The 288358-nt window shown below is 41.4% G+C and overlaps 3 protein-coding genes across 8 annotated transcripts; 1 reads left to right on the top strand and 2 right to left on the bottom strand.

Annotated features, from left to right (window-relative positions):
* The first annotated feature begins 69268 nt into the window (after positions 1 to 69268).
* On the top strand, positions 69269 to 71095 carry ID2 (inhibitor of DNA binding 2). Its single transcript, XM_065730739.1, has 3 exons — positions 69269 to 69672; positions 69763 to 69827; positions 70450 to 71095. The coding sequence occupies exons 1-2, from the start codon at positions 69325 to 69327 to the stop codon at positions 69817 to 69819; spliced, it is 405 nt and encodes a 134-aa protein (XP_065586811.1). The 5' UTR covers positions 69269 to 69324; the 3' UTR covers positions 69820 to 69827; positions 70450 to 71095.
* A 19096-nt stretch (positions 71096 to 90191) lies between these two features.
* Positions 90192 to 286119, bottom strand: KIDINS220 (kinase D interacting substrate 220). Of its 6 annotated transcripts, XM_065730710.1 has the most exons (30): positions 158889 to 158999; positions 154949 to 155096; positions 153949 to 154047; positions 152872 to 152970; positions 151458 to 151556; positions 150447 to 150548; positions 149874 to 149972; positions 148896 to 149093; positions 146670 to 146768; positions 145283 to 145381; positions 144466 to 144564; positions 142381 to 142558; positions 141814 to 141978; positions 140571 to 140750; positions 140074 to 140239; positions 139435 to 139586; positions 131221 to 131510; positions 130989 to 131129; positions 130124 to 130367; positions 129853 to 129941; positions 128780 to 128924; positions 126468 to 126630; positions 113073 to 113251; positions 111818 to 112044; positions 107407 to 107514; positions 106523 to 106579; positions 99454 to 99600; positions 98705 to 98803; positions 92910 to 93158; positions 90192 to 92573 (listed from the first exon to the last, which is right to left on the bottom strand). In XM_065730710.1, exons 2-30 carry the CDS (start codon positions 155054 to 155056, stop codon positions 91302 to 91304), a joined length of 5352 nt encoding a protein of 1783 aa, XP_065586782.1. In that variant the 5' UTR covers positions 155057 to 155096; positions 158889 to 158999; the 3' UTR covers positions 90192 to 91301. The 6 variants fall into 6 exon arrangements, with proteins under 6 accessions (XP_065586782.1, XP_065586785.1, XP_065586783.1 ...); XM_065730713.1 differs by lacking the exons at positions 154949 to 155096; positions 158889 to 158999 and adding an exon at positions 286115 to 286119; XM_065730711.1 differs by lacking the exon at positions 106523 to 106579.
* Positions 166651 to 251341, bottom strand: MBOAT2 (membrane bound O-acyltransferase domain containing 2). Its single transcript, XM_065730728.1, has 13 exons — positions 251193 to 251341; positions 236839 to 236984; positions 234135 to 234212; positions 195340 to 195435; positions 192156 to 192211; positions 184251 to 184305; positions 183249 to 183432; positions 177696 to 177888; positions 174681 to 174784; positions 174299 to 174363; positions 169732 to 169864; positions 168893 to 169044; positions 166651 to 168381 (listed from the first exon to the last, which is right to left on the bottom strand). Exons 1-13 carry the CDS (start codon positions 251262 to 251264, stop codon positions 168159 to 168161), a joined length of 1557 nt encoding a protein of 518 aa, XP_065586800.1. The 5' UTR covers positions 251265 to 251341; the 3' UTR covers positions 166651 to 168158.
* Positions 286120 to 288358: the final 2239 nt, after the last annotated feature.

The following is a 288358-nucleotide window of genomic DNA, read 5'->3' as shown; positions in this document are numbered from 1 at the left end:
AAAACTAGCAAAGAGAAAATTAAATTCCCAAAATGTCCTTTCTCCATTGCCACCTTGAAGCACCTCACCCGCTACCAGCTGCTTAACAGGAATCCTTTGCCCTTGGCCTTGTCTTGCCACGTGTCCACCTTGCACAGTTGCACCCACATCCCCCTGCCCTCTGTGCCAGCTCTCCTCCCTGCCTCTCCCAAGGGCCCGAGCAAGCTATTTGCCCTCAGTCAACTCTTGTTTATAGGTTTTGATACAAAAGACAAGTGTTCATATGGCATACCAGATCTAGGAAAATGTCATGCTTCATACATTCAGTTATCAACCACTATGCCAAGTGCTTTATGTTATCTACAAAAAGCAGACTTCAGAGGGAAATGAACTACGGCAAATCAAAGTCTATTACTGGGAAAGAGAGGAGAGTTGTAAGCCAGGCTTGCAGTGCTCTTCCAGCTGCATAACTTTCTAAATAACTTTACCCACTGCTAGAGTCAATAAATGGCTGCCCAGCTGCAATCACAAATAACAACTCACCTGGAAGGGCTTTTCTCAGCAACTGAGGCACTACATCCCAGCACAGCTACAGTAGGTAGCAGCGCGCTGGAAGAGAGTGGAGCAAAAAGGTCAGAACTCACCCTTCACAGCAGCTGCAAGGGAAGCAAGGAGAAAATCACCCTCATCCCACCCAAATGCCCCCAGCTGCTGCTTCCACCCACCTCCAAAGTTAAAAGCAAGGCAGAACTCAGGTTTGATCTATTCACGTGCACAGGGCTGAGCACTGATGCAAGTGACTACACAGGAGGACAGTGAGGCAATGTGCGTGGCCTCAGCCCAGATGCATTATTCCTTGCTGACCTACTGTTCCCTGTCTTCCCTTATCTACGCACACCCCAGCAGCACCTGGAGCGAAGCACATGGACTCAGCCTCCATATTCAATACTTGCTCCCTGCCTGCAGAAATCCTCCAGCCTCTCCTGCAATGGGCCTGAGCTCACCCTGGGAGCAGAGGACAGGCAGCCCTATCCACCTCTGCACCAAGGGCTGTACCTGCACTCAAAAACCAATCCAGATATTTTTGTCATGGCACAAAGAGCCGTGGGATGGCTCGTTCACAGAAATGAAAAGAAAAAATAAGGGCATTTTTCTTTCCTACTCTTGATGTTGAAAGATTGAGAGCTACTGAATAAGGGATAACTCCGTAATAGCTCTTCTGGACTGAGGGGAAAGGGTTGTGAAATTCAGAAATTAAACCTTAATCCAAGCTTTATAGCTGCTGACTTATATTGAACTGAGACAAAAACGGCCTGGAATCACTAAAAGTTGGGAGGGTTGGACTTTGGACTCAAAACTGGATTTGACAGTGTGGATGCATATATATCAGCAGTGAAGGAAATTACCATAGGAAATTAAAGGTACCAACACACAAATCTGCAGCCAGTAAGAACAATAAGGAGGAACTGTTTAAATATATCAGGAACAAATAAAATCTCAACAATGGATAGTTCCAGTGCTAGATAGGAATCTCCAAATTGTCAGTCACAATTCATAAAAGCAGAAGCATTCAATAAATATTTCTGGTTTGTATTTGGAAAGTAGCAGGATGCTGTATTCTTATCTCACAGCGATAAGGAAACACTTTCTATTCCATCAGTTACTTAGGAGAAAGTTAAATAGCAGCTATCAAAACTCAACATTTTTCAATCTGCAGCGCTTGGTAAGTTGCACCCTAGCATATTAAAGAAATGTGCCAGAGAGTTCTGCAAAAAAAAGTCCATGTTGACTTTTAACACGTCCTGGACTGCTGGAGAACTTCCAGAACACTAGCAAAAAAACTCATGAGGCATCACTGTTTACCAAGGGCAAAACAGTCAAGCCTAAGCAATCACAGGTTAGCCTGTCACTGACCAAGGAATAAGTGGATTGATGGGTTAACAAGGTGGCAGTCCCTGTTTCCCTGCCCTTTCAAGACTACTACTTCTCTGAGCAGTTCCTTGCCTGCAGATCACACAGCTCAGTAAGTTCCCTCTGCCCCATGGCTCATCTGCATTGCAGCTTCATCCCACACTGACAGGCTCACGTGAGTCAGAGTTGAAAGAGGCTCAAAAGATGGCAGCGTAATTAATAGTCATCAGCGTGGCTTTGTGGGAAAGTCTTGTCAAATGAGTTCAGTATTGCTTTTTAGTGAAATTACAAGTTGAGCTGATAAAGGTAGCTGTGTCTATGTTGTGTGTTTCAACATCTGTGAGGCATTTAACTCAGTCCCACGTGGCACTGATTAAAATAATTAGCACTATCCAGAATGAATGTACCTCATAATAAATCGATTAAAAGGTGATGAGCCAACTGAGCTCAAAAAGGCAATCCTAGCTGAATCATCCTCATCTTCAGAAGATGTCTAATGGGACCCCACAGTCTTAGCCCAGTGCTGCTCACTACCCTTAGCAATTATCTGGAGAAATAAAAAGATTTGCTACTAAATGCTACAACTGATTGAAAAGAATGGTAGAGTGGTAAGGAACTGAGGGACAAACAGTTACATTGGTAGATCTGTATCTCTGGGTCAAGTGAATTAATTGAAATATGACTTTTAATAAGCCCAATGCAGCAGGTGCAAAAGAGTTATAGTGCGTTTGGGGTTATTTTTTTATGGGTTATGTTATGCAGGAGATCTGAATAGAGGATTGCGACAGTGTTTTCCATCCTTTAAAATTAAAATTCCCTCAATACATTTCAGGAGCCCCACAGCAGATACAGAAAAATCTAATAGGCATTTTCCATGTTAACATTCAAGTGGCAGTCCAATGGACAGATAAAGCTTTTTTTCCCTAGCTATGCCTACTGAAGCGACCAGAAGAAAGCAGGCAACAATGACGAATGCTAAAAACAGAATATTCATACATGCTGGCCCTAGGATAGTGAGAGAAACCTCTCCAGGTGTTCTCAACAGACCACAGAGATTGACTCCAAAGACAGCTTCAGAATCAGAACAAAACCCTCATCCCCAGTTGCCATCATTAGGTTTCAGAATGAATGCTGAATAGGAAAGGATGGATGCAATCCCACCCACTGTTTCAAAGGCAGGAAAACATTTCTTCTCTGTGTCTCACGTAAGAGACCATGCCATGAAGGTTCAGCCCCCCAGGTTGGCGCTGAAGTCTGGCACTCAAGCACAACTTCTTCCTTTGATTTTTCACATGGTCTGCCTCAGCTTTTGGCCTAAGCACTCTTGCTCTCAGGCAGGTCCTGGACTTATCCATGCCTTTCCTGCGCTGACTCATGGAGAAAGTAGCTACTGATGGCACGCATCAGATCTTTACAAAGAGCATGCAAGAAGTCACAGGAACTTCCATTCTGCCCTATACCCCAGCATAAGGATCTATTACCTGCTGAGCAACAGGAGCAAGGCACACATCCACCAGCACCCATCCTCTGTGGAAGCTGACAAGTGGTTTCTGCACCCTGCTGCAGCAATAGGGATACTTCCAAATTGCACTTCAGTGCTGTCACCTCCATCACAGCACGGAGACATAGCAATGTGCAAAGCTTAGGAATTACTGTCCTGTGAAATACCATACAGCTGCTTTAACATATCTGTGGGACAATACAGTGAGGGAGGGGAGAAGGATAGCAAATGCTGGGGTCCTTGTGCTGAGGAAATGAGTTATAATTGTGAGAAGCTACTGTGTGCTTGTCAAGCCCCAGTTGTAACACTGCAACAATGCAAGAACTGAAATAAAATGTATATCGTGTTACAAATGGGAGGTATTTCTAAGCGTGACATTTTTAAATTGCCATCACACAGCATACGAAGAAATTCTGTGCTTAAATCTTGCATTTGAAGTCTTGTACTGCAAAGCCTGTATCCAAGAAATAACACAGTTTCAGGCTCAGAGAGCTCCCCAGTGTCTGCATGCCTGGCAGGGCTGACTAAAAGACCAGTAGCAGCTGGCAGGAAATGGGTAAGAAAGCTGACCACAGATAAACTGTAGGATGCTAAAGAGTAGCAGAAGATATACTCTGGGAGAGGAAGCCGAGCTGTCAGGTCACACTGCAGTCTAGTGCATACAGTACATACAGTCTGCTATTGAAGTATGTGGCCACCAGATAATGGTCAGGGGACACAGCTGTCGGTCGGCGATGAAGTAACTCCAAGGAGCCTGCAGCAGCGCCGTACAGCTGGGGGTGTTTCTGTTTGGCAGGATAAAGCCTGCCTGTCTCAAGGGTACTGTAGCAAATTCAGTGTCATACGAGCAGCACTAAATAATGAGGTTCACAACGCTTGATTTAAATCCGTATGCATCAAAACAGGATACTTACTGCGTAGCCTAAATAAAAGTGGATCTGTACACGTTCATTTTGCAGGTAATGCTGACAACAGCTTCAGTGAGTGTTTTTCTCTCTGTCGCAGAATTTGGAAAATTCACAGCTCGGTGAAGTCAATGAATTCACCGTCAACTTCAGTGGGAGAAGGGCAGGGCCTCAGGTATCATTTAACATTGAAACACTTTGCTGGATGCTAGCGTATCCGCTGTGGAGATATTCAGCTTTCCTCATTATACAGAGGAGATAATTACGGGTCATTAACCTGCTGGGTGGCAAGCAGTACAGCATGCTAAGTGCATCCAGGAGAAACGTGATGGCAGCAGCAGTCCAAAGGAGAGGGCACGTTCTGCCAGTTTTGCCAAACCGTGGATGGTCAGAAAGCTGCTGCTAGATTACATGGGGATCAAAGAGCACAAGATCCAAATATATGAAGTAATAGCTTATAAACACAGGTCCTTAGTCGCACAGTGCTGTGGGAGACTATTTTAGACAATTGACTGGCTGAAACCTTACTTCAGGCTTGGAAGCTCTTCATGTGGAGGAAGAGCCTAATCCAGACTCACAGACACACATTCAACAGCAGTCACCCGATGACAGGAGGCCAGGTCCCACTGGGAGGCCCCGGCCCTCAGACCGCTCTGGGACAGACCCACAGCCTTCCACAGCCTCTGAGGGATATAATAGCCCCGCTCAGGCTGTGCAAAGGTTATTTCAGAACAAAGGAGATCCACTGGTGCACTAACATGACATCGCTTTGGTTTAGGTTTGTTTTTTTTTTCATGTTGTTGTTTTAATTCCAAGCGGGGTCCTCTCGTTCATGGAAATAACAAGGCTTTGCACCTGGGAAGGCCGTTGTGCCTTTCCCTCCAACACTCAGGATATCAGGGTTAGCTAAATATGAGTTCAGCTGCAGGACTGACTCACCGCTTGTTCCTGGAACCGCCTGAAGGAGGGGAGGATGCTGTGGGCAGGCTCTAACTGTATCATCTGGGTTAGGGCCGGTAGCAGATGGTCCTAAAAACATACTTCCATGTGGGTTTAAAATAGCACAGCACCCACCATCAGCTGAATGGGGAAATGTGAAAAAGCCTGTCACACAAGGAATGCTGCTGTGAAGATCTGCAGGCAGGAGCAGGTCCGAGGCTCTGCCAGCTCTTGCAGTGTGGCAATGCCCACAGCCCAGTGCTCCCCATCCACAGCGGTCCCAACCGACAGGTAATGCCGCCAGCTCTGCCAGAAGGATTCTGGCCTTTGGATCACATTTCGTGCAAGAGAACAACCTTTTATTTCCCAGTGTAGAGTGAAATGAGGAAACTTTTCTTAAAGTGGCTTTTCTAGTTCAACAGCACTCCCTGCTCCTCACTGCCCCCAACAGCCCTTCCCCACACGTATCACTGGCCCTGCCGGGTGTCCTCTCCTTGCTTCTCAAGCCTTAGGTTGAGCTCCAAAGCTTCAAGCTCTGGAAGGAATGTGCCAGAGTGAAAAGCACAGGGCTACACCACTGTTTGTGTGCTAGACTTCCCTGGGAGTAGGGATAGGGGGAAGAAAAGAGCACCTTGCTAATCCTCCTATGGTCCCTGATGCAAGGGAAGGTACTGGAAAAAAACCTCCTTCAGTAGATGCGCAAGTACAATAGCAAAGGTTTCTTGCTCCTTCCCTTGCCTCCTGCCTTTCTGCCATGCCAGCAGCAAGCTCAGTCTAGGCAGTAACCTTTAGAGGAAGAGAAATATTACAGGCACATCTGTTCTTACAGCTAACTGGTCACAGTTTTTGAAACAGGCAGAAGTGGCTCAGATGAACAAAAGCAATCCTTGAGAAGGCCTGGCCCTGGGAGGCCTGGATCTAGCTCCTGGTGTAGCATGAAGCAGATGTCTCGCTGGTGCTGGGTGGACATGTCAGGATTAGCTGGAGACCACCCTGACTGCTGGTGCCAATGGGCCCTGCCCCATGTGCTCTGCTGGAATTTCACATGCCTGCACAGCAATGAATTTGGGACTCTGCCTAAGGTTCACTTAGAAAACACAGACTTTTCTAGGTGATTCCCCGGTCTTCAAAAGCAAATATAGGATACCTATATCTTACACTTTGTTTTCAACATCTCCTGTAAGGTGCTGTAATGCTGCAAGGAAGCATTTCAGAACACATCTTAAAAAACAATTTTCTGTGTTTGTCTTGACTGTGGTTTTTTTTCAACACAAAACTATCAGTGTAGCACTGGCTTGTTGCGCACTTAACTGCCAATATAATAGTGGCTATTACAAGAGATGCTTTAGATGAAGATTGTTTATTACTGCCTCGTTTCCTCAGAGCGGAAAGGCTGTCACCATGTACTTGCGACCCCTCAGCCATTACCTTTCCAGAAAGTTTGATGCTTCCAACCTGCATCTGTAGTACGTATCCCACATGTTCCACATGCTGCAATATGAGACAGTCTCCAAAATCGAGACTCAGAGGCTTTTTGAGGTGGGAAAGCTACTTGAGATCACACAGGGCTGCCCTTTCCAAACGTTTGGTCACATTTTTTTTCCACTCAGTTGCAGGAAGAGAGCTTTCCTCCACTGCCACCACTTACTGATCCTCAGAGCAGACAGACTCGTGCAGGTCACTGTTCTTGGGGGCAAACTGCAGTTGCCTAAATTGGGCAAGGCACTTACTAGATGCACAGGAAGACACAAAGATCTGAATAGCACTTCTGTTTCTGCCTTCAAGTATGCAGAGAGTAAATTCTCCAAAATCTCTAAGATAATCTCTTTCTCTGTTGCTTATGCAAACTGTATTCTCTTGTAACTGGAAATGAGCACTTCTCCAGGACCCTACTTGCTTTTACTGTCTCTCTCTCCCCTCCCTCCAGTAATTCAAAACACAACAGTGAAATACCAAGCCTAACATACGCCACAATCTGAGTACACAATATTTTGCAATAAATGTAAATTTGATCCATATATATAAGCAGAAAGCGCCTGACTGTGAGAACAAACCAACCTACCTACTTCCCATTTGTGTTATGCAAACACTTTTTACATGTCTTTGCTCACTGAATGCAAACAGTAGGTATGTGCACAGCCATGCCCGCAAAGCACACATTCCTCATTAAAATCCATGCAACCCATTTGTATCTGACTTTTAAACACTTCACCTTCCCACAGCTCCATCTTCCCCAGATCTAGCAATCCAAATCCTGTTCTTCTCCAGGCATCCTGTTGCAGCCAGGGCCATTAGTAAAGAGCTTCCTCCCACCCCTAAGGGTGTTACTGGCCTGAACCCCAGAATTAGTTACACCCAGTCTTGCACAGCTGGCAACATGGAGCTTGGTATCTTGAAAAGGAATATACAGCACTTTCCAACAAGGCACTCTTTTTGTTGTTTTTTTTTTCTTCTGGAAAATCAAGGCACATGAGGACATTAACATGCTTCATTTTCACACAGAAGAAAGTTTTTCTCAGGTTATTTTTAGAAAGATTTATTGGTTTTAATTTTGGTAGTTGGATCCTAAAAAAGGAAGCATGGCACATGGCCTCTTAAAGAGTTGCAAAACCCACTCTCAATAAAATTTAATATGCCCCACATTAGCTTTTCTTTAATGCACAGTGTGGAGTGCAGCGGTATAATGTTTTTAGCATCAATCATTTCGGCACACTCCTGAGCAAAGTGAGCAAAGAGAGTTACACCTCTGCAGATAGGACATGAAGTCCACAGTACAACTTATTTTCTTTGTGCTGTGTCCACATGTGCAGACCCACGTACACATGCATACCCGCCAGCTTTTTTTGCTCTTAGAGGTTGCTTCCCAGTGCAGGAGTCACTCACTGCACTGACATCAAGGGAGTTGTGCTGACACAGACTTGCTCTTAACAGACTAGATTGCCAACCCAGCAAGATGGGAGCTCTGGGTAAGTGTTGGTATCGACTCTGGGTGCACGTTTCTGCCTGTGTGCATATACCAGTAAATCTCCCATCCGCTAATTCCTGATGGAGCAAGGGTGGCCAAATCTGCTGCTGCAGTAAATTGATGGAGTCCTGTGTAATTTGACAGAGCTGTAACAGGTTACTCCAGCTGAATGGTTGGCTCAGATGCTCTGGAAAGCTGCTCCAGGAAATAATTTTGCTGCCATTTCTATTATGTGAAAGCACAGCTGCTATAGATTCTATTATTTATTGCATATTTCATGTCACTGGTGCAATCAGGAGTAGTGCAGTACACAATGAGGAGGAGAGGGATAACCTGGGTCACCAAGTCCAGTCCCCCCAAGATCACATTAACAGATGTTTTGCCAAGAACAGCCTCTGAACACTTCTCCATAATGCACATACCACAGTGCAGATCACAAAGCACTCCTATCAACCTGAGAACAAACTAAAACTGATAGGATGCAATAGCAAGCTAAATAAAAACCGAAGTGTACTCCAGGAAGCGAGAGAGATCAAAGCATTGCCAGTATCCTAGGTCTCAGAAGTAACAGGGAATTCAATCCGGCCCCTGAAAGAGAATTCTTTCAGATACCACCATATATCTTGGGTGCTAGAGGAGCCATCTGGAGGTTTGGCTTCCTGAAGTTAAAATGTGTGGAGCAGATGATTTACCCAAGTAGATACTGACCGCTGACATTTTGGCTATCAATGTAGACCTCCACAAACTGCAAGTCCAGCTTTCTACCACGTGGGTTAAATACCAAGACTGTAATGCAAAGGTCCTCAAGAAGTCCTTGTTAGTCAGTTCATAGCTGCAAAACTATATAAATAGACTCATATTGCCCCACAGATAAGATTACAAAACCAGCAATGTGAAAAGTAGTACTGATTCAGAGCAACTATCCCCACTTTCCTAAAGGTAGTTTTCCTTTAGGGAAAGTTTCCTGTATCACACAGAGATCCATAACATTTGGGTTTTCAGTAGAAATGGTCATACTGGTGCAGACTTCCTTCTGCATGGAACATTTACTACGCTTTTCAAAGGAACAGGAGGATTTGAAAGCAGAATTAGCTTCATATTTAATCATAAGGTTATCACCTAAGACTGATTTTCAAACAATTGGATGTGAATTGGCCACAGGACATGGTTAAAAGGAAGTTCATAGAAAATAGAGCAAGGGAAAGCTGGAGCCAAAATACATATGGCCTAATTTAAAAACAGGATTAAAGGAAATTCACTAAGTCATTTTGCTGCTAGATTTAATTAGTGTGTTTAATATGTGAGATCACCTGAATCTACTTTTACTTGTTTTGTGTCCCATTAAGAGTTTCACGGGAGCAGTAATATGATTGAGTGGCCCTTGTGAGGGATGCAGCTTAGGCTGCTTTGAAACAAATTGAATTAATTTGAAATGATTCTTTCCAGGTATGACATTCTTGGAAACAGATGTGGGGATAAGGAGGGAGGGCATCAGAAGTGTAGATACACAGACATATAACAATACACATTTTTTGTATATACATAGGCACATTTCTACAGAAACGTATCTACAGAAATATTTTAGCACTAGAAAGTCTATTCTGGAAAGATTACAACTGATGTTACCCTTAGAACTATGTTTGCATTTCAGTTGCAAGGCTCCTCACACAAATACTGCATCTCCATTCATACCCTAAGATGTGAAAGTTGTGGGTACTAGCCCTGGGGTTTCTTCTGGAAAATGTTAGAGGGGAAATCTGCACCCAACGGCTTTGTATGGGTGGCACAGCATAAGACTTCTACATTCTAGCTGAGTTAGCTCGATGGTGCAGAAAAAGGGGCTTTATTTTGACATTCATAGCCTTTCCGCTTGATTGGACTATCATGGATTGATTTTACATGGCAGTCACTCTGATTCTGCCCTGCTGAGTAGCAGCATAAACCCCTGCACTGGATAGATGAAACAGATTTTATTACTGTTTCCCAAACAAATGATATCATAAATGGTTTAAATAGTAGGGTTTCATACCTAAAATACAGTACAGCAGAACAGGAGATGGAGACAAGGGCAATAAGGATGCTGTCCAGGGAAAGAAAGTTCTAAGACCAATTGCTGAAGACTCAGAACACCTGAAACCTGCACTAACTCCGTGAGCTACAAGTGCTCAGCTGTCCTCAAAGCAAACCCATGCATGCATGTTCTGGTTTTAACCTGCAGAACTATTTTAAAATCCAGGTCCTGATCTGACGAGATACTGAATTTTTTCTCTTTTCAACAGAACAAGCCTACAAAGAGATACTGAAGTGTGTGTATTACCAAAGCCAGAGTGCAGCCTCAAAGGCTAATTTACTGAGCCAAAAAGCAGCCACTGCTGCAACTGCCTTGCAGACGTACCCACTGCCTTCAGCAGAACTTAGGCAAAGACTGAGGGCACTTGCCACTTCACAGGGGGCACTCAGTGTCTCGCAGGCTCACACTGGGTCTACATATGGATGAACTGAATGTTTTTTTGCTACAAGCACTTTTCCCCTTCCAGGCCTCCTTTGCTTTCAGTTCTGAAGGGTGAATTCATTGAAAACATCTGCACTACTAGAAACGTTCTGTGCTTTTTCCAAACCTCATCCCCATGGTGGCTATGTAGTAACAGAGAATAGACAGTGCTGCATAATGCAAGCCTGCGAGCAAGAAAGGGTGGCAAAGAGGGGGCTGCTGAACACTGGGGCCTCACGTATGGAACTATATGCTACCTGGGCTTTGCTTACCCTCTGCACTGTGTTCTGCTCTTCTCTACACAGCCAAAAGGTTTCCACAGCAACTGCCACATCACATCATACTGCTCATACCTCGGAGGTTCAGAGCACCTCTGAAGTGAATTTTACTCAGCAGTCTGTCATGTTAACTTCTGTACATCTATGAGTTGTTACATGCTCCCTTTGGTATCGAGGCCAATTCTGGACTTGTTTTCAGGGATCTTACATAATATGCATTTCTCCTCCTTTTGTCCTTTCCCCACCTTCTCATACTGCAGCCTTGCAACGGTGAAGGAAGGGCTTCATAACTGTGTCACAAGACCATCGTGCCGGTCGTGAGCAGCACAGATATACCTGGACAAAGACTGAAAGACTGTATTCAAGATGGTGAACTTCAGTGAGCTACGAGAAATCTTCACACACAGGAAGGGGAAGATTTATTTTTGTTTGGGGAATAAGGATGTGTACCAGCCTCCAGCAGGCCCACCGGGAAGGCCCATGTAAGGGCCTGCACGGCCATCTGTTTCTCCTCTGTGCCGGCACTCTGGTGCCAGCTGCCTCTGTGGCTCAGCCGTTCCACGTGCGGGCTCTCCTGCCCAGTCCCGCACTGCCATCCGTCTGCTCCTCACTAATCCCACGTCACCGTATGTCCCCACTGCTCACCAACCCGATCTGGCCACATCCTGCTCTAAATCCTACATAAATCAAGGGAGGAGATAATGGACACCTCCTCAACGGCACCGGAGCTGCTCCTGGAGCCCCTGAAGCACACAAGCAGATCTTGTGCTCATTTTGCCCTCATACCAATCTCTGCTATCCTACAATACCATACGTACTTGTCCCCAGCAAGTTATTTGCCGATGCAACACCTGCGTCCCAAAGGTGACAGGCGCAAGTCGCAATTAAAGCTGCCAAAGCAGCCCAGAGTTCAACAGCCCAGATAGACAGGAGAGATCCAAACCTAATACCAGACAGGCAGGCAGATAGGAGAGCTCAAAAGCCGCAGCCACCTGGGGGACGTGCGGGGTGACGCAATCCAGCAGGGGCAGTTGCCAAAGTCGTTCTGACAGGAGAGGCCCAGAGAGGGCAGGGTGCCTGGGAGGGGAGCGAGCCCACGGCCTCCATCTGTGGGGAGGTGTGAAAACAGGCAGAGCCACGGCCAAGCTCCCTTAGGGGTGTCTCACAGCGCTGGCAGCCGTAGCTCGCTGCTTAAGCCTTGTGCTCAGAGACCATGAACAACTGGGATTGAAAAAATATGTATAACCTGGCTAGAGGACAGCGAGCTGCTGGGGGAAGGGAAGGGGGATGCAATTGTAGGCTGAGTATCTGAAGGATGATGACCCAACAGCAGGGTAAGAAATCATCCAGGATGTTAAGTTTCACATTAGTGTTCCCTGAATGTTCTTCTGGATGAAACTGAGACAAGAACGATGAAAAGCAGCCAGACAGGAGGACAGGCTGGCAGAACAGTTCTTCTCATTCTCACTCCAGTACCACCATAAGGAGGGTAGCAGGGCTGCTCCCAGAGGTCACTCAAAAAGCAGCAGCCAGCTTTGGCCTCCTCAGGTCGACCACAGAGGGGAGAGGATCCATCTGTACCATCTTGACTATATCTTTGAGCCCCAGATCCCTTGGATCAAGCATGGATACAACTCAGAACAAAACGATGGTGCCTCTCCATGAAGAATTTACAGTCGATCTAAGTATGAGAGAAGTAATAAGAATTGGATGTAGTCTCTCCACCAGGGATTTAGGAGTTTACAGTTAGTTGCCACAGCACTTTCACTAGCTTTTCTGTCTACTCTTCAGCTTCGCTGCATTCCAGCCAACAAATTAGTCTGTACAAAAACCAATATTGAAAAAGCAATTTTCACTTTAACCTACATATTGAACTTCAGTGTCTTCAAATGAACCCAGGGTTAGAGATGAACTGATGCACTTTTCAGTATGGGCTGACAAACTTAAATGTAGCCTAGATTATTATGGACTAAAATCCATAAAAATAACTTCACAGCGTAACTGTTTGACTGGCACATGCACTACATAGACAGTTTCTATTTGTTGCCTAGTATTTCTACGGGGAGGGGAGGGGAGAGGGAGAGGGAGAGGGAGAGGGAGAGGGAGAGGGAGGAGAGACTTCTGTCCCTGTATCAAATATAAATTCCCACTGAGAACACATTCTCACCTGAATTAGAGCTTACAAAGGCTACAAGAGTTCCTGAAGATTTCACTGAGACTAAGTACTACAAATACAAATATTTGAAATGTACTGACTAAAACTTCCTGACCAAACATCCTGAACAATGTACATGTGTGGATCTGAGTACGATATGAATTCAATCTGGATCCAGTCCCACAAGGATCAATCCCGTGTCATACAGTACAAAGCATAACTTTGAGATTGAAGAGAACTGAAAATAAATCCTTGGTTCTGCTTTGGTAATTTTCCTTTACAGAAATACAAAGCACAAACATTTATAAACAATATTCTTACAGTAGGTATTCTTCTCTTTCAAATAATTACTATTTAAAGAAATTCTGACCTCACTTAAAATGGGATGGATCATGTGAGCATGCAGAGCTTTGTTGTAGAAAATAAATACTATTAAAAGTAAAATTAGCTTTGGAAAACCTCAGGCAATAACCACAATCAATCAGCCCAGCAGGCTTAAATGCAGACATGCAAGAAAAGCTCATATAATTCGGTGATGCAAGTTGTGAAATAATCTGCTTGCTTGGTAAGATAGTAGATCACTGTTTAACACCACCAAGACAAGCACTTCCAGCCTCTTTTATTTAAGTACTGAACTGCCCTGGCTCTGTTGCTAAAAGTCTGTTGCTACCAGATGATGATGAAGTCAGAGGCAAGATAACTGGAGATAAACCTTTACAGATATTTCTGTTCCTGAAATTACTTCCTTTTCTCTGCTCTGCAACTGGCTCTGGGTCACAAGTTTCTTATTCCTTCTTAATGTTAATAAAGGTGAGACAATTCAACTCACTGAAGATCAGGTCCTCGATTTTTTGCTGTCCTTGATATCCATCTGTTCCTGTCACCAAGGTAGTGGAACACAAGGAATGTCTAGCATCTCATGTGAGCAATCTGTGTCTGAAACACTAGAGAAACACTTTAAGACCTGTTTATACTGTTACTAGTCCCATGACACTGCCTGGATCACAAAAAGTCAGTTTTTGTCTACATGCTTTCTCATATGTACCTTTACTTTTTTCCCCTTCATATTTCTCTGTTTGTGTTTGCAATTGAACAATAATATAATTATTTTTGAAACAGGGAAAAAAGGAGAGATTAACGTGTCTTTTAAATACTTCCTTAAATCCCTTCCTAAGTCACACATTATTCTATCACTGAAAATCCCCAAGGATTTTTTTCACAAAATGACAGCCTCGGTCCACTATGTATATTTACATGGAAACTCTCACTCATAATGCCAAAACAAAGATAAAACCCCAAAGACTGGCACTTTGCTGTTACAATGTTTTGGAATAATGTAGAGTTTTCTGACCCAAAACTCTTCTTCCCTTTGGAGGCAAATAAGTTGTACCGTGCTCCTCAAGAAGATCAGTGAGAAGTGCACAGAGCATCCTGCCACTTGGGACCGGAACTTCTGCCTCTTATCTTCAGTTTCTTAGCCAACCTACCTTAACTTCAGAGACACAGGAGGAATGGGGTATATGGGAAATGTAAACGGGCAAGGGGATGTATATGATGGACTGTAGGGGGCAGGTAGTTGCTCAACAATACCAACAAAATAGCAGGAAGAAAAGTGTATAGCAGTGAAAGACAGAGCAAGTACAGATACAAAACCAATGGAATATCAGTGCTGTTTGTACAGTACTATTGCGAGTGTTATTCTGAGGAGGTCAGGAATGCTAGGCAGGGGGTCTGTGGTCTATGGTTTGTTTTTCCATCAATACATATGTCTGACTTTGAGTAAAAGATTAACGAGACAGCCAGCAAATGTCCTAGGAGACAAATGGATAAAATGCTGTTTGTACATGTCAGATCAGGGAGGGCTCATTCTCATCTCTCATTCTCTGAATGAATCTGTAAGGATGCACACCTGCACCAGGAAGATTTCCTTGACGAGGTAACCCTTTCCACTGCAGAACACATGTGCACGTCAGCATTCAGCTTACCTGACACATACATTCTTTCGGTCAACGTGGTTTGGAAAGAACCTTCCACCTACTTTTTTCTGCATGTGACGTACTCTGTTGCATGTTACAGAAAAGCCCCAGGTAAAGTAAATGGAAACTCTAACCAGCAGCTATGCACCTGGTGTTTTTGCATTTCCCAACAGATATTACAGTTGCTGGAATGATATGTGAAACTTCTACAACACCTCCTATTGACAATTTAGTTAAGGCGTGGCATGAGAGAGATCTGTGTTACAGATACTAATGACCGACAGTCTGTTGCTAAACAGAAGGAATAGAGGAACCAAGGAAATGTATAGTTCTGGAAAAGAAAAAGAAACACTAAAACTCTACAAATGTTTACATTCTCTTGCATATGACAACAACTGGTCTGTTACAGGCTGGGAAGATTACAAACAGGTTTTCCAACAGTTTCATTTTCCAAGGATGGTCACGGTGGTGGACAGAACAGCAAGGCTGTAAATAAAGTTTGTCCTTCCTTAGGTATCGAGAACTCGGCTTCATTTTCCTCTTCTGTTGGCAATTTGTGCTATTTGTGATCCTTCAAACTTGATGGTGTAATGCAGTTGGCCCAAGTCCCACTGCAAGGAATGCAGCGCTGCCAAGTCAACCACCCGTACTAACCACAATCTCCCTGCAGATCTCACTAACCTGGCAGCTCAGCTTTGTTTAGTAACATAAATAAAAATGAGAGGACCTTTTTCTTTCTTCACTGCCCTCCTCCATTTCTGGGGGTCTTTTCAGGGAAAATGCAAGGGAGTTCAGCAGATTCCCCAGGCTGAAAGTGACCCACCACTTATAACACGTAACACTGTCATAACCTTCAACACCTCTCACGCTCTGATTTCTGCTTTACCTGAAAGCTGAGAAGTGTGAGTCACGACCATTTCCTTTATACCACGATGAGGAGGAATGCTGATATGTGGGAACTGATGAAGAAGCACAAGGGAACCAACGTTCACCTCTTCATCCCAACGAAATCTGCTGGTGAATCACAGGGTAAGAACTTGACCTCACCCAAAAAGCGGCAAGAAGATTGAAAGAACTTCCTTGAGTCTCTTTGCTGTGTCTCTGACTACCAGATTTATTTGCAAGAGTTGAGCAGTTAAACAACTCGAGTAAGCTCAGGGAGAACAAGTTCAAGTCTTGCCGAGGGCCACCCTTGACAACTCAGGCATAAAAAACAGAGGCTATTCCATTTGATGAGTCAAAAGCAACTGGACCTTCTACTGAATGCATCAGATAGACTCACTTGGCTGAGGAAAGGGGCATGTTCAATCACACTGGGCCCTTTTCCAATGGCAACATCAAATATATTTTTGTCAGAAATGTTTAGAGACTTGAATGAGAAGGTGATGTTGCAGGAAGTCAGCCCTCAACTGATGTTTCACTTCATTCTTACAGCACGTAAGGAACTGTGGAATAAGGTCATGCAAAAACTGGAAAGCAATTTCAGAATCCTACACCCGCCTCTTTAGTGCAGGAAAAAGGGATACTAGTAAATGAGTGTGATTTGTTACAAACTGAACAGTCTTCTTTATTCAAGGCTCTCTGTCATGTAAGAATAAAAATAAAAATCTTTTGTTCGCTTTCCACTGCTGAGTTTAGCTCTTGAATTCTTGAGGACCTGGCCCATAGTCATTGCCATGGTACTGTGTCCCCTCACCCCAAGCATGCTGCCAAAATGCAGGAAATAAGACACATGCTGGTCCATTCTGTACTGTCTTCTTCTATTTTTTTCCTCCTTTGCAGCTGCAAAATACAACTGAGCAAGTTAAATTCCACTTCCCTTGAACACGGAAGCAAGTTGTACATTTTGTCACATGGTCACATCAGCATATCGCAACAACAAGCAGAGTCACCTGGTGAAACGACCCAGTCAGAGATTCAGAAGGAAAATTTCCTTAGGGCAGGTGGCACTGGGCATCTGGCAGCCCTCAAACTTTTGTTCTCAGAGTAATACCTACATTGGAGGGCATCCTGCCAGAGGCTGCACCCACCTGAGACATGGCCGGCTCAAGATGAAAGGGAACACAAAATTCAACAGGATGCTTATCTGTTACTGATGCTGTTCAAGACCAAGGTACCTGGGAACACATTAGCTCCCCTTAGATTTTGGTACTGTTTGGTAATGCCAGGCAGCTAAGAAAGTTAATCAGGTCAGAGACAGTATATGCTTTCTCCACAGGGATTAAGAACTACTTGCCAAATATTCAGATTGGGTAATTGCTACCCGTATTAGCCAGGGTATGCAGCCCCAAAATAAAATAATTGCTTAGAGTTTCTGATAGATTGCATCACTCCGTGCCAAAGTATATGGCAGAATGAGAATCATCAACATATGATGTAAGGATACAGGACTGCTCATAGTACAGACGCTACAGCTGAACCCACTGTGGCTGGCTGAAGAAGAAACATTAACACATTCTGCCTATCAGAAAACAATAATCTGATTCTGAACTCCAGAAGCATTTGTGGAATCCATAGGTTCCCCAAAATAACATTTCATTTCTTAGAACACGGGGGACAAACGTTCATCGCTGCTCAAAAATGTAAATTTGACCAAAGCTAATTTTACCCCAGTGTCTAACTATGAGATCATTGTTCTATCAGTATACAAGTTTAGCATCACATATTTTGTGACCAAATGCAACCTGGCGCAGAGCCTATACTGTCCATCAGGAGTGCTGCTTAAAGGATAAAAACGTACATCATCCGTGGTATTTGACTACACAGTCCTAGTGAAATTCAAGTTTCTTTTAACGAAAATGATTAGGTGTTACAAAGACATATGGAAACATTAGGTATTCAGCATATTACAACATGATTGTATGCAAGAGTATAAGATTCCTGAACTATTTTAGAGGTACTTTTCTTCTGTACCCACACAGCAATACAGACAGGGGAAGAGAACAGAAATTATTCAAATTTTCACTTTTTTTCAGTCAGCCATGCATATAGTGCTGACTCAGGAGCAAACACTAAAAAGCAAGAGCCATGAGGGAACTTCCAAATTCAATTGTACATCTCCCAAGGGAAGTCATTACAACAGTGTCAAACAGGACTCAAGTAGGAGGAATGAATGAATAGGTGGGGAGATATTTGGCAGGATGGAAAAAGCGGCACTGGTAGAGAAGGTCCTGATAACAGCAAACCACATCAGTGTGCTCAGCACCCAAACTGAACTGCAATCCTAAGGTTTTTGAGGAGTAAAGTGATAGCACATATCAAGCGCTGATGAGGAAGACATGATACAGAGATAAAGGAGAGGAACAGCATTAAAATATCCAGCGCATGGCCCAGTTATGTGTGCCATCAGAAGAGTACCTTCCTCCTGGTTTTGTTAGGTTAATAGCTAAAATCACTAATTTTTGACATAACTGCAAACAGACTAAAAACTAAATCTCTAAAAATGCAGGAAGACAGCATTATTATTAGGGCTTATTCAAACTACCAAACCTGGCCACGGATGAAATATTAATTAAAGGTTACATTCGGAACCTTCAGAAAAAAAATGATTGTTCAACACAGCAATGATGTTTTGCCCAATGGTTTAATAAAATTTTATCTTACTACGCAGCAAAGCTTAGACCAAACATGTTAGTGTAAAAAGATCACAGAGCTCTAATGGAAGGCTAAAACTGGGGAAAGATATGTGTGTATTAATATTTAGCTTCAGAAAATATGCAAATTGCTTAAACATCACTGCTTTTGTCTTCTCTAAGAGATAATGGATAAATAGTCAACCTTATTTCAATGACGGGTGGATCATCAAATTAGCACCTAAAGTAAGGATCCAATTAGTCTCTAATAAATAATTTGTCAGTACAAACAAAACCAATGCAATTTAACCACGTAGGGTTTGTTTGTTTGTTTGTTTGTTTGTTTTTTGTGGCTTTTATTTCTCTCTTATTTCTACTAAGAATAGGGGGTTTTGATCAATGCTCAGACTGCTCCCTTAAACTGGGAGTTATTAAAAAATCAGATCATGAAGCATGCCTCCTTTTTCTACAGATGCATAAAATGCTTCTTTATCTTTTGAAAAAATATCTCTTTTCTTGAGGCAGGAACTACAAATTCCACTCCTCCTATTCACACAGAGGAGAACGTTACTCCCTAAACAGACTCATTTAGTCCAAAACAAACATAAAGATATCTAAAATATCCCTTCGTTTACTAAGGGAGGGAGAAAGAGAGCGCCTCCTCCTTGGGATGAAGGAGGGAGAGAGAACGGAAACAACAGGGCTGTATTCTAACAGGTCTATCTCATCTCCAGGTACCTACCATGACCAAATTTATGAGCATTTCCATAGGGAAATATATATATATGTATATATATATATATACACACATACAGTCAGAAGGCTGGAATGCAGCAGGACTAATTCCCACAAGTTTGAAAACACTGATATTTTTCATGGAAGAGTTGTTAATCTTATAATAAAAAGTAGCTATTTTAATGTATTTGGTACTGAGAGACAGCACTGACCTCTGCATGAACAGCCCTCCCTAGTAATAGGGCTGTGGAAATATTGCTGGAGGCAGGTCTTGCACTGCTATCTTTTGTCTCTGCACTCAGTCCTTGCAGAGGGATACTACCAGAAGCAGTGAAAGGCCATAAAACTGAATGCACCATTTTAAATCAAAAGGCTTTCAGTGGCTGTATTAAAGGGGCTATCTGTGTTCCCAGCAGTGACTATAGCAAGTACTTGGTGCAAACATCTATGCAGGTGCACGGTTTAAAAGATAAAAGGACATCCTCCTCCCCTTTAAGGGATTATATTCTTGACTTTATATTCATTAGGTCTGTTTGACTAAAGGAGAAAAAAAGAGGGCAGAAGGAAAGGAGGAGGAGTGGGGTAAGACTAAGAAAGAAGAATTGATAGGAGAAAAGAATGGGCAAATAAAAAGCAGAGAAGGACAATGAGAGGCGAAATCTGACTTGGACAAGGGGTAAACCACAAACCTAGTCATTGCCAGTGTCCTGGAACAAAAATAACCAGTGGCAGGGCAGCTGCTGGTGCCGCGGGACCGTGCCTCCTCCACCAGCTCGGCACGGGTCAGGGCCCCAGTCCACTTTCAGATCTGCCCCTTTCACTGTGCTGTGCGACAAAACTCCGTGTTCTCTCAGTCCTTGTGGTTGTGGTTAGGAAACTGCTGCATGTTGGGTCTCAATAGAAAAAGTATTTTAATACAAGAAAAACAGGAAACTCAAGCACGTTTTGGGTCTAATTCAATTTCAGTTCCCCGATTCCTTTATTTTCTATGGACAAAAGGCATGTAACAAAATTATGAACTGGGACGTGAAGAAAGCAGAACTGTGCACATGACAGATAAAGCTGGCTCATTATGTGAAAACTGAAGCCGTGCAAAATATAAATTCAGAGCAGATTAAAACACCTCTCATCCAAAAACCAGTTAGGACCACTCAAGCAAATCCAGGCACCTGGACAGAGATTGAGCAGAATGCATAGGAACTGGCACAGGTCATGGTTTCATAAGAGGGGAGCAGATTACTTTAAAAAATGTAAATATTATTTCTTCATTTTAAGCTGAAATCCACCTCTGGCTTTGGATTCTCCAGACTGAAGATACAGCGTACCAGTTCAATGTCAGCCTCCCCTCACTCTCCTTGCAAGAGCATCAGCGTGTTTTAGTGCTAATGTACTAAAGCATGACACTAGCTCAAGATAACCACATTCTATTGAGAAACATAACAATAGAAATAATGGAATAAGCACTTCATGCAATTTGCTAGGAATGTAGTTTGGACACCAACAGCCAAAACAAACTAAAATGGCAAATGCGAGGACTCTATTTTGAAATGATCTGCAAACAGACTCAGCAGCTTTACAGGGGGTCATATTTTCCACAAGGATAAACTGTCCTTGAACAATATTTTCAATGTTCTGGGTACTAATGTGGTTCTTTTCATATGGATTGTTCTCACCTCTTCTCCTTTTCCTCGAACAAATATTTACTGCGGCCAATAAAATTTTGCCCTCCATTTATGAGTTAAACAGCATCACATTCCCACACGCTGTTTTATATAACCATACGTAGAATGTATGTGCCCACAGAAAATGTCATCTCTAAACTATTGCCAATATAATTATTTTTAAGCATTTCATTGTGGACCTCAGTCCTGATTTGTCGATACATTTAATTCACTCCTGTATTAGACCTGTGACTGAGCAGAAATATTCCACTCGAGAAAGGAGGTGACATATTTCACTGGAGACAAAATATTTCTGTGAGCACGTGAAAAAGTGATGCCCGATGCGATGTCTGTAGTGTGAGTGTAAACACATCGCCTTCACAGGAACTGACATAATAAGAAAGTAAATGAAAATATATGTCGTGAAATTATTCTTGCACAGGCTCAAGGGTTTTACCAGGTCTGAGTTTAAGTGGACAACTTACAGCCTGTGAGATGCCAGCACACCATTAGTGATAAATGTGCCTCAGACTACTCTGCGTTATTCATTCGTTATTCACATACTGATACTTGCCACTCATCACCTTGGAAGTTTCTGTGAATGAGTCCTCATACGTGAACTAGGAACATCCAGCACAAGCTACATTTTGAAAAAAGAGTAAAACTTTCACATAAAGGGGATCAAATGATTTCATGTGATCATTCCTCAGTGCCGTTAAGGCACTTCTCAGTTCATGGTTCTGAGATGGAAAGCATCATCTCATGTTCTTTTCTATTTCACAAATTGCTCATCAACCTGAGCAGTCCTGCTTCAGCACTATGTATGGTGCCAGCCTGAGCCCTTGGATATCATATCGAAACCCCAGCTGATAAAACATCATCTATCAACACCGTCTTCACCTTTCACACTGTTTCAGTTGCCTAAACATACTGAAAGGAAGGCAGAAATGAATCGAGAAATAACACAGAAGGCATCCTCATGTGAAGGAGGGCAGTGTAGCCACCCTTGGCCCAGGGACGGCCCAGGGCCAACAGCCATGTCTGGCCATGCCAGCAGGCCCAGAGGTGGCCCAGCAGTCTGCTAGTACAGCTGTGCTGCCTGCAGCTGCAGTGCAGGCCCCACGGTTGCCAGTTTTGGCACCTCTGCCTCATGCACCAGGCACACCCTCAGGGCACCGGGGCCCATTGGCATTTCTGCTGTGTTTATATCGCTTTGGGGAAGTCAAGGACTGGGCTCCACACGTGGGTCCTTTTTGCTGAATTCCCCTCCAGGAGTGCAGGGGCAAAGAGGAACACATCTTTGGTGAACACCTGCAGCCGGCAGTTCCTTCCTCAGGCCCTGAAATAGATTTTCCTCAGACTAAAGTAAAACAAGATACCGACTGTTCCCCTTCATACACCCCAAAATATAAATAGTGGTACTAACAAGAAAGAAGGTGAGAGTGAGACCAGGTTCCTCTGGGAAGCAAAAGCACTAACGTCTACTCTGGGGTTAGGTTTAGCTTGCAAGTCACAACCGCTCTCTGGTACCCCCAGAAGTGGCTAGGGCTCAGGCTACATAGCGTGTCAGGAGTCTCACACACAGTAAGCTCAGATACACTCATCTCTAAATTGTTTTTGTTGTTATTCCTAGTCCTGTGGATCTCTTTCAAGTCTTCTTATCCTCACAGCAGAGGCTCCACGGCCACAGACACCTGAGATGCTGGAGCATGGTGGATGGTGCCTTGGTTAGAGGAAGATGGGTACACGTACATGGATTGTGTTACTGCGTATGGTCTCCCAATAAATTAGTACTAGACCTAACTTGATTTAGGGCATTGCTAAGCCTGCAGGTTGAAGCGATGAGCGAAGTCGTGCTTTATTTTCTAATCTACATTTATGCTGGCTGTGGACAAGCTTTGCTTTTAGTCAAGACAAGGTGAGAGCAGTGACACAGGCCTCAGGCTGAGTCCAGCACTGAGGGAAGCGCTGACTTCCCCGTGGGTGGAAGGAGGAATGATGCAACAGCACGGGCACCTGGTCAGGGCACGAAGGGTTGGGAATTCCCTTTTTTTCAGAGACATCTGTCCAGCATGAGCAAAGACTTGTTCAAAAGCCTGCAGTACCTGTTCTGCACTAGGAAACCAACAAAATACTGCATATCACACTGCTGAGCCCTATGCGTCAAATGCCAGGTGAAGTGTTAAGCAACAAGAAAATATTCTCAGCCACCAGCATGCTGGAAACAGCAAAAACTATTGGCTTTGGCAATTTTACAAAACACATGCCTGGGTTGTCTGGAATAGAAAGAGCTTCAAAATGCATGTCTACCAGAGGTGTTGGTGAGAAGGGCTGCAGAGATGATGATGCTGGTCAGAAAAAAATTGATAAAATCCCATGTGCTGAGCTTAAAGGAAATCCAGATGGTTTCCTGATAATCTTGAGAGCGCAAATTTCAGATCCATCAGGCCAAAAAAGGGGAACTACATGAGGTAGTCTTATCACAACTTTAGATCACTGGGTTTCTAGGTTGTAAGGTATTTTTTACTTAGCAGCAAGTATTTAAAATACTAACACCTGTACAACAAACAATTTGATATTTAAAACTGTATCCCATGAAAGACTATTTGTCTCATTTCAGCAAATACCATTTGTCAAACACCAAAGATCTTCACTTTTACTTTAGAATCATAGAATCGTTTGAGTTGGAAGGGACCTTTAAAGGCCATCAAGACCAGCTCCCCTGCAATGAACAGGGACACCTACAGCTAGATCAGGTTGCCCAGAGCTCCATCCAGCCTGACCTTGAGTGTCTCCAGGGATGAGGCACCCCCCACATCACTGGGCAGCCTGTGCCAGTGCCTCTCCACTCTCACTGTAAAAGACTTTTTCCTTATACCAGCCTACACCTATTCTCTTTTAGTTCAAAACCATTTCCCTTTCTCCTATTACCACTGACCCTGCTAAAGAATACGTTCCCTTCTTTCTTGTAGGTTCCCTTTAGATACTGAAAGGCCACTATCAGGTCTCCCCAGAGCCTCCTCTTCTCCAGGCTGAACAGCCCCAGCTCCCTCAGCCTGTCTTCATAAGTGAGGTGTTTCATCCCTTGGATTATTTTTGTGGTCCTCCTCTGGATGTGCTCCAACAGGTCTGCATCTCTCCTGTACTGAGGACTTCACATCTGGACGAAGGACTCCAGGTGAAGTCTCAGCAGCTCAGAGCAGAGGGGCAGGATCACCTCCCTCGACCTGTTGCCCACACTTCTTTTGAATGGATGCAGTTGTCTTTCAGGGCTGCAAGGGCACATCTTTACTGAAACATTAGAAATTTATACGGAGTCTTCCAGAGTTGTGCACTCCTTCTTCCCTGAGCAGGGAGGTACAATCCACAGCCAACACACTCTTACCCAGTGATTTCTAGCAGTGGTTCTGAGCTGCAGACACCCAGGCATCCATTTCATTCCCTTGGCAGGGACACAGTGCTGTGCTCCCAGTCACGTCCCCTTCATACCCTACCTATGGGCAGCAATGCCTGGGATCAATCCTGGCTCTTTACGATGACTTTATTTCCAAACTTGTAAACCTAGATTTACAGACAAAGCATCCTTTCATCTATTATTTGACCACTAACAAGCATGTATCAACAATACTGCTGTATGGGTCACACTAATCTGCGCACCATGCATTACATACAAAGAACATCTCTCTTTAGTCCCTAATCAAGATCTAGTGCTGGCTTTATAGGCTCTTTGGAGAAGAGACGGCAGGCTGAGCTAGACAGCACTGGCAAGCAGCTAGCGTACAGGTGAGAGAAGAAAGGGACCCTTACCTTAGTCTCTGCCCAGCATCCCCATACGCCTGACCCCTTTCTGACTGTATGAATAAGATGTCATTGATTTTCATAAAAGAGATGCTATTGAGCAACTACTACTAGGAAGTCATTAAGCATTGTAAATAACTAAAATAGAGATACTGTTGTCAAAATACACTGAATAATTACAATTTGTGATGCATGAGCTTTGCTGTGCCATGTATGTTAACTTAATAAATTGTAAAACTAATTCAACCACAAAGGGTCTCCCAGTCAACCATGCAAATTAGTACAGTTCTCTTGTAAGGCTTTATATTTCGATGCTGCCTTTAATCAGAGGATCTTAAAATACATTTGTGGTTAGTACATATTATATTTCCATGAAATATGTAAGTAGGATTTTAGCACACATTGCACTACACTCATTGCACTGTTCCACGTCAGTAACACTGTTGAGTGACTGCATGCAGTAGCAATAAGCTCTGACTCTCATCTTGTTTCTAGTTTACAAAAGCGCCGGTCGTGTGAACACATACATCACATGTCTTCACTTTCCCTCCTGGTGCAGGTACAAAAGACACAAGTCGGTAGAAAGACATAAAGCTCCCAACAATCTTTTCAGAGATGCCTAATTCTTGCAATTTACCAGAGGGATCCTCAGAAGGAGGAGCAGTAAGGGAACTGGCATATAAGCATGTTTGTGAACACACACGGATGTATGAACTGCAAATCAGTACACGTCACATGCTGAAATCATAGAGTATCTGAGAAGCAAACAGGTAAGACTGAAATTTACCATTTAAAAGCAACTGCATAACTAACTTGCCTTGCTAATCACACAAAAGATTAATCACAGCAGAAGAGATTTAAAAATCCAATTTAGTTTTAACCAGGTATTCTTACTTAAAGGCTGGAAGGAAAGTATTATTTTACAGATAGTGATCAGAGACACCAAGAGACTCATTTTCCCACAGTTACATTGTAAGTCTGTGGCCACACTGGCAATTGCATCCAGTCAAATTACTATTAATTCTGCTTACAGCATCAGTGCCTAAGGACTACTGAGAACGGAGCGCCTTCGGTCTCGGTAGGCTCTGCACACACCAAGCTGCAGCCAGCCCCTGCCTGGAGCTCCCACAGGCAAAACAAAGAGAGATGGAGGCTGCAGGAAATGCAGTAACCCAACATGCAAGCTGTTCAACAGAAATAACGTGGAAAAGAGAATGTGGAAAGGGTTCCACTCTTGTTTACTTCTTGACAGGGTTTAGACAAAGAGAAAAGGAAAGAGAGAAGGGATCAATATGGAAAGATGTAAGGAGACACAGGCTAGGAGAACTAAAGATAAAACAGAGTAGACTTGGAGCAAATAGGAAGTGAAAGGACTGTGGGGAGTGGGAAGATGGAGCTGGAGCTCCAGTGAAAGAGGATGGGGCACAGAAAATCCTCCAGAACTGCAGCAGGCTGACACAGTATCTAGCAGTCCCCATTTCAGCAACTCTGGTAGCTGTTCCTCTCTGTGGTTCAGAGGAGGCACCATTTGTGTCCTAACATCCTCTGAACATAAGGGCTCCCTGCACAACTCTGTGTGGAGGGATGGGGGAGGGATGGGCACTGGCCAGAGCCCATCTACTTCCCCATCTCCTGACAGCCAGCTAGGCCCGGCTGCCTCTGCAGCTGCTCCACCAGCTACAGCTCAGCCACAATGCCGACCACAAGCCCACACTTCTTCTCTTGCTAGTTGGTTCAGGGCTTGCACATCTCACACAACTGGCCTGTTGTGAGCACACCACCAGTGTGCTGAACACTCCTGCTTTTATTCTTCCATATCCACACTGTTTCTCTTTCTGGCTCAGACGGGCAGAAATTTATGCCACAGAGAAGTGAGGAAGAGAGGAAAGAGATGTTTATTTTTCTGGCTTATCATCTACGTGAGTTTTTAGGCTGGTACGTGACAAAATGAAAGCTGCTCCTAGTAAATCCAACTGAATTTGAAGGACATACTCCTGTCCTCCTGTGAAAGCTCTCAGAAAAGTCTAGAATACCTATATCTGTCCAACTGAGGGTTGGTTACATCACGCACCCCTCTCCTGCAGGCAAAAGGACACGTATGTACAGCACATCATGGTTTACGATAGCTGGAATAGAAGACAAAGCCAGTGACACCCACCCTCATATCTCTGTCCCCCACCAGAGGTCACAGAGTTCAAGGAGATGGATGTACAACCATTTCTTGTGGTATCTTGCCAATCCTCTGCCCATGGGTCTGTTATGATTAATGCTGATCCACCACCTGGAGTCTTTGTTGGCTGTTCATATTGTTTTTCATGGCGAGTAACCATAGAAAGCATGTGTAATGGATCTCCACCCATATTTCTGAAGAGTTCTGGGACTGCTGGAAAGACAAGGTGAAATTAAACTGGGCCCCAGATGGCACCATGTAGCCGAGTCCCCTATGGATCCACTCTCTGCTGCAGGGCTTGCAGCAAATGTTTCCTCTCCCTTGTGAGTATATTAGGAGCAGCAGCAAGGAGGGAGTCACAGCTGGATCACTCAACAGCCAGCAGGTAAGAGAAGACATTTTCTACTCCTAAGCCACTCTGAATCCTGTCCAGCAGCAGGTTTTCAGGATCCTTCAGACAGTACGACACAGCTCACTGCCTCTTAAAAGGTGACCTTCAAACACAAATATCAAAGTTAGGGCAGCAGGTTTCTAAAACATTTCAAACAGTTCCTTACAAGTCATCATTAAAATGGCCACTCATGAGTAAGAACAAAATCCCGAGCAAAGGTTAGTCCTCAAATGCTTTTGAAAAGCCATGTGCTTTGTTAAACAAAACCATTACAACACAAGCTGCAACAATTTCCAACGTCCAGAGCCAGAGATCATATAAAACTATCAAATTAGATTTGTACTGTAAAGTTTCTACTAAAATAAAGTCATGCCTGATAACACCGATATACTATATACTGTATGCAGGTAAATTGACAATATCATTACCCTCCTGAGTGCAGCACTAAAGCAAGGTTTGGTAATCAAAGCAGACTGCATTTAACAGAATATCAGAAATATTTATGACCTCTTTAAACAACTGCAAGCCGAAAAGCATGAGCGCTGATGATTCAAAGTACAAAAGCAGAATTTTGACAGCGCTGTGTGGAAAGAGAATTATCCCTCCTTTTCCTTTTGGCACACCACCACCATATCTCCTGTATGAAATCCAGCCCTGCAATAAATATGCAGGTCACATTCATCACACGTATGTACCCCCAGGCACCCAAAGCTTCAGCTGTTGCAAACTATCATAGCCTTCTTTACTTTAGCACTTTAACTGTGCGCAGTATCTGAGGATGTGGCCCAAAGAACGTCCTCCATCAGAAGAATGTACCAGCTTTTAAGATAGCTTCTGACTGATGAGCAAGGTTGGGGTTGTTTCTGAAATAAACATCCTTTCGTTCATGAGCTGTCTTCAGCAGTTCTTATACAACAACAACCATCCACAAGGTGTTCAGGCCAGTGGCTACACGCAGTATTGCCAGGCCACTGGTGCTCAGGGCTTACCAATAGCGACACTTCATTCACTAAACTAAAGGCCTCAAACCTCAGCTGAGATTCGGAACTTCACTCCATGAAGATACAGGTAATGAGCTGTGGCAATGACTAACAGAGGGCCTGGCTCCACAACAAATGCCATTGATTCTTACGCCTTCCTCCTGACCAATCTTTCTCAGACAGATGCTTTACCTTCATGCAGATGTCTTTGCAAATGTGATGAACAAGCTCTAGATTTTGTTTGTTTTTGTTTTTTCTTTTTAATGAAACTGGTTCATAAGAAGACACATCTATTCATGTGCTCATTCTCAAGAAGTGTAAACTCCTTAATTCACTGCATATTTAACTGGAAATTCCACGGACCTGTGACGTAGTCCCAAGGCTAACAGGTTAATTCAACCCAAAGAAGGCTTTTTACATTAAGCTGCCTAACACTGCCCTGGAGCAAACTCTGTCTCTATCCAAATGACTGCCTGGGCAACTGCGCAGATATATACATAGAAAAAAAAGAAAGAACATCTGAAAACTGCATGCTGTTTCTACATCATGTTTCTTTTATCTTCCACATCCTAAAACATGAAACATCATTCAAAGATGATTTGGGCAAAACCAATGTTTGCTTGCCAATGCTTTTCCTTTCAAAGACATTAAAAAATAATAATAGCTACGAAAAACTACAACTTTCTTAACAAAACAAAATCCAGAGGAAATCTAGGAATGTGTACCTTGGAGTAAATCGATGCTTTCTGGAAATAAGGTTCTGGAAATTATTAACAACTAGTCGAGCTCTCTTCTAGTAATGTTAGGAACTGAAGTTAAGGAAAAAGACAGTAAATTTCTGCAGTTAGATCTGAATTACACTTCTCTAACATTCAGTCCTGAATAGTAATTTTACAGCATGGTTTGGCCAGAGCAATTTTTCCGCTTTGATTTCTGGTTCTTTCCTGTGAAACTCAAAGAGTTTGTTAAAATTTCAGGCAGTTGTATGTTATTCAAATTTTATTTTTCTGTAAAACTGCCCAAAATGCTGAGTGCTCTGTTCATAAGCACAAACTGAAAATTCAGTTTCCAAGGCTTTCTTCTGGAAAACACCGATTTCCTCTAAAACGCTCCTTTCCAATGGAAGAGAAAAAAAATAATTTTTGATCTTCTTAGCTTTCCTCGGTGTGGACTTCATTTCAAAGCTGGGGTAATTTGTCACCTTTTATCCCAAATCTTGGAACAGTTAGTGAAGAGGATTTTCCAAATAGTCAGAGCTTGAAATGAAGAGGCATTTTAGTGGAGGTTGCATTAGTTACAGGTTCCCACTATAACTGCTGACCAAAGTCATCTAGTTATGACTGCAGCATTGGACTCTGCAGTAAGGAAGGTTTGAAAAACCAGCAGGGGATAAAAGTCTTTTCAAAAATTTAAAGACTTCTATTAAGCACCTCCAGGTCCTTACTGATAAATTAAAAAAAAAGGGGGGGGGGGGAGATAGAAAAAAAGAAGGAAAAAAAGACATATCTACTGAAAGCAAACATAAATTGTGCCATTCAGTACCGGTCTATTGACTGCTTCACATTCCCCTCATCCCTCTTTATTTTAGCATTAGTCCTACAGAAAATGAAACCAGGTTAACCTGTGACCAGCCTAGGCAAAGGAACCAGCGATGCATGACATGGGGAAGCAAAGATCTGCCCCGCTTCCAAATGGGAGCCTGCACAACCGAGCAAGGCCAGCCCCATAGGCTCAGTCCCTGGGGGTGGCTGCCTGTCTGCTGTGCAGGCATCCCTCAGCTGTGACCTGCCTCTTCCTTGCTGCTGCACGCGGGCTCTTTTCACACCAGAAAACGGCACTTATGCCAAATTGTGAAGTGGTTTTACGAGGTGGAAAGGCACCAGCTAGGGGCTGAAGAAAGGCCAATAAACGTCTTCTAACTGGTAACAAAATAACAGATTAAAACCCGGGTCAACTGAGGTGAAGGGCAAGTGCATTAATCGCCTGTATTAACAGGGCTCTCCGTGCCTGCGGCAGTGCTCGACTGGAAAAGACAGTACGTCTTACTGTAAATAAGACAAATAAACAGCAGCTACAACAACAAATCTTCCCACCTCCCCTCCCCCCCCTTTTTTTTTCTTTACTTTTCACTAAATAAGTAATCTGACTTTTATTAAGTCTGAATGGGGGCTGCCGGCAGAGCTGCGCCTGTTTACACGGCATGTGTGCCCTCACACATATATTACAGCCTGACCAGTGCTCAAAAAGGAACTTCAGCCAGTTTTGTTCTTAAGTGATAATGAAAGAAATCCTCCCGCACGTGTTGCAGCAGTGTGAGTTGGCCATACCAGGACAAAGAGTCATGCAGATGTTACCCAAATGCTTCCATTAACTTAATCTTCCTCAGAAGAGCCCTTCTGCCGCCAAGTACTTAAGAGTGTCACTTGGGATTTAGATGCCATTTTTGTTCACTACTGAAGACTGGTCATGTGTAGGCATCTGCAGCCCTGGTAATAGGGTTTACAGAACACCATGAAAACAGATCACAGGCTGATAGAAACATTAAAAGATGCATTACCTTTTACTAGTCTGCAACTGCTTTCTGGCATCAAAGTCTTCACGGCTGCTTGTTCTTGTACCTCTTCCAGAAGATAAGCTTAGAACAAAATAAGGATCATCATAATTACCCGAGATGGTGATACAGAAATACTCCATGTTTTTCTTCACATTATTTTAAAATAAAGTATACAGTTATGTATACCGTGATCAGAAATACATCAGGCTTTTTCAATTGTCCTGGCACACGCTGCTATCTCAGCACCGTATCCAGTTTTGCTTTTTTCCTTTTTTTAACTCAGTTGTTATGTGGGAAGATGTAGTAGTATGAAATAGCAAGAAATAGTATGCGTAAATTTGACTTTTAAAGTTTAGGATGTGTTTTTGGAGAAAAGATTAACAAGTCCTATTTTTTCAACTTGTCTTTCTATCTCCGTTTTTTCATCTTGCATTTGCTTCAGCCAAGCAGCTCCAACAGTTCAGAAGGACAGATGTTCCAGCTCATTCTACTCCCAGACAAGTCAGTCTGTAAAACTGCATTTCTTTCGAAACATTAGTATAGCAGTTGAAAGCCTATCAGAGATTTTAAAGGGGAATTGACGAGGAAAAAAGGAGCAAAATGTTTGGATCTATTTTCTATACTGGATTTCTTTATGTTGCAAGACCACTCCTCAGCAAACTGCTGTTTTAAACTTGTTTTCCCCACTGTAGTTCTTCCTGGTTTGCAATGATGCAAACACTGCAGCCCATGCATGGTAGGTGCTTTTCTGATATTCAGGGGTGATGTGTTCTGGGATATGTTCAGTGAACCAAGGCATACCAATGCCTCTCACAAGGACGTTAAAAAAAGCTTTAAAATATACCCCTATGCAAACCAGCTAATCAAGGCCTACTCAATAAGGACGTTCAGATCTTACAGCTACATTTCCTATCATCTCTGCTAATCTCCTCATGTTGATACAATCCTAGAAGGCTAAAGAAGCAGAAACTTTTGGTCAATGCTCTCAGCAACCACACATCTGCATTGGCTCCTTCTGAACTGCTTAGTGAAGGCAGAAAAATCAAAGAGACTCAAGAAAAATAAAGTAAGATCTTAAAAGTGGTCACTTTACTAAAGTGAGTGATTCCCATTGACAAGTCACTCCATGTGGGTGCAACTCCATTAGTGCTGTAGCTGGGGTCATACCGGCCCTTCTGAGTCAAACTTCCCAACCATCCCTGTTCACTGCTCTTTATCTCAACAGAAGTTGTCTCAGGAGTAAGCCAGAAGTATGCGTACCGGAGTGCCCTAGGTTACTCACTTAGATGACTGACATTCAGGACACAGGACTGGACTAGTATTAGTCTGAAGGATCCTGCTGAAACGTGCACAGTGTGGGCACCAGGTCCAGAGCACCAACAGCTCCTTACAACATTTCTGTTGCTACAGGTCTGCACTGCTTGCTGGTGCGGATGCAATAAGTACTACGTTGGATGCGAGGCACATTAATATTAGGGCCTTAATTTCCAAATTCTTCACAATGTACAAACATTGATGTTTGTGTAAAATGGAAATAAAACATTCACCTTTTGTGGTTCGTTCATCTTACAAGGTTTAAGTCAGAACACACAAGTTTAGGCAAGTACAGAATTATGCCAGTATCTCTAATCTTAATAATAACTGACCAGATCAATTGACTGTAGCTCTTTTATCTGCTAAATGCACAGCTGCTTCTGGCATAAATTTAGGTTCTTAGAATCCTATACGATATAATTTCTTCCTAAGCCTTTTTTTTTTTTTCAAAAAAACCCATGAATTTTTGCTAATGCTGTCAGTGTGAACCTTTTTCCTTAAAGTCCCAAATCTACAACGCTTATATACATACTAGTAATACTTTTCTCTTTCATGTTACCCACTGTTCCCTACACATCCCAAACTGTTAGTCATATATCACCATTTTGAGATCAAGACGCACAATGGAGATCAAGAGCTTCACAGAGAAAGCTCTTGCTTTTTCTTGCTTTTCTACCAAGATTTACCACAGGAAGAAGTAAAAGATGAGCTCAGGGCAAAAAATTCAGCTGAAGCCAATTCACGTGGCCTCAGACAGATGCCCAGCTTTATCTACCTGCCCATATCGGACAGTTTGTTCAGGGCACACTGGAGTATGTGACTTTGAGCTTTAGAACTTCAAAGGTATCACTAGAGATAGCGACAAGGTGCTTTAACATTTAACTTCAGCTTTTTCCCCTCTAACTTCCAGCTATTTGGGAGTGAATCATTGAAGATTCCTCTACTGTCAGAGACAGGACCCTTCAGGGTATCACCTTTAGCTAAGCTCAATCCCAGTCTTCAAGAAGGACAATTGACTGTGAAAATGGCCAGGTGCAGCAATGGGAAAATTCCTGCCATCCTAATGTCATGAGGAGTTTTACTGCTGATTTCAACATGAACTAATGAAGTTAGGCTTCAAGGCAGCTGCAGATACCCTTTAGTTATTTAGCTCAATTTACTGCAGCATATTATATTCTCTCCTTTCTCTAGCAGGAATTAAAAGAAAAAAGAAAAGATGATCGCGTTTGAGTTCAGCAATAGAAAATGGTTATTGTGTTAACCTCTCTGAAAAGCAAGACAGCACTCAGTGAAAAGTGTATTAGGTCAAATCCAATTATTTAGTAACTCCAAAGAGGTCAGCAGAATTGCAGCACAGATGAATTTGGTCCAATGTTGCAAATTAAGAAGAGTGAGCTAAATTCTGCCCCAAGGCACATCCACTGCAGTAAGATCCTTTCTACACGTTAAGCAGAGAGGAAAAAAACTAAGCTTACACCACAGAGGATCAAGTCATGCTTGCTCTGGCAGAGTAAATCTCTTACCAAACGCAGTGGACCTACTCCTTAATTTGGAGAAGCACGATTTGGATGTTTCTTTTTGCAGTTACATATAAGAATGTGATCACATTAGGAAGATTTTCTGTCATCACTTTTCCTTCAATTTCAAAACAGAATACACAGGGTAGGGGATATTATGAAATCACAGCATTGGACTGTATCCCAAAACAAGGATTACATTAAATAAAGAGGGAAATACAAGCTTGTCTCTCAACTGCAGTGCTCCAGTTTTACTTGGACAACTGTAACAAAAGTAATCAATCATGGCCGAGTTACAAATGCACACACATCTAACATGGGATGGAAGATCTTCTGGGAAAAATGTGGAAAATGTATGCCCTTCTAATAAAAGCAAAGTCTGTTTTTTGTTATTGGATGACTCCTCTATGCATCTAATACCTGCACGATAATGGACTAAGATAACCTCCAGCTCCAAAATACAGAAATAGTTCCTTTCTTCACAGCCCTCAGTCAGTTGGACTTTCCTGTTCACAAAGCCTATCACTCAGCTAGAAAGCAAATTCTCATCTAATATTATCCTGTGCGAGTTGCAGATATTTAAAGCACACTTACAAACTGCAAAACTACTTCCTTTATCACTGAATGTACCTGAGTTTATGAGCTATCAAAATCCTGCCAGAGGACTTTGCATAATTGGAAATGGAAACTGGGATCCTCATGGTGACCTAGTGCCCAGCCCTTCTTGAAATCCATCGAACACACTACTCACCCACTTTTGACGATGTCTCCACCACGCTCAAAGAAAGAGGACACCGATATTCAGTTTCAAGCTGAGCCCTGAATGAAAAATGTGGGAAAACCTTAAGGAAAAACTTGCTGCCTGGTGATAGTAGTTTATCTTCAAATATCATCTGCTCTTTAAATTTTCAGACACTAGAAGGACTAAAATATCACATACGTTTTACATTTTAATAAGGAAAGTCCTGGAAGTACCAGAAATAAATGGTATTCTCAGGGCCAAATTCTGTACCCCTTCAGTAGGAGTCAGGCGGAAGGAGTGGGAGTGCAGTCACTCTAATTGGCAACAAAGTCACTCCGTTCACTTCTAGTCTGGTTACTAATTTCCTTACTATGCTACGTGGAAAAGTTAACTGATCTTACAAGTAAATATACAAATACTTTTTACAAATAAATTGCCTGAATTTCCACACAAAAATTCAGCCCAAAGCTAAAATTTGCCCTGGAAAACGCTTTTTTCAGCAGCTTATAAAGGCCAGCACTTTAAAAAGAGGGGTTGATGCAAACAGTGCCTCTGCATATTCTCTGTTGATCTTACGTGAGGATTGGTTTAACATTAGCAGTATAGGCAGCACAAAAACTCATATGGGCTAAACATTGCAGGGCTGCCAATTTAATTTGAAATGACTTGACAGAAAATCTCTAGGCCACCAAATGCTATTATAAAGCACTGTATTCTCATTAAAGGTCTGAGCCCTTTTTTTTCTCCCTGAGGGCAGACTCCTCGTGAGGCTGTCCCTCTGGCATAACATGTGATAGAGCTAATCTGTCTTCACTTGGACAGCACTGCGGATATGCAAACCCAGGTGGCACTAATAGGTTTACAGTAATAACTGTGGAATTGGATACAGTATGTTACACTGTGAGAAATTCCCACAGATCAATTTTTGTGGTGAAGGTTAACCAACAGGCACAGAGCCCCAGTATGCTTTTTTTTTTCATGGGTCTGTTAACAATTTTATGGATTTAAAAAGAAAAGAAAAGAGAATGTCCCATATTTGAACAGAGCGTAAATATTTAACTTTTCAAGCACATCTACAATATACGTACATAAAAATGCTCTCTCGTAAAGACAACTTCTGTTGTCAGTTATTTCAGTGCAAATCTGGAGGAATTCCATTGGCTTCAAAGAAACATACCAACGCAAACGAGAGCAGAATATTCCCCCCAAAATGTATTTAACATACATAGTGTCATGCCATTTTCTTCATACATTTCAGTGGCACTTTTGTAACTTTATTGTTGGAAATTACAATGAGAATAAAATTAGCTGTATAATTAGAATGAGCGCACCATACCATTGAAAATACCCTTGTTGTAGTAAAGCATTATAGGCAGAGACATAAAATTGTGATCTGACCATTTGTGGTCATTAGAGATCCCATGGTACTCTTTGTGAGATTAGGGGCTTTAATCTCAGTGTGCTGGCCAAATTCCAGCATGGGTAATTACATTCTCTCTACCTAAATTCTCTGCATTTTACCCAAGGTGGCTGCATTTCCATGGTACATGAAGTGCTCTTTGCACGTGGATTTTAGAATTCTGTAATACTAGTTAGCATGAAAGGTGTTATACAAGACGTGATATCCCCGTTACAATTAAGTTAGAGTACATTCATTCCAGAAAATAGAAAAAGCCATCTGTCAATCAAACACAACATTTAATGTACTGATTAAAAACATCATTTCAGCTCAAGAGGCATTCCTGTATTGTGGTATGTTATAGTCTTTGCAGTCATAAATTCCATACCCACGTTAGCTACCACAGATGGAATATGTTGTGAAGTTAACACAGCACTGGTGACTGAAGAGGATGTATACAAGCACGCTGCAAATTCACCCAGCTTGTCGGCCCCCTAACAGCACTATTACCAGCTCAAGCCAAAGCATCTGTCTTGCTCGAGTCTAACAAAGAGATCTCCTGTAAGGAGTGTAATAATCCAAGAGATGCAGATCTAAAACAGAAAACAAAGTCCAGTACAATAAGCACCTTTCTCAATGAGCAGCCACCTGAGCAGGCAGAAGCAGGGTACCTGTCTACCTGCAAATAAGACAACAGGAGATTGCCTGCCCAAGCAATTTCTTTCTTCCTCAGATGATTCAGGTAGTGCCTCCTACTTCAACACCTACACATCTTCACCAGTAAGCAAAGACATATGGAAAGAGGGATGATGTACTGTGTGTAGCTGGAAGATGGCTTTCCAGCTCATAATAATGCTTTCTGCCTATGATTTTGTCAGACATTTTGGTTCAGCTTTCTCAAGAAATGGACAGGCAGCAAAATAACATAGCATCAGAAGAAAAGGCAGCCATGAAAAGTACTCCCAAGCCCTCCTTCTACCAGCATCTATTTGTCATATTTTAAATGCAGCCAGTGTTTCCATACCCAAGCATGGAATTACATCATTCAAGTAGATTTGAGTTTTATTCATTTTATTCATCTTCATGAAGTTAAAGGAGTTAAAACAAAAACTGTTCTAATTGCTGATCCTGTCATTCATGGGCCAGGTTAGGAGGTGCCCACTGTAGTAAAATGGCATCTTTATTATGTGACTGATGGCACTGAGACTAGCCATGTAAAATGCAACATAAATGCCACCTCAGAGCCTGGCCTGGTGAAACCAGGCATAAGTATATAGAGACATATAGATATATAGGTACAGATATAGATTAAAAAAAAGTGGTTAACAGACAAGTCATTTGTGTCAAACAGCGTCGTAAGCAATGACTGACACTAAGTGCAGCTGGAAGCAGGACATCACTCATTTTCAATTGATATTTAAGCAGGAAATCATTTACTATTGATTGTTATTAAGCAGAAACAGTTGTACTAAATTAGTGCAAAATGATGTGATGCATGAAAAAAAACTACCATTAATCAAAGTAATATGAAGTGAATTTAACTGTATTCTTTAAACAGTTCTCATTTGCTCAAGCCTTCCACACTGACCTACACAGTCTACCTATACAAGATACAGGGAACAAACATCTAATATTAATGCTGTTTTCTACATTCACAAGGACTATCATTTCTCATATCAGAAAGACTTTATGCAGTGCTTTCTGCTAAAGGATTGTTTGGCAGCTGATATTATGCAACTGCTACAGCAAGCTCTTCTCTCTAGAGAAAAGCTGAAGTATTTCAGACACAACATCTGATATAGATTTTAATAGTCTGTCTTTTTAATTTTGATTCTTTGGACCACTACACTACATGTTTTGTTGTGGGATAATATTCGAACTGTACATGGCTAACTTGGATGTCACAACTAGCATAGCATCTTAGTTCAAGAGAACAGCATTATCTTCAGATCACTCATAATCCAGAGCTTTTGAAGCTGACTCCATATGTAGGTAATGAATCATGACCTTTAAATTAGGGTCACAAAGCTTAAACACCCCACAGGTGTTTTCCCACTTATGCTTTGCATTGCACAGACAGTTCAGATCTGAAGAGATGTGATATAACATAGGCATCTCCATGAGGTGCCCATTTGGAATACTGGCTCCCTTTGGTCCATGTCTTGCCAATAATAATGGAAAGATACCTCAAGAGCATCACTCTAATCACCTCAGATCTAAATCAAGTCTGCAGCCGCCAAACCCTTGATGAGGTAAGCTCAACCCGAGACAAAAAAAATTTCACAGGGCTCAAACCCTAAATACATTAAACAGATAAATTAAGTCAGAAATAAAATGCTACGTTGAAAGCGTATGAAAAACAAACAAAAACAACAACAAAAATGAGATGCAGAAGTAGTGACTTGTCCAGATCCCAACAGAGACCTCAGAAAAACCATGAATGGTTCTCAGAGAGCTGGCCTGGTACATTTGAAGATGCCTTTTTAATACATGCTTGCAAAGATCCTCAGCACCTTATTGCTCAGTTTTAGCAATGTATTTGAGCAACACAGGAAAAAATATACTATTTTTTTTCCCACAAAGAATTTTAAACACAAAGGAAAAAAAATGTAGTAGGATTTTTTTCTAATTTACTTCTAAAGAAACGCCTTGTCTGAATCTTTCAGCTTTAGAGAAAGGTCTAACTGAGTTTAAAGCCAACTAATAAATTAGTTAATTAATGAACTGGCAGCTCCTGAAATGGTTGCCACATTTTCAGTTACCCACATTCAAGCCCAGCCTTTTATCTCAGTTCTTCTTCCTCTTTCAGTGAAATTTCACATCACCTGTTCCTACAAAATCACATCAGCATTTGAATTTCAAACAGCTCTCCCTCCTCAAAAAAGATATCACAATATTCTGCATTACATGGGCTCATGAAACTATACTTTGTGTAGTTCTATTCTTTACCACTCCTCTTCTCCAGTGCTTCTCCATCCCCAGACATCAGTCAGCAGTCATCATTTTCCCCCGTTATGCAATCCACTAATCTCCAGACTGCCGCTATCTTCATTGCCCAATGCAAATCACAGTCCTAAAATCACTGCTCTGTTTTGTTCTGTACTCATTTATCTTCCTTTACAACCCCTTCCTTCCCTCTATCATAACTGTCAAACTGCACAAGTTTCCCAACATGTCCTCCCTCTCCCAAGCTGTCTCTAAAATGCCCCGTGTGAATCCTCCCCGCATTCTCACTTTCTGCCCTCCTTTAGGTTTTGCTCTGTTGATATTCACTTGTCTTTCACCTTTCTCACACAAAACACCTTCACCATAATGCTGTAGAGACAGTTTTAAATTTCCATTAACAAGAAATATGAGTATTCAACCTATGGTTTTTACAGAGCTCAATACCTGCTGTCCCACTCAGCCAAGATCACTGTGAGCTCGGTGGGGCAGCAGTATTTTCTCCCTGTACTTCTGTATAGCACTAAGTACTCTCCTGAAGCTCAGTAAATAATAAAGCTGTCATATATGTTAATGTAAAGAGATAACACAGTAATAATGACCATACACATATGCAACAACTTTTCTCCAGATGGATCCCAAAGCACTCTATACCATTTGCCAATTAACCGTACAAAACGAAGTATTTACATAGGAATCATTTCACCCACTAACAATGGCATGCTGCCAGCCAAGCTTTAATTGCATGGAGTTACACAACACAAATTTAAGACAGGAAGTGAAAATTCACGTCATATCTCCAGGGAGAATTAAGACTGGCATATCACAATTACCGTAACTGGTTGCAAAATGCAAATAAATCTTCAACGAAAACTGAGACTTTTTGCCAGAATTTTTGAACCATTCAAAACATTTTTATCCGATCAAAGAACAGAACCATTAAAGACGCCTCAAAATCCAAACACTCGGAAAGATTGCTGTAATTGAAAAAAAAAATCTGGTATAGTCTTGAATAGCTTTAATAACACTGAGAACTGGAGACCAGTCAGAACCTGAGCCTACTCTTCAACAACTGCCATAGGATTTTGCTCATTGCAAACCGGGACTTCAGATGACAGAAAATATTCTGTTGTGGAAATTTTAAACAAAACGATTTAACTATGCACTCACGTATCTATATTTAAATGACAACTTGAATGCATTAGCTTAATAAAAGCTGAAGTAATTCCTGCTCGTGACTTTTTCTACACATTGACAAATTCACAGGAAGGCATTTTCTGTTAATATTTGAACGGAAGTTCCACAAAAAAAAGCAACACTTAGCTCTCAAAAAGACTTTTAATTGGGCGAAGTCCTGGCAGTGTTCAAGCCGCTCCGAATTTTTTCACTTATTTTAACAGAGTCAGAGTTTCCCCACAGTTCATGGAATTGAAGATTGAATAATGAAAAAAAATATTTTGAATAAATTATTCACTGATTGCTCAAAATTTATGAATAATGTATTTGGAGGAGAGTATTCAACCATACATAAAGCTGGTCAAAGAGGGGCAAATGTGTTTCTGAGTAAGTTATTCAACAATTAATGGGAAAAAAGAAACCCAAAAAAACTATTCACAAATGTCATTCAAATAGCCCTGAACTATAGTAATTTGGTTTCCAGTTTAAAATGTTCTTTAGAAAAGTGCCAGGTTTTCATGCACACTAAGCTTTCCTTCATTATTTCAGACCCTCTTGTTTCTATTTTTCCCTTTACTCTAGCAAAATAACTTCTTTTTCCAGTACCACCAACACTGTTGTAGGCCTGACTGACATCCCAGTATGCAACTGTGGTACCAGGCTTTAAATGACTTCTCCCTTTGCCAAGAAGCATGAAATAGAGAAAAATGAGCATGCATAGGTCTGAACTTGGAATACGTACCAAGAGAGGAGCAGAGAGGAAACTCCCCTCACGACAGCAACGTGAGTCAGAGGAAACGTAGATGAGGGCAGAAAGAGGAGGCAGCCATGTTCTTCCACAGCCCCTCTTCTACCCACATCCACCTGGACCTGCACGCTTGGAAGGACCTGGGATGATTCTCATGAGAATTTCCAGGCCATTTCAAGCCATGACTTGATCCATCTGCCAACTAAGTTGCCATTGAAAAGATATCCTGGCACTTGTTGCAATTATGCTTTAATAACTACAGTAATGTTAAATGTGGGAAATTCATTTTGTTTTTCATTTTCCAACATGTATTTAAAATGCACTGTAGCACTCTAAGCTTGGCTGGTGTTACTGACTCAATGGGATTTTCTCAGAGCCTTGAGCACAGCATAATGGAGTGCACTCATCTTTCAACAACTTGACACTTTTTTTCTTTTCCCAAATGCAACTTAAAAAAAATAAAGGTCAAATTTAAATAAACAGAAAGACACACAACCCTGCTTTACTCTTCGTTTATTTTTAGGCCATTTGCTAGCATTTAAGGAGGATCTCCGGGTTATTGTAAACCACCAAGGTTTCACAGAAATGACCTGCTAAGTAGAATTAACCTGAAAAAGTGGCAGAGGTAGAAAAAAGCCTATATGGTGCTCTGACGAATGCTGTATTTGTCTTCTTCGTACATAAGGTATACAGAAATTGGTGACATTTATTGTGTTCTAAGAGCAAAAGCAATGTGAAGGGAAAGAAGCAGAAAAGATCAGAGCACAAGGCTGCATAATAGCTATTCTCAAGACAAAAAGAAGTGAAAAAGAAGTGGATGTTTCTCATGCAAACCCACTTTAGAAGAATGGAAAATAAAATTACATATGATATTTTCTCCATTTAGAATTTTACAATACAATCTGGTTCAGCATCTAGAGCATATAAGCACCAGCAGAACGTAAATACTATAATCCTTGCAGCAGTGTCTATTCTACCTATTCTTTCTGCTGCACACCCTCAAGTACTATTTTTATTAATAAAAGTTAAGCATAGTTTAACTATGCTTAGCTCTTGAGTGAAATCTGATTTCACTGAATAAATAACTGCCAGAAATGACAAATACACAAAGTAGTGTGCATTGTTTCATTTCCACTTCATATACATCCATCAAGGCATTCACCATGCAGTAAAAGTTCACAGAATCACAGAATTGTAGGGGTTGGAAGAGACCTCTAGAGAACATCAAGTCCAACCCCCCTGCCAAAGCAGCTCCCTAGCCCAGGTTGCACAGGTAGGCATCATCAGAGGTATGTATCAATTGACAGATTTATTTATTAGAGCGTGGTTGTAAAAGTATTTTTTGGATCCCACAACTGTTTGTTGGCCTGTAAGAGAGATGTGAAGTCTGGAGCTGGAAAGAGCCCAAGATCAAAAGTAGATAGTGTGGTTTACAGTGCAAGTCACTCCTCCAAAGGTATTTATCCATCTGAGTCAGACCTGAAGCTGCACAGTGCCAAAGACACAGTATTGCTGGAGGTGTTGTCTTTCAGCTGAGATATACAGCCCTGTGCTAACCTATGTGAAAAGCAGCAGAAGGATGAGGTCACAGCTGGGAAGGAAAGGCAGCACTGCAGGGAACCCATGGATCGCCAGACAGCCCCAAGGCTTAGCACAGGCATTGCAGATCTCCAGTTGTCTGACCTCGCTGATTAGAGAGATGGGAAACTAGAGGAGATGGATGGGGCTTGTAAGGAAGATGAAAGAGCAACTGAATCCTGACAAAACAACCTTTCTAGGACCCGTTACTAATGTCAGCAGTTAGTTGGTATTTTCACATTTAATTTGAACACTGCCAGACCAAAGTCTCCCAGGCACGACCTGTCACCACACTAATTTCAACAGCGTTAGAGTGGGATACATTTGTTCTGTTTATTGCATTTTAAATTGCCATCATCTCCTCTTTATACTTGGAGCTTTAGGCTGAGATTACTTCAGTACTCATTTCAAACAGTAGCCCTGCCACCCATTAGAGCATTCAAGCCACTATACATGCAACCACCCAGCCCCTGGCAGAAAAGAAGCCTTTTTCTTTCTTCCTTCTCTCCTGAGCAGAGCAATGCTCAGGTCCCATCCATTCCCTGTTGAAATGACCCCTCTGACCCCCATTACCTAATATTTACCACAGTGGTGCAGAGTCCAAAAGGTAAACTTGAGAAGAGGCAATTTTAGCCCTCATAAATAGCCAAGAAATGCTTCAGGACCAGCACGCACCTAGGATTCCCTGGCTATATATAGCATGACTACAAAAGCCATTCACAACATCCTTGATTCTACTTTACTTCTCGCACAATTAATCTTGGTTAATCCACAAAAGGATTAACAAAGAAGTTTCACAGAAACAGACAATATTCTTTATAACCCTGCTCTTGCTGCAATCAAACTCCCATTGAAATCACTGGATATTTGGAGCACACAACGCTTCTTCCTAAAGCAGACAAAAGGGGCAGAAAGCAGAAGAAAATCACATCAACAGACAAACTGATGACAAGGAACTGAATCCAAACCCCAGAAGTCCCATATCAAAATTGAAAAGGAATCATGGAAATTAATACCCTCATAAGCAACTTGCATCACCCCTGCCAGCTCTTGGAATCTTGATGCTACCTTGCCTTGCTAAGCAGGCTGGCATAGCTACCTACTGCTAGGTACAGTACTGACACATTTCTGGAATAACAGTTTGGGAATTGTGACAGCTGCTACAGCCTTCTACATTCAGGAAGCAGAGTAAAAACAGCTCTACTGAAGTATAGTTTGTATTTGCCTTCTGTAGTAATGTTTTTTAAACTGTATCTCTTCCAAAAGGCGGCAGATGTGGGCATATTCAGTCTACCCAGGATACTTCTCTATGAACCAAACCAAGGAGCATCTTCACAATTGCCAAGAACGATTGGCATCAGGAATGAGGCTCAGTACCCACGTTTGCAGGAGTTTCCCCTTTCTGAGGCCAGGGGTCAGTCAGCACATGGCTGCATTGATGCTAAGGCATCTTGTAAAATCTGCCTAGGGCAAAGAGATGGCCAGAGTGAGGAGGCCGGGACTGAGCTCCGGTTTGTAGCCTCTGGTCCTGCTTCAAGAAAGCATTTTTGTGCATGATGCTACACACCTCATTTAATAATAGTAATAATAATAATCTTAAATTTAAAAAGCATCTGTTTCATTTTGCTTTCATGAGTAATTTACATTGCATTTGTGATATTTAAGCAGAAAGCCCTTGGCACCAGTTTTACAATCAGTGTTCTGAGAGGGTTGGTCTTTCCGTTTTTTATTTTTGTTGTTGTTATTTTTGCTGTTGTTGTGGTGTTTTTTTTTTTCTCTCAAAGAAAATCAGGTTTGAGGTAGAAGCTTTTATATTCTACAACTTCTGAGACATATGTTCTGCTCTCCCACCAGTTATGAAGTGATTACTGGAGTGGCACAAACAGATTTTTTTTTTTTAACAAAGCGAAGGTGTGATTTTCTCAGGTTCTGTGAGAACATGCACACTTATTTTTACCAACCCAATCTGTTTTCCAGTAGTTTAATGTCCGCAGGGTTTATAAGGCTATCTTAGGTGTTGGATTCAACGCAGTTTGCAGGGTGCTACCTGACTATGGAAAAAAAAAAAAAAACAACCACAAAACCACACAGAAAAAGCAGAAATAATGCATGACTCAAAGTAATTTGGAGACTGATTTAAATACACAGAAAGACTGACCTTTCTTCGCTGCTTGCCCATATACGGTTTTCTAAAGCTAAAAGGCCCTCATATCATAAATACTCTCTTCATTTTAGAAACATTATGGAAAATCTATCCCTAAATAAATTACATATATGGCCTGACTTGTAAAATTATTATTTTAACTACACAAAAATGAACTTGATTTTACTTAAACACTTACTGCTTGGAGCCATGCTTCTCATATTTCTTTCTTGCACCCTGCCTATTTAAGCCTAGCTGTAAAACGTTATCAAAGGAACAGGAGAAAAGTTTTGATTGTATATCAGTTCACACCCATTTTTCAAGTACATAAATCCCTTGACAAGATTTCCCTACAACACGGTGTACAGAAAGGACCCACACCTGAACCAGACTCACCTCTTCTCAGCCCCAACCCAAACTTCATAAGCACACTCATAAGAAGACCACACTCCTCAAAGTGAAGTTTTGGTCTGTTAAACTGGTACAATTTAGAATAATCATTTCAAATGCAGAGAAGTTCCTTAGAACCCGAGGAAATGAGAACAAAATTTGGCAAGGATTATACAGGGAAGTAGTCAGTTAACATTTAATCCATGATAAAAATCCTCTACCTAAAAATCCTACCATCCACGCAGATAATTTACATTGGTTTAGAAGACAGTTTATCCAAAAAATGCTTCACAGATGCATTTCAAGCTACCATTTAAAGCTATCATTTTAGCTCACAATATAGCAAGATAAGCTGAGCTATAGATTTCAGTCAGGTTGAACTGTATACGTTTTTGCTTCTTCAAAATGTTGGTGCATTTTTATGTATATGACATCTTTGAGCAAAATGCCTTTTGTTAAAGCACAGAAACTTTACAAGTAGATAGACAGAAGCTCTCAGACAGACAACACACCTTAAATACTTCTGTGCTCCACGGCTTTGCTTTGTCAGTGCTTTTAAGACAAGCAGTTTGTAGGATATCTTGATGAGAGAAGGGTTCAGCCCTCCTAATCAAGATTTTTCCCTAGAATAGTCTTCATCCTTACCTCTGTGCTGAGGGATCAGAGAGAGAGGTCAAAGTCATTAGTTCCTGACAAAAGCCCTAGCAGGTCCTACTAAGCATGCCCTGTAGGATTTTTTGTTGTTGTTCCATGTTATTTTGGATGAGCAGTACCCCCTCCGTGCCAGCTGGGATTTCCAGCACAGCCTCACACAAATTAATCTGGCCACACCTCGCAGGGGAAGCGAGGTGCTCTGATTAGCAGCAGAGGTGGTAGAGACCCCATGGCAGCCAGGGATGGGCACACTGCACCCCTGTGAGGGGCATCTCCCATGAAGTCAAAAGCATAGCTGTGAAGTGGAAAGGAAAAAGGGGAGTGGGAAAAACCCTGCACATGGAAGCTCAAAAGAATGAATAATCCTTCTGCAGGAAGTATCTGGAGATAGGCTTGGTCGCTTCACCTATCACCTCTTACAATGCCAAAGGCACTTCCGACTTCAAAGTTTTCTTACAGCTTTGTTTTTCCCCGCTTGCCTGTTACAGTATTTCTTACTCATGAAACAGCTCCTCTGTGACGGAATCACTGATCACTGAACAGTTTTTCCTCACATGAACTCCCCAACCCATCTTATCCCACTCTTCTTTCCTGTTGCCTCTACCAAATACATATCAGGCAGATCCATGAACAAATAAACACTTGCTCTTAATTTATGACATACGCTGAATTATCCCATAACAATTCAATAGCCATCTCAAACATCTTGCATGAATCATAACAAGTTATCTTTGTTTATTTTTACTACCTGTTTAATACCACCATTAAAAACACAATGGAAATTAAACCACCTTAATCTAAGCCAGTGCAAAATTTTAAGAGTCTGCTCTAGATCCACAGAGGCCAGGAAATTAAAAGAGCCTTAAACCTTGAGCTAATGCCTCATGCCCAGTTCGTTTTCCTGTGCCTATATATTGAAGTCTCAGCACAATGAATCGGTGAAAGGACACATTAGGGTGTTGTGGAACTGGTGCACAATTAATCAATAGGGAATCTAATGTAGCTCTGATCAGAAACTGGGCCAGAGATTCCAGTGATGAGTAATGCTGGGCAAACAATTTACATTTTAATTCAGGCTTTCCCTGAATTTTTGGCTTGAATTCACACTTTAAGTACTTTCGGGAAAGAAGGCTTCTGCTGAGGCATCCTAAACAAGGCAATGAATGCTGACAGCAGATTTAATTGCGTAGGTATTACTTAAAAATAGGAGGTCATATGCCACTATGCAATGCCAAGGTCTGAACCGCTTCTTGTAAAGATCACTAAAAATTACTAAGTCCCATTTAAAAAAGCTGGAGCATACCAGACCAAATACTGCAGAGGATGTTTGTACTGATAAAGGGCTCACAAGATCTCGTAATCCTATATTCTAATGAAGTAAAAATACCTTACATGGTATTACCATCAAATCAAACAGAAACTCATGCTTTTTTTTTTTTTACAAGAAGAAAAAGCTTGTTTTTCCAAAGTTTCTTTTGAGGCAAGCTTGCTTTTTAGATTTACTATGAAATGAAACATTCTAAAGAGTGAAGATTCAAAAGAAATAGAGAAACGGTATATTCTTTCAACTGTAAATATCCGTACTGAAATGACAAAGGAAAGTAGAAAGTATGTATGCCAAATCACTGAAAATAAATTGCTACATGTGCCGTATCTCGTACAACAGTTTTTATTACATTTTTGTTCATTGGAGATTGCTATAGAGATCTCTGCATTGCAAGTAGCCACACCATTTCAGTGCTTTGCTGTTTCAGAAGAGCAGATTTTCTTGATTAATAACAAAAGGTTTTGTTGGGATCAGAGCTGTTTCCCACCATCTCTATGCAAACCCGGCAACACAAACTGTGTACATTAGCATTTCAAGGAGCCTCCTATTAATGATGGCAAGAAAAGCTCCTCTCGGTGGGTAAAATCCATTTTGTCCTCTCTTGTGACATCTGTTCTAACTTTTAAAGCCAGAAAGGAAACTAGATAATGCCAGAGAGTCTTTTGATTTACTGTATTGGCACTTGTGAGGATGCTTCAGACTATAAAAGCATGTAACCCTAGTGGACATACATGACTGTGTAAATGTGAACATCTGCATATTCCCACAACATAGGGTGAATTGAAGAAGTAATTCCAAAGTTCTTTGTTAAATTTTAACTAGCCTTTTTCACTATTTTGTAATTATGCTTCCAATTACTTCTATACCATAGAAAATTCAATGTTTTAGATTGTATTTTTATGTAAATGTTCGGCGCTACATATGCTTTTAGATTTCACTTCCCAAAAGCTGTTTTGTTTTGTTGTTGTTTTTTAGGTTTTTTTTACAATGTTTGTAAGTAAAGACATTTAAGCAAATAGAGCTGGAGAAACTGAAAAATAGCTAGCAAACAAAATAAAACCCCAAATAACGTAGAGTAAGAAAAAGTAAACTAAACCCTGCAGATTTCTTACCTCTTTACACCATCTGTGCAGTATTGCTCTTAGGCCTTTTACATTGGTCATCCTGGGAACAAAGCTGAAGGCAGATTCCAGCAGTTTTTCCATTCACTATTCATTCAGAGGTTCATCAGCTCCATATGGATCCAGCCAACTGCTGTGTTAAATCAGAGCCTTTTCCCAGAATTGACATGGTAATGAAGTCATGGTATTGCTCACAGAAAAGGCCTCCATAGGTATTTTCCTCTCTAACAAATCCAGCCTTTTCACCCCATTCACTCCCTAAAATTATCTCATAACGTTACAACATCTGTGAACTGGGTTTTTGCCTTTTAATGTCTAGCATGTTTTATTACATGACTATGCATTACATACTGTTTAACAAGACTCCTACACAACCAAAGAAATAAAATAAACTTGCACTCTTCTAGTTCCAGCTCAGATCATTTTGTCCCCTTGCCTTTTAATTCACATCTGCTATATTTATTTTTCTCCAGATAGAGCTGTCCAGAGTAGTATATACAAGATGAACTTCATTTTTGTGTGTTTTTTTTAAATCAGAATATGTTTTTAGAAATATTCCAGGATGACAAAACGCTTAACAACAAAATGGTAGGACCATCAACACAAGTAGTGGCTAAAAGGAGATTGTTACAGCTTACAACTGCGTTGTAATGGTTTCCTTCCATTCATAGAGGTATGGATCTCAGCTTTAATGGCAATGGTTCAATACTGGTGAAGTTAAAGAATGAATATAAGTAGATTTTTAATATGCTATCTGCAATGAATACATAGGTACTGTCATGATAAGACAACATGATGTGTCCTTATTGGAAAAAAAAGCTCTCATAGTAATACTATATTTTAATAAATAACAGGTTAAGTATGAAAGCAGGTATCATTACAGATGTGTGTATCTAAGGTTAGCCACATAGCAGCTAAGGAGATTGGCCAGTTACTTACAGTTGTAGATTTTTTTAAAATGGTTTGTCAGCACATATTCAACTTCTGATCAACATGTATTGCCCTTCTGGCCTACATGCATCATTTTACACTAGCCAACTCTGCCCTGGTAGACTTTGCCATCTTGGATTGGAAAGCAGGAAGATACTGCACACAGTTCCCCTCCAGCACCCTAAAATAACAGGGATTCAACATGTTAACTTAGAGGGAAGCAGCATGGCTAACAGACAACACATTGTGATCAGCGCAATGGGCGTCCATCAGGCAAGTGAATTAAGACTCTTCTTAGAGAAAACATGTCAAATTTTGACTACTGTTCTTAGTTCTGATCCCTGCATCCCAGGACAGATGTAACAGAGATACAGCATGTATTGAGAAAGGCTAACGAAAAACAAACTGATTGTGTAGTTGCTCTAGGAAGGGTTGGTAGACTAAAAAAAGATTATGGCTCCAGTTTGGAGGGGAGTGGTGAGAAAAGGCATACGAGCAAGGTTCATCGAATCACAAAGGTGGTATAAAAGCTGAAAGCAGATCTCTTCAATAAATTTCACAACAGAGTAACATGATAAAAGTAGTACGAGCAAGACTGATTTAAAAGAGGTAAAAGTACATAAACTATCAACATTCTAGAACTTGGTGCCACAGACAGACACGGAGCAAATCTGCATCAGCAATATCATTAAAAGAAAGGAGATCATCTGATGGACAGAGTCCATAAGCAGGCCACCAGGAAGAGCTTTGGAGCAGAAATTGTGACATTTCTTACCCTCGCCCAACACAAATATTTAATAATGTCTCCAGTAATAGAAGACATGCTTTACTAAAGAGCATCAATTTACAGATGCTTTATGGGGATGGCCCAAACATGAGACAATGCCTTGTGCAATGCAGGACCACATACCATCCACATATGCTCATATCTCAAGTAAATGCTGCAGTGTAAGCAGGTGACCATATCTGTGCTGGATTAGTTACTGGGGAAAAAGTATTATTGTCTGTGCTTGGTGTGGAAAGGTGCACTATTATGATTCTCCAGATGCATTTGTAAAAGGAGCAACAAAAAACAGTATCCATTATTAGTGGGAATAGCCAAAAAGGCATAGTTTTAATCCTGACATCTTTAACCCTTGCATAATTAAGGATACAGAGATCCTAGTCTGAGGATATTCCTTTTATACTATATAGACAGGCACAGTCACATCACCACCACCAGTTACTCAGAAACATGACTCTGGATGGATCCAAACGTGTTCAGGAAGGCATGACACCAGTCCCATTCCTTTTTTCTTTTTATCATATTTGCTGAATATGTACAACAGCCTTAAAATGCACAGAGTAATTTGGGAAAAAATCTTTCTTTGTATAGCAATAGGAAGAAATGCAAGAAAAATGACATCTGCAAAGAACAAACATCTGGAACTTCTATAGCAGATTATGCAAAAGAATACCCTGCCCACAAAGACTTTGTTTTACCTATCCATGAAAAACAGCTGCTGAGTCAGTTAGAATCAGCCCACTCCATTTGTCTATGCTTTAGCATTCAAGCTAACTAAAGTTTCTACCGCTTAACACAATGCTAACTGTTCGAGCAAGACATATTGAGCAAAGACAAATACCATGCTACCTAGGGGCCTCTCTGGTCCCTCTGAATTCAGACAAAACACTGCAAGAGACCTCATCCTGTGCAGTGATTCTGGGCCTCGACACAACTGTTGCAGCAAAAATGTGGAACTGAGAGTAAAGCAGAGGCAAGTTTCAAGTCCCTGTCAGTAAGCCCTGCTTTGGCAGCCACACACACCAAAGGGATGGTTTCTACCAAGGTTTTCCTTCAGCACCACTGAGTTATGAAGAGGAAATGCAACTACTGCTCTCAAGAAATGACACATGCCACCTCTGCAGGACATTATGGCTGCTCTTCTGCAGGCAGAAGGCCTTCCAAGCAGTTCAAACATCCAGCACAGAGCTGGGCTGCTGACTGGGAGCGCAGCACAGGGGTGGGAGGGCAGAGCAGTGCTAGTGGAAAAGATATTCTTGCTTGGAGAAGACAGAAACAGATGCAAAAGAAACTGGGTATTCTCTGTGTTTGGAACACCTACTGACAGCTGATTGCATCCTTTCTTGGAAAGAGCTTTTTAACTATTCAAGGCACTTTAGACCTCTTTATTCTCAGCTCGGGCTGTTTAAATACAGCCTGGGGGCATAGATATATGGCATTGTGTTTCAATTGCTTCTCCAATATTTGCAAAGAGATTGTTTATCTATTATCTAGGTGCTATGCATCTCCCCCTTGCTTGTTCCTAGAGGCTATTATTAGGAACAATGCAATCATGCTAGAAAGTCTTTTAACTCAGTATACAAACATTGTCCTCTGCATACAGCTCAAACAAACTATTTACAAAGTTACTACACCTATTATCCTGATTGCAGTGGAGCATCCCCTGTCTGCCACAAAGCTACAAACCCTCAAAGTTGATGCTTGCACACTGCAGCGCTGATGAAGGGAAAAGACAGCCGTTTTGGATAGGGATGCTGGCACTGCATCAGCGTGTTCACCCCTGGGTCAGAGCAGCTCAGCCGTTTTCACACACAGCACCGCTGTAATCCGGAGTTTGAGGAAGAACTAGAGGTGACGTTGGCTCTTCAGGGCGTACTCCAGCTCCCCTGGCTTTCCCGTACCTAATACAGCTTTCACTGCAATTACTTAGAGTATGGGCTGTTTGATTCAGTGACACTACATGACACAGGAAAACATTCCCCTTCTCCTTTCCCCAACAAGTTAGAGACACCTTGCCCTTCAGTCAACCACAGCTACCAGATTTGTACCGAATGAAAGCTAATGGGAAGATAATTCTGGTTGGAATCAGACCACAGAAGTTTATAAAGGAATTGGACTCCTTGCTCGGGAAATCAGATGTTGACTGAAATAGAGTCTACTGTCAGCCTGCCTCCCACATCTACTCAGCTATTTGGTGGAACAAGTTACTCAGTTAATTCCCATTTTACTAATGAGCTGGGAGAAAAATCTCCAACATGAATGACAGCTCTATTAGCCTCTCAGAAGAGGAAACAAGCTACCAGACACAGAGGCTGCAACATTTTCCCAGCTTCAAGTGTCTGGAGGTTTGAGGCACAGAAGCATACAGTACTGAGGAGCTGACATTCCCCACTACCAGTGAAAAAACAAGGAAAGATGCTGCAGGCTTCTCAGTCCTGAAAATGTTTGTAAGTATAAACACTCCATTTACAGAAAGTAAAGCAAAATATGAACTGTGTATAAATGTAGGACCACAAGATAAAAGCATTTTTTTTTATCAGCTTAGCTTGTAGAGTGCCCAATTCTGTACTGATAAAACCAGTAGAAATCTTTCCCTTGACTTTCAAGGTGTGGGCACATCGTTTCTCTCTCCTTTCAGAGGCTCTGACTTTTCACCTCCCTTGCTTTTGGTCCAGCATTCAACAACAGTAACTTAAATCAGCAGTAAGGATAATGCATTTCTGTGTTTCTGGGCTTTCTCTCGCTTTATTCCTTCTCACCTACTGCTGGTTGAGAGTTAGGTTTTGTTTTTTTCCATTTCTATGTAAGTGTTCCCAGCTTCTCTTCTTTTGCTCCATTCCTCAGTCACTGCCCTTGCCTTGTCCTTCTTCACATTCTTACACTTTAAGTTCCTGTTAGGTATGCTTCAGCTAAATCATTGCTTCCATTCCAACTACTACCTGCAGCTTTTGTTTGCATCAACCAACAGCTACCTAATATTTGCTACCTACATTTAATCCATCACAAGCTAAAAAAACCACACACTTTGTTCTCTCAATTGACTAATCCTTGAAATGATGATTTCACGTATTTTGTGAACTTAATATCAACCAATACGTAAATCAATAAAATCAATAAAGAAATTCAACCCAATTAACGACCAGCCATACTTCCTAAACTTAATAAATAAATAAAATAAGCACTTTGAGTCGTTACTTCAGTGTTTATCTTCAAGGTATCTTTTTTGGCCCTCAATAAGAGAACAAGCAGTTCAGATAAGCATTACTGCACAGAACAAGAACACAACCGTAAAACAAGGTCCTCATTAAGAGTAAATTTCAGTGTCCAGGCTCCCTACCAATATGCCAAGAAAACCAAGATGAAGGACTGGCAGGAACTTCAGGCCTGCTGTATACATTCTTTTGTAATTTCTTTAAAGATGAGGTACGAGAAAATATGCTCAGCTGTTCCATAAAACTCTTTAAAAAGAAGGAAAGTTTGCTTTGAAGTTCACAAACTCGCTGATATTTTAGCTTGTGGCTGTTACATTGAACTGCTTCTTAAGTGCAGCAGGAACAATCTGTTGCACTTTTAAATTAAGAGATCTATATATCTGCACTGCTAATGACACTGTCATTAAGAGAAGAGGGAGTGATTCCTTCCTACGACCTGATCCTGCAGCGCTCAGGAGAGCTCATGGCTGGATAGGGTACCTAGCTTCTACTTTCTCTTCTTTACAGTTTGTTTACATATGCCACTAACAACTTGCTTAATTTTACATCAGCACAGAAATGTCACTTGCCTTACAACTGACCAGCTAAGAGTCAGAGGCACATCAACAAAAAGATACTTGTGTTCATTCCCATTTTGTTATTCAGCCACCTTAGCTGCAATGACTGCAGAGACCTGTGCTTGGGCTCCTCAGGAGCAATGGCAAGCTCTGAAGAAGAAAAACAAAGAAAATGTTCCACATCAGCAGCAGAACATCTGAAAATCACTAGGACATCACAGCGCAGGGGCAAATGTGCACTTGGGTGAGCATTCTTCTATCCGCAGAAGAATGTAACAACCCTCCAGTTCAATTCAGCACTTTCTTCCTGAACTGGCATCACAGGCCATTCCACAAATAACAAACACATGACACTTAGACAGAAATTTATCTCCGTGAGTATGCGAAACAATGTTAGTGCGTATCTGTAGGTGTCAGTTTGTGAGTTAGTGGTGAAAGTCCACAAAGTCATTCAAATAACACCAAGGCAGTCGTGTACTGCACTGGCTGGACACCCCCTGAAACTCCTCTGAGAGGATTGATTAGACTGATGACTACAGTCTCTGTGATTCGAGGGGTAATTAGGTATCCAAAACACCTATTGGAGGGCTGGTGGGGATGGCACACCACCCATGGACTTCCTGACCAATACCATATACCATAGAGGCCAGATGCAAGACTAGAGGACATCAGATAGTGCTGGACTCCTACATGTTGGCAACTAAATCTAATAAGCCTCTATACACTGGTGTCTTAAATCTGTAAGGTAAATCCTACCTTTACTTACAGTAAAGCTGTGAATGAACATAAGATTTTAGGGGGCACCTTTTAAAATTTTATGGGAGACAGCAGAAGAGCTACCACAGTTTTTGTGAGTTCCAGTGTACAATTAACCTTTACAGTTGCTATATGTTTTCAAGGGCTGCCTTAGAAGGAAATGGCCTAGAAAAACTTTCTTAAGAGAAATCTGGAAAGCTTAAATACTTTGAGAAGCAGAAAAACACATAGGGTCATCACATCTGGATAAAGTGTCACAAGAGCTTCAAAAGCATTACATCTGAACTAATAATTCTGGAAAAATCCACTGGAGTCATCTGAACTTAGAGAGACAGCTCAATATAAAACCAAATGGCAGAGACATGGTGTGTGATCACACCACAGGGGACAACCCTGCAGAAGATCTTATGGATGCTTAATGGGAATAAAAAGGTGTATTCTGGAAAACAAGACAAAAGCTGCCAACAAAATACACCGGGCTGTAAAGACTACAACTCCACCAGAAATATTCTGAGGCAAAGGCAGATTTGGAACTGCATTTTCAGGCAGCAAAATACTGCTGAAAAGCCTCAAACAGTACAGCAGAGACAAACCAGGCAGCTTCCCATCTACAAAGGTACCTCAACTGGGTTGGGGTAAAAGAGACTTCCAGTTCTGTTTCTCATTGGAATTGTTAATGCTCCATTTGATGTTTACTTAGTTTATTCTCATTCTGCACTGTCCACATCTGGCACTGCACTTTGTATTTATTCTAGCCAATATATATTTACTCATCAGCTGTGGGGTTTTTTTTAAGCTATGGTTGAGATGGCAATTTCATTTTAAGCCTGTACATGCACTGATGGATACACTACCTGTTAGCTGAGCTTTCACGTGCTTGTTCTCAGGCCAGCATTTTTTTTTTCATCTCAAAGTTGAAGAAAATGTGTAGTCCTTTTAAGACCTCTCAAACTTAGATGTGAAAATGTGACATTACTGTAAAAATGCCTTCTGATATATTTTTTTGCCCTACCATTTTAAAACAGCTCTGAAATTACACACCAAAGTATTTTTTCAAATATTATCATAAACGTGAAAAAAAAGGCACAAGACTTTAGGAAAGGTAAAGGAGCAGCACCATTCCAACTGTGTACACACTTGTAGGATGAATACTCTGAATAAATAATACCCAAACAATATAATTAGGATGTACAGTATATTTTTGGACAGATTAACCAGATGGCATAAAGGCACTCAAAAAAGTAGAAAGGGCTCACCTGTCACCAAAGGTCAAGGCTCCCCTAGAACTCCACACAGAAGGGATCTCCAACAAGAGAACCTTCCCCAGTGCTGGTCAGCCCGTAAATGGGGTCTGGGAGAGGTGGAGCCAGACTCCACCCTTTCCAGCCACACAGGTGCATTGCCTTCACCTGTGCTCCTGTGGCTGACTCAGTGCTCACCTCAGGTGATCCATCAGAGGTTCAGGTCATGATTCAACAGTTCCCATACAGCACTCCAATGGGAGGGTAAAGTGTGTGACTACGAGAATGCTTAATACGTCATGTTTGCATAGAAATAGTTAGAGAGCACTCAAATGAGTCATGAAAATACACATCATTTCTAAAAATGGGTGCATATGTTAATGCAGTGGTAAGATTGAGATTGTAATTTAAGATAACCAAAAAATACTTACTGTTCTGGACCTCAGCTTCTCCACATTCTTCCAAAATAGTAAAATAACCTCTGAGCTATGTAATATTTGTTCAATTCAGATCTTGCCAGTATTTATCTATATAAAGCTTTGATATTTTTTTTTTCTTGTAAGGATATTCATGGTGCAATTCAACATCATTTTTCTTGCATTAATAACAAAGTACGTTATATCTATATCGCTTTCTATTTTGCAGCCACCATGTCTGCTGACTTTCTTATCCTCCCTTCTAGAGACAACATTTGAAAACAGCACTATGCAGCGTGTCAGTGTTTTCTCAGAAGCAGGGCACAGTGCAGTGCTAACCCACCAGTTACACAAAGCACTGCAGAGCCAAGGCCCTTCTCTTGAAGATTCATCTCCTTCCTACCCGCTGGAACCACTAAGGCAGTATGCTGCTCCTTTACAAGCGAGCAGTCAGCCCCAAACCAGCATTTACAGCAGGTAGTGGGGTGAGCTGAAGAATGTGGACAGCTGTAACTGGACAGCATTTCTGGAAGTAAAACAAATCAGACAAACAAAGAGAAAGTTTAGGGTTGCCTTGGGCCTGGAATAGGCAAGATCTGTATTTATGAAAAACATCCAGCAAAGGAGTGATAATGATATCTATGTGTCATAAATAAATTTTGTATCTGGGCAAGAACAGAGACTTGGGCTCGGATGGTCTGGTGTGCTGCTCAGGAAAGTAGGGCAAGTGCCAGAGAGCTGGGTTTTATGTAGAGAGGATAGAAAAGAACCACCATTTGTTTTGGAAGAAAGCTCGAGTGCATGCTTGCAAACGTGAGTTATGCAGTATGAGAAGACGATTTAAAATAATTTAGGATGGGTACAGCCTTCTGCTGCTATAATGACAGGAAAAAAAAGTAAGAATAAAAATTGAGTGTCATTCTTTTCCAGGACCCAGCTTGGAGGGTTCAGCCTCCATTATAACAGTTTATAAAGGCTAAGGTAATGTAACAAAGAGCAGAAAGAACACAGAGGATTTTTCTCTCTAACTGGAATAGTGAAACTACTGAGAGATTACACTGACAGCCATGCTCCCCTTCCAGTGATCACACACACCTACCTCTGCTGCAGGTAACACTTTACAATCTATGAGAAGACATCACGTGAGGACTACAGGAACTAAGTACTGCCTGACTTTTGCATCTGTCATCCCTGCAAGCTGCTTGATTTTAAAACAACAACAACAACGACAACAAGCAAACAAAAAAGCAAAAATGGCAAGGTAACAGCTTGTGTTTGTTCTGTCATACCCCACTTCAAGACCCCTGACGCACGGAGAGACAGACTGCGGGTCAGGTTCTGCTCTGCCCTGTTCTTTCTGTAGTCATTTACACCTGTACAAACTGAGTGGAAAACATGCAAAGTGGTACCATTTTGTTTTGATAGTGTTTTACCCTCACTTCACAGGGGTGAGAATGAATAGACAGGGTGCAAGGCAGTGGAGAACCGGGGATTCTGTATATTAAAAAACAGCGCAGACAGCCACAGAAAGTGTCAAACACCGTACAAAAGGACCGCTCATGCATTCATGCTCAGCATCTGTGATCTGGACAGTATAAACAGAAGTCAGTATCTTTGTGCTGTGTGGAGATTATCGGGTTTTGTTTATATAATGTAAAAATCGGCAGACCTGCAAGGCCAAATGTTGCAGGGTGCTTTGCAAACACCAGTCTCAGCCGTTCGCAGCATTTCAGAAGCCTCCCGAGCGTACACTTAGGAATTCCCTTATTGTCGGTAGATGGAGAAGGCTATTGTCAGATGACTGCTTCTGGATCTCTGCCACATGATGCTGAAGCCTACGGTTTTAATTAAAAACCCTAAAACAATTTGAGGAATTGCCCGTCTGAAGCTCTGATTAGCTGGGATGCCTGCCCCTTCCAAACACAGTTAGGTGAGTAACAGCAAATGGGAAGGAAGTCTTTTTGACACTCTGTACAGGGTTAAGATCAGTGGCTGCATATGCAAGAAAGCCACCCCCTCCCCGGAACCACCTTTGCTGCTTGGAGCCAAGACCTGTTAACGTCTTCTGAAAGGGTGGATGCTGACACAGTCCCTTGGTGAGGCCAGAGAGCTACTTTCACAGATGTGCAAAAGTCCAGGAGAACAAAATGAATAGGGTGGCTCCAAGCAAACTGGTGGAGCTGTGACTCAAGGAGAAGGAAGGTAACAACTGGGGGGCTGAGAGCTGCTCTTATCTGTGTCACCTTCCAAAGACAGCTTGCAATTACTAAAAAGGCATTAAGGCTTTGTCCTTCCTGGCAGGAAAGGAGTTGATATGAAAACCACAGTAGAAATAACACGAAAATGTTTTCACATAGGCTGGCTAGAAAACAATTTAACTTGCACTCTGGTCGTTATCAGCAGTGTCCCACAGGCATGAGGGTCAAAGTGCATCTCAGAGTGATTTGAAGGAGAGCAGATGGAGAGAATTTTCCAGACTTTGTTCCACACGTGGAGATTAGGATGGAGGAAAGCATGAAGATTTCTAGGTGGGAAAAAGACGGTAAAGGCCGGTGTTGCAAGCAAAGCAAAGCTCATGTTCAGCAGTGTGCTAAGTCAACAGAGCTGGAAAGAGCGAATGAAGAGACTGAAATAAGAGCAAGGTTCTTTTTCATCCCAAGCATGAGAGCAGAGAAAGTAAGGGATACAATGTGATGCCAGTGGATGTAGATGTGGGTTTTCTTCTTGTTCGATTTGTGAACTGATTGCATTTGCTGCTGTTTGGATGAAAACCCTATACACCTTGGACTTCGTATTGGTCTACCTCACACTACAAACATGCCTGAGAACTATTAAGTAGAACAGCCACCAGTTAAGCGTTTAAAGCTGAGCTCTGACAGAGTTTCCCAAGATGCTTCTGAACGTCTTTGGCCAATAAATTCATCTTTGCCTGCTAAACTAAGACTTTTAAAATAATTTAGCTCCCAAGTACATAAAGTAAAGTGATTATCTTGTTCTTTACAGTCTGAGGGAAGAATTAGTATAGAACATTCTATGATTCTATGAACGTGAGCAGGCTGGTTACATGCAAGTGGAAGGTTTTAGATAAAATTCACTCACCACCCCTCAGCAGTGAAAAAGAATTCCCTCTCCACTCTCACAGGCAACTGTTCTCCCAGCCAAAACCCACCTGTATACTTCATATACATCCACAATTGCACCCAAAGCTGAATTCAAAGCTGTGAAGCTGATGGGGAAAGTCTTCCTTGGTTTTACTGTCTCTGCATCAGGCCCCACGTGAGTAAAACATCAAGATTATTGTGTCTCCACAAAACTAGTATCTACAGCCTGTTTCATGTCATTCCCACAGCCACCCCTGTGCAACCACAAGGGCAGCCTGCTTATCCTATAGAGGAATGTACATTTGCAGCTCATACACATGCTTGGCTCTCCACAACAGTGGAAAAGAGCAATTGGTATACTGCACATTGCTCCCTGAGCCAATTTGAAAGGTGTATTTTTGTTTTCTTTGTTCTGTGTATGAAGCAGAGTATCATTGCCTCAAATGGAAATGCCTTTACCAGGTTTAAAATAGGAACATCTGTATTACAGCAAAAAACAAAAACAAACAAACAAAAAAAAAACCACACAGACAGAAAAAAAATTACCTTAAACTTTCCCATGACATTTGTTTTCCTTGATAGAATCTATACAAATGCTATCAGAAACAGAGCAGAAGCTCACATAAAAACAGACAAAAAAAACACTGAAGCAGAACATAGCCACTTATTATGTACTAAACAATTTCTGCAAACACAGAAATCAGCAACTATTCTGAAGTTTTATATCACATGTAACTTCAAAGCGATGCTAGTTATAATGGAAAGATCCTGTACCCCAAATTGCACTGAACGGATCCAGCTCAGGAAGAATGATTTTCCCTTCTTGTGGCATTTTTTAGTATTTCAGATGTCTTACTGATTTTGTTCAGATGAAAACCAAGAATATTCTGAGCATTTTCTGAGGAAATTCTCAGAGGTGACCTGATGTTTAAAAGATCTGACAATGGCCAACAATTCACATCCTGTTTTCCCCTCGTTCACACCACAACTGGTAATTTCCAGTGTTTCAGATGAATGTCCCAAACCAACAGTTCTGGAGTCTCTTCCATGGTAACTTCACGTGATGGTTTATGTGGACCTCATGGTATCAGTCTTAAGCTCATGTCCCAGAAGTCAGGAGATATATCTAGCATGGGTGAAAAGCACCATATGTTGTCCTACCTATAAAAGGGCACAGACATGCAAGAAACGTCTTCAGAAGCATTCACTTTCTGAATATTGTTCCTTATTTTAGTTCTTAATTTCAAATGAAATTTGAAAGAAGAAGAAAGAAATGGTTAGGGATATGAATCTTGAATTCTCCTTCTCTTCTGTTCCCATTTAATCTTTACACATCCTTGTTCAGGCTTCAAGTCCTCGCTCAGCTGTGACTGGTACCTTCCCAGCTCCTCCAGCCCCATCATGCTCAGCCCACCTGAGCTGGTGTTATCTTTCTTCTCTCACTCTCTGCTGGCTTCACTTGGCTCCTGGCAGTCACCTCACCAGCTCTGCACCACCTGCGAGCTCCTAGCTGGAGACCAGGAGCTAAAATCAGTTTGCAGCCTCTGAAAAGCTTACTGGAAATTGGGATGTCACTTATTGCAATAAGCATCTGTCAACCCATGAATCATTTACTAGAATATACTCTGTCCTACCCTCAAAAGGGGCATTCACTTTTCAAGGAAAAAATGATAATCTGTTAACTTTAAGACAATGGTTATTTGTGAAGCAGTTGACCAGAAAACATACTGGTTAATAACTCCAGTTCTGGCTGCCAAGCTTGTGATAGATTGGACCTGTTACTTCACAGTGCTTGGCATTTTCATTACACTTAAGATATTTAAGAACAACTCCCACTGGCTTCCCATGTGGTAAACAGTCCCCTGACCAAATTCTGCTTGAAGTGACTTGTCCATCACAGTCATCTCACAAAAAAACCTTTGTGGCAGACGCATGGATCGAATTAATTCCTCCACAGCAGAATTCAGCAGTTTTATGGGTGTATCTTGCCTCTTTACAATTCTTTGCCTATGCTCCCTACAATAACTGAGGCAAGGCTTCCACTGAAGACAATCTCTCTCAACTACACAAGTCACATCTGTTCAGCAAATGACTAAGCAGTCCTATAATAAAAGACTACCACATCCAACAACAGGCTGAACTATGGATCAGAAACACAAGAAGCTTACGACTATGAGCATCTAGCCTAGAGGTTACACATTGTGCTCAGTAAATCTTCAGTACTCCACAAGACCATTATAAGAACGTGTTCTTGGTGAAAGTACATTAATCAACTCATTTTCCCTCTGTTTCAAGTGTTTTAACTAAAATGTGTCAATTCCCACAGAAAAACATAAAACAAAGAAAAACAGAGTTTTCAGTTGTCTAGAAAGTCTGAGAACCAACCCTGGCATAGCTCATCTGCATGAGGACCACAGTACGGTTTAGTGGGGCAATATTGGTGGTAGATGGATGGTCGGAATAGATGATCTTGGAGGTCTTTTCCAACCTTGGTGATTCTATGATTAGCTGCGTTAGGTTGACACAGTCTACCTAGACTCCAGCAAAGCTTTTGATGCTGTCTCCCAAAGTATTCTCCTGGAGTTTGCTAAGAACTGGCTGGAGGGCCGGGCCCAGAGAGTGGTGGTGAATGGAGTTAAATCCAGATGGAGACCGGACACCAGTGGTGCTCCCAAGGGGTCGATACTGGGGCCTGTCCTGTTTAATATCTTCATTGATGACCTGGATGAGGGCATTGAGTGCACCCTCAGTAAGTCTGCAGATAACACCAAGCTGGGAGAAGAGTCGATCTGCGTGCGGGTAAGAATGTCCTACAGAGGGATCTGGACAGGTTGGATCACTGGGCTGAGGCCAGCAGGATGAAGTTCAACAAGACCAAGTGCCAGGTCCTGCAGTTTGGCCTCAACAACCCCAGACAATGCTGCAGGCTTGGAACAAAAATACTGAGGAGAAGAAACAGACTTGGAGGTGTTGTTGACACTCAGCTAAATATGAGGCAGCAGTGTACCCAGGTAGCCAATGGTATCCTAACTTTTATATCAGAAATAACACTGCCACCAGGAGCAGGAAAGTGATCACCTTCCCATACTCAGCACTGGTGAGGCCACAGCTCAAGGACTGCATTCCGTTTTGGGCCCTTCCCTACAAGAAACACATTGAGGCCCAGAAGCATGTCCAGAGGGGGCAACGAAGTTGTGAGGGGTCTGGAGAGACTTGAGGAGTGGGTAAGGGCACTGAGATAGTTTACTCTGGAGAAGAGGAAGCTCGGGGGAGACCTTAGAGTTCTCTACAATTAACAAAAAGGAGGTTGTGACAAAGCAAGGGTCTGCCTCTTCTCCCACATAATTAGCAACAGGACAAGAGAGAATGGCCTCAAATTGTGCCAGGGGAGATCCAGGTTGGACATTAGGAAAAATTTCTTCACCAAAAGAGCTGTCAGGCGCTGGAAGGAGCCAGGGAGGTGGTTGAGTCACCATCCCTAGAGGTGTTAGATATTGTACTGGGGGACACAGTTTAGTGGGAAATATTGGTGGTAAGAGGATGTTAGGACTGGATAGTCTTGGAGGTCTTTTCCAACCTTGGTGACTCTGCAATTCTATGCTTAGGGTAAAATGTCATGCAAAAGCAATGATTTTATCAACATTCAGCAAACAGTCATGATAGAAAGGATTAGTTGTAGGCATCCAGTGGATGTATGCTTTACATCAAGTGAGATCTATCTCACCTCCAGAATCAAGAGACCTGTAGGGCTGTGAAAGAACAAGGAGCACAAAAGCACAGAACTTAGGATACTGGAGTGAAAAGAAAGCACAGTGATATGGCAGGAAATTAAGAAATTAAAAAAGTCCAAATTCTGACCCAGATCCAAACAAGAATAACTGAGATCCTCAGCTAGGCATAAATCAACTGCTCTGTTCTGGCCCAGAATACTCTCAAAAGTTTGCATATCCTTTTAATGTTGTCAGACCTCTCGTCTCTGCTAGAAACAATAGCTTGAGGCCTTAAGTAATTTAATTTTGAGCCAATTCCCAATTACTTTTCTGTTGCCAAATTTAAACATCTTGCATACACACATAATTTTAGTATTCTGATAAAAGAAGAAAAAAGTTCCTCAAGCTTGTATCTTGTACTACTAAAAGGCACTCAAGACTACACAGTGATTGACAGGAACAATGTGGTGGAATGGTCGCCAGCTATGTTTGTAGCTAAACACCCATCAGAACATATGACTTTCATTTTGCCAAACTGGACACCGTCACCTCTGCAATCTAAATTTTGCAAGTGGCTGGACATAACCTTTAGGTGGCCTCTGACAAATATTAAATCATAAAAACATACAGCTTGCCTTTTTCTGTACTCATCCATTGGCAAATGCTGTCTGTGCACCAAACTTAAGAGTAGCACAAAAAAACACGCAACTGAAATCTGATCAGAAAGTTGGGTGACCTTTAGCTGATCTCTGATGAAACAATGAGGTACATATTGGGGGGTTGTCCTGTTATACATCTCAGCATCACTCCACGTTATCAAAAATGAAAAAACATAGCTTTTTGAAACTGAAAATTACATAATTTCCTCTTCAAGGGTAGGATTAAAGGTAGCATTTTTAAGGGCACCCAACCTTCAGTTTTAGAAGCCAGAGACGGGTTTTTTTTTTCTGGGTGAAAGTGTCCAAAAGGCAACATAAACTTAGTGATATTTTCTGCAGTACCTGATTTCCATTGATTTAAATAAGTAGGCTTTCATTTTTTCTGAAAGTCCTAGTTGAAGGCTCTTTCTATCTTCCTATATTTTAATGCATATTTTTATGAATCTGGCAGCTCTCAAATTAAAATTGTATAGCCCCTCCAGTCACTTAGACCATCCACAAAAGTTTGCACAATGTCATTTAATAGCTCCACATTTAGTTTTCAGACAGCCAGCAAGTGCTAAGGAGGGGCACACGTGCTCATGAGGGGGTTCACAAGGCTCAGGCATCATCCAAGGACAATTCACCTCAGCTATCAATCTCCAGACTCCCAAGGAAGGGAATTATTATTGTACAGAGACAGAACTAAAATGACTGATTTTGTTACATACCCAACTTTTATAGGACAAATTCAAGTATGATGAATGAGAAAAATTAGTCATCTATGGTAGAATTCACCTCACGTGGCACCCGTAAGTCAGGCCTCTGGTCAGAACTGGTTGTCTAGCTTCTGCTGAGAATTGATGGGGAGAGACAACACCCAGCAAGGAGACTTGTTTCATCCAGAGTGGTGTCGAACAGGCACAGAATGAATCATTCTCCACAGGTGTCTCTTGTTCTCTCTTCTCGCTGACTGTGGAGAGACAAGACACCAAACTTCTAAATAAATAAGATAAGGTGAGATGAACCTCACCCTGAAGAATGGGTGAGTGTGCCAGGCCAGGCCTGGCATTCAAACTTCTTGCCATCCAGGAGATGCCTTTGCCCCAGAGCCACAGTGACAGGCTCCCTCTTGTTTATAATCCCTCTGGCCCTTTGAAATTTGCATCCTTTTCTTTTCAGTGGCAAGCTTCAACAGGATGGGTGGGTATCCTCCACCTCAGCCTTATCTTTGGTTGTTGGGGGTGCTTTGCAACCGGGAAGGAGTTCATAACACCTCTCTAATGAGGAGAGTATTGAATCTCTCACTTCCAGGGCAAGTGCTCTCACGAGAAAAACAATTTATAAAAGCGAAGCAGTTCTTTTCCCTCTCTCCCCCTAAACTTTCCAGCAGCTACAGCTGCTGTGCTTTGTGCTAAGCTCCATGCTGTCAGTGTGCATTTAAGCATGATCTGAGCACACCTCCTGGACCAGGACTCTCAAGAGACTTAGACGCGTACCTATTTTGTGATTCCCACTTGGGTTAATGCAGCAGACAGTGGCTAAGAAAGTCAGCTTAACCTAGATAACACCGAGTCTGGGTCCGTAGAGAAGCAAAGTTTTTACAGCCCAAGAAACTTCAGAACTCATGTGGTTCCACAGGACTTCAGAGGGTGCACTTGGGACTCACCACACACATTTTGTTACGTGGCATTTCAAGTATCCAAACCTGAGTGCAACGAGCTGTCCCAGGCTGTAAAATATTTTGCTCTATGCACTAGCTAAAAAGCACTGAGAACGCTGTGGGTCCTGCCCTAACAGAACCGACAACAGCTTCAGTAAAACACTGACTCAGTAGTGCTCCCTTAATATTACAAGGCTTTTCATCCCGTAGGTGAAGTGCTGTAAATGAAGGCAGGATTCACCAACAGTTGCAGTGCAGACTTCATTCCTCCTCTATGTTCGTGAAACATTTTTGCTATTGAGTAACAACAAACGCACAGAGTATACTATACAAAAGTATCTATCCTTACAATTATCATAAGATTTAAGTTGTGAGACGGTTGAGGGTGGGGACCTGACCTGGAGCAGGTATTAAAATCTTCTCCCACCAATGCAGTTTCCAATCCTCTGTTTATCCAGTGAAACGAAGCCAAGCATTTCATGACCTTATTCACAGAGATCTTGTACCTAAAAACCAAAGTCAGGCCAGGCAGAGAGGCTGAGGGAGCTGGTGCAGCTAGGCAGGTATCCAACACAAGCCCATTTCTAACCCTCGGCTTGTTCCTCAGTGCAGGTGAGGTGCTGCCAGCAACCTCAGGACCAGCTTCCCCCTCCTTTCCATCCTAAGGGGACCTTGCAGAAAACTGTCGAGGGGAGCAATATTTGCAACACTTACTGATTTAGATCCTGATCTGAAAGTGTCACATGGGCAAGCCAGGGGAGATGAAGACCATCTCCTAGGTAAGGAAGAGAACCATCTGATCCCCAGTTTTAGCACCATCACAGAACTTACAGAGCCACCCAACTGGTTCCCTACAAGCATTTCTAGAGACACTTCACTAAAGCACAGACATTAAGTTAGTGGGAATTATCACATCGTTAGAGATTAAAAAAAAAAAAAAAAGCGCTTTGGGGTAAACAGGCAAGAGTTAATAGTCAGACTTAACACACCTCCCACCAGTAACACTGTGCCAGAGAGCTGCTGCTTTCAGATGGACTTCATGGAAACGTCCTTCCAGTAGCATCAGCTCAGCAACCCTTTGCAGGTGGCAGTTTACACCAAAATGCTCTCGGGGCACTGGTCTACTACAGAGATGAGAAACCCTAAATGACAGAAGAAACATCAGAACTAAAGCATCTGAACTTGGACTTCATGACTGCAAAACAACACCGTTCCTCTTCACAGGGTGGTGCTAGAAAATACAGCTAGAGTAAGAAGGCATTCCTGCAGAGCTGGGAGTGTGACCATAAAGCAATGAGCACATCAGAGCTCGGTCAGAACAGAGGCCTGTCCATCCTATAGCCCAGTATTTGCAGCCAAAAACACAGATGTCAAACAAAACATAAATGTTTCAGTGCAAGCCTCCAAGCTTGGGAATGCAACAGCGGCACAGAGGGATGTGCAGAAATGGGGATGAAGTCAAACATCGCCATACAAAGCAGCGTTACTCAAAAGTACAGCAGAAGGAAGGAAAAGAGATCTTGCTGGAGCAGATCCATGGCATCTGCAAAGAAGGCCCAGAGTTTGGAAAGGGGACCTAGCAAAGCTGCGACCACATGCTGGGGAATGCCCAGCCTTGCTGCAGCAAAGCAGGATTTGGGGAAGCAGTGGTACTACTGTTCAGGATGAAGGATCCACAAAAGGAGGCTCAGCGGGAACGAGGCCAAACGAGGTGCCTGGAAGTGCCAGGCAGTGGTGATGGGGAGCAGGATGCTCCCAGGTGGCTCCACAGTCCTGCGGGGTGCCCAGGAGCAGCCCTGGGAGCATGGAGACGTCCACACTGCTGCTCCTCTGGGCTGCCCACGTGGACAGGGCCCCAAAGTCACCAGCAGCACTCACACACGTTGGGTACATGGCAGGGGCTGGTGGCTGTGTCCTTGAGCCAGCACCGGGACAGGGCAGTGAGGAAGGCTTGCTGCCTGCATGGCGCCGGGGAAGGGGAAAAGAAGAATTAAAACAAAAAAAAAACGCCAATAATCCCTTCCCCCAAGGCAGCTGCAGAACGCAATGAAACCCCCTTTTAGGCACAATCAGCCCTGAGCATCTGGGCAAGGATGAGGTGGGTGCAAAGTGCACGGGGAGGAAATGTGTCAGCTGCAGCATCTGAGAGCAGCAGAGCAAACTCAGACGGGAAATGAGCTTGCAAAGTGCACCCAACAAGATGATCGCGGGGATAAGTCGCTTCTATGGAAACTGCAGCCCGGCGAACCAAAAAGCGGTGCGATGGCAAAGTTTTAGCAGGAGCCGGCTCACGCCTGGTTCCTGCTCCGCTCTCCACCCCCTGAAGAAAAAAAAATAATAAAAAATAAAAAGAAGAAGAAGAAGAAAAAAAGAGAGAGAAAAGAGCTGCACAATGTGTTTCTTGTTATGCACAAAAAAAAAAAAAAAAGGGGACACAGGTTTTTTCCTGTATGGGCTACATCATATTAAGCTGTAAGTTTAGTTCTGGACAAACAATCTCTTGTTGCATCTCTGGGATGGAGGTTAATGAATTCCCACAGATGATGTTGGCCAAACAGTGGTCGGCTTGTGACTTGATTTCCAGCGCCGTGATGTGAGGGGATCAGTATAGAAAAGCACTTTGAAGGGAAGAGGCTGCCTACAGCAGGATTGTTTCTACAAGCTAATTGTGCTGAGTGCAGCTGCACAAAGCTGGATCAACAGTCAGAGAGGCGGCGCAGACTTCCTGACGCCAGCCCCGCAGAGCTCCCACCAACAGCCTGGCAATTCCAGATTGTTTTCCAGACCTTATCTCTCCCCCAAGTTTTTTCTTTTCTTTTTTTTTTTTTTTTTTTTTTTGTTCTCTTTCGCCCTTTTTTTTTTTTTTTTGGTCTTTTAGTTTTGCCACCGGAACAAAAGTCACAGGAAAATCCTTTGTGAAAGTAGAAAACGCTGTCACAGATCGGTGCGTTTCACAGAATTTGTAACTAAATATTTTATGCCGCTCGCTCTGAAGGGTAAAATAGCAGCGACAATAACAGCAGCCCCGCACCGAAGCGCTCAGGATCCGTCCTCGGGATGAACGCGGGACGCGCGGCGCGCCGGGAACGGGCCAATAATCGCAGCTTGCTTGCTTTGGGGTTCTTTTTCTCCTTATTTGAAATCTCGTTTGACGGCGGGGCAGTAAAACATTCTGGCTTTACAGACGTGCGCTTCTCTGCGGAGCCGGCAGCGGGGGGTGAGGGCAGAGCCCGTTCTCCGCGCGTTGCCGTCAGGGCGGCCGTGCGCGCTTTTCCCCGTTTTAATGCCTTTTTTTCCTTGGATTTTTTTTTTTTCCTCGGGACCCCCCCCTCCCCGGCGTGGCGGGGTGTCCGGCGGCCCCCGCTGCAGGTGCGCCCGGGAGGGGGAAGCGGGGCCGGGCCGCCGCCGCGGGCGCAGCCCCGGTCGCCATGGCAGCCGCCTGAGCGGCGCCGCCGGGCCCGGGCGGCGCGGGCGGGGGGGGCGGCGGCGAAGGGCTGATGTCACGGGGCTGGCGCCGCGCAGTCCGGGCCGGCCCCGGGGCGGCGGGGCGGGGCGCGGCGCCCGGGGCAGAGGCGGGAGAGAGCGAGCGAGAGGGAGGTGGGGACGTGAAGGGAGGGGGGAAAAAGAGCCCTGGGGACCGGCCGCGCGCGCGCCGGCGCCGGGACACCTCGCGGCGGGACGGAGCCCCGGAGGGAGGAGAAGTTCCCTGCCGGCGGGTGGGAGCGGCAGCCCCAGAGGCACGAAGCTGCCCGCGGTGCCAAGAGGACGGAACGAAGCGCCGCGCGGAGCCACCGGGGACCGGCGGCGATCGGAGCGGGCTGCGGCATCGCAAGGGTCGGAGGTCCCCGGCAGAGCCGACATCCCGGCGGTCGGGAGCCCTTCGCGAGCCGGGCGGGATAAACGCAGTACAGCTAAAGTTGAACACCGCCCGTGTAGGTGCGCACGACTCCGCCTCCTCCGGAGCCGCTCCGACCCCACGCGGCGCCGCGCAGCTCCGCCGCCGCCGTCCCCCGCCGCGCACTATTTACACTCTCAGCTGAGCGGCGCGGCCCCGCCCCCCGCCGCCATTGGCCCGGCACGCGGAAGCCCGCGCGCCCCCGCCCCGCCAGTGAGCGCGCCCCGCGGCGGATGGACGGGCGGGCGGCGGCCAATGGCGGCGCGCACGGGCCGGGCGCGGCGGCAGCGGTTATAAAGGGCCCGCGCGGCCCCGCGACTCAGTGCGAGCTCCGGCGGTGCCGACAGGGAACGGCAGGCAGCGCGATCCGCAGGCTCCGTGCGCTCTTCCCCGCGCCCGCCTTTCAGCATGAAAGCTTTCAGCCCCGTGAGGTCCGTGCGGAAGAACGGCCTCTCGGAGCACAACCTGGGCATCTCCCGCAGCAAGACCCCGGTGGACGATCCCATGAGTCTGCTGTACAACATGAACGACTGCTACTCCAAGCTGAAGGAGCTGGTGCCCAGCATCCCGCAGAACAAGAAGGTCAGCAAGATGGAAATCCTGCAGCACGTCATCGATTACATCCTGGACCTGCAGATCGCGCTGGACTCGCACCCGTCCATCGTCAGCCTCCACCACCAGCGGCCGGGGCAGAACGCCGTCTCCCGGACTCCTCTGACCACGCTCAACACAGACATCAGCATCCTCTCCCTACAGGTAGGAGCCGCTCCCGGGACGCGGCCCCGGCCCTTGCTCGCTCTTCCCCGCGCTCACACCGCCCGCTCTGTTCGCTCTCTCTCCCCGCAGGCAGCCGAGTTCCCCTCGGAACTAATGGCAGGTGACAGCAAAGCGCTCTGTGGCTGAACCGCACGGTGAGTACGGCCGCGACTCGTTTGTCTCGCGAACTAAAGAGAGCTTCCACTTAAAGGCGAAGGGCTGGGAGGGGGGGACGAGCCGTGTTTTGAGTTGATGGCCGCTTGCAGAAAGCAGCCCTAAAAGCGGCGCGGAGATGCTCCCGTAGCCGATGAACTAGGAGTAGAAAGAAAAGTGCTCGCAAGTGGTTGTAACGCGGTGCCCCGGCGCTGCCCGGCCCCGAGGCTGCCAAGTGGGGAATCCTGGCAGCGTTCCTCCCCTCCTGTGATGTGGGATTGTGTGCGCTATCGGTTCGGCTGGGGACTGCTTTTAATCAAGTAATTGCCCCAAGAGGCAGACTGGCGCCTGTGAGCGCTGCGTTGCGGAGATCCGGCGAGATATTGGGCTGAGAATCCTCCTGCTGTCCTTTCCCTGGAGCGTGTGTTATTTTAATGTGCAGTTTGCGCTCTTGAAGAGCCGAGTGTGTGAGCGTGTACGCGTTGCATCTGGACGCCAGGGTTTGCCCAATCTCTGAGTGTTTGGTTCAATGTTCAAACTGCGGCTTCCTCCCTGGCGCCAGTCTGTCCGGATCTCTGCCCTGTTAGCATGCTCCTAAATACGCCTCTTTTCAATCTCTTGCAGGTGTTCCACTCACTGAGGAGGGTTTTTCTTTTTTTTTCTTGCACAAGAATAAGTCTACAGGATTTTTTTTTTTTGAGGTGCTGAATTTTTCAGCTGTGTCTGGAGGGGAGAAATCCACGCTAACTAAACTAAAAGGACCTTTTAAAATGAATAAAGAAAATCAAGATTGATCTTTATCCCCCACCCCATTCTTCAACTTGGACTGAACCTAGTTATTTATGAAGAGACTCTTAACTACCCTTTCCCTAGTTGGAAGGCTTCCTTTATATACTATTCCCAACGTGGGGAGCGAAACAAAATCACACGCGGAGTTGCCCATTTTAAAGCAGACTTTGCCTTTTTTTCCAAAGGTGGAGCGTGAGTACCAGAAGGATCCGGTGTTCGGTGTTTTAGGAGAGGCCGTGCTCGGAAATTGCCTTTCTGACACGAACCTAGGACTGGATGCTGTGTATATATTTATATATAAATATATATATATGAGTGAACCCTTGTGAACTCTTTAATTAGAGTTTTCTTGTATAGTGGCAGAAATTGACGTTTCTGCAAAAAGTGTAATGATGTACTTAATCATGCTAAACTTTTTATAAAAGTTTAGTTGTAAACTTAACCCCTTTTTATACAAAATAAATCAAGTGTGTTTATTGAACTGATTGCTGCCTTTCTTTGGGGGACCAACCGTTTGCTGGCTCTGATTTGTGATGTTTGTGGGTTTTGGTTTTGTTTGTTTTTTCTAAGTACTTAAAACATTCTGTTACGATTTACTGAGCGAGTTCAAATGTGTAGAGAATATAAAGAATAAAATGACCTGAAGTGTGAATAATAATTCTTGTAACTCGGGAAGTCTTATTTGAGTGTCTATTCCAAACTCATGCCTGTAACCAGTGTGGAAGGAACCAGGGCAGTAATTTATGGCCGAGGGGATGCTACTGACAAAGTGTTGGGGAATGTACACAAGAACGGTCACGCTGAGCCGTTCCCACAGAGTGTGACTCTTCTCCCGCTCATACACTGCTGTTTCCAGCGGTGATGCCCCGGATCTGTTGATGGGTGTTGAGAATAATCGCCCCGATTGTGGGGTTGTGGGTGGTTATTAGTCCTGCAACTGTTAAATTTCTCTCTGAAAGCTTTGAACGCACAAGCTGGTGATGCGTTAACACGGGATCTGAAATGATGAAGTGACTGTTGCCTTTCCACACTGGAATTTGCATGCTTCCATGCAATATTTCAATGAAATGGGCTTTCTAATCAGTTGCAGCAGCAGCTCTGTATGACTAAGATACTGAGAATTGGGCTTAAATCACTGTTGTGTTACTGATTAAACTTTGGCTGCTCCTGAAGGAACTCTCTTCTCCATAAGAATTAAATTAAGTTTGAAATAGGAGTCGACGTTCTTGAAAGCCAGTAAGCGTCTCCTCTCCTGCCTTCAGAAACTTGTGTGTGCCGTGCTCTGTAATCCAGGCGCACTTACTGTACGCCCTGTACCGAGAGCCGTTCATCAGATCCACCGAGCTGTCACGGGACGGTGGATGTGGGAAGCGTGCCTTCCCCGATGACACGCTCATTTGAGCTGTTATACCCCCGCCTGAAATAGGAAGGAAACTGCCAGTCCCGCGCACGGATTACGGAGAGCCCCTCTCGTGAGGAACGAGGGGAACCTCGGGTACATAGGGCAGCCCTCCGCTGGAGCCGGGCAGCGTTTTGGGGCGGCTGAGCTGCTGCGGGGACCTCACCCGGGCCCCCTCCAGCCGCCTTTCCTTGCCCTTGACGCCAAATCCGTTCACGCAGGCTGGGCGGGAGCCAGCGCTGATCTCTTAATGCAGGAGCTCGGGGTCAGCGCGAACAGAAGGCGAGAAGGGCTCGGCCGGCCGGGCCGTGGGACGGGGCACTGCCCGCAGCGCTGCGGGGCCGGGGCAGCGCGGTGCCCCCTGCGGCCGAGCAACGCTACTGCTGCGCTGCACCGCGCGGGAAGCGCCTGAGCCCGGCCCATCGCCGGCACTACCCGCTCCTCGGCCCCAGAGTACCCCGAAAGGTGTACGCTTCGCCTCAGCTGAGGGCTTTACTCAGTCCTGCGAGCTCTCCCGACAGTAACAACCCAACGCTCACCACCCCATTCATTTTTCACCCAGCTGTTTGTGTCAGGGTGTGCCTTAAAGCATCCCTTTAAAGTCACAGTGTGATATGTGAAATTAAAGAGCTGCTCCGCTCACATCAACCCCACCGAGAACTGAGGCATGCGCGCCTCCGTACTTCAAAGCTGCAGGACAGTTCACACACCTGTAGACCAAAACTAGCTGTTGTACACAGCCATATGACATTCACCATTTATGAGGCATAAGGAAAGGAACAAAACCCAAAAAATAAACGTGTATTAAAAAGTGAGAAAGAAATGAGATCCCCCCTTACTGTTAACTAATTTGTCAGCTGAGCAGAGCAAGGGGCTGTTGCCAGCCACTCTGCATACAGGATTCACTCTTTGCTTTTGTTCTTAAGTCTTTGTCGGTCAGAGATGAACACAGCAAAGCCAAAGCATGAGAATTAACGCTGTGGTGCCGATGTTTCCCTGCAGATTTGGGCTCTCTATCCTCGCAGCATTGCCAGTGTGCCCCAGATGAGAGCAGAAAGCTCTCTGAGGCTGTCACTGCTCAGTGAAGCTGTCACTGCTTCCCCCAGCCCTGCACCCGGGCACAGCCCTGCGAGGGACACAGACCCACGCACTGATGAGAGCTGCTGGCAACCATCACATTTACGTGCTGCTCATTTTCCCGCATACACCTGGCACGAAAGTTGCAAACACACCTACAGACATGAATGTAAAGTCCTCATTTGGAAAGAAACCCTGTGTCCAGCTCTGGGCACCCCACAGTTCAGGGAACTGCTGGAGAGAGCCCAGTGAAGGGCACAAAGCTGGCGAGGGGCCTGGAGCATCTCCTGGGTGAGGAAAGGCTGAACCTGGGGAACAGCAGGCTGAGGGGGATCTTATCAATGCCTATAAATACCTCGAGGGCAGGAGTCAATGGATGGGGCCAGGCTCTTTCCAGTGGTGCCCCGTGACACAACAAGGGGCAACGGGCACAAACTAGAACTGAAGAATAAGTTCCATACGAACACGAGGAAGAATTTTACCGCGGGGTGACAGCGCTGGGACGGGCTGCCCACAGAGGTGGTGGGATCTCCTCCGAGATATCCAAGACCCTCCTGGATGCATTCCCGTGCGACTTCTGCAGGGAACTGCAGCAACAGGGGGTTGGACCGATGCTCCCGAGGTCCCCCCCCTCGAGCGCCCGCAACGACGCTGCGACCGTGGCCCTCTGAACGCGGCTCCGAGCGGCGGCCGCGGGCCGTGCGTGGAGGGGCACTGCCGCCCTCCGGCCAAGGCGCGCGGCGCTCGGCGGGAACCAAGTGCCGCTCGAGTCGCGTCAGCAGTCTGAAATCCGATCCATCTCCAGAAGAGGCGTTGTAATTGTACGAAGCCAGCGCAAAAAGTTAGCGAAGCTTATAGCGCACGGAGCGTAAGCCGCGTGCTAAAGCAAAGCGGAGGGGGAAGCAAAAGGGGAAAACAGTGCTCTGCCCTCACAGCCAGTCAGATGGGAGGGACTCGTGCTTCAGCCCGCTGCTCGCCTTGAAACAACACTGAAAACAAGGGGATGCAGGAGAAAGTGTGAATAGAGAAATGAGCGGTACAGAAAGTGCTGCGCTGGCCGTTCTGCCAGACTGCCCCTCTGCTGCCATCTGTCACACGGCAACAAAATGCAACAGCAATGGGACGCTGGTGGGAAGGTTCACTCTCTAGTGCCATACCAACATGCACCTCTGAAACCTTGGGCCAACATCATGAAACAGGAGGCATTACTTTCGGAGCAGCCCCCCAAACTACAGTTTCCAATCTTTCAGGTTATCTGGGCCACAGTGAGTGAAGAGGGACTGCCACATCTACAAAGGTCACTCTGAATGTAATGCCTCCTATTTATTTCCACGGAAACTACAACCGATACAAAGAGCACATTAACACTATTTCACAGAGCAAAACAAAACACTTTTTCATCACGGTCACCACCAGTAGCTCTGCATTTTCACCAGCAATGAACAACAGCCTGCATGCCACACTCATATAAATCTGCTCCAGCAGAGGTGATAGTTACAGTTACACTGTTATAGTTGCCACTGCTGAAACACAGCACCCACCGCCTCACTGTGCTCACAGCCACTGCTCGGCCTCCATACACATTCAGAAAGTGTCAGTGAATGTCACCATGATGGCACAGGGCAGGGGGTCCACAGCATGAGCTGTGCAGGCAGCATGCAGCCTGTGGGCCACGGGCTGGACATGCCTGCTAAAAACAAAGAGCTCAAGCCTACCCATAAGTGTTACTGTGTTACTGCTGATGGCCAAACTTTAGAAGTTTGCAAACAAATCTCAATTTTATTTTTTTTACATACAACCAAACTGTAAACCCACAACATTTTTCTTTCATTTGAAGAAGAGTGAATTATTTGCAACCTACCTTCTTGCACTCAACCAGGTCCAGGCCACTGCCACCCATCTGTTCAGCGCTCCCAACAGCCAAAGCATAGGGAAGAGCAGAAGAGCATAGTATGTGAGTTTTCCTCCATGTACCTGCAGCATCTCATGTCTCTGAGAGCAGCCTTCCAGGTATTTTGGGTGCATGTATTCAGAACTTGAAAATCCCAAGTGAATTATACCCACAGCTCACTGACGAGCTCTGTGTGATGGTTCAGAAATCTACCAGCAGGCCCATGCAGTACTCAAAGAGAAGGAATTGGACCAACTCTGCAGTCTACAAGAAACCAAAGCAGAGGGAATATGGCAGGTTCTGGTGCTGACTTCTGCCATCTTCTACCAGCTCATTGGAAATGGGAAAAAATATAATGCATGAACATCACTGTGTAGAAGGCTAATCATGAGAGATGTGAAAAATGACAGAAAATACCTATCTTCTGTCTGTTGAGGACAAGAGAGATCTTATCCCAGAGCAATAACATACACACACACACAAAGACCATGAGTATGAACATATATATACACACATATATAATGTTCAGATTATAATTTAACAGGAATTAAATAGCTGTTTTACTGCACATAAACATTTCCACCCAACATACATGAAGCAAGGTGCTGCCCATGTGGACACATGCTGTTTACCAACCATCAGTAACTCTCACTGTGCTCAGATCACCCCATCATTATCCTCACCACTCTTATAGAAATCTGGAACTCCTAGTTGGACTTCATCTATTACAGAAGTATTAAAACTGTAACTCTAAATTCCTAAATTCCACTGTAAATCTCTTCTTCAGTCATTCAAAAAACTTTTGAGTTCCTTTGAGACAGAACTTCTTGATTAAATTCATTTGATTCAGCAAATGTTTAATTATTCACCTATCTAAGGATCTTTCCATCCCACCAGTCTAATTCAGAAAAAAAGCCATTCTTTGAAGGAAACAAAGGTTACCTGTTTGGAAGTTTAGCTCTTTGCAGTCAATATCTACCTAAAACCTGTGTACATTAAGTATACACCACATCCTACATGCAGCATAGTTTAGTGACAGTGTGAAGTAAATTCTCAATCTGAAAAACTGAAACAAATTGTCACAGATATGGAATGGTATGTCGTTATTCTAGCAGCTTCGAGTACTTACTACTACTTTTATTACTATCTTAGGTCAACAGTATTGTCTAATAGGTGAATAAACAGCATTTGCTAGAGGGAGGAAGCACTTATGAACAGATGACCAAGCAGAGGTAGAAATACATACCCAGACCATATCAGACCTAGAGGAAAGTAGATTTGTGACTTATTAGCCAAGGAATACCTGGAATTTTTCAAATGGAAACTCAGAAGCCAGGCATCAAAGAGAAGAAATGAAGGAAGTACTTCAAGTGTTGTCTGACTACCACTGGAAAATGTGCAGTGGCAGTGACCTGCTGCAGAACAATGGGCACGTGTGTAGAAGTGGAAGAACAAGGTAAGACGGATAAATGGGACAGTGATATAGGAAAATCAGTGTGGCTCTGCCAGGAGAAGAGAAGAAATGATACAGTCACACATAGTGAAAAAGTGTAAAATGCAATGAATAAGACCTAAAGGAACAGCCCAGATAAGAGAGACAGAAGAAAATGCTTTTATAATGTAGATAATGAATGCAGTCATCAGTTCTACAAGAAAAAAAAGAGGGAACAAAAGGCATGGAAATCTTACCTGTTCCATGAAGGAACGGTCAGAAATTTCCTCCAGTCTCAGGAGAGTTTTAACAAAGACCTAAAATCAAAACTGTATGGGAACTGTTGAATCACAGCCTGAACCACTGATGGATCACCTGAAGTGAGCACTGAGTCAGCCGCAGGAGCACGGGTGAAGGCAATGCACCTGTGTGGTTGGAAAGGGTGGAGTCTGGCACCACCTCTCCCAGACCCCATTTAAGGGCTGACCACCACCAGGGAAGGATCTCTTTTTGGAGACTGCTTCTTTCAAGTTTCCTATCGTGAGCCCAGGATGCGAGTGAGTGTTTTTTCCCTTCATTTTGATTGTCTATTTTCCATCACAATAATCTGTCTAACTGTACCATCTATAACATATCTTGGCTATAATACCATTTGGTATCATTCAGTGTGTTAACATCACATCTTACAAAAACAAAAATCTCTTTAATTCCACTGTGCTTACAAATACAAAATACTAATTCAATGACCAGCCTTGGACCACCATTAGAACCTTATGGGTTTTTTTCTTTATTTGATCAATTATTCACACTGCATAACCTATGAAAGATCAGTTGTGGCTCCTGATTCCTACATCTATTGCAATTGACAAAATTTAACAATTTATAAGGAAAAATAAAATCATTAACCATACAAGTATTTCTTAAAAACTTCCTTCTGAGGGCTAATCTGTCAGGAAAACTGATAAGTGAATTAATCACCTTCATTGATTAATCAATTCCTGCTTCACACACAACACCATCCACCATAGGCAGCATGCAGTTTACTTAAAACTGGGAGATTCATTGAGTAGTGTTACTGTTAGGACTGACACTAAAAGCAAGAGTTTGTGGTCTAAATTACTCAATCAGATTTAGTGATTAAAAGTGTTCACTATTAAACAGCAACAGCAGGTTCTTCTAGCTTTCAAGTTTACAAGGGAAAACCAACATTTAAACACCTCTTTAGGGGCATTCATTCATGCAGCAACCTAAACATCAAGCCAGCATTCACAGGGAGTGGACATGAACAGTGTTTTTCCAAACCTGAAAAAGGGTCCATCTGTAGTACTGAGGTAAGCCATGAGGTGGAGATGAGCCCAGGTCAGCCTTCATCCTGCTAAGCTGGCTACCAACAGCATGGACTGTTGTCCGGACTTCAACGTGAGAGACAGCTGTAGACAATACATATCTGTATCAATACTTACTGCCCATCTGTCTGAGCTGCCCTAACACCACCAGGTTCCATTTTAGACATACCCAAAAGCAAATTCTGCAAGGTTTCAAGTGAAAGAAAACTTGCAACTATTATTTTGCATTGATTACTAGGTATTTGTCCTTATCTTCAGGGCAGTTAACACCAAAAAGTGGGTTTATACAGTGACTGTAAGGTAACTGTGCAGCAATTTGACGTAAGGCATAACAGAGAATGATCACTGCAAAGAGACCATCAGACAGAGCCTCTTAAGGAACTGAGTATTTCACCCAGCCATTCACAGGCAATCTTCAGCTTCCTGGAGTGGAAACTAACTAACCAGCTAACTAACCCTTTATAGAATGAAAACAATTTAAGTAAACAAACAAACCTCTAGTTTACTATTTTTTAGTTTGAACTGTTCATGAAACACGCCTTTAAGTTTCTTGATCAATTGATGGCTTCCACACATTTCTTAAGCGTTAATTACAAGTCAGGAAAGAAAGTCCTTATCATTTGATGCCTATAAAGCTGGTGAATGATTTAAGGTGTCCGTGAAAACACTTAAAAGCTACAAATGCTTCTTACCTTTCCCTTCAAAGTCCGGATGCTGAAGCAGTTCAAGTAAGTAATTTATCAGCTGCTGTAAGTGATGAAACAGGGCTTCACTGATGTGGGGGAAAATAATGATCTTGTGGTTCGGACTTTGAACTGGGAGCTACGAGACACAGCTCTTATTCCCAGTTTCCCGAGACTGTGTGTGACCCCTGTGAGTCATTTCACTGCCTCATGTTTCTGTGCTTGTATGAAAGTGGGCAGCTGAGTTCTCTCTCCCAGGAATTCTTATGAACCAACACATCTGAAGTGGTTGGACACTGGCCTGCTTTTGCAACACTAAATGGAACAGGGGCAGCAGCATTCTTGGGCATTAAAACTGGCCATTTATCCTGCACAATTGTACCTGCCACACACAAACAATTGCCAGTCCTGACTGAAGTTACGTCGCTCAGATGCTCTCCTGGTTTTTCAGTATCATGTTTTCTTTTCGAGAGAGATTATCGGTAGTGATAGGAGAAATTCCATTGCGTAGGCCAAAGAGTGGTCATTAGCTTGTTGGGTTAATTCAGGCTCTCACTTTGCTTACGTTGATCAATAAAAAATAGCTGGGGAGAAGGAAAAGCCTTGGGTACACTCGGATCCCTGAGTAAGGGAAAAACTGTTTCTTTGGGCCCAGATGTAGATGACATAGACTGTATAGACACAGAATACATAGACTGTATTTTGCTTAAACAAGCACAATACGTCCTCTGACCTTTCTCATCTTGTAATAATATAAAGATGATTGAAATTTAAATCTGAAGAATTAAACAGTGTAATGAAAAGAGAGAAATAAAACCAGAGCCTGAGCAATCCTGTGACAAAGGACAGATGTGGCACCAGCAGCACAAAAGTCCACTTTTTAACCTTTTCAAGAACTTAAAAAGCAAACAGCAAACCATCTTACTTAGATACTTCCACGATGATGCATACATTTAGGGATGCCAGTAACATCGCAGCATGGTAGCAAAACATGGCTATGCTGGCTGTGTGAGCAAAGTACCAGAATCACACTTGTGACTGGAAGCACTGCCAATGAGATCATGGACAAAGTTATCAGTCTGACAAGGAAAACTATTATCGTAATAGTCCACTTGATGACTGGAATGGTCTGGAACTTCACTTCTTGCTACCATTGCTACCTGGCTTCCAACAGGCATGTGTCCTTAGCACTCTAGAATATATACACAGATTTCAGATGTGCCCTTTTGCATTTGAACTTCTATTCCTATTTCTCTGGAAGGGCAGTTTTGCAGCCCGTGCTACTTCACAGGTATTTACACTCAGGCCTGTTCGACCATTGAATTTCCTAGGACAGAAAAATGGTTTGGCATACACTGTTTTTCCTCTGGGAGTCTCATAAGTGCTAAGTGCAGTGACAGCCACCGACTTAAAACATACTTCTGTTCATACCACTATCTAAAAGCAAGAAGAATAGGCTTGAATGGCCAGAGGTCACCTTATGATTCCTTTTTGTTATTTATATTACTTTCAGGAGCTCCCAGGAAACGAAATTCCACAACTTCCCTAGATAACCTTGACACTACTTTAACTATTAGAATGCTTTTTGTTTCATTTTTTTCCCCCACAATGACTTAGAAGTTGATTAGTTTGTGCTCCAGTGATGGAGCTTCTTATAATCCCCCTGTATCAAGATTTTACATGTTTACAAATATTTACAAATCACATCCACTCAGCCTCTTTCCTTTTAAACTCAACAAATCAAATTATTTCATTATTATATATTTGAAGGTCCATTTTTTAAATTTCTTTTTTTTTTTTTCTTTTTGCCATTCTCCTCCAGTTTGCTTGTTAAAGGTGCTCAGGCCTGGACACAGTACACCTTCAGCAGCAGGGCGTATCTCTCCTGTCCTGCATTGTATGACACTTCCATTAATACACCCCTCAGAGATTTCTTTTTTTTTTTCCTCTGCCTTCAACAGTATCACTTACGTTGTTGATTTAGTATTGGTTTGCTAACCACACTAAAGCTATTGTTTTCTGCAGTATTTCAGTGGGATATACTGCATTTTAAAGTCATGCATTTGATTTCACTTTGGTAACTGCAGTACTTCATGCTTGCCTTTTCTGAATGCTATCATATTAATTTACCATGTTCTATATCAGTTCTGTTCTGCGGAGTAAGGCAGGTTCAGACAAGAGTAAACTTAGAAGTCTCCAATAATGTTGCTAATATACTGAATAAAAATGGACCAAGCAGACCACACTTTGACATTATATAATCATTCCAAATCCATATTTTCAAGCAGACTGCTTTCATTTCATTGCATGATTTGCTTAAGATTTAACAAAGCCTTATTGAAGTCAAACATACCGCTACCATCTGCAGAGCAGCAACCCCACCAAAGGACAAAACTGAAGCCATTTGATAAGGGCCATTCCTTAAAACTCCATATTGTTTAAAAACACCCAATGAATAAAATTAGCTCGATGAATGAAGTTCTTGCAGATACCAAAAAAGCTGACTGAATGACTGGTAATTCCCCAGGCCCTCCTTTTTTCCTCACATGTGTGGCCTAAGTAGTCCTGTCTGTCTTCTAGTAGCTACACTTCATGTTATAGCTCTCACTCTTTCACCAAAAAAACCCAACCTTGATCATGGTTTACAAGCTGTTTTGAATGGATCTTTAGCTTCAGCATGAAGCAGGCCACATTGACTTGAAACAACCACTGAAAGAAAAACCAAAGGTGTTTGAATTATTATCTGGCCTAAAAACTGTTGGCACAGGAATGAAGTATTAAGAACCTCCTGATTTGTGGATCCTTGTAGTTTTCTGTTAGTAAATACTATTCTTAGGATTGCAGCATTCCCCTGTCTATCTAGCTCTACAAGATAATTGGAGAGAAGATAAAAATATTCAAAGGAAACCTTCTGGAGCTGTCCTGTAACAAGCCAAACAAGTCTATGGAGTCAACTTACCTTGATTTCCTTTTGCTGTTGTTGTTTTGGGTTCTTTTGTTGATTTTTTGTTTGTTTTTCAGAGAACATTAGACAGAAAACCTTACAAAACTGAAACATGAATACTCTGATAATGCTTTCTTAACAGTGTTTCCACTTCCAAATAATTCTAAGTCATCTGAGTTGATAAAATTTCAGAGCTACAAGGCATCAGTTTGGACAGTTTTCATGAATTCATGCAGTATTTTTTTTTTTTTTTCAAAATCCCTCTCCTTGAGCAGTGACTTACTTAGACTCTTAGAAGTGTTATTCACTTACATGTTTATATTGTAATTGCACATGTTCACAGGCAGTTGAGAATTGTAGATCATAGATATGATAGATCACAGATCTGTAGGGGTTGGAAGGGACCTCTGGAAATCCATGGCATATGTTCACACCACATCCTCAATTCATGTTTGAGCTGTAGATGCTGTCACACCTCAGTCCTGAATCCACTACAGAACTCAAGGTAGCAGAGAGACTTTGAAGGGTAAACTAGGAACGGTTTATTTTTTCCACTTTAAATTATACGTAGTTAAATCTCATCTCACCTTCATCAAAAAGGGCCACAAGGAGGATCTGGGGAACTCCAAGCCTGTCAGTCTGACCTCACTGCCAGGCAGATCATCTTCAGGGAGATTGTACAACACATGCAGGACAACTGGGAGATTGGGCCCAGCCAGCATGGCTTCACAACAGCCAGGTCCTGCCTGACCAGCCTGATCACCTTCTATATTTGAGTGACCCATCTGGTGGATAATGGAAAAGCTACCTAGAGTAGCTGGAAAAGTTAGGTAGTAGTTCTACTACCTAGAGTAACCTGGAAAAGTCTAGGCCCTCATACTGAGAAAGAGGGATCTGACTGTTAACTCCTAGATATCTGTATGATGCCATAACTATTACTCAACTTGGACTCAAAACCTTTTGCTTCTGCTTTAAGCAGAGAAGAGCTTGACAATTATCTATTGTACGACTCTCAAGGACTACTGGAGTTTTGATGAAGCGTGCCACTGTAAGCATGTTCCATCTTAGCCATCTCATATGTCATTACATTATTAAGCAGACTTTGTAAATAGCTTTGGTCAGCTATTAACACAGTCCTGACTTGATCATGAAAGGGTCAGTTCCATCTTCACATCCTGGTCATGGAAGAGCGGCTTAGGTATGTGAGGCTATGTGAAAATCCAACATTAAAGAAGAATCACTTGGAAGAGGGAGAAGCTATTAGGACTTCATGGATGCTTTAACTCAAAATGTTTAAGGGGCAGTGAAAGCCATGAAGGTGTGGATTTCACCTACTCTCCTGAACAATGTTACAGCCTGAAAAGAAACACGATCAGGAAACGAATGGTAGGGTAAACATTCCATCTGCAAGCTTTTCAAACAATTCCATCAAACCCACAGAGCCCTTGGGAATACTGAATAAACACTGAATTTGGTGCACCAAGATAACTTTGCCAAGTTGAGTGTGGAACAAACCACTGGACAGAGGTGCTGCTTTAGCTCCAACAAACTATCCCAAACCAGAAGCTTTGTGTGAGAGACTTGGCGAGGCTTTGCCTATAACTCTCTCATAGCATTCTTCATGTTCTTAAGGACCTCTCTTATAACACAAGAAAATCAATATCCCAATGCTGACAAACACCCAGTATTCATGTTTAAGAAAGAAGATTACTTGGACTAGAAAAGGTAAAGATTTTTTCATTAGAGATCAGAAAAAAAAAGACAATATTGGAATTTCCAACTGAAAAAAAAAGTGTGATGTGAGAAATCACAAAAATATGTGTAATCAGTTTCTGGTCATAGACCCAGAAAGGCACAAAACAGGAATTAAGGGTGTGTACACCTCAGGAGCACTTTTTATATTCAAGACAAAGGATATGTACTGAAATTAGTCAGGATATAGACACAAAAATCTAGTCAGAGAAGTTAAAATTATTTTCCCCATTATGATTTCAGTCATTCACCACGTATTCAGGACATGAATGAGCATGTGAATATGGTACTTAATGGATAAAAAGCAAAGACTTCTGAGCTGTGAGGAGCAGACCTTATGCCACACTACTCATTGCTATAGTACATCACTTCGGTGTTATCAACTGCCACTTGAACATGCCATCTCTGAATGCAGGCCCAGCACTTTTTTTCAGATACAAAGGTTTTAAGATATGCATTAACAGAATTTCCTGCTCTTCAGACATTAGTTTTCAGTTTGAGCATTTCACTAAGTGACATACTATAGTGTGGAATGAAAATAAGCAGAAAAAATGCATCTTTTGCGTAAAGCATCAGGGTTTGGAGTGTCACTATCACCGACATGTTTCGACTTCCAGAATGATGCCATGGGATTCTGTAGTTCACAACTAGACAAGAAAACAGGTATAAGTAACAAACTAAAAAAAAACCAGTTGTTTTTCCAGGTATTGCAGAAAGAGTAGGAAGGAGTTCATGATAGTAGAACAATGAGTGTCCAACTAATTCATCCAACTTTTCACAGCCTGAAATGAATCCTGAGGAAGGAAAAAAAAAACTCAAAAAAAATCTGTCAGACTTCATCTCCCCTGGACTCCAGAATCTATTTAGGTACAGGTGTTTCAGGTGATTTTTTTTTTTCTTTTTTTTTTTTGTGTGTGTGTGTCTACTGGCTCTTAAAAGTTTGAAGAAGCATGAAGTAGTTTTAAGGATCTGAACAAATCGGTCTTTGAATGTGTTTTCAGAAAACAGTCATCCAGGCAAATGAATCCTGGTCCATCTTAGATAAGCTATCCTCACTGTTGGGTCCTTGCTAAAAGACTAGCAGTCAAAACAAAAATGTAACTTGCATTCTTTCAGAAAGTCCAAATACACTAAAAGACAAGAATAAAAAAGTTTCCTTTCATGTATTGGAAAAAACAAAGTGGGATTAACTTCTCTGAATTTAAAGCATAAATGTCTTCCCTTGCAAACCTGTACTTTTTGCTTGGTAGTAAAATGTCTGTATTGTCATTGTAGAAAAGAGACTTCTATTAGTCCCAGGATTGAAAAGAACCTACCACATGCTTATGTAAATTACTGTACAGAGAGCCTTCAAAGGTAAAGACTGTGAGGTAGAAAAAAAGAAAAAATGTAATTATTGAACACTGTAGCCAGGACTACAAAATAGTTTGTATTAGCATATAAAAAGATCTGGTGAAGCTGAGCTACTCCATCATCAGACAGAAGAGAGGCAGAAGGTAGCACAGATGGTGAAGACAGAGGAAATTATTCATGACTCCTCACCACACCTTGAATGAAGCTACTGAAAAGATGATGGAGAAAATTAAGACCAGAAGGCATACAGGAAAAAACAAAGTCTCTAAATCCTCCTTTATATTCAGAAGTTGTAAATATATCCTGAGGTTAAATGGGTTATAGTTTAAGGAATTGTCTTATACAGAAAAACAAAACATCAACATTTCTCTTTATCTCTGAAAGTAAAATATCTGAAAACCAAAGGCTGGTTCTTGAGTGGGCAAGATGGAGGGAAGGAAAAAATACTCCTTCAGGTTTCAAAAAACAAACAAACAAACAAAAAAAACCCCACAACAAACAGCCCCCAGCCTCCCCAACAGAACAGCATTTTCCACCATTGCTGAAGCAGGAAATACTGCACTGTACAACAGTCCTAAGGTTATGATGACAAACTTGGGAAGTTTCTTTAGTCCAAAATGACTACAAGCCAAAAAAGTCAGAATTTTGAAGTTACATCCTTTTTTTGACCCAAAAAAGTGAGAGGACCACGAATAAGCTCCAAGGTTCACAAAGAGGAAAACTTCAAGAGGGTGGAAAATAAAAATGCTGAGCAGTAGCTGGATGAACAGGGATGTCTGGGTGAAATGTCAGAACTTCTCACTGGCTTAAGTCAACATGAAGTAGAAGGGGACTTCTGTTACCAATAGAAGTGCTATGTGACTATCAAATAAAAGCTCAATGCTAGACTGTACCAGAAAACCAGAGAACTGTATTCTGCCATTGCTTGACTTTTCTGGCATCCAGAACGAGGCCAGTATAACATTGCCGCCTCTCAGAACAATGACAAATACAGAAGGATTTAAAGATATTGGGATATGTAAGCTGATGCAAGAGTCTACATTGCCTTTAGCCAAGGGCAAGCTACCACACTGTTCCACAAAAATACTGATATACTTGGTGTTTTTGGTTTTTTGTTTTTGTTAATTCTCCACTGATTGCTTCCCTATAGTTTAATTAGCAAGGAAAGGCAGTAAAGCATCACAGAATTTCCATTAGTTTTACAGTTCCCTATAGTCAATATTTTACGCCTATGTTTTTATTTCTAGGTTCCAGGGACATATACAAACCATTCATCCTCTCCCTTTTGTTTTCTATCATGAGAAAACTGGGACACAAATAAAATCTTATAATGGACTGTTATTATTCCCCTCTTCCTGTCTCATAAACAACAAATATACTCATGTAACGACAGAGAAACCCCCACTGGTTTCTTTACAATTCTGCAATCCAAGTGACGCAATTTCTGTAAGAAGTAATGATTGATTGGTGATATCAGTACTCAGAAAGACTGGAAACACTACAACTCTTTATGCTGAACCTTATAATGCCAAAAGATTTTAAAAAGAAACAAACACAAAGTGTGCTCTAGTTGCTAACATCTTATCTTTGAGAGAAATACACACTCAAATATAATCTTAAGTAAAATCTCCCAAATTCTCACCTTTTCCCCCCCCCATGTTCTTCTAAAATATTACAAGTTTTTTTTTCTTCCCACTTCTGAAGGAGGTCACCCTAAAATAGGATAAACTAAAAGAAGGAAATCAACCAACAGCCTTTCGTTTACAAGCTTACCCAGTATCAGTGCTGTAAGCAAACATATGTGGGGTGAGCAAGAAGAATATCTTTCAATGCTTCTTAAGGCCCAAACACTTGGTGTTATGACTATCAGTCTTATAAATGAACCACAATCTCTTACGACTGAGAAAACATTGTTGAAAAAGCTGTACTTCTGAGTCTTTCTGGGAGACTAGGCATATATTTTCTAAAACAAAACGAAATGCAATAATACTAAGCACATCACAGAAGTCAGACCTTAAAAGTTAGACTCAAAGTTCAATCCAAGAAAACCTCCTCTATCGTTTTGTGTCTTTACACAAAACAACTGAATCGTTATAGTGCCAGAAGTGCCACTAAGCCGCAACAAATAAACATCTCTACTAGAGGATGCCATGTGAAGGTTTCAATAAAGGATAAGTTACCTAAGCACAGTATCAGTGAAATAAAACAAGATGCACACAACAGCACAAATAATACAGAAATAGCAGTTTCCCATCAGATTTAAATTGCTTTTCAACTTCCACAGCCAGCTCCCATTTGTTAATTATATGGCAAAACATACTGGGTACTAAATTAGCTTGCATTATAGATAACTTGAATGAAACCTTTAACTAGATGTAAAACATCTAAGATCATCTTCTTAAAAACTGTTTGGTAGGTTTCCACATGCCAGATAGTCTTCTGGAAATCCTAGCTCTGTTGGAAGTTGTTTGAAAATACTTATGACTTACCGTTACACTCAAATCTCAAGTTAACGTTTTCAAGCAGCCAATTCTCTATTTCTTTTTGCAGAAATTCAGACACCTGTCAGAACATGTCAAGCCCATTAAACTCTTCCATATTCTCATGAAGAAAAGCTCTAAGTAAAACTATCTCCACTCTCTTTATACAGGTGAAAAGGCCCTTTCTTATTAGTACAGAAAACTAGAAAATGCAGTGCCATAAAGCTAACATGAAACGCCACATTTTTTTCTGCTTAACCAAATTGGAAGCTTGCTTCAACTTTTTCCTACCAAAGCTATTATTCAACACAGGAAAGATCAAAATTCTAGCAACAATCTCTATTTCAAACAATAATTAATTAACATTGTATTCCTGATATCACATTAGCATGTTACAGCTTTAGCGTGTCCAACGTAATTAGCATTGTAAGGGGTGACAGCACTGGCACAGCTGCACAGGGAGGTGGTGGAGTCTCCTTCTCTGGAGGCATTCAAGACCCACCTGGACACCTACCTGTGCAACCTGGGCTAGGGAGCTGCTCTGGCAGGGGGTTCGACTTGATCTCTAGAGGTCCCTTCCAACCCCTACAATTCTGTGGTTTCTCTTAAATGTCTGAAAATTCATGACTAGGTATTAACGCTTCTATTTTACCACAATTGTGACTTTCAACTGAGAAACCTCAAATATCCAGGTATTATTTTACTTGGCAGCTTGTCAGTATTGTATTTATAAACCCAAACAAACCTGTCATCAATGATAAAGCTATCTAGCTTCAAGGCCATGGATGCAATGTGCCTGACTAGGAAAAACAAATGCTATTGGGATCCTCTGCCTGTGGCTTTCATGGTTGTACAAAGAACTTCACATATTCTTACCATTAGGTTCAGAGAGCTTCCCATAAGAGTTGTAAAGGTAAAAATAACATCCACACCACACCACACCACACCACACCACACCACACCACACCACACCACACCACAAAATAAAATAAAATAAAATAAAATAAAATAAAATAAAATAAAATAAAATAAAATAAAATAAAATAAAATAAAATAAAATAAAATAAAATAAAATAAAATAAAATAAAATAAAATAAAATAAAATAAAATAAAATAAAATAAAGTAAAAACCAACCATTAAAAAAAAACAAAACACCCAAAGGCTTCAGGAATTCATGGACAGACACAAACACCTGAACCCCAGACCATGAGAAGCCTCAAGATTTCAGCATAACATAAGAACCCATGCAAAGAGTTTCTCTGGATTATTTCCAAAAATTATTTAAAGAAATAAATAACATTAAAAAAATTAGCAATATTTGAAAACTCAGAATACTAGGGAGTGAAACCTTGCACAAAACACCAAGGACATATTTTGCTGCTTTGGCAAAGTCACCACAGGGTGATCAGATGCCTCAGTGTGACCAGGACAGGCCCCAAATAGGAACCTTTTTTCCAGTCTCCAAGAGTCTCAGCAATCATTACTTTGGAGCAAGTTTTGAAAGCAGAAAGTAAGAATTTCCTTCTCCCCCTTCCTTGTGAACTGCAACCTTGTAAAAAGCTGGTGAGTAGCTACAGAAGTCACATAAATCCCACAATGTTACCCACATCTAGTTTTTCCTACTAAAATGACTTATTTTCTTTCTACCATGCAAACCTAACAAGGCATCAAAACAAGAAGACAAGTGAAACTCTTCAGATTCAGTTAGGAAAATGTTAAGGTTTTCAGTTCCTGTAGTGTTCATTCATCCAAAACTAGAACAGATATATATTCTATCATTACAAGAGTTATGGCAAGTGGTGAGAACCAGAAATAAGCTTGAAGTTGTGTTTTCATTCATCCATATCCATTCTCCATGGAACTCTTGGGTTCCACAATCCCCACAAGTCCCACAGCTAGCACTTAATATTTCAACACCAGAAATTGTTTATGGTCCCTAAATTCCAATAATTGTGCAACAAACTAAGCAACTAGTAACCATAGGAACTGTGGTACAGGAATAACAAGTTTCAGCAATGAAACAGCAGTTGCAAATGCTATTCTTTCATAACCTACATGTAACAAATTAAATAAATCTGAACAGTAATGTACTTCTTACTACTGTGCTGTAGTTCAAAAGTTCCATTTCTGTCTTCTGTCTCTCTTTTTTCCTCTCCCTACACTTTCTTCTGTTTGCTTACACCTGTATAAAAAAATTACAATACTTCAAAGAAGAACAATTAACTGTCTACTCATTTTTATGCCAGAAGATTCTAAGTATCAACATACTTTGCATCCTACTAGCAAATAGCTCTTGCAGCATACTGCCTTTGAATCACCTACATCTAGGTGATTAGACCTTCTAGGATCTTTAAGGAAGCTATTAGATCATCAGCCCATGAACAGAAATGATTATATAAAACTACAGCAGATACAATGCAGCTAAAGCAAGTAAGAGGCAGGACTGAACCACTGTTCATCCTACGCTGGGCAGAATTCACACAGACTAAAAATCACTTTCACATACCAATTTGGTAACTCAAACTACTACCAACTGCATAGTGCTCTGCTGGAATTTCCTACGACTTGTCTCCTCATTGGAGTATCTCAGATAATGTCACAAGAAAGAACATTAAGCCTTGTACAATCTTACACAGACACTTGGCTCCTAATTGTTTTTTAGTGATGGTGAGCAATCATGCTGGTACATTAATATAATTTGGAAACACTGAAGAGTCACTCAATTGCCTTCTTCTTTCCAATTTTGGTATTTTGTCAAAACTTAGAAAACTTTCAGGGATTGAAAGATTTCAGAACTGTGTGATATGTAAAAAAAATTACAGGGATTACTTGAGGACTTCAACAGACAAAACGATTTGAGAGAATTATTTTCCTCTATCGCATAACAATTCTTATGAGTACCTTCCTGAAAAAAGCTGGAGGAACACGCTTGGAGATGGCAGTAGGACAGAAGCAAAGCTGTACAGAACTACCCACAAACATGATGCCTAGCAGCAGGAGATGGCCACCTCTCCACAACTGACTGATTTAGAAATGACTTCCATATTTCAAACACATCTTTATACTTGATGCTTTTTTAGTATTGTATTAATAACAAAACTGTTTTAATGCTCTCTAATTAAATCTGTGATGCATTTTAACTGAAACAACAGGTTGCACGTAACATTTTTAACATGTAAAGAAAGAAAATACCACAGTAAATAGAAATTTGGACACAAATCCAGAGGGACAATTGATTTTTATTCTCTTCGTACTATCAGAGTCTACTTCAAACAATTCTCCCCTCATAATCATGCAGATTTCACTGGACCAAACAGGTATTTACTACAACAACAGGCAGGTACTTGGATTACATAAAAACTTTCAAATACTGTACTTCAGAAGTAAAGAAGCCAGCATAGAGCTCTGAGTAAATTCCAAAAAGCACGTAATATTTCCAAAATGGCAGAACACTACTCATTCTTCTTTCTGGAACCAAATGATAAACTGTACCAAGGAAAATCATGCACAGCAACAGATACTTCTTATGCTCAGATATCACATTCATACTTTATCCTTTATCCTTTTAACACAGCTTAGGTGCCTGCATCCACTTAGACCAGTAACTATAAAATCACGTACCTATAATAAATAACAGATTCACTAAGTCAGTGGCAAGGCATTATCTTATAAATAACTGCCAATTCCAACGACACATCACAACAACGTTCCTCGTAAACCTTATCACCATTCCACCCAAAGTTCACAAAGTCAACTGCAACTACTGAACAAATAGTGAATGAAAGTGTACACACAGCCAAACAGGTACCGCAACACTCAAAACTTCAACGTACACAATATATGCTGCACACCTTAATCCAACAGTTAATGTGAAGTTTGATATGGATGTCATAGGCTGCGAGATATAGATATCAAATTCTGGCATCCATGTTAAATGGCAAAGATGCATGGTCTTAACATTACTTTTTATGTGAGCACATAATTTAAATGGAATGTTCCAGAGGGATATGTATTACGTATCACAGAGAAATAAAATCACGTTTTAATGATTAAATTGTATGCACTTCTGCAGCCTCTGACCAAAACCTCACACTGTCTTAAGGAACAGTTTTTCCATGCTGACAAGTACAAGTTTTATTTGTAGGGAAGGTCAGAAATAATTTGTTCTAAAGATTACTTACTCTCTTCAAGAAAATGAATGAAAATAATCTAAACCATCTAAGCACAGTTCTGAAAAAGTAGACTAGATAGCATAATGTAACCACACACTGACAATGCATCTCAAGCAAGCTACAATACGTGGGCATTCTCTGTTTGAACCTGACTTCTTTAAAGGATACTCTCCCTTTCTTCTCCAAAACCAGCCCCATCTGAGGCAGTGACAGTGTGGAGCTCTGACGAATCCTTCGAAAGCCTTGTGTAACTTGAACGCTGGCTCCTCTTGTGAGCAACACTTTTCAGGTTCTCATTCTGAACGGCAGTTGAATTGGATCCCGAACTGGGGTTCAGGATCATTTGAGATGGATCTCTCACACCTTGTATCTCTTCAAAATTTTGATTAGCCCGGTTGTTTGGAGCACTGTTATTATTGAGGGTTACTGTACTAGGGGTTCTATTTAAATTATAGACCTTCTGGCAGGCTGGCCAGTTTTCTTCTGGGCTACTTGCTATCAGGCTGCTTTCTGATGGGCTCTTCTTATCTTCTGAGCAAATAGACATGCGAACCACGGCTGGATCTTGAAGGCCGCTAAGACTGTGTGGAATTCCTCTCTTCCCACCGTTACTGTCATCTTCAAGCTCAATGAGGTTTGCCTTTTCAAGCTGTGAATCATCTGTTCCCTCATTATGGAGAGAGTGATTGGGAGAACTTTCATTAGATCTTACGCCAGAGTCAGAAGAATCTTTTTTATCCAAAAGCGCATCTGTCAAGTACTCCTTTGCTTTGATGAAGGTTCTAATAGGTTCAGATCCATGTTCTGGAGACTTAGGTTGTTTGTCTACTTTTCCATCTGTTTTCTTATCTTTACCTTCCTTAAGAAGTGGAGTGTTATCTGACTCTTCAGTTCCTGACTCATCTTCATCACTTGGAAGTTTCTGGTACCGGAGAGTAACTCCCTTAAGCTTTAAATCTGCAGCCTGGAAAATACTTGTTCTTTCTGATGACTTCTTTCCTAGCAGAAGCTTGGAACCAGACTGATCAGATTTTTCATCTTCTTCAGTAATAGGATCCAAAGGAGATGCATCATTAGTAGAAACACCTGAAGTACTATAATCAATAACATCATTCCTCTTCAGCAGGAAAGACTTTCTTCCATCCTCTTGTTTCTGCTCACCATCTTTTACTTTCTCTTGTTCTGCACTGGAATGCAAGGACCCCCCCGATGTACTCTGACCCATATAGAAAGCACTTGAACTGTGAGGGGAAGACCTTCCACTTACAGTAGTGGAACTAGCACCTCCTTCTAACTGTGACATCTGAGCGATATATTCTCTGTACGCATCTCTATATTCTGCCTGTACCTTGTCAGTGAGCTTTGATATTTCAATACTTGAATCTTGAGAGTTAAGACTTGAAAGACTTGGTGTTCTGCGAGTTTGTGACTGGAAAAAAAAAAAAGAGAGATAACAATTAAGAACTACTTGTCTTTTACTGACCACTCTAATTTAAGTAACTCAAAGCATGACTCAAAGCCCAAATCAGTACATCAAGCACGTGCTTACACTTTTTGTTTTGAATAGGTCATGTCAGTTGCGCTGACAATGCTTAAAATATGCTTACTACAATCATTTGCATAGAACTGAAATTAACTGTTCTAGTAGTCTTACTTCTTGATCTGCCCGTAGCCAAGAATATAAAGAGCCCTTGACTATGCCAGTATGTGTGCAGAATGTATTTGTCTATACCTATATATATATGCAGTATGTATTTGTCTATACCTGCCAACTTAGGTTACTATGGCGTGGAGGAGCTTCATCAAGACCAATTGTGTTGAGTTCTTCAAAGCTGAAGTTAAGTGTATATGGAGCTTGACCAGAAAGACCTGTCAGCTCAGTGTGAGGCAACTCAGTGCTATGCCCAGGACGACGAACAAGTTCACTGTGGGAAATGGCAGTGGTGACATGCTCGGCTGCTCCTCGAGGATCTTCCTGAACAGCCTGATTTTCTGAATTTCTCATTTCAAGTATCTTAACACACACACAAAAAGGAGAGAGACAGTGCAAAGTTAATTACATAGTCAAAAAAAATCTCAGAATTGTTAAAGAACAATTCCATTATATACAGGAATCATAACTCACAGCTGTGAAAGTAGAGTTGCATACGGTTGTGATCATGCAAAAGTATGAAGAAAGGTCAGTTTACAGACCTACCAAATCATTACAGCAAATCACATTTTGATATTGAGAAAATTTCTTGTATTTACATAATGACTTTCTGCAGGCTCTTACATGAACTCATATGACACAAAATACTTGCAATAAATTCTTGAAAAACAAAGTGATAAATACAAATCTAAAAGCAAAGACAAATACTCAGTTTTACAGCTTTAGTCAACCTAAGTCTAACAATAAATATTGTCTTGTAATTCCTAGCGTTTTCAAGATTGATTTAGAGACATCTAATTTTCAGAAAGAAAGAAGGCAGTATACAAAAATAATGAGGAGAATATGCAGCTCTCTGTGATGCATGTTCTTTATAGTAAAGCTGACATTTACACTCAGTGCAAGGAGGGAAATTAGGTATCTATAAATGCTTTTGTAACAGTACAACATGAGAATGTTGCACTGAATATAAGTACGCGTCAATCAAATCCCGGCAGCTCTCTCTCGCGAGAGGCTGACGGTGGCGTAGGCGTTGCCAGGGCAACGGCGGGGGATTTAAAACGGTCAGAACCCGGAAGTATCACTCAGTCCTCGTGATCAACTGCTTTGAAGTCGGCACAGCCGGAGCTGCAGCGGAGCTGCAGCGGCTGATTGAGGTACAGGGCGGGTTTTCGGGAGGTTCCAGTCTCTCGGGAACCGAGTGAGAGCGGCCAGTCCCGTAGGCTGTTCTCGAGAGGTTAACGAGGCGTTAACGAGGCGTAGGCGTTGCCAGGGTTTCAGCGCCCTCGCCCTCACCCCTCAGCTGAATAGGGCTCAGGGAGGGCAGCGAAGTGTCACTACCCACTGTTTGTTTGTGTTTTTTTTAAATATATACATATATTTTTTAATTATTATTATTATTTATTTTTAAGTTATTACAATTCATATCTATATATATATTATGTAAAACTATTTTTTATTTATTTACTTTCAATTTTTCATTTATTTGTTTTTATTCTTTTTTGTGCCATGGTCTCTACTAGACAGAGGGCTTGCCTTAAGAAGGCTGTGGCGACCCAGACAGAAGGTCTGCCTAGAAGCGTGGCTACACAGGTCTCTGGCTGCAAGGAGTGCCGGAGCCTGCTACTGCTGGATGAGGGTGCTAAGCAGTTCTCCTGTGCAAGGTGTGAGCAGGTGGAAGATCTGCTTAGCATGGTGGCTGAACTGGAAGAGGAGGTTGAGAGACTGAGGGCCATCAGGGACTGTGAGCGGGAGATTGACTGGTGGAGTAGCTCCCTAGAGCGCCAGAGAGAAAGGCACCGGGGAGATCCCCCGCAGTTGGTGGTGGACTCCCTGACCTGTCCCCGTAGGGCAGAAGGGGGATATCTGAGGGATAGGGAGGGCTGGCAGAGAGTCCCTGCTCGGTACCCTGCTCGGTACCGTGGGCAATCTCCCCCTCTGCCTCCCCAGTGTCCCCAGATACCCCTAAGCAATAGATTTGCAGCACTGGATGTTGAAGAGGTGATAAGGGGTGAAGTGCAGGAAGATTCCCGCAGGAGGTCACCAATGGCAAGGCAGTCAACTCCGTGCATTGAGACTGCTACTACTAAGAAAGAAAGGAAGGTGATCGTAGTGGGTGGCTCCCTTCTCAAGGGAGCTGAAGGCCCCATTTGCAGACCAGACCCAAACCGCAGGGAAGTGTGCTGTCTCCCTGGGGCTCGGATCAGGGACATTGCTAGAAGACTCCCAGACTTGATACACCCCACCGACTACTACCCATTACTCGTAGTTCAGGCAGACTGCAATGAAATATCTCAGAGAAGTCTGCGAACTATGAAAAGAGATTTCAGGGGATTAGGGCGATTAGTTCAAGGGGTGGGAGCACAAGTGGTGTTTGCTTCCCTACCTTCTGGGGCAGTGAAGGACACAGAATGGGCTAGGAAAACGCAGGTGATGAATAATTGGCTGAGAGGTTGTGTAGAGACAGACACTTTGGGTTTTTTGACCACGGGGCAGTTTACTCGGCTCCTGGCCTGTTATCTGTTGATGGGACGCACCTATCTCAAAGGGGGAAACGAATCCTAGCACAGGAGCTAGCTGGACTCATTGAGAGAGCTTTAAACTAGCTGTGACGGGGAAAGGGATAAAACAGGGCTCACCAGTAAAGAGCCTAAGGAGGCTGTGCTGGAGAAAGGGGTGAGGCAGATATCTCAGCTGAAGTGCATCTATACCAATGCACACAGCATGGGCAATAAACAAGAAGAGCTTGAAGCCATTGTGAGGCAGGCTAACTATGACCTTGTGGCTATTACAGAAACATGGTGGGACCTCTCCCATGACTGGAATACTGGGATTGATGGCTACAAGCTCTTCAGAAGGGATAGACAGGGAAGAAAGGGTGGTGGCATAGCTCTCTATATCAAAGAGTGTTTTGATGTTGAAGAGCTTGAGGTTGGAAATGATAAAGTAGAATGTCTATGGATAAGGATCAGGGGGATAGTCTTTAGGAGTGACATCGTGGTGGGGGTCTGTTATAGACTGCCTAGTCAGGATGAAGAAATAGACGAGGTGTTCTATAAACAGCTCGTAGATGTTGCACAATGGCCAGCACTCGTTCTCATGGGGGACTTCAACTTCCCTGATATATGCTGGAAATACAATACTGCACAGAGAAAGCAGTCCATGAGATTTCTAGAATGTGTGGATGATTGCTTCTTGACACAGCTGGTGCAAGAGCCTACCAGGGGAGATGCCTTGCTAGACCTACTTTTCACTAACAGGGAAGGACTAGTAGGGGATGTGAAGGCTGGAGATTGTCTTGGCCAGAGTGACCATGAAATGGTGGAGTTTGTTATTCTGGGTGACGTCAAGAGGGTGACTAGCAAAACTATTACCTTGGACTTCCGGAGGGCAGACTTTGACCTGTTCAGGACACTTGTTGCAAGGGTCCCTTGGGACTTGCTCCTGAGGGGTAAAGGGGTCCAGGAAGCCCGGATGCTCCTCAAGATGGAAATCTTAAAGGCACAGGAGCAGGCAGTCCCGGAGTCCCGTAAGTCAAGCCAGAGGAGAAAAAGATCAGTGTGGATGAACCGGGATCTTTTGTTGAGACTCCGAGAGAAAAAGAGAGTCTGCGTCCTCTGGAAGATGGGACAGGCTACTTGGGGTGACTACAGAGAACTGGCCAAGATCTGCAGGCAGAAAATTAGAAATGCTAAAGCCCAGCTTGAACTTAGACTGGCTACTGCTGTAAAGGAGAACAGGAACCCTTTTACAAATATATTAACAGCAAGAGAAAAACTAAGGAAAATTTCTCTCCTTTACTCAACGAGGCAGGGAATGTAACCACAGATGATAAGGAAAAGGCTGAGGTTCTCAATGCCTTCTTCACACCTGTCTTTAATAGACAGAGCAGTTGTCCACACGGTACTTGCTCTGACCTGGAAGTCCGGGACGGGGCGCATAATGCACCCCCTATGATCCAAGCAGAGACGGTCAGAGATCTTCTCCTTCATCTGAACTGCCACAAGTCCATGGGACCAGATGGGATCCACCCAAGGGGGCTGAGGGAGCTAGCAGAGGTGATTGCCGAGCCACTTTCTGCCATCTATCAGAATTCCTGGTTATCTGGAGAGGTCCCACAAGATTGGAGGCTTGCCGATGTGACTCCCATCTACAAGAAAGGCCATAAGGAAGACCCAGGGAACTACAGGCCTGTCAGCCTGACCTCGGTATCAGGGAAAGTTATGGAGCAGATGATCTTGAGGGAAATCACACAACACGTGCATGGCAATAAAGGGATGAGACCCAGCCAGCACGGGTTCACCAGGGGCAGGTCGTGCTTGTCCAACCTCATCTCCTTCTATGACTGGGTGACCAGACAGGTAGATGAGGGAAAGGCTGTTGATGTAGTCTACCTGGACTTCAGCAAGGCCTTCGACACGGTCTCCCACAGTATTCTCCTGGGGAAACTGGCAGCCCATGGTGTGGACAGGTTCACTCTTCTCTGGGTGGAGAACTGGCTGGAGGGCCGTGCCCAGAGGGTAGTGGTTAATGGAGTTAAGTCCAGCTGGCATCCTGTTACGAGTGGTGTCCCCCAAGGGTCAGTTTTGGGGCCCATCTTGTTTGATATCTTTATTGATGACCTAGACGAGGGGATTGAGTGTACCCTCAGTAAGTTTGCAGATGACACCAAGTTGGGAGGATGTGTCAAACTGCCTGAGGGTAGGGAGGCCCTTCAGAGGGATCTGGATAGGCTGAACAGCTGGGCTGAGCTCAGTGGGATGATGTTCAATAAGGCCAAGTGCCGGGTCCTGCACTTTGGCCACAATGACCCCATGCAATGCTATAGGCTTGGGGCAGAATGGCTTGAAGAATGTAGAGAGGAAAAGGACCTGGGGGTGTTGGTTGATGCTCGGATTAACATGAGCCGGCAGTGTGCCCAGGTGGCCAAGAAGGCCAACAGCATCCTGGCCTGTATTAGAAATAGTGTAGCCAGCAGGAGCAGGGAGGTGATCATCCCCCTGTACTCAGCTCTGGTACGGCCACACCTCGAGTACTGTGTTCAGTTTTGGGCCCCTCACTACAAGAAGGACATTGAGGCCCTGGAGCGTGTTCAGAGAAGGGCAACAAAACTGGGGAGGGGTCTGGAGCACAAGTCTTATGAGGAGCGGCTGAGGGAGCTGGGATTGTTCAGTCTGGAGAAGAGGAGGCTCAGAGGAGACCTTATTGCACTCTACCACTTCCTGAAGGGGGGTTGTGGTGAGGAGGGGGTGGGCCTCTTCTCCCTGATAAATAATGACAGGACGAGAGGGAATGGCCACAAGTTGCGCCGGGGAAGATTTAGATTAGACCTGAGGAAACATTTTTTCTCTGAAAGAGTGGTCAGACACTGGAATGGCCTGCCTAGGGAGGTGGTTGAGGCACCATCCCTAGCGCTGTTCAAGAAGCGTTTAGATGAGGTGCTAAGGGATTTGATTTAGTAGTTGGGTAGGGATAGTGACAGGAGGATGGTTGACCAGATGATCTTGTAAGTCCTTTCCAACCTTATAAACCTATGAAATTATTGTCCCTTTATCTCACTGACATGATCTTCAGCTTAAGTTTCATTAAAATTTGTTCTTCTGCAACTGTGTGCCATGCACGAGCTGAATTTACAAAGTGAAAAGGGAATCCACATAGGAAAAACAGATCTTACAAAAAGAGGGGAAAATGTTCTAAGTTCACAATCACCTAAGACACCAATACATAAGCAACCTGCTCTTGGTTACATATATTCAACATAAGATGATGAAATAACAAAATAATAAATGCATGCATGTTTTCAGATGATAAATACAAGCTTAAGGGTGTTATCAAAATAGCAGCATAAAAGAAAAAGGTTAGTAACAGAAAAGACTAATTTATGATGTCCCAGAATTCCAAAGAGGTCATACCATGCTCCTGAACAGATGCCAGTCACCAAAATTCATATTCATTTCTTTTTTCAGTTCATCAGTGTTGCACTGAGCCAAGACACGACCATTTATATTTGCCTAAAACAGTAAAACTAAATAAGTTATTGACAGAAGACCTGCAGTGTAAAAGTAACAGTCCAGAAAGGTAAAACTAGATACACTGATGGGAACTACTTCCCCAACACAACAAGTCCAATCCTATGTAATAAAGCATTAGTGTTACTTTTTTTTTTAAAGAAAAGTATTTATTCATGATTGTTGATGGAGAAGAACCATTTACATTTCATGAAATAATACAATATTTTAATAATAATGAGCCAGTAACAGGAAAGTGTGCAATGGCTTTGTTCTGAATCAAACTGGTGTGGAATGTGGCAGCAGAGAACTGAAACTGTACTCTAAGTGCCAATTTTTCACAGAAAAAAACCATTCTGGATTTAGAACCCACTTACAATACTATTTGTCTAAATATGGCAATTAAAATATGTTTCTTTTCTCAAAATAACTAGTCTGGTTTTGAATATCTTTGTTTTTAAGAGAAGCTTTTCTTTAAGGAACATACGCTTGTCTTAAAAATGTCCTTCAAACTTAGCACGTATAGAAAATAAGATGTTCTCATATTTGACATGCTTCAGTAAACACCTCCAAAAGTGTCAGCTGAATATCTCCTCTTATATGTCTGTGTCCACGTTTAGGTATTAAATGTACTAATGAAATTCAGCTGATACCTTTCTTATAGTCGCAGAGTACTGAGGCAGCATGCTCTGGTCCAGACCGTCTATCTGCTTTAGCTTCTCACATACAGCTTCCACACTCATTGTGCTCAGAGATGCATGTGAAACTCCTGTGGTCGGTCCTGCACCTGCTCCTCCTCCCTGCAAGAAGCAAGAAGGTGCACACAAGATTCATTCCTCAGCACACCCAGAATTTCACAATGTGCACTGCCAGAAGCCAAAGAACATTTGAAAATTAAGAGATGAGAATAAGAATGCACAGACATTTTAATTGATATCAGAATACTGAGATAGAGAAACCTTTATTATAGCATTTATATGATGAAAAAAAAAAACCCGAAACAGCACCTGGAGTCCTGCCAACGTGAAAAATAGCAACTCTCCTAAATTACATAATTTATGAAAAACAACACAAAATAGAGGACTATGAAGTAAGGGTTAATCAAGTTCAAATGCATCTTTATTCAAAGTTTCCTACTGATTTTAGCAGTCAGTTCAGCTTTTGTTGGTTATTTATTTTTACTTTAAGTATCCCAAGTGCAACTTCAGATTTTCCTGTCTGAAAAGATTCCTGGTTTAGCTTAAGACAAAGATGACCAGAAACACACCTCCTCAGTCACTTGGATTCACTGGGTACTTGTAACAGTATCTCTCCATTTATCGGTGAGCTATATACAGTCATCACAGCACAGAACTACAAGACAGTACTGTTGCTGCCCTGCAGGATACTGTAAGGATGTTTCTTATACATTGAGCTTTGGAGAGATGTGGGTAGAAATTTTTGATATCTTAGATCCGTACCACCCAAATTGCCCTGATAACATTGCCAGCTTCTGGGAATTTCCAAGAAAGCATGGAAAAACAAAACAAATGCATCTGTACACAAAATAACATTTTCTTCCTGGATGGGAGCCTGCCCTGGGTAGGACGAAGTGCAAAGCTCTGAACAGTTTAGTTGTTCTGAATTCTAAAAGCAAAATCAGAAACCGTTCTACCAGCTCTGAAATATTTGTATAACCTCCTCCAGGAAGGGAAGCTGTGCCTCCTCTTCTTCTAAACGTGAAGTTTTGGTTTCAGTTTTGTAGACAATCCACCAAAATAAAGCTCTTTTTTGGAAGATGCAAAGGAGCTTCCAAAGCTTCAGAGCTTATCATCACATGCATAGACCCTGAGATGTGAAAGTACATTCTGAATCTCCAAAATTCAATTAATGAAATAAGGCTATATTTCTCAATCAGTAGTTACATATATAAAAAACATTTTTTCCTCTAGTCCCTAAATATATATATATACACACACAAATACATGTGTATGGTCTAGAAAAAAGCCAAATTTTATATATATAAAATCACATATATATACACATATATATAATACACGTATTACATACCTATATATGTGTGTGTGTGTTATATGTATGTCATAGTTATTTAATCTCACAGAAGAATTGATAGTAAGTTAATAAATTCAAATATAATTACCTATAAAAATCAAGGATTATTATATTTAATGATGCTAACCATACATAAATTGTCAGAAAATATTTGAGAAGAACTGAAGAACTTTCTCAGCTACGAGGCAACAATCCCTAAACCTATTCTCATCGACCTTAACCTCAGTTATCTCACACTCATTAGGGAGGCAGGCAAGTTTCCCACCTAAGCTACTGAGAAGCATCTAACTTTGAATCTCAACCTGTAATTCCTCCAGAGTTGTCAGCCAAATATGTTTGAAATGGCCTTAAAACTTCAATCAACTTCACTCAAGAACACTAAAGGAGGTGTTCTTAGGAGGGATCCTTAGCCTTGTGGTTAGCACATCGGGCTGAAAATAGAGCTGAGGCTCTAGTTCATTACTTTTGAACGTTTATATATTTGATGTCAACTGGACATTAAAGAAAAAAAGATATACCTGCTTCCTGAGTAGGTAGCTTACCTAAATTACCGTATAAAATTAAGCATTACACCTTCACTACAACTCAGAAACATAACATAGTGATTTGGCATTCCAAGGACAAGACAGTCTAGTTTCAGGCTCTGCAGTGACTTCCTAATTAGGTGCCTATGATACCAACTAGCTAACGTATTAGGCACCTAATGAGGAGTAAATTCAGATCTCAGTCATCAAGGAAGGTACATAAGCCAACCACCAAGGCATTCTCATTTGTCCTTCCAACTGGCAAAGTGTTTTGTCTAATATTTTCCCATAAACACACTATTTGCTGTTGGTATGAGTTATATTACACCAACAAACAAAAGGTAGTGAATTAATTCAAATTAAAAGTTTCTTTCCAAAATGCAGTTAGATCAATTAAAAGAAAAGAAACAGCCAAAATTACATGGTGGCACTACTGTGATGAGTGATCCCTAAGCAATGTGTGTAAGCAATTGCCTTTGTTCTCTCAATCCATTAAATACAGTATCTAGCAGTACGTACAAACAAATGAAGTTTTTAAGACGCTTCTAATTAACAATCTTCCTTCAGATCAAAATATTGTTTTAACAATCATAAGCAAGTCATACTTTCTGCAAGCGTTAAGTTAGTCTAGGAAGTTCCTTCTGTGTATTAAAAAAAATAAATGGCAAAGCAACCTCATATTTAGATAATTTTTGTTAAAGTGTGAACTGTTTGAAATAGATGCACATTAATCCAAATCATTCCTCGTAAAAAGCACTCTCTGAAGAATAAGCAGTGCAATAGCTCTACGGATATCACCATCATGTAAGTGAATTAAAACTGCACTTAAACTGACATTTTTCAGTCTTAGTGGTTTTGTTAAAGATGCTTAAAGAACATTAGTCTGAAAAGTATTTGCCATGCAAAAGCTAAAAGCAGCTTGTCAAAACAAACCTCAAGGCTAGTAATGAGCATTAGTTTACAGACAGCCCAGCACAAAGCACCAGCATGATAGCTTCTGAAATGACTCTAAAAAGTGAATGATAATTCACAGAAAGTGGCTGTACCTGTCTTGGTCTGCTTAACCCAGACTTACACAGCTTTGAGGAAAGGACAAAACAGAACAAAAAGAAACAACAGCTTAAAAGTGACATCAAAAAGACTGAATATACAGATGACATGCACTCAAGTAAACAAAGGAAACAATGTTAAGACAGAAAAGTACTGTACTGGGATATTTTCATAATTTGCTGAAGCTTTTAAGACAAGACTCTCCTAACACACAGTTAGTATATGCTATGTGAATACCATTTTCCTAAGAAAACACTGCTCTGACTTGTACAACAGCACACTTGCTCCCTTTGCTTGCCCTAAGTTTCACGTTTTACTTCTCATGGAAAATCTAGCTTTAAACACTTTTTCCTGCCACTTCGAGATCACATTACATAACCCCTGTACCTCAAATAACTTTGAAGCCCTGTACCTAAACACGTGATTTATTTTTTTTTAAACCACCATTCACGGAACTGAAATGGTACTTTTAAGAACAAGCAACAGAAATAACAAGTAAATATTCAAAGCACAACAATCCCACATAAAAGCATCTGGAAAATGCATAAAAAGAGAGCCCCTATGCTACACACCATCATTCATGCTCCATCTCTAGAAAAGCACTTCCTGTTTCATAGAGGGCATGCCATATTTATCCTGAAGTACACAGGATCACGGGATGCTTGGGTTGGAAGGTACCTCATAGCCCCCTCCCACCCCAACCACTTTTCAAAGCCTGGCCAGGTCCTTCTGAACAGCATCCTTCCTTCTGCCATATCAACTTCACACTCACACTTGGGTGCCATCTGAAAACTTGCTGAGGGTGCACTCAATCCCACTGTCCACATCACTGATAAAGTGAACAAGCACGACATCCCAAGACAGACTCCTGAAGGACACCAATCATCACCAGTCTCCACTTGGATATTGATCTGCTGATTGCAACCCTCTGACTGTGACTTTCCAACTAATTCCTTATCCCACCTTTCAAATCTTACTTCAATTAAGAAGTAAGACCATATCAAATGGGACCATATCAAAGTCCTGCACAAGTCCAAGTAGATGACATCAGTTGCCTTTCCTTTGTCCACCAAAGCCATCACTCCACTGAAGAACACCACCAGGCTGGTCAGGCACGATCTGCCCTTGGTGAAGCTGTGCTGGCTGTCTCAGATCAACTCCACATCTCGCAAGTGCCTTAACACAGCTTACAGGAGGATCTGCTCCATGATCTTCCCAAGCACAGACACAAGGCTCACTGGCATGTAGTTCCTTGAGTGTTCCTCTCTAATCTTCTTAAAAATGAAAGTGATGTTTCCTTTTTCCAGTCACCAGGGACTTCACCTGACAGCCATGACTTTTCAAATATGATGGAGAGTAGCTTGACAGCTACATCAGCCAGCTCTTTCAGGACCCTGGAATGTACAGACCATTCAGTCTTACCAAGTAGACTTGAACTTGCTCTTTGCCTGTAGGAATTTTGCTCTCCCAATCCCACCTATAGGTTCAGAGACATTAGAGACATGGGAAGCCTGGCTGCCAGCAAGAACTGAGGCAAAGAACTCGTTGAGTATCTCAGCCTTCTCCATGTCTGTTGCAGACAGTTGTCCCTTCTAATTTATGAGAGGGGGTACACTCTCCTTGTGGCCTTTCTTTTCTGACTTCATGTACCTGCAGAATCCCATATTATTTTTCACATCCCTCACCAATTCCATCTGTATCTTGGCTTTCCTGATCCTGTCTCTGCATGTCTGGACAGCATCCCTGTACTCTTCCCAGGCCACACATTCCAGCTTGCACTACCCGTACACATTCTCCTTTTCCCTCAGTTTGCGCAGCAGGCCCTTGCTCAGCCATGCTGGTTTCCTGCCACCCCTGCTTCATTTCTTATACGTGAGGATGGAGAGCTCTTGCACTCTTACAAAGCTGTCCTCAGAGAGCTGCCAGCTCCGTTTCATTCCTTGGTCCCTTAAGGACGGCTTCCCAAGTTATTTCTATATGATGTCTGCTCTCGGTATAGTTCTGATTTTCATTAAGCTAACTCAGATTTACATTGGTTTTATACAAGACAAATGAGTATGATTTGGAATTTTAGATTTCTAATGTCAAATGGCCAACAATGGCAGGGGCCTCAGCTGTTGACAAAGCATCCTCAGCACAGCTCGTCAGCTCAGGCCAAGAGTAGCAATGACGGTCTGTATTAAACATCTTAAACTTTTGCAGTAGCTGTTTCCTGCTCTGTAACATTAAAAACAATAACTAACTCACACAATAGCACACTTGCAACATCTCTGGCTTCTTTCTAGATTTGTATGAAAGTCAGTTCTGATTCTACATGCCTTTCTTGTTTTCAATCCTCAAACCAGCTCCAAGCCTTGGTGCTCATTAACTACTCAATGCAGGTTTTTCTTACTGTTATTTCATTAATTTACATGCACCAGTCCACGCATTAAGATATGAGTTAGAATGCTGTCACTTACATAGTGGTAGTGATCCATCCACTGAGAGCAGCCTCGCAGCTCGATGGAATTATTCTAACTACAACCTATGGACAATTGCAATGCCTTCAACAAGCATAATACTGTCACTGTTTCCTTCCACCAAAATTTCAATGAATACTGCAAAAATAAGTGTTTTTAGAACAGAGGGAACCCTGGTGAGGCAATCTGCCAGGCACACAGGACAGCATACACTAACAACATTATTGTTAACTACCCAAGAGATTTGCAGAAATTCTAAATTTTACATTTACAGTATAGGCTAAACCTCAGAAAAGCACATCATCCCGTACTGTGAAACTCAGCAGTACAGAGTAAGATGGACTCTGAAAAATGGATATAATGAAAGCCTTCGTTATCATGACTTCCAACTTTATTATGTTGCAACTCTTACGTTTTCTAACCTACAGCCATCAGTCCCTGTCAGTTACACAAATATTTTCAACTGTTGTTGGAACCTGCAGCCTATCTGCTTATGAAACACACAGGGGAACAAGCAGAGGAACAACCAAGTTTAGGTCTGCTCCTGGAGCTGGTGTACTACAGCATGCTGAGGTGAGTTTCCACTCCCGTGTCCCCTTCTCACACTGGTAAAATACACACATCCTTCTAGAGCCTTCTCTTGTCACACTGACAAGCTGCAAAGGACTGGGAGGACAGCAAGACACTGAGATAAGAAAAGAAATGCAGAGAAGACATCAGCATCTTCACAATTAATACAAGAAAAATTTACCTCAAAGTCATCCCTTCACTCAGGGTAGATGATGAGCTGGGAAACAGAACTTTAGAGTAAATTCTCCAGTGCACTTTCGTAATTGATAAATGAAGTGTAGGTGCAGTTAAATACAGCAGTTTTGGAATCTGTGTGTTTGCAGGTTGTTTCTTGTTTCTTTTTTTTTTCCATTGCACAATTTTATTTTTTTTTTGCAATGATTTACCAGACTAACAAAACATAACTGGGATTTTAACTGTAATTGTTGCCAGCACTAACAATGGCAGCAATATTTAAGAGAATGATTACAGCTGTGTTAACCTCATTGGTGGTAATATATCCTCACAGTATTTCACTGATTTCCAGTTAGAATTAGAACAGATACCTATAAAGAAGATATCTTTGTGCAAATATTGAGACTAAAACAAAGAACAAGTCACAGGAAACATCACTGTCAGCATTCTGATTGAAGAATAAAAGTATGGCCTGTTATTTTATTTCCACGGAACACTGCTTCATACCGCGTTAACTGCAATGGCTCTATGCCACCAGCTAAAGAAACAGGGACCAGGTGAGAGCTGAATAAAGCAGGAAACACACAGTTACTTTGCTCTAAAATCACAAATGACCACCTGTCATTTTTTACTGCTGAACTACCACAATACGCACGACAGCTACTGAAAAAGGCAAGGGAAAAACTACAGGGGAAAAAACATACTATATCTTACAGGTGAAATATTAGCTCTTAAATTCATTCACAAACTACATTAGTTTTCAGCTACTCTATATGCCCACCGAAGCCACCAATGCAGTGTTAGTGAACTGCAGTTACGATTAATGCAGACTCATTACTGCTGAAAAAGCAATGAGATGCTAAAATTTCCACACCACATGACTACTCATTTACCATTGAGGGGTCTGTGGGTGAAGAAAGCCCCTCATCAGCATCTTCCTTGATAACATCCTAGCAACAACAAAATATTATGGTTTGGGTAAAATAATCAAGGGCTCAACAAAAAAAAAAAAGAAATAATGAATGAGAATGATCTCGTAACAACACATAACTCGACAGAAACGTATTTGTATTCTGTTAGTGATTAAAGAAAAAGATTTTAAAACCTTTTGATAGCTTTGTTCAATGTATCAATATCCTAGAATTAAAGCACTGACAAGTAAGGCCTTTACTGCCTCTTTTGCGTTTCTTTTTTAAGCTTTCTTTAGTTCTTAATTCCATTTGAACAGCCATCTGTCAGTAAAATAAATATCTTATTAGGAATTTTATTATTCTATAGGAAACCAGAAAAGTCTGTTCACTTTTCCTTCTCGATGGGTAAACAAAGTTGAATTATATATACTTACAAAACCAAGCTACAACTAATGCACACTTAAGGCAAAATGTATTTTGTTTTACTTGAATATTTAAAACATTGCTTTTAACTACTTTCTTTGGCCTTTCAATTTGCAGAAATCTGTACAACATTAAGGGAAGCAGTTTTACCTTCTCCAGATGACACAGAATATGTATTACTATAAAATTCCTGCCAGGTCAGACTCCTCCAACCTTGATACCTGGATGTTAAAATTCATTTTCAACTTTAAGTAACTTTTAAGTTTAAAACAAAATACATTTTACATTACATATTAACAACACCTTTGCTTAAACTACTTAACTACTTATAAAAAGAGCTTATACTTGACTAATACTGCATCATCATTAATTAATTTTCAATTACAGTATTCACTATACTTATTGTCTAGGTTAGCATGTGAATTAACCTTCAAAATACTTACTAGGCCATTGTTCTGATCTCTGGACAAACTCGTTTTTAGTGGACGTGAGATGAGATGAGAACTGCCAGGGTAATACCTTGGCATGTAAAGACATGGGGCAAAGAATGGCTATGGAAAAAAAATATAAACGTAACAAAAAAAAAAAGGGACAAACAATTACACAAATCAAAATGTAATAATAAAATAAAACTTTTTTCAACAAAACATATTTTGTAGTTGAGTTTAATAAAGTGAAGAGAGCAATTATTAACAGCATTCTTTATTTTTTTGCATTTAGCAGAATTCAGTCAAAAGCTCTGGAGTGAGTTCTTCAAAATCCCTCAGCAGCCAACCCTCCCTCCCTCCCTTCCCACTGCTCCCCCCAAAGCCAGCAGGTGCAGGTGCCAGGACATGGCTTGCAGGAGGAACAGAGTTGGGGTGCTTATAGCAGGAACACTCCAACAGTTGTTCTGAAAACGTGATAAGGTCTCACACTTCAATATTTTTCATTGACTTCAGAGCTGCTGAACTCAATCAGTTTTTCTGTAAAATGAAAAATGCTTCACAGTACCTGAGACAGCTGTACAAAAATAGAAGTTTTATTAATAAATGATTGTTAATAGTCACTTCTAAGAGATAGAGGGATCCCAAAATCACGCATTACTTCATTTTGAACAAAGTACTCCATATGCTCCAGTCCTTCAAGTGCTAAAATCAGCTGCCTGAACATACTTCCTGAAATCCACGTCACCCACTGGCACGTGACTAAAATGTGCGCACATATGTACCTTTGAGAATCACAAATCTTACAACCAGGCAGGTATTTAAGAATTGCTTGTCCATACTGTTAAAATTTTATTTTTGACCTGTCTATGAATTGGAATTAGGTTTTGAAGTAAAGAACTTCACTTCCTTATGAATTCACTTCTAAGGCAACGTAATGGAAAAAACAACAGTCTTCTGTAATTCTCCTTTTCCTGAAGTCTGAACTCCTGGCTCTGAATTCTTTACTGGGCTTCAAAAGCAAAATAAAAAAAAACAAGCAAACAAAAAGCCCAAATAATCCAAAAACATACTGGTGTTCTTTTGTGTAACATCTAAAAATTATACTATCCTGCTATTTATCAAACAAAACATACTGCTTGGTTCGTGTTTCTGCACATGACAACATTTTAAGTAGCCCACTGCACCAAATTTAGCATAGCCTAAACCATGTTATAACTCGATGGCCAATCTATGAGAGAGGAATAAAACTTGCGGAAGTGTTCCACTTTGGATTTAAGGATAAAAACAAACCAAGCCAAAACAAAACAAAAGCCTTTTGCCATCAGAATCAGCAGTAAATGAATGAGTAAATTCATGTGTACATCAGTTAAGATGGCACATGCACCAACTCTGAGTAATTATGAATGAATATATCTGATTCCCTATTCTTAGCTAGAACAGGTAGTCCTTGCACACACTTTCAGGCTTACCACAAGAAGTTCACATGCTCTTCCAACATATGAAGATGCATGGCATGCACTGTAATCATTACTGCAAATCTGGGAGTTGTTTATCTGTGATTTTTAACTTTAGTTGGCTAGATAGGCAGGAGGGCCAATGCCTGGGCTCTGTCTCATACTCACTGGTAAAGATAAGATGATTCAGAAAACTTCACTGCTACGAAGCACACACTTCATGGTATGTCATAGGCATAAAACTCTTCTCAAAAAAAGTCTCTTATTTCTTGAATAATTAAATGCTTCCGTTTTCCATTAGCAGTTTAAACCACATGGAAAACCCACAAGCATGAGAGGCTTAATTAAGATACCACATTCATATGCCTAGCTCTCACTGCAGACTACCCTCTGAAACAAAGTGAGCACCTGTTTTTTGGTTGCGAGTCATCAAACTACAAAGCAATGACAAAATTGGTCCAATAAGGCAATTATATCACAATTTCTTCCACCATTTCTAATTATGCCTCGTGCCTGCTTCAGCTACTCCGCTGTTTCCCACCTGTGGAATTAATTCTCCAATATTAAATTTCAACTCTGCAGTCTCAACTCTCAAAGTATCATAATACAGGCATCTATCATAATACAGGCATCATGAAAACATGAGATCAACATAAATAAATACTGGGCATAAACCAGTGCCGAGCTGTTCTCCAAGTTTGCAGATGGCTTATAAAACATAAGCACAGCCCAGGTACCAAAGAATTTGCCCCTATACTGACATAAATTAAAAAATATATAAATACACGCCATAATTCATAGTTCCCACTCAGGAAACTTAGACGTGCCTACTGCTCTGATCTTCATTACAATCATGATCTAACAACGGTCTGTGACAGCAGCGATTTGGGGAAGCTGAACTTGACATCAGCTTGTCACCAGGGATTTAGATAGGGGTAAACTGCTAGCTCTCTATCACAGTCCAAAACTGAGAGCCGAAGTGCCAAGGTGAAGAGCTGCTAAACTGGACCATAACAGAGCAATACACGGGGAGAATGGGGCCTCAAACAAAAAATGAAGAGTTACTAGAAGTTCAAGAGCATAACGCATCTGAAGAACAAAGCAGAAACATACGAAAGAGTAGTGTTTTCTGAAAACAAGCAACATGAGCTTTTCCCAAGAGCTCAAAGTTTTGTTCTGTTTTTTTCCTTAAGAACAGATGATCTCTTATAAACAAGAAGACAGGGGCCATTATCTGGTCAGAACTAAAGCAATGTATCCATCCCAAGAATTTAAGAACACTGTCATAAAATTCAGACGTCTCCAGAGCAGCAGTTGACCCTGATGTGTTGTGTCATCCAGGTGTCCAAAGATCTCCCTCAGATACTTTACTGCTGAGGAGAGCGTATTCATCTGTCAGTGCTCTTTTATTAAACCATTCTTCCAGAAGTGAAACGTGATTGAAAATGCTCTCAGAAAAACTCTTCTACTACTATAAGGCTCTCACTATTTATTTCAGTATGCTGTGTTTTATACCTTAGAAAAGCAGTGTAAAATTCCTTAGAGAAAGGCCTTGAGTCTTAAAAAGGAAAAATAACCATGCCTATAAATCCATGTATGCACTTAAAAATGAGCAAATAAAATACTTGTAAAAATAGCCAATGACTCACTAATAATTGCTTTTTTACTGATTATAAGAGCCATGAAAACATCTAAGTTTAAATCGCAAGTTACCACATACTTAAAACCTTGTCATGTACAGGAACAGACAAAAACAGGGCTTCCAATTAAACACTCACTTAATTCAGGTGACTTAGTATCAGCAGGAAGATTAAGACAAGCATCTACCAGTGTTGGGCAAAGAATATGCTATTTTAAGTTATTTTAAAGAAAATAGTATCTATGCTTAATATAGGGTCAGTATAAGAATAACTTTAGAACAGACAAAAGGCTCTGTGCTAAATATACTCTCTTCAGCTTTGGTTAATTAACATTAAGGAATAACTCAATTTTTTCCCCAGCTTAATTGACTGAACCTATCAAACCTCACTACTGAAAACTGTATATGGAAACATCTATGACTTACATCTGCTTTCTGAATACCTTTTTCTCCCTGATAATATTGCAGGAAAAAGAAGGAAAAAAAATAAGTTTTAAAAATACGGAATATATCTCACAAAAAAAGTTACAATTTATTTGGGGAGCGTGCTCAAATTTTAAATAACTGCAAACTAAATCACCCTAAGTAGATCAGCACTGCAAACGTTGTTGTAAAATGCACCTAAAAAGGCATTCTTATAAACTGCTGTCTCACCTAATAAGCCGATATATATGTTAATAACTAGGAACAATGTTTAAAAAATAGTTTATCTTACACTGCTTAGATTCAATCCCACTATACAATAAAGTATTGCAAATTACAAGTGAGCTATGTCTAGGACTGTTTTCTGATACTCACACATAACTCACAATTATACTGTTTATGTAATGTATGTTGATTCTTTAAACTAGTGCAGCACTGGTTAAAGAAAAGGATCCCAGGATAACTTTGAAAAGAGATAAAAGGGAAGACATGTCTAGATAGGTTCTTGTTGGGTAGCTCCTCACTTCAGTTTCTGCACATACTTATTTAACTTACTAAGAAAAAACCAGGATCTTCTTTAATGACTGCAAACAAGTATGTGAAGAAGTGTGCAGAATTCACCATTTAAAAAGCCATATATATGTATAAATATATGTAAAGGTTCCCTGCAGTACCCTACAAAAGAGCAGCATCTCAGTGTGTTTGACCTTTTTTCCCTTTGCATAATATCCTAATGCAATCTACCACTTCACCCCATGAGACCACAAGAGTGAACATTACTGTGAAACGGACAGATTTTTGGACAAGATTTCATTTCTAAATATCATTTGCACGGGTCGCTTAAACATTTCACAGACATCACATTCAATACTACCAGACTGATGGAGAAGAATCAGTTGTTATTATTTACCCGATTGTAGAACGGATGCTGAGGTCCTGTCATACCACTATAGTAACTGCTGTGAGGTTGGGGCGATAGAACTCCGCTGTTGAACGGTCCATTGAAAGAGGTTGTAGAAGAGCAGGCTGATGAAGGCTGACTGAACAGAGATGCTGCTCTTGCAGGTGCTTCATGTAAAGGCAGTGTGGGGTAAGGAAGTCCTCCTATATTCATCTGATCTCTTGCAGCACGAACATCTGAAAAACAGGTAGAAGGAGAATGAGATTGAGCTGAGATAGTTGAACAAGTACTTTTGATTTGTTTGCCGACTGCGTCCAGTTCTGGGCCCCTCAGTACCAAAGAAACACAAACATTTTGGAAAGAACCCACCAAAGTCTTAAGAGGATCCTCCTGTGAGGAGAGGTTGAGAGAGCTAGGGCTACTGATTCTGAAGAATAGGAGGCTCAGGAGTATCCCTTCAGTGTGGCCCAGTGACAGGACAAGAGGCAGTGGGCACACACTAAAACACAAGGAGCTCAGATCCCACTGAGTATGCTGTCAGACCAACAACTCATAAGGATCCCATTTTAAATTTAAAGATCTGGTTCTGTTTTTAGCATCTTTACACAAGGAGAAATATTAGGATGCCTTAGGCTTACTGCAGATCAAACAGTAACCTCTGCCATACTAGAGGTCACATCAGTCTACTTCTGCAGTTAAGTAGTCAGAATATTTACTGTCAAGCACATACCTCAATCTGAGTTCATTTTTTGAGACAAGCAAGGAGTAACAATGAGCAACTCCTGCCCTATTGGCAATTTATATATCATCCTAACACAGACTAAAAAAACCCCAAAAAAACTGACAGGTATCAGCTGCACAGGTGTCTAGCAGGGGATGCATCAGACTGGAGACATCCCATTCTCTTTCTCTGGCTTCAGTTCTAAAGGAATTGATGCTACCCAAAACTGTTAAAAACTACCTGGAAGTAAATTTACATCTCTACCAATAACGTACCATTGTGATGCATGTACTGTTTTCCCACAATTGTCAAAGCCACCTCAAAATCAATCATTAACAGTAGTTTGTCCCTCTTGAAGAACTGTTTTAGTCTAGGATAATTTGGTCTGTATGGAAAGCTACAAAGTAAAACTGAACAACTTGATACTGAAGTCAGGTCAGAGGAGGTGAAGGTCTGAACTGATGAACAAATCAGGATCCTGCACAATATGCAAAGCAGTTCCATCTCAATTATCACTCTCCATTTACTTGGAAACATGCTTACCTGCAATGATTTCTCGTAGTTTGGGATCTAAGTTGACAGTACATGGCAAAAATGTTCTTACATCACGTGCTACAAGAACAGGTGTTCGTGAAGACAAAAATACTTCAAAGTTGCGTATATCTCCATCAATTTCAAGCAGTGGTTCAACATCTTTAGTTGTAGGAATATTCTTTGAAATTCTGGTGAGAGAATAACAGATAAATGATAAACAAACAGAAAGAATTAGAGTATGGCTACTCACTGAAATCAGACCACAAATTTATAGCTCTGTAACTTAAATAACAGCAAGTTAACACATCAGAATTAATCTAAAACATTCAAGTTCTGATACACAAATTACAAGCTCCACAGTTAACTCCAACTTCTAAACTAATATTTCCCCCAACAAAAACACTCAGATTTCTTAGATGTTAATCAGAACCCAACTGTGTGAGATTTCACAGTTAAGAAGATGGGAAAACAAGTGCCTGCTTCCAACTAACTCAGCTTCTAAGACGAACGCCACAAGTACACAAATAAAAACAAACAGAAGAGATCAACAAAGCACTGAGACAGTCAAGTTGATGCATTATGACCACTGTCAAGCAATGGTGCTTTTTGTTCTTGTGTGTGTGTGCGTGTGTGTTTTGTGGTAGATATTGAAGTTACATGGAGGAATAAGGAGTACTAAATGTTTGCTGTAGTGTGAAAAAATAAACCTAAAACATAACACTTCAAACAAAATCTGGTTGGATCTGAAATATATTTTTAATATAGTTAATGAACTAAGTCTATAAACAGCCGAATTATCTCACAACTTGTTAGCTTTCAAAAATAATGGCCTTCTTTGATCTTTGTTTTAGGTCCTCTACTACTTCATGTACAATGGGACTATTCCAGGAAGAACAATAGCAAATTTACACAGAATATTTAGGATTTAGTATTAAGAGAAATAAAGAAACTCAGGATCAGTGCTAGATGCTTGAAGTAAGCGCAACATTTACATCAAAACCATATTTCAACTGTGTTCAAATCTCTCCTTCTGGTCTATTAGCACAGTCTTGCACTATACTAAAAATAAAATGATGACATTCCTGTTAATTTTAACAGATATTAAAGAAAATGGCTAAATGGACCACGTACCTTTTGTAAGCAGCATCTACAAATAACTCCTCATTCTTCACATCAAGAGTGAATGGTCAAAAGACAGAAAAAATTAAGACCACAGCCTAAACCCTGTCCATTGAGCAAAATCTGACAGCGTCATTTTTACAAGAAAATTTGGCTACTATATTCAGGTTTTCCACTTTGTCTCACATAAAACTACATGCATATGCACACGCTTTTAAATGAAATACGAACATCAGCACACATTTCAGTTACGTGTATTTACTTAGAGTATTGCAGACAAGAGTTTACAACTAGCAAAATGAATATTAAATCAGTACTGAAGTCAGAGACCAAGGAGTTAAAGAGTGGCCTATTTCAACACTTAAATCTACAAAATAAAATGCTGAAAGAGAGTGTGACACAGATTTAAATAAAATACACAGCTGATGAATCACATGAAACAAATAAGCTGAATTTTAATGCCAGCTCTACTTAAGTATGAATGTGAACAGTGTTCTGAATATGACAAACAAAGCTTCTGTTCAGAAGCCAGTAGCCCACTGCTGGTGTACAGATTGAAGTCTCTATTCTAACCTCCTGAGTTCAATGCCTTAAACTATGCCTTTGAAAGAAATATTTATGTAAATGATAATCTTTTGGCAAAGAGCCACAAAAATGGTATGTGTCCGTACTTCTTAGATAAAAAAAATAAAAGGTTAGCATGTAAAGCACTTTAGGAGTTACTTTTTCTGTAAGTACACAGATCTAAGAATTAAGCTCTGTGAACACTATTCCCACTCTGGGGCTGGATATTTCTAAGCAAGAAATATTACTCTTTCAGTCAAAAACATCAATAAAAGTGTCAGCGATGCTTAGTTTTTGTTTCTGCAAAAAACAATCTCAATGTATATATATAGATATAGAAGGGCCCAAAACAGAACAATACATTGATAAAAGCTTAAGAATTCATTCTACTACACCTCCCATGGCCTTACCATCAACAGTTATAATTAAAAGCTGTCTTCTTCAGTGTGGATTAAGTCATATTCTATAAATGTCCAATAACGATTTAATGCTTTTTCCTCAAGAAAATATTTAAAATACATATTGGTAAATCATTCAGATGTTCCATTCAAAAGACTATGACTTTGCTGCAAATCTCCTCACTTTGGTTCACCCTGCGTTTCCATGACTGACTTAGAAAATAACCTGATAGCTAGGCCTTCAGGTTCTACGTGGCACAGCCTGCCTGCCACCACACCTTCTGTAGGGGAGGTCACCACCAGAGGATGTGGTCCTTCACTACCCAGCCAGGTGGTGCTCAAAAGGAAGAGGCTTTGAGCAGCTCCACCCATGCAGAAGGCTGTGCTGTGCCCACATGCCCTGTTAGGTCGGGTCAGGGCCCTGAGGCTGCCCACAGGCTCTATCTACCACCTCTGAGCTCCAGGCCAGCTCACACAGTGCAGCTGTGTAACATGGGATGAGACTGCCATGATAAAAGCTGTGAGAAGCATACCTGGGTGCTATTCTTGCTTGACTCCAGAACTGCATTCAAGTACACGCCTTTGCCCTAGGCTCTTTGCAGAGCTACACCTATGCACATTGCTGCTCTTGACCTTAACACGCTGACTTCTTGGCATGACCTAGTGGCTACAGACTCTCCCAGGGATCACTGGACTGTTTTCTGGCATGGCCACAGGCACTGCTCCTCCCATCTGGGTACTGTGGGACTGCAGACTCTGGCCGTGAGGACAAGGCCCCAGCATGCAGTCACTCTCCCCACCCAGCTCTTCTTGTGAAGCAGCCTCCCAGCTGCTCCCCAGCAGGCAGACAGATGGCCTTCTCTGCACGGCTGAGATCTGGAAGGCCGTTCCCAATGCCCTTTCCAGACCTCTCCCCCAACAGCAAAAGCAAAGATGTTCAACAAGTTCCTCTTCACACCTAAAATAATTTTCCTCGGCTGTTTCATAGCAGCAAGTAACTAGGCAAGGAAGAGTCAATTAACTTCTGCACGCCAATAAAGCAACTGACCTAATTAATTAGAACTATTAGGAAATAATTAGAGCAACAGAAGGCATAAGCAAGAAGACATGTCACGTTTCACTTGTAATGCGCCTTTTAAGTTTTTCTTGATAAGTTTTTCTTTTGATAAAGTCAAAACTTAAAATAGTAACTTAAAATGAGGAAATTTTCTCTTTCAAAATGATACAAAACCTTTTTTCCCTTATAGGTCTGATGCTAAGGATAAGAAAAAACCTGGAAAATCTGGGCCACTCTGAACTGCAAGACAAAATCTTTATGCTTAACAACCTGGTAATTAGATATCTGTTGTCTAAGATCTAATAAACTAATACCACTAATTTAATACTTGGCTCTGAAGTTACATATCCTATTCTTCTTGTACCTAGTCAAAATAGCAACAGTGTCTGCAGCCCACAAGGGTGTATTTCTTCTGGATTAAAAGTTCGCACACAAACCCTCCACAAAATGCATAGTATTATCAACCTATCAACAACAGTGCTTCAAATGCTCTTCAGGCTGCAACAGGTAGCTTGGACATTAAAAAGAGCATTTGCTCACATACACACTTGTATGCAGACAGGAACAGAAAGTCATCACACACTCAATAATAAAACAGAGGAAATCGATATTTTACTTTAATAAAAGACGAAAAAGGAAGCTACAGTTTGACATAGCTACCTAGAAAGAAAATTATAACCCCCTTGGTGCATATTAAGCAGTACAGAGACTTCACTGAACAGATGCAATAGCTATTTTAAAACTCCTATTACCATAGGTATTCAGGAAAGCTTTCTTTGCAAAACGAACTAACCAAGCCAAGTAACAGTAAAGCACTTCTGAGTCTTCTGGTTTTGATCACCTCAGGAAAAAAAAAAAAACATTTTCTTAGAAGACAGTTATATATTTATTAAATTTCTAATCTCCCATGCCCAGTATCATGCTATACCACTGAGCCACATTACGAAGGTCAGATTTTATTTTAACTTTCCAGAATACTCCCTATGCCAACATTCTTTTTAATTAAAAAGTGTTAATAGAGTTTGAAATGTCTGGATTCATTTATAGCTTTACAGTTTTATTTGAATTAGAGAAAGCAAAAAGATTTTTTTTAAAGATATACTTATTGCATAGATAAAAAAGCAGCAAAATGGAGTAGTGAAGAACTTAAGACTGCTCAAATCTGCTCTGTTGCAAACAAAAAAAGTAATTATATCTTACTAATTGAGATGTCCAACAGGATCACTCACACAAGTAAAATATGAGAATATTGTATTAATCCATTTTCAGTATTTACACCACCAAATGGCGCTTACAAAGCTTCTTTATGACTTTATGTGGGGATTCTTTCATTCAATACCTTTACCTGCAGATTTTAGATTTTTAGCAAACATTTGCAGTTCCAGCAGGATTTGAGATCACCAGGGTATGAGCCACTGGTATTGTGTAGCTAAAATAGCATTTACAGACCATTACCTTATTCAAAAATGGAATAACCATTGTGGTGTAAATATTCTACCTTTGCCAATTTTATTTCCCAACTTTACCAACTTCCCCCAGGATGAACAGGCCTCATGAATCGACTTACATGAATAAAATAAAGGTTTAATTTCCCCAAATTTGTGTTTATTGTGTTATTATTGTATTATTATGTTCTATCACAAGTTAATATCAACTAGAGGAGTTTGGAGGGACTTGAAATACACAAGTTGTTTGTTTTTTGTTTTTTTAAATTGAGGTATCATTAATGCATGTTAACTATAACTTTTTGAAATGCTTATCCAGAATGTAATTCAGAAATATGACTTACTCATCTACATTACAAAGGTAACTAAAAAGAAAGGCAAAAAAATACTTGAGACCTTCCTTTCTCTAGCGTTCTGAGTAGCTTTTGCTCCTGTCCTTTTCTTTCCTGGTATGTTTTCAACCGAACTCTCTTCTTACTCATCAAGTCCTCTGGTAATCTCTGTCCTTCTCTTTCATGCCTTGCCTCTAGCACCACACAGTTTGGGAAATCACAGAATCACAGGATGACAGAGTGGTTTAGATGGCAGAGAACTTAAAGACCACCTGGTTCCAACCCCCTGCTACAGGCAGGGACACCTCCCGCTAGACCAGGTTGCTCTAAGCCCCATCCAGCCTGGCCTTGAATGCCTCCAAGGTGAAGGCATCCACATCCTACCCGGGCAAACAATTTCTGTTCCAGTGTCTCACCATCCTCCCACTATTGTAATTTCTTCCTAGTACCTACTCTAAATGTACCCTCTTCCTGTTTAAAGTCATTTCCCCTTGTTCTGTTGCTATATGCCCTTATAAAAAGCCCCTCCCCAGCTTGCCTGCAGTCCCCTTCAGGTACTGGTAGGCTACTATCAAGCATCCCTGGAGCCTCCTCACCAGGCTGAAGAGTCCCACCATTCTCAGCCTGTCCTCATGGAAAGGTGCTCCAGCCCTCTGATCATCTTCATGGCCCTCCTCTGGACCCACTCTGACAGCTTAACATCAACTGGCATGCTAGCTATTAATATTGGGACATTATCAGCATAAGAAACCTAACATTCTAGATCCTCCATCATAAGTAGGAGACAACAGAAGGAAATTGGAGAAAAAAAAGAGAATGTGAAGTATTTAGAAGCAATGTCTCACTGTGAGGGCTACAAGAATAAGGAACTGCCTCCTTAAAATAAGTGACTTAATTGAATCTGGCCCATGCAGAAGATTTTTGCAGAGAACGTTATGACCAGAAGAGATGAACACAGTACTTTAAACTTCCATAATCACTAAAAAGCTACATTGCTTAAATTAATACATCAATAGATTTTATACAAATTGAAAATCCCTAAAAAGTTAATTTCAATCTTTTTATTGAAAGGTATTTAAACAGTGTCAAAACTGGAATTAACATAATAACCTCCGAGAAAAGTTATATTTCAAACAATCTTGCTCTTTTTAAATTGTTAGAAACTTGCAAAAAATATATATAACATGCTTTTTAACAGAATAATTTAATAGGTACTTGTCTAAAACACTGCAATGGAAAAGTAGACAGATAATGCTTATCTTCAGACTTTATTTTACTCCTTTTCTTCTTACTTATGTGTATTAACAAAAAACCCTCAAATGATTTAGACAAAAGCTTTTAGCTCAACACATAATTGCGACAAAATTACAATAATTGTACCAATTAAAATAATCCTGAATGAACAGTTTGTCATCTTAATGTTCCAATGGTTTACAGAAGGATCTACTTAATTAGCTGAAATTGCTTTCCAATGTTAGTATCAAATGTCATTTGTTAAAAGTTGAACGATTTCGAAAATAATTTAACAAAGCAATTTTACAAAACACCAAGAACCAACATTTTCTTTTCAGCTGAATAAAGCAAGCAGATGTGTCATCAAATTGCTATAAAAATAAATGAGCCTTTATATGGGGAAAAAATAAATTTTACTACTAGTGCTACGGAATACTTTTTTCTGATTTTTTTTTTATGAATTCAATTTTTTTAATAAAATAATTTCATATCATTCATATCTGAGTGGTATTTTTAGTGTGCTGTAAATACACTTTCTAAATTGAAGCAGTAAATGATAAAGTGCAAATATTCAACTCTAGGCATTTTCGTGACTTCCTAATTTGGTTCACAAGGGCTTATCACACAGAAGACTTGAACTTATCAGTGAAGTATAGCACCAATGAATCTACACTATATAACTCCAAATCTACCATAATCAAGCGTTGTTTCATTTAGTATGACATTAATCTTTACCAGTTGAATCTGGAGGAAAAAAAAAAGAGAACTAGAGGACAAGTTGTTGTGATTAAGTATTTCTCCAGTTGCAGTTAGTAGAGATAACCATTTCTATGGTTACTTCCCAAAAGTGGTAAATTCTGGGACTGGTGAAAAAAGCAAGCAAAATCATGCACCCATACTGAAACTGGAACGGCAGTATCAAGAACTGAAGAAGCTGAGAAATGCCAATGCTTTCCATGACTTATAAACTAGTTTGAGCAGGTGTCTTCTACAAATTATCCCTTAGAACAGTGTAACAGTTACAAATGCATTAACAAAATCTAATAAATGAACTATGGCTAGCCTACATCCTTCAGTTCTGCCCGCAAAAAGAATCCTGAATAAAAGCTACTATGTTATTACTGTAAACTTGTCGTATTCTGCTTCAGCACATGGATTTGCCACCCAGCACAGGTAGGTATGTATACATCCGTGCACATAGTGCAGATGTTAAAGCGATTTATGCATTTTATGCTGTTGTGTTTCAAAGAATGGCTACTTACAGCTCTGAGGAAAGCACAGCCATTTTCTTATCCTGGAAGATACCACATTTTTCAAAATCAAAGACTTAAGATTCTTGATTTTCATCGTTTTCTTTAGTTTCCAAGAAGCATGTTTTCAAGGAAATTAAGTAAAGGGCGGAGCTCCTAAGCTGAACAGATGGCTTGTGAGTGTTTCTTCTATCTTGAGCCAAGCTATCATGTTCTAATATTTTGAATGAATGTGTAAGAATAGGCATGTCACAGAAATTCAGAGATCAGCAACAACTTGCCAGTATCCTCACAAAGCTGTCTTAGTACCTCAGTTTGAGCAAAGCTTGGGAAGAAAGTGACAGTTAAGACTGTCCCTCATGACACTGTGTGACAAACAGAGCAACGTTTCCTCCTGGCTAGTTTTGACACCTGAATAGAAGGTTGTGTGACTACCCAAATTCTGTGTCATTAAACAAAATGGAAAGTCAATTTTGGCAACAAGGACTCTCTTCTCTCGAGTATCTTTAAAAACAAAGAGAGTGAGTCATCACCTTCCTTAGGACAATCCTTAGATGCACCAGTTGTATTTCTCAATGTTTCACCACGAAATGGCTACAATTATATTCAGAAAGATAAATAACCTAGATCCTAACTGCATGAGCAGAAAATACTCACCATGAATCTACCAAACTCTTGGCTAAATATTCAATACACAGTAGTATCCAGTTACGACCATGAAATAGTTCTTACAGACTAGCATTAACTGTAAACTGACTTCTTTCCCCTCCTACTCCTCCCTTCGCAGCAGTTAGTCCTCTAAATTGTTCTGGGAGGCCGCAGTGTGTTCCCTGACATCTTCCCCCAGAAAAGCACAACAGGCACTGCACAATACTAGAGTGTCATGCCTACGTGGGCCACTCACTGCACTTGCCAGGGTCAGAAGATTTCCACGACTGGCCACACAGGCTGTTTCTGCACCTGGTAAAACTACTTCACACACAGGATATTATAGAAAACACTCACTGCCACCTCTCCCTACCATGTGTATTTTTTTTTTAAACAGAAGTAGCATTAGCTGCTGTGGTTTGTGCTGAATCTGATCTTTTCCTCCTGCTGTAAACACACTCAAACCACATTTATTTGTGCATGTTTTTTTTAAGAGCTTCAATTACTGACTCTCAATGATCCTGAATAAACTTTAGGCACAAGGAAAAACACCACAGAATTCAGCTTAGGCCTCAGCCTGCAGGAACTTCAGGTGTAAAACCTGACACATCCAAAGTTTTTCAAGTGTTTACAAGTTTGTTTAGTCATTTTCTGAATTGCTCTCTTGAACCCAAGAGGCTAACAAATGCCTGAAGTTCCACTTTCATCTCTAAACCTTAACACGTGGGACAGGCTTTAATCCATAAAGGCAGTCCAGCTACTAACAGTCTTTAACAAGTGACAGACTGGTAAGGCCACCATATCTAGAAGAGAATTGGTTCACTCGCAGTTGCAGCATCTCTCACTTATACCTTCAGAGCCCAAAAGGACAAAGGCACACTGGTAAGATGGATACAAAATCACTCCAGTGGCTTCTAAAAGCAGCTTCCAATAGACAAAGCATTACAGATTCAGTTCCTGCCATGATAAGGATACAAATGGGAAAACATGTTCAGCAGATTCATCTCATTTAGTGAATAAACTTACTGAGGAAAAGAGAGAGAAGATATTGCCCTTGTGTAACTGGCTTTAACATCAATAGTTTTAATTGAGAAGGTGTTAATATCTAATCACTGTTTCCTACTGCCCTAAAAAGTATATTAAAAAAAAAAATGGTTAGAAATCAGACCCTCAAACTGAAACAATTAACAAAAACCTCTGGAGGAAATATGATTCGAAACAAAGGAGCAAGCATTCCATGAAAAGAAAACCAAAACCAAGATTCTTAATAGAATGAGAAAAAGGAAAAAAAAGCCTGTGCTGATATTCATAAAAAAGTTCTTAAGTGAAACTAGGGCTCTACTCATCCTCTAAAACTTCTTCTACTTTGGTAAATCCTTTCTGAAACACAGCGACTAGAATCTCACAGTGTTCAGAACGTAGATACATCACAGATATGTATAATATAATAATTTCTTTTATCTCTTTTCTAGTAAAACCTAAAGATGATTTCCTATTCTGACTGTTGCTGAGCACTGAATATATTTCTTCATCCATCAGCAATGCATCTGTGAATTCCCTTTGTAGGATCAGATCCACAGACCACAACTATATTAGTAGTCTCACAGATGAGACTGCTTTCCCCAGCAGGTTAAGACACTCATATCCATGATTACTTTCATCTGTAATTTGCTCAAAACTACCTCTGCAACTCTCTTTGAAACAGCTATCCTGGTTAAATCTCCATGTTGCATCCTCTCCCTCTGTCACGGAGGGACCTTCTTGTGGTACTCCTACTCCTACTTTTTCCTTCCCTCTTCTGCTTTCCTCAAACAACCTTGCCTGCAATTACCTTAAGTTTCAACACGTGTAAATCTTCTCAGGACCTTGCATGCTATCATCCTAAATTTTAATACACGGAAACACTCAGGATCTTCCTTAAAACTTCTGAAATTTCAAATCATTACATCACATTGTTCACATGCTCATCGACTGCTGAAAATTCATATTCTTAAAAAGTATCTTCTCTCTACAAAAGCTACTGTGGCTTCCAGCATCACTAAGAAACTGATGAATAGTTCTAGAACAGCTTTTAGTTGTCTCAGTTCAGCCTTCCTAACTGTGCCAGCACTGAGAAGTGACAGCAAACAGCCCCCCCCCTTTGCTACACTGCCTGTGTACACAGTTTGGAGACAATTTCATTCTTCTATTTCTTGATGCTCAACTACTTGATTCTTTCCATTTTACCTGTACCCTTCGTATCGCTTATTCTTTGAAACAACACTGAAAAACAAAGCACCTGGTGGGAGAGACTGCTGATGCTGCACCTGAGGGCAAAGCACCACGAGCCAGGCAGAGCACCACGCGAGTGCCACCTGCTGGCACCGACTGCTGGGAGAGAACAGCTGGGAGCTGCCTGCCCCCAGAGACCACCGTGCAGCAGCTGTGCAATGGGTTTGCCACCTCTTGTCATACCCTCAGTGCACAGCTGTTACCACTCTTCAGTTGAGGGTACCTGTAAGAGATCGACACGATGGGTCATTCGCTGTAAGGGAGACCTAATGCTGGACAATGATTGTGCCATCAAACACTGTCCTCATATGGAGGAAGCAATCACACATTGAAAACTGTGCATAAAAGAATCTCTGAAATTGCCATCCTCAAAGGAGGTGTCCAAGCAGTCCCCTCTCCTCACACACTTACAGCTCAGAAATGTATCAAAGAAAACGTGCACTGCCACAATAAAAGGGATTTTGATACAAACTATGGAATGCTAGGAAAATTAGACTCCTGTTCCTGTTCTAAAGCACCAAAACATTTTCAAAAAACTCCTTCCAGAATAAAAGCCAAGGAAGAAGTAACACGCGAAGAAGTACATGAGTAGAAGCTATAAAAGTACAGAAATCTGGTATCTATTCATGGCACTTCAAACAGAAAGCTGTTCTATCCAACTAGAAAACCTAAGAAAACAGAGATTGAAGTTCTAAGAGGAGCTAAATTAAATACTCTATTTTGAACTGATAAAGGAGCAGATATTCAAGCCAAATTACTTCAAACAGTTGTAGATGAAGAGCAGCAATACACTGCTATACACTGAAAGGATTATTTTGAATTAAACAATTTTCAGAGCATCAGATAATCCCACAGGAGAGTTCACAGAACTTTTCATACTTGGCATATGGCAAACACAATTGCCCAAATCATCAGACAGATGAGATCTCAGCTTTATCACTGTATTAGGAGAGTTGTAAATTTAGTACACAGGTTCAACAGAGGAGTGTGAGATGCACCAACCCTTTTCCTAAGCATGGAGCAAAGGTGTTATTACAACAGGTTTTGTTTGTGTTTTAACCAAATGATGGCACAGGGTTCTTCATAAACTTTATTTATAAGTTTATCAATGTCTGTATTATGAATCCACAAGCTACTCAAGTGGCAATACTACTTTGAGCCATAACCTGCATATCAAGAGGCAAAACTGCATGGCAGGTTTCATGCATCTCCTTCACACATGAACTAACAAACCCTGGCACTGACAACTGTTCAGGTGCCTGTGCTAACAACAAATAATCCAGAACCTGAATAAGTCCTTTAGCATTCTGTTGTGCCTCTGCTTTCCTCCTCCTCAAGTTGGTTTATTGCAGATTTAACATTACATGGGAATCGCTAGTACATGTTTTTGAGAACAATTCAGGTCTCTAATGCCCCCTTCAGCTCCTTAGAAACCACAAACAGGTTGGTACATCTTGAAGACAGCACTTGGTTCATTCCAAAGTGATTTAGCACTGCTGTTGCTAATTAATCAAAAGGCACTAATGAGTACCACAAAGTAAATTCAGGTATATGCTTGTAGCTAGTAATGTAAAGTCTTCATAAAGGCTTTCTAGGGAAAGAATATTATACCTTGCAAGAGATTAATAACTTCCTAACATCCTAATGGACACCTCACAAGAGAACTCGGTATGATGAAAAGATTTAAGATCTCTGAGTTAAGCAAGCACGTACAGCTTGTCAGCAGGATGAAGAAATTAACTGAAGTTTGAATTAGTGAAAAGGGTGTGCTTACATATTTATTTCAGAGTAAGATTCACCCATGTTTTCCATTTAGCAGCATAAATGTGAATGCATGAAACAGACTAAATGACGTGTGACTAGAAAAGTTGTTCCAACAATTTCAGCAGAAGCTCAGTGATTAACTACTTGACAGTACTGATTATCCTTTGCTGTTAAGCAATGAATTATAGAATACCCTAGTCTGGAAGAAGGAAGATAAAGATGATCCGGTCCAACCCCTTGCTCCACACAGGATCACCTAAAATTCAAACCCTATGTCCAAACGTGCCGTTCAAATGCTCTTTGAGCCCTGGCAGCTTGGGGCTGTGCCCACTACCCACTGGTGAAGCACCTTTTCCTAATACCCAGCCTGACCTTCCCCTGATGCAGGTGACAGACTACTAAGAAGAGATGAAGAAAGGAATCCGTATCCATAAAAAAAGGTTTTGCTTGGAAACAATATCAAAATCTTTGAGAAATAGTGGCACTGACTATTTCTTTCTCAGGATACAACCATCCATCAGTTTGGCCCTAACGTGGTGTAATTTAATTGTTCCATAACGTTAAGAGGAAAGACAGCTGAGGTTTTCCTGTTTTCCACAACATTAAAGAGAAAATGTCTCATATTGAGACAATATCTGTATTTCTGTGGATTTTTCTCATACCAACTGGTCTGGAATAGAAAATCTGTGTTAAAAATAAAGACTGCTATATTTATCATCTTTTTCTATCAGAAAACAGCAATTCTACCATCCTACTGCCACCAGGTCACTCCTCATTATCTTAATTTCCTTTCTCAATAGCAGCCAGGGATCTAAAGAGGCACATTAACCATCAGCACCTCCTCTTGTTCTCAGGTACAATATGTAGACAGCACTTAGGTACAGCAACTTTTCCCAGCGACCAAGAAAGAAGTCACATTTCACCTTCACACTCCTTAACTTCAGTAAAAAGACTGCTACATCTTTAAGCACATTAACAGAGCACCAAAACAGCAGAGGTTTTTACAGCTAAAGGCAGTTTGCAGACTTCAGTGCAGATTCTAACTAGAGAAACTTAGCTTGACCACTGCAGTGAGGAAATTTCTATCAAGAAATAAACACACAGTAACCTGTAAAATAATTCCAGTAGGCTGCTCTTTGCTTTTAATACAAAGCATACATCCTTACAGGGTGCAATAAATAGTGATGAAAGTCATTTTAGAAGTTGCCAGAAGTTAACAGAAGAAAGTAAGACTGTAGGACTTACAATTAGCATTGCAACTAGACAGCTGTTTGAAAGCCATGCTATTCCAATCATCATTCGTACTACATTCCATCCACCTACCTCTCATAGATGGTTTTTAAAGTCAGTTGATCCGGAACACCTTCAGTCTCTTCAAGATGCAGTATGAGCCATGATGTTCTATAGGGCCACTGCTCTGTGAGGTTGATCCAACTAGCAAGCCTGTCCCAATTGAAGGTGATCTGATTTGCTCTCAATAGGCGACCTAATGTAGCAGAAAAAAGAAACACAGGTGTTTTTGTGGTTGTTTTTTTCCCCCTTTTGAAAGATACCTTCCCCAGCTGCTCCCCCTCCCCCCAGAGTAACAGCTATGTATGCCCTTATGTCCCTTATCCTGACCTAAGTCCTTTCTGGTATTATAATTGTCAACTTCAGCTCCAAGCTGAACATTCTCATTCTGTTACAGGTGAGCTGGAGCAAAATTAAATACAGAGTTCTCAAAACTCATGTTAATACATTGAAAGATCTTTTGTGTACTGGGATACAAAATACAGTCAAAAGAAAAAAAACAGAACTGCCATCTTCAACAGTCAACAGAACTTCAAAGCTACAAATACATGACCTCCAGTTACTAAGACAGGGTATGAATTACAAATAAAGCTCAGCTTAGAAGATAGAAAAAAGATGAACGAACCAAGTTAACATTACAGTTTATGCTTTTCAAGTTGTAGCAACTTTTTTTTTCCTAGAGAACTGCATTCATATTGGTGACAAGAGCTTGAAGGCTCTTGGAGTTCTTCATAACATTAGGGTATACAGTGTACAGTACCTGTGACTCTTAACTGCTCTTTCAGGGTATCTTCTCTTGTTTTTACAATATTTTACTACTAAATCTGTGATTTTGTTATACTTCCACATTTGTACTAAAATTTGCCAAAAATATTTCATGCTACAAACAATAATGACAACGTGAGGAGATGGTACATTTATATAGAATTTTAGGTCTGTTTTCACATATAATCATCACTAGATGTAAAGACCAACAGGAAAAATAGGAGAGACTCTTCTATTAATTACACCAGTGTTAAATTACTGAAGTAGAAAACAAGTGGTCTATTCTACTTATTTTAGAACAGCAATTAGATTCTAAAACTGAGGTGAAACTAGGACAACACAAACCATGTAAGCACTAGGAACACAAGTTCAGAGACTGCCAATAAGCCTGGCTTCTGCAAGCAGGTTGAACAGAGCTGAACCACCTCACAGAGACAGTTTGGACTCAGTGATCTCTAGAGGTCCCTTCCAACCTCTACCATTCTGTGATCCTGTAACCTCAACTCAGACATACAACTGTGTATTTGTACCATATTTGTTTCTGAGATGATCACCTCACCTCTATACCAGAGCTGAACCAGTTCCACCTACCCAAGCCACACTAGAATACATACTGCCAAACGTATACTAAGCAGGGCAGTGGATGCAGCATTGATAGAGCTGCACCAGGCTTCTACAATCAAAAGCACCAGTGGGAATCACTTCAAGCTTCACAGTATTACTACTCCGTGCACCTACTGGTCAAGCAAACACTCTAAGCAAGATACCAGTTAGCTGCAGCACATTTATTGACTCCATCTATGTGCCACGCAAGGGTGACATGAAGATTTCTGACCTGCACCCTAAATAGACAATACAGCCACATTCACTCAGAGTGGAACTTCATGTTGAATCTGTGCTTCCTATGCATGCAGACACCTGCAGTATTTCAGTTCCTGTGCAAGTTTTATTCCTACAATTCACTCTCACTAGAAATTTAAGAGAATTTTTTACTTAAGCAATAAACATTATCCTAGAAAGACAGATCACTGGACATAATATTTTACTGTTAGTGTTACTGGTAGGGTAGGGAGTATCAGTCTTCTTAGCACTCAAATTTTGTTAGGCATGCTAAATTTAGAAATTCTATTTTCATAAACTTAACTCAGAACTTGTGATAGTCTGATTAATACTGGGACAGTTAAAACACAAGAACCGTGCTCTATCCTTCAAAATACACAATTATTCACTTTGTTATCCATCTGTACAGTGCAATACCATTCATGACTTGGTGAGGTCCTTTATCTCATACTTCCCATAATAAAATTGCATGTCAAACAGTGTTAAACTATTTTTTTTTTTTACATTTAAGACAATACTGATAGATCCACAAATCCCTGAAGTTTTCTAATTAGTCCTGTACAGGTAATATTATTCAGCAGAAGCTAGTGGAATAAATAAAGGTTATCCTCTACAGGGGTCCACTTCCTACTCAAACATTAAGAGCACAAAGCCTGGAACGGAAAAAGCAACAGAATCTGATCCTCCTGAAAAAGCTGGTATTGGCCTTCACGTCACAGGAAAACTCATGCAACACTTACCTGTCACTGAAACTATATTTAATAATCTTCTCATGGTCTGAGGACTGATATCACTGAACCAATCCTCTGTGACCAAAAGCTTGGTCAAGTCAAAGGACATCTGTCGAGTGATGGTGCGCTGCATCTGACGCCTTCGGTACGTATCCTGACAGGGACACACAAAAGCAAGAAGCACTGATCAGTAACGAAGTACTTTATGTATCTGAAATTAATTCAATTTCACTTCATTATAAAGTTAGAACACTTGTGAATGTAATCTGCGAGGTTGAAATGGAATACCATAAAAATATTTAGCTGAATTTAACTCTGACTTAGCTATGTGACATTTTCATATAAGTTAAGGCAGAGTTATGCAGATTTTATTGCTTCCTTGCTAATTCTGAAAACGCACAGAAAAATATTTTTTAAAAAAGATGATTAACTTCTGCAACGTCATCATAATCCCCTGCTGTGTCTACCAAAAAACCAAACACTATCCATTTAGTTGTTACATTTTAAAGTTAGAGAGTACCAGGCTTCTTTGCTACAGAATTTCCCACAGCAGCTTAAAAAAAAAAATTCCTCCCGGAGTACTACTTATCCACATTTTCTGAGAATCTTAAAGTCAATCACTGTCTGGCGTTCTGTAAAGATGGGATAATAGGAAAGAAAGAATAATGCAACAATGTACAGTTATTTCCCCCTGCTGCAACAGCCTGTGGTACTGTGCGTATGTGCAAGAGTTCAAAATACAAACAGGCATAAATAGTATGCTGTATCATTTCAGCATCCACAGAAAGCTTAAACATTCCAGAAGTTCCTGAATTTAAAGCTTTGTGGAAAAGATCACTTCAGTGAACAAGCACAGCTTTTCTTCTTTGATAAAACATCAGTCTGCTGACCTCAAAATATACTTCTAAGGAGATTATACATCCTAACTTCCTAGGAATGGTTTGATAAGCCTTCAAAGTTGATGCCATTAAGCACAGGGAAGAAAATGAGAAAAGAAAAAACAACAAAACTGTTACCAGTTAGTAGACCATTTAGTGTAACCAATTACCATAAACTAGACCATTTAGTGTAACTTCTCTCACCCTCCTATTGAGAGCTGTTTTGCTACCAAGCTTGGTCGTCTCTCCGAGGCTGTTCTGAGAAACTCTTCTGTCAATCTCTTCATGCAATCCTATCAGGGAAAAATAAAAATAATAATAATAATAATAATTAAAAAAAACCCCAACACATTTCCTCCACTTATACATGTGGCTGAATTATAAAATGACAATAATCTACAAATTATTTGCTTGTTCCAGAAAACAGATTTTATTGCTTTTGTAACCTCTGTATTATTCTTGTGCATAACTTTACCTGCACTATCTGTGTAAGGAACATCCCCATTGGTTGTCGAAGCCACCATCAGCTTTTTTGCATTACTAAGCCCTCTGCTGTTCAGAAAAACAGGCAAATGGACAATATTTCGCATGTAATCATGTCCGTTTATGTTTGAATCACGCAGAACAGTGTTGAGATTCTGATTAATAGCTTTTATAATAATGTGTGGATCACTTGCAAAAATAGCAATAAATGGTCCTTTTGAAAACAAGACTCGCACCTGTAAGAAAGTAGACAGTAAGCCCTGTTAGTAAGTGTGAATTGTTTGAGCATCTGATTCAACATTTTATATCCACTCTGCCCTAGATATAACCTTGAGAGAACAAGGGACATACAGAGATGTCAGGTTTTTTTTTAAATATGACATGTCTAATGTTAGATACTCAACCACACTTAGAAAAAAGCATACTTGATGCAGCAGAAGTACTTAGAACAGAAGTCATTAGCAAGAAAACAACATGCAGCAATGTCAGACTCTGAAATATTTACCATTTAAGTATTTATCATCTGAAGCACATAAAAAATATGAAAAACTCTCAAAATGATGGAAATTTGTTTCAAAAGGATATTAGTTTTCCATTAACACCTGTTGATTTCGAAATGTTTCACATGTATAACATGCACAGTCCCAACTAAGATGTAGTTTTCAACTTCTGAAAACTGTTGCCCCTAGAGTTAAATAGCTACACTTACGTAGACAGGCATTTAAAAATTACTATAACACAACAGAGATTCTGTATACGTGCTTTCATTCTAAAGAAAATGCCATAATTGGATGTATCTGAATCATCTATACAAGAGAGAAGTCCAGAGCTCATCCCCAGATAAGGATCAAACTCACAGTATCAAGCATTTGTAAAACTTTGTCCTGTTCACAAGCATCCAATCCATCAATAATCACAACAAGCCTTGTCTGATTCTGAGTGAAGCTGTCAATGGTTTTTGCCATTCTGGCCATCAGCTCCACTTCACATTTCAAAACCTAAAGATATATATAAAGAAAAAAAAAGTAAGCTCTTATTAAGGGGGTTTGGGTTCACTTCTTTTAATGGTCAGTTCATACAGACACTTACCTTCATGAATCCCTCACTTTTCAACTTGTGAAGCTTGGAGGCAGCATTGTGAAGACGTTTTCTTTGAGAATTCAAAACTGAATCCATCACTTGCCACCACGTGCGACAATTCAAGATAAAGGCCAAACCAACCACACACGTAACAGATATAAGAACGGCATTCACTGTCATGTTTGTTGGCTCTACGTTAAAAATGGCCAGCAGGGCAACCGCAGAAACAACACAAGACAATATGAACAGGAAAATCACAAAGGAAGGCAGACAGCAAGTCTTCTTCCATTTCTTTTTACCTAGGAAACAAGTATTTGCTGTTACAATGAGTGTAAGATGTCATTACAGGTGAATTCAAAGTCTATTAACTTTCATACTTTTGATAACATCATAATTTGCAAAAAAGGTTATTGTACTTCTACAAAAGTGAAAAAAATCACCTAAATTCACAAAAAATTTTGGAAATCATAAAGAAGATGTATTTCTATATCAGTTTGTTTCAAGAAATCCTCACTGGATAGAAATGTCCTTCATTAAGTAGCTTTCACACCAGTGGTATCACTCCTTTTATGACATCTCTCCATAAAGTATATTTCCACAAGTCCCAGGCAAACAGCGAATTTTTGGTTTTAAACAGAATATTTCTGGTTTTAAACAGAAATATGATCCTTAAGCAACCCAATAACATCTCCATTGGATAAATGACTCAGTGCTTGCCACAATTTGAGACTGTAGCCCCAGCTTTACCCTTTCCTGCATGCTAACACATACAGAAAAGAGAGTATGTAACGAGCAGACAGAGCACAAGAGCCTCAGAGAAGAATAAAACGTGACTTACACAGTACTGACAAGGAAGAGACAACAGAACACTGTAGCTGTCAGATTAGCAGACCTAACAAGCATTTAAGAAACAGCTTTTTTGTTTGTTTTAACCAAAGTAGCAGCTTCAGCCTTTGGGAACTTGTACAAGCAGAGAAATTCAACACCTGTCCATGTCAAAGAACAGAACACAGTAATAGCCTAATGTGAAATGATGAAAGCAGAAAATCAGTATCTGAACTTCAATGAAAAAAATAAATACACTACTCTGAAAGAATATCAGATAATGTATGATACTGTAGACCAGAACATAAGCTGGAAAGGTCTTTCACGTTACTGCCATGTGATGACAGACAGGTTTGTGATGCAGGACAAAGCAACAGAAATGAATAATGACAGGACTGAAGGGCAAGAAGTGAAGAATAACAGCTCAGTTAAAGATGTCTAGAAGTGAATGTAACTAGGGATGCAAGTCTCCTCTGAACAGAAAGAGACAGGAACAGATTAAAGAAGGACTTATAAATCAACCAAGAAATGGCAACTGAATATGTCTGTGAATGCAGACAGAATGTTAAAGACATAGGAAAATAAAAAGAAAGCCATACATGCCTACATACACCAAGAGATGTCTACAAACTCCAGAGACAAGAAACCTATGAACCTAAACCTATAAACACCTATAGACAAGTAGAGTTTGTAAGATCATTAAATACAGAACTAGAAAGAGTATAAGAAGGCACCAGCGCCAAGGAACAAAGGTAGAACAGGTAATGTAGAATGGGTAGTTACTACAGATTATCACAGGGAGCTAGCACTAAATCAAACCTTGCTTTTGGAGAGATTATAGCACCATAAAGGCTGAAGTTAAGGAGAGCTTGTCACGGTGTTATCCGTGACAGTAACCCAAAGGAAACCGAGAAGGGAGAGGGGAGAGAAAAAAAAGAAACTGCGTCAGAGGCCGCACGGCCGCCCGAGCAGAGCCGCGCTCCGGGGCGGAGGGGGAAACAGCGGGAAGAGATGGGTCTACAAGAAAACAACAGCACGATCTGAGAAGGAACGGTAACTTTACTAAATCTAATAAAATTGAACAATTGAGAGCGAGATAAAAATTTCCAAACCAAAAGCTGTGAGCTTACGTTAAGGAGAAAAGTGCAGGGGAAGCACACGTGCTGAACCTCCACGGCAGCCCAGAGCAACGCGCCCAGACCGAGCGCCGCCTGCATCCCACAGCATTAACTCCTTCACTGCTGCATGATGCTCTGATGTGGAATACCGGCATCAAAACCACAAAATTCCACCCCTTATTCCACATCATCACATCATGCTTAACACACATCTATACATAACCAAAACAGTAATAACATAAGTTACATAGAAACGCATACATATACGTGTAATTACAGACTGCATTCCCCCAATATCAAATTCCCTTGTGGGACACACTGGACGTCCCCATTTTTATCCATCACCCACCAGGTGCACCCAGGTCCCTGCGCAAAAACGGTTCCACGGAGGGGTTTGCCCTTTCCAGAGGCTGGAAGGACCCACACCACTTTTCCCAACATGCTCCTCACATGTACCACAGGGACCTTATCTCCCTCTATGGTCTGTAGGGAGCCGGACTGTGTAGGACCCTCTCGGTTGACTGATCCCCTAGTGTTGACCAGCCAGGTGGCTTCTGCCAGATGCTTCTCCCAGTGCTTGAATGTCCCACCACCCATTGCTCTCAACGTGGTTTTTAACAACCCGTTGTAGCGCTCGATCTTACCAGCAGCTGGTGCATGGTAGGGGATATGGTAGATCCATTCAATGCCGTGTTCTTTGGCCCAGATATCCACAAGAGAATTTTTGAAATGAGTCCCATTATCGGACTCAATTCTCTCTGGAGTGCCATGTCGCCATAGGACTTGTCTCTCGAGCCCTAAGATGGTGTTTCGGGCGGTAGCATGGGGTACTGCGTATGTCTCAAGCCACCCAGTGGTCGCCTCCACCATGGTGAGCACGTAACGCTTACCATCGCGAGTTCGTGGCAAGGTGATATAATCAACCTGCCACGCCTCCCCATATTTATACTTTTCCCATCGCCCTTCTTGCCAGAGGGGTTTCATCCTCTTCGCCTGTTTAATTATGGCACATGTGTCACAGTCATGGATAACCTGTGCAACGGCATCCATAGTTAAGTCCACCCCTTGGTCTCTAGCCCACTTATAGGTCGCATCCCTTCCTTGATGGCCTGAGGTCTCATGGGCCCACCGGGCTAAAAATAGCTCTCCTTTGTTCTGCCAGTCCAAATCGATCTGAGACACCTCAATTTTGGCAGCTTGATCTACCTGATGGTTATTTTTCTGCTCTTCAGTAGCTTGATTCTTGGGCACATGAGCATCTACATGGTGCACCTTTACACCCAACCTTTTTGTTCGGGCAGCAATGTCTTTCCACAGTTCAGCAGCCCAAATAGGTTTACCCTTCCGTTGCCAGTTGTCCTGTTCCCACTGCTGCAACCACCCCCACAAAGCATTTGCCACCATCCAAGAGTCAGTATAAAGATATAGCATGGGCCACCTCTCCCGTTCAGCCACATCTAAGGCCAGCTGGACAGCCTTTACCTCCGCAAATTGGCTTGACTCTCCTTCTCCTTCGGTGGCCTCTGCAACTCGTCGTGTGGGGCTCCACACAGCAGCCTTCCATCTGCGATGCTTCCCAACGATACGACATGATCCATCCGTGAAGAGGGCATACGTCTTTTCATTCTCTGGTAGTTCGTTATATGGTGGGGCCTCTTTAGCATGAGGTATCTCCTCTGATGGGGACGTTCCAAATTTCTTGCCTTCAGGACAGTCCATGATCACCTCCAGGATTCCTGGACGGTTGAGGTTCCCCATCCGAGCTCGCTGTGTAATCAGTGCAATCCACTTACTCCAGGTGGCATCAGTAGCATGATGGGTGGGGGGAACCTTTCCTTTGAACATCCAGTTCAGCACTGGCAGTCGAGGTGCCAGGAGGAGCTGTGTCTCAGTACCAATTACTTCAGAGGCAGCCCGAACCCCTTCGTATGCTGCCAAAATCTCCTTCTCAGTTGGAGTGTAGCACTCCTCTGAAACCCTGTACGCTCTGCTCCAAAATCCAAGGGGTCGGCCTCGGGTCTCCCCAGAGGCTCTTTGCCACAGACTCCAAGTGGGACCTTTCTCTCCAGCAGCAGTGTAGAGGATGTTTTTCACATCCTGTCCCGTCCGCACTGGCCCCAGGGCCACAGCACGGGCTATCTCCTGCTTGATTTGCTCAAAGGCCTGTTGCTGTTCAGGACCCCATGCAAAATTATTCTTTTTTCGAGTCACTTGATAGAGGGGGCTTACTATGAGGCTGTAGTTTGGGATGTGCATCCTCCAAAAACCTACTACACCCAGAAAAGACTGTGTCTCTTTCTTGCTAGTGGGTGGTGACATACTGGTGATTTTGTCAATCACATCTCCTGGAATGTGACGACGTCCATCTTGCCATTTTACTCCCAGGAACTGAATTTCTTGGGCAGGTCCCTTCACTTTGTTCCGTTTAATAGCAAAACCAGCACCCAGAAGAATTTGGATTATTCGCTCTCCTTTTTTAAAAACTTCCTCTGCTGTATCACCCCACACAACAATGTCATCAATGTACTGGAGGTGCTCAGGTGCCCCACCCTGTTCCAGTGTGGTTTGAATCAGCCCATGGCAAATGGTTGGGCTGTGTTTCCACCCCTGGGGCAAACGGTTCCAGGTGTACTGAACGCCCCTCCAGGTGAAAGCAAACCGTGGTCTGCACTCTGTGGCCAAAGGAATAGAAAAGAATGCATTGGCAATGTCAATAGTGGCATACCACTTGGCTGCTTTTGACTCCAGTGGGGGTGTGACTTCATTCAGGCCACGGTAATCTACTGTCAGCCTCCATTCTCCACTGGCTTTACGCACCGGCCATATGGGGCTGTTAAAAGGTGAGTGAGTTTTGCTGATCACTCCCTGGCTCTCTAGCTGACGGATCAAATTATGAATGGGGAGCAAGGAATCCCTGTTGGTGCGGTACTGCCGCCTGTGGACTGTTTTTGTAGCAATAGGTACCTGCTGCTCTTTCACTTTCAGTACCCCCACAACAGACGGATCCTCTGACAGGCCAGGTAAAACAGACAGCTGCTGAATGTTGTCTGCATCTACAGCAGCTATTCCAAAAGCCCATCGGTACCCCTTGGGATCCTTGAAATGTCCCCTTCTGAGATAGTCAATACCGAGTATGCATGGAGCCCCCTGTCCAGTCACTATGGGATGCTTCTGCCAGGTTTTACCGGTGAGGCTTATTTCTGCTTCCAACACAGATAGTTCCTGAGAACCCCCAGTCACTCCAGAAATATGAATCAATTCTGTCCCTTTATAACTCGAGGGCATCAGAGTGCACTGTGCACCAGCGTCCACCAGTGCCTTATATCTTTGTGGCTCTAATGTGCCAGGCCATCTAATCCACACAGTCCAGTATACTCTATTATCCCTTTCCCTCCCCTGGCTGAGGGCAGGGCCCCTCTATTGGTTACCTGCAGTGACGGGAGCAATTTCATTGGTGGCTGATCTCTGCTGTAGTTCTCTCACCCGTGCTCGCAGTGCAGGAGTGGGTTTTTTATGCCACTTCCTCATGTCCTCTCCGTTTTCTCGTAAGAAGCTCCACATGGCCACACGTGACATGATGTTACTGCTGTCATTTGCTCGTGCAGAGAGGCAGTTGCCTTTGGTGGCTGAGACTTTCATCAGTTTGATCAATTGCTTCATCAGATTCTTTGGGTCATGCTCGTCTTCATCAGGTGTTTCCAATACTGACACAGGTTCATCCCTATTCATCAGTAATGACAGTTTGTCCAGTATAGTTTTCTTTATCTCACCTACTTCTTCTGCTACTATAGCTGCAATGGAAGCACGTGATGGTGGAAACTGTTGTTCAAAGTTTTGGAGTGTAATAGTCAATTCATAAACTGGGAGTCTTCTGTCCTGACCCTCGAATCTATGGAACACTGCTACCAGTGTACTTGCGTACCGCTCTGGTGCTGTTTTTGAGAGCTTGCGATATACATCAGGTGTGCACCTTACTCTATCAGGATCACGGTCCTGGTGTGGATTGTTAGGGACGAAATTGGGATCATACAGCATCTCTACTACGGCTGTTTCTCTCAAAAATTGGATGCCTTTCTCCACGGTGTTCCATCTTTCCACCTTAGGCTCCAGATCATCCTTGTAAGGATATCTATCCTTTACAGCCACTAGTACTCGTTCCCAGAGGGTAGCAACTCCATTCAGACATCTGCCAATTCCTCTGTCGATAGCTGGGTCTCGGGCAATACTTGCCAGTTGGCGGGCTTCGCTGCCATCTAGGGACACGCTGCTGGCATCGCTGTCCCAACACCACAGCAACCAGGTGACAATAGATTCACCTGAGCGCCGTACAAACTCCTTTCTTGAACCTTGTATTTCAGTCATCTTTAGGGGCCGACGAGTAGTGGTAACAGTGACTCCATCATCATCGCTGTCTTCTCCATGTCTCTCACTTTTCTTAGTGGCCTTTCTAGGTGGTGGTGGTGGTGGTGCTGAGGAGGGCCCCTCGCCTGGATCTTCCTTTTTTTTCTCTGCTTCTTCTTCTTTCCGTTCTAGGCGCGAGGACGGCCGTGTCCATTTCTGGCCTTCCACAGGGGCAACCGACACTGATACCGGTGCTTCCTGTGATTGGTCAGGTCTAACTTCGAGGTTTTCATTTTTGCTTTGGACCTTGGTTTGGAAACCATTTCTCTCTAAAATATCAATTATAGCTCGATAAGCACAAGCCAGACCCCAAACAATACATTCCTTCTCAGATCATCCTGAGTCACATGACTCCTTACCCAAACACTCACTGAATTTCTCAGGATCCCACAGGTGCTCAAGATCAAAACTGCGTAACACCGGGGGTCCCCACGCTTCTAATTTCTTTCCTAATTTTTTCCACCTTCCCTGCCATTCAACACTCTCTGGTTTTGAGGAAGGCTTCCTCCACATGATATAAATTGCCAAGAGAGCATTCAGAAAAATAGATAACCCAGTTGTCAGGTTGACATCTTGAATATAGGTAAAGACCTGAAAAGAGTAACTGGAAACCATTCCAAATGCCGCATCATGTTAGCCAGGGTGTCTAGGCAGGAGGCATGTAACCCCCTCAGCACACTAAAGTAGCTGTATATACACATTACTCCGGTGCTGAACATGAGGAGCTTAAAAAGACGCCAGCATGCTATAAGGTACATGAAAAACCTTAGTCCACTTAGCACCAGATTTACAATGGAGTGCCAATACTGCACTGCCCGCATTCTCCACCAATAATTGTCACGGTGTTATCCGTGACAGTGACCCAAAGGAAACCGAGAAGGGAGAGAGGAGAGAAAAAAAAAAGAAACTGCGTCAGTGGCCGCGCGGCCGCCCGAGCAGAGCCGCGCTCCGGGGCGGATGGGGAAACAGCGGGAAGAGATGGGTCTACAAGAAAACAACGGCACGATCTGAGAAGGAACGGTAACTTTACTAAATCTAATAAAATTGAACAATTGAGAGCGAGATAAAAATTTCCAAACCAAAAGCTGTGAGCTTATGTTAAGGAGAAAAGTGCAGGGGAAGCACACGGTGCTGAACCTCCACGGCAGCCCAGAGCAACGCCCAGCCCAGCCCAGCTCCGCCCCTCCCCTCTGCTGCTCCCACAGCATTAACTCCTTCACTGCTGCATGATGCTCTGATGTGGAATACCGGCATCAAAACCACAAAACCACAACAGAGCTTCAGTGAAGGAGATGAACCAGAAAATATCTAACAGAAATTAGAGTGGAAAAAAAAAAATCAAAGCTCAGTAACGAACATACAGTGAATTTAAGAAAGAATAATGAAGAGCAAGTTGTGTTTGTCACAATGGGTGTGTTTTCCACCCTGCAGAACATAGGAGAGAAGAAACGTTTCATCATGGGACAAAAGATGGCATCTCACAGACTCCTCACTATGTGGTCAATTCAAGTCTAAATGAAGAATAACTGACTGAAATTGAACTCAAAGTAGAAATAAGCTTTCTATGAATTGAAAATTCCCCTTTTCCTCACAACATTATACACTGTTCTGCCTATTTTTTTCAGCAATCTGCAAATGGGATAGAAAAAGTTTCTTCCATTTGGATCAAGCAATACTCCATTCCATCTTATCAGCACTTGTTAATTAAATCCAGACAAACAAAGAAAATAGAGCATTTTACTCTTCAAGACAATGGAGAGAATTTCCCCCTCTGCATGATTACAGCAGTTTCTAAAGAGAGCTTCTAATGTGAGACACAACCACTAATAACAGTGCACTGAAATGGTATAATCAGAAACGTCATTCAGGTAATAAAAACCTTGCGTATCTTCTGTCTTGAAAACTCGAAATAGCCTTGTTGCTAAGAAACCAAATTCTCTTTCACATGCATCAGAGAGGGTAGCAATCATCTCAGCCAATGAAGTTTCTCCACCTACACTGGACAGTCTATTGTAGTCTGTAAACAAAAATCTGAAAGAGAGAAAAAACATACACGTTATGTATTTTGGAAAGCTTGAAATAGTTTTAGGCAACCAAGGCAAAAGTCTTCCTGCAAGTCTATAGCTGAAAGATTTCTTTTGTTTGGTTTTCCTCAAGTGAAAAAAGCATTAAGCATATTCTTCTGGTATAGCTTGCTACTAACTTCTCACTTTCTCTGTTACAAATTCATTGAAAAAAAACAAACTAACAACAAAACAACCTCACACCACCACCAAAAAGCAGTTACCTTTCACTGATTTTGGCACAGAGTAGCAACAGTACTTTGACAGAGTAGTTTCTTGATCACTTACATGCTCAAAAATTGAATTGCATCGGCCTCTATGGCTACCATTCTCCAAACAGGAATCTTAACAGTTTTTCATAGGACAATATACATGCACATTAATATGCACAGTCTGGAAAGCATCAGAGTGAACCTGAATTATGCATTCAAGACTCAGGAAGTGAAATAACCAACCTCACAGGCAGAGCTTTAGTGGTTTGCTCTGGTAACTCTGGTGGGTTCACAAACATGAGTTTGAGAAGCAACTCCAAGTAACCAATGTGTCTTGCCAGTCTTGTACTCAGTACCCAGGCCCAGTTCCATCTCTCACCTTCTCTCCGACCACCAAAATAAATTACAGCTAAAAGAAGGAAAAATAAGTTCCAGTCAAAATTCATATCTGAAACAAATCATGAAGCTCACACATGGATAAGGCATGGAGCTTAACGAATTTCAACTATTATGGCCAGAAATTAGAAAGGTTATAGCAACACAGTGAAGCCCATATGTATGTTTTTTCTGTTTTCAAGAATGTCTTCTCACAAATTACAAGCAAAGGGTCAAAAGAGGCCTTATTTTCTACAAAAACAGTTGTTCTTCCGAAACACAAAGCCTGTGTACAAAACAAAAACTAATTCTAAGCATAGATATTTAGCAGAAGCCATCAAAAGCTTTATATAAAACAGACTTACTGAAGAAAATGTAGAGCACTGCTAATAAGCTGAGTGACACTGCTATTCCAAGCTTTGCATCCACTGTGAAAGCAAGCAATAAACCCAAACCTCCACAGAGCAAAAGTGTGAGGAATACAATCAGCCAGGAGAACTGAAACAGAGGCTCAATCTGCTGTCCTGCAAAAGTCTTCATTTCATCTGAAAAACAAAGACCACTAAACACGTTAAATCATCCTGGGACAGAAAGTATTACAAAGATCCTCATTTTTGAAGATATTTTTCCTACACTAACTACTCCCTAATACTGACAAAAACCAATGCAAACCGCAATATATGAATTTCTCTTCAGAGAGCAGTATAAGAAGATTTCATCCACGCAACAAAATGATAAATAACAAGCAGAAAAAATATTGCTGAAAAGTGTTCTAAAAACATAGGAGTTTATCAGCAATGAATATCGCACTCAAAAATGAAAAATGCACACTGCTTTGTATTTATGGAGTAATACTTAAGGAAGAGAAAGAACGCTGAGAACCTATTTTGACTAATATGGAATCTTTTGAGGCACGAATCACAAAATAAGAAGCATCAAGACTAGCAAAAGATTCTGATTACACTGAAACATCTCAGAAAAATGTCCTGTGTTAGAAAATACTAGAATTGTAAAGAAGCAGCTCATTTAAGTATGAAGAATATTTAGAATTTTCAAGTACTAAAAGTATTTAGTGTCTATGTGCAAGAGTTACAAATTACTTCCTTAATATACTGCATTTGCTTCCCTATGTCATTTCAGAAAGTTCCAAAAGCTCAATGTAAATAAATGAGGAGCGGGGAAGAAAACTAAGCGCAGAGAAAACACACCATAAAGAAAAATATTATCAGCTTAGAATTTGTTCCTAGACTTGAAATTAAAAAAAAATAATATAAGGTGACATGTAAGAGGCACAAAGCAGCAACAGAAGATGTCTCAACCTGATCTGACACCCTCACCTCCATACCACATTCCAGCAACTATACTTTCAAGTTAAGTAAGAGTACATTCACTACCACAGGTCAACCGTCAGCAACACCTGTGGACTGTCCTGATGCTGTGCGACTGAATAAAGCAAACTACAGACGAACTGACTGCGATAAACCCCAGGAATACAGATGAGATACAGCACTAGATGAACCAATGGCTGCTGCAAAAACTATTAACTCTCACATGATGACTTCCCTAGATGTATTTGAACCTACAGAAAATGGGTACATCAAATTTTACCTTCTAGTTTCTTGAGCAGGAAAGATTTTCCACTTCCCCACTGAGCATATAAGCCTACACAAATAGGTGGCTGCATGGTTGGTTCACTCAGAATATCTGCCAAAGCACTGCTGTACAGATCATAACCCAGCATGTCACCATCAGATTCCGTGGGAGACAAGTGTCCTGTGAAAGAAATACTGTGTTATAGAGCTTTCCTTTAAGAAATCCTATCAGTATGTCAATTTTGATAGATAAAATTATGACAGGTTTACCTGTGTTTGTATGCATAACCCTCTCATATAATATTAGTGTTATTAACACAGCAGTATTATTGGGACATTCTTGTTCGAAGGAACATGTATTATCTATATAAATGTTATACAATTATCAAAACTATTACAGCTTACTACAAATTCTCCAACAAAATCACAACAAATAAAAGAAAATTCTTACAGAACTAAGATAAAAACTTTACTTACATAACCAAATATAAATGATAAAGAGAAATGGCACAGCATCCAATGTCAAAGTGCAAAGGTTAAAAATAAAAGGCGTGTATGACCACAAGCAAATACTTTTACTTACTAGCTCCAAATATCTGTGTTAAAATACTCTTCTGGTGGCTACAGTCAATGTTGTAAGGTGTTTCTCCTGCTTTGTTGGGTCTATAAAGCAATCTACCATCTTTTGGATTTCGTAAGAGTAATTCAGCAAGCTTACGGCTTCTTCCACGAATAGCAATATGAAGTGGAGTATCTCCTTTCTGCAATTCAGTAAAAACAACAAAAAAAAACAACAAACAACTAGTAATACCTAACATGAATTCATAAGATGAAAAGGCAACGTTGCAGAATCACAGAATCATTTAGGTTGCAAAAGACCTACAGGATTACTATATTTGACCATCAATCTGAACTACTAAATCCCATCACATAGAAAATAGGTTCCATGTCCCTTCAGATGCGTTATTTGCTTGCAATATACTTAAGGAACTCTTCACAGGATTAAAACCTTACAGCAAGCTTTATTCCCCCTCAAAAAATTATTGTAAAAGTTAAAAAAAAACAACAACAGCAACAAAAGCCACACAAGGGAAAAGACCAAGGCCTCATAACGCTGAAGCTGTAGAGTTACCTTCTTTCAGTGTTCATGGAAACGGTAGTCTCTATTTAGAAACAAGTGACTGCTAGCAAATACTGAGACTTGTATAAAAGAAGAGATACTCCTCAGCAGTATTATAGGTTCATAGGTTCATTAGGTTGGAAAGGACCTACAAGATCATCTAGTCCAACCATCCTCCTATCACTATCCCTACCCAACTACTAAATCAAATCCCTTAGCACCTCATTTAAACGCTTCTTGAACAGCGCTAGGGATGGTGCCTCAACCACCTCCCTAGGCAGGCCATCCCAGTGCCTGACCACTCTTTCAGAGAAAAAATGTTTCCTCAGGTCTAATCTAAATCTTCCCCGGCGCAACTTGTGGCCATTCCCTCTCGTCCTGTCATTATTTATCAGGGAGAAGAGGCCCACCCCCTCCTCACCACAACCCCCCTTCAGGAAGTGGTAGAGTGCAATAAGGTCTCCTCTGAGCCTCCTCTTCTCCAGACTAAACAATCCCAGCTCCCTCAGCCGCTCCTCATAAGACTTGTGCTCCAGACCCCTCCCCAATTTTGTTGCCCTTCTCTGAACACGCTCCAGGGCCTCAATGTCCTTCTTGTAGTGAGGGGCCCAAAACTGAACACAGTACTCGAGGTGCGGCCGTATCAGAGCTGAGTACAGGGGGATGATCACCTCCCTGCTCCTGCTGGCTACACTATTTCTAATACAGGCCAGGATGCTGTTGGCCTTCTTGGCCACCTGGGCACACTGCCGGCTCATGTTGAGCCGAGCATCAACCAACACCCCCAGGTCCTTTTCCTCTCTACATTCTTCAAGCCATTCTGCCCCAAGCCTATAGCATTGCATGGGGTTATTGTGGCCAAAGTGCAGGACCTGGCTCTTGGCCTTATTGAACCTCATCCCATTGAGCTCAGCCCAGCAGTTCAGCCTATCCAGATCCCTCTGAAGGGCCTCCCCACCCTCAGGCAGTTTGACACATCCTCCCAACTTGGTGTCACCTGCAAACTTACTGAGGGTACACTCAATTCCCTCATCTAGGTCATCAATAAAGATATTAAACAAGATGGCCCAACAATTATTTCAACATCATCGCAGACTTCTCAAAAAAGCTTCAGAGTAATAGTTTCCTTATTACACCAAATCAAATATAGCACTTCTACACCCAAGTTATAAGATAATTCTAAGGGGTGTCAACAGTACCAAATAAGCACTCCTGTATTTAAGAGGTTTACCAAAGTAAGTAACACCCAAGAGGTCAGTAACAAGTTACTGATACTCATCTTTGGCACTGCTTAGTTTAATGGCTACTAATCAAAATAAAAACTGACTGACAACTAACATAACCCACACCTATACTCTCTTTTGAGCATATCAGGAGTGAGTATTTCTAATCTGCAAAATTCTTATTCCTGACTTAGAAATGTTTCCTTCCACATGACTGAAATAAAACCTCTTTCTATTTTAGCCTTGGCAGTTCACTGTAAAATCTAGTCACAAAAATAAAGTGATTAAATACACTGCAGTAAATGAACAAATAAATATTCTTTACCTTGTCTACAGCAGATACCTTAGCTCCTTTGTCCAGAAGAAGCTCCACTATTTCAATATTTCTCATCTTGGTTGCCTTGATAAGTGGTGTTTCTCCATCCTCAAAGTAAAAGCAAAGGTTAATTTCAGAAAAGAAATGAACAAACACACACTAAGCCTTCCCTGCATACTGAATAACAAACGAAAACAAGTGACCATGTAACCAATTAAATCCTACACTGTTAAGATATTTTTCTAAATGCATGTTATTTTGCGGATAACAACCCTTCAGCATTGTCTGTTCTCAAAAAAGAATCACAGATACTATAATGGATTGGTTGAACCACAGCAAAAAACACAAGTGCAGAACACATTTCTGTTAAGTGTCAAATGAAGAGCAGATACAGAAACAATGAAAGCTATTTGAGAAGAGATGCAGGGAAAAGGCAAATCACTTCTGTACATATCACTTCTTCTATATATTTTTTAATTCTTGTTCATTCAATGAATGGTGAACTTAACCAAGCTTAATAAGATCAGAAGGTTCTCCCCAGACTTTCCAGTACCAGTTTACTGCTGGCAGCATCAGCATTGCTGAGATAAAGCACAGGCAGATACTCCTACTGAGTTTCAGTAGTGAGTGATCAAAGTGGACATTAACATTACAGAAAAGAAATTCTGTATTTCAGAAAGAAAGAAAAAATAAGCTACTTTAAACAACACACAAGGTATTCATACTTCACAAAAACTGAACTTGGTATTACGATCTGAACATTGTGAAGGAATTGAGATAAAATGTTAAACAAAGCAAATCTCATTCTCAAAATTCTCATACTTACTTTTGTGTATGTTTCAGTATCAGGGTTGCACTGCAAGATGTCCCTCACCATTGTAGCATTTCCTTTCTCAACTGCCCAATATAAAGCAGTTTTATTATCCTAAAAAAAAAAAAGTAGCACTTCAATACTTTCAAAACCAATATATAAAAATGTAATGACTACATTGAATACAGCTCACTAATCACCAATTCAGCACAGTTCAGGGCAAATAGCATTTGCTACCAACTCTAACTGGTACATCAGTGGAAACTGGTGGGAAATCTGGCTAAAGAACTGAAATCTAATTAAAAAAATGAGTCAGAAGAAAATATCTTGAGAGCTCTAACAATTTGAGAGAGACTATTTGCCTTGAAACAGCTTCCAAAATGAAAACCTGTGTATAGTTGTTGGAGGTACACAACTCAACTCAAATATATAGTTTTTTTTAACAAAGTAAAACAACTTCTTTTTTCTTCCTCTTATGTAGTATTTATGTTCCTCTGTTTCTTATTTGCCTGTGGGTTTTTGTTTTAAATGGTTTCTCTCCTACTAGGAGACACCAGAGCGAGGAAGCTGACTCCCTGTGAACACCAGCTGCAAAGCCAGGCACTGGTCTACTGGATGCTCACAACTAAGCCCTTCAACTGAGCCTCTCTTCACTTCCCAAACACTTGTTCACAAAACCCTAAAGTCATTTTGTATCTGCTCATGGTCCTCTCAGAGCTGCACTGCCTGTAGGGACACAGCACAAGGAACGTGTTCTGGGAGGCCAGGAAGAGCGCAGCAATCCTTGCAGAGCACTGCAGAACAAAGCAAGCTGAATGTAAAATCAAAGTAAGCACTGAGCACAGCTCAGAGGGCTTTTGGAAGAATACAAACAGAACTCCACACAAAGGACAAAAATGGAAAGGAAGGGCAGGTAGAAAATATGGAATCCACTGACACTCACTGCTTGTTGCAACAAGGCAGTTTGTTGAAGAGGGAACTGATCAAATACAGGGACAAAACTGGCTTAACACTACTGACAACAGTGGTATCATATCAGTGGAATACTGGCATTAAAGTATCAAGTATTGTAACACTAAATATATTAAAATACTTCACCAATTTAAATTTAAATCTTGATCTCACTAGCAGTGCTGGTGGAATATGCTCCATTTACACTCTGCTTTTCAATCATTGTACAGAGCTACTAAAAAATGTGGCTGAGCATAATGTTGCAGTTACATACAACCTTTTACCTTTAAAACTGCACTGTAGTGTATTTTTAATATTAGATGGGAATCTGAGTTCCCAGAATTTTAAATGGTTTTTAAAGCCCTGGTTTTAGACACATAGTATGTTTGTCTCATATCCAGATTCACACTCTATTTAAGAAGAATGTGAACACTGACACTGCTGTACTTACCTGACCTCTGATGTCTATATCAGCATATTTATGGAGCAGGGCCCTCACAATTTCAACATGACCTCCTCTCACAGCCCCAATCAGCACTGTGTCTCCACTCTGGAAAAAACATACAAGAATACTGAATGTGAATTAACTCTGTTTAACAAAAAGAAAGACAACAGGAGAAAAATTAACAGCCTCCAAAGAGACGCTGTGCCTGTGCAATCATCAAATGAAAAAACAAAAAACCTAAACAGACAAAACAAAACTTTCAACCTCTGATTGAAATAATCTGTATGTCTGTTATTTTATTTATTTTGCAGAGAGATGGAAAGCATTGCAGACTCATGGGCAAAACAAACATCCAAGAAACACAAATCCATCTTTAACCACTAAAAGCCTGAACTACTAATGGGTATGAAAAAGGTCAGCTGTTCTCAATGTTCACAAGAAAACAAACACAGTAATCAATGAATCACTGAATGGTTTAAGTTGGAAGGGACCTTTAAGATCATCTGGTTCCAGCCCGTGCTATAGCAGGGACACCTCCCACTCGACCAGGCTGCTCACAGCCCCATCCATCCAGGCCTTGAATGCTCCCAAGGGAGGGGGCATCCACAACCTTGCTGGGTGACCTGTTGTAGTATCTCAACATCCTCACAGAAAAGACTTCTTCCTGATATCTAGCCTAAATCTCCCATCTTCTAGCTTAAAACCATCTCCCCTTTTCCTGTTGCTACCTGCCCTTATAAGAAGTTCCTCCTCATGTGTAATAACCTCTTTAAAGTCAGTCTAAAACACTGGCTGTCTCAAAAAGCATAAAGGATCTTCAAGATTTCTGTGTGTGTTTGCGTGCAGATCTGACTGCTATCCAGTTGACGCACTGTCACTAAAGAGAAAAGAAGCCAAAGACTGGCTTCATCTCAAATTAATTCTAAGAAAAACTATTTTGCTGTGGTAAATGGAGTTACAGAAACATAAAACAGTTACAATTTTGTGTAAGGCTTCTCATTTTAACACACTCAAGGTTACACCATCATTTCAGAAAGTGAAATCCTGAAGTGACTTCTTTAATAGTTATTTTATCATAAAACAGGAAAAAATAAATGAAAATGCAGCTAGATCACAGGTGTGGAAATCAGTTAATAAACGTGAGTAGTAACAGGTCCTCTATCAACTGTAATCGTTACGTATCTGGGTGACAAACAAGAGATTTTCCTTTTAGAAAATCTACGGTACAGTTTGAAACCAGAACTGCTTGTTGTGCGATGCATATTCAGAATGTGGTCAGCTGCACTGAAACTTGTCATTTATTCTTCCCAAAAGCACAGAACAGTAAACAGCTGCAGAATTTTATGTGAGAAAAGGCAGAAAGGGAGATTATATGTTCTTAAACATTTTAAGTTTTGCCTTGGTATGTACTCTGGATCAAAGTTTTTTGTCCCATGCAGCACTGCAGCTCAGCATGAAATCATCTATGATACGCACTTAGTGGAAATATGAAACATGGGAAAATACATCCATAATTCTTTTAAAATTTGGCAGCAAATACAAGAAGGTTTTCCTTACCTCTGCAACCCTCAAAGAATTCACTTTAGGACTGGAACACAATTTAGGAAAGTAACCCTTCAAAAGCATGGCACTATTCTTGACAGAGGCACCTAAATTCAGGTTATCTAAACCCCCACTACGTCCCAGGATACAGTGCTGCTTCTGTCACTTCAGAAAACAATGAATCCAAGGCAATGCTGCAAACAGTCCAAAGCACCTCTGTGTAAGCAACTGAACAAAGGGCTTAGTGGCCAGCAAGCAATCCTCACTCTAGCTGCTCAGGGGTACATAGTGCACTTTCACATGACATCTACATGTCTTAAAGCAGAGCAGAAGTCTTCCTATTGTACATGCAAATTTCCTAATAAAATGTTTCAGTGTTAAAGATTAAGGGAGGCACTGAAAGAAATATCTTATTGTTTCCAGTATTGACTGATTTATTTTTTTTAATATCACCATCATGAATACTAATATGCAAAAGAACACCCCAAAGCTGCATGCTAGCACAAAAGTTTCTGGGTGGTTTCAGTTTTACAAAGTGATTTTAATTTCCTCTCTCTCACAGCAGCATTCACCACTTCAAATAGCTGTAACACCGCAGTAATACCTCTAGGTGGCAGAAAAATTAGAACAATGCACCCACAAACTTGCACGCCACACACTGGCATTTAAACAGTAAGAAAATTGACTCACTCTATCAGGAATATTCACGTAAGTTCCAGCATCAAGAAGATCCTGGACAATTTCAGTATGCCCCTCCTTTGACGCAATCATCAAAGCTGTATTTCCATCTTTATCAGTTAAGTTCACGTTAGGGTTCCTTTTCAGTATTTCTTTCACTGAGTCAGTGTATCCACCCTTAACTGCTACAATAAGTGCAGTCATAGAATTCTGTAAACAAACAAATGAAGCAGATTTTGTTTTACAGTCAACATGGAAACCATCACTGTATCAGTTTAAATAACAGAATACCCAATGACACATACTTCTTAGGCATCCAAACATTCCTTTAGCTTTACATTCTGAAGTTTGCATACCATGTTTATGCTTTTTACTGAAAAATAAAAAGCTAAAATGGGAAGGAGAGGGAAAGAGACACTAACACTACACCAAGAAAACATTTTAAACGCAAAGGGAAGAAGTTCAATTCAGCTGAACTCCTGAGTGACACAGGCACTGTGCAGTCATCTTCCTGGCACATGAGAACACGTATCACAGAGTCATAGAATCACCAAGTGGAAAAAGACCTCCAAGATCATCCAGTCCAACTGTCTACCCACCACCAATATTTCCCACTAAACCATGTCCCTCAGTACAACATCTAAACATTTCCTGAATACCACCAGGAACAGTGACTCCACCACCTCCCTGGGCAGCCCATTCCAGCTCCTGACCACTCTTATGGTGAGGAAATTTTTCCTAAAATCCAATCTGAATCTCCCAAAATCTGCTGAAAATCTGCTGATCTGCTTTACTTAGAAATAAAACAACATGCAGCTGAAAACTTAAGAAAAATAACAACCCAAACTTCTGAAAAGTGGTAACCATCACTGTTATTTTCAAAAGGTGCACTGTGTTGACTTTCCTCATAGTTTGCAAAATCTGGATGTATGTAAATAGCACGGATGTAGGTGCCCCCATCTTATCACTGGAAAACGAGCAGCTACTTACAGCTCCTTCTTGATCAACATCAGCTCCCATTTGCAGCAAGTATTTCACACAATCCAAATGTCCCTTCCTAGCTGCCCAAACCAGTGGGGTGGTTCCATACTGCAAAAGTATTGCAAAGCATTTTGTCATATTCAGTATCTTCTACATTTTAGTACTCATCCTATACTTAGTTATTACAAAGAGAAAATGTTGTTTTAAAAATTAATATATAAAAATCTAAAAAGCCATTTTAACTTTTTTTTTTTTTTAAGTTCTAGCAATAAAAACTATTAGTCTACGCAACCAATAGGTTAAAGAACTGAAATATGTTCCACTGAAACAAGTGTTCACAGCCATCTTCAGCATACCATGCAAAAACTTCCTGCATTTATAATTACTTACTCAAGTACACTAATTCTAACCTTATGGGCAAAATGTAATTTCAAGCATTAAACTAACTGACACGTTTTGATATATATGTATTTTTAAAGAACTACAATTATTTTAAGATATCACATGCAAAGAACACAACTCATTTTTACAAGAAATGTATCAGTCATTAAAGAAATGAAATATTACATAAACATAACTTACTTTGTCAGAGCAGTTCACTTTAGCTCCATGCTGCAGTAAGAGATGCACTATATCTGAGTGGCCCCGTCCTGCTGCCCAAATAATTGGATAAACACTGTATTGCTTAGAAGGAAAAGAATATAAGATGAACCACAGGAAATAATACTGTTTTTAATTTTTCAAGAACAATACTGATTAGATATCCAAGAGAAGGAATAGAGAGAATTAAATCTAATGACATACAAATAACATTTCCTAGTACATTCTCTAGATCATGGCTAAAAACAGGCTGCTGTTTTGAAACAACTTTGTAAGTCCTTAACAAGGCTTTAAAATTCACATTCACATTTGTAAATGTAATAGAAGAAAAATAAATCAAAACAGTTAGGCATTATCCCTAAGTAATAAGACTGCAGATTAATCAGCCCACGCAGAAGCTCCCTATTTTCAAAGGAGAATCAGAATGGGACACAGAAAGGAACGTGGCTACTGTTTTTCACTTTCTTGGTGACTATTGCATCAGACACCAACTTGCTTATCCTGTCACCTCTCTGTTCATTCATGTCAAGATATCACCTGTCAAGATGCATATATTTCTTTATAAAAACACTTACAAGTTGAATTAAATCTCAAAATCCTAATTCTGTCTCACAATTATGGCACAATTATATAATTTAGTTTACTTGGTAACTCATGAAAAACAAATCATTGTTTCTAACCTGCACAGATTAGATATTCCATTAACTTACAAAGATGCAGTAAAACAAAAAATGTTACACAAGCAGGATTACATACACTACTCATTTCTTCTATTCTCTCCTGCTGATTTCAATCTTACTAAGAGGTACTCCTTTAATTACTTTAATTAAAAAACAGTGTCTGTCATACAAAATCAATGCAATTACTTCTATTAATAAGTACAATGATTGATGTTACATTGTCAAAGATGCCAATCAAGGTAAATTAGGATTCCAGATTTTAAATATCTTGCTGGAGAACGGAAAATGGATGGTTCTTAATGCAAGCACTTACCATGCCAGTGATGTTTGGATTTGCTCCTCTCTCAAGCAGCAGCTTAGCTACTTCAGTACGGCCTTTATAGGAAGCCCACATTAGAGCAGTCCATCCTCCCTGGCAAGCACAATTCAAACAGACACCATCACTGAAAAACACTCTTTAGAAATCTAATTGTAGACTGTTACTTAATTCACTATTCAACTCCAAAACACAGCAAGGACTGACTACACAATCTTAGAATACTACTTAGGAAATAAATGTATGTGTGCAAATATCCACTTCCTGCTGTACACAAAGCCTGGTAGAATACTGTGCCCTAAACGTTACTGATTTTCTGTAAACACATAATTCAGACTTCAAGTGCGTACAAACCAATGACTAGACAAATCAAAAAGAAAGCCCTACCTCAGAACAAAAGGCTAGAATTCAAATCATTTAACTTGAAGGATTCATTTTAGTTTGTCTAACAGTCACCAACCTGTCCTTCACAAAGTAACCTATGTAATGAATCCTCTCCTCGTGAAAGACATTACACATCCTTATAAGGGAGCAGTTAATTGCAATTAACTTTAAACCTTACCAAAGGTCAGGTAGCTTTTCAAAGCTAACTTTAAAGCAACTGTGTGCCTCTGTTAATTGTAAGCACAATTTCTATTATTCTCTAATACATATTTTCAGAGGTCAAGGTCACTGATACAGGCCTGGAAACATAGTGCTTGCCATGCAGATGTGACCACCATTAAAATAAAAAAGTACGACATGGGAGCATGACTCTGTCTTCAAAGTGAAACATCAATTAAGGGAAGCACTAAGTCTCTTAGTGGTTTCCTAATTTAAGCAGAACACAATTAATTCTGAGATGTATCCAACTTCTTTTCTGCCAACAGAGCAGTTCGTAGCTCTAGCAATCAAACCTTCCTCATTAAACATGCAACCAACTTCCCCAATTCTTTAGGTGGACTAGACTATTCACTTTTCCACATGAAAAAAACTCAGCAAGAGGAATGAAATGAAGTGCTAATATATGGAGGACAAGGACTGCTAAATAGGTAATCACAGCTGCACAGATTAAAAGTATACACAAAGAGGCAGCTTCTGAAAAGGAGTACCATTTTACAAAAATACTAACCAAGGAACAGTACGAAAGAGATACTTAAGAAAATAACCACTACTCCTCAGTTTAGTGTCTTTCCAAAGCAAAAAAGGGAAAAAAACAGCCCCGCAGAACAAACATTAACACTAAAGCAGTTAAATATTTTATAACTGTAATAGCAATATTTACCCATTTTCTGTTATAACAGCACTGAGTACATAATCAGAGAACAAAGGACCAATATGTTTTCAGTGAACTGAACATTTCTAACTCACTAAATTGCTCATGTCACTAAAAATGCCAAATCTCTTAGCTTTACACCAGGATGACACACACCAAATCCCGATGCTCCAAATTGACACCATAATTGAGAAGCTCTGCTACTATAGCTTCGTGTCCTTCTTTAGCTGCTGAAATAAGAGCCGTCCAGTTATCCTAAAAAGGAAAAACAAAGTGATATTCAATATTACAACACTGCAATGATTATTACACTGTTTTTCAAGTGTAGATTTGCATGATAGGAAATCCACAACTCCTTAAGAATTCTTCTTTAAAAGAACACAAAAAAGTTGTGAACACCCCGACAGTTATACAACTGCAAATACAGACTGCAAATCATCTCCCCCCAGTATCTATCAGCCTCCACTCCTCAGTTCGCTACAGATTAATTACTTAACAATTTTACAGGGAAGCAAAACCTACAAAGGATGAGAGAGTGATGTAAAGTCACTCAGAACTGCTGGCTGGGAGCAGATGGTACTAAGAGCACAAAAAACAGCAGTGGTCTGTTCCCACATACAGCAAGTGCCAGCACCCAGTGAGCTAATACACAGGAGCCTAGACCAGCCCTGCCTCTTGTATCTGTGATCCTGCTTCAGGGGGATCAGACTTCCTTCCACTGCTACTTCAGGTGGCTGCAGGTCCCCTTTTCTACTTGTTTCTGTTCTGCCTATCATGTGACATTATCCTTTAATCTAAATTCTCCCTCAGTATTTAACTGAGAAACACAAAAACCAAACAAAAAACAACCCTGACAGACCACATCACTATTGTCACAAGAAAATCAGTTGGATATCAACTTTCTGTTGATGCAGTGTTTCCCTATTTTACCTGTACTCTTATTTCAATGACAGCCAACACTATCACTGTAATTCCTTTTTACAGTACTATTTCCCTAGAAAAAAAATCATCTCAGTCTATGCTGGATGCTGCTGCTATTTAAAACATCTTGGAAATCAAGGAATGTAACTTCAGAAATACTGAGATAAATAAAATTCTGCTTACATATCATTTTCCATCACCTCTTTTCTTCCTGTCCCCTCAACATTCATCAAGACACCTTTCCTCCGCCTGACTTGAAATTTCTTCTCCCTTCTGCAGTTAGGTACAACAGCATCAAGTGCTAATACTTACTGCATCCTCCAAGTTGCAATTAGCCCCCTTCTTGAGAAGCTCCTGGACGATTTCTAAATTGCCTTGCTCAGCAGCCAACATGAGTGGAGTCTGGCCATTCTGAAATTCAAGAAGTGACACAAATTATACACCAAAAAACAAAAGGCCCAAAACTTCAGGAGGTCGTGAACTTGGTTTTCAGTTTTTAACTGTCAATGAGAAGCAGTGGAAAGGACTACTTCTACTAAGTGCAGAGTAACCCCATTATTGGGCAATAACTGCTGCCACAGAGGTCCTGGCACTGCCAAGTCTTTATAGACATGCTCCCCTGGGACATTCTGTTTTGTTGCTTTGTTTTTACTCAGCTTGTGGGAGAGGGAAGAGAAGGTCTTGGCAAGTCCAAAACTAGAAACAGAACTGCACTCAGTACTGTTGAATTCCAATGAAGAGCTCACACTTAAACAAACCTCCTAGTATTGATGCATATAAACAGCGTGGGGTTCCCCCAGAGTATACACCCCTCATGGGTTTGAAAATAATGTGCAAACCATACCCATGTCCAGAAATTACCTTCTCCAATGTAAAGATATCAGAAGAAAACATTATTAAGCGGTTAAACATTGGAACATTGCCTTGAGGGGCTGGAAAACCTCCATCCTTAGCACTTGCAAATTTCTTTCTAAGTCCCCGAGCACCCTGACCTAACCATGAAGTGAGCTCAGCTATGAAGCACACATAACTGGCCCCATGAACTAAGAAACAATTCCCAGCTGCAGATATCACCTCCATCCACAATGTAAGGACAGATCCGAATTTTCCAGCTCAGAACAGTGAAGAAAAAATTACAATGAAGGATGCTAAAAAGCTCACAGACACTGAACAACGTGTGCTCAGTCTGTGCAAAGGTAAGCAAACAGCTGAGAATAAAGCTGGTATTTTCCATTAACTAGTGTGGTCTCACTGATTATACTCATTCAAGAAAAGCTACAGTATGAAACAAACTTGACAAAAATTATCTTACCTCATTTCTCTCATCTACATCCCTACACTTCTCCAGCAGTGCTTTCAGAGCAGGAACATTTCCTTCTTCTGCATAGGTCAGCAGACTCTGACTCATCAAACTCGCCATCTTCACACAGTATTCAGAACGCTCCTGCAACGAAGTTTATCTGTTTTAAAAGAATAATAATAAAAAAATAGCACGAGTAAAGGCTAGGAGTTAGTCTTAACATTAGAAAACAAATTGTACATGTCAATACATCAGTGGTTGTGTACAAGGCTCCATTATTCTCCTAAAAAAAAATACTTCAGAGACTAAACACGCTGCATTACAATGAAAAGGCAATTGCATAATTTCTCTAGGTTTTAGTCACAGAAGTTATTCTATTTTTTAGGTATTGGCTAAATGGGAACTATGAATGCAATGCACAGTAGTCTTTCACGTGCATTAATGCTTCTGCATACGTAACATTGTGGGAATCCCTGTACAGGCAACAGATAATGTGCAACACATATACTAGCCATGTACAATGCAACCCTTCTGTAGATAAGCAGAACAATGAAACCACTCAACATGATGGAACAGTGATAATATCTGAACTACAGCCACACAGAACTCTGAGGAGCACCATTTATCACACGAGTCGTCAGCAACTCGATCCAGACATGCCTGCATGTGATAGCACGTTGTCAACTTCCTATCAAACGTGACACAGCTTCTGATGATTGCTGACAGGCTTTCAAGCTCCAACACGTGAGACAGGAGAGTGCTCTTGGTTAAGACACAACACTAAGGAACAGAAGATTTGCCACGAAGCTAAAGAGAGGAGAAGCAGGAATGTAAATCACACCCTTAAACTCAGGCCTCAAATCCAGGATGTAATTTCAGGAACAAATTCCAAAGCAGATTTAGGCACCTGAACTAACTCTCTGTGCTCCAGACTTCCACATGCCACGTAAAATACATGAGCCAAACAGCATGACTCAGACACTATTTAAGACCCAAACCTCAAATCTGTTCTAAAGAAGTCCAGACTTGGCACACAACGCCCAGCATTGTGCTGCACAAACACATAGCCTCTCCCACAAAAAAAGTCAGAAACCAAAAGGTACGGAGTGCTCACCATGAAGCTCAAGTACTGTGGTGCAGAGGGGATGAGCAGCAGTACAGCCGTGGGAGTATGCAGTTGTTTTTTTTTTTCCTTTTGCTATTGTTTGGTTGGGTTGCACTGTTTTTTTGGTTTGTTTTTTTTTCCTTTTCATAGGAGGAAGAGCTAATTAAGAGGTTGCAAAACTTATAAGAAAAAACAAACAAACAAACAAACAAAAAAAAACCACATGACCAAACTACAACAAAAATGGAAGGCTGAAAAGAAGCCGATTAGAGAGATGCAGTGCCTACACTTGGGTACTTGCTATCATTTTAGCTACAGAAATGCCATGAATGCAGCCTGCTGCCCGGCACCCAGCACAGCATACCTCCCTCCCAACCCACACAGACCTCCCTGCCCTGCGCCTATGGTTCAGACCTTCCCAGGCAACCAAAATGCCATTCAGTGTTCACATTCAGGCACCTCAATTCCTTCTGCCATTTGTACATATTCTGACACAAGCCCACATAACCCAACTTCATGCTCACTCCCACCCGACTTCCACTCCCCCTGAGCAGCACCCCAGCTCCCTCCTGCAGCCTCAGCTCCCACTCTGCTTTCCACATCCGACAGTAAACTAAGCAATATGTTTAAAAATCACATACAACACACAATAACAACATCTTACAGAGCAAGTTATACGATGCATTTGCAATCAAAGTTCAGCCAAGAAACTCTCAGCTGGTGTGAGAAGAAAGAACTCAGCAGCCCTTTTGCCTCAAAGCAGAGCTGTTTCCTTCATGCTCATCACTGCTCTGCTTAGAAAGGCAAAGGCAGCCCTGCTGCCCTGCAGATAAGTTCCTCCTCCAGCAAGCTGCTAGAACTCTCGGTTATCACAGCTGCACATCTGCTGCCTCACCACCAGCATGAGCCCTCAGGTGCCACTGAAACCTCTGGCTCACACAAAACACGCTAAAACATGCACCTGGAGCTGCTTGTGCAAACCGTAAGGTAATAGTCCTTGTTTGTAAACTGCAAAGCCATTGGGGTGAGCCATCTCTGTGGATGACACTACCAGACTTCTTCACGCTTCACTGCCACAAAGCACTCCCTTCTTAGAACTGGTTAACAGTCCATCTTATAAATAAAGGATAATGAAATCTGACACAAAAAACCCTAGATTTCATATCCCCATGCTTTCATGCAGCACTTGTCAGGCAAGGCTCCTGCAGCTCCTGAAGACCAAGGCCATCACAGGGCTCTGGGAAAGGTCTCTTTAGAGAAGAACAGGAACATGCATTGTAAAAACACAACCTGACTTCATGGCAGGTTAGCATTATTCTCTTCCTTAGGTGAACCCAACAAAATAAAGCAAAGAGAAAAACAAACAAACAAACACAACATAAGCATACAGAAAAGATTTGTGCTCGATCGTTTTGGAAGTTGCACATTTTTCTTTTTTAAACTTACTTCAATACACGTGCCTGAAATTAGGCTGGAGTTTGTGCATGGTATTTTAACTCACAGCACATGGTATTTTAACTCACAACTCAGGACACATGAAGCCCCACAAGCAAGGGCCACCTTACTATTTAAGGAGATGCATCATTGTTATGGAAATTATGCACGGCACTGCAAGTCTGCACGGTGCTTGGCATTAAGATGGGGCTTCTTCCAATGCTTCAGATATCTTTTAAACTACCAAAAACGCTTTGAATCAAGACTCTGTGGTGCTAGACAGTAAAATAAGTCCATTCTGGGTTCAAGCACAACACCTCTCCGATGGCAACGGTCCTGAAGCATGCGGTCATACCGTAAGAAACACATGCTGCCTGCACAGATTTCAAAAGCACTTAGTCTCCACCAAACCACAAAGCATCCAATGCATGGACAGTCATAAATGCACTCAAATTAAAGAACTTATTTTGCTTTCAGACACAGTGCAAGTATTTTCACAATCCCAAGCTTCCTTCAGCTAAAGGCAGGAGTCTATCTGTAAGCTGTATACAGATTCATTCTGATTTCCCCTTACGGACGCCAGGGAGTTCTCAGCCAACAAACTTCTTTATTCCCAATCCAACCTCCTGAGCTTGGAATACTCACAACGCTCCAGGGCACACAGCCTGCTGCTTTGGGACACAGAGAACAAACCAAGAGCTAGGACGAGACGTATTCAGAGCACAAAGGGTCAGGTGAAGGTAACGTTTGCACAAGGGTTAAGCTGTTTTGGTCCGGATTTACCACCTCTTCCCTCCGGTGCTGAAGCACACGTTATCGCTGCTTTGGAGAGACTGCAAAAATCTGCTGATGTACAGAAACGCTGTCACCTCAACTGCGTTATCAATTCTTTATGACACCTTAATCACTTAATGTATGTATTTAATGAACATCGGAACAGCTGACAAGTCAGACATCACACACCGTGACATGAAGCGATAAATATTTTTAAGTACTCCTTCTACAGGGACTGAATCAGCCAACATTTTGCCTAAATAACGTTTTCAAAGCAACCGAAACGGGCTTCTAAAACACCAACCCGCGGAGGCCGGAGGAAGAAAGAAACCTGAAGAAGAAACCTCGTCTACACCATCTGCATCCACACCACTTCTCCAGCTCTGAGAGCGGGCAACCCGAACACAGTAAGGTGCGGCAGGAAAAAACAAAGCAATGACCCCGTAAAACGGAACGCGCGCAGCCCTACAAAGCACCGTTGCAGGCCCGGCCCGGCCGCACCGATCCGCCCGCCCAGCGGCTCCGGCCGCACGGCGGACGCAGACACGCACCCGCCGAGCCCCGCGCCTTTGTTCGGCGGCCGGAGCCCCCCCGGCCTCTCCCGCCCCCCCGGCGCCGCTCCGTCCCCGCCCCGCTCACCCCGAAGCCGGCGGGACGCGGCCGCGCGGGGCTCCCCGATCCGCCGGGCTGCGGCAGGGCGGCACGGCACCGAGCGCCGCTCACCTCCCCCCGCCCGCGGCGGCCATCTTGCCTCCCTCTGCCTGGCGGTCACGTGAGGGGACGAGGCACCGCCCGCTGCCTTCAGTCCGTCTCCGCGCTCCGGATGCGTGGTCCCGTGCGCTTGGTTGCTTGGTTACAGAGTGGACCCCCACAGCCCACCCACCCAACCCCTGCCAACAGCTGCCCCCCACCAGCTCAGGCTGCCCAGGGCCCACCCAACCCGGCCTTGAGTGCCTGCGGGGATGGTGAATCCATCAGTGAGGCCTCCCCAGAGCCGACTCCAAGCTGAACACACCCAGCTGCCTCAGCCTTTCTGCGTAGCAATGGTGCTCCAGCATTGCGATCGTTTCTGTGGCCCTCCTCTGGACCCTCTCCAAAAGCTGTGTCCTTGTGCTGGGGGCCCTAGACCTGGATGCTATCATCTCTCTGCAGTTCCCAATGGTGAAAGTGTCAAAACCTTCACAATGCTGAGATCTTCCATCTCTCCTCAGAAAAGTAATTGTTAGCCTCCCACAGAAACGTGCCACAGTGCCTCCTGAATATCCCAAATACCTTCAACCAGAAAGTGTGACTGCAAGTTCTTCTCCTGACCTTTTAAAGAAGTTCAGTTGTATTAAGAACTTCTTCGCACCCAGATAAAATGGGTACCTTAAATGCACAAAACTTGTTAGTACAAGAAAAAATAAGCAAGCTCTGAAAATCAGCTCTATCTGCTTCAGTCTGCATCAAAAGTTGTGTTCCGCTGAAAAACTGGGAGGAGTGAAAAGCCTAAAGCACATTCTTCTTTACACAACAGAGGTGCAGCGTGAAAAGATAGAGGATGACTGAATCCCTGCAGTTACTGCTGAGCTAGAAAGCACTCACTGCGCTGCTTAAATTCATGCCTATGGACCAGTGCTCAAGGGGTGGTCCTGATGTTTCAAGAAATTATTAATTTTAAATTTGTATATTAATCTCACTTTATATCATCATCATCGAAATCCTCGTTCTGTTACCTTAGTTTTTCCTCACATTAGGCACTGCCCCACAAACAGAAACAGCAGCTCCTGTATGGATCTGAACATGCCGGTGATGGGGGGGCAGGGAAGGCACTGCTGTCTGTACTTCACCTTCTTCCCCTTTCACTCAGCTCATCCAACTCCTGACACACTCGTGCCTGCTGACCTCATCTGACTCTTCCACTCACACCCTGCCCTCACATTAGCAACATTTTCCCATCAGTGAATTCGCACAAAGAAACCTGGTCCTGCTGAGGGCTTCAATGTGCAATCTGGAAAAACACCAATTTTACATGGAGCCCTCTGCTTCCCTTTGGAATTTTTATCTTTGCCTTTTAACGGTTGTTCCAAAACTTGTTGTATTGCTAACAGTAGGAGTGGCCTCTGGGGCCTGAGGTTTTTGGTATTTGAACAGCTCATTAAGCAAACAGACACCAAAACAAATCCCCAACGAAACCTATGGAGAAAGAGAGAGAGACATGAGAACTCACAGATGATGTGCAGGATTCATAATCCCCTCTGTGACAGACCTCTACGTTCTGCAGTAACACCATTCATACCATTAAAACCCACTTGAAAAGCAACAATAACAAGAATAAAAATGTGGAGATTTCCTTTACTGCTGTAGTTCACTGATGAATAACCCACATGGAGAAAATTATTTTGCTGCTAGATACAGCCATCCCAAGAAGAACTGCAGACCCCACTGAGGATACACGTCTCCACTTGTAATTTAACAGCAAGGGTAAAGATATCTTCCCCTAGAACTGCTTCTGCATTATGTACTAAAACACCCTGCTTTGTTATCAGGAAGTTACTTGGGCCAATTTAAGGTTAATCATTGGCAAAGGATAATATATCTGTCTCCAGAAAGCTCCAAATTGAGACATTTTCTCCAGTATCTTAAAGAATGGAGTCAGTTTTCCACTGCAGGAATAATCAGACATACCAATAAATCTCAGCATCCTGGAGCAGTACTAGAAAACTGTATTTCATCTTCATCTGCTCAAATGTGTGTGATTAGATGCAGCAGTAAACCTTCAGTTCACGGAGGTATTCTTTGTACTTGTGACCTGCTCCATTGTGAACACAGACATGAGAAGGCAATTTCCATGGTAGTATCTCACTTTTGCTTGGAATGAAAAGTCACCAGAGCTTCTTAAGCTGTATCTGTAGAGCTGTGTTGAAGTGACAAGTGCTTTTTCTCCCAAGGGGAGGCTAAACACAGCGTGGATAAATATCATTCATACTGTAGGGGCTTTCCAGAGACCAGCACACATGTTCTAAGTACTGCTCCAAGGGGGAGCCACCTGCAGAAACAGATCCTTGTAAAGACCTTCAGCAAATTATGCTGGCATTAAAAAGTCTGTTCTGAAGCATTAATACCTGATGAAGAGAGGAAATGACTCAGTGGTAGACAGGAAGTCGTGGAAACAGCACTTGTGCAATAGTGGCATACAATCTCCCTTCTTCTCTATAACAATCTGTATGTTAATCTGCACGGTTAAGAGACTTTAGGTCGAGGAATCTCAGTCTGCTTTAAAATACCATCACCCACCAACAGCAGCTACAACAGTGGAGCCCTCTGAGTGACGTTTCCAGCAGCAGAAGAAGCACGCACACATAGGACTCCTTCTTTGCAGTCTGCAGTTAAATAAGCAGCTTGTTCAAAACACTGGTTGTGATTTGTTAGTTATGAAGTTCCCAGCTGAAAAAACCTTGAGTGACAGTGGAGCAGTGAGCTTTGAGATGGAGATTCCCATGTTGTGTAAGTACATTTCCCAGTTAACGAGCAGCCAGGTTCGTATTTCTTCATAGCGGCTCTGATGGAAAATAACTGCATGTAAGTATTTGTATGTAAGCCCCAGAGAGCAAATGGGATGAAAGCAATTTTTAAACAGAGCACCCCTCCAAGTTTCAGTGTAAGTGCTCGTGTTGTGATGTTCGGTAACCTGTAAAGGAGAAACTGCTTTACAGCACAACGTAATACCATTCTTAGCACAAACTAAAAACAGACAGACACCAAAGAACGTGGAAAGACAAGTTCACGTTTTTTGTTTTTTTAACTACTGTTTAATCAGATTTAAAGACACAAATTAGAAAAAAAACATTTATAGGCAAGTTAAAAACACCTTTAAAACAGAACAGCGTGCCGCTTCTGCAGCACGGCTGAGACAAATTAGAAAGAAGTAATTATTAAAATATCACAATCACAGTGTAACTAACAGTGGTATTTTAGTTTTACCATACACCAACACTTAGTTTATGGATCTGTTGAAAAATAACACTTTTTAAAAAATATATATCTTGGAATAATAAAAATGAAATTCACCGACAATGCATTATATTCTGAATCAGGAAAGGCAAATTTAGGGATACTGTAACTATCCACACTCTTAGGGGTGTTTTCTGATCTTAATACACGGGTCTCTGGAGACATAACTACTTCTGCATTGAGGTAAAACTACTCCCTTGAACGTGTAACCAAGGCAGGAAAGAACGCGGCCCTGTATTTTATACTCTTAAATTGAAGAACTTATTACCACACCTTTGAACAATGCTATATTCACTCGTCCTGCACCATTTTTCATTCCATGCATTTTAAATGCTCTCCTCTAACTGATCTAGAACACATCTGTGGTCTGGGATGTCAGAATGACCACCTAGCTACTGCTGTGTCCCTTCGGACACCTGTCACGGTATGACACACCAGAAGATGCTGCAGAGAAATAGTCAATACCACTGGACAAAAAGAGGTACACAGAAAAGATGTAAAGAGAAACGTACAAAAAAGGCAAAATATGTGTAGGCAAAGCCTCCTTTTACTCACTGTGACAGTGTTGGGTTGTATCTTTAATGTGCAGTGTTGCACTATTCTGACTGTAGTCTCCAGGGGCCACAGTTCACTGTTTTTCATCCCACATCGCATCTCCGCAGTTTGGGAGGAAGGAAGGGAACTGCTGAGTCTGACTAAAGCCCAGGCCACAGCTGGCTGCTCCTACTGTGTTGTGGGGACTCTCACATGTAAATGCAGCGTGGGCTGTTTCTGCCTCGGAGCGAAAGGGACTGTTTGAGGCCTCTTTAGCCACAGGACTCATTAGGAGTAAGGTGCTGGGCTTTGTCACTATTAGTAGAAAAAGGTCCTCCAGAAGCAGCCCTGCAATTTCCAACTCTGATTTCAGTCCTTTATCTGCAGCCCAATTTTATCTGCCTGTTCTACAGCAAAACACCCAAAATGAAAGCAGCCCTTTACTTTCCACTTGAACTGCAAGCAGCAGTTGTCACTTAGAGAAGTAGAAGCTCAGCACTGCGGGAGCAGACCAAGCAGTTTGCAAGTCAGGCTCATGTAACTAGTGGTGTGGCATCTGCCACGTGTGCTTATGCACACTCCTGGCAAACACAGCCTGCCGGTTCGTGAGGTTTATATGGATATGCATAGGGATCCAGGCAATCCACAAACACCTAAACCCAAAAGCAGGCCTAAGTGGCTGACACACACATAGCTGACTCACAGGGATGAAGCGGCAGTTTGCTTTTGAACGTGCTCCCTGTGAAGGGAGCAAAGTTCTGTTTTAGGTATTATTTAATGGAGCTGACAATTGTTACAGTTGATAGCTGCATTTTATGAAAAGTATACAAAAAGCTAATCTCAAAACGTTTTTAAGAAATTAAAAAATTGATCATCATTTAATTTTAACCACACCAAGCAACTGTTTCAACACGTGCAGCTGTAACATGGCAGGGTAGCTTTGCAGATGCCAGGATTTGGTGGAGGTTGTGAACCATCCGGGTTAAGACTGCAACAACACCCATCAGAGTTCAGGCAGAGCCACAGCTGTGGCTGCCACAAGCTGCCCTGCCCAGCTCTGCTCCAATGGGACACGCTGAGCACTGAACAGCCCCTGGTGCCAGCACGTGTTCCACCCTGACTGTAAGCAGGACAGGGGCTGGCACTGCAAACGGGCTGAGGTCCGTCAGGTCTGGTTGCACAGGGCCACTGAACTCAGCCCTGAGCACCTCTGGGGAAGGGGCACCCACAGCTCTCAGGGCAGCTGTGCCAGTGAAATTGGCCAAGTGAAAGAATTAAGGGCAAAGGAAATGAAAGCCTAAAATTACTGTACCCTGTGCTTTTCTCTATCTTTCAAGGCCAACTTACAAAGCTGAACATGTGAAAGTTTACACTAAGCAATTGTAACACATTCGTATGTGAACGTGAGTACCCATCTGACTTTGCATTTAAACAAATTGACAATAATTTGTTTGCAAAGCTTTCCTGAGAAAAATCCACACTGCTAAAATTGCTTTTGAAATGAATTTGACAGGAGGCCAAGTTCTCATAGGGCTGTTTGCAAAACCTCATCTCAGCTGCATCAGAAGTTTTACCACTAACTAAATCAATGTTATTAAAAAGGGGCACAGCTACCGAGCGTGTGCCAGGCAAACATAGAGCATCTGTTTGTACTACTTAGTCCTGTAGGGGGGAGGGAGGGAGGAAGTTTAAAAAAAAGTGTAAATTTTTGTAATATATAACATGCTCTACTGGTAAAACTCATACCACAGGTCAGCGTAGAGCACGGAGTACACTAAGATCTCTTTGCAAAGTTGTCTTCGTTGCACTGTTATTAAGAGCACATGAAAATGCTGACCAATATTTTTACATGATAATATGCCTTTTACATGAAAGCGTGTTTTAAAATGTCACTCATTACGGAAATATTGTCTACATGTCACCTTAAGGAATAGCCACAGAAAAAGAAGTTTCCTGAAGGGCATTTATGTAGCTGTACAGCTAACAAAGCCTTCCTTAATAGAACAGTAGTAGGCACCACTGAAACTATTCTTTAAATATATATAATACATCTCTTTCATTAATACAGAAGCATTAAAGGTTTTAAAAAAAAGTTATGCAAGCAAATAGTAACTATCAGGGTGACTACATTTAGTAAATAATATTAATTCATTAAGTGTCTGGAGGAACTGTTTACAGTAGGCAAATATCTGCAAAGCACCACAGTATTATGAATGATATGTTACCTTTACATTTCCAAGAGTGCTGGTCTGGAACACAGAAAAGACTTCTACTATTTGGATATACATCAAGTGGAAGAGTACTTAAAACCATGTTTCTCTCATGTCCAAAGTGTTTCCAAGCAATTTGCTTACCACTGTTTTTCTCAGAAAGAGGCATGTGTAGTAAATCACCTCCTACTTTTCAAAATCAATAGTATGAAACTGTGGTTGTAAAACCTGGAAACTATCTAAAGCATCTGGGCTGGCTGCTCTTATTTTTGTAACTGAATGATTAGAAAGAATCCAGTGCAACGTTTCCTTTTGCAATAGCAAGGCAAAAAAACTAGCAAAGCAGAGGGAAAATAACAACAAAAACTCAACCAATATCAGAGTGCTGCCACTGCAAAGCAAAAAAAAAAAAAAAAAAAACCAATAAAAATAATAATAAAAAAATAAAACCCAACAAACGGCACGCTTTAGAAAATAGTCCTCAAGAGAGTTCAAGTGCATGAAGAGCAGATTTTGGTTAGGAGTACTTCCGTATTCAACAATGACATTTAAAAACTAAACTCTAGGACACTACACTTCAATAGAAATTCTAGGCAGAATAAAATGGTCGTCATTTTCTTTTTTTCGCCATTATTTAAGGAGTTCAAATCATGAAGAAATAACAAATAGTATTGCACACAGCCCCCTGTCATGTCCAGTTCTGAATCCCATCTCTGCTGCTTGTGACCAAAGCATGAGTGTTCTCTTAACTGTTCTACAAAAATTCTGAACAAAACTGTTTCTGTGCATTTGCTCAAGTTGAAGTACCAGACTCCACAGCCTAATTCAGCTTATTTTCTGGGACTGCTTACAACTGTTCCCATATTTGTTAATCAAGAATTCAGAAGCTTTAATTGCATACCTTGGCACTCAGCCAGAAGAAAGAAACAGGAGTACCAGAATATTAATGGAACCATGGCACATTAGAAGTACTGGCATCCAAACCCACTTCTTTGAGTAGATGCATCGCCTGCACCAACTAGAAGGGCAATTTAAGTTCAGCAGCAGCAAATACTGAAGGAACCAACCCAACATCTACTCACCTACCACACTGCAGTTCCATTTGTTATTTAATGTAAACATCTGCCCAAGAACAAAAAGTGGACAGTGTCTTTCCTGATTCTATCTCCAGTCAGGATAAATAACCATAAAGAAATTAGTGTGCCCTTATTTGCAAACAATGGAAGAAAAGATGATGTTTCCAAAACACATCCAATGACAACAGCAACCCCGTGCAAGGGGAAGACTACTTAGGTGACCAACATAAGGATTCAGAAATGTGATGTATTTTTTAAAGATAATACAGCTAACTCTGAAACAATGAACATCCCTGCCCGTCTAAGACTCATTTCACATTTGGTTCCACGTTTCCTAATTATATTAAAACAACAGAAAGTATATTTTCCTCCTGAAGTTTCAGCAAGGAGCCGAAAGCCAGACACAGAATTACTACAGCGTGGTCACTGCTGTCACTACAGAGACTTGACTGAGGATTTGGTTTTTGGAGAGTAAACCAGACAGGGACTGTGATTATTTCTGCACGGCAATGTCCCCAGAGCTGAGGATGACCACTGCAGTTTCCCAGGAATGCTATACTGACCCTGCAGTGGGAGCGCTGACCTCACTAGTGCCAGATGTTTGATCAAAGTACCCAGGTCAAAACAGAATGACAATTTTTTTTTCACTCATTCGTAGCTTACTCAACAAGCTGTGTTATTTTCCTCCAGTAGTACTTTATCTTTAAAACCGATACAACATGTGGATAAGCAGTTCGTGCTTATTAAAAAATAAAAGATAATACAAACAATTAAAATGTAGCCCTTTAAAACACTACTCTAGCAGTGACCATCATCTCCACAAACAGTCTGGAATAGATAGAACCAATGCGTTCTTCCCTTGACTTTCTTCCACAATTCGGTCAGTTAGATATTCTCAAGCACTTCTTTCTTTCATTACTTTACCTACAAGTACCATGTGAAACCTGCATCTAAAATTCTAAGAACAGTCTTTTCCCTCAAGGGAATTTATCCTTCTTTGCATAAAGGGCAATCAATGATCAAGTGTACAGAACTTGTTTATCGTGGTGATTTCATAATTGACTATGAACTAGATCTCAAGTTAATTCTGACATTTTTACACTGCTAGCATCAACTACTGTATGCCTTAACATTCAACATTACTTTGTTTTTAACTTCTAAAACCTCTTTTTGGTATAATAATCATATTCTAGACAAAGATTTCTGGTATTTAAGGGTAAAAAACACATTTTCGTGGAAGTTCTGGTGCTTGCACATTGTCTTCAGCATCCTTTGGCTGCCTTTCCTTCTCTAGCTGCAAAGCCCTCTCGGTGGCATTTTTATTGTTTTTCTGTACTTGAAATTAAAGGAAACCTAAACTAGAGCTGCGAAGCCCTGGAAAAGGTGGACCTTGAGATGGTTGTTTAAAATCTGTTCTGAAGGGCTCTGCTTATTTAGATTCTGTCGCAGAAAACTAACTACAATTTGGCATCAGTAATGTTTACAGTTCCATAACGTACTGTAATTGTTTGAGATACTTTAAGAAAACCCTCCAAATACTGAGATGCTTATTGCAATTCCCTTTTAGAGAAGAGGTTGAAAAACCTTCCAATGACTTTGCATTTCATATTTGTATCTTCTTTATAGCATATAGTATTAAATCTTTGAAATACTTTCCACAAAATCAGACTTGAAAATACCACTTAGAAACAATGTTTCAGTAAATTGAGGGTTTAAGGCAAGTCATTGGTTTGGAAAAATTAATTTCCATTTGTTAATCCTAGATTGACACGATTTCATTTCACCCCACCAGTGCCTTGGGATACACAACGTACATTCAGCAGAGGGCACACATATGACCCTATGGACATACGTTGCAAGTCCTGAGTGCCCACTGAAATAACGGTAATATCTTCACATAAGGCGTGACCCACCGGGACATGGCATGGGAGGGGTTAATCTGTTTTGTTTCCAGTCTTGCTATTGTATGTGATTTTCCTAGGTAACGCATTCTTTTCATACTAAACATCTTTGCAAACAAATACAAACCCCTTTAAAAGGTGCTAAAAATGGGTTTCTGAAAACATACAAAATATATTCATCATAATATTCCTCAATCACTGCTTTAGTGCTTGATATCTGCAGGTTATTTCTTCTTTCTGACTGAAACTATTATTTGTTGTGGAATAACTGTTCTTTTGCAAAAGATTTTCTTCTTCTAGTTTTTTGGACCACGCTGGCTGGATGCTTTCATGCTTTTTACTTCCTTTTTGAGTTCTTTTCAATGGAAATACCAACAACACCAGGATGCTGGCGATGTGAAGACAGAAATAGCAGGAGCTGAAAAACAAATAAAACCAATCAATAATCAGTTCACTAAAATGATGACCACGTTTACAGGATGCTTAAGAATAAATTGTTGAGGCCCATTCAAATGCAGTACTTTGTGCATTAAGGTACTTGTTTAAAATCAAAAATGAGAATGTAGTGCTGTAACAGAGACGGTGCCACGTTTCTTAAGTATCAGGTGCAAAGTGAAGAGAAATCTGCTTTGAACTATTTACTGTTTCAAAAACGTTGCTTCTAGAAAGTGATGCGGTGATGTTGATATAAAAGCAGTCAGGTGCATACACCAACCTCAGAGGCCTTGTTTTATTTTCCTGCTGCAGGAGAAAACAAGTCAGGAATTTCTGAACAACACCACAAACTATGCTCGCACACAAGAACGCAAACAGTTTGCTCAGGTAACAAATCTTACAATATCAGTAGAATACCATCACAGTGTTGTGCCACGGAAAATAAATTCATGTCCTTTTAGTTAAAGAAAAGGAAACTGGGAGAACATGCTTACCTGTAAAAGGTGAAAGAGGGTTTCACAGAAAGCAGTACAAATGGCACGACTGTGTAACTTATTGCTACCTGCGTTGTCATCCATGTTATAATGTCATAACATAGTTTAACAGCAGGAGATTCAACAAAATAGTGTCTGATATTGTTTCTTACCTAAACAAAAGCAGATAATAGTAAGTTAGATCAGTAATAAGCTAATTACTGCTACTTTACTGCATAGCATTTGTTGCACTTCCACAAAATTCACAAGAATAGAAATGGTACTGTATGGAGAAACGTCTTTGAACTTTCAAACGGGTACTTTCAAATACCCATTAACTGCCTTAAGAAGTCAGCTGAAATCACCCAACTGTTAGAGCAGCACACAGGGATTTTAAGTGTTTAAGTCACATGGAAGCAGAGCAATGCATGCACACCCATCTCCCCTAAATCCAGTGCATCTCACGACTACTGTCTGAACGAGGCCGGCATTGCATTCTATGAAGCCATTCTGTAAACACTTCATTATGGATTAAATGAAAACCAGAATGCTTCTGCTGAAAAGCTCCTGTGTGGTAAGTATATCTCACTATATTTTAGGATTAGTGGGGTAAAATAAACGACAAACAGGATACTCCAAATATCAGTTCTACTGACATCAGGACTTTTAATAAAACAACTAATTTCAAATGGGAGCAATATAAAAAGGTTCATTATTTCCTATGCTGAATTTGCCTGTAAAATCCTGCAGAGAGAACACAAACTGCTACCCGTGAACTGTCCCTGAACCTCGTTCACATGATCTCATTTTTCTTTGTCAAAACTGCTCATTATTTAAGAAGATGCTCGGTTGATACTCACAGCTCGTGCTGCTAGTGTCATTAGTACTCCTGTTAAAAATGTTAAGTAATATCCCGGGTAAACCCCATGCCAAATGGCAGAAAGGATGAACGTTTGGATTGTTGGGCTGAAGGTGGCTCGCTCGTAGCATACTCTAGCAAATGAAAGACAAATCAAGATAAACAACATGAGACACAGATTGTTAACCACCTTCCCAGTTATCATTCATACTTCTAGCAGTCCATCTCTAATGTATGATCTGCAGCACAATGGCAGTTTATTGTTATTTAAAAATAATGCCACTACTTTATGACTTACAGAAAATGCCTAAAGCTACTCACAGCTGCTGATGCAAACCTTCAGTGCTGTCTGTGCTCAGTGCCATCCCTTATGGTACATATTTGCAGTGAAGTGGTACAGAAGCATCCATAGACAGGTGTCAGCATTAGTAACAGATCTTAAGTCATCTAAAAATATGTTTGAAAAGCCGGACCAGAAGGCAGAAACTATCCCACAAACTCTTGCAGTGAGTTTGATAGATATTTTTCATAAAACAAAAGCCATTTTTGGGCAAAGGGGAAAAGAAACAACTCCCTTCAGTTCTGAGTAACAGAGATACTGTAGTTGCAAATGTGTGTAGGGCAGTCTTGAACATGATGATGATAATTAATGACTCAAGGAACATGAGGATATCAAACAAGGAGAATGCTGAACTCTGCTCTTTAAAAACAGAAACTCTGAACTACTAAGCAAGGTCCTACAGTGAGGAGTTCTAGAAGGACAAAGGGGAAAAGGAATCCAAGAAAGGCAGCATTAAATGACACACCATCCTGATGTGGAACAATGATAGGAAGTACAGTAAGGTCCTGATATGGCTTCATCAAGAGTTCTTTAATGATCTGAAAACCAAAAAGCAACAGGAAATATGGAAGCAGACACACACTAAAGTGAAGTAAGAGTAACAGCACAAAGTATGCATGAGCAGAAATCTAAGACTAACAAACAAAAATGAGTTTTAACTAAAAAAGGCCATTGACAGCAACATGTAGAAAGGTCCTATAATGTCCTATAATCCTAAATATATGACAGAAAGAATGTGGATCTGTTACTGAAAGAAGACGAGCTAATGATAGAGAGCCAAAACATTTACTACTTATGTAACTAATTTACTACTACTAATACTACTATGTGGAAGATTTCTGAGACCGAATAATACAGTCAGTGTTAAAGAGTAGAAAAAAAGAAGACGGGATGTGAACAGTGAAATATCAAGAGTATTTTGGTACCGTAGCTTCTTTCAGTCAAATAGATGCAACAAGTTTTCTTCACAGTGGGGTACCAGTAGTCTCCTCCCCTTGCCAAAGTGCTTTGCTAACAACTGCTATGATAGAAATATGGACCTAAGAAGGGTGCAGGTGTTTGTGGGCATAACACAGAAGCCTGAGGACATTTTCCCAAAATAAAGTAGAAAGCAGCACTGGCCAGATTAAACAGCAACCAGGACATTTCAAAGAGACTTCAGAAACAAAGAAGGTGTCAGCCTAAAAAGAAGTACGAAAGCAGCACAACAGTTCTGGGGAAGCCAAACTTGGTTTCACAGCACCATAAGTCGCCCCCAGCATCACGACTTCTGCCAAGGCCAAGGCAGAGCATACTCCCTGCAACACACCATACAGCCCACAGCCAGCCAGGGGACTGTTAGTGCAGAATGCTACCACAGGGTGCAGTGCCTTACCACTGTGGGCTGCATGCATGTGAACATGTTGTGTGCTTCTCTAATGAGCGTGTGAATCAGCAGGTTCACACCAAGCTGAGACCCCTGCTCTCTCAAAGGCAGTGTGTACAGGCAGGGGGCCACGCTTGGAAAAAAGAGGTGTATTTTGTAACCCACATGTCCTTCAGAGTGTGGGTGGGTACCCTGTAACTGGTCATGCACCTGTATTTCTTAAACTCCTTGAGATTAGTTACAGAATAAATGTATTTTACGTTCATTAAACCATAACGCTCTGCACTCACAAAACATTACCTGTTGTAGCAATGATTTGAATCTTGAATGTGCATTTCATGGACTGCTGGTTAATCATGACGTGTTAGTATATATCAATAAACGGCTTCAATCTCTGTTTTGGTTTAAACTGCTTTAACTAGGCAGATTTTCCCCTGCAAAGAATTTGGGAGCTTAAGAACTACGTAAACAAACTGAATTTCAGTCCTACCAACACAGGTCAGGAAAGATATCTACTAGAAAAATCATCAGGCCTCCGTTTAAAACAGTTAAATGTAAGCCTGAAAATTCCTCCATGGTTTTGTCAACAGTCCCGTTGAAATGCTTCATTAGACATTTCTAAAAGGAAACCAAGGAAATAGGGGTCCAGGCTGAGAAAATATGTTCAAACATGGCTTGTTCTGTTTAGTAACAATTTATTCTAGCCGTGGGAAGATGTGTCAGCTGCTCAGCATGGCACTGCCCTTGGCCTGGTCCTGTGCTTTCCTTACTAACTTGGGCAGCAGACTAACAAGGTTATTTTTCACCCTGCCTTCCCTTCCTTTTTTTTTCTTTCTTTTTTTTTTTTTTTTTTTGAAGGGCAGGTGAGGTAGAGGAGGCGTGGATTGTTTTCTCAGCAGATAAAGGACTAGAATCCAAACTGATCTTGACAGATTTGAATGATGTTCTGAAATCACCAACATGAAGTCCAAAGTCTAGAATATCTAAGAAAAGTGGAAGATACAAAACAGTAACTATCCATGTAACATTACAGAAAAAGTATAGCTGATCGTGAATATCAATCAGCAGTGACTGTCAGCTGGGCCTGAGCAAACAGTAGATCTCTGCTGCAAAAGAAAAGACAGAAGTAGTATCCACGTACTCGCAACAGCATTATCTAAAGAAAAGAACTGTAATTAATCCATTTAAATCATTCTGCCTGTGACAAGCCAGGAAAGACCTCGGAGGTTATAAAAGACACAGTAAGAAGAGAGGAAGGCTGAGAAGAAGCCCAAAGAGAGAAACAAGAACCACTGTGGTTTTGCAAACAGAATCACATTTCCTCTGGAAAAAGAAAATAAATAAATAAAAAGAATAGGCTGAGGAGTTTTTCAGTGAGGTAACACTATAATGATAAATATCTATTTTAACATGCTTGCTTCTAACCGTAATACCTCTGAGCTGCTTTGTGATCCATGGTAACTGTTTCTGAAGAGTCTTTATGAAGTGCAGATCAGTTATGTGCTTAAGTTTCACTAAGTTTTTACACACAACCAGGATTTGAAACTCATCATTTTGATGGTTCCTCTTCCAAAGGTATTAAAAAATAAAAATAAAAAACCCCACAGAAACAGTGCTATGTTCAATGCTTCTGTATCTCTTGTGAGATAAATACCTAACATTTTTACCTTCTTTTCAGTGGTAAACAAATGACGTATTCAAAGTGTTAGCATGTTTAAAGATATGAGTTTTTCCTATTAAACTGATGCAGCACTACAACTAACAGAGAGATAGGTAATTGGAACACGTACTCTGTGCCACTATTTATGGTCCTGGTACGTGGACAATGAAACAATCTTTTACTGAAAATGAAAGCTTAAGAAAATTTTTCACCCTTCTCCCTTTTCCTGTGTGGAATGAATCAGTATATGTTCAGATTATCCTCAAAGATCCATCTCCTATCGTTCTAAATAAATGTATGCATTAATTCCTCTCGGCAGTTGATACATTCTGGTGCCTATTGATTCAGTCAGATTAATCAAATTGTATTTCTATTTTTGTTCTTGTTTGTTTTAATTGTTATTTTTAAGTCAGGAAAATATTCAGGGAAGAAATGATGGAAGGCAAAGTACATACTACAACGAAATTGGATGGAAGCAACGTGTTGTTGCCAGCCACCCTGGAAAGATGAGAGCGAAAGTCCTCAGAGTGATCCCAAGATGGGGATCTGAACTGAACTCAGACCTACAGGCAGAAGATTACCTATACGGACACTAGGCAAAGCTTAACAAAACCTGTGTACTACTCTCAAGAATACTTTTTTCTTTTTCTTTCTGTTTACGGAAGCAGAATGATTTACATCACTAGACACTGTGTCTGTTTCCCAGACAAGAAAAAAATGCATCTTGGGGATATTTATTTGCAAATGTTCTTTTGATAGCACACTGTGGGGTTTGATATTTGCCATGCACTCATTACAAGAGGAGTGCCGAAAGTTCTCTCACAGGATGTATGGAAGTTCCTGTATCACTGTGTGGCTAAAAAACTCCAAGCCTACACAGGCTAGCAGCCAAAACTGCATGCTTTGCCTGCTGAACATGAACAGCTCTGAATGCTAAGAGGAAAAAAAAGAAACAAAGACTCCTGCATATTAATATTTTCAGGTTTCCTATGACCAGTGAAGGAGTTAAACAGCTTCTATCATTAGCTGACACTTCACACTACAGGACCTGGATTCAGAGGCTTTAATGCAGGTATTGCAAGAATGTTCCTTCCAATTGCAAACCAGACTGTACTGGTTTGTAAGCATTAGCTTTAAATGTCAGATTTTCTTCCAATCATCTTACTTCAGCATAGAAGAGCTTGCCCTTCAGAAATAAATACCTTTTAAGCCAAAGAGCTGTTTGGATATTCCAGTTATCAAGAAACATCTTGAAACTTGTGGAAGACTGAGAAAGAGAAAAAAAAAACAGTTACATCGGTAGTTGTAAAATGTTACAAAACATACAAAACCTGCACGAAAAAAGCTGTTTTGCAGTGACTTAAATAAGGAATTGACTCGACTATTTATTACCACAAAATATTTTATAAGTCAACTAACAAGTAAAACGCATTCTAAGATCCTTTCCTAAGGGTATTAATGTGTCTTTTCTGATTTAAAACATACTCAACCTCTTAATAAACAAAATGTATCGAAAAAGTTAGCAGAATTCCAATTAAATACCCACATGGCCATATATTTTATTTGGAACAACAATGAACAAACCTCAATCTGCTGGATTCTCAGATTCGATATTAGATCCCAACGTGTAACTCCATTTTTGTCGTAGCCTCTAAAACCAAATCCTGCTGCATTATTAATTGCATCTGCTGCAATGAGACAAGAAGAAACAAATTACAAACTGCCTGTACTGTGCATCACACAGCAGGTCGGTTGTTCAAAACATGTTATGTTTTAAAGGCTAAGAGTATTCTTTTTAACTATCAAGGATCACTGTATTAGATACTTGAGCATCCAAAAAATCCATTCTCTTCCTTTCCTGAAGCTCAGATTCTCCAAACATTCACAAGTCTGGAAAAGTGATTTATGACTCTGGATTTAATACATGGTAATTTACAGTTTTTCCCTCATCAATGACAAATTAAATAGTTATCTTTGAAAGCAATAAACTTTATTGCTATCATCTGATATTACAGAATCACAGAATTTTAGGGGTTGGAAGGGACATCTAGAGATCCTCTGCTCTGACACCCTGCTAAAGCAGGTGCCCTACAGTAGGTGGCACAGGAAAGCATCCAGGTGGGTTTTGAGCATCTCCAAAGAGACTTCACAACCTCTCTGGGCAGCCCATTCCAGTGCTCTGTAGCCTTCACTGTAAAGTTCTTCCTCGTGTTCATAAGGAACTTTCTGAGTTCCAGTTTGTGCCCACCGCCTTGTTTTGTCACTGGGGACAACCAAAAAGATTCTGGCCCCATCCACTGAATCCTGCCCTGTAGATATTTATAGGCAATGATAAGATCCCCCCCAAGCCTTCTCTTCCCCAGGCTGCACAGCCCCATGTCTCTCAGCCTGTCCTCATAGGGGGAATGCTCCAGGCCCCTCATCATCATTGCATCTCTCTGCTGAACTCTCTCCAGCAGTTCCCTTTCTTTCTTGAACTGAGGAGTCCAGAACTGTATGCAGTACTCCAGATGAGGCCTCACCAGGGCAGAGTAGAGGGGGAAGATCACCTCCCTTGACCTGCTGGCCAACTTCAAATATTAGACAACGATTTTAAGCGCTCAGAAACAGCTGAACACATGAATCCCAGAATCCCTTTTTTTGCTAAAGCATTAACCAGCATTTACTATTTATTATTAACCAGTATTTACTATTTATTGCAATAATTCATTTTACTAACAGATTTTTTCTTAAGTGTAAAGGATAGCAATGCACAGCTCAAAAGCATCACATCCAGCAAGATGTTTAGACACATTCTACCCACACCATTAGAAGTTTAGATGAGATAAAATTGAAGGAGAAAGTTGAAAAATAATTAGTTGGCAAACTAAAAGTATAGAATTGATGGTGTTTATTTTCTTCACTATTTTACCAAAAACATACTAATTCTTCACTGCTAGCAAACATGAGTAGAAATCCATGCAAAGAATGACGGAGGGAAAAGCAGAAAATTATTCATTTTTCATTTGACTCCTGCTTTTGACAGATGATGATAGTGGTGCTTAAGAGCACAATATTTAAAAATATTTCATTCTGCAACAAGCTCCAAGATTACTATATCCAGACATGCTGAAAGCACTTCGTTCAATGACCAGGAAGCAGTAAATGAGTCGTGCTGCTCTGCCACATTAAGGCTTTCTTTACTGCATTGTTTTTATCTAAGCATAGAATGGTCTGGCTTGAAAAGGACCAAAACAGTCATTTAGTTTCAACCCCCCGCCATGGTCAGGGTCACCAACCACTAGAGCAGGCTGCCCAGAGCCACATCCAGCCTTGCCTTGAATACCTTTAGGGATGGGGCATCCATGACCTTCTTTGTCAACCTGTTCCACTGAGTCGCCACCCTCTGAGTGAAAAACTTCCTCCTAACATCTAACCTAAACCTCCTCTGTCTCAGTTGAAGACCATTCCCCCTTGTCCTATCTCTATCCACCCTCATAAACAGCCATTCCCCCTCCTGCTTATATGCTCCCTTCAAGCAGTGGAAGGCTGCAACGAGGTCTCCCCGGAACCTTATCTTCTCCAAGCTGAACAAGCCCAGTTCCCTCAGCCTTTCCTCATAGGAGAGGTGCTGCAGCCCTCTGATCATTTTAGTGGCCCTCCTCTGGACCCACTCCAAGAGCTCCACATCCTTCCTGTACTGGGGCCCCCAGGTCTGGATACAGTACTCCAGATGGGGCCTCACAAGAGCTGAGTAGAGGGGGACAAACACCTTCCTCTCCCTGCTGGCCACCGCTTTTTTAATGCATCCCAGTTTCCCACAGATTCTCTCTCAAAAGTGCTATGAAACAAATAATATAAAACCGAAGGAGGAAATCAATGAAATCTGTTCTGTGAGACACATCCAGCATGCCAAGTTACATATCTACAGCGTTTCACTTTTGTGTGCATTGAGTTTGCTTCTTGTTTTGCTTGTTCTGTTTTTTTTTTTTAATAACATGACACAAAAAGCAAAACTGTTTAAACTGTACCATCTATTAATTATTTTAGGTGAGGGACCACAGGTGTTCTGCCAGTCGTCAAATAGAATTTTTAGTGAGTAAAGACTAAAAATTAAGCACCATTCTGGAAACACCACTATTGTTAACGACACAATTATACATCTGAATTTCAATTTACTCATTTTCTCTTCATGCTTGAATAATTTCATCAAGCAAATTACTGATAGCTTATCACAGAAAGTTTTAGTTAATTCACAGATGTGTCCAAAACACTAAGGATTGTAAATCAGACTAGTTTTAATACACATTCCAAACAGCAAAAGAAGACATTGTTCATTAAAACAATATCACTCTTCAAAAACCCTCACGTTTCACATAGATTTGTTCAGTATACCGTGATCTCATCTGCAGCACTGTCACAACACTGTGCTCAGTGCTGTGGTTGATAGGCTTTGTTTCAGAAGAAAGAGACATCATTCAGTATCTTTGACAATGCCTTGTAGTACTTACATCTATTGATGTTTTCATAAGGCCTCAAGAGGGCACTGTCTCTTTTTAAAACGGTTTGTGCAGCATCTCAAACGAAACTCAGAACAGGGTTGTTTCTTTCCATACTTACCTAAAGTCCATGCAAAATAATACTTGGGTCTGGCGGCCATGAGAGACAGGTATAGGTAGAAAACCCTTACAGGCCACGATGCCGTAGCTCTGAAGTTCTCATCAATGTTGTATTCCACTGGCAAAGTTTTTGTAATAGTCATGTGAAAGAGTAAGGACAGTCCACAGATTAAGAGCTTCTGTGCCACAGCTATCTGCAAAGTTCAAGATAAGAGACTCCGTAAGCTTCAGGCTTTGTTAGTCTTCTGAAAACAAAGGCACGTTCTCACTAGTCTTTCCTTAACAGGCATAGATATATGTCACATTTTCTGTAATATTTACTAACAAACATTTAAAATATTTGGTGACATTTTAGAGATGTTCAAGAACTATCCTTACCTTGATTACACTGTGAGTACCATGGCTTCTGGCAAACACAGCAGATCAAATTTATCTACACTGCGTCCCTGAGAATTCCTTTTGGTAACAGGAAGTTCTTTTGCAACCCCAGTTTTCATTTCATCGTCAAATTAGCAAAACAAGTAAGTTACCAAGACACTGTAATACAGAGCATGTAACAGCACTGCACACGTACAATTACTGCAGAGATCCCAGAAACAATGACTAGATTTTAGTTCATTTTTGCAATCTTTGGCATAATGCAGGTGTTTTGTTGCTGCCCAACGCAATACATCAATCATCTGTGTTTGATTATTGCAATATCTAAGTTCTAAAGCAATAAAATACTGAAATGACCTATGAATTTACAGCCAAAATACTTCAGTTCTATACAGACCGGTTTTCCTAGCTGGAATGATCAAGTGATAAGGACTCAGATAATATGCTCACAGACATGTAAAAATAAGTTCTTCAGCTTGAGTCTGGACTCAGATTTCCTCAAAACTCAATTCTGCTATAACCACCACACTAAGAGTATGCTATTTTTAGGACACTAGCATTGATAAGGTTCTGCTATGAAACACACAGAGCAATAATGCCTGACGTGCACGACTTTGAGTCAGTAGTCTCACCCATATTCTAAGGGTGATTTCAGTCTGGGCAAGTTCCCAAAGGAACACACTAACAAAGCACAGAGGTGAGAAGACTTCAAACTGTGTTTAAATGATCCAGCTCTCAAGTTTTCATCGTAAGCAAACTCAGTATTCACATTTCAATATTAACAATTTTAATTTATAATTCTGTGACACTGAACTCGGCAGTAAAACAATCAATATAGCGATTTTTCTTTGAAGTATTGAACAAAAAGATAAGTGCAATCCTTTTGCTGCCCATCCTGCTTCCAGTACTTAAAGTCCTAGTTCAATCAGCGTAGATGTGCATACCTAATTCCAAAACACTTATTCTGTTCCACAGCGCAGCACTAAGTGCCCAGATGAACACAGGGATTTCTGCTTCATACACAGTACCAAAGCCTCACGGACACGAGGTGACACACAATAAGTACTGCTCTCCCTTTTGCCCACTGCCACTACTTGCCCATCTCTCCACATACTGTACCATCACCCCAGAATGCACTGGTACCTCTCTGCAGGTTTTCAATTAAATCATGGAGCTGAAAGCCCTTCTTTGAAGGAACAGCAGCAGGCTCTCCATGACATTCATCTTAAGGAAGAACAACGAACTCATACATTCGTACCTTCAAAAAACACTCTGAGGTTTCCAATCTGTAGTTGCAGAACTCCTACGTATCGTAGGAGGATGGTGTTTTTATGTATTTAAATGATGTATTTCTACTGTTTCATACTTTCATTTATTTATACTGTTTTCAGCAGCAACAGGAAAAAGGATAATAACATCCAGAAACAGCATGGCATGTTACTTAATGGAGCTTTTTTTGTTTCTGTTTTTGTTTTTTAAATACTACTTCACTCTATAATGATAAATCCCAGAACCCCAACCAAGTCTGCTGACACTGCTCCCAGGCATGCATTGGCCCATGAAAGTCCTCAGCAAACACTACTGGACACCATCTCCTACAAGGAGTGGGAGCTGCAGTTCCAGGCCTGCTCAAAGCAGCATTACTGAAGGACAATCCAAACACAGGCTGCAATGCAGCAAAGCAGTCCGGCCTTTTCTCCTCACCTTGGCTACATGTTTTTGCTCTTTTCCTTCTGGTGGGTCAGATGAGGGAAGCTAATGAGGAGAAATACTAGCCGTAGGGGTATTTGCCTTGGTTTGCATTCATTTACTTATTTTTTACAAACTAGCTTTGGATGGGATCAACCAATCAAATCAGATCACCGTGCCGTGGAACGCTCACCAGCATTCAGTATCAAGAACATGACTCAGAAGCCACAGACACAAGTTGATACTTGGGTTGGCCTCAGCAGACCATTACATTGCAGCCTGAAGCTTGGCTTGCTTAGAGCACTCCAATTCTGAATAATTCTACACAAAATAGAAATCCACAGCTGGCACCACAGTTACCTATAGTTAAATTGCCATTTGGTTATTATTTTTGCCGAAGCATAAAGTAATTTCATGCTCACAGGAGGATTGGTTGGTTTTTAAAGAAGAAATGAAGATGAAGAATTTAATGAATGGATGAAGAAATTAAATTTTTAAGAAGTCCGAAATTTCACTTCATTCACTGTCCCAAGTTTTCAGTACATGAAGTAAAAAGTAAAACTCTTTTTTTTTTTTTTGTGTGTGTGGAATAACTCAAAAACTACAGACCAAGCTAATTGTTCTGCTAAAGAACAGACGCTGCAGGATGGGTCTCTTTCACCTCAAGAGAAGTAGAACGTACAATTCATTTTTCATCAGAAAGGATGAAGGGTCTGGCTCATTTAGCTTTGATGAATAGAAACTGAGCATACCTCTACAAAAATAGGAAATGCTGCGAAACAAAAAAGGCATTTAGGCTGGAAGACTGGGCCAGGGCAAAAGTAAATGTACATGAATTGGATGGGAATGTGAGTAGACTGAAAGTGGGCTCCTAACCAGCACAAGGAGTTCAGGAACTGCTTTGAAACTGAAGCAATAAGCACTGAGCTCACACAGAGGTATCACTGTAAGAACAATGAGTACATGTAACAAGTATAAACGGCGCTTTAGGGCTTACTGAATATTGTTTTCTTCCTGGCTGATACTGTAAGGAGCTCAGTATAATATCAAACTATGTTCAAGTACATCATTTTGAGAAGGATAGCACCTCAGTTGAAAATTACAGGTAATTAACCAAGAGCTTTTTTAATTTATAGGAAGAGTCTGTAGAATATGCAAGAAAGTGGGTATCTGCTGACAGGTATCTTTTATGTTAGGGGTAGCCATAAGAAAAAGAAACTTACAAAGACAGATATTAATTTCTGAGAGTTGACACCACTTTGTGCACCAACAACTGATAGCTTGCAAAAAGGCACAATAGGAGGGACATAAGAAATAAGTTTTAATATGCTGATTTGATTCATTTAACATGCAATGAACACAGCAAAAATGCTAATCCAAGTTAATATCATGCAGTCAGCACACAGGAGAGGGGAGGAGGCTGGCACGAACTACTTCTGTTATATAAATTACATTAACAAGAGGCTTATTGCAAACTCAGCTGAAGGACTTTTGTTTCGTTTAGTGCATTAACATTTGCCACTTCCCATTGCACTTCATTTTTCTGAGTTACCTAACATTTACTCTGAAATAAAGGCAACGTGAGAATCTAGGCACAAATTTAAGATATTAACATGGAGTTAATGGGACTAAAACATTCTTCTAGCACAAAACAATGAATTGTTTAATTGATGCAGCAAATGCAGTGAACAAATCGTATCATCCACGTTTCTCCAAGAGCGCACAGTACTCTCTGGTGGTACAAAAAGCAGCCAGATTTCTCTGATGCCAGTTGGGAGATGAAGTATCAACAGCATAGTCAACTTCTCTTTTATTTTTTATGTCAAAATCTAATGCAGCATAGATTTCAAAAAAAACATCAAACATTTTGAGAGCCATACATTTTAAAGAAAACTGCTTACCTGAAAGAAGAATCTGTTATAGTTTTACATTTATTTGTACTGACTTTATTTGGGTCACTAGAAAGATTATGTGGTAAAAAGCTGTGAAGCCCTGCTAGACAGCCAGGAGATGCGTGTTCAGAAGTCTTGATACCAGCAGATTGGGTTAGGTCCATTTATTTGTAGCAACCTTACTTCAATATATTTTCCTCCAGAAATAGGATTTTAGTACATAAGATAAAAGGTTGTTTAAAAACCAAGAGTGTGCAACTCAGCCCACACAACACACAAGTGCAGGCTTTGGACAGGCTAGGAAGTGCTAACCTATGTAAGCAAGTCTCATTTGTCCTTCTCCCTTCTTGACAACTTCCTCAACAGCACACTTGCGTGAGCTTAGGTACCTTGCCAACATGCAGAGCAGGTTGAAATATTATCATTCTCCAGCCACTTGTTTATATTTCTGTGGTGCAACTTACAACAACCACATAAGAACAGTAGAACAGAATGTGCAAAACGTCCTCATCCACATTCAAAGAATGGAAGTGGCTGGAGATGACAACTGACTGAGAAGCACTCATACGTTCTATTCACTAGGGGATGGAGCACTCCAGCTAGCAGGATGTGACAAGCAGCTGTGGGAATGCCTTCATCTGCTCTAGCAACTTCTAGCAGTCTAAAAGACAGGCAGAAAACAAGTAATTGCTCCTGGAGCTAGTGAAAACTGCTAGTGCAAAGCACTCCAGTTGACTCCATAATAAGTCTGTTTTTAATAAGTAGTACTAATTATCTTAGACACAAATGCAGATGACAGACATACTCCTATTTAAGAACATATGAAGAGAGTGATAATATTCAGTACCTTCAACATTAAACTCTTTGGATTAAATTACAAAAGGAACAAGCTCTAGGAGCTTTTAATTTAGACCATACAATCTCTTCAGGAAGGTAGGATCAACTGGACTTTCTTTTGCACGTATATGTTCTCTTTTCCAATAAAAGAACAAAGAGAAAATAAATATGCTGTATGGATGACTAGCCATGCAGCTATCACTAGTATACGTTTTTCTACATCTTCAGATCAAAGAAAGAAATAAAATCCAGCTTTAGCACCTCTTTACACAAATGAAAGCAGGATTTTTTTTTCCATGAGAGTTTTTCAACTTAATGCGTATGAACGTTGTCTACTTGCTGCATGCAGATATTAAAAAACAATCACATTTGAGATGTTCCATTAAACTTCACTGGAACTGTTAAGTCTCATCCACTTCCAAAAGACAAGACATACAGTTTGTCTTCAGCGTACACAGCGTATGCTTTGAGGAAAACATGCAGTAACTGCTTCATCTAAAGGTGGCTTTTTACCATATAAGCTTGTTAGGAGGCACCAGTTTCATTCACTTTTGTCCACACGATCCAAACTGGAAACCATGAAGAGAACCTAGCTTAAAGAACAGGTATTTAACTTTTTGAACAGAGAACTGTACTGTTGACGAACGAACTCCAGATACAGCTCAGCAGTTATGCCTGTAAAGGAACAGTGCAAACCAAGCTTTTCATGCAATGATTACATCAGCATCGGCACTGCAAGAGTCAGTCATACATCTTACATTTGGAGAAGGATCCGTTTGTTCATATTTTGTATCTTCCTTCCCATTTGCTTCAGACTGTTGCAGTTGGTATGATCTGCCTTCAATGAAAGTAATATAGTCTTTGTAAGAGCATAACGGGCCTGCCAGGATACCCATGAAATTACAGTTGTAACTTAAATATTCCAGTAGACTTGGCATGCGTCTGTAATTCAAAGACAAGCAGCTCGTGAGATGGAATGTGTAGTTCCACAGAATTTCCACAGTAGGAGAAGTCATACTGCATGTCATTGCTTACTCTATTTGCAGTAAAAACCAAATGTAGAAAAGCAGTTTGTATATATTTTGTAATCACAACTTTAAACACTCTAAACATAGCATCGCTTTCCAATCCATACTGAGCATTTTCAGAACGATGTCTTTAACTCTCGTGACTTTCTCCTTCACCTGAAGTGGTGTATGACTGAAGCTGAGCCTGGGGAATGAGGAAGGGTGTTTCCCTAAAGTGTTTGTTCAATCGTTTATGTTTTCTTTTTTCCTCACTAACTGAGTCAGTAAACAAAGGTTTGTGTCAACTGGCAATAATAGAAATTAAGGAAAATTCTTCAAGTCAAGACTATTTAGCCCAGGACAACATATTATTAGCAAGTCTCCTGAATAAAGAAAGGAAAAAAGGTAAGTTAAATGCTGCAAAACAGAAATTAGACAAATATGTTCCTTTGCCAACTACTTTACACGTGTACTAAATGTTAATTAGTCTCCTGTCTGGATCTCATTTGCATGTGATGCAGAGAACTTAGCTTTTATACTTAAAAAAAACATTCCATTTTAAGTGATATTCTGCAGGAGAATAGATGCCTGTGATTAAGTTAAACATAAAATGCATGGACCTGTTTTAGCCAAGTTTGTCAAGTCTCAATCTTGAACAGGAGCTGTAGCAATTCCGCAAAGCGTTAATAAAGCACACAAACCACCAGCCTCTTCCTGCCCCCAAAACTCGACTCTCAGATCACTGAAGCCTACCTTACAGCCAAGCACCTCTGTGATGGTGTCAAATCTTCATTTTTTCGAAACATACCTAGAAAAGAGCACAAAGTAAAGGAAAAATAAAGCTTAAACACTTATTAATTAGTACTGGCTTTAATCTGTAGGGCAACCCTCATGCTGCAGTATAATTTTTTTCTTTATGTCCTCAAGTAATTTCAGAATATGTCACATAATATTTTTGTTGGAGTTGGATCAATCATTTCTTCCTGTTGACAAAATTACAAACTTTCATATCCTCAGTTATATCCAACAGTGCCCAAACCTGAAACCACATGGATTTCAGGAGAGCATTAAGAAGGCTTATAAAAAGTGATGAAAAATACAGTCCCCTCACATTTCTTCAGATTTCAAAGTCTGCAGCTTTGAGAACCCTTTTCTCCCAGTCTGGGAAGTTAAACTCCAAGCCCCATTAACACAGCAGTGACCCAGGGTCATACACTTCTGATATGTAATATGAACACAGCCCAAGACAGATTTATGCTACTCAAAACCCAACGCAGACCTTTAAAATGTACCTCCGTGCTGCAAGTAAAGATTATAAACAAGGTCCAGAGAAGCAGGCACAGCAGGCATGAGTCCCTGCCCAGAACCCAAAGCCCTGCCAGCAGAGAGGGGCAGGTCAAGGCTACATCCAGCAGCAAGGCTGTATTTATGCTCCTGCTGCACCCAGCCCTTCTTGAAATGCTGCTGGCCTATTCCTGAAAAGCAACTTTCAGAATTCCGACTGCTGAAAAAGAGAGTGGTGAAAAACAGAACCCTCAACACCCCCAGTAATTACAAAATACAGTAATCTAAGGCTGGGGGCACAGAAGAAGCTGAGCCCCTTCCTTCAGACAGGCCTGGCTTAGAGCAGCCAGCAGTGCCTGCCAAAATGGCTGCTTCAGCTCCTCCTGCACCAGACCGTACATCCATCCTCTGCTGTTCACAACAGCAAGTCTTCTTTTGTGACTGCGAGCATTCAAACACTTATTTTCTAAAACAGAGTTTCCTAAGGGAAATTAACCTTATGGAATCCCACTTCAATTATCTTCCTTCCTAGCAGTTCCTAAGCCCAAAAGCCAATCTACATCCAAGTTTAATGAAAGCATAGAGGTAACATAGATAGGAAATTACAATACATTTTATGAAAATAAGTGATTATACAGACCATATAGAAGGAAAGGATCCTCCTCACAGAAAGACTGCCTTGAAAGCTTGCCCCTTGATGCCATTAATCCACAGAAAGGAGTCTGTTTTCTATTTAGATATCAAAATCAGTCAAGTATGAGAAAAAAAAAAGAAAGAAAGAAAGAAAAAGAAAGATGGGGAACAAGATATCAAACCTCACTCAATTCTATGACTCATGGAAATATTTCTTATCTGAAGGGAAGATAGCTCTGTTGTCTTCATTTGTTTCCAGGAACTAAGACATACAGACACTTAGGTCTTAAAAACTGCACTCATCTTGCAAGCTGAGATGGATACAGGAGGCTCAGCAAATGGGCAGCTCCTACAGCCTGAAACAATACCTTCCTTATTGCTGATTTTCACAGTGGAAAGTCACCCTCCTTCATTCACACCCAAGGGAAGAAACTGAAGGACAAAGCATGGCCCTTGACTTCATGCAGGCATTTTCTCTTCCCCACCATTATGGTGTCCTATCTTCTCAATACTACAGCAGTTTCTATGCTGCGCTGAATTAAAAACCAAAACAAGCAAACAAACAAAGAGTGGGAGCTTTTTAAAAAGTATTTTAACCTTTAAGGCCATGAAGTAACAGGGCTCAGATACTAAATCCTGGTGGATATCTTTTTCCTTGACTCAGGATGAAGCAGTGACCAAGCATGTCAACTTGCACAGGGCTGCACTAAAGACAGGTAATTAGCCAAATGAAAGATTTCAAACCACTGATGTGCAACAAAATGAGGGAAAAACTCAAATAGAAGAATCTAACCAGTGAAATATGACCTATATTTTTGGAGGGCTAGAGGGTAAGGGGTTGTAGAATAGGTTTAAGTATACCTATATACATACGTGTGGAGTTACTTTCTCCCTGCACAACGTGGCAGGCAATACACCTGCTGTCACAAGCTCACAGTGTACAAGTAAGCCTCCATGAATTTTTCACTCCAGCCAACAGCTTCTTGGAGTTCAGTGCCTTCCCCTTACATTTTTTTTCACATCTGCTCAGTGCCTGCATCACACTCTTGAAAGCTTTTATTTGATAGAAAATATATACTGGAAAAGGGAAAAGACGCTTTTAAAATCTCTTCAAGGTGGGGACTTGGAAGGACCAGCAAGTGCTTACCTGAAGCAAGATAAATGCATTCAGTACTTTTGAGGCAGTGTATTTCTCATGGGGACAGAGACCCTAGATCATAGCTGTGCCCTACCTGCTACACACTGGAGATAAAGAAATGCCATTTCATCAGTTTGCCACAGGTAGGGAACTTTTCTATTTTTCTATAGGGATTATGAGAAATATTTTCTCCTGCTCTAAAGCAACATACTTCTGCAATGGTCGCATCTTCTAGTTGCTACCAGATCTCACAGTGGAGATTAGAGAAAATGGGTTTTATCAAACATCTGTGAGAGAGGTGAAATGATCTGGCTGTTCAACAGATGAGTTTTCTTATCTGTAAAGTAGGAAAGAAGCCTACGTTCCTTCGGTGTACAAGAATTTTGTAAATCACCACTCAAAAAATTATCTCCATTGACCAAGATTGTGAGGAGGTTGCATCTGCTCGTTCCTCCTCAGGAGATCACATCATAAAGGTAAATCAACGTCTTTGGGTACAAACCAAGATCCTTCCCTCCAGGCTTTATTAAAGGTTGTTATGACTACTACCAGGCTTTCTCACTACAACTCAGCACAATGTTTATCATTCTATCCTGGCACTAACCCAGCTTAGTAGTTAATCTGCTTGAATATATCCACTTTTACATTTGCATGAAGAACTGACTATCAAGTAACTCATTAATAATGCTTAAATATGATGTATTATTAATTAATAATACTTAAACATGAAGATTGTATCAAAAGCCCTATTGAAACCACAGCAAGATTTAATTTGAGGTTCAGAAATGGATCACCAACTGAGCGTAAATGCACACTGTTACTGAAATATTTTAAGACCTGAAGAGGACACAGACATTCCATAGCAGTTTTAGGTGTTATTAGCACACTGGTAGCAAGCAGACACAGATGTCAGATAAAGAAAACTGCAGAGAAATTACAGAAAAGCAAGAAAAATCAGAAATTTTGACTTAATCAAACATCACGGGTTTTAGGAGTTGAGAAACACAATGTAATTCCTTAAAGTATTAATGGCATGTAGAGCAATTAAAGTGATGGGTAACAGCTACAACAGCTATGCTGTCACTAACACAAGAGGGAGCACTTTAAAAAAAGATGAACAAAATAGAGATCAAGAGACAACCCACAGAGGGAATGCTAAAAGAAATTCCTAGACTTGTGAAAAGCATTGTAATTAAAAAAACAAACAACAGAACAACAAAAAACCAGCACCACATTCCTGCTGAATATGGCAAGTATTTGCCTTTGAGAAAAGGAGAAGGCAAAGCATCAATTGAAAATAAAGATGGAATGTTCGTATCAATCTAAACATGAAATATTCTTCAATACTTCTGGCAGCGCTCTGTTATCTGAGAACAGCTAATAAAGCCCGTACTATCAGAACAGCAGGTACTGTAATTTGGACAGGATTGTTCATTAGCTGCAAATGAACGTGAAATTTGACTTTTTTTTCTTTCATATTACACTGCTTAAAAGCCATCCCGAGTGTACGGTGCACTGCTTTGACTGCAAGGTGGTAGCAAAAGATAATTAAGACCACTGCAACTAACACAGTAACACATAAGTTTCTCCAATATTACTTTTTTATCTCTTTCTCCTATGTGTTTCATCCATCCATTAAGATACCATCTCTCCAGAGACCACATGGGACAAAGGCTATACTTCCATGATTTGGGGAGGAAAATAGGCTCTAATAGCCAATCTGTAAATCTTACAACACCATGCAATAGTACAGCAGCAATATGAGGAGAAACAGCACCGAATAATCCAGCTATTGTCCTCATATGTGGCCGCTGGAGCAAAACAAATGTAGGGAGACCCAAAATATTGCTGTAAGACTAGCACACAACTATATTTCCTGATGCATGACTGAAAAAGAAAAGGCAGAGATTAAAAAGATCCTAACAAAATAAAACAAAAATACCTTTTGAGCTGCATATTCAGTATGTTCTATCTCCTTTTAGCTCTCACAGTAAATGCAGTGCCATACCAGATCAGTATCGATGTCTGCTCTATTGCTTCTAAAAATGGAGAGTGCCAGATCCATCAGGACATAATAATTAGAGAAAAGCAAGCTGCTTTCCTGGAACACTGCATTTAAGCATTAGCAACCACAGAGCTGAAAACCAAGGCATGAGTGATAGCAGAAGGGTGTCTACAAGAACAGGAAAGTTTATTTTCCTGTGATCAGAAAGCATGTGAGAGATAAGTCTCTAGGAACCAAGAAGAAGCTGACAGAAGGGTGTTATGGTTCTGGTTTCTTACCTGTATCTAGACAGTTTTCTGGACAAATGCAACACAGCAATATGGAGGAAATTCAGAATTATATCTGTCTCACTATATGAGTATTACATGTGAGAAGTGACCATGGTTTGGGGTTGTTTTTATTTTTTTTTTTAATCTTTATTCATAATTTAGTTTGAGAAGAGAAATAAGAATGAAGTTGGAAGAAGTCATGAACATTTCTGCACTTTAAATAGTAAATATTGAGCCTAATATTCCCTGGTTTTGGTGACTGAATTTCTTGGTGCCTTACAAATAAACATGTTGAGAGCTCCAGAGCTTCTATGAGTTTGTAACTCATAATATAAACATTTGAAGAGACTCTTTGTTTAAGATTCATTAAGCACTGGAGTTAAAAACAAGATGTCAAAGCACATACAGATCAGTGAGATTAGATGTTGATACGGGTCCTTCCTTCCTGTAAAGATCTCTCAGCTCCTACAGAATTGCAGTAAAATGAGTGATGCTCATCTGCGGGTATGTGGGTCATGAGCAAAAGAGAGGGAGCTCAGTGTGTGATGACATCCTCCAGCCCGAGCTGATCTTTCACTGTTAGGCTGGGACTGCTGCACCTTAGCTCCTCTGAGGAGGAGTTTGGAAAGCAAGGGGGTCCACTCAGAACCTCATGACACAACAAAAAGGGCTTCTAGACGATTTCTTCTGATCCTGCCCTCTATGCAGTAAATAACCAAGCGTACCTTGCCATCAAAGCTTGATAAATAGCTGTCTTACTTATCATTAAACTTTGATAAATCATCTTCTATCAACAAAATACATTGTTGGCATCATAAGATGGAGGAGTCGAGCAGCAACAGTGTCTTTCTCCTTTGCTCAACTTATTGTGACTTATAATTGCAAAAGCTTCTGTATCTGACAGCACCTTCTAGTTGGAAAATTCTATCTGCAGGCAGTCAGCCTACTTCTGGAATACCTGCAACGTACCTTCCTTCTCCAAGACATGCCAGTTTTAAATTCAATGAAAAAGGCACACCAGACAGAATTTGAAGTACAAGAAGTTCTTTTTTTTTCCCTCTTAACTCTGTTATCAGCCTAACATTAAACAAATAAATGTAGACCTTGCCATAAAGAATGAATATGGACACAAGCAGTCTCTGAATCATGCAAAAAACACTTCTGCCTTTAAAATATCCATGTGATAGTCAACAAGACATACAAAGCATAACATACTGGCTATTCATTTCAGTCAGTCAGTGTTCACTTAAGGAGCAGGAACCTGAAGGAAGATAAAAATTTTCGTGGGCTTAAATTCAAATCACCAAATGATCCACTAAACTTATGTAGGATAAATTTGTGATCCATACAGCCTCCTGAAAAGCTAGTATTACAAACAGAACTTAAATTACTCCTATGAAACTTGCATAGAATTTTCCTGTTGTAAAAGAAGTCCACAATAAGTACTCAGAATTGTAACAGTTACAGAACATGTCATTATTTATTTACACAAGTACCAGTGTTCATCCTGGGACCAAGGATATCCACTAAGAGCAGACAGACTCTTCAGTATGCAGTGTGAGTGAGTGAGTGCCTTTCATGATTACACTCAATTCTTTCCAGGATCTTCAGATGTAATCCTGAAACCAGCTGAACACAGCAAGTCAGCTGCTAGGATCAAGTGCAGAACACTTGTCTTTACCCCAAAGCCAACCTAACTACAGCTAGAGCCTTGATGCTTACTAAGGTCTTCCAGTGCAGCGACACCTTTGATCTTTCATTTTCATTACCTTTCCTTAGATGTACTGGTAGAAATCAAGGAGAGGAGGAAAAAAAGAAAAAACAACAAAAAGTAATTGGTGATGAATGACCAAACTGATGTGGCTAAAGGTTCACAGTGCCATTAATCCATCTGTACAGACATCTTCAATGTTATCTCCTCCTTAAGCAGTAGGTCTCTCAAAATATTTTCCAGTGGAAGCAAATATCCTTGTGTAGTGAACAAAAGCCCATGGGCAGCAGGCTTCTTTTCATTGTTTTCTCTTGACAGATCCCTTGCAGGCTGACTATGCTTAAAAATCATTGACTTAATATAAGCTTGGTTTCCCCTGTACATGTTTTTTTAAGCATCTCCTGAGATAAGACTCAAGGATGCTCCTGAATTTACTTTGGTCTCATCATGCTCACACTGTGCTTTTAGCAGCTGTGATCATCCAACTCAGGAACTCTGTTAACTGCAAATGCAACCAGAGAGAGAGCTTTCCACTGTATCCCCACAAGCTGGCAGAGGGTACCTGATGTGGAGTCAGTAGGGTAATAGATTTCATGCTAGATACTCGGAATTCAATGTACCTCAAACACATTCAGACCTAAAATAATCTGGACTTGCTAGGAAAGTATAGGTGGTCTGTATTAATTCAAGTAGGTAAAAAAATCTTGAGCAGTTCATAATTAAAGTTGAGAATAGAGCTGAGTAGGCAAAACATTTATTTCAAGACCACCAGCACCACTCCCATGCTTGTCCTACAACACAACTCCACTACTTGTGCAAAATTTCAGCAACTCTGGAATAGCTCATTCCTTTAGCAAAATAATAGGAGGAAACAACTACCTTTGATAACAGGGTTATTACCTCTTCAGAATAAGCTGTTTCCTCTAATCTATGTACTCTGTACTCTACTTGATTATAGCTTACAAAACTAATACTTCTGAATGTGTGTTCTCTGAAGTTAGACATCAGCTTTTTTATCTTCTTAGACGTCAGCTAGATGTGTCTAGCACTGTTCATTCATTTTCATTCATTCAAGAATTCATAACAAGAAATGTTGTCCAGGATTTTCATATTTGTGAATGTTACAGCGTACAGGCTTCACTAGACAGCATCTCACCAAAACACAAAAAATAAACAACAGCACTAAAACCTGTACACACATAACATCTATGCTGTTTAAAACAAGAGGTGCTCAGCAACTGAGATCACAATGTACTGCTACCACCAATCTCTCAACAACAGTGACCTCTGAATTTTGAAATTATTTGTCTCTCTCAGAATCCATTCCCCAGCACAAGAATGTCAAATGTTTCTAGCCAAAAAATGTACCTGGTCTTTTAATAAGCACTAGCTTCAGCACTAAGTGAGCATTTTCAGAGCTTGCGCAGTGTCTGAGCTGCATTGTTTGATACTTCCTATAGTAAGCACCAAAAGAACAAGCTGACATACAATAATACGCTTTGTCCTAAAACACAAATTACACTGAAGGAACTCACTGAACTGCTCATGACTAACTTACCACATTTGTCTTGTTTGGAACATGAAATGGAAAATGAAAGACAGCTTAAAGAAATCTTACCATCATGAATCTCGAATGCCAAACTAGTGATCTTCTGTGTAATTATCATCATTGGACTGTTACGAGAAAGGAAGAAAGAATAGTTTAGGAATAAATCAGATTTTCTTTGACGTGTAAATATCAAGGAGAATGTTACACTAATAGCCAGGTTAATTACTCTGTAGTGGAGGACTTCCAATGCAAGGTATGTTTTTGGAGCTCAAAACACTGCACCGTTTTTGAGCTATGAAAACAATTTACTCCTTAGACACAGTATTTGATAAACCACGCCTTTAATTTCTGCATTAGGCTCCACAACATCGTCAAAGTGTTCCATATTTTCTTTCTAATATCACTGTTGATTTTCTTTTCTATCAAGGGGAAGAGTAAGGGAAAAAGGGTAAGAGCAACTACATGCATTATAAATTACAGCAGCTGTAAACAAAGGACAATAAGAATACCAAAGTTGAGTAGCAGTATCACTGATCTAGATATGCAGACCATTTTCACTGTTCCTACTAACAGCTGGTCCTATGCTTAGTTTTTCCACCTACAGTTATTATGTGCTTTAAGTAAACATATCTGATAGAACTAAAACCTAGCATAATTATGCTGACTCCGATGGAGTTCAGTTTGTGTTGAATTTCCTACAATTTATTGGATCTTAAACTGCCCAAGAGAGATTCTTCACTGGATAAGTATCTCAGCTTTAACTGCACTGGAAAAGAGAAAAGTTTACTAAGAAATGGTACCACCTCCAGTGTACCTAAGTTTTCAACAGACATAAATCCCAGCACTTCTAATCCCTACCAGGGGTAGGGAAGACAAAAGCACAAAATGAGTGTTACCAGAATTTAGAAACCAGTTCTTAAAAATATCTTATTTTATAGTAGTACATGAGCTGGAGACACAGTAACAAAAACAAACAGAAAAAAAGATGATCCTGTAGCCATCAAGTCCTCCTCTGCTGACAGGTATTTTGCCAGATGGTTCAGCCTGCCAAATGTTTTTAGGTTTCAGGTTATTTCAAAGCACAATGTATTTTCAGTTCTCAAATGCAATCAGGGAAAAAGTATCCTGCTGTATTATCAGTGCCCCAGAAAAATCCTGTTACCAAGGCTAGAGTGACAGGTGAGGATCAACAAGGAAAAAAACTAAATGAGAATGGACACTCTGGAATATCTCTCCAATCTCTTTTCAGCATCTGAGCTGAAGACTTGCCTGATGGTGCCATCACAGCTCCAGCTGATTCTGAATAGAACAGGTTTTTCTTCTGTAAATGGACATGTGAATGTATGGATCCTGCCTGGACAAGGGATGGAGCCCAGGAGGAGCTCAGACAGACCTTACAATAATTCTACCTGATGTCACTGTTATCACAGCAGATCCTGATACATTTTCTTTCTGAAATGGCTCTTGCAGTACCTTCAGAGATGTGGCTGAGGAGCAACGATCTAGAGACTAAAAGAGGAAGAGGCTTTCCGAACAGTGTAGCAGAATATCAGTTTTCATTTCCCTTTAAGATACTGGCAGAAGGGCAAGGAAGCTGTGGAAGGCTTGCAGGCAGCTGGTGTCTGTTAGCACTGAAGCCAGAATCACAACGGCACTTCCAGCACGAGGTCAAATTTCATTGGCAGATTCTCTGGGCTTGGACACTTCAGATGGGCAAGATGGGCTAGGAGAAACATATATACGAACCTCTATATGAACCTCTATATGGAGCTGTGCCAGCTGCTTTGGTACCAAGAAAGAACTGCTGGGGCTGGGATTCACCAGCTGCTTTTTGTTAATTTTGAGTTCAGTCCCTTTTGCTGGAACTAGATAAAATTGATGGAAAATAGCATGTTTCAGTTCAAATTGCAGCACGCAGTTCTCCTTCTGTTCTAGAAACAACTCCAGTCTCACGTCTCAAGGGAGCAGATGCAGTTTATGCCAGAGATTTAATACAATATGCATACAGCAAGCTCCCAAGTATGGAAGGGTCATCCGGATAGAGTAGCTCTATCCAGAGCACAGACTTCATGAATCTCTGGACACGTTTAGACCTGGCAGAAATTGGAGCTAACATCAATCGAATAGAGCCACAAAGACAGCTGCTAAAAGAGCAATACAGTCACATTTGAGCAACGGTGTGCTCAGGCTACTATTAATAGTTTTAGAGCAGTAACAGGCAAATACAATTACACTGCTTCCCAAGTGAGCTTAGAGCTTTGGTTGATGTGAGGCTGTACAGTTTAGCCCTTAAGTGACCTGTAAGGGAGAGCATTTGAATTGAGATTCTACACATAATGGTGAAATTCCATTCAACATCTGTAAATCTAGCTTTGTGCTAGATTAGATTCTGTATGCATATATCTTCGTTACAATCTCTCATTATGGTCAGCAGAGATCTACACAAGAGAGTCAGGAGCAAGTGATTCTGCTCATATCAAGATAGCAACTCAGTGGTGGCTCAGCTGAAGAGCCCTCCAGGCTCTGCTGTCTGCATTGGTTAGATTTCCCCTGATGAGAACAGGAAGGATGAACCTAACCATAACAGCTACAGGCTTCAGCCTACAAGGTAGTTTTGAGGCTCTTACCAATGAAGACTGAGAAGTGACAAGGCAAACACAACTCTGCTACACATACAGGTAATACTGAACTACAAACATCAGTACCATGCCCACTGCTCCTAACGAGTATTTAATGCTTTTGTTGTTGCTGTATTTAAACACACATCTGTCTTTTTTTTTTTCCCCAAAATGCTCCTTTAAATCAAAGAACTGCCAGGAGCAAACTTTCATAGGAAATGATGTGCTTTGTTTCTGTCTGCAGTACTGAGAAAAATCACCAATATTTTTCAGTTTTACCTCTCCTTTTTTATCATATTTTGCTCATATATGGCTCCAACCAAATACAGATTAAGGTCATCATATAAAATGAGAACACATACAGGCATAGCTTTGTAGTTCTAAGGGCTGTGTGCCTACTTAAACACATGGATGCCTCTCACCTTGGCTTTTCCTTTCCGGAATGCCTAACATAAAACCCCAATTCCTTAAAACATTCAGATTTGCATCATGGCATCAAATTACAGACATATACATGTGTGTAAGACACAATTCAGGTTTCATCATATTGCCATGGGTGGTAAAGGGAAAAATAAACAACAGAGGTGCAGCATCACATAGGAAGGTGAGATGGCGAGATTTTTTTTTCTCCTTACCCAGAAAAATCAGCAGAATACTGTCCATAATCAAAGATATAGACTCTAGTAATTTGGCACACAGTGAGGTATCCCAGAGCAAAAACAAAGCAATACCTGAAAGGGGGAAAAAAAAACAAAAAGCATTTTAATTAAAAATATTTCTCCACTGAGTCAGCATCCTTTAATTAGATTTTAATTCGCAGTAATTTCAAGGGAGTATTGCATAATTTGCACATGTAAATACACCTTCTTTCTGACTTTTTCTGTAATATTTGTTCTACAGAACCATGAAGATCTTTTTCAAAGTGTACAGTACTAAATTGCAAATGCTATCACCATTATCTTATTTATTGACGTGAATGACAGGATTTGTAATGTAAATGCTGCTGTGAAGAACAGAAGTTCTATAAAACGGATTTATTATTTTGAGTTCAAAGTTAATTTCTGTCCATATGAGTATGCACATTAGGCAGATTAAGCAAATTATACATTGAACATCATCTCCATTGAAAGTACTTCTATACATTCAAAATTCATCACCACAAATCCCAGTGCTTCCGTTGCCACAGACATTGGAAAAGACTATTAATTCTCAAATATTCCCATTAAAACATATCTGATTGAAAAGGGAAGAGTATGACTTCACGCCTCCTGTTAAAGCTGATCCTTGCAAATCTAAAAAAATGCACATATAGGCAACTTTTTCTAAGTACTGAAAATGTAATTTCACACATCATTTTAAGGTCAGGTGCTTTTCCTCCTATTATTAAGATGTAAAAAGGTGACTATTTCCAAACAGATCATGAAGCATTTGTGATAATGAAATCAAGCACACTAGGCTGCTGTTCAACCCCTACAGCAGACCACGCTTTACAATCAAAATCCAATTAAAATGAAAATTGTCATGTATCAAACATGAAATCATGGCTACTGCTGCACTAAGGTGAAACAGTGAGGGATGCTCCACAAGGAGTTTGGAACACAATCTTCCTTTCTTTCTCATACTAAAATTTTAGCACAAAAATGTTTACATAACACTGTCTGAAGTCTGAGAAATTATTCTTGAAGCTGAAAAAGATATCTACTTTTGCCATAGAGAACACTTGCACGTTAATCTTTAAGAATTCTGCTAGATTTAAACTACACCATGTTTTAACTTGTCCAACTTTCAAGACAACCATTTTCGACCTTTTATGTCATGCATCAGAAGCTATGTAAATCCATGCTTGTTTGTTTTAAGCTTTAGGTTGCCCATTTTAGCAATAGGTAGCTGTAGGGTGAATAACCTGAAAGAACAGTACCCATAGAAAATAATAGAGGTCGATGGTATATGTTGTATGGCTTATATGGATGGTATACAGACAACCAGTAAATAAAGAAAGGTTCACCTGTCACTGAAGGTCTAGGCTCACCCAGAACTCCACAGGGGAGGGACCTCCAACAAGAGATCCTTCCCCAGTGGTGGTCAGCCCTTAAATGGGGTCTGGGAGAGGTGGAGGCAGAATAGCATTTTTTGTTTTCACCCATTTTAATAATCCAGAAACAATATTATTCTGGGTGGTTAAATGGCCACAAAGCTACCAAAAAAAGAACTACTTACATATTGTAGCTTTCTCTAAAAAAATCTCATTTTATCCTCAATGGCAACATGATATATTTATTATTTAACAACAGTATATTCACTGTGTTTTGCACCAGATCTAAACCAAACAGAATTTCACTCACGACACTAACTGCAGCTTTCCTACCTAGCAGTGCCCACCACAGCAGCAATGCTCATTTTGTTAGGACAAGGACCACGTGATGCATCATTGAGTTGGGCACATCCCACCAGACAAATGAGAACAGTCACCAGTTTCTACCTCAGTTTTATCTTGTGACACTTTTACACTAAGATCGTAACAAAACATAAGACTTTCTTTTTCACAGAAAAGCTATGCTGATCCTCCAGTTGAGTAACTAATATCCTAAAAGAAGAAAAGCACTGAAAAAATGAGGAAATCTTAGGTTCTTTTTTATAAAGTCATTATGATATAGTCTTGTAGCACTATGTAACATGCAACCGAAAACTCCAGTCCTGCTGAAGAGCTTGATTGTTATTATACATATTTTAAGGCTAAGAAGTTGGATGGGACCTCACCCACCCAACCCCTGCCGTGGGCTGGCTGCCCCCCACCAGCTCAGGCTGCCCAGGGCCCACCCAACCCGGCCTTGAGTGCCTGCGGGGATGGGGCACCACAGCTCTCTGGGCAGCTGTGCCAGGGCCTCACCATCCTATGAGTGAGCATGGTGAGGCACACAGAGGCAACAATGCTACCTGGTTATGGACCACTAAAATGTAGAGGACAGTGTTATGATTACTTGCAGTTGGCTGTGGTATTGCTTAAATGCCCTACAACTTCAACTGCAAGCTAACTTTCTACAATGAAGTTGGCAAACAAGGAAAGAACAGAGGGTATTGTATACTTGGATTTTAGTAACGCTTTTGACATTGTCCTCCATTCTTACAAAGAAGCTGTTGATGTATGGGCTGGAAGAGTAGACAGTGAAGTGGATGGAAAACTGGCTGAATGGTTGTGTCCAGCAGGTGGTGGTCAGTGATGCAAAGTCTGGCTGGAGGCCAGCAGTGAATGGAGGGGATCCACACTGACTCAAGGGTCATCTTTATCGGGTCCAGTCCTGTTCAACAGCTTTGTTACTGACTTGAGTGATGTGGCAGCACCCTCAGCACGTTTGCTGATGACACAAAACAGGAGGAATGACTGATTGGCAGAGAGTTGTGCTGCCATCCACAGGAACCTCAACAGGCTTCTTACATTTGTTTTTTATTGCTTCTACACCGCAAGTTTGAACGTGCTATACAAGTAAGTATAAAGGTCTTCAGTAATAGCTTAAAGGTCAGTACATACACAAAGATACAAAATTTGATGCTTCATTAAGTGAAACCTACTGTTTGAAAATCACATTTGCATTATGTGCAAGCGAGAGATACAATCTGACACTGCAAAGGCAAATCTTGGCAGTGATGTTCAAGTAAGATTATCACAAGCTGCCGTGCGGCAGGTCATCAAGTCCACATGAATAACAAAACAATACAATACACTTTTCAAAGGCATAGCAACTACCAAGTGCCACCTGAAATGACTTGCAAGGAAACTAGGGTGGCTTCTGGATGGAAATATAGATGGTTTTACTGCTAGCAATGATAATAACATAAATGACATGAAACATATGGCAAGGCTTAGAAAACAAGTGACCAAAGTAAATATAATCTATTCCCTAAAAGTTCATTACACAGATAAAAATTAAAATCAGCATCAGTTCACAGCAGTAAGCTAGATCAGGCAGTGCTTCCGAAAGCACTACTCAGATGTAGATGCTTATCCTCCTTAAAACAGAACAAAACATCAAACAGCAAAGAGAAAAACTCTAAAATCCACAGAACAGTTGCTTCCACTTTACTTAACCACTTTGAAAACACTTCCAGTCTCATAATATATAATTCACTATTATTTTATAACTTCTGATTATTTCTCAAATATTCTATGTTATCTGATCAACGAAGATCTTTGTATTCGCAGGCACTAAATCTAGAAGATTCTTTCCTCTTAAAAATAACAGAACCTGTTCATTATTATAGAAGAACAAACTGGACGGAATTATAAACATTTTAATTAAAAAAAAAAAAAGGAAAAAAAAAGGAAAAAAATCCATAATAATAAGTGAATTACCTATTTCCCCTAATTCTGGGAAAGAAGATGGTAATAACACTCCCCTCTCCCCTGCATCACAGAAAGAAGGAAATTGAAGGTACCATTACATACAACTTTGGATGGAAATCCAAATTTACGCTCAATATTTACAGGAAGTGTGGTAGGTTACTTGTTATAACAAGTAGTTATAACCATTCACTGTTGGTCTATATAGAAAAATAAAGATCATAAGCTGTGATCAAAGCCCAGACATATGTTCTCTGAGTGCCCATGAAGGCTTAGAACTATGAGGGACACCGGCCTATAAAGAACACGTTTAACAAATACGGGTGTGAATCTTCCAGCAATCCACAAATCCCGTTCCAGGGCTTCTGCCTACAAGTTCCTGGGCTTCTCTCCTCTTTTTCTCTGGATCTTCATCCGACTCACTTTCAAGTTCTTCTAAATACAACAGACAAGGTTATGGCAATAAGACTGATAAGAAAAAGTGATACAACTTAAAAGAAAACTAAATGAGGTATCAGGGATACTTTAGCCTCACTGAATGAAAATACCTGAAATCCATATCAGCCAAGGCTGTCCAGCAGCTGAGTCACTATTAATTATAGAATTAATGATAGCATTAAAGCTATGTGTTGAGGAACAGTATGTACAAGTGATCATCTCAGAACAACAAAACCCAAAGGTACTGCAGCTTTCATTTCAAGAAGAAACATGTATTTACAAATATTCAGTCCTTTTGACAAAACATTAGACAACACCTTGCAGTGGAAGGGACAGACATCCTTCCCAACATCTCTAAAGGTGAAAATGCTAATCGTCTTGAAAATGAGAGCAAGAGCACAAATGGTTCCCTGCCTTGAGGAGATCCAGAAATGTCTATCAGATCCAGCACCTGGTATGCCTACTGATACCCTAAACAAAACAAAACCTAGCTTTATTTAGCTGCTGACCAAAGCACCACGCACCTGACTGCTTGAAATAGATGTTAGCCAGCATGACCAGCATGGCAGGATTTCTTCACCAAGAATACCCCATAGACCAGAAAAATGAGGAAAGCCTTGCAGAGCTCAACCATGTGAAGCTTTGCCTAAGTACCACAGCATTATTTACAGGCTATGTGTGAATGCAGTGTTACTCAGGGTTAAATTTTCTCTTCTGGTATAAAAGCTAGTGGTTTTCAAAAAGCCACATTAATCTTCCACCTATACCTGCTGTTAGGTGAGTAACAGTCTTGAGAGCAGAGAAGTAACTCCCTTTGTTCAAGAGCTGCTATGAGCAAGTTGCAATATGTTTAGTATGACAAACAATTTTAAGACAAACTGACCTGTAATGCATGTTGTACTGTATATAATTAATCAACACGAAGACGTTCATTTCGAATTTGTTTAGGACTAATTCACAGGATCTCTGTCAAAATGACCTTCCTTTGTCTATCAACAGATGCAACCAAGCCCAGCATGTCTGGAAGACATTGCAATAATGAAGTAGCAGAAAGCAGAACAGATTGTCTGATACATTTAACTTCAGCTTTAAAGCTAAAAACCCAATAAAAAATCAACAACAGTCCCCTCTCATACTAGAAAACAGGTTACAAGCAAACAAGACTAAATATACCACTAGAAAGCTGAGTTTTTCTTGTTTTATGTTTTAATTCACTACTGTTTTGAACTCCACAAGCACTAAAAATATTAAGTAGAACAATGAAAGTTCTTTTTTTGTTTGTTTTGTTTTTTAACATAGGGTCTAAAATTTCACATTAAATATAAGTTATTCTAATTATTATTATTTGTTTTACTAAACATGCAGAACACCAAACAAGCTCTCTCTCCAAGTGGTACTCGGCAGAAGGTGCTGACCAAGAGAATTTCTATTCTAACTTTGCTAAAAATTAACTGCAGAGTTATCTCATCTTAGCAAATACATTGTTCTACAGCATCATTTCACCTCATCGTTTGTTGTTGTTAACATTAATCAAAAAAAGGTTTTATTTTTAATTGGCATATATGCACATGAGTCTACCTATAGGTGTGTGTATGTGTCTATAAATAGTTACAAGAAGCCAAAAGCCATCCTACGTGTCTGTACTTATGCATATATACAAACACATGCACATACATACGGACATATACAGGATTCTTTTACATCAAAAGGAATTTCTTTTGGTTTCCAAACATCTCCATGAAATTCAATATATACACTTGGCATTGCTAAATTGGTGTAGCTACACTAAATGGACTTCCAAAGCACCATGTCTGCCAATGTGGAATAGTTCCTAAAGCTCAGCCCTGTACAATCCCTCCTCTTGATCATCCTCACAAGCACAGCAGAGCCAGCAAAACAATAGTTCACTCCCATCATTGCTTGTCCAGTTCAGTGCAAAGTGTGCTAATTTTGTTTTTACAGGCAAGCCCTTTTAATCCAGTGTTGTCTTAAATTCGCTCCACATCGTAACCCTACTATTCTGCCCACCACATCATCTACAGCAAAGCAGGAGCTAAAGGTCTCACCCAAGCAGCAGTGCCAATAGCTCAGGCAACGTCTCCACCCAGGTCAGTGCTCCTCCCCAGAAGTGGCCAAAGGCAGGTGCTCAGTCATGCACTCACAATCTGCTCCCCACAGCCTTGAGACTCAAACTATCAGCACCTTAAAGACCTGGACTCAAATATTACTGAATGCATGTATGTAATAATCTTCTATAGGTTTGTTTTTTCCCTCTCAAGACATCCTCCCATCTTTACCACTCTCACCCTGTTCATCAATTCCAGGTTTACAGCAGAACTACATAAAGATTAGCGCAGAACAAGCAAGGAGAAGTTGCTAAAGCTTCAGTAGCTTTATGTTGTGCCTTCACAGCAGGATCCCCGTGACCTTGGAAGACTCTGGTTTGCTGGCTAAGAAACAACAGTAATTTCCACAGGTTAACTCCAGAGCTCTGTACATGCTGACCAGTCAGTCTGAGGCCAACCATAACACACATCAGCTGATTGTATTTGCATAGCCAGGGGTAGGAGTTGCATTTTTGTTTGATTTTACACTTCTGGGGGACTCATCTTCTAAATAAAATATTTGGTCAAGTACCTAACATACCTATCTCTATTTATACAAAATCCAGTGAAAATAGGAACAGCGACCTTGGCAAAGCCACCCTTTGGGAGCTGTCGTAATGCTTTTGTTATCTTAGGCTCTTCCCATGCAGTGGAAGGACAGCAGCATAGTATGTTATGTTGCTAGAAGAAAGTTAAGTAAACCAGCACAAGGCACTTTTTCACCAGAAATAAAGGTTTAATGTTCAGTCAAGCTCTACTCCTTCCAATACACTCGGAGAAAATACAGACCTTGAGTGTGCAGCTACACAGTTTCAAAAGGCAGATATGACCCCAACGTAGTGTCACACCACTTTGATTATTAGAAAAAGTGACAGAATAGCCTTGGAGTTTTCCCAAGACCATGTTCCAGCACTATGCTGAGAACTGCTGCCTGGGTTGGTTGGCTGTCCCATTGTTTCCACCAATGTAAAAATCACTAAGAAATAAATTCTTGCCACTAGGGTCATAATAGAGTTGTTATTAGTTGTAGCTATATTAACTGCTCTAATTCTAACAAACGGAATTAGTTTTCATCACTCACACAGCAGAAGTTCACTCCATGCAGTTACAACACAAAGCTTGTTTGTGAAACCTGAAAGGGAAAAACATCAATCAAAAAGGTCCAAAGCGACCAAGCTAACCCTCTAATTCTGTAACCATCCAGTCCAAGCCAACACAAATACTGATTAGAATTAGCTTTGACTACGTAACATCGCACAGGGTAAGCTAGCCTGCCCCAGCGTGCTGTTGTTACACCCAAAAAAGATTCCTTACTTACACAACTCCTGATAAAACTATCAAACTACCAATGTACATCCAATTAGAATACTGATCACATAACCAGCCAGAGCTTGTGGCCTTCAGAAAGTCGCAGTCCTCTACATATCAAGAAACTACTCTCTAAAATGCAAGATTAATCCTTGTGACCCATGCAATAGTCTGTCTTCTCAGTACTTCAAAATGTGCTGGAAAAAACACCAAACAAAACAAAGTGAATAAAACCATAGAATCCTTAGAGTTTGAAGAGACCTTGGAAGGCCACCTAGTCCAACTCCCCTGCAATAAACAGGGGACTGCCAACTAGCCCAAGGCCACAGAACAAAGAGCTTGTATCACCACGCTTTGTTGATGAGCAACCAGGCCATCCCATCCTCCTTCAGCTTCACTTAAAGGTTTGGGGTCTGATGGCCACACACGAGGGGTCACGTCGCGTACAGCAGTGCTCCTACACAAGGCATGGCACAAGGGCTGGGCACATTAGCTTGGTCTTACTGCCATAAAGGTGAGTTGGCCAGCTTGGCCATGCCACGAGGAGCACAGAGCGGACAGGCCCAGCACAGGCCATGCCCTCCTCTGTGGGCTGATCAGCGCCTGTAAGGGATTTGCTCAGCCAGCAGAGAAAGGTATCCAGGTCCACTGGCTTCCTGGGAACAAGCAGGCACAGAAAGCCACAGGAAATAAGGCCTCATTAGCTCTGCTACGCCCAGAAGCACGTGGGATTTCTGGGGTAGCTACTTTTTGTTTACTGCAGATTTGCTGTAGATGTTCCTGCTCGCCTCAAGTATTCTGATGCTTTGCTAGATAGCAGCAATTTAGTGGCTTGGTAAAGCAAATCTCCAACCAAGCTAAATTAAACAATCACTCCATTTATAGCTACAGGCCATATTTCAAATGCACCATTAATATATGACAAATACAGCCACGGACATCCTTGTCAAAAATGCATACAGAAATTCTGGTATTATCCACACGCTCTCAGATGTTATTTTCTCTCGCTTTCTGACCTCTCCTCCTGCTCCCTCCAAATCTGGAATGCTCCAGGCCCTCATACAATGGAAAAACATCACCCACAAGTGAAGTGTGTGGGGATTGCCTCCACTGCTTCACCGGGATGGAGGAGACGTGTTGTTCACTTCACTCTTCCCGTACGTCTCCAAGGGAACATGGAAATAGGAAGGATGGGGATAGAAATAAACTTATTTTATCAGACTCAGAGCTGAGAGATGAAGTCAAGCCTGTCCAAAATCTCCTATTAAACTGAGATGATCCAGGAGAGGTCATTCAAGTTCTCTCTCATCTGAAAAACCACAGTGTGTACTGTCATGTCATACCAACCCATATTTCTGCAACTGCTTGAAAGTATAACGGTAAACAACGCAGATAAGAGCACCAAGTTTGACCTTTATGTTTTATAAAAAGCTGCTAACAGTTGGTTGCAGTTAAAAACAAGCACAAAAGAGAAAGCCTAACAACTAACCTAACACAAAACATGTAAAGGCAAAGCTCCCTGACCTTGGAATCTGCCTTAAAAAGCCCAGGTGAAGGAAGGAGATCCTTCACATATCTTCTCACAAAGATGAGCAGGAATAGCTCACAAATCAAACAGCTGCTCAATTCCAAACACTCCTAATTCTGGTGCTGGGAATTTCCAGCTGTTCAGCTCTTTTTCTACACAGTATTTGTCTACCTATCTGACATTCCAGTATCACAGCATGTCAGTGATTTAATCCTTCCCCCCGCTCCCACATGATACACAAGTAATATTCTCAAACATCAGGGACATGTCCAGAGCCTTTATTTCTGCACACCAGCAGAAACCTACGGGTGGAAAACAGTCTCATTTTAGGAAAGGGGCAGCCTCACAAGTTCTGTGGAATATTTCTAAGGGAATACAGACATTATTCATAACACTGACAAAACTCAGTAAGGCAATACTACTTTAAAACGCAGCTCTAATATCCAGAATGCCTTAGCATTTGTAAACTAGAACTGCTAAAACCAAAATATTTTGTACGGCTACATCATTTTGTTTCAGCAGACCACCAAGTTTGTTGCAAGAACTTGGAGCAAGTGCAACAGAGCAAGTTCTCTGCTGGCAAACCCACAACGAGGTCAATCATTAAACCCGTTACCGCCGTAATCTCAGCACTTGGCATGTACCATCTTGGATAAAGATAAGAGCGAGCTGTTGTTTTCATTCACCCACTCACCACTCCGCTCCAGCTTCCCACCCCCTTCAGACCCCCAAGTGTCACAGCTGCTGTCCTTCCTGGCTGCGGAGCAGGGCAGATTCCCAGCTGTCTCATTGCCCCGAGCTCTGCTGCTGCCCTCACATCCCTGCCTCCGGATACAAGCACCTGAGACAGAGAAAGGGCAACGCAACACCACCGGGAGCGAGGGGAAGCTTTGCTCAGCCGTGAGGTGATGCCAGCTGGATCTGTGCTCAGCCAGGAGACATTCTGCACGCGCATTAAGGATGGCAGCAGCTGTGAAGCACAGGGGATGCGATTTGCTGCGAAGGTGGTTGTGCAGTCAGAAGCAGTGCACGGGGCAGCTTGCAGCTTAATGAACAACCCACATCCTGCAAGGTGGAATACGCAAAAGGAAAGGCCGCAGAAGTCACATTTTGTTACAGCAACTGAATATTTGAGCAACATGAGTAACACAGGGAAGCCAGCAGTTTGTGTTAACGACTCAACACATCCAGAACACAGCTGAATGTTCTTTTCAATTGTGTATCAAAACAAAATGCCTTTTGTAGAGGTACTCAACGGGGGGATGGCGGCAGTGTTTCTCACCTGAAGTCTCGTTTCTGCAGGAAGGAAGGACACAGCCTTTGGTGTCACCTGGCTGCCCTTGTGTCTGCAAGCCCCATAGCCATTCTGACCCACACCACATCCACAGCTCTCCTCCTCGCAAGAGAGTGATTTGCATCACCTTGTGATCACATACACATCTCCAACAGTGCAGTGTTTGGAATTAGTTGCTCTGAAAAATTCTCATTTACCTAAAACACAGCTCAATAGAAATACTTGCTTTGCTCCGATGCTTAACGCACCTTTGGCCCATCCCTTCGATGACCTGCTTCACTTCAGTCTGCTTTTCTCACACCTCAGCCCCCCCCCAGGCTAAGTTAAATCGCCACAATCACACGACAGTTTCATACCCTTTACATCCTTTAATTAATGCATGGCAACATAGATAATGCATTCACAGGATGCATCAGCTTTGCCACTGTCACAGTGCCTATCACGTGCTCCAGCAGAATCATATTTAGAGATCAAAGTCATCTATCTGTCTCCTACTCCCAGCCCAGAGAAAACCTGTCGGTATCTCCATTTTCTTTGCTAAACGGTGAAGCCTAACACAGGTTACTCCTGAGAACAGGAGTGGCAACTTCAATTTTCATGCAGATTTCTTTTCTCCCACATGAAACACTATCAGCCATTTCCAAGAGTGCATCTGAGCTACTGCACAGAAACAGGAGATGCAATAGAAATGGCATGGCACAAAACCAAGCCTCAGCAGCAGCGAGCCTTACACGTAATGATTATTTGTGACATACAGTAGTCCTTCTGTATGCTAATAGGGAAATGTTTCAGAACCTGTATCTGTAGGCTGCTGCATGCAAGCACCGAAGGAACCCATTATGAAAAAAAGCCCTACATTTGTTTCATTTATTTTGGAACATTTCTATCTCTTCCAGATCCCAGCGAGAAACTGAAAAATGAAGATTAATTACTCAGTGATGGTCCAAGTCATGGCACAATCACTCATGGAATCACCCAGACAAACAATAATTCTTCAAAGTGATATTTATCATCTCCAAGCTAGACAGTAACTGTATTTTCATAACATATCTCTATATTATATATGTTACACAGATTTGCAGTTACATAAAACACGTATTTAGTTTCACTTGGATACTGCCACGGCCCTGTCTCCATACCCGCTTGAACTTCACCATACTTTCAGCCTACACTCACTGCTGAAGTGCTCATGCCCTGCTTTGTCATCTCCAGATTCCTCAGAAAAGATGAGCTTCTAATGTGCTTCCAAATTCCCTCCCTACAAGCCTGTAGAAACCAAATTATCTCACAATTAATTAAACTAGTAAATAAAAATCAGTTACTGTTTATTCCAGCCAAAAGAATCATATGTCCTGTCCCTAGGAAAGTGTTGTATAAAGTCAACTAGCAGAAGTTAATAGCAGAAAGTGTAACAGCAATATATGCTAGTGGAAGAGGATCCACTTCCATATAAATGCAGTGTCAGCATCAATGCAAGGAGGATAGGGAACATCAGGTTGTTCACAAATTATCCTTTGAGATATGAAATCAAAATCACAAATCCTTCACCCATGTGTGCACCCACATTAGTGCCATTCGCCTATTGCTCCTAATGAAGATCTTCCATTACATTCCCAAATTATCCTATTTCCTAAATCTCACTACAGACATCAGCTCACAATTCATTGCATTTTATACTTTAGTAGAAGAAAAAAATCCTTCGTTGAAGAAACTAATAATTTTAAAATCAATCATCTGAATCTTCCTTCAACAATTTCTGTCCCCTAGCACTTGGTCGCTTTTTCTACTCATTAAGTAGCTGGGGAAGCTGTTCCTACTACAAGTTGTTATGCTTTGGATGAGGAGTGGTACGTCCAAACACAAAGAGCTCTTCTTCAGTTGAGATCAGTTATTTTTCTCATCACAAGCAGGGTGTCCAAGGAAATGAACTTCTCACTCCCAAATCTTTTGTAACCCTGGTTTATCAATGACAACATCTGCTGCTGCTACCAACACTGCCAGCAGGCTGCAGGTACCGACAAGAGAGCTATCTGACCATCTTCTGCTAGCTTAAAGCTTCCTTTTTTCTTCTGGTTAAATTTTCATTAAAAACCTTCCTTCATCTCTAGGCAACACAAGAGCCACAACAAAACTCTAAAATTTACGCATTTTAAATCTGAACCACAGAAACACTGAGAAGAAAGTTTGTCTGGATGTTTATTTTCCAAGATTGGTGCCAGTCTGAAGTAAGAAAGGGAAAACACTGGAATTTCTTCTTAAGCAGAATTCTAGAGAGCATGCAGTGATGTGCTGTATTTATACTATTGAAAGACACTATCACCTAATGTTTGTTCAACATGGAGAGACAGACAAAAGGTAATATGCATAAAATAGTTTTATTTTATTATTAATTCCTGTTTATTATTTATTCCTAGCAGGAATACACAGTGTATCTGCATAGAAACAATTTAGACATTTCATAGCTCACTCAACAGCCACAGCAGAAAGGCAGAACTATCAAGGGACAGAATGCAGCCTGGAAAGCCCATCACAGCCTTATTGTAAGGCTCTGAACAGGTGACTCAAACCAAGATCCACAAATGTAAGTGTTCCTATTTATGAAGTTCTTCTTTAGGCATTCAAATTCCCAGTGTATAAATCCACAGAAGCTTGGGATTTGGGAGCTAAATTTACAGAGCTATTTCAGTCTCTCTGCCTGCCCCATCTATAAAACATGAATAGGAACACTTACCTAGCTCACAAGAGCGTTAAAGATTACAATTTGCTGAACTGTTTCTGTATCATACAAACACCCAGACACTAAACTTAGCTGCTCCACAAAACTAGCTCTATTTGAAAACACGCATCATGGAGCCATGTATAAATTGTGTTTGAGCTAATTGAAATCACTCATTTTCAGATGGAATGAAATGAAGATCTCTTCCAAGCATGTTAGGCTCCACACTGTAACCCTTCAGCCTAAAAATAGACTGATTGTCAGTCAGCCAGAAATTCCGTATGCATCCAGAATCTCCTACACTGTGCTTGCCATGAATGTCAAGACTTTGAAAAATCGCATATGTTATAACAGTAAAGACAAACTAATCTGCAACACAAGCACACGATGTGCTATCTCTGATTATTCATTGTTGCAAAGCCTCACAGTGCCATGGCTGTTCAGCTGCCTTCTGTGATTTCATTAGAAACCCAATCTGAGCAAAGGTTTCAGCTAAATGTGCAGGCTATGCTCTACATGCCTTAAACACCAGCTCAACGCATCTGGGCTTTACGACATTTCTTAGTGATTCAAATTGAGGGAAAGTGGACCGTATCTTGTGAGAGAAGAGAATTTCATACTGGTTTGGCCTCTAAGATCCACAGGAGCCATTGCTTCTCTCTCCCATGAGGTGTTTGAACCAGATATACTCTATTCAAGTGAAATGAAAAACAGTGTTTACGCTCCAATGCTCGCCTCAGTTATTCATCAGTTCCAGTGTTGTTTTCAAAAGGTGAATAACAGCTTCTAGTTTGCACTTTATATCCACTCATGGCTTCACCAGGCATCCCTCCACTCAGGGAGATAAAATTTAATTATTATTCACCAGGATTTTTATTTAATATATTTATTTCCTAGTAGACTTGGAGTCCTCCTTCGGCACTGGTTTATAATGCTCCTGCTACTAGTAATTTCTCTTCATTCATCTGTATTTGTTAGAACAGTTGAGAAAGCACTCTGTAAAGACAGTGCAAGTCTGAAAATATATATAGGTCTTTTTGTTATTTAGAAAAGAAAATTTAAATGGCATTAGGTGGGAAAAATGTCAAGACAGAATGCTTTTCAAACTTCTCCTAGCTGTTCAGGGACAAGTGCTGTTTGTTGTGACGCTATTTCACATACTGAGCCTCACCAAAACTGAAATGAAATAGAAAGCAGCAAGAGGAAGAAAAATGTTGGTGGCAGTCTTGCAAGAAGAGCACAGAATTAACAACAAGTAAACAGACTGCAGCACTCATATTTTGCTTCGGTGAGTTCAGCTGAACGACAGAACTGATACTTGCTCTGGAGATGCAAAGACAAACAAGGAGTGAGAAAGGAAAAAAAACAACAAAACAAAACCAACTGCCAGACACTGTCATGAGAAAAAGCTCTCCAAGCTGCTTAAGATACAGCATCAGCTATAAACTACAAGAGGGAGCTTTAGTCTTGTCACAAATCATAAGGAATAAATTAATAGCAAAAACATCAGCAGTTGTAAGCTTGTAAGTTGGTTTATCGAAGCATTCCCAGTCTACCTGAAGGCTTTGCCATGCTAGTTGCGTCAGACATCTCTACTAAAACCAGAAGCACATAAGCTGGCCTCCAGCTACTACTCAATTAAAATCAGTGACCGCCAAAAACCAACAGTGCTCCCTTCAGTTATTTGTGCCATTCCAGCAAAGGCCTTGTGAGGGTTCCATGAACTTACTGGCTCACCCTCAGGCTAAGCTCACTGCTGCCACTAGATATACAGATGTGCTATACCTCTGTAATAGATTTTCTGTCTCAAATTACTTCAGTAATGAAGCAATGAAGTCCATGAATGTATGATGCAGAAAACAGAAAAAACAGGCAAATATCTACCTTATGAGATCTGTGACTTGCAAAAATAAAGGACAAAGATTTCATTCATGAGGAGCAGGTATTCATCATGACCCAAATTATCCTGGGCTCCTGCAAAGACTGCAAGACCACATTTAATGAACAAACTTCAGAGTAGCAGAGCTGCTGTTAAGAAGCCCACAGCCTCTCCCTTTGTTAGCCTAAGGTACATTCTACAAAATGATAGTAACATCCATCAACTGCAGTTAATTTTCATTCAGTGTGGACAACGATGCATTGGGCAGCTTTTGGTTTGCAAGGTCCATCTCCATCTTTCTCAGATCTGTTAACTTGCTGATTGTCAGCTTGAAGGAGAGCACCATAAGAGAGACAAGGTTATCCAGTGCCACCAGGAACTGGAGCAGCCTGCTCTGACCCCATGGCTGACTGAGCTTCGAGCAGGAGGCTGCTTCCTTCCACCTGAATTAGGTAATCATTCAGCAGCTCAAGTTGTCTGCTAATTTTCTAAGACAAAACATGGTAACTGTGGAAAATTTCACGTTTTTATTAAAAAAGCCAAAGATGTGTAAGGATGCTTCAAGAGAAATGCTTAGAGAAACAGTACGAGAGTATCTGATAGGTAATGATCGTTTCCCTTGCTTGGCAAACATGTGCTCCACCACTCACTATGATTTGCTGTGGGAAAACATCATTTAAAAAAAATCCCACACGTGCATGCCCCAAACCACTTAGTCCAAGAAGGATGGGAGTTTAACAAAGAACCCAAAGTTGGCCACGGCTTTCAAATGATGTGTCTGGATCCCTTCCCTACAGGAAGCTTTCCAGAAGTTTGAAGCTAAACAAAAAACAATCCCTCCCCAGGCACTGCTAGAACAAAAACCAGAACCCTAAGTTTTACAGAGAAAAAAAAAAAAAAAGACTCAGAGCAACTGGGGCAGGCAGAACAAAGAGCACATCTCTCCCTCTGTTCATTGTGTCCTTGGCAGAGCAGCCCGCGCTCCCAGCCAGCTCCACTGCTGTGAATGGTGGCAGCCTCTGCTCCCTTACCCCGGTCCGTGGGAAGCTCTCTGCAGCCCTCTGAGCCCTGGCTACCCATTGCTGGCTCCTATAGAAGCACCCCAGCTGCCCCTTGCCCCACTGCAGCAACATCTCATTGCCCTACACCTAAGGAAGCTCTCAAAAGGATTCCCCCTCCTTACAAAAGATTCACCTATTCTTGCCTTAAAAAGAAATACTAACCTGCAACAAACATGTCACAATGTTCATTCACCATAATTTATTTTAGTACTTCAGACAATTTTTGTTTTATATAAGGGATGAACCCAAAGGTTCATTTAATTCAGTAATCCTTATCAGCACCAAGTAAACCAGAAGCTGCTGGGAGAACCACATGGTAGAAAATATCTGATCACAACACAAATGTTACTTTCATAGTGAAAGAATATGAGGTCCATTAGGAAACCTTTTAAAAGGCAAAAATGGGCATAACAAGAAATATTGCCAGGAATAAAGCAACAAAACGTTCTGATTAGAATCAGTGAGTGCCATTACAGGAATCAACCTTTCAGAGAAGACATTTTCTGACTCAGAGAACAAAAGCATCCAGCCTTGATTTTGAATTACATTCAACTAAAAAAAAAAAGTTTTTGGTTTTGGTAACTGTAGGAAATATATCTGTGCTATGTTTGAAACCAGGTAGCTAGAACTTACTCTCTCTTGTAAAAATTCAGCCTATGATCATGAGATCTTACAGCTGGAAGCCATCTCATATCCCCTCCCAGTCTTCCTATTGTCCTGCAATGGAAAAGCAATTTCTCAACAAACAACTTCAGGCAGCTTCTAATGTTATGCCCTTTCTAATTAACTTTATTTTCAAGATAAACTCAAATATACTCAAATTCTCATCTGAGTTTTCTGTGCCTCTTGCTTTTTTTGTTTGTTTTGTTTTTTAATTGAAATCCTCTGAATACTCAGTAATTCTGCACTATCTACTTGAGATAAAGCATTCAGTCCCTGGCAGAGTTCTGCAGGACAGCAGCTCCCCTATCCGCATAGGAATAGTGTAACATCTTCTGTTACTATTCTCTGCTTCACACCTCAAGCTTCCTGCACTTTATTTTAGGAGGTTTCTCTTAGCTGACTTCCATGACATACATGTCTCACTTCTAATTCCAAGGCAACTGTTTTATGAACACTTGAGCAATCTACTCCAATGACTGTTTGCCCCTCCCGTGTTGAACTAAGCCTGTCATTTTTTCTCCATTTACTGAGTTCTTGTAGTTTCAAAGATCCTTAAACTCTTCTTTTGTCTCAACAAAACACTTATCTGCAATTATCTGCTGCATCAGGCAGAGCACTGCCAGCAGATCAAGGGGAGCAATCCTTCTCTGTGCGATTCTCTTCTGCTCAACACCAGCGAGGCATTAAGTCCAGCAAAGGGAGACCAAGACGATAAAAGGTCTGCAGCACCTGTCCTTGTGGAGAGGCTGAGAGAACTGGGACTATCAGCCTGGAGAAGGGAAGGCTCATTTACTAACAGCTGAGGGGATGGTGCATAGAGAACAGGGCCACGCTTTAGTGGTACCAGGACAAGAGACACTGGGCACAAACTGCAAACAGCGCTTTTGTGCTGTGCAGGTGACAGAGCCCTGGCACAGGGTGCCCACAGTCTGTGGGGTCTCTTCCTTGGAGAGCTGCAAAAGCCCTGATGTAGTGCTAGGCACCACTCTGGTGTCCCTGCTGGAACAGGGTGGTTGGGTGGATGGACACAGAGATCCCTGCCAACTTCAACCACTCTATAATTCTGATTTTCAGTGTGTGACCTTCTTAGATTATTGGTACCTTTAATACTGAATCGTGGGGCTGCTAAACTTTTATGCAGGTTCCTTGAGTAGAAATACTCCATCCACAGGCAAACACTTGATGCTTTTCACAGGGAATTGTTTTGATCAATCGTTCCCTCTAACCACAAACAGAAAACAGTCAGGAGAATAAAAATCAAACAGCCAGTAAGCCACAAAGGCACTACTGCCAACTACAGAAAAAGAGATAAAGAATCACAGATAAGGTTCAAAGACTGTGCTGATCTCCTCTTTGGTGACAGCAACAGGGCCTGAGGGAACAGCATGGAGCTGTGTCAGGGGAGGGACAGCTGGGGGTTAGGGACAGGCTCTGCAGCAGAGGAACAGGCTGCCCAGGGCTGCACGAGTGCCTGAGTTCAAGGCGTGTTTGGACATCGCTCTCACACAGAGGGTTTGGGTTTTGTGTTGTCCTGTGTGGAGACAGCGGTTGGCCATGATGATTCCTCTGAAGCCCTTCCAACTGGCAAAGCTCTGTATTTCTCTGAAACTGGAGAAGGGGCAGAGGATGCTGATTTTGTCTTTGAAAGTAGGAAGGGGACCTCAGAAAATCACAGACCCATAATCTCAATGCCATGCACTCTTGAGGGACTTATTTCCGCATTCTGTATCTCTAAACACCCAGAATGTAACCCGCATAACATAGTTTAAAGCTTGTCCAGAACTTGTACCATCAAAATAGCCTATTTAATGACTTTGTCGAACAACTGTGAGCACCCACAGCTAATGACTGCCATGAACAAACTACGCCAAGCAGCCAAACCACTGTGAGATACTATGTACCCATAGGCAGATTGTATAAAGAAAAAATGTTTTGATGATATGACGTGAAACCAGAAGGATGCATCAGATATGCATTTGAGTCAGAACAGTATCAAAACAACAGGTATCATTTATTAAGGATGTCTTTAACTGTAAGTTAAACTGGTTAAATATGCAGGTACCCATTAAGTTACACAAACTGCAAATACTTTCTTAGTTGGATCAGAAAAAATTACCTTGAAAGAAAAGGAAGGCAGGCTTAAAAGCATCAGATGGAGTGGAATTAAGTTGTGTGCAAAGTGCAATTTCGGCTGTAAATAATCAACCATAGAAATCTGTAATGGAAACCAACTATTAAGGAGCATTACAGCAGAAAAGGATCTGCAGAAAAGTCACAGCACCACAAAACAGACAGAAAAGCCTTTTATCCTGCTTAGCATTATAAATGCCTCAATCTGTTTTTGCAAAGCACATCCCCAAATGGCACAGAACAACTAAAAGAAGTCCAAAAGCAACTACACAAAAGTGGAAAGAGATCTTGAAAACACCATCTAATGAAAGATTTAAATAGTTCAGTCCTTACTGGAATGAAAGGAGACAACATAAACAGAGGACTGCTGCAAAAAAGCAAAGGAATAAATCTTTCTATGGAGATAAAGGAGTTTAAGATACAGAAAACTTAGTTTAGATTTGTGCTAATTTCTAGGAGAACATAAGCAGAAGTATCACTAGGCACCTATCTGAACTGACTAACAAGACTGTGGAAACTGCGTTTTTTTCACTTTCATCTCAAACTGGCTTTGATTGGAGAACCAGAAGAACTCTCAAATCCCTTCCAGCCTTCTCTTCCATGATTCCATTATCAGATTTGGTTTCCTGAAGAAAATAAACATTTGTAGAAATGAGTGAAAAGGAATCTGTCTAAAACAGATCCACTGTGTACATGAGAAGATGCTTCCGTTTGAAGTATTTATAATTTCAAGTCTGTCAGGAGCTGAGATGCAACAAAGAAAAAATACAGCTGGGAAGGCAGTACAGATGCTGATGATCTGGCAAGACAAACCCAAGAACAGAATGAAAGAGACGCACCCACAGGAGTTGTTTTTGTGTTGCTACATTTTATTACTACTCAGATTTCTTTTCAGTGTTTCTAATCCTGCCAAACAAGGTGGTGTGTGCTGCAGTTTTCACATTTTGTACAGTCATGTATTTATTTTTGAACAGATATTCTGCATAATAAATGTTCTATTAAGTTCAGGTATGCTTTGAGGGTGGGCAGTCATACCTCTTATCTACTGATCAATGCAAACGAGCATTCTTGAGGCAGAGTGAGGCTTCACCATCAGTAATTTCAAGAAACATTTGGCATGAGGAAGATGAACCAACAGCTTCTTTCTTCTTTTGTTTTAGAGATTGTTCAAATATTTGATGTATTGTATTTCTTTACAATAAATAATCCATGCAGTAGGAAATGCAAAACAAAAACAACATAGAAAACTGAGCTGAGTTGTAGCTCTCACATACTCATCCTCCCCCCCCCCCCCCCCACTCTCTCTGTATCTCTTGCACACTCCACATGTTTTTCTTCTGGAAAAAACATATGGAACACTTCCTATTAACATTTTTGGGAAAGCAGAGACAGAAAGAAGACGGGACTTCAAAAGAGCTTAACAAAATCCAATCTCATGCTTGGAATATCAGATTTCTAAACTTCTGTAGAAAGGGGAGAAAACATTGAGCAAGATGTAAATCCAGTAACAAAGTGATGGACAAAGGTTAGGAATTTGTGGCCAAAGCAATGCTCACAGCAATCCTACATGAGAAAGATGATTCCTAAAACTTACTTTTAAAACAAACAAACAAACAAAAAAAAAGCAGGTTTATCCCAGGAACAGATGTAAAGAAATTGAGGATATAAAGAATAAAAGATACATTACATCAAAGCCCTTGCTCCTCATTCTCCTTAAGCAAAGAGCTTGGACTCTGCAGCAGAATTGCACCCACACGTTGATTCTCAGAAGGTATGCCCTCCATCAGCATAATAATTAAAAAAAAAAAAAGGAGGCAGAGAAGCATGACAGAAGATGAAGGCTTCTTCCTTCTGAATGGCACTTCCAGCAGTGCTAATCCATTGAGGCAAGTCTTACTGTTTTCTCCTTCTCAGCAACTAGAAGACAGCAGGGTAGGAAAAAGGAAATTTTGTTTCTGGCATTCTGGCTGCAGCCTCCCTGCAGTCTGCCTCAGGTGCTACAGGAAATAAAACTCACAACCAGCGTAACACACTAAAAGCAAATAAAGCCCCTAATTTAAAGAAGGCAGACTAAGTTGGAAGTACTCAATATATTATTTCAGCTCTGCAAAATCCTTCAAATTCCAATTAAAATTTTACTTGTGACAAACCATTAAGAATCAATCACTTTGTGTAAGTCTAAGCTCATTTAAAGGAAGGTTATTATTTAACCTTCATTTAAATGGTGACCTCCACACTACTACTAGTTGGTTGGTAGACTTTCTCCCACCTTTTATTTTAGACAGCTCTGTGTCCCATATGTATTTATGCAATACATAAGAACAGGATTACTAGGTCATCAAGGAAGTCCACAAATGCTCCTACTACCTAGAAACGATTCATGTGAGTTCGGAGCTATGATTATGTACTCCATGGAAACTAGATTTCATTGTACTTACCTACTTGAAGTAGCAGAGGGATCTGAAGTTTCATAAATTATATATCTTTCATTACTGGAGCCAAATTATCTCCAAATAGCCGATGACATTTAAAGGTTAAAGCTCCTAGTCTCCTTTTAGATATTAAGTCACCCCTTCCCCATGGTTTCACAGGAAAGCACGATGCAAAGGAAAAAAAAACCCACTAAACTATTTCTAGGTAGAGTAACTACCAAGCTACAAATGTAAGCTAAAAAAGCCAGAGGACCTCCCAACTCCCTTATGTTTTGCATTTTCTTTCTTCTCAGCTTTTGCTCAGCTAACCTGTCAGACCATCATCAAGGAAGAGAAAACATACAAGGATTCTTACATATTTTTAACAGCTACACTGACAAGTAGGATCATTCCAAAATGTTCTTCCAAAAGAATCGTAAAGGAAATGAGATTTTGGCACATGTCCTGATAGCATTATGTTTGGGAAAGTAATTAATCCTTTGGGAAAGAACAGGAACATTAGGAGTAAGACTCAATCCTTACAGACCCCTTCCAATTTGGGATATTCCATGATATTCTGTGAAAACTTCTGGAAGTAGTTTGCTCTCCTATTAACACAGTTCCACATTTATCACCACAAAAGCCATGAAAAGACATGCACCAACTTGTTCCCTGGTAGAAGCCAGAAGGGTCTTCCTCTGCTCAAACTCAGCTTACAGGTTGACCTGCAGAAAATATTTATAGCAGATTCGCATACCACAAAGCACCGGAACACTAAGTACGTGACAGAAAGATAAATAACATTGCTCAAATCCAAGAAAAATGAACAAGCCACCCACAAACTGAAGAGCATGGAAAGGCACGGCAGTTTGCAGACAAGAGGTCAAAGCACCACAGTGTTCTACAACAAGACAGGACGGGCAGGTATTTGGCAGAAGGAAGGCAGCAGGGAGTTCCATAAATTCAGAGACAACCATTCAGTGAAAGCTGAAGATCCATCCAACAAAAGGGAGTGGGTGTGTGCAGGAGAATAGTGAAGTTCAGTTTGCAGGACAAAGTCAACAACAGATGGGTGAAGGATCTGAAAGTATCAGATTTAGGACTGGAAGTGCTCTCTTCCCTCAGGATCCAATTTTCACAACATACACTGGAAATTATCTCAAAGAAATCCAAATTCATGCCCAAGTTGACTGAACTAATTGACCAATTTCAAATGCACGCGCGTAGCATTCGTTTTCTCTCAGTAAGAAACAAGGAAAAAAAAGACAAAGCCTATTATGTATTTATATTTTTGAAAGAGGAAGAGGATGAGAAATGGGTTGAATGACGGAGGAACAACTAACCCCATTGATATTAAAATGAGTACATGATCATTGGAAAGAAGTACTGCTCATATTAAAAAATGAAACAGCAAAACAAATCATGCAATGATATTAATCAGTGTGGCCACAGACATGCAAACGGACAAAAAAAGCTGCAGCTAAAAAGATTATACAAACGCAAGTTAGGATTGTTTCCAGGCTGATGGTCTTAGATACATTAATAAGCTTAAGAGAAAAACATCCAGGTGTTGCCTAAAAAAATTCCTTCTATGTTTACAAAAGCCAGCATCAGTCCTATGATAGCAACATGCTACAAAGGCTAATGGTATCCCTGGCCACATCAGGCTAAGTATCACCAACAAGTCATGGGAGTTGATCTTTCCCCTCTACTCAGTACTAATGAGGCCACATCTGGAGTGCTGGGTTTGGTTCTGGGCTTCCCAGTACAAGAGATACTTTGACATGGTGGAGAGAGAGATGAGTTAAGGGCAATGAAGACAGTGAAGGGACTGAAGCTCCTATCCAATGGGACTGCTCAGCCTGGAAAAGAGGAGGCTCAAGGGGATCCCATCAATGTCCATAAATATCTTCAGGTAGGGTGCAAAGGAGATGGAGACAGGCACTCAACAGTGGTGCCCAGTGCCAGGACTAGAGGCAATGGACACAAACTGCAACACAGGAGGTTCCCTCTGAGCACAAAAAAGCACTTTTGTACTGCGAGGGGCATGGAACTCTGGAACAGGTTGCCAACAAGCTCTGTAGCCTCCTTCTTGAATATTTCCAAAAGCCAGCAGGACATGGTGCTGGGCACCCTGCCCAAGCAGAGCCTGGGTTGAGTGATCTCCAGATATCCTTGCTAATCTCAGCCATTCTGTGAAGACTTTTCAGCCTGTTACAATTAATAAAACAGATTCCTTCAAATGAGCATCAGAAAATCAGGACTTGCATCTACATGTGTCAGTCCTTGAGCTCCAAGCACAAGATTTTGCTATTAGAAAATAAGATGCTGGCAGAGCAAAAGTCACCTGTTGCTGCAGGGGAAGGCTTACTGTTGAATCTTTAATGAGAGCTGTCTGCCTTATGGTGAGGTTATCATCCATTTTCTGCCTCTGCCTGCTCTGTGCTCTTGGCATCTCAGTCATCCAGCAACCACTGTCCATCTGGCATGCTGGAATTCTTCAGGCTTCTTCGAAGAGATGAAGTATCCTAGATTTCTCAGGTAAAACTAATCCATGTTTCCCCTTGCAAAAATTTTCTTGTGACAGTGAACCCTTAACTGACCATACTGATAGTTCAAGGATGGCCTGCTGAAGTCAACCAATGACTAAGCCTGAGTACTCAAAGATAAGAGATGAACAGGTCAGAATAACAATAAATACACAAAGTCCAGAATTCAAGTACTTATTATTCGGTTTTGGTTGTTTGGTCTCCTCTTATTGCACTTTATTTCCACTCAACTGCCAAATCAACCATAAGTTGCAAGAGTCACCCATTAATTGTTACCTACTATAATTTTTGTTCACGTCTGCATACAGGGACACTAACACTGCAAGAATTTTCACTCCCAAGGAGAACAAAGGAAAGTAACCTACGTAGGTTGGTCAGGCATCTGCTCACTGACTTCATCAAATACCATTTTAAACATATGTCATCATTGTTAATGTCCCGTGACATGGAAACTGAAGCAATGCCATCAAGAATAAATCAGACATACAGCCAGCATTCCTGGGTGTTTGTACACAGCAAAGGAGAAAGAACAATTAAGACAAACTATTTGCTGATGGCTCACATTTTCACTCTTATTATGAGAAAGAGAAAAAAAGTCAAATGTGATTAAAAAGCACTGGAGAAATACACTATGGATAATCAGAAGCCAAGAAGAATGCACTTTCTCTCTTAATAAATGAGGGAGAATTGGATTCAGACACGGAGAAGGCTGAGGTACTCAAGTTCTCTGCCTCAGTCTTCACTAGCATTCAGGCTTCCCATGCCTCCCAAGTCCCTGATCCTCTAGGTGGGGTGTTGGAAGAGCAAAATCTCTCTACTGTAAGCAAAGAACCTAATCAAACTGAATGCGTACAACTTTTTGGGACTGGACAACATGCAGCCCCAGGGTCCTGAAGGAACCAGCTGATGTAGCTGTCAAGCCATTTTCCATCATGTTTGAAAAGTTAAGGCTGTCAGGTGAGGTCCCTGGTGACTGGAAAAAGGGAAACATCACTCCCATTTTTATAGAAAGGGAGAAAGGAAGACCCAGGGAACTACAGACCCACAAGCCTCATGTCTATGCCTGGGAAGATCATGGAACAGATTCTCCTGGAAGAGATGTTAAGGCACATACAAGACAATGAGGAGATCTGAGACAGCTTCACCAAGAACAGACCATACCTGACCAATTTGGTAGCATTCTGCTATGGAGTAACAGCATCATTGGACAAAAGAAAGGCAACTGAAGTCATCTACCTGGACTTGTGCAAGGCCTTTAATATTGTCATGTCTCATTTCTAAGGGTGGACAAACAGTTGATTGGATGCTAACAGCCAGAGGGAGGTGACTATCTCCCTCAGCTCTGTCCTTGTAAGGCTCCATCTGGAATACTGCATCCAGGCCTGCAGTCCCCAGAACAAAAAAAAAAAAAAAAAAAGACAGCTGTTAAAGCAGATCCAGAGGAGACCACAGAGATGATCAGAGGGCTGGAACATCACTCTTGTGAGGAAAGATTGAGAGAGGTGGGCTTGTTCAGCCCAGAGAAGTCTTGGGCAGCAGTCAGGTGTTAAAACAGGCTGCCCAGGGAGGTGGTTGAGTCACTGTCCCTCCTGGAGGTGTTCAGGAAGCATGTAGACATGACATGGTTTAGTAGGCACTATTAGTAGTAGATGGTGGACTAGATCTTAGTGGCCTTTTCCAACCTCAGCGATTCTAAGATCTCACTGCAGCTTTCTAGTACTTGAAGGAAGCTTATAAACAGGAGAAAAAAAATACTTTTTCCACTGGTAGTGTTTGTCTCATAGTGACAGGACAAGGGGTAATGGTTTTAAAGTAAATGAGCAGGACTTGAATTAGATGTTAGGAGGAAATTTTTTTCTCAGAGGGTAGTGGAGCTCTGGATGTCCCAGCCCTGGATCCACTCAAGGCCAGGCTGGATGGGCCCTGGGCAGCCTGACCTGCTGGGTGGTAACCAGCCCATGGCAGGGTGGTTGGAACTGAATGGTCTTTAAGGTACCTTCCAAGCCATTCCATGATTCTTAGAGGTGTGTTTCACTTCATAATGTACACAACACATCACTATAATTCTGATGGAAAATACTTTAAACAACTACCACCAGTGCTGACCCAAAAGAACAGGTTTCCAAAAAATCTCAGCACATCATCCTATAACTACTTAATGGCTACAGTGGAAGAGGCAAAGATTTAAGAATGATTTTACTTCATTGATTACAAAGCACAAACAAGTGATGCTAGAGAGGGACACATGTATTTGACATCACTGGAATTACTTCTTGCTCATTCCACCAACTTTTAGAAAATAACACTTGCGTCATAAGGCAGTGCATTATTTATCATTAAAATACATGGGTTTTACTGCTTACAGTAGGAAGATTATCACCTATCAAAAGAACTGGATGGGGACAGCATCCCAATCCATGTGTATGTTCCAAATGGTTTTGTAATTCATTTCTTAATCCTCAAAGGATGATAATTTTTAAGAGCATAAATCATTTCATAGTCTTGAGGTATTGCACATCTGCATTGCAAAGTGACCTTTGTGAGGAGTTAAAAAAAATACACCAAGTAATTGAATGTTGTGTTAGCAGTGCTTTGCTATTCAAGCTACACAATCTGTTTCTAGGTGCCTTAGGCTCCTTTATTTAGACCTTTCTACTGTTTAGAGATATCATCTCACATATGCTAATTGCTCAACAAAAGCATGGAAAAGTGCCAGAGAAACTAACCACCTCCAAAAGCCACACAGTTTATATCAAAGCAATATCACAATAAAGCTTCATTTCAACCCACTTGTGAACCATGGTTTACTTTCTCACCCTTTTAAAAGAGTTAGAAAGCCTTAGCTATTTCAGAATGCAGAAATCTTACCTGGATGTAGATGATACATTTGTTTAAATATCTGATAGAAATCTGTTTTCCTGCTCTCCAGCAGCCAGGAACAATGAGGAAGCCACTGGTTTCTGGCTGGAGGTCTGACAGCAGCTCAGCACCAAGGCCCTTCTATTTTTCTGCAAAGCTCCCTCAGTCCCATCCATATCACACTGCATTCACATAGACCAGTTCTCATCTTGTTCCCATATAAACTGGCAGTAGGTTGCTGTAGGGACAATACTTCAGAAACCACAATCACACTGTGTATGTGAATTTCCAAAGCACATTTTCTAGTTAAACTACTGCAGTCCCGAACTGAAGAAAAACAATTGCCTCAAGACCACAGTTTTACATGCATATCCTAAGCATAAAGAATGTACCTATAAATAACACTTACTGATCAGATTTCCAGAACAGCACAATCATGCAGAAAGAACCAGGATCCTTCTTTTTCTTTCTTTACTGTTGGACACATTGCGAGCATTACTGATCAGTAAGAAAAAACCATCAACAAAGAAGTTCATTTTCTTGATGCATCAAAATACATTTACTGTAAGTTTCAGCTGACTTCTGTCTCTCTTATACAGGGACATGGCAGAATCTTACTAGTTCTCTCTATACCCGCAGCATTCACACCCCAGATGACCTTGAAACATTTCATAAACTGTGAGTGGCCTTGAAGCAGAAAAGCTCTTCACACCAGCAATAATTAAAGAAAAAAACAAACATAACCAAGCACTCAATATCAAAGCTAGAAGATAGTAATTTGAGGGGAACAATGCCACAATATAAATGAAATGTGGTACCAAAAATGAATTCCATGGTTGAAGGAAGGAGAAGGGAACTCCTGGTAAACTGAAAAGCCCAAGACTTACTATGGGCTTTCCAGAATAGTGGATTTAAACAACACAGGCACTCCCAGAAAGGACAGAACACCAAGAAAAAGACAGTCAGCTACATAGCTCTTGTTTAAAATAATGTGTATGCATCATGCATTTCCATGTGAGATGATCTATTAATAAAATACATTATTCACTCTAAGCAATCATGCACTGAAATACCCAGTCTCCTTTTGCAAGCCTACTGACTTCACAGTTCCTGTTGTGCCTGTGATTAGTAATGACTGCAAACTGCTTAGCACTTGTCTATATTAAGTATTTCATATTTCATCTCCAGCTTTGAAGATGAACACTGCGCTATATTGTTCAAGGTATGTGCATATTCTTACAAGATGCTGATACAGAGATTATCTGCTTTAGTACATAGCCAAAATTGATGGGAAGCAGGACATGGAGAGCTTCATTTCACTTTCTCACAGGTCAGACTTAAGATAGGAGTCACTTGTTTACAATTTACGTATTTTGTTGATTGTCTTTGAAAGTTGTATTTTATAATGATTAAATGGTAATTTGAAATATACTGTCAGAACTGTAAGCATCCCACATAAGAACTATGCCACTCCATTTGTGAGGAAACAGGATTTCTTTGCACATTACCCTGTTAAGATCTCCAGGCAATTCAACCATACTGAAGACAGCATGAATAAATCCCTTACATACCCTCTCACGGCATAGAGGAATTTCTTGTTTGAATACTGAAAACACATTTGTCTTCAAATATAACTGAAAATGAATTGAAAATTAAAACAAACTTGACATCACAAATATTCCCTCTGATATTTGTAAATTACCTAGCCTGGATTCCACTAGTTTCTACTAGCCTTAAGATTTCTACTAGACTTAGGAATTTTCTGTTGGTATAGTCATTGTTTTGAGTTTCTCCCCCATCCTCTTTTTATTATCGATTTTTTTTGCCCTCAAAGGCACAAGAAAACATTACTGTTTGTTGCCTAACATGGTCCCGTATCAAAATAATTGTCAGTTACATGCTTCATTTCAGTGGAAAGGGGCCTACTATGCTTCAGCTGACAATACTGTATCTGTGCAGCTTCAAGGAAAGTTGACAATGCTCTGCACACATGGGGTGAAGGGAAATTAAGGAATAAAAATAAAGCTTATGTAGTTAGTCTGGATCAGATAAAGAAACAATTTTACATGAAGTCATCTCAAATAAATGTTAAGCTATAATAGACATTGAAGCAAGACACCAAAAGGAAATGGCTGGCACACTTACAACATCGATCCAGGGTCATGTTCGTATTAAGGAAGGTTTCAGTTTCATAGAACAGCCTGCTCTAGTTGTTCTTGCTTGGAACATGGGGGCTGGACTAGATAACACTTCCAGCCTCTGCTATGCTATGATTTTGTGGTCTCATCTGACTTCCAATAAAGGCATTTTACCTGCAAAACCGATCTACTTTAAAGCTCAGTAGCATTTTCAGTGAAGATAATATGTGAAACTTATCAACTTATATTTAATTAAGACACTGGATTTTAAAATGAAGATGTTTGTATTTTGTGAATAGCAGTCCCTTTTACTTACATCCAGCTTCCCTTAAAGGAAGTTTGCTATTTAAATAACAAGCACCTGTATCAAAACAGGCCAACTTCCTTCACTTCTTCTATCACATTTATCTCCAAAATAGGCACTTCGTACACCACCACTTCCAGTTCTGCATTCAAAATGGACTTGCAAAATTTGAGGACAATGAAACAGTTGTCGGCTGAGCTTGTCATTACTGCTCAAGTGAAATTTGTCCCAAATAAAAGACATTTCAAAGAATCAAGTATTAAAAAAAGCTCACTGAAATGAAATAAATGACTGTAACATGAAGAATACTTGCATATAATCCCTCTCTATCATAAACACAACTGGTTCAATTCAGTTGATGTCATATAACCAGAATTTTTAATCAACTGCTATTAGCTGCAGCTTTTGCCAGAAGCTGAAGACGAGCACAGCTTTCACTGAACTTTTCTAGGTACAATTTATTCTGCCACTTCATTTTGTAGGGAGGCCAATTTATTTGACATCAATAGTTTGTTGAGGTAATAAACCATGCAGCAATGATACCATGACTCAGAGCTCATTTGCTAGCAGTCAAGTTGCTTGGCAGCATGACAGGCAGAGTAATGTGCCTTGAAGAAGTATTTATATAAATGCTACAACTTTCAAGGATTATCAAACAAATATGCTGCCCAGAAAACATGACTTTACCCTCACCATCAATTTTCCTTTGCTTGATTAATTGATTGAGCTCACCCTCACTTTGAGTACGAAGTCTTTAAAAATATATATCTATGCAAGCCAGAAAGCAATAGCTACTCAGTCCCAGCAGATTCCTAATGTACCGTGTTGTTTTGCATTACTACTTTTTTCCAAGACTATCCTCTCTCTGCTTATGGAAATCAAGTACGTAGAGTGAATATATATATATATGTCCATCAGTTCAGTTCAAGGAAGCAAGAGAACTCTTTCAGTAAAACTTCAATGCTTGATCCATTGCTACTTCTCAAAGAAATCAAAGTCCAGATTTTTTCACCTTCATTTTTGTCAGGTGGAAGCTGGCGGTTTCATATACCGGCAACATCACCAACATGCCTGTTCTGAGAATTCCTTTCCTTGAAGGACATCAGCAACCAAATCAGAAATAAACAAGAGGTGGGAAAATGTAAACGACACTAAATAAGGCTTTTCCCCCTGGAAATACAAAATATACAACCAGAATTCATTGTAGTTGCACTGGAACTTTAATACACCCCTTCAGTACCAATGCAACTGAAGGTCTGGATGCAGCACAACTACAAAACTTGAAAAAAGCTCATTTTGCTTTGTTGTTCAGCAACAAATGCTGCACCAAGCTTTGCAAAGCTTCAGACTATATGATTTTTAGTCTTTCTTTCTTCCTCCCTATGTACACACATCAGGGAAGAATAAATAAATTTGTTCCACAGTTGAAAAATGAGACAAAATTTATGAGTATTCTAAAAGGTAAAAAAAATTCCACTTCCAACTTTCACTCCATTTCTGTAATTACAAAAAAATAACCAGTAAAGAGCTTTCCATTCAAACATCTCAGCTTTAAGAAGGATATTAAATCAAGCTGTTACTCCTTCATTGTCTTAAGTAACTCATTAAGTCCTATCAGAGCACAGCCAGGAGAGTTACAGGAAATTATTAAAGTGGATGAACTTGAAGGAGCTATTTAAAACAAATGCTTTCAAAAGAACTTCACAAGGATTCCTAGGAAATTCCTTCACAGCTATTTACTTCAACAAGTGTTCACTTTTCAAGTCACTGAAGGCAGCCATCTATTTACATGGCTATTTTTGGAAAGGACAGATCTTCAGCATACAGAGAACCACTGCCTGTTGTTTTGATTCACACTCTTCAGAATACAGAATTTTGATCTCTAGGTGGGCATCAGAAATAAGGAAACACATAAGAAACTACCCAGAAAAAGCCAATCAAGAGCACTAAAGAAACAAACGGAACTCCTAGCGTTACTAACTAGTTTCCAAGCTCCACAGAAGTAAACAGGGATAGTGGGGTTTTTGTTGTTGTTGCTTGCTTAGTTGTTTTTTGTTTGATTCTGTTTGTTTTTAAATTCTTGGTACATTAGTTTTGAGCTGTTAGTTGTTTTGATGTTTAATCTGAGGTAGAAGAGAAAACAAAGAACACGTGGGAGGCAGCTAGTAAACTTCAAAGACCTATGGGATCTGCGCCATCCCAGTCCTTACTCCACACATTAACCAAGGTAGAACCACCAGGGTACAAGAATACAAGCTGTCCAGAGCTCTCATGTCCATGGTTAAGACATCCTCATGCAGGACATCCAATTTAACCGTATAAAGAAGGTGCATTCAACACTTAAGGGCAAAAATTTCTCAAGGATGTTAGAATTGACAAAAATACAAAAGTTATTTCAAATCCTAACAGCTGTCTGCAATAGCTCTATTTTAATCATTTCACCTTTTCAGCGTTCACAGAGTTAAGCTGCATTGTTGCAGAAGTAAACACTAGTTTCTTTTCTGCAAACAAATTAATCTGACATTATACAAGCAAAGCTTCAAAGGCTTTATATAATTAGGAAGGCAATCAAGCAGCAAGACCATATATTTTGCAATTCAGAAACATATGCTTCACTTCTTTTCTTGGTTAGCACACTTCTGCATAGAAGCATTTTAGTACTTCTGATTGGACAAAAAAAAAAAAAGAGATCCCAGCTAAAGGAAAACAGGAATCTTGATTCAGTACCATTAACTCATTTTCTGCAATACTTTCTAAAAAACTCTACATTTTTATCTCCTCCCTGGGCAGCTGTGCCAGGGCCTCACTGCCCTCTGAGTAGAAAATGTCACGCTAACATCTAACCTCCCCTTTGTTAGTTTAAAGCCATTCCCCCTTGTCCTATCACTATCAGACAGTGTAAAAGAATTGCCTCCCCCTCCTGCTTGTAAGATCCCTTCAATTACTGCAAGTCCATTCCTTAAGATTTGGAGTAGGTATTTTGGCTATAGCATTGCTCACGCTGAGACAGTTACACATAATGGCCACTGATCTTTTCTTACAGAGTATAATTCCTTCTCTTTGGGAAAAGACATACCACTTCTAAATGGAAAACTGATTATTATTTGTTCTTAACTATTAATAAATGCTCCCAAATACAGTCATTCATTTGGTTTGGTAGTTATTTCTAATAGATGAAAATGAGATTGCTATGTATGCTGTAGGAGCTAATATTGTTCAAGATATATTTGATTCTCTTCTATGAGAAATTTTTTAAATTGCTTTTAAATCAAATATACATTTTGCAATTATGAAATATTAACAGATTTTTTTGTGCGTTTTTGTTTGTTTGTTTGCTTGGGTTTTTCTTGTTTGTTTGGCCTTTAGCACACATCTGATAAGGCACCTTGATACTTAAGGCTACAGAAGCTGAAGATGAGATCTTCCCTCATCTTCAGTTTATCCTTGGCTGGATGATAAGAACACACTTCTGATTTTTCAGCTCTCAATTGGTTTATTTATTTCAAATAAATTTATCTTACTTGCTCTAACTGAAGGAACAGAAACATAAAACCTTTCTGTGTATGTAGAACAATTTGCAGGCGCTAATACTCCAAATTCAGAATCAGCTGTTCTCCACACTATGGCCACTGCCCTTCGGCAGCTACTTATGTAGCAGACATTTTTATTCCAATTCCATGAATAAATTCCAAATGTATAACTGAGAAGTGATGCCCAATAGCTTACTTACAGTTCTCTGGATGCCCTTCTAAGTAATGTAATTAGACTGGCAGGCTTCCAACCCTAGCTTTGCTAAAAAAATATCACTACAATTTGGTAGCATTTCTTAACAGTTATTAGATATTGTTATTTCAGTCTGTAGATTTGATGACTAATTTCAAATGCTGCATCAGATCCTTTTTTGGAGATAAATTTCTTTTTTATCCACATCACATACGTTCTTCATAGACTTTACAGCACTTGTGATCAAATCAAAAGGAGACAGGAACAAAAAGCCCTACATCTGTCTAGATTAAGAACCTCTGGAAGAGATGAAAGTTCAAAAAGAAAAAAACTTTCAAAAAAATCACACAAGCTTATGAATTCTCTTCTTTCTGAAGATACAAGAAGGACACTTAGGATAAGTCTTGCCTTGTGCTCAAAGGATGAGCGTGCGAGTAGTTTACCAGATCCAATTTATATTTTACCAAAACAAGCACTTTTAAAAATAGGTAACAATTTTGATAGCAATTTAAATTGCAGTGTAACCACAAATCCAACGTGTGTATCAACTAATCATGACATGCAGCTGAACTTGTCAGTCAGGTGTTTAATGAAATGCCTCAATAAACATGCTGAGCAAATTAATTTAGATGAACATTTTGTTGAATTAGAATAATAAACTCTCGATGTGACAGCCTTTAAAAAGACCCTGCTTACTTTTCTCCATCACAGCTTCCGTGTTAAGAAGCCACATTTCTGCAAGAGGTCCTGATCATTAGGATTACTTACTTGCCTTTCTCTGGTGGTTATGCACTGTATTGGTAATCCCTTCAGCACAATGTTTATAAGCTGAATCTTTAGCAAAACACTTGGAGTTCAAAATGCCAGCAGTGAGTACTTGATCAAATTCTGTGTGATATTTGGCAGACATTTAACCTACTGAAGTCAGCTGAAACTTAGGAAGAAAAGCCCCACAGTCTGATTAACTGATAAAGAGAGAAAAATATATTAAATCCCTTCCTAAGGAAATGTCATCCACATAAGCAGCCACCACCTTTCAATGGGAGCAACACAGTCCCAAAGAGTGTTATACCCAGTTGTGATAGGAAAGGAAGATATTTCTTAAAAGATACAATAAAGTACTCCACGTAATAATCAGTAAGATATCTGAAACTTATAGACTTGACAAAATTATGTGAACCTATCAAAAACTCAGCTCAGTGAGCATGCCCCCAAGATCATTAAATATCTACCTCTAATAATTATCCCAAGTCTCTTAGTCCTTTCACTAGCTTTCCTCTTACAATTTCAATATGCCAGAAAATAGCTGAGTTATTCCCCCCCCCCCAAATCTGAAAATAATCCCATAAATTATTGTAGTTCAGTGCTGGATTTCTGGAACTATAAAACAATAATCCTACAAACTTAAGCATAAGGCAGATCATAGTAGATACCAATAGCACTTCTACTGCTTGGTAACACCAGACACCAATAGCACACCTTCGCTTGCCTTTACATTAGCAGATTTATGAGGTTCAAAAGGACTAATTTTAAATGAGCAGATTTACTTTCTACACTGTCACAGCTGGAACTTGAGCCTTATCAGTGAAGTCACTGAGAAAACTACTGACTACACTGAAGCAACTGCAAGCCCTGTAATTGACTTTCCTTTCCTCATAGGCAGAGGGATATTATTTACCAACCATAAAATGAACAATTATGTCAGAAGAGAAGCAGTTGCCTGGAAGCCTTAAAAAGCTTGTCAGTAAGTCACCTGTGTACAACTTGCTTACATAGCTACTAGCCAACAGTAGCCAGCTGCTCTAAGGAAAAACTCCCTGGTATTTGGGGTTTTGTCTTTTAAGGAAAGCAGCAGTTTCAAAAAAAAAAAAAACAACCACAGAATGAACAGGAGGATTTCTAAGAAAAAAATATTAGCACTGATATGTTCGTAAATATCTAAAGCGAGGGAGGCCAAGGGATGAGGCTGGACTCTCCTCAGCAGTGTGTGGTGATAGGATGAGGGGATATGGCCACAAACTGAAGCATAGGAAGTTCTGCACAAATGTGCATGGGAACTTCTTCACAGTGCAGGTGACGGAGCACTGGCACAGCTGCACAGAGGTGGTGGAGTCTCCTTCTCTGGAGACATTCAAGACCCACCTGGACACCTACCTGTGCAGCCTGGGCTAGGGAGCTGCTGTAGCGGGGGGTTGGACACAATGATCTCTACAGTGATCCCTTCCAGCTTCTGTGATATTACATAACATCAGCTATCAAATGCAAATGTACTGCAATCGAGAACTTGTTAAACAGATCCTTCATTTTTACCACTGAGCCACAAAAGCACCACGAATATATAACTTCAGTGACAAATTCAAATTCTGCTCAGGAAACCTAGTGCCACCATTCCATCTTTCATTTATATACTATCATTGAAATAAGACTTATGTATTAAAAAAAACTATTGCTTTTAGTTAAATGCACATCTCAGGTAACTGATCTTTTGGTAATTAACTTTTTCTGCAAAGTCGTAAAACACAAAGGTAAGGTTTGCTTTCTTCTTAGCACATCCAATTTTTCTTTTTGCATGGAGTTCTACTCTCCCTCTCCCATTACTGAAGTAAGGCTTTCATCTTTAACACAACATGCACTGCCAAGACTAACATTTAAAAGTAATAGCTGCAGAGAGTTCAGATACTTCAGGAAGATCACAAAGGTAGAAACTTGGCAGAACAGCAAGAATTCAACAAGCAAAGGAGGTACATGAAGAAAATGACAGGTTTGAAAGAGTATCAGTACCAGACCTGAAAGTTTGTTCTACAGCACACAGAAGTTCAGCAAAATTTGCTCCTTGCTTCAAACGGTAAGGATGTAAGTACACCAGTATATAGCAGCTGAACTGATAAACAGTCTAAAAACTTTAGTTGTCTTTTAATTTGTCAAAAATTTTAGAGAGGCTGGAGAAAATGAAGTACTGTTAGCAGGTGGAAACAGCAGCAAAGAATGACAGGAATAACTGCTTTCCCAATTCATAAACTCATCTGCAGGATGACAGGCAGTAGAAGAGGAGGAAAACCAAATTCATTGAGTGAATTTGGATTTAATTTAGATATAGCCCTGGCACAGGTTGCCCAGAGGCTGTAGGATCTCTGCAGAAATTTCCTAAAGCTGCCAGGATGTGGTGCTGGGCACCCTGCTCAAGTAAGGGCTGGGGTAAATGGATCCAGGGGTTCCTGCCCACCTCACGCATACTGTGATCATCACATAAGAATATTTTGTTTAATATGCGAGTGTTTTTTCAATCCAAAATCACTTGAATCCATATTTCCATCATTTATAGGTATTTGGTGTTCTGTGGTATCTGAGTTTAAGCAGCTTATGAACAGTGCAGGTAACCTCTTAACTGAGACTGCCAGACAGCAGGCTCTTTTACCACCAGCAAAGTAAATCTCAAACAGTGAAGGAACACAGAAGTACTCTGAACAGCTGTATACATACACACACACACCAGTAGGAAATGGGTTGAGCCATACCACCCATCCTCAGTGCTGGAGAACCAGGGTGCCATGAAAAAGTTATCAGAAGTGTTTTCACAGCAAAAAAAATTCAGGACTACAGTGTATAGTCCTTCTGTGAAAGGAACAGGCAAACAGAGACAACAAAAGGCACTACTCCTCCTGGGGTACTGTAACAACTGACAGGAAGATCTTTTACAGTCTTTTCTCTGTCACCACTTTGGAAAGCTCTAGGAGCTATTCCTGACAGCATCCAAGCATTACCTTAGCGTTAGCTGTGGAGGCCAAAACTGCACCAAACAGGTACTGTCTGCAGTCCAACACTCAATGCTTGCTTGCTGGCCCTGTGCTTATTCCTGATTTTTTCAGCAATGTGAGCCTCAATTTGGTTTTGGAACACGGGAAACTACAGCCATATTTTTCTACTGCTGCCAGAGAATAGCTAGCAGCAGAACTACTGTGCTTCCAGGCTGCCAGATGTTTAGATTTCCTATTCATACTGCTGTATCAGCAGAAATGACCTGAAATTAACAACTATTAATTGGCTTAGAAACTACTAGATACCAGACTAACTCTATTTCAGGTTGAGTTTCAACAGCCATCTTTAAGGACATTCTAATACCCTCACCAACCTTATACTCTAAATGCATTTTCTAAGCATACTGTTCATTACAGCCTCCATACTGTTTTACATAGCTATGCAGCACAAGTACTACCCCTTTCACTTGAACCAAAGTCCTTAAATAGTACTAAAATACAGCTAGTGAAATAAACTCACTTGAAATAATATTAACTTATTAATAAGGTTTATTTTTTTCTAGTCAGCTTTAAAGTATGATCAGTTATTTGCTTAAAGCTTTATTTCCCCCTCACCATTCCATACAGCTGAGCTTGCTTTAACCTACTTACAACAAGCAACGCATACAACCTGAAGTAACAGTTTGGTAAACAAAACTGCTCTATTTCTTACATTTTTTTTCCTCCATTGAAAAAGCAGCTTTCTAGTTTCATCCAGTGGTATCCTAACTCATACCATGATACAGAAACGTAAGCCCAGCAGCCAAATCTGAGTTCTGCCCTCCCAAGAGAGGAGCAGCTGTGACTAACACACACATACCCACAGTTGCACATAGCACAGCAGTCATTTCTGCAGATGAGGCCCAGAGTTAAACCAGCTAGTATGAACTAGGAGAATCCAGAGCTTGGCAGTTCCCATGCTCCAGTACAGGGTCATTAAATGCATGCATGACCACCTGCCTCACTGCTAGGGAAGTAAATAACCACTAAATTTCTTTTCACAAGAAATCTAAGGAATTCGTTATGATGAAGGCCTAGATATACCACCGTAGTGCCTCCCCTTTGCAGCTATCCATGATTTCTTCCACAACACTACACGACTTCTAATCTGCATTCTTACATTTCTGAAGAGAAATCAAAATGAACCAGTTGTTTTAAAACAACTCCTTATCAAAGCAACCATTAGGGAGCAAATTGCCCATCCAACCAACTGAAGTTCTCACACCTGGAGTTGTTTGATTTGAACGCTGAAAACAAGAGCCTAACATGGTATACTCCCAGAGACAGAATAAAATTCTATTCAGTAGCAGTATAATGCAGCAGTGTTATAACAGACAGGATCATGAACGTCACCCTGGCTTCAGATTTCCTGAGTAAAGCAATTTTCCTTTTTGATTCTTTCACCAGCGTCTTTCCTGACAGCTTCATACATGTCAGGAACCTGTTCAAGCACAGATTTGCTGTTTTACTAAGCATTTGTGCAGGAATTAACACTGTGGGAGCCTAATTTGGTTCAGATCTCCAGACTAGTGGAATATTAAAGCATATGCATACAGTAATAAGAGACATGTGTTTCCTGATTTTGAGAATGATTAAAAAAAAAAGAAAAGCTATGTTCTGCATGGCTTCAGATACTGCTAATCTAATCGTGTGCTCAAGCAAACCTAAAATAATGTCCTACATATTTAATTTTATGATAGTATTTTTGTCTAAGACAGCAGTTGCACTGTGCTTTCCTACAGAAAAAAGAAAGGAGAAAATGGCAAACAGTACCTTATAATATATCTCACAGACTGATACATCCCTTTAGACAGACATCTTCCTTCCACCAGCATCAGCTGCTATCAAATTACATTTTGTATAGCTATCTTATCCTTTTGAGAAACCTAAAATTATTAAGAAATGGCAAATATATACATAGATATATAATTAGAGTGCTGAAAATGCTATTAATCCCAGTACCAGTAGAGATATTGCAAATTGTAACGACCTTTAGACATTTAAAAAAGGAGGCAAAAATACCCAATAAACCATTTTTTTTCTCCTGGAAAACAAAATCACCGTTAGCAGAATTCAAGTTCCAAAATACCTGGACATTTCACAACTAGAAGCAGCATAAATGCACAGCTACAAGGAAGATAAACAGCAGCATTGTTTAATTTTCCTATTGTTATGCTTTAGAATAAAAACTTACTTGTGCATGTTTTCCACTCCTATTATGATCATGAGATAGTAGGAAATTCCACTTTGTATAACAAAATGTAAGGCATACCTAGGAGGAAAAAAAATAATCAGTCAAGGCATTTTCATTAATGACAATCAACTACATTATTTATTTACTTAATGTTAATTTGAAAAGGCTTCTCAAATTCTAACTCCATCACTTCTTACCAAAAAATTAAAATGCATTCTATTTAGGCTTGCAGCAACCCTCACTCCTTCTGGCAGCTTCCCCCTTTAGCACAGCACACACAGTAATAATGAGCAAAGACTACAGATGTAACTAGAATTCTCCAGCTAATAAACAAGAATAAACAAAGTTGATAATCTTAAGGCACAAATAATAGGCCTTACAATACTTTCATCTGGCATTATGAGTAAATAACGTGAACGTTTTGTGCCTTAGCTTCCATATCTGTCTTTTCACTTATCTGCAACAACAGATCTCAGATAAGACCAACCATATTTTAGCATCCACAGCATCAGCATAAGGGAAGACTTCCCTTCCCCAGGCAATAAGTATGGCAGACCAGACCAGCCAGTCTCTTTGCCCCAGGTACAATAGCTAACTAGGGATGGGGAAAAGCATTTGGTCTTCAACAAGTTGATTCACTTTCAGTTTAGTGCTCTTAGCACCTCATAACATTTACATGTACTCAAGTGACACAATGATCTAGTTGGGGATTTTTTTCCCCATGAAAGTAACAAAGACAGTATAAGTGAAATGAAAAACACCACACCAGGAAGGTTGCTTTTTAAACAGATGGAGGGATATATTACAGTAAAGCCTGAAGAAGATCAGATTGACATGGATACTGCATCAAGATTACAGTCCCTGAAAATATTTATTTTGGTACAAGTCTCATTAATAGTACCAGTGCAGCTTTTTGAACAGAGATCAATCTTATGAGATGCACCTAAACACAATACGGAGCAGTGAATTTTAGTTCTGAACAAGTGACATTCTAGGCCTTATGTGGTCTTGGCCATTATCCTCAAGGAGTGATCCCTTCTCTTCCTGTCCCACATCACCATCACATCAAAGCATTACAAGATCAAAACAAATATTAAGACGCAAAAACAAAGTGGAAAAGAAGGACGTAAAACCTTAAAAACATACTTGAACAATATACACTTAAACAATAGAAAAAGTTGGTACAAATGAAACTATCAGTCTCTTAAAAATGAAATTATCAGTCTCTTAAAGAAAGAGTAAAACAACTCAAATTACATTATCTTACGCATTTTAAAAAGCTTTTTGATCCACAATTATATGAAGTAGAACTTTGTTGCTAAAATAATTGCATTAAGTATGATCCAGAGCTAACAAGAAGAATCAGGATTTCTACCAAGGAACACAATTTCTCTAAAATGTCTTTTTTTCAGGTGTGGAAGCTTCTTTCTCATTGGCAGTATAAGTCTTTATTTACACCTGCTGGGATTGGAGGTTTTCTTGCTCAAGTCTCCCCACTACAACACTGAGATTGTCATTACAAGCTAAATTAATGATTTCTGCTTCCAAAGCAATGGATACAGAATGAGCTCCTAAAGCTTTACAGAGCTCTCACCAAAACCACACACATATGCTGTATCATTCTCCTCGTTTGGAGCTAGGACTGTAAGTCTTTGACAGCAGATCATTCAAAGCAAAATACCAGGGCCAAAAGTTGAATAAATGCATGGGAGTTACACAGTTACATATACGAGTAAATTGCATATGTAAATCCAAAGAGTAAAAATGTGATGTTTCCTAAATTTAAAAGTAATACTTATCAACTAATGTTGGACAGCCTCTGTAACACACCAAAGTAGAAACCAAATCCATGATTTGGAATCCAAGATTTATTTATACACTCTGTGCACAGACACGCAGTGTATACATGGTGTATGCATCTTCCCATCTGCACCCACACTCTAGCTTAAGGGAAAGGATTAATTCCCCACAGTCAGTGTAAATCTAAGCCCCCTATATACTTAAAATTAAAAAAGCAGTTTGCTTACAGTGCACTGACCTGAACAGGCTCTCAATTCAGTTTGGGAAGATGAGAGCCATTTCATAATTTTGAAGAAAAAAGAAGTCACTCAACTAAATGCATTCCCTTTGTTAGCCCTACTAACATTCTGTCTTGGTGTCCTCTGCAAAGACCAAGCTGTGAAAGCAGCAATCAGTGTAAACTTAAATTTTTAAACAAAACTATTCCTATAAAACAAAAATAAATATAAATGTACCCAAAAATCTCAAACCAAGGACAGCTCCTTTTCAGGGGCTCCATACTACTGGGAACATCAGCAGCTCTGCAGTTCTGGTCATGCTTCCTATAACATGTCAGATTATATTCAGTATTTAAAAGACAACCTGGAGAGTCAGTGGATGTAGATAATGTTTAGGAAAAATACTCTCATCACATCTGCACAGTTTCCCAAGAAAACACCTTCCAAGCATGTTTAAGCTGCACCTGCTCCATCCTCCCAAAATCACAAGAAGAGAGTGTTAGCTAACAGCTCATAAATGGAAGATCTTTCAAAACTTCTGCACTTCAGAAAATTTAAGGCACTTGCTGTACATTTGCAGCAGCCAAAAAACACAGGTAACATTCTTCACATGAAAGCATTGCTTCCTGCAAGCAAGGAATTAAAAATTTATGAATCCTTTAGAAGTGAAATTAAGTGCAACTTACCATCCAAAACAAAAAAGTGCAAGATAAAGGCCCAAGAGGGTTGCAACAACATGTCTTATAAATGGGCTAGTTTTGCTTGAATGAAGGTATGTTCGAAACCAAATAGCCGCAAGCAAGGCAAACAGTTGGCACACCACGAAGTTGACCTGCATAAAAAAAGAAAAAAAATGAATTCTCACACTTGTGTATTAAAAGTAGCTGACAGACTATATACTGTTTGCAACTTGCAGAACTTAGGGCTCTCCCACAGCTCTTATCCCAGCATGTCACCCCCAGAGCTCCTCCCAAGAACTCCCTCCATGAAGTACAAAGCAGGGCTCCCAAAGCAGCTTTGAAGGATTCTTCAAAGCTGTAGAGGCAACCTGGGCATGTATCAAAATAGTTCTGTACACCAAACCACCCTTCTCTCTATCACGGACACGCTCATACTTCCCAGCAACATGAAGATGTGGGATTGTGGTGTTTTGGTTTTTTTAATTACTTTTAACTTATTTATGTGAGCAGAACTTGGGGCAACCTATAACCCCAACCTACAAAACTCATCTTCTTAACCATCCATAGATTCCCCATATGCAAAGAATAATTCCCCTTCTACTGTAGTACTTCAAACTCTTCTGGTAACAGCGAGTTACACAAGCACTAAGTGCTAGCAGGGAAAGCAAGCTGTGAGCACAGCTCTGCTCTTCTTAACAGGAGCAGGTTCCCCAAACTCAATTGTTACTTACACATGGCCATCCATTTGCTTACTCCCACATTTACATTATGCTGAAAAGTCCCAAATGAATGAGGAGATATTCTTTCAGGGCATAACTTGACCTGTTTTCTCTCCATTATACACACTGATGCAAATTAAAAAGAATGAGATTTAGAAGTTGGGACGAGTCTCTGGATTTAGCAGAAAAGATCCATACAGAACAGTTGGGTTTAATGAACCACTGAAAGGAGCAAACTGATGAAACAAACAGAAGGGAAGAAAAAAATAAATAAAGCCCAAGTCATTAACTGTGAAGTCCATATTGATGTTTGTTTTGAATATTTCTTATGGAAATCACATTACTATAGAGCAGTCATACATTTGCAACCCCAAGAACTCGTACCCCAGTCTGGGATGGGGAGTGAGAGAAAACCGGAACAGGTACAGAGAGAAGGGGGGAAGAGGCAGAGAGAAGAAGTGGGCATGAACCCATCCTAGGTGATGGCACAGAACAAGTCAGCATTGCTGGATTTACTGAGCACCCAGTCAACACTGCATTGGCTGCTTTACAGATCTTTTGCAGCTTCTCATGGTGCCCCTGGAAAACCAGGTTACCCCTGAAAGCAAGGTGGCAAGGACTAGGGGAGAAAGGCCAACAAGGTCTGGCTCCAATGGCTGCCATGGCAAGGGGAGAAGCGCTTGGCATCTCCCAGCCTGTACCACTGTCTCTATAGGAGTGGACAAGCTAAACAGCAAATCCTGAACTTCACAACTCAGGATAAATTTGTAGAATTAGGATCACGGAAGAATCCCAGATGACACAAAACAGTACAAAAATCTCTAAGGATGTCAGTTTATAGTGTTGGTCTTTGAACATACAAGCAAATGACTCAAGCAACACAAGCCTGAAATCCTTCCTCACAAGTGACTCCACAGTTAGCAGGGAGTACTTCTAAACTGCTCGTCCCAAAAGTGCACAGATGGATGCACACTGGGATGCACAAAGGATGCCACCATAACATTCACACAGAACCTCAAGGCTATCCCCTAACCCCACCCATCCACCCCTAACATTTGCCTCACAGGGCACAGAAACATTGACTAGAAAGCATTGATGGTTTTTACAGCCTTGTTTTATACCAGATGCTCCCAAAGCTTTCAATACATACTTACAAAACAGAAATACTCATACATTAAGAGTTGAAAACCAGGCATCTCCCATTTAGCCTTTACATATACCTCCTCCTCTGTTCTCCCCAGCTGGATTTCTGCTTCATTCAGCACATGGACAGTTGCCCAGTTTTGTCCTGTATCCTACAACCCATTAAATGCTTACCATCTGCATCCTACACCGAATACAAAACCTTACATTTCCCCACAGGCATGTTTATGCAGATCTGACCACAGCATGGGAAGAATGTACAAGATAATGAAAGTCCAAAGTGTTAACTAAATGCCCACTAATTTCAGCCACCCAATTTCAAACACCCAGTGCCTGGTTTTTCAGTCAGTACTTCCAACAGAACTTCAATTGGAGCTGTGCTTTGAAAATACAGCTTCAGCTGTTCTTATGAATATTCAGCATTCCTATAAATAAGGCCCAAAGTACCTCAGAACACGAGCAAAACCTGAAGTCATCACAGCCACATTTTCATTACGTTATTTCTCCAGATTGCTAGAACTCTGTGGCAGATGCAGATGTGAAAAACAGCAAACAGGAGGACTTGGATTCTGAATGAGGAAAGGAGATCACATGGAAGAGAGGCTGTAACCATTGCTGGGCTGTATCACACTCAAATAGATAATCTTCATCTGATGCTTCTCTGGATGTTTAAACATATGTTATCACAGGCTAAGTATTCACTTAGTAGACACTTGAATACCTGATTCCTTACATTTTAAAGAGAAACAAAACACAGCATTTCTACAACAAACTCAGCACTTACCTGTTTGCAACTACCAGTTATCATTCAACCCAAAGCACATCCAGCTATCAAAACTATCAACTCATTTCACATGGAAATAAGATTAATGTTCTTCTGGCCTTATAGGGGGTGAAGAGAGATTCTAAGCTTACAAAGCCCATCCTACTCACTCCTAATTCCAGCATCTACACAGTCCAGAAGGGCAGATGGGCAGGCTGCTACAACAGCTTCTCAAGCATCCTCACTCACTTAAATACTTCAGCACGCATGGTACAGCAGCATCCAAGTACACAAATCAGAATTTATTTTTAATTAAACCTGAACTGAACCAGAAGATATGTTCCAAAGAAAATGGGACATTCAGACTGTGGACTAGACCTCAGCGGAAGCAGAATTTCCTAAAATTATCACAACATCAGTGATGAGACCCCAATAGCAACATCATCCTACAGATGCACTCCTATTGCACTCAAGTACTTGACATGAACAAAGCCAGAACTTAATATTCAGCCTTTTCTCAGTTACATCTCCCATCTTCACCTGGCCTCAACTAGCAAGAGCTGCACAACCATCTGCAGACATACAACTTGCCTTGAAATACAGCATGAAGGTGAACCAGCTTGCCAGAAAGCAAATGGAACAGTCACTCAGCAAACAAGAAGCTAGGTACCAGGGCGGGGGGGACACCACCATTGTGGAAGCTTATACAGAAAACACATGCACAGCCAAGTAGCTATTCAGTTGGTAAATATTACATATGGTAAGCTCAACATCTGGGAGCAATAGACTTGGGTACTTCCTGCAAGCTCACGTCAAACCCTCAGAACGTTCTGCATATGGGCAGAGTGCAACTTTTAAACAGCTTGTGACTTGGTCAGGCTCGAGCACAACACCCACAAGAAACAAAGATGACACACCACAAAGGAAGCATGATTCATTCCACAAACCCAACTCAAGTTTGTCTCCCCTAAGTCATAAAAGCAGCTCCCACAAGCAGCTCAGGTTTTATGGAGGAATAAAAACTTGGATCCATTTGAAGCAGAGGCGTCTTAAGGGTAAAAAAAAATAATAAATAAATCTGATCCAATGTGTGGAACAGCAAGTTTCACTCCAAGGTGTTGTAACTCAAAATCTATAAAACAAGAAAAATGGAGTTTTTGACCTCCTCAAGTTACAGGCCACACCAACAGCTCAGCTTATGGAGACTGCAACACCTATAGGCCACATATAACATCCCATTACTTGATGCTCTGTGTGCACACCGAAGTAAAAAAAAAACCCAACAACTTACAGTGATCAGCAACAATCATTCAGCAACCACTGATAGGCATCTATGTCAAATCTCTCTTACACACATTAAGGTATTCCAAATCTTGCTTTATGTATTATAGTAATAATTACTTAAAAAGTAATAATAAAAAAGTAATAATAAAGTAAATCTAGTAACAGTTTCAATATCTGGGCTATTTGAACTTCGCTAAGTAAACTCAGCTACTAAATCCATTACACTGTTAACAACACTACTCTACATGACACATTTCCCACTCCCATACGCTGTGCAAACATCAGTAGAAAGTCTGTAATAAAACTTAAAACACTGATTCTAGACTTCTAAATGCAATTTGTGACATGCATTTGTAAAAACACGCTTTCTAAAAAAAAAAAAAAAGCATTTGAGGAATCTATTCTTTATATAAGGAAAAAGAGAAAAATACTGCCCAGGATTTCCAGCATCAGAGTTTTGGCAAATATACTTAATTAGAGCTGCGAGAAATGGCCAATCTTTTGACATAAGCAGCATCTAAAAAGTACTAACCGTTTATTAAAAATTCACATTAGAATGAAATATGGGAGATCATTTCTCTCAAACTCATTTTTAATATACTGCTGTGCAATTTTCATGTACCAATTAAAATTTTAATGACAGTAACACCTAGAAGTCCTATCTCACTTCCCATTGCATACTTCTCTTGGTGCCAGTTAAATTACAGCTGTATGGGAACTGTTGAATCATGACCTGAACCACTGATGGATCACCTGAGGTGAGCACTGAGTCAGCCACAGGAGCACAGGTGCAGGCAATGCACTGTGTGACCGGAAGGGGTGGAGTCTGACACCACCTCTCCCAGACCCCATTTAAGGGCTGACCAGCGCTGGGGAAGGATCTCCTGTTGGAGACCCCTCCTGTGTGGAGTTCTAGGTGAGCCTTGACCTTCAGTGCCAGGTGACCCTTCCTAATTCATCAGGTGCCTTTATACCATATGGATAATCCATCCAAAAATATACTATCCATCTTCATTATACTGTCTGGGTATTACTCATTTTGGGTCATCACCCTACAGGGTACACTATTCATTCAGGTATTCACCCTACAACAGCCATTTTCCGTTCCCCAACACCATCAGCGGAAGACTTAAAACATCTACACATGCTCCCAAAAAGCTCCTTCCAGCACAGGAGAGCTGATGCTTCTCTACCACAACCAAAAGCAGTACAGATGGAGCTCCCACTGTCCGATTTCTAACCTCCATCCAGCAGAAAAAGAACAATCTGCTTACACGATGATAATTGCCTATTGCCAAACCACTAAGAAACCAAAAGTGACAACTATTATTATTTGAAAGCAACTATCAATTTTTCAATCAAAAAAACAATCTCATGACAAGAATCAAAATCAAAGCGTCCGGTAATTTACTTCAATTCTTTAGGAAAGGTCAGAGAGAATTCCAGAGACCATCAATATCTGATGAAGTTAAAGAATACTTGAGCGCCCAGTTCAGCGAGCACCTCCAACTGACAGGGCATTCCTTTATCAATTCAAGGGACGTAAACCTTGTGGTGATGCTTTCCAGTCCCTTTTTGGTTCAAACAATACCAGTCACCTTCCGTGATGAAGATTTAACTCATCAGCACTCCTGCCCTGAGTTCTCAAGCTCACCTTATGAGGAATATGAGGAAAAGGATGTGAAGCAGCAGCAATTATTTTAGGTAGTATCAGTGTGGGAGATGTTAACTCTGTGTTCTTAGTAGCAAAGTCTGTGCTGCTCTATGTTTGCACACTACTCAGTGTGAAGAGAGCCATTTTCAGACCAGACTTCCAAGCACAACTCCTGTAAGAGCAGCCACTTGCCCTAAGCCTGTGCTTTTCCCACTGTTAGATAACTTCTACAATACTGGCAAAAGCTTGCCACCATTACACTTCATCTTTACACGAATTTTAGGCAGCAGCTTTAGGCACTTAGATTCTGAATGCTTTCTTTCCATGCTGATAACAGTCCAAAACAAAGAGACATAACTAGCATTAATAACACTACCTCTATTTCCAGTGCCAATTTTCAATTTCTAGTTTGTAATTCTTAATCATGTTGGAAAACAGCATATGCATTTTACACTGAAAACAACCAATGCTCATTCATCAAGGGTGGGAAGGAGACAACTGAGAAGCACTCTTCCCGCTCAGCTTGTAAGGATGTAGCATTATCAGATTACAGGCACTGAGCTTTGAACAGCTACGTGTACACAGCAATAGACAAAATCAAGGAAGCAAGTTTGCTGCAAAGGTGGAAATTGTGATAAAGCCTGCATATTTCTGGTGGTGGTGTCACCCCCCACCTCCTGCCTATATCAGTGACAACCTAACACACTTGCTTCTTGTGAGCAAAAACTGGTTTGGCCAGTTAAAGACTGCAAAACTCAGACCCACCAATATTCCAGTACACATTGTTGCTGTGTGATAGACATCAGCAGAAGAGCACTCTGACACAATGGCATCTGACATGGAAACGTGCATATGAAGCAAAGGTGCATCACTGAATGCCTCCATACAGAAAAAGCAGCACCCATTGACATTTGTGAACATTTATGGAGATCAAACAGTGGATGTGAACACACTGAGGGGTGGGGGTGGTGCATTCCAGCAGACAAGCTCCATTTTGAATGGCCACACACATTTTATGAGCACAGCACGCAAGTTCATGTTCATCATTGGCAAAAATGCAGAGCTAATGGTTGTAGCTATGCTGAAAAATAACATTTTGTAGCTGAGAATTTGTTCTGCCAAACAGTGTGATTGTGTTCTCTTCGTACTTGTTGTAGTTTTCATGGGTGTTAGTTTCAGAGCAACCTGTGTAATATTTAGAGTAATAATTAGATAATATATCCAGGGAGGGTTTTTTTATAACTCCCATTTCTAGCCATTAAAAAAAAACCCTAACATATTTGGGAGCATTCTTTCCAAATATAACCAGAAACATGTACTCTCACCATTAGCTCTACTATTTTAGGAGAAAAAGAAACCAACTCCGCTTACACAGTTAACACTTGCTCATAAAGTTTAGCAAGGTAAAACAAACATTCCCCACCCATCACTAAAACATTCAAGTCAGCTTCTTTGTGTTCTCAGAACAGAGAAAAAGGGAAAAAGGACAGGATCTCACTGGTGTCTCCATCATTTTTATTTGTAGGAAGTCAGAGGCCTGGAGCATCTCTCCTATGAAGAAAGGTTGAGTCGGACTTGTTCAGCTCTGAGAAGGCTTCAGGGAGACCTCAGCGCAGCCCTTCAGAACTTGAAGGGAGCTTCTTATAAACAGGAGAGGGACTAACATTTCACATATGAAGACAGAGACAGAACAAGGGGGGCAGTTTTAAACTAGTAGAGGAGATTTCAATTTGAAGTTAGAGGAAATCTTTACTCTAAGGGTTGTGAGGCCTTGGCACAGTTGCCCAGAGATCTGTGGTGCCCTATCCCCACAGGCACTCAAGGCCGGGTTGGGTGGGCCCTGGGCAGCCTGAGCTGGTGGGGGGCAGCCAGCCCACGGCAGGGGTTGGGTGGGTGGGCAGTGAGGTCCCTTCTTGTTCGTTTCTTTGTTAAAGGATAAACAGGAAGAAGTAAAAAACGAGAGTATCACTCCAACAGAAAGCAGGTCAGAAAGAACAGAAATTACCTATAGAGGAAGCACCAGTACTAAGTACACCAACTGCAGTTATACAACCCAACAGGTTGCCCAAGTCATGCTCCAAAACTCAAGTGCCTTCTTCAGCTTAGGCCACTTGAACTAGATGTAAGTGGAAACATCCAAATCCCAGGGATTGCAGTAACGTTTTACTGTTACAGCCAGCCCAAAACAGCACTTTCCCCTTTGGATATCTTATTCCAGGGTAGAAGGCAGAGGTATAGTTCATTTGCTTGGCTGTTGAAAATATCATTTAAATGAAGTAGATAAATTGAAACAGCAAAACTGCTCTATTCACCTCAAGGAATGCAGAAATACTAAAAATTATGCCTGATGTTGAAGTTCACTTCTTCACCTTGAAAAGTAGCTTTGAGTGAAATATCCATAGTGGAGAACTGTACTAACACATCCCTTAAAAGTGGTGCTGGAAAGATGCGTGCGTTAGGCAAACAGGATTCCTCCTGGCTGTGCATAGTCTTCCTACCTTACAAGAGAAAATATAAACCCACAGCTCAACTCTCCTTGGAAATCAAGAGAAAAGCAGGGAAAGCATTACTCGTGAAAGTGCACAAGTCAAAATAAGAAACTTAGTAAAGACATAGAATCAAAAGTGTTGGAAAAGGCCACTATGGTTATCTATCCAACTGTCAACTCATCACCACCATGTCCACTAAACCACATCCCTAACTGTCTCCAAACGTGCCATAATTAAGGCTGCAAAGGATGCAGCACAGACCTTCAGTGAGCCAAAAAAAAGTAGACAGGAGTTAAAAAGAAACAAGTATTGAGGCTAGCAAATTATAAAGATGTGAGCATTTTCCAGAACTCCTTTTAAAGCAGAGCTGTGCCCACCAAAGCCCTCCGAGGGAGGGCTGTATAGCTGCAGTACAGCTGATTTACAACAGCAACTCTTCAAAAACAAACAAAGCAGCACAGTAGCAGCTATTCATTCAGGGAAACAAGTTACCCTTGTCATCCTCAGCGTGCCTTAATGCCTTTTCTTTATTAACCTGTTCTCTGGGCACTTCAGTATTTCTTCTCAGCATCCCAGGACGTGGTGTTTTTGCAGCACTTCCTGAATGGCACCCTGGACCCAGGAGTGACTTGTGTCCCAGTCAGTACAAGCTCTTTCTTACAGCAACTAAATGAATTGCCTAAGGATGGGAAAAACAATTGGGCAAAACAAAGCAGTAACTCCAGATTGTTCAGGTAAAGCACGTTGGTTTCAGCTGCTCGCTGGAGAAACCCTGGGCTGTAATTATCTTTCAGGTTTCCCATTACTTCACAAAGACCTGGAGAAATCCCCACTATGAAAGCAATTGAAGCTGTATCGAAAGGAAAATTCACCGTCGCCCCCATAAAAATTAAACAAATTAAGTACTGTATCCTTCATGTCTCTGCAACAGTGTTCATAAACCTGAAATAAACAGACATACTCCCTTTTTGCACTGAGTCTTTCCTGCAATTCAGAGACAATTCATCTTCCCCAGCACCACGACCAGCGTCTGCTGCCTTCTTTCCATTTCTGTCAGCTCCCACTCCTTCCTTCAACGCACTCACCGTCTCCTGCCAATTTTTATTTTCCTTTTCTCCCCCCCAGTTTCATCCTTCTCTGCACATCTCACACAGTGCAACCGCAACCAGCATCGCTCAGAGTACTGAGATAACACCTGCACACTCACACTGGATTCCAGGAAAGGTGGAACTGCAAAGACACCAGACCTATTTGATGGTATATTCCTGAACTTTCTTTCAAAAGAGCAGCAGGGAAAAAAGAAAAACAAAACAAAACAGAAAAATACCTACCTCTCTTGCACTTTGCTAGCAAATCTGAAATATCTGAAACATCCATTTAATGGGAACAGCACACAGAATGCAGAGCACAGCACTTCTTGCTGCTTCTGCTCACCCACCACAGCCTCCATCCATTGCCAGGGGAAATCACACCACCACCCACCCTTCATTTTTCTGACTGCGAGGGGCAGATATGGAAAGCACAGGGCAAAGCCAGGGCACAAAGTGCTCGTCCTACCACTCTCTTACTTGCAACATTTGGATTTCACACACCCATCAGTACTACTTTTACTCACTTCTATTACTCATACATTTCCTGGGTTACATCAGCAAAAGTCACTAACAGAATAAAGCTCGGACATCCTTCATGCTTTTTCTTTTTTTAATCAGAGAATCACTGAGGCTGGAAAAGACCACTAAGATCACCTAGTTCACCCCCAGCCCACCCCCACCACACCCACTGACCATGTCCCTCAGTGCCACATCTCCACATTTCTTGAGCACCTCCAGGGACAGTGATGCCACCAGCTCCCCAAGCAGCCTGTGCCACTGCCTCATTACTCTTTTGGAGAAGAAATGTTTCCTAATACCCAACATGAATCTCCCTTGAATATATATCACTTAAATTCTTAAGACGAATACCAGGCCATCTATATCGCTGACAGTTACACAAACATTTTTATTTCTCCTCTATATTTAAACAAAAAGGCTTTCATCAGATTCAAGCATTTCAGTCCTCAGGAGGCTGGGTTAGGTTGCCTGGGCAGAAAACAAGGCACACTACAGCATCACTAATGCTCAAAACTTCCCGGCATACCAGAGAGCTATGAGATGTGCCCAAATGCTTCCTGCAGGCAACCGGGCTGCTAAGCAAAACCATTACCCATGCCACCTCCATGCCCAGTCTGCTACCCAAACTCCAGCAGGAGCTCATCTCCAAAGCATCCAAAGTCAGGACATCGCAGCTGCGTTTTTCCAGTCATATGCATTTAATAAGTACATTCCTATGAATTGTGTATAAGGCAAAATAACCCTGTCTACACCCTTCTTGAAAGCAGGAGAAATGTGAGGCTCAACGTATGCCAGCGTTCACTGCTTTTTGCAGAGCTGTCTGCATTCAAGACCTGATGAAGTAGCTCAGGTACTCTGCACCAGGACACGTGTGCTGCAAGCAATGCAGAGATGTAGCAGCCTTGCTCACAGTCACTAGGGTATGAAGTTTGAATGGTTTATACAGCTATTTATGTCTGTTCTTTAAAGAGGTCAATTTAGCATTTTCTCCAGGAGTCTCAGAATCTATCTGTATACATAAATGAACAAATTATTCAAATAAAAGTCAAAATTATTGAGGGGGAGGGACAAAAGAAACCGAGACATGTAGAAATAAATAGCAAGGAAATTTGGTGATGTTTGTTGAAAAACACTGCAGCACTGCGCTTATCTGGAAGACGATCACTGCACCTAGCTGATCCAGTTCTCCAGCCCATGCTCTACAGTCTCGAGATCAATCTGTCAGATGAGCACCGACAGCTGATGCTCACGTACCGCCATCACCCAGCTCCCATCTCTGCTGCCCAGCGACTCCTCTGTATCTGCTGTCTGTTTCTATGGCAAATGAACTGCGGGAATATTTCAACTAATTTTTGCCGATTTTCTGATTCAAGTTTTGCTCCCTCTGGTGGAAGCAGTGAAAGAGCAAAGACCGCACTGTGAGCCAAGCTTTGCTTCCCTAGGACCACCCTCAGCTCACGACTAACTTAGATCTCCTCGATGTAAAGAGAGGTGAGCAGATATATGAAGAGACAAGCGACTGGTTAATAGGCCATCAGCAAGACAGTGCTCGAGCTAGAAACGGACCGCAGCCCAGCACACTGCTTGCCAAGGCTTCCCCTTGCAGGAAGATGCAGGCAGCAGGCACACCAGCATGACAGGAGCATAAATGGGAAAACTAGAAGCCTAGGTGAGAGACGAGGCTGTAACAGAACCCCGAGAGCTGCAACCCCAATGCATTATGCAACAAAACCCTTCAGCAGCCAAGCCTTCATGATAATTCTTGTTGCACTTCTCTAGCTGCAAGGGGAGAGAATGACATAACTACTCCTATTCCCTCTCTTGTCAAACAAGACAGAGGGAGAAATCGTGGGCAATTACATGCATTCACTCCTCATTAACTTTAAGGACCCAAGACACAGAGCTGTCAACAGGATGCTTCCCTTGCTGAGCAGGAAACCTGGCTGCTCCAAGAACTGCAAAGATAGAGGGTTTCACCCCAAGGAGTGCATTGCTTTTTCCTATAACTGTATACAAAAAAGGTTTGCATGTTTGACTTCCCAAATCTAGAGACAGTCTTAGGTTGCTGATCACACCAACCACCTTCCCTAGCATCATAAGACTGAAAATGACAAAGGGATTTAATGAAGATAAAAGAAGCAGCCCACCACAAGACATTTGTTTTTTGTAGCAGGTATTTCACTTCACTTAGTACAAGACAAGGGAAGAGACAAAGGAAGGATTAACACAGTTACAACATAATACCTTGGTGTGGGATAGTCACAGAAGAGGCTCTTTTCCACTCCAGTAGCCAACTGGTGGTCCACTATGAAGAGGAAAGGTCATGAAAAGTAAACTGTCAAAGAAGCAGAGCTCTCCTCGTGCAACACAGAGGAGAGGGAGGTTCAGGTTGGTTCTTTACCAGGTCGGGTCAGGCACTGAACAGGCTTCCCCAGGGCAGTATTCACAGCCCCAGTGCTTTCAGACACATGGCCTTATTTTTAGGTGGTCCTGCGTGGAGCCAGGAGTTGGACTCAGTGATCCTTCCCACTTGGGATATTCTATGATTCTTCTTACAAGCACATCCAGTGGCTCCAGTAAAACTGCCATCCTCCAGGCTGGTCCCCATCTAGCATGCTGGCAACTGGACTAGGTGATCTCCAGATGCCCTTACCAACCCCACAGCTCTGTAACACACTACTCTCCAACAGATCTGTGCCTCTAGTTCTACCAAAAGCAATCCAACTGCTTTCTTGCGCTCAATCGACACAGATTTTTACCCAATTAATTTGGTCAAAATCAGAGATAACACCTTCACCTGTAAGTGGTATTTCTACTTGTGTTCAGTGCCAAGAGGCAAGTTTCTTTCATCTGTGTGTTTGAACACGCAGACAGCAGAGCAGCACAGGAACATGCTGCCTAGACTCAGCCTCCCAGTTACACGCCTTCGCCTCCAGTAAGATTCTATAGTGGGATAACTACAGAGAGTAATTGCTTAATTGTAAACCACAATATTCTAATAAAAATGTTAGCATCTACTTGTGGTCAAAACCAAAATACAGAAGTAGATAAACAAAACTTACTCTTGTTTATCCGCTGGTTCTAACGGCTGACACGGCATATCGTTCTGAGTGCCTATTTCGTGCCCCTGCTTCCCCGCAGGGCCCATCACAGCAGGACTTTGAATTAGATGGTAGAAATGATGCACTGATCAGGAGCTCTTCCTTAATTCCTTTTTCTCAAGCACAGCTCTGTTCCTTACCTGGTATGTATATGGTGTCACTGAGTGCCACGCACGAGCTCTGGGTGCATTTCCTTTCTCTGCCCGTACGCTCTCCCTGCCACTTTTGCCTCCAACACACTGAACACATACCCAATCCTTCTGTGTTACACACTTACCACCGAGACAGACACTTCACAGTTTACAAGTTTACAAAACTCTCACCCGGAGAGTCGCTTTTTGTTGCTGTTTTAGAATCAGTTAAAGGTACATTCTTAGGGCAACATAATTTTGTAACTCTTCATACAGTATTCACGGTCAAAGGTTTCCATACGCAACTGGGCTGATTCTGTGGCCCACTAATACAGAAAAAAACCACAAAGTTTTTAAAATGTTTATTACAAAATGAATCTTCTGAACCCTGTATTCAGCCACTCTCCACTGCAGTAACCCCCAAGAAGTCACAGAGCAGAGTTATTTGCAAAAACACCTTTACAGGGGCATCTGTTGCAACACATTCAGAACGAGGAAGTTCTCCAACCTTTGAAAAGTAATTATTACCACCAAAACGTCCTATCAACAGCTCTTAGATTAAAACACTAAGTGTGTGACTACACAGTAGTCACAGTAGTGGCGATTAGGGGACAGCAGCAACACACCATAAAAAGGTGATCACCTCTTATGCTCTATTTCCCAGTGAAGCCGTGGCACCAGCCCACAGCACAGAGCCACGCAAAGCCATACAGCCACAGGAGGCAGCACCAGCGGTGCTCAGCATCAGTCCCATCACAGCCAGCTCAGCCGGAACCTGCCCGCTTCTGGCAGCTTTTCGAAGATATTTCCATGCAACCTTCACCTGCGGTTATCTCACCACCCCCAAACACACGGAAAAAAAGGAAAAGAGAGAACAAGAGCGGGTAGCTCCCAAGTCAATGGATGCACTCCTTCCTTTGAGATTCATTTCCAATTACTTCCCCACTTTCGAGGTGAAGCCGAGGCAGCAGCATCCCTGTTGCAGACCACTTCTCCCGCTTCGCTCCATTCATTTACACTCTAACAGAAGCATTTTTTTTCCTTTAAGCACTGCTCACACCAACTTCCCCGGCACCATAAGATCTGCAGAACTCACTCACAACTTACCGACGGACCTATAGACACACCAAAATCCCTCAGCCTGAGGAGGCCGACCCCAACGGCCACTCGGCACAACTCGGGCCGCGGCGCTCGGCACGCCACGGGATCAGCATCCCTCGGGGCCGCACCCTCGGGGCCGCCGCCGCACTTCCCCGCTCCGGGACTCGCGGAGCGGCAGCGGCCCCCGCGCTACGGAGCGGCCCCGGGGGCGATGCTCGCGATTCGGCCGCGGCCTCAGCGCGCACCCTACGGGGGAAGGGACCGCGGCGGTCCCGCACCTGGCCCCGAGCGCGGGGCGGCGCGGGACGAGGCGGCGCCGCTCGTCGCGTTCCCCCGGCGGGGCGGGCGGCGCCCGGCAGCCTCACCTGGTCGACGGGCAGGCGCACGGCGTTGCTGAGGGGCTGCAGCAGCGTGGAGCCCGTGGTGCTGGTGGCCATGGCGTCTAGCCCCGCGCCGGGAGAGCGGGCGGCGAGGCCGAAGGAACCGCTCCCTGCCGGGCGGCGGCGACGACGGCGGCAACAACGGCGGCGCGAAAAGCCCCAGCCCTGCACGGCGCCGTGACAACAAGGGGCCGGCGCGGCCCCGCCGCCGACTGACGGCGCCGGCGGCCAATGGAAGCGCGGCGCCGGCGCGGAGTGACGGGGGGGCTCGTCCAATCCCCGCCCCTCGCCGCGGGGTAGGCGGGGCAGAGCGGCTCCGAGCTCGGCGACTGCGGCCCGGCGCGGGGCGCGGGTTGGGGGGGGGGGGGAGGATGGAGCGCTGAGGGGCGGTGCGGGGATGGGGCCGGAGCCGGCGCTGAGGCTGGGCCGGGGCCTCGCGCAGGTAGCGAGCCGAGCCCGGGGCCTCGTCCTGCGGCCGCGAGGGGAAGAGGATGCGGGAGGGGCGCGGGGAGGGCGTTCAGAAATAGACGGCAGCACCTGAGAGGAAACGGCATCTTCCTCCCGGGGGCCGCGAACAGCTGCGGGGCGGCGGCCCTCCGGAATGCGGCTCTGCTCTGCGAGGGCCGGGGTCGGCACGGTGTCACACGCGGCTGAAACTGGCAGGGCCCTCCGCGTGCACCGGGCCCAGTCCTGCTCCAGCAGGGACACCCAGAGCAGGGTGCCCAGCACTGTGTCCAGGGACTGAGGGAGAGCTCCAAGGAGGAGACCCCACAGCTCTGGGCTGCCTGTGCTCCATCACCTGCACCGTGCAGAAGTGCTCCTGGTGCCCAGAGGGAACCTCCTGTGCTCAGTTTGTGCCCACTGCCCCTTGACCTGGCACTGGGCACCACGGACAGAGCCTGGCTCTGCTCTCTGCACTCTCCCTTCAGGTGTCTCTGGACACTGAGGAGATGCCCCTGGGCCTCCTGTTCTCCATGCTGATCAGTCCCAGCCCCCTCAGTCTCTTCTCATAGGAGAGGTGCTCCATCCCCATCATAAAGAGTTCTCAACAACTGGGCAAAAAAAATCACCTCTTCCAACTTCCTGATTTCAGAGACGTCCATCTACCACAATTTTTCCTTTATTAAGTGTCCGTTTCTTACATACACAAACCTGAAACAGCACAACCTTGAGTGCCTTTCCAGCAGGCTCAGGCTAGCAGTGGTTTCCCTAAAGAAAGCAAGAAGTGATGTGGTGCCAACACCAAAAAAGCGGTGCGTGGCACAGCTCTTCCTCTTGCCCAGTGGGCACCATAACACAAAACAAAGTCCTCAGTGACTTGACATGAGGATGTGCAGCAAGCTGCCAATGAATGAGGTGAGTATTGAATGCTTCTGCTTCAGTAACCTGCCCTGCTTCTGTATTGGAGACTTCTGTTATGTTCTTAAGTTCTGTTATGTTCTAAGGTTTTACATTAATTGTTCTAATGATGGAGAAGGAGCCTCCAGCGGAACATACTGCTCTGAATCTGTAACTGCTCAGCAGCACTGGATCTCTTGGCAGAAATCTGCAGGTTATCCCTTGAACTTTATTAAACATTTAAAATATGTGTTGTACATTTTGCCTTTAATCATGCTAAATGCACGCATTTTGCCTGCACCACATCTAATCGTGCAGCTTCCCGCAAGCACAAGAATTTCACCTTGTTTTTAAGTGCATGAAAAATGAGATGTTTTGCCTTCCTAGCTGGAAGAGCAGCTAGGTGAGTGATTTGCATGCCCATTTAAGTTCACAATTAATGCTAATTGGTAGTAGCAGGAAAATGGAGGTAAGTGTAATTATCTGAAAACATCCGAAGCTTTTCTTACTGAGTTGTAGACCACATTCTCCCCTCATATTTTAGCTTGTAGTGTGGTCTTTTGTCTGCAGTTAAAGAGACTGGTTAATAGCTACAAATAAGTGGTTTTAATTAGTTTTCTTCACTGTGTGACAAGCAATTACAAGTGTGGTAGCATCTGCAACTTCAGAAGCAATTGCACGGTGTTTTTGTAAGTAAAGCAAAGAGCTGCTTTCAGAAAGGAAAAAGAAGACACCCACACATTTTCCCAGTTAATTCTGAATCAGTCCTGTAAACCTGAACCCCAAAACTTATGTGCATACGTGTGGGTAACTTCAGAGGAGTGCAGTTTCAATGGGCTCAGTCTGCAATAGGTATTACATATGTGCAATAAAGACTAAGCTTATTTATTTGATTCAACAAGCAGACATACCCCTACACACAAATCTTTGGAAGTCTTAATCTAAATGTTCTCACATGAAACTGCAGAAGGTCTGCTTTAGAGGCTGCCCGAAGCTAGTTCTGAAGCACAGCCTGATCACAAGGAATGATTCCACATAAATCCACAGAGGTGGTGCTCCTGAGAGTTTCATGAAATATACAGAGCAAGGCATCGACCTGCTGAATGAAGCTCTTGGACTCAATTAACAAACTGTCTGAAAATCAGCTCATACTATCGTGACATCAGCTGGTTTTAAAACACAGTCCTCATTTTTTCCAATGATTTTCATTCTTTTTTCAATGCATATGCTGAGAAAATACAAAAATGTGTTTCCTCACATGACTTCTAGCATCTCAGGAGTTCAAACCTGAAAGATACATTTATTTGTACAGCAAACTCCATTATCATTACAAATAGTTGTCAGCCAAGGCATTAAGTTACACGATTCCCTCTGTCCAAAGTTTCCACTGGAAAAGTGCAATGCTTGGAGGAGATGTTCCTGTGCTGTTATTTAGGAAGATGTGCATTAGACAATGACAAACGTGTCTTGAAAATAATGGTCCCTTTGTAGTGACAGCACAGATGGGTTACATGAAAGAACAAAAAGGCTCCTGCCCCACAGAGCTTAAGATCTAGGCTCTCAATTAAAAGTAAGGCACGCAAATGTTGTTTGGAAAGAAATCAACAGGAAAATAAGCAATCTGTGCTGTAGTGTACCTGTACAGCTATAAATTGTACACTGAGGGCTTTCACAGGCATTGCAATAAAACTAGGTCTTCTGGTGACTTTTTTTTTTAAACAGATTTCATTACACATTTTAAGAATTGTTGAGAATTTCCTCCCTCTGTGAATAGACTGTGTTGTCTGTTGGACAGTGAGACATTGGCTGGTGAACGGCAGCACTCTGTGCTGCACTGACACACTGACGGCACAACGAGCCCTGAAAGTTGTATACAGAAATCTTCCACGTGACGCTGTGAAAAAGCAGGGTGGAGAGTGTACCCAGAGTAGGGAAACTATAAGAGCTGTTGGTCATGTAAGTGGAATAGTTTTCAGTAAACATTACTTACTTTCATGCTGTGGGAAATATTTGCATGTCGTGAGCAAGAAGCAATCCTTCGAATCACAGAATCCTGGAGTGGTCTGGGGTGGAAGGGACCTTTAAGACCATCTGGTTCCAGCCCTCTGCTATAGCAGAGACACCTCCCTGCAGAACAGACTGCTCACAGCCCCATCCAGCCTGGCTTTGACTGCTTCCAGGGAGGGGACATTCACAACCTCACAGGGTGACCTGTTCCAGTGTCTCACCACCCTGACAGTAAATAACTTCTTCCTGATACCTAATCTACATCTCCCCTCTTCCAGTTTAAAACCATTTTCCTTTGTCCTGTTGCTTATATAAAAAGTTCCTCCCCGGCTTTCCTGTAGCTTTCCAACAGCTGTCAGTCAGGGGTTTAAGTAATCCCCGGAGAGTGTCTAGACCATGAACTACTCTGGTGTTCTGAGATGAGGTTTCTATGCTGATGTGAGTGCTCACAGTTTTGTATAAAAATGTGCTCAAAGGTACCTCAGTCCCGGAGAGGTCACTTGGTCTGTCAGAATGCTGTAGCCTTGATGTAACAGACATTTCCTGTTAACGTTGTTTAGCAGAATGACCATGTAAGATATGGGGCTGTTTACAATACCAGTCCTACCACATGACACTGAACAGTGAAGAACCAAAAGAGAAGCTCTGCGGAGAGGATAGGAAGAGGCAGTGGGCAATGTTATCAGAGCACCTCACAGGGTACAGTTTTTAGCACGATAGACAAAGAAGAAAACAAGTTTTGGTATTAGCTCTAGAAGGATTATCCTTTTTCCAGAGTAAAATCTTATTTTAGCTTTACCTCTCTGGTTTTGCTTGGGATAAAATATCTGAGACTTCATTCTAAAGAGAAAAGTGTTTCTGCAGAAGCTAATGCCAATCAAACCAAATCAAAAATTCTGCTATTGAACTTTGCCACGTGTAGCTAGGTCTCACCATTCCTCCAAAGCAGCCTTTTGCCACCCCTTCCACTATTTCAAGTATGCCAACACAATAAGTTTCACATGCATCAACTGTTTAACTAATCTAACATAATCAGTTCTGCTATATTGGTATTCCAGTGCCCCATGTGATTCCCATTAATATTGGCAGGAATTCTTTAATGAGGATGCTGCTCATCGTTAGGTCATGTAACACTTGTTTTTCTCTTTGGTTATTAGGAAAAAAATGTAAACACTTTTCTACACACACTCCATAACTAAAATCTCCCTTTAGCTCTTTTAGGGCACTTTGGTTTTAGATTTTGAATTTCTTCTTGTGTTTCATTCCGGGAAAGCAAAGAAGCCTCTGCACTTATAAGGCAGCAACTATCAGAAACAATCAAACAGACAAGCATTTGGGCCAACTGTCTTTCACTGAAGTACTTAAGCTTCATGAGTTCTGTGATGGGAAAACGCAGCAGTGTTACCTGGGAACTTAAACTCCAGCTCAGCCCATGATGCTTTTCAGTTATAATGCTATGTCTGTTAGCAAACAAGCAGACTTTGTAAGGAGGGATATGGGAAAGCTCACACAACCCTTCAGCTGTGCATAGCAGCTCTCAGGTACAGATCTTAGAAATGGTAATTTCCTGACTGAAGGAACTCATGCTTGCATGACAAGGACAAAACAGCTGACTTGAGCAGCAAGATGTTGCTCTAATAGATGAGCTAGCTTTTCAGAGCAAAGTCTATTCATGAAATAATTTATGGGAAAACAATACAAACTGACAACGCAGTGTTTAGGTTGTAATAACTTAAATGCAAGTGGGGTATTGTTGTCACTGATGATTGAAAAGTTTGGGTATTAGAGGCTTTTTCAAAACTGTAATAAAAGCATTGAACTTCAAAGGTTAATTATGAGTTCAAAAATTGTTGCTTTGTGCTTAATTAGTTGTGTATCAGACTGTGAGACGTGAGGTAGATGGAAAGGGAATCTAATTGCCAGTCAATGCTCAGGAACTGACAAGGTTACCTATTTTACTGCCCTATTTTTTAAAAAATCATATTAAATGCTTATGGATGACTGTACAGTTGATAAATCGTTTAGTTTCCTGTTAAACTGCAACAACAGCACCATGGAAATAACTGCTTTTAACAAGATTCTCAGGTTTCTGGGCTGTCTCCTGGCTGAAAGGGGAAACCTGACTTTTCCTGACATCTGATGTTACAGGTTCTCAAACTGATCCTTGCCACGCAGAGAGTTCAGTTCCCAGGGTCCCTCCCACTTGCCCTAGGTGAGTGCAGTAAGATAGTACTAAGACTCCTCTTTGTTTGAATTAATCATTTCTGAAAGAATAGCACACCTTATTCTTGCCAGAGTTCCCTAAGATTTGCTTTTAATTCCAAGATAAGGTTGGAGAGCAAGGTAAGTTTATTCTGAGAGAAAAGCTTGAAGTGTAGAAGGGGGTGCAAAGTACGTAATAAAAATGCAATTGAAGATGATGCCTACCAAACAAGTTTTCCTTTCAGTTGCTTCATGTTCGTAGTTAAGACAAAGTGAGAACTGTGGATTTTTCTTTTTCTGTCCCATAGGACCAGCTTGCCCTGAACAGCTTTCTAAGACAATATAGTCATTGCCACTCAGATCAGGATGGTTCTTCCTGTTCTGAGCAGCATTCATGTTCAGTCCTGATTATAATTCCATTTGGTGAGAAGTAGGAACATTTGCTTGAGGGGGTTTCTGAAGCTATTCCTTATGCGTTCACTTGAGTTTAAATTTCTCTTTCTTTTGGAAGTTTTTTTGTCATAAGTTCTTCAGGATCCATTCATGTTATTAGTCTTACTGCCTGCATCTACTAATAGGATAGGTTTATTCCTGCAACACATAATGCTTGCTTCTACTATCATTATCAGTGTCTCCTCTTCACACAGCTTTGAAGCTCTTGCTCTGAAAATTCCTCCCTACTGCTTCTGTCTCTGACACTGGAGCCAGCATAGCTTGAGATACTTCCTCACTGCCAGCCATTAAGTCACATCAGACTTTACAGTGGGCAGAACTGGTGTTGTGTGCAGAAATTGGGCTGTCAGATGATGAATGGAAGGGAGGTATGGGGGATGCCAACGCCTGGAACAGCCCAGTGCAGTTAAACTTATCACTGAGTCAGAGCCCAAACGTTTCTACATTTGTTCCAGGACCCACCTGCTCTTCTCTTCCTTTCTCTGCCTTCAATCATTGAGAAATTGTTGCCATATGTCCTATGGGGAAGCCTTCACTTTTCAGAGCAGCAGGACAGGGGGATTTTGCTCAGGTTAGACCTGAGAAGTGGTCCTGAAGCTTTGCACCAGCCAGCCACTGAGTATAAAAATGCTTCACTGAAACTTAACTCTGCTAGTTTGGTCTCTATGTCCCATCTGGTAAGTGGCCTTCTGTAAGCATCTGTGTCTTGTCTAACAAGTATTTGTGAGAGGTAGTTATAATAATTATGTAGTCCCCTCCAGAACACATACAAAACCTTGATGAGTAACAGTGTGGTCATGGTAGCAAGTACAGTTCCTGAGAGCTAGCTCAAGTCATGCACAAAATCAGATTTATGTTCTCTCTCCATGATTCCCAGACTGATGTTTGTAGTGACAGTGAATTTTACCTGTTTCTAAAGTACTTGTGGGGTATATTTGAAACAGGGCCATGAAAGTGTAAGCAGCCTGAATGAAGAGGCAGTGTGTTCCATCTCTTGTTTTAAGCTGGTAGCAGAGTGAGATGTATGTCTGCATATAACACAAACAGTTCGTAACATCAGCTTGCTCTGCTCTTACAGAGATCAAAATATCATAACAACATTTCATAACATTTTGTCTACATAGCTTTCATGTGGTGAGCAAGTCTGCCTGACACATTGCTTCTTGATTTACTTCGCCCTGCTCTTCATTTTGACATTTTTATTTAGCTTTATGATTGCGTTTGCTTTTAGTAAGGAGTAGTGAGCACTAAAGATTTCATAGTAACACTGGCTCTGTCTCCTCCTCATGTTTAAATATGAAGTACAATTACAACATTGAGAAAACAATGAAGAGCTTAACTGTTCTTAGTTTCTATTTGAAAGAACTATATTACAAAGAAATTCCGTGAGAAAAATGTAGAACAGACAAAAAGTTTACAAACACATCATTACTCTGCAAAACTCATCACCAGAAAATAACAGCCGTACTAAAGGTACACAAGCATCAGTCAGCAAGAGCAGACATAATTTTCAATTACAAGGAATATAAATCTCTAAGCCCTGGACTTTGAGTTCTTAAGCTAAGTCACTGTTAGCTGTTCTGTGGAAGAAACCTGTTTGCATGTTATGTAGTTCGCTGTTCAGATTTCTTACACTTTTTATGAACTACTCAGCTACCATCAACGAGGATGTGAAAGTGCTGATCTGACTCCCAGTCACAGTGAAGTTGCTTCTTTTCCTAACTGAACCCATTTCTGTTACAGAACTACTATGACACAGTGAAGAAATACTGACTTTCAGATCCCGCAGTTCATAATGTTACAGGGGACTCCTGAAGCTGAATGGAGCACTGTTCCTGTAATGCTCCAGTCGGGTGAATGCTATGAATCGTATGATTGATGGTTCTGGGGGCTGCACTCCCTGCTGCTTTAAACAGGAAGCTCTTCTAGGATCGCTTCAGCTCAGCAAACGAGGCCACTTCCTTAACAATACAATAACAGGAATTTGATCAGAAATTTCACAGTTCGGTTCTAGAGGGCATGAAGGTGATTGCTTTCATTCCTGAATTATCTCCAGTTACTACATATAGAAGTTGTGCTTGTTGACTAAAAAAATAGGCCTTTCACATAGACAAATCTGGCTTCTTCATGATTGTTAAAATATCATTCTGTTTTTGTAAAAGATTTCCCTTTTTTTTTTTCTTTGCCTAGCCCAGATGTACATTGCCAATATAACATATGACTCTTCAGGAAATACATCAAGGAGCTTTTCTTATCCCTGTGTGATTCACCAAGAGAACAAGAGTTTTAGACATTCATGGTTCAGGTGCATGTGGTTCAAGAGCTAAGCCTCAGCCCCACCTGTTTTCATTTTCTAACCTCTGTACAGATACAAGAAGTATTACAGCTGAACAGAATGCAATGCTTCATACTGCAGAACTAAATTAATGACCTTGTCTTTTTCTGGTAAGATTTACTTCCGGGAGCATCAGGCTATGGGTGTCTGTGGGAAAATCTGGAGCTCTGAAGACTTAACATCAACAGAGGAGAATCGAGTTAGGAATTAAGTAAGCAATTAAAACATACACAAGTCCATAGGACCTGGTGGGATTCACCTATTTGTGCAGGACTGCTCTTAATTATGTATCAAAGGTCACAATGATTGGAGAAAGTTCCTGGGACCTGTATGAAATATGCTATCTCTGTCTTTCAGAAGGGCAAGAAGAATGCAACGAGGTACATCCTGCCAGCTTTACCTAGGTCCCTGGGAAGGTGACAGAGCAAATCTTCTAGGGAACTATTTTCAAACATACAGGCAAGATGGTTCAGAGTTTTCAGAATGGATTCAAGCTCAGGAAATAGTGCCTGACCAATGTGGCTTGACAGCTGAGGGGAGTGTGATGGATGTTGTTTATCCCTATTGTAGCAAGGCTTTTGACATCAGTTCCCATAATACCTGCACAGACAAACTGATGAAGCACAGACTAGATAAGTGGACAGTGAGATGGACTGAAAACTGGTTGAGCTGTTGAGCTCAAAGGGCTGTGACCAGCAGCACCAAGTCCAGATGGGGACCTGGCATTAGCACAGTACCACAGCGGTTTGTTTCATTTCATTGTCTGGGAACCAGGCAATGGGACAGAGCACAACCTCAGCATGCATAAAGATGGTACAAAGTTGGGAGGAGTGATTGATAGACCAGGTGGGTGTGCTGCCACTCAGAGGAACCTTGGCAGGCTGGAGAAATGGACAGACAGGAAACTCATGAAGTTCAGCAAAGGGAAATGCTGAGTCCTCCACCTGGGCAGGAGCAGCAAGGTACACAGTACACACTGAAGGCTGGGGAGGACCTGGGAACAAAAAGCTGACCATGAGCCAGCAGTGTGCACTTACAGCAAGGAAGACCAACAACATCCTGGGCATTGCCAGCAGGTCGAGGGTAGGAAATCATGTCATCCAGTGAGTGCTGTGTCCAGTTTTGGGTTCCCCAGCACTAGAGAGGCATGCACATAGTGGAGCAAGTTCTGTGAGAGAAAGGTGATGTGGAGCGGAGCATGCGTCATGCAAGGAGAGGCTGAGACTTGAATTGTTGAGCTGGGAGAAGGGAAGGCTCAGAGAGATCTTATCTGTGTGTAAACAGCAAAAGGGAGGCAGTAAAAGAACCAGCAGAACCAGCATCTTTTCAGAGCTGTCCAGTCAGAGGACAAGAGGCAACGAGACAAACTAAAAATCAGGAAATTCCACTTACATATAAGGAATACCCTTTTTCACAATTAGGGTAGCCAAATGTTTCCCAGAGGGGTTGAGGAGTCACGGAAATCCTCAAAATCCAACTGGACAAGGCACTGAGCAACCTTCTATGCTTGTTCCAGCTTTGAGCCGGGTGCAGGTTGAGCTAGACAATCTGATGGCGCCCCTTCTAGCCTCAGCTATTACTATTTCATGTTTCTACCAAATTAGGGTAGCCAGAAAGTTCTCAGATACATTTTGTCCTTCACAAGTGGAGCCCATCAGACCAGGGAGACTGGCAAAGCCTCAGTTACATTGTACCCAGGAGTTTCTAGTCACGAATACAGGATTTGTGCATACCAGAAGTGAAACACGTATAAACAGACAGAGGCTTGAAGAACAAGACTTCAACAGTTCCCTTTGGCAGTCTACAGGAACACTAGAAGATGACCTCCAAATTCTAATTTCCAAGTGAAAAGAGACCTTTGACTGAAAGTCATAAAATCCTTTTAAATTGCTGTTCAAGTCTGTTCATTCAAGGAACCTGCTGGGTAACAGTACAATTCAACCTTGCACAGAGTTGTATTGTTGATATTTTTGAAGAACCTGATCAAGCTGCTAACTCCAGTAGCTAATTGTGGCTTTTATGTATCTGTGCAACAATGTCATTCAATGTCATCAGGTATATGGGAAATACAGAGATGCTTCTCCCCACTCTTTTACTGGATCTTTACACTTTCAGACCCTCGGAATTGCATGGCCTGGTGCCACATCTTGGATAGTGCTATGGATAGTGCTCAAATAAGCTACTCCTTTCCTTGTCAAGAGAAAAAGAGCATTTTTTTTAGCTGTGGTTATACCTACTCTGGATTAAATTCTCTTTCTCTTTTATTGTGTTTTTATTATTTTATTTATTTATTTATTTATTTCCCTTCATTTCCCCTCTCATCTCCTTGTGGGTCATGGCACAGCATGTACCTAGAGGCACGTGGCACTTAAGCTTTAGGTTCTGTCTTGGATAAGAGATCCTGGAGCCTTTCTGCCTCTATATGTTCTTCAGCAATTCAGACATTCACCTTGGATCTGCAAGGTAATCTGTGCAGGCCTTAAGAGAGATTTGACAACTTCCCTACTACATCTTGATAGTTATCTCTTTTTGGCCAATGTGAACTAGTCTGTCCAGAATAATTGCAAACACTTTCTCTTTTCTCTTCAGTAACAGGTGTGTTCTTGCATGGTTGAGAAAGAAGGTGAAGGCTGGACCTATATTTCTCAGCCATGTGCTTCCCTGATGACCTTTCTATAAACTGTATTACAGAATAGGATTAACAGGATCTACCAGCATAAAGGTTCTACATAAAGCATAAAAATTGTTATAAAATTTTACACTGAAAGGAGAGAAATGCAGTGAAAATCAGTTAAATTACTGAGTCTTGGCAAAGGCAGTTTAGTAGGAGTAAAGCTGCATCATGTAAAATAAAAAATATTCACTACTTCAGCCTTTGCAATCCATAACTGTTTATCTCATGTACACAAAGCCTCCCATAGATCATTAAAAAAACTGTCAAAATCTCATATATTAAACTTTGCAGCACTATACAGTAGAAGTATATGTGTGTATTTTATACTTGACATGAGAAAGCCTGTTGACAGACATGCTTGTTTTGAAGGGATTATATGGTGTATGCTTTTTAATTGCATAATTCTTCTATTTGCTTATGTACACAGTTTGGTTTGTCTGACAAGTTGAGAAGTGCTCTTTCTTTTTTTTTATCCCACACTGCCTTCTGGAACTTATCCCAGGTCATAATACTCATGTGCATGCTGTGCTGCTTGGAACTTTAGGCTATGCTATCCCAGGCGGAGCACTGTGTGTTTCCTCCACGATCCAGTAAAACAGTATATTTCCCTTTGGGAAAGAGTAGTTTGCTTTCTTTATTAGCCCAAAGCTACAGACTATTTACATCCTCCAAAAATCTGCACTTTGCTCATCTAGCACAATACTCAGCCTTCCATGCATACTGCTGGGTGGAAAGAAAAATAAAAAATAAAAAAAGAAAGAAAAAAAAAGCATGGATTTTCTTTATGCCTGCAGGCTGTGTATTCTTATTGGGAACAATGCACAGACACACCATACGAAGATGTTATGGTGCTAAGCATGAGATAAAGCAGGAGGAGAGGGTGTAGTATGGACATGGAGGACCTAATACATAGCTACCCAGTGGGCTGTTCAGAGTAGGATAACTATCTTTGCCTACACCGTTTATATTTTCTCTGCAGAGAGAACAATACCAATGAACTTGCCTCAAATCTCCAATGTCTTAGTCAGGAAACGGCAGAGACTGTCTACCCCAGCTTGGTGTCTGTTGCTGGCTAGACCCAATAGATACACACCACGTTACAAGGAACACATCTAATGTATTAGCCAGCTTTTCAAAATGGTCTAAAATGGAGTGGAATACAAATATCCACCTGATTTCACCATTTGAAAAGGTAACCTAAAAAAAATTATTGCTTTGTTGTACAGGATTAAGAGAGTGCTGGGAAATGTTGGTCAACACCTCTTTGGGTAAAGGCTCCACTTCACCATGCTCTGAAACACAAGAGCAGCCCTGGGAGAGCTGAAACCTATCGCTGGTTTCACTGTGTATCACAATTTATGGGGAACTGAGTCTGCGTTGACCTGACACAGCCTACAAATATCTTCAAACAGCATGGGATAAGCCAAACATTTTGTTCTTAGTAGCTTAAAGGCAGCAGAGTTCTACAGTCATAAAGCAACACACAAGCAACATTGATCTCAGCCAAGAGAGGCTAGTGAAATTGATGTCAAACACGTTTGATTCCCTGCTCTTTACAGCAACTTTAAGTGATGGCCTACAACCACATACAGTGTCAAGTTGCAAAATACCTTGCAGCACATTGTCCTCATTTTTGCAGACCTCACGGTTCGTATTTGCTCAAACTTCTAGTGTCTTGCACTGTTCTTCTGCCTGGGGTGTTTTGTCACAGATTAGTTTTTGTCTTCACTGGGTAAGCTTCTAACTACAATGGGGAGCTATATGGCAAGTTTAAACAGAGAACCATACCAAATTCAAAAAGTATACAAGAAAATATTTAAGGAGCCCTGTAAGATTGATAAGGAAATGTAAAAAAAACAAAACAAACAAACAAAAAAAACCTGTTAAACTTTGTGAGTGTGTGCAAACAGGCCAGAACTCAGACTTCTGAGATGTTCAGAAGGCATGACTTCTGATTTCTTCTGCATTTGAGGGTCTTCTTTTCCCTGATACCTCTTTTTCATTTAGCACAGACAACAGTTTGCCTGACCACTATGTGAGACCACACATGCATCTTGTGAAATGCGTGGTTTTGCCTTTTTCGTTCTCTGGGAAGCAAGGAACAACAGACCAAAGAGTCGGAGGAGTTTTGAATGCCTGCCTCGTGAGGCAAGGATTGTGTGTCCTTGCATCCATAGCAGCTGCCTCTCAGAGCCCTGGCGAAAGTGCTGTGACTTGCACACACTCCTGTTCCTGCATGAGTGTTTATGGCCCTTCACCTCTGAACCAATGGTCAAAATGTTTCATACATATTTATTATATAATAACTTCTGCAATTTTTTTGCCTCTCAATTTAGATACAGAATAGCTTTTTCTTCTGGCCTGACAGTATGGTGACCATGTCCTCGCTCTCCTCAGTAAGTAGTTTAGATGTTAGTTCCTTTGTTTTTGTAGTGTCTGCCATGGGAAGAAACAGCCCATTCTTTCTCAGATAGCAAGATGCAGATTTTCAGTGTGAGAATTTATTACTTTCATGCTACAGAACAAATTTGCAGATTTTATTTTGTGTCATTTCACTTACGATCTCAGCAGTCCTCAGAGCTTTCTGGTTGAAAGTGTCAAGGCGGCAGCAGACCATACTGTGAAAAGGTTATTTTTATTTCTCACTTTGTTGAAGTCACTTCTGTAGGCTTACTGACTCTTAGGGAAAGTGATTTGCCACTCAGCATTAATGTGGTTAAACAGATAATTAAAGCCTCTGCCAGGTCACCGTTTCACTTTCTCACTACTTGGGCAACTCGCTTGGTTAGACATCTTAGATATCTCTGAGTGGGGAAAAGAGGAAGTCAGCATGGCCTGAGCATTCTCTCGCTCTATGAGAAGCACTTAAAAGCCTTCTGAACACATATTCTGTAAGTGAAAGGAGAAATGTTCTCAATTACTCAGGAGTTTAAACTCAAATTACACTATCAATTGACCAAACTCATTGCCTGACATGCCTTCTCCCTTGACTGCTGGCTGCTGTTAATCCATAGCCATCAGGATGGGTGTGGAAGAGGACTGATTTGCTGCTGCTTTTTGAGTGGCATAGGCCAAGCATCCCTCCCACGAGCACAGCTTATCTGCCACAGCAGAGGGAGAAGAAGTGAATGGTTTGTGACCAGGAGCTACCATGATTTAGCTCTAAAAACTGAAAGAACTCTTGCCAAAAAGCATTGGCTGCTGCACTGCCTGGGTCAGCCTCCATATAAAACAGACCCACAGTACAGATTCCTGGTGACTTTTCACTTTAGCAAGTGCCACCCACTAAAGCCAGCTCACAGCTGAAAATCTAAATCACAGCTTCACTTTGGTCACACTTCTTAGACTAATTCACCAACACTGTGCCTGTGCAGATTATTATCAGCAAAGTACAAGTTGCATTATCTCCCCACACTATAAACACTCCTCATATGGCAAACAAACTCTGTACGAAAACAGATATTGTTAGCATAAGTGAACCCACCAAGACAAAGAAGTTTAAGCAGATGGTTGTGCTCAGATTTATGCAGACTGGTGCTGGTTACATGATTTGGGGTCTGGTTCTTGATGCAGGGCTGGAGAAGCTGCTCTGTGCTCCTGTGAGTTCTGAAAGAGCAGATCCATTAAAGAAGTCTCACTGCGAAGAAACTGACCCACAGGTATTGATGGCAGTTTAGGTGAGGAAAAAATGGCTAGGTATAGTTCTGTTTGCAGACCTTCACCCACACCTGGCTGGAAGCAGCGGTCAGAGATGTAATTTAGCACAAGCCATCAGCAGCTTCTGACAATTACTCTCCATCTGAGCTGACTGCATATGTCTACAAGTTCATGACAAAAGCAGCTTTGTTTTCTTAGTCCAATATTCATACGCTTGCATGTATGAAAACATTTTAACCTTTGTGTGGCAATTGTTGAGACATGTTTTATTAAATAATAAAAAAAAAATCCTTATGGCAATTGTAGGAGATGTAATTGCTCAGTTTATGTATATAAAACCACCCCTGCCTTGCAGCCATCCAGGCGAGCAGCAGGCCTGTGCTCATTACTTGGTTTCTCCCATAGATCAAAGCCAGACAGCCCTTAAGACAAGATCCTTCCTTGCTGCAGTGCTCCCTGTAGCCATCTATCCAGAAATCACTTCCAACTGCACCGAAATTTCCCTCACACAGTAACAAAGGTTTCAATCAGCACTTGATGCTTTGGGGATCTCATCCAGGACAGAGAGGGATCTCTCTTGATCTACCAGGTCCTTGCATGATCCTCCTAACCCTGGGGAATGGTTTGTTGAGGAGGTTGCTCCAGGCAGGTGTTGTGACACCTAGACATGACTGTCTCTCAGTAACACTTTGTGGCACTCTCTTCTACTCTTTTCCCTATTTTTCCCTCTGAAAATGTGACTGGTGAAAAAGATAGGATCATGGAAAGCTCTGTGCTCGAGGCAATGTGAGTTCTTTACCAGACTGCATAGCAAGGGCTTGAAACCTAGGCACATGGAGGCCTGGTTCAGGCCTTTCAGTCAGGTCAGGCCTTCAGGAAGCCAGTCATGCGTGTGCTGAGCTCACTGGTGGCAGCGAGCAGCCTGTCTCCACATGGCACCATGCAACATGCTCAGTATGCCAGCTGAAGTCACAGGGCCCCGCATCCCTGTCAAAATGTGGCTCTTCCTCCCCACCAGCTGTATGAGGGAGGGGGGGTGGTTTGGGCCAGACAGAGCTGTGAAATACCACCATGTAATGTAGTAGGGTGGGAAGCTTGTCCGAAAGGCACAAGAGTAGGGGATGGCAAGTGAAGGATGGACACACTTAAATCCCGGCAGCTTCTGGTTTTGCTGCAGCCATGGTGCAAATTAGCAGGATAAGCACAGGAGCAGCTGAAGCAGGTGTACAAGCGCAACCTGATCTGGGCTTGCAGTCAGGCTGCCCACATGCCAGAGATCAAATATAGGGATGTAGAGGGCTGGTTCTCAGATAGCAGGCAGAAGCGTGGGCAGGAACTCACTGCCAGAACCAACCAAGTGGGCAGCTATCCCTATCAGCTGTGTGAAGCCACAGGAGAGCTTGGGACCACAATGACAGCAGGCATATCTGTCACTTCAAACCCTTTCATACGGCCTTGTCACTGCCAGGCCTGCCTCAGCTCTTCTTGTCATGGCCATAGAGCTCTTCGACTTGTTTCTTTCGTTGTCCAGGTGTCTATTTTTCCTTTGTTTCACTTTTGTTTATCTATGTGTGGTACCACAATTGTTTTATGCAGATAGCAGTAACAAGCAGGGAGAGAGGATTGTAACACTTGGAAGGTGATGTTGTGAGGAGCAGGGCTGCCAGGATGGCACTGACAAGCTGAGATGTGGGATGTAGAGTAGAGGAGGGCAGGCATGGGAAGACAAGAGGTGCACACAAGCTGGCACTGGAGGTCCCACAGCTATAAACAGCTCCACCATGGTGAGCTAAAAAAGGCGTGCATTCCTGGGGCTGGACAAGATTAGCTTTAAGGATAACAAAGAGAAGAAAGAAATAGAAAATGACACCATGTATCATTAATTTGTGTGTCATCTGGATCTGTAATCCAATTAACAAAGACAAAGGTATATGACTGTGTTAGCAAACAAACATGTCAGCTTGAGCCCACTGCCCTTAGGACCCAGAAGAGCAGTGGAAGGGAGAGCCTGGAATGATGCCTGGAATAGGGGTAGAAACTAAGAAGTGTGTGTGTCACAACTTTAATTGCATTATTACTACATTTAAGTGTCATACCTGTGTTATTTTTATTATTTGCTCTTCTGTAATAGGTAGACTAATCTAGATCTAGATCGAAACTCATGATGATTCCCAAATCAAAGTGGGAGGAGCAGAATTATACTAATGATAAACACTTGCCTTTGCTTATAGATAAATATATAGGATATGCTGCTTTTTTCCCAAAATCAAAGTTTTGAACACAACAAAATTCAGCACAGACTTTCCTTGTTTGAATAGTTCATGGAAGGATCAGAAAGAGAGGCATTACACCGAGTGGAGGCTTTGCAGAGTAAACTGGGTTTCTTGTCAAGGTACTGGTGAGAGAGCAGCTCAGCAAATGCATGGCAGAAGAGCCTACATCATCCTGATTCATCCATCCAGTTCACTACGTGACTACACTGTATTTCCCAGATTTTAAACCTGAGATTTCTTAATTTAATGTATGATCTAATTACGTACTTGTGACTCTACTATAAAATAATTGTCCTTAGTATTACTAATATAACATGTTTTCTTCTTATCAGTGTTCTGAAGTAACATCTGGATTGAAAAGAAGATTACTCAGGAGTTCAGATTTAATGCTAGTTAGTGCTTAAAGATAAACAATAGCAATTACTACTAATTGCAGGTATACATCTCTTCTTACCCAGTAAGTGCAGAGCACTTTACAAATATTGACAGAGTCAGTCTTGTAGTGCCAAGAAAACTTATGCAAGCACGGATTTCAGCACTCAATGTGAAACAAGTCTGGTAATACATGTAGTATAAGCATGTAATATTTTATGCTGACTCTTAAGCCTGTTGACTCACTGTGTAACCAAAACCTGGGTAAAGGAGCAGGGGAGTGGCTGTTTGGGATAAGCAGCAAAGGCCGTGCAACCTGGAAGGTTGCTAGGGTGGGACACTGCAAATGCAAGGCAAAAGTTTGAACTGATGTTTATTTCCTCATTTTATTTCTTTCCTATGATTGTAGATTTCCAGAAAGCAATGAGTTACACTGAGCGTGACACTGAGCAGGTTGGGCTCAACCTCTGTTCATGTCGGACTTGCATCTGCTTTGAGATGGAAAACTGGAAGAAGAGAGTACAAGAGGAATAGTGGAGAACCTAAGCAAAACCAGGCCTCCTCTGACAAGCACCTTAGGTATTTCCTTTCACAAATTAATCAAGTTGATACATAAGCATTGTAACGTTGTTTGCCCCTGTCCCTCCCATTGGAAATGTTTGGTTGTTTTGCTTTGGTTTTTTTTTTGAGTCTCATTAGTTTAGCCTCATCAGTAAAAATCACTTTGGGTACTTCAGTACCCACCTTGCACTTGAATTTGAAGAGCATGCTTCCTTACATGTGTTTCTTTAACTCAGAATTTAAAGTCCCATTCCCATTGATGGTTCTGCACTGGGAGCTGCATTTAGAGAGCACCTGGTGCTGCTGCTGCTTGCAGTGAGTTAAATCATCCCCATCTTGTTTACTTCCCTCAATGCCAGTGCACCAAAGTAATCCCAGAGAGGAAGAAGAAGAGTATGCCAGCATGGCAAGAATGGGGCAAAGAAAGATTTTGCTGCCTCATCACCCTCCCCAGCACTGCCAGTTATTAATTGCACAGTTTAAAGGCAACCAGGGGGAACAGGAGAAGGCAACTGCAAAATCACCCAGCTTATTCAATGGCTTGATTCTATTAAGGCTTTCATTTTTAAAAAATCCACTCGCTGAGTTAATTGGTATTTGACTCTACAGCTACAAACTGCTCCTTGTTATTAACATATTTTGTAAAAATTTAAATGAAAAAAATTGAAAATGACAATAAAGTGGAGCATGATTTTGTCTGCAAAAGAATGCTATATCTGTGGAAGTAATTTGCTTTAAATGCAACAATTTGCTATCACTTTGATGTGTGTGTTTAAGGTGTTCTCCTTAATTAGCCCGTTCATACATCCCTGCATTATTCTGAATTAGCTACTTAGCATTGGCTGCCCAGAATCCTGTGCTGACTTGTGCTGCTCTGCATTATGGGATTTTTTTTTTCTTTTGGCAGTGTTCTTGGATTGTTAGCAGAAAGAATGAAGATGAAATGAGCAAAGCTGTATGATTTTCTTGCAGGTATTAAATAAATGTGCACTTCAAGCCATTTCAGCCATTCAGGGTGTTTTAAGCCACGTTCAAAGCAGTCAGACAGCCCAGGGAATCCATTGCTGAGCTCTACTGCTCTTAAGAAGAAAATGACATGTTTGCATTTGGAGTAGCTTATCAATTCTTTGTTTGTAAGTAAGTACAAGTCAAATATAAAAGTGTGATTAAAACCAAGAGTCTCCGGTGCTGCCTGACATAAATCACAACCTGCCATAAGCCAATTACCAGCTCCGTCCCTCCAGGCAGGTAAGACCCATGCTTCACACTCTAAGGCACACATCATGCCATTCTGATGTTTTTTAACATCATTATCTTCCAATACAACTACATTAGAAGGTGATTTTATTCTAGTATTTTCTAAAGAAGAATGTGTGGTAAAATGGGTGGTAGAAGGTTTTTGCCTTGCAGCCAGGTGGCTCTCCTTACACTGCTGCTGCAGTTATGACATACTGTCCTGAGCAGAAAGCACTACCAGTAATTAATCTGGCAGAAATTGCTTTTTGCAATAAACCTTGTTGTACAAAAATAAGGAAAGTTGCTAGAAAGAGTTGGACAAAATAATCAAAGCATTTAAAAAAATACTTAAAAAATACTGAAAATTAAGAAATACAAGTCCATTCTGATTCTATCAAGTTTTTCTTCTTAAAATGAAAGAAGAAATATGAAAAGATTCAGGTGAAATAGTTGTTTATGAGTTTGTCAGATGGGTATGAAATGCTCTTCACTGCTCTTTGTACACAACACTTTCCCCTGAATGGCAAGATAGTAGCTTATCAGTTTGTGAAGCACAGGTCAGAAACTTAAAAGCTGTTTGCTATAGAATAAAAGATAATGCCTCTGAGTTCTTACACTTTTACTCTTTCTCTGACTGCTATTTCCTAGTACATGCTTTCCTAAATGACCAGCTGCTAAATCTCACCTTTGAACATGTTGGGGATGAAGCTGTACAACCATTTTCCTTGACCTCAGTAGAAAACAAGGTTACATTTGTGGATTAGGTCCAGCATTATATCTTCACGACAATAAGAATTTGGAAGTTGCAACATTCAGATTGGGTCTAAAGTAGTTCTGTAGACAAATTCGTTTTAAACTTACATAATGCTGGGTTGTAACTATCCTGGGTGATCAAATATCTACTGTGAAGCCCTATTGAGACAGACATTGAGTGACACTGCTGTAACTTCAGCTGGCATACATTCAGTGATAACTTGGACCAGTTCTAGCACAGACAGCAGCTTTCCCAGAAGCTGCCAATGTGCTCCTTTCATGTCTGATTCTGTCTTGGGGAACACAGCTGGACAGGAGAAGGTCTCAGCTGCAAAAAACATATTCTGGCAATGTGTTTTCTCCTGCGATTGGTCAGAAGCCCAACAATATCATGACAACTGGGCCTCTGAGGTTTTGACATTTTGAGGTTCTGACTTGCAAAATAAAATAATATTTTTGGCTGGTTTTACCACTGTTCTGATATATGTAGGCAGTGTTCAAGCATGAACAGTGGTGCTGATGTTTGGCCCAGAATGGTAAGCTCTTCATGGCCAGTAATGTAGTAAGACTTAGTAAAATACCACTTCAAAAAAAAAAAAAGCCATACATATCTGCCTATTTTTCCTGACCTGCATTATAAGTTAGCCTTCATGTCAGCTAAAAAGACAAGGAAACCATGGAGTGAACGAGGAAGCATCCAGCTCTGAGTTAGGACTGCCATTACTGAGAAGTCCTATACAGAAAAGTTACTTGTTTGTACTGCTGTTGAACTTGGAAGTCATGAAAATCAGATTCTTCAGCAGAACTAAATGAACATCCAATGATTTCAAAATTTAGTACTGCTTCCTAAACTAGGGAAATAATGAATTTCAGTGAAAAAATAATAGAGAAATATATTTGTTTTATGTCATAGAATCATAGAATCACCAAGGTTGGGAAAGACCTTCAAGATCATCCAGTCCAACTGTCCACCTCCCACCAATATTTCTCACTAAACCATGTCCTCAGTACAACATCTAAATGTTTCTTGAACACATCCATGGATGGTGACTCCACAACCTCCCCGGGCAGTCCATCCCAGCACCTGACCACTGTTTCCAAGAAGAAGTTTTTCCTAACATCCAGCCTGAATCTCCTCTGGCACAACTGGAGGCCATTCCCTCTTGTCCTATTGCAAGTTACACAGGAGAAGAGGACAACTCACACCTTGCCACAGCATCTCTGCAGGTGGTTGTGGGAAGCAACAAGGTCTCCCTTGAACCTCCTCTTCTCCAGACTAAACAATCTCAGTTCCCTCTACCACTCTCCCTAAGATTTGTGCTCCAGACCCCTCATGGCTTTGCTGCCCTTCTCTGGACATGCTCCAGGGCCTCAATGCTTTCTTGTAGTCAGGGGACAAAAACTGAAGGAAGATGTGGCCTCATCAGAGCTGAGTCAGTACTGAAGGAAGATGTGGCCTCATCAGAGCTGAGTACAGAGAGATGATCACTTTCCTGCTCCTGCTGGCAACGCTGTTTCTGATGCAGCCAGGATGCCATCGGTCTTCTTGGCCACCTGGGCACACTGCTGCCTCATGTTCAGCCGAGCGTCCACCAACACCCTCAGCTCCATTCCCTCCACACCGTCCTCCAGCCACTCTGCCCCAAGCCTGCAGCGTTGCCTGGGGTTGTCGTGGCCAAAGTGCAGGACACAGCACTTGCTCTGGTTGAACTTCATCCCATTGGCCTCAGCCTGGTGATCCAGCCTGCCCATGTCCCTCTGTAGGGCATTCCTACCCCCAGGCAGATCGACATTTCCTCCCAGCTTTGTGTCATCTGCAGACTTACTGAGGGTGCACTCCATGCCCTCGTCCAGGTCATCAGTACTGAACAGGACAGGCCCCCAGTACTGATCACCTGGGAACACTTCTCATGACTGGTCTCTGTCCGCATTCAAGTCCACTCACCACCACGCTCTGGGCCCAGCCCCCCAGCCAGTTCTTTACCCAGCAAGGGCGTACCTGTCCAAGCCACGGGCTGACAGCTCCTCCAGAGCAATACTTTGGCAGACAGTGTCAAAGGCTTTTCTGAACTCTCAGTACACTATGTCAGCAGCCCTTCCCTCATCCCCCAAGCAGGTCACTAGACCATAGAAGGAGATGAGGTTGGTCAGTCAGGAGCTGCCTTTCATGAACCCATGCTGACTGGGCCTGATCCCCAGCTTGTCCTGCCCGTGATGTGTGATCTCACTCAAGATGATCTAGAATATTCATTTGAGGTTCAAAGCAGCACATATGTTGATGGAATGTAGATGTAAAATTGCAGGACTGTGTCACAAAATGGGAAATATACATTTTAAGAGAATGTTTATGAAAAGAGTTTTGTCTGCAGGGTTTTATCTTCCACATTGATTTTTTGGAAACAAGTCAACAGTTTCTGGGACACACTAACATCAGTCTGTTAACACATCTGATATCTTTCATACTGAAGTGTGGCTCTGCTCATACAACATGAAGCACGTATTACATAGGTTATGTGTCTGCCCAGAATGGGATTTGTACTTGTCACTCCCAGCCACTGGATTTCACTGCACAGTGCATTGCCACGAGGCTCCAGCAGCACTTTCCATTGAGCCTATTGCCTCTGCCTTCCAGTATTCACACCAACTGCCATTATGTCTCAGTAAGTGGCTTCATTCACTTGTATTCACTCATTATCTTCCCAAGAGATGGAGATCTCTTTCAAATCTTAGCCTATAATGACCTCAAACTGGCAGTTTTCAGAAATACCAAGAAGTTGATTAAAAGATTCATGTTGAAAATTATTTTAAAATGTCCATTAATTTTGAAACATCTGCCTAAATACTGTAAAAAGATGAATAAGTTTTTATTAATTTGCACATAAAAAGTTCCACCGAAGTATTACCATGACCCACATCGCCCAGAAGTGTTAGTGGACTTCTCTGTTTCACTGAAAGATAAAATGAAATTTTAACAATTAGCTGGAAGAAGCTAACAGGAGTGGTTGTGTGATCAGTATTAAATAGTACTTTCCTTCTGTGTCTATTATCATATTGCTGTTCCCTGGACATCTGTGATGATTCAAGTGTATGACATCTAACAGCTATGCTTTATAGCTGTACCAGACATAAAGAGCTCGTGTTAACAAGTAAGAGTTTTCATACCAACAGAAACACACACACAAGTGGTTTCTTTATTCTAAGGGACTGAAGCAGAAGTTTTATTTATGCAGATGCACTGAATTTGGTAAGATCGTTTAACTGCACTTAACTAAACCTTAATCCTGCAGACAGCACTTCAGCACGAGTTAATACGCCTTAATGACAGTTACAATATAGCATTGCAGGCACCATAGCGAAGTTATAAAATCAATCACATTTATGTAACATCTGTTGCCTAAGTACCTCCAAGCACTTTACAAATGTTAACTAACAAGAAGCCTGCCCATGCTGTTTTTGAAGTCAGTGGCAGCCTTCCAGTTGTCCTTTGAAGGAGCAGGCACAGGCTCCGAGCTGTACAATAACTAAAAGTAGGTTAAGGATCTCTATATTCATTGGGAAGGGAGGAGGGAGAAGAACAGAACCCAAAATGCCTGTCTCTAACTGTAGGACTGCATTTCCCTGGACAAAAAAAAAAAAAAAAAAGTAGTATAATTCACAATTAAGACTGCAAAAAGAGCGATAAAGCAGCATCTTCTCACAAAGACTATTGTTGCCCTAGAATGTGATCTTTTTCTTACTCCAAAAACAACAAACAGAGATGAAGTTGGGCTTCCCGGGATATTCCCAGCCAGTGGCTGCAGCTGCCCAGCAAACAGCTTCTCTCTGGAAAGAGATGCTGGTTTCCTTCCTCTTTGAGGCTTTTTCTATCCAATTGTACATTTCCAGAAGTGCAGTTCCTTTGCCTTGAAATTTCCTCTGCCTGTGACTAACATGGTTTTAAATCAATGCTCTTGGCTTCTTGAGCCATGGTAAGTAACCTTATGAAGAACAAAGTCAGTATAGCTTTGCACTTTCACACTGAAATGCTTTCCTAGTAGCAGCCCCCTGTGCTGATTGCCATTTCAGGCAACCCTTCTGGCATCTTTCTTCACTCCAGTTCCCAGGGCAGCCAGTGGAGCCTCCTTTGTGCCTCAGGGTTGTCTCTGGGGTCCGCATGGAGGCAGGAAGGTCATGGTGCTGTCAGAAGCTGGAGACTTGATTGTCCTGAATAGAAAGATAAATGTGCAGTTAAATAGCAGCACTTCAACAGGGACTGCAACACAATTGTATGGAGAATACTATCAAAGCAAATAAAAGAAAGCAAGGGCCTTCCAGAGCCAATTTCACTGTTGTCTCAAAACAGAAAGTCCCAACAATGTATCTGAAATGAAGGAACCAGAAAATAGCCCGTAGTAATTTTCCACTAGGAAAATGTGCTGTAGGCTTTAGAAGATTGAATTAATTTTTGGCAAATTATGACCCCATGTAACCTAAGGCACATGTACAGGTAGCTACGATGACCCACCCACGTGACATAGGAAACAGTCATGGAATCATAGAATCATGGAATTTCCCAATTTGGAAGGCTCACAGTGGTCATCGAGTCCAACTCCTGGCCCCAGACCCAGAATTCAAACCCTATGTCTGAGAATATTGACCAAACACTCCTTGAACTCTGCAGCCTGGGGCCGTGCCCACTGCCCTACAGAGCCCATCCATGCCCACCGCCCTCTGGTGAAGAACCTTTCCTTAATACCCAACACGACTGCCCCCGATGCAGCTCTGTGCCATTCCCATGGCACATGATGAAACAGAAAGTTCCTATGGTACTCTATGTGGCACGTGGTCAACGCAGTTCAATGGGAAGAGTTGCTACAGCAGTTAGGACCAGTATTGATTAGGTCATCCAACCTTTACAGAAAACCATTATGTGAACATCCTTACAGAAATGTGGTCCTGTTTGGCAGTGCTGTGGAGGGAACAACACAGTGCTACGCACTGCATTATGATTCATTCTCACAAGAGGATTTAAATTGGTATTTTTTTGTGGGTACAGACATCTTTCTGCCTTACCAGTCACGTTATACCTTTTCTTTTAATATACCCTAAATAGCATCAGCTTTGGGGATGTGAAAGTGTTACTTATCTCTGCAATAGGATCTCCTCCCATTTCTGGCCACATTTACTGCCTGCCTTCCAGTCTGCATTCTGTTCACCATCCATCTTCATTGACTTTTCCCCTGCACCAGTGCAAGATCAGAACACCACAGGAAATTAAACATAGTGCATATAAATCATGTTTATTGTTGCCTCGGACACAAAAAGATAAAAAGACTCAGTAAGAAAGGCACGATGACTCACATTTTTATTAGTATATTCAGTTTTTCATGAAGCTGAGTCTTCATAAAGAAAATGGTTTAATTGGACCACTGAGATGTTGAAGAATTCAAACATTCCACAGAATCCAGACTGTTTATCTTCTGAAACCTCAGTTTCTGATTTTCCATAGCACTTACAATCATGAGGGAAAGAACTTTTCATTTTTCAGAGAACATGACGTATTTCTAAAAGCTGGAAAGGTTCTGTGAAGGCAGAATGCACCTCAGCTGCAGCACTGGGGGCAGGGAGGTGGTGCTCACATCTCAGGGCGGCCTTACCCAGGGAGCAGGCAGGTGGCCAAAACAAAACAACCAATTGCATCAGAAACTCATCATATTGGGACTGGAAAGTATTATTCAAATACAGTTTAAACTAGTCATGTTGGAATACAGCCTTCATGCAATTATCCCTAATAAAATCAGATACACTATTTCCTTGCTTACAGGATAGTTGTTAACCGTAGTTCTCTTTGCGCAGCAAATGGGAGGATCTGTTTCCTTGGCTGCATCTAGCTTCAATTCCCTTCCAGAAGGAGAATCACCTGTGTTAAAAAAGACCTTCAAGATAATTGAGTCTAACTGTCAACCTATATCCACACGTCTCTTGAACACCTTGAGGGTGTTTGACCATCTCTCTGTGAAGTGATCCTATGCTCCCCCAAATGTACAACAGCAGACATTTCTCACCCAAGAGTCATACGATGCAAACGCAAAGTCCTTTCCACCACAGATACTCAAATCCCCCACCTGCCCTGGGTATTGCAGCTCTGTGGCAGGCAAAACATGACATAAGCCTCAGCTGTACAGCCTGTGTAGTGGAGCTACTCCTACCAAGCTTGCAGGAGCAGTGCGCAGCTTCCTGACAGGAGCTGACTGGCTGCTCTGTCACTGCATTTCTCTGCTTCTTCCTGAGCAAGTGGAAGCCATCATCTAAGCCTCCTCTGCTTGTATCCTTACAGCATCTTTCATTGCCTTCCTTGTTGACCGCTGCTACTTGGCCAGCATTTAAGGACTGATAATCAACAAAATATGAATGCTCCAGGTGTATTCCCTGAGAGATCTCCTCCATGTTTTTTGTAGAAGCTGCAGGGACAAATCTGTGTGTGGGGTTGAGAAAATGCGTGCTCAGTCTGAAACTGATCATGTTAACAGAGGTTAATACTTAAAAAGCTACTAATTCAAGTTTTAAAATAAAACACATTTTTCTTTCTGTGAACACAGCAGTCATTTCCAAGCAGCAGTGAGCCATACTAGGACATGAATGCTGCTAAGGATGGCTATGGATGCTGTGATGGATGGCTATAAGCTCTTGAGAAGAGACAGGCAAGGAAGCAGGGGCAGTGGCATGGCTCACTATGCTAGAGAGTGTTTTGATAGGTTCATAGGTTCATAGGTTCATAAGGTTGGAAAGGACCTACAAGATCATCTAGTCCAACCATCCTCCTATCACTATCCCTACCCAACTAAATCAAATCCCTTAGCACCTCATCTAAACGCTTCTTGAACAGCGCTAGGGATGGTGCCTCAACCACCTCCCTAGGCAGGCCATTCCAGTGCCTGACCACTCTTTCAGAGAAAACATGTTTCCTCAGGTCTAATCTAAATCTTCCCCGGCACAACTTGTGGCCATTCCCTCTCGTCCTGAATGATGTTGCTGACCTCAGGGCTGGAAGTGATAAAATTGAGCCTCTATGAGTAAGGCCCAGGGGGAGGGCTAATAAAGCTGACATCCTAGTGGGGGTTTGTTATAGACCACCTAACCAGCATTAAGAGACAGATGAAGCACTGTATGAACACCTGGCCGAAGTGTGATCACTAGCCCTTGTTCTCATGGCGGACTTCAACTTCCCTGGTATGTACTGGAAATATACTATGTTGTGGAAGAAGCAGTCTAGGAGGTTTCTAGAGTGTGTGGATTATAACTTCCTGATGCAGCTGGTAAGAGTGCCTACCAGGGGAGATGCCCCCTAGATGTGCTGTTCACAAACAGAGAAGGACTGGTTGCAGGTGTGGAGGTTGAGAGCTGTCTTGAGAAGAGTGACCACGAAGTGGTAAAGTACTTGATCCTTGGTGAACTCAGCAAAACTACTACTCTGCTTCCAGAGAGTGGACTTTGATCTATTCAGGACACTGGAAGGAAGGGTCCCTTGGGATTCAGTCCTGACGGGTAACGGGATCCAGGAAGGCTGGTCACTCCTCAAGGGGGAAGTCTTAAAGGCAAAGGAACAGGCTGTCCTTCTGTGCCATAAGATGAGCCACATGGGAAGAACAGTGAACCTTTTCTGAGACTCCAGGAGAAGAAGAGAGTCTATCTTCTGTGGATGAAGAGATGGGCAACTTGTGGAGAGTACAAAGAAGTTGTTAAGATGTGGAGGGAGAAAATTAGAAAGGCAAAAGCCAAGCCTGAACTCAACCAGGCAACTGTAGTAGTAAAGAAGAAAATCTTTGTTAAAACAAGTTAACAGTAAGAGGAGGGTTAAGGAGAACCTCCATCCTTTACAGGATGTGTCCGGGAACATGTCCACTGAGGATAGGAAAAGGAGGCAGAACTCAGTTCGTTCTTTCCACTTGTCTTTAAAAGTCAGACCAATCATTCTTGGGTTACTCTAACCCCTGACCTGGAAGTCTGGGATGGGGAGAAGAATAAATCCCCCTACAATTCAGGTGGGAACAGTTAAGAGACCTACTACTCCACTGGGACTGCCACAAGTCCATGGGGCCAGATGGGATCCATCTGAGGGTACAGAGGGAGATGATGGAGGTGATTGCTAAGCTGCTGTCCATCCTATATCAGCATTCCTGGAAAACTGGAGAGGTCTTCAGGGATTGGAGACTTGCCAGCATGGCTCCAATCTAAAAGAAGGGTCATGAATCGGATCTGGGGAACTCCAGGCCTGTCAGCCTGACCTTGGTGCCAGGGAAGGTTATGGAACAGATGTTCTTGTGAGATCACACATCATGGGCAGGACAAGCTGGGGATCAGGCCCAGTCAGCATGGGTTCATGAAAGGCAGCTCCTGACTGACCAACCTCATCTCCTTCTATGGTCTAGTGACCTGCCTGGGGGATGAGGGAAGGGCTGCTGACATAGTGTACTGAGAGTTCAGAAAAGCCTTTGACACTGTCTGCCAAAGTATTGCTCTGGAGGAGCTGTCAGCCCGTGGCTTGGACAGGTACGCCCTTGCTGGGTAAAGAACTGGCTGGGGGGCTGGGCCCAGAGCGTGGTGGTGAGTGGACTTGAATGCGGACAGAGACCAGTCATGAGAAGTGTTCCCAGGTGATCAGTACTGGGGGCCTGTCCTGTTCAGTACTGATGACCTGGACGAGGGCATGGAGTGCACCCTCAGTAAGTCTGCAGATGACACAAAGCTGGGAGGAAATGTCGATCTGCCTGGGGGTAGGAATGCCCTACAGAGGGACATGGGCAGGCTGGATCACCAGGCTGAGGCCAATGGGATGAAGTTCAACCAGAGCAAGTGCTGTGTCCTGCACTTTGGCCACGACAACCCCAGGCAACGCTGCAGGCTTGGGGCAGAGTGGCTGGAGGACGGTGTGGAGGGAATGGAGCTGAGGGTGTTGGTGGACGCTCGGCTGAACATGAGGCAGCAGTGTGCCCAGGTGGCCAAGAAGACCGATGGCATCCTGGCTGCATCAGAAACAGCATTGCCAGCAGGATCAGGGAAGTGATCATCTCTCTGTACTCAGCTCTGATGAGGCCACATCTTCCTTCAGTACTGACTTCAGTTTTTGTCCCCTGACTACAAGAAAGCATTGAGGCCCTGGAGCATGTCCAGAGAAGGGCAGCAAAGCTGTGAGGGGTCTGGAGCACAAATCTTAGGGAGAGTGGTAGAGGGAACTGAGATTGTTTAGTCTGGAGAAGAGGAGGTTCAAGGGAGACCTTGTTGCTTCCCACAACCACCTGCAGAGATGCTGTGGCAAGGTGCGAGTTGTCTTCTTCTCCTGTGTAACTTGCAATAGGACGAGAGGGAATGGCCTCCAGTTGTGCCAGAGGAGATTCAGGCTGGATGTTAGGAAAAACTTCTTCTCGGAAACAGTGGTCAGGTGCTGGGATGGACAAGCAGCCCTTCACCACCAACATTCTGTTGATATGCACCACAATGTGCAGTTTATTGCTGAACTGTTTGCTATTTCTTAATTTATTTTTAATCAGTTACTATTAAACACTTAAGCAAGGGCAGTCTCTGGAAGGACGCTGGCCCTGGGCTTTAGGAAGGAGCCAATATTTTCACTGCCAGTTTATAATTTCTGCCCTCTAGCATAAGGCAGAATACAGACTCCAGAATAAGGCATTAACATTTTATTTCTAATGTTTGGCTGGCTATGGATAATAGATTTAAACTGTTATAGTCCTAATGAGTTCACTACAGTAACTTAATTAAGCAATTGAACATGACAGGCAATGCATTGTAGGGGGATTATTGCATGCCTTTAGTAAAAAAAAAAAAAAAAAAAACACCAAAAAACAAAAAGAAAGGGATTTCAGCAACCAAGAACCCTCTGAAAACAAATCTCCTGTCCACCTCACTGAAACTAAAGAAAACAGAGAAGAATTTTATCTGCATAAGCCAGATACACATCACCAGCACTTTTCTGAAAGAAGCTTCAATATATCTGTGCTAGTAATGACTTACAAGTTAAGACCTCATCTCCAGGTTTTCATTAGGTGACATGACAACATGACATTGATTTTAAGCTACATGAATTAGAATTAAAAGTACCAGTAATTATAAAACCTTACATTTAGATTTTGGAAAAGGAATTCAAAAATTGCAAAGTCAGAGTTAAACCAACAGGATCTGAAGCTACATTTCTTTCTGGAGTTTCTGAGATCAGTATGCTGGTCACTGCACAGAGAAACAAATAATAGACTTTGATTAAATCTGTCTCAGTCTGGAGCAATGAAACAAAGAACAACATGGAGGGTATTGCATTTAAGCTTGCAATTGGAGTATGTTTAGGATTCCTTTTAATCTCTGCTCTTCTATTTGAGCTCTACTACAAGGCCTCATTGGGCTGTACTCAGTCTTCAGAAGCAGAAGTGCACTGAAGTGTTTCTGCTGGAAACCTGATTAGTGTCAGGTGCAGATAGGAGTTAGGTGTAAACATATTCATTTAACATGGACTGTAGTGGTACTGCATAGTATTTGGAGGGCTATTCAAAGACCAAACTATGAACTTCATTCTAAATTTCATTCCTACATGCCATCCCTACACTTATCATTGATGTAAAACCTATCAAATATCCCCGTCACATCTTATTTTTGGCAATGATAAATTGCATCTTCACAGCAGCATATGTGTCCATTGAAGAACAGCAGATCAAAAGATGAAGATGTTCAACTTATCCCAGAGTTACAAGCAGCCAGAATGAAGAAGACACCACTCCTATTTAGTTACACCTCAACAACCACTGATAGACAAACCTGTGCTGGTGAAGGAGAAAGAGAGCAGCCATGGAGCCCTTAGTCCTATTCATCTCACACCACCCCTAGATGCTGCACAGGCATTCCAGCAACCCCATCATCAGAGCGAGCACTGACATTCCCATTTATTTTCCTTCCCTGTTATCTGTCTTAATCACATTTGGAACATACTGTGCTTTCTATGTTTAGACCTCTAATTAGTTTACTCAATAGGGTAAGTATAATCATGCTCATTTTGAACCATTGTGAGAGGATGAAACAATTTGCCCAACACCTCACAGCAATTCATTTATATATATATGCTTTTATATCTGTGGCAACCCTAATAATGGATTCCTCTTAGCAATATGTTGTAGCAATGAATCTTATGTTAGCTGTGATCCGCACCTCACTATCAACATCTCCCAGCAAGCTCCACAAAGGACTTGTGCCCACCTTGCACCAGGGTGTGCAAAGGGTGGGATGTGCCCAGCAGCTGGAACAAAGCTATCTGCCTCATTCCCTGCAAGGACCTGAAAAAAGACTTAGGAATTTTCCCTGTTTACTCTAATAATGCAGAAACAAAAACCCAGAAGCGTGCTGACACTTAATTTCTCCCAGTTAGTTGTTCTCAGAACAAATTCATCACTTAACTTGTCCCCATGGACTGATAAAGTGATACATGTGGAAGTTAAGTAAGCTTGTGCTCCTTCTTTTCAGGTCTGTTTTGTTGAAGTGTTCTTAAAGAAGAGGAGGCATAAAGGAACCTTCAGCAAAGTGTCTGGCCAGCAGCTCAGCACTGTGTTTCACTCAGCACAGTCACTACCCTGCGGCACACAAAACCCCCGCTTCCCTTCGGCCAGACTGACTTTTAAGAAGCTTTTCCATCAGAGCACACAATTTGGTCTGCGTGTCCTCTTTTGTATCCATTATTATCTCACAGTGTGGGCTATAAAACCAAGCTTCCTTCTGTGGTGCCAACTGGCATCTGTCACCACTCACTCCTTATCGGCTACCCCTGCCAGATCCCAGCATTAAAGGAGGCCATGCCACGCTATCGTTGGGATTAGACCTAATGCACTGAGTTCTCCCTGCCCTGTTTATTTTTATCAACTTATTCAGATTTCCAGTCTGGGCATCCGAGCTCCAGAAATTCTGGGTGCCTTTCTGCTTCCCAGCTTTAAGGAGCAGCACATCCGCGCAGACGCAGATCCCCACTGCCCTCCCTCCTTACTGTGTGCATTACGGGGTTCGTGGAGGAGGTGCAAAATCCTGCAGTGAGGGAGAGGCAGCCCTGGCAGGGTGACTTCCACACCACTGCCACGCGTGCCCAGGGGTCGGGAGGAGGACTAGGGGACACAGGGAAGGGCAGCTGCCTGCCTGCGATGCCATTCTGCTAATGCTCTGCAGCTCCCGACTGGAAATAAGAGATAATGAGATAAACAGCCCGGTTCCCAAGTGTGGAGGAAAGCAAACGCCTCACTGCAAAGACAGAAAGCATCTGGTGGCTGCTGAATGCTAGTGCAGGGTGATCTCCACTCACTTCTGTAAGTGTTCTGGACACATCCATATTGCCTCTTACTGGGTGTTTCTGACGGAAATACACTGCAGTGTTAGAAGACGTTTTCCTTCACAGCCACAGTGAATTTCTCCCCCGATTTCTCCCACTATTCCCTTTCTTACTACTGCACAAGATTTGTATGCTTTTTTATTGTTTACACCTTCTCTAATATTTATTTGCTTGTTAAGTTCCTCAGTCCTTCTCTACCAAATTTAAATTGAACCCTATGAACTTTTTGATGTATTAACGAGGGTCTGAGAATAATACAAACATCAGGCTTACAGTGAGGAAAACAAAGCTAATGAAGTTGAGGAAAAAATGAAAACTAAGCAAACTTCCAAGGTAAAATGTTGTGGAATTCTTCCACAGACTGTTTTCAATAGCAAAAATATGTACAAGTCCAGAAAACAATGAGAGTTGTGGAGGAAAACCAGTTTCGATGCTATGAAACACAAAGGTACCTCCTCTGGGCAGCTCAGCTGCACACCAGTAAGGATAGGACGTGAAAGAGGAAGAACCCAAGTCAGCTTCCTTGCTGCTACCCAAGCATCTTGCTTTGGCCAGAGTCAGGCAGAGGCTGATGAACCAGAGGTACCTCTGGCCTGATTCAGGGCATCAGCTCTATGTGTTTTTATTGTCCGTGCTGGATGGGTGGATTACTGTTCGTTTGCTTCCATTTGTAAACTGCACCCAGAGGACAAAGTACTGTGTTCATCACACCATCTCTGGGACTGAAGTCAGGGAAGGAGTTTCAGAAGAGCTACTCGAGGTACGTCCTCATGCAGGTAAGTGCACAGCAGGGGGATGGAGGCTGCTGAGCAGCCCAGCATTTGCACAGCCCTGCCTGCCACAGCAGCTTGGTGCTGGAAGCAGTGTGTATAATCCAGCTCCATCGTCCTCCGCAGCAGGGTGCCCCGCTCACCAGAGCTCAGGACATTGCTCCTTATGAGCAAAACATCAGCACCCTGCAGTGCAACACCGCTTATGGCAGCTGAGGAGCCCCGCGTTCCCTGCGTGAAGTTTGTCAGGATGAGCTCCAGGTCACTGGCTGAGGTTTCACTAATTGAAGCTTACACATTCAGGCCACTGCATCTTAGTTTCCTATTCATAGGTTCCACTTTTCTCACTTTCCTCTTTTTCTGTTTCACTCAGCTGTGATGCTTGGCTTGTATCATTCATGGCAGGAAGTAGTGGAGGGTAGCCAGCAAAAGGTGAAACAGTCGATGGAGACTCACGGACACAAGAACAGTTTTCAGTTTTCTGTTTCCTTATGAAGTAACAGAAAACTACATTTATTTAGATCAAGGACGAGGAATTCGGTATTGGATTTAACATCTTCAATTTTCCTCTGTGGAATAGTAAAACCAAATCAGACCAACGATGTTTCAAAACAAAAGAAACCAAAAATTCTACAACCTTTGCTTGTCCCTATAAGATTAAACTCAGCGATCTATTTATTAGAAATATCAAGCCCAAACACTTATACCACTCCCTACTGGGAGATAAATTGTCCAGAGCTGTCAGCCCTCGGCTCGATTCATTGCCACCTCTGGCACGAGCAAGCCACTGCAGATTGCAGTCCTCACCAGGAAGGTATGGGCTCCATTTGTTCACAGCAGATCTAGAATCACATCCCAATATTTTCTTTAAACTCTTTGAGTTTTTCAGTCTTATACCTTCAGATAGTTTATGCCGATTTGTCTCCAATATAACAGCTGTAGGATTCAGTGACCAATTAAAGGCTATTTTCATAAATGTATAATGTATTCTGTGATCGCCTGACTTGGACTAAAATGGTGATAAACTTCTGTTTTTTACCCCTGCAATGCAATTCAGCCTATTTTTTTGTGCCCTTTTTGTACCTAACAGCTTCAGTAAAGCAGCCCCTGAATTTGCTGTACTTGAGCCCCACCTCCTCCTGGACATAAAGACCTGAGAGCTGGAGACAACATGTAAGGAACAATCACAGGGTGGAAACTTGGGCCTTTAAAGGACGCTGTAGGGTTTCCAAAAAGAATCCAAACTGTTTCCGGCAGATTGAAATATCTCCCTTTCTCCAGCAGGCAACGTCAAAGCTTCATCAACTCTGAAAGGAAGACATCTTTGTTTCTTAAAGACCATGGTGATACAAAGCTGGGAGGAATGGCTGACACGACAGAAGGCTGTGCTGCCTTTCAGAGAGACCTGGACAGGCTGGAGAGTTGGCCACAGAAGAACCAGATGAGGTTTAACTAGAGCAAGTGTAGAGTCTTGCACCTAGGGTGGAATTACTGCACTGGGAGCTGCTTTGGCAGGGGGTTGGACTTCTCTAGAGGTCCCTTCCAACCCCTACAATTCTGTGATTCTGTGATCATTGCCATAACTGACTCAGTTATTAGCAAAAGCTGCAAAATAAATACTTAGTGGATGTAGACCATTTTTGAAGGCAGGAATACTGGGTATTTTTAAATTAAGACATCCAGTGCTTTCTCCATCCTTTGATAACAAAAATCACATTCTTAATTGTACTTTGCAGGTCCGCTTTTCTTCCTCGACATGCCTCCAGGATATTGTGTCATGTTCTGAGCCTCTGTTCACCAGCAAACAAAGAGAAGGACTGCAGTTCATCTTTCCATAAGCAATGAAACATATCACTGAATGCTCCCAAGGACAAATACTGCCAGCTGCAGACATTCCCCAATGTGCTTCAATCCTCTTTTACTGTACTTCATTTCTCTTTCCACCCCATAAAATATAGGGGAAGACACCACACTAAATCAATTCATACCTGCTGGGGTCAGTTTTCAAGAGCTCAGGAATAAATGAACCTTCTTCATCTATTTGCCTTCATCGTATTAAACCAAAGCCAGATTATGTTAAATTAAATATTTGATCATCTTGAAATTATCTTAGTACAGGTGTCTGTGGTATTCAGCAACTCATAAACATATGTTTATACAAATAGTTTCATGTGTGAGATACATACAGTGTTTCTGGGGGATGCTCAAGCACTGACATCCTGATGTGTGTTTGTACATGCAGGATCAGGAGCACAGCTTTCTGGAAAGTCATTTCTAGACAGGAAAACGATGTGCTGCATCTCACACTGTGACAGATCCCGTAGTAATACCAAAATCTTCCTGCAAGAGTGTGACTCAGAACAGTCTTGACTGTCAGCATGAGTAAGGGATCAAAGGCTCAGAAAAAAAAAGGAGTATCAAAGCGAGGAGCCGCAGCTTCCTAACTATTCTGTGGTACATGAAGCCAAACTCAGCTGCCACCTGTCTGACACAGAGATGGGGAATGCCAAGGAAAAGGAAAAGTATGGGTAAGGAAGGATGTGAGAAGGAAGGAACAGAACAGCTCTTGAAGAACACAATTCACTTGACATGTCCAACCTTTGCGGGGATTGGAAAAGTCCCGTTTTGAGGTTTTGTATTCCTACTGTGAGATCAGAGCTGCGATTTTTTGGGGAATGCTCATATCAGATATGTGCTATGGTAAGAATATTGAAAAAAATCATATTTTTCCTACATAGGAATTTCTTAAAATGTTTTCTGTTTTCAACCGTGATGTTAGAATTACATACCAAACTTCATGTTCTTTATTGTGTGTGTGAATTTAGCAGGTTTTCTATGCTATTTTGACTTGATAATTGAAAATTCTATTTCTGTGTGAAGTGTTATATGCTGCCTTATGTGTTGTTCTATTAGACAAACAAAAGCTATTTTTAATCGAATCAGCGCAGTGACATGAAGTCACCAGCTCCTCATGACTGGGGAACACCTTACTGATGTACTTGCAAAGTTATACATACATTAGGCATTTCTCTACAGAAATCTCAAACAGAAATTGGTCCAAAATTCAACAAAAGTTAATCTGTTGGCATGCTGTAACCTTCAAGGTGTGTAGGTCTTTTTGCTTGTGCCTGCTTTCCTTGAGCTCTATGTACACAGACCTACCATGGCTCAGTGACCACAGTGGATTTATTTCACATGCTCATTATAGCACCTTTGTTCTGTTGCTTTGTTTGGGATTTCTGGGTGTACAACAACCTGGTGGAAGGCAAAATATAAAGACAGAACATAGATGCATCAGTATCCCAGTAGAAGCATCTAATAACTAGAGATCCCAGACAAATAAATGTACACAGAGCACTCAGCTCCATATGTGTTTTACTATTAATTCTCTCTTTCCCACTAGATGTACCTTTCATCCATTTTCCAGCAGCACCCCAAGCTTCCTCTCACCAGGTTAATGAAGTGTAGCTTTCAAGTCTTGCCTGTAGGCTAAATGTTCTTGGACCCTGAAAGTTCTTCCCTCCATTTTCTCAACATCCATCCTAACTGGACAAAAAACCATGAAAGCCGTACTTCAGATGGATCCTCAGCAATACCAAGTAGGGAAAGACAAGACAGTTACCCAGGATGTGAAGGCAGGAATATAAGCTGGCTAAATACCTAGGTGTTTTCCTTCAGGAGTAACATATCTGGAGAATGCTCTACCAAAAATGAAGCAACTCAAGGCCAGCTTAGCCCCAGATAGGAGCACAGCATCAGGCACAGCCATTTGGGGCACACACACAGACACAACAGCACTTTCAGCAGACAGTCTTTCACTAATGCTCCTTTAGTGCCAGGCCAGCATAGACGGCAGGTGACAAAAGTGCCATTTTTCACTTCTCTCACTGGCCAGGTCCAGTAGCACAGGTGGGAATGGGGAATATGCTTATGCTGGTCCCTGAGGACGCTTGGACAGGAGCATTTTGTTGTTTTCTGCTCCCCACAATCTCTGCCCGCCCGGCTTCATGACACTTTCAGGGAGGCAGGGTGGAATTAAAGGACAGTGCTCAGGCACCTGGCTTTCGAGGGGCAGGATCTCCCTCTGGAGGCCTTCAGCAGCAACTGCTTCTCCCAAGTTTCACAGACCTAGGGGAGAAGAGCTTCGGTAAAGCCAAAACGCAATATCCAA

The sequence above is a fragment of the Cyrtonyx montezumae genome, unplaced genomic scaffold, assembly GCF_038088225.1.
Source record: "Cyrtonyx montezumae isolate F1298 unplaced genomic scaffold, pur_monq_1.0 scaffold_13, whole genome shotgun sequence".
NCBI lineage: Eukaryota > Metazoa > Chordata > Aves > Galliformes > Odontophoridae > Cyrtonyx > Cyrtonyx montezumae.
Note: the sequence above shows the minus strand (reverse complement) of the source record. Positions and strands in the feature narration are given on the sequence as shown.

Coding starts and splice junctions, on each gene's coding strand:
- MBOAT2 (XM_065730728.1), bottom strand. CDS start 251,264: ATGGCCACCAGCACCACGGGCTCCACGCTGCTGCAGCCCCTCAGCAAC. Junction 174,785..177,695: donor TTATTTTGCATGGACTTTAG/GTAAGTATGGAA, acceptor GTCTCATTGCAG/CAGATGCAATTAATAATGCA. Junction 169,865..174,298: donor ACAGCTCTTTGGCTTAAAAG/GTATTTATTTCT, acceptor TTCATTTGCTAG/AGTATGCTACGAGCGAGCCA.
- KIDINS220 (XM_065730710.1), bottom strand. CDS start 155,056: ATGGCGAGTTTGATGAGTCAGAGTCTGCTGACCTATGCAGAAGAAGGA. Junction 144,565..145,282: donor ATACTGAAACATACACAAAA/GTAAGTATGAGA, acceptor TTTTACTTTGAG/GATGGAGAAACACCACTTAT. Junction 140,240..140,570: donor AGTGCTCTACATTTTCTTCA/GTAAGTCTGTTT, acceptor TCCTTCTTTTAG/CTGTAATTTATTTTGGTGGT.
- ID2 (XM_065730739.1), top strand. CDS start 69,325: ATGAAAGCTTTCAGCCCCGTGAGGTCCGTGCGGAAGAACGGCCTCTCG. Junction 69,673..69,762: donor TCAGCATCCTCTCCCTACAG/GTAGGAGCCGCT, acceptor CTCTCCCCGCAG/GCAGCCGAGTTCCCCTCGGA.